Consider the following 229,519-nt stretch of genomic DNA (forward strand, 5'->3'; position numbering starts at 1 on the left):
GCAATACACCAGATTCTGGAGGAACTCAGCAGGTCAGGCAGTATCTGTGGAAGGGAATGCACAGTCAATGTTTCGGGTCTGGACTGGACATCTTGCGTGTTGCTTAGGGCAAGGAGGAGGCAAGTAAGGTGAATGTGTGAGAAGGAATCGGTGCAACCTAACTTCAGAGTCGCAGCCAGAGCCTTGGGCAGCCTAGTTGGATCCGAATAGACCTTTCTTAACGATTTCTTCCTTGTTTTAATTTGTTTTGGTGACCATCAGACGGGAGGATTTGAACCTGACCACTGTAAATTGCCCCTGGCGTTGGTGGGGTTACAATCTGGAAGGAGTTAAGTGGGAGAACTGGTTTCAGGGAATATTGTAGGAGGGATGGGATAGTTCTGTGAGCCGGCATTGACTAGACGACAAACAAACGGCTGGAGAAACTCAGTGGTCAGGCAACATCTGCGGAAGGAAAAGGATAGTCGATGTTTCGGGTTGAGACCCTTCGCCTGGACTGTCCATTTCCCGTCACAGATGTTGTCTGACTCGCTAAATTCCTCCATAAATTTGTGTTTCTTTGCTCCAGATTCCAGCATTTACAGTCTCTTGTGTCTCCATTGACTGGATGAAGTCGAAAGTCTGGCACCAGTTCGCAGCTAATGAATCATTTTGAATTACACACTCCGTTGTGACCCAGGTAAACGCAGCAGACAGGTTTCAGATCCCACAGCTATGAAACGAACGAGCTGTTCATTTAACTTTGGACTGAGTGCCATGGGACGGTATCGAGAAGTGAACCCCGCCCAGGCAATGCAGCACAATGTCAGTACTGCACCGTGGTCCAGGATTGGATCTGGTGCTAGAGTACGCAGGAGTCCTGAAGCTACAGTTTTCTGATCTAAGTAACTGTATTACCAGCAGAGCCAGGGTGGTGATTACATTGTTTTACGTGTCCCAAAGGGATCAGGATGCCAACAAAAATTGGTGAGATAGGGCAATGACTGTGGGAAGTGAGGTTCAGAGCTATGCAGAAAGACATCTTCAAACCAAAATTCTTCTAAGATATCTTTATTAGTCACATGTACATCGAAACATAGTGTAATGCATCTTTTGCGTAGATTGTTCTGGGGGCAGCCCGCAAGTGTTGCCACGCTTCCGGCGCCAACATAGCATGCCCACAACTCCTAACACATACGTCTTTGGAATGTGGGAGGAAACCGGAGCACCCAGAGGAAACCCACGCAGACACGGGGAGAACGTACAAACTCCTTACAGACAGTGGCCGGAACTGAACCCAGGTTGCTGGTGCTGTAGTACACAATTGTATTGCCATTGCGAATTAAGTGAATTTCTCTGTGAAACCTTCAACTATTCTAATATTAGATGGTCTCACCCACCAAGTTTCAAGGACCAGTTAACATGAATTATGTTTTACTTTTTAGTTACAGAAAACACAAAGTGTTTCATGTGGATGGTTTTAAAGAGCAGAGTTTTGGCCAAATTCAAATTCAGTATTAGAGGGAGGGTTTATCTGTGGGTGATGTGAATGAGCTTTTCACCTTAAGTTTCACATTTCCTTATGAAGCCATTCAACCCATCCTGTCTGTCCTGGAGCACAGAGCAAACCCATTCCTCCACTGATTTTCCCTGTAACCTATTCTCCCACATTCCTATCAACTCCCCCTTAGATTCTAAAACCCACCCACACTAGAGGCAGTTTACAATGGACAACTAACCTACCAGCCTGCATGTGGTTCGGATGTGGGAGGAAACTGGAGCACCCAGGCGAAACCTACTTGGTCACAGGAAGAACATGCAAACTCCACAGAGGTCAGGATTGAACCTGGGCTTCACAATTATTGTGTGAAAAGCTCTGTTGTTGTCTGGATGGGCAAGGGCTACAGAGTCTACTTCATGCACAAGTTATTTATGGTATGTTCTCAAGGAATTCTCACGGTTTGATCCAGAGTTATCTTTCCTCTAATCCTATTGTGATTTGCCCTGATTCATTGCTTGATTCCCATTTTCAGGTCAGTCCACAAGAGGAAAATAACTGGTTTCCTCTTGCACCTACAACGTCTTATCCAATGGCATGAATGTGCAACGTGTGATGTCCAATGTACAGTGCCTGCATTATGTGTTTGAAATATGCCACTTACCTCACTAACATTCAATGCCAATATAGCTTCTTTAATTCCTTCTGCATTCTCCCATTGTCATTCTTCCTCAGATGTTTCCTTGTTCTTTCCTTATCCATTGTAAGTCTAGCAAAACAAAAGCAGTAATGTTTCTAAAACCATGAATCAATTTTATAATTTATATTCTTTAATAAATCTCTGCTCCTGCTTTCATCATGGTCCTTTCATTTCATTATTAGCAAATTAATATCAACAAGTCATTCTAATTTGCCTGCACCCTTCAGTATTTATAACTCATTCTGATAGTTCCCCAAAGCTAGATTTTTCCCCTTACTTCCCTTATTTTAATCAATATGCCTCCATCTTGATCCACATTAAAAACAAGCTTGCTAATAGCATGCATTAATGTCTATTATTTAAGAAACTACATTCTTTACTGACCTGTCCTCTTTATCCCTAAATTACAACCCATTTATTAAGTTGTAAACCCATTCCGCCGTTCTTGTCAGCAGCATAGAGCTTCAGATCGGCTTTTTTTTAGTGCTTCCTTTGTATGCGCACATAACTTTAAGAGGTTTATCTCAATGCCATAATTATCCCTGGTGACCCCACTTTTACTTGATGCCTTTTTCATTCTTAGCCTATTCTTATTTTTAACCTGATTTAAATTCAGTGGCACTAACTGCAGCTGTGAAAGTGAAATTAGCCACACAATTATGCCAATGTCCTTCCTGGTAATAGCTAGTCAAATGTACCCTTATATAAAGTGAGTATTAGACAACATGGCAGAAAGATTTGTCTTTGATCCTGGTGTTAAATGCATGCAAGGGTGTTGGGTGCTGGTGCTACTCACATACCACCCATTTGGTTCCACGGAATGAATGGAGGAGAGAATAATCAGTAATCAATGCTCTCTCAGTCCTGATGACTGAAGGCAAATTTCTCCTGCATGTTTTCTAAGGGAATTAACCATTAGTTTTCAATTGGAAAATGACTAGCAAGTGCAGGGTATTATCAATAGATCCCACTGTTAGAGCTCTACATGAGCATGGCAATTTTTTCATGAATAACTTTGACCAGTGACCAGAAATATAGTCTAAACATCAGTGCCTATCTTCCAGGAAGGAGAGACACTAAAAATAAAGCAGTCATCATCCATGACCTTATGGTCGGTAATTGTACTGACGTCTGACTAAAAACCTTATTTGTGGTTGGTGATACCTGTTTGGCTATGTCTGCACCACTAGGCCCACCCAATTATCACAATGATTGTCTTATCCTTATCAGCAAATGATACTTTGGTCTCCGCCTTTACTATGGTGCCAACCTCTGGTCTATTGAGCACCTCATCATGTTCCACTCCTTTGGCACTGTTCTAATATTCTCATTCCCTACCGCTCCCCAAACCCTAGTGTGAAGTTTTGCACCTGTCCTCCCTACATTTCTGCACTGTACAGCTGTTTATCCTTGGTCATTTCAATTTCCACCTCAGTTCCCTAAACCCTTCTGTGAATTCTCAGCCCTCCTAGCCTTCTTACAACGCTCCCTCCCTCCCAACTCTCCCAATGGTTTTAATGGTTTGCTGAGTGGGATATGTGGATCCTGAGCTCCCATTGCCCATCTCCCAGTCCATTTGCTCTGTCCATTTTTTCCATGAGAGACACAAACTGCTCCTTTAATCCCACTCCCACCAAACATCCAATAATCCTCGCTTTTCAAGTCTGATGGACGAACTTCAACTTGAAGAATTAACTTTGTTTCTCTTCCCACGGATGCTACCTGACCCACTGAATATTTCCAGCATTTTGTTTTATTTCAATAATGCAATAACACAATATCTCTGCCAATTATTACTGCTGCTGCATGTTAATGGTTTTTCCTCTTGAGATATAGATTGCTACTTTTTAAAACTAATTTCATCCTCTCGAGAAATAAAGGACTGCTGACACTGGGATCTAGATGAAAAAACAACAAGATACTGGAGGAACTCAACAGGCCAGACAGCATCTGTGGAGAAAAGCAGATGGTCAATGTTTCGGGTCAAGACCCTTCTAGGAGGCAAAACAGAGCAGTGATAAGTGGACAAAAAAGGGGTGGTGGGGTGGGCACAAGGTGGTGATAGGTAGATGCAGGCAAGAGATAGAGATAGTGTTAGGCAGATGTTGTTTCCCCCCCCCCCCCCTCTATATATTGGGCTTCCCCTTTTCCTATCTTCAGTCCTGAAGAAGGGTCCTGACCTGAAATGTTGACCGTCTGTTTTTCTCCACAGATGCTGCCTGGCCTGCTGAGTTCCTCCAGCATCTTGTTGTTTTTTCAATGTTATCCTCTCCTCTCCGCTCTTTGCAAATGGCAGTCCCTCTACAACCCTCATTTTTTTTCTCTAGATTCTCTGACTATGTTGTACCTCCCAAATGAATATCTGCCTCACAATGTCACAGAATATTATCACTTATCACTTCTTTAATAAGGTTTCCTCCCACTTGTCCAACTCAATACTGAAGTAACCCTAAACACCATAATTTGAAATTCCTAATGATTGTGATCATGCTCCTTGGCATCACTCAGCTATACCACCCTCCTTTATACCATTCTTTAACATTATAGTTTATTTAAACTGCCCTTATTTGGTTCTACTCTAATCTATCTAATTGTAACCTGAGCATCCATCACAATGTGCTTCCTTCCTATCCAGGTTCTGTAACTTTAGAAGTTCAATGAATTCACATTTTGTCTGCCTATCTTATCTACATGTACTATTTTAACTTTGTCCATACATGGATAACCTTCCATATCTTTCACATGTACACTGATAACTTCCAGTTGTACAACTCTCCCACTTCTCTGTCATGTCAAAGTGCTTATTTGAAATGAATGGGTTGCTATCTTCATGCTAAGCACTAGAAAGGCAAAAGGTCACAGACTCCTACCCTTAATACTGGCATCTCTAGCTACCCAAGCACAGCTTCAGAGTATTGATAATAATCTCTGGTTGTGAGCATCATTAGTAAATTGCTTTCTTGAAACAGTTTAACAACTTGATACAGTCAAGTGGTTTGTCAGCTTCTTAAAAGGAGAGTTAAGAGTCAGGTACACTGGTGTGGAGCTAGAATATTACATAGATTAGACTCAGACAGTGAATTTCTTCCATATCAGATATCTCAAGACAGATGAGGTGGATTCTTTATGACACAAACAATTTAACTTCCAGATTTTTCAAATCATTCCATAGCTCAAACTCACTGTTAGATTTGAGCTTGTGTTCTCTGGATTATCAGTCCAGGCTTCTGGATTAATATTACGGTAAAATAACCACTCCATTCATGTTTGGTTTGACCTTGAGATGAGATTTTGACCCCATATTGTCTCCATGGCTTAACCTATTCCCAGTTCTGAAACATTGTCCAGTTCCATCCCAGGAACCCTCATCCACACCTTAACCATTGGTGGACTCAGCTGTTTGAATGTTCTCCTGGCTAACCTCCCATCCTCCAAAATCTTTGGTTCATCCAAATTCTACTCTGATCTTACTTTCCCAATACACCACTGGAGTAAAAATATATTAGATCTTTACTCCCACAAATCAGATTTAAAAATTCTTCTTCATGACTTTAAATGCCTACTAACTTCTATAAAACAAAATGAAATAAAATCTAAACCTAACACCTAAACAGAAACATTTATAATTGCAATAGTTTTATGAAGATAAATATATTTCAAATTTACTGCCAAGAAACCTGATCCATGAATATATTAATAAAGTAGGATTTTCAGGTAAAGCACATTAAATGAGTTGACATATTTTCAATCCACTAATTCTCCACTATAGTAGGTACAGTGCTAATGCGTAGACTTCCAGATTATATAAAGAATGGAGGAGCAACATTAACACTGATTACATGGGATATTAAACTAAGTTGTCTTTCTATTTTGCATTACTCAATTAGTTTTCAGTTGGCTAAACTAATTTTTCATTAATTTCATGAACCTTTATCTTTCCCTTAAACTTAATGTGGAATTTAAACAAATACATTCTGAAAGTGCCAGTAAATAATATTGATCAGATTGCCTTATCACCACTTATTTCAAACTGGCCTCAAAGAATTACTGTAAATTTGTGAGGCAGGGCTTTAAATGCAATTGATATACAGAAAATGCAAATGATCATTCCCACCACTGAGTTCCGGCTGAATTTAGAGAGGTATCCATTAAGTTAAACATGGAATGTCTTTTTATCTTCTTTTCTTCAGTATAGGTGCAATGGTGGGATTAGGAGTTGCTGCCCTACTTCTACTGATATTTATCTTTAGTGCTTTTGTGATGTGCTGCTTATATTTCTACAATAAACCCCAAGGATTAGATTCAGGCCTCAAGCTTCAAAGCCTCGCAACATCTCCATTGCAAGAGGGTAAGTCTAATTCATAAGTAATAAATTACTACAAATGCACCAGGCATGTTTCTATGCTTCCTGCTCTGGGTCTTAAAATGCTGAGCTCATACACAAGAGCACAGTTTTTTTTCCTGAGACTTACCCAAATTGTAATCCTTTCCTACCTTATCAATTTTCTGTGAATCATCTTGATGCAAAGTAGACATTGTTTTGATTGATGTGATATTAGGAATTTCTTCAAACAGTAATTAAGAATTATTTTATGACATTTTGATAGCAGTGTTGAGATTGTGCCAAACCAATTACATTTTTTATAACTTGTTCTTTTTTCAACCAAAAAACCCAATCACACAACCACTTTTATGACTGGCATTAGAAAACTTCTACAGAGAGTACCATATTAATTTTCCACATTAAGTCCATGTTTTAGGGTACTGTATCCACTTTACGCCTGCTCCTATTTTCTACTGACTTTTCCAATGGAGAGTGAAAGTGCTCATTTTAAAACAAATTATGAACATTGGTGAATCTTACCACTCCCTAAGAGTAGAGTGCCCTACTATATTGCCACATTTGCTTGACTTTATAATAAAACGGATATGGGGAGGAGCCCAACAGATATTGTTATGGGGTTACTAGTTTCGCAGATGCACAAAGTATCAGCTGTATACTTATTTCTTCGAGGATAGAGGAGCAACAGAGGGAAGCCTCACCACTTGCTCATTATTAGTAACTTCCATCTCCCTGAATAAACATGTCTTGTTGTCCAATGAGTCTTGGTTGCAGAGACTCCTCTATAAAGGTAGCATTAAATATAGCCCACCTCCACCTCATAGGCTATTGTTGTTGAAATAATTCTGGACATATTTGCAAAGGTGAATATCCAGGCTGTTTGAATATTACAAACAAACCAGCTCCTTGAGCACAGATGTATTGTTTCCCAAAGCAAGTTATTTCATTCATTTTTCTCATGGTCAACCTGCAATATGGCAGGGTGGAATAATTTTCTTGTTTTAAGGAGTCATAAATTTGGGCATGAAGTTAAACACAAAAAGCTGTGGAAAATAAAAATAGAAAATGCCAGAAACACTCAGTAGGTCAGGCAGCTTTTGTGGAGAGAGAAACAGAGTTAACATTTCAGGATATTGGCATTTTGTTAGAAATCAGTATCCTGTCAGACGTTTATGCTTGATATTCATTGCCGGATTTTGGCCCATTGATACAAATAAGATGCTAGTTTACCTTCCATAGTGGACTAAATTGCAAGAATAATTGAGTTGAATTTTCTTGAACATGAACAGAGATGCACTTGTGATTGACAGGACATTTTCCATTTTAATGTCTTTTTTTTGATTACTGCAAGACAGGTGTACTGGTGTTATTAAAATATTAAAAAATAACTAATTTCTAAAACCTAGTATTCATTTATAGTTTGAACAGAATGCCAATGTGAACTTATTTTCCACAAATGTTTAGCAAAAATCTGGAATCTGGCCTAACGTAACACAAATAGAGTAGAGCAGGACTTCATGTAACACCACTTGTATGGTTCCCATTCTATTCATGCTTGACTCTGCTGGGACAGTGAGATTACTGAATTTACTCTGTGAATCCTACAATTTGTGACAAAACTGTACAGAGCATGCAAAAAAACTGTGTCCAAGATAAAATGAGCCTTTAAAGTATTACCAAAGCAATGTTTATCCAGTTATAACTCTTAAACTTGTTCTGTTGTTTGCTGGAAGGACATAGGATTCCCATGGGACTTAGCTCAGTGGGTTCATGGTTTGGCTCAACACTATGAAAACAGAGTTGCATGGAAAATAATTTAACAATGCACACGTGTTCACCCAAAACATACCTGGTTTAATTCAAGACGTGCTATGAAACGATCAGGGGGAAGGCCTTTACCACTTCCTGAAATAAATAGTGCTACATACATGCATAGTGCTAATGTTTCTTAAAACATGAACATGTCTTCCCGATAGCATTACTGTCAGGAGTTTTGTGGTGTATTTATACCATTTTGTTTTCTTTCCAGTTCAGAAGTTATTTTTTTAAATGTAATAGAAACCTTTAAATTGTTTTTTTATATATTGAACTATCTCAATCGTTTGTGTGCATTATCTATTTAAACTAAAGAATCAAGTTCATAATCCCATCATATTAGATAATTCTTTATAATGATTGTAATGGCAATGATTAAAGTTACATGGTTGAAAACAAAACTGTAGTTGTGCACAGTCTAAGGCTTTCCCAACTATAAGAAAAGTATTAATTTAGATTTCTGCGGATGTTATAATAAGTGGGTTTGTTTGCATAGCGGATATTTGAAATTAAAGACCATGAAAATTTCACATCTATTGGACTGGCCTGGCCAGGCCAACTCCAGTGTTGGTCAACTACTGCCACATTAAGTGACTGCATCTCCTCTCCCTCTACCGGGGGCTTACCTACTCAGCTGACTGAAGCTTAGGACGTAGGTTTCAAGCTTTCCTTCACAAGCTTTACAAAACATGCGATCTGGCAACAAATTTTCCGATACAGTGTGCAAATTGTGCAGCGTTCATTCACGTGGACAGAGACAAGTTTGTGAAAAAATGCTGAAGATTTTTCATGAAAGGCATTTTCTTAAAATTTAAGTCCCCCAAAAGATGAACAGGTGAGTGAGAGCATACATATACAGTGGGGAGGTACTTTTGCACATGTGATTATACCTCACATTTGATGGCAATGTATGGGTTAAATTACATTGTGCATCTGTGATTTTCTATTATAAAACTGAAATGAAAACTTAGTAATTTGACGCATGGATTCAATGCAGCTGCATATTGCATGTTATATAATCTGCATCTCGTTTACATTCTTGTACAAAAAATGATGACTGTAAACCACGTCTTCTTTGCAGGGAAAAAGAAAAACAAACAAGGAATTTTGGAAACAACACTGCAACCATCACCATTAGCAGCCCCACCACCCATCACAAATAGAATTGCTCAAGAGGAACTGTTAGCAACAGCAGTAGAGACTGAAATTGCCGCAATCAAGCTCTCATAAGTTTAAGTAAATTAAGCAAATTCTACTTTAAAAATAAATGTTAGCTGCACTTCATTTAGATAAAAAAAAATACAAAGGTCAGCGTAATTTGTATTCTATATACAAAAATGATTACTGTGGCAAGTACATTGTGTATGCAGTAGTAACAAAAATGTATAATCTCTCAAACGTGTGGTTTGAGTTTTTTTATGTCTGTAACAAGTTTACAAATAAAAGTATTTACCCAGCAAATAGATTGAGGGAAAGAAAATAAATCGGCACCCATGGAACAAAAGAATGCTCAATTCAGTGTGATGGGAATGTAACTGCTAAAAATCATTTATTTTTATAAGATTTTTCTATGAATGTTCTAACATATTCCATTAATTGAATTAAGACATGAAATTCTGCAATAGCAATGTGCTCTGGATCGATCTGAAAAATAGAGATCAATTTATTTTTTGATTCTGTATAAACCACTCACAACTGCAAAGAATTTTTAATATAAGGATGAAAAATTAAAAGGAAAAGATTAAAAGCTGCCCTACAAATATTACGTTATATAGACTTATGTAGGACATATGGACAGAAACAGGTCATTTGGCTTAATCAGACCATGCCCACATTTATGTTCCACTTGAGCCTCTTCCCACCTTTCCTCATTTGTCAACCCTCCATTCCTTCTCCCTCATTTGCTAGTTCTACTCCTCTTAAAGGTATCTCTACTATTCACTCAAAATTTCCCTGTATTAACATGTTCTGTATTCCCACTGCTCTTTGGGTTAAAAGTTTCTTTTGATTTTCCTATTGGATTTCATGACGACTATTTTGTAAATATGACCTCTACTTGTATTATTCCTCATAAGTGGAAACGTTCTCTGTGTATCCACTCTCAAACCCTTCATTAATGTAAAAGACCTCTATTAGGTCATCTCTCAGCTGCCTTTTCTCAATAGCACAAAGGCCCCACATATTCATTTTTTTCTCCAAAAATATACTTCATATCTAGTGAATGTAATTAGGTCATGTAATTATGCATGTTTATTGTACCAATCAATTCAATACATTCCTTTACACCACCAGTGTTTACTCCTTAAACACAGCATCAGTGAAAAATTTGAGAGGCTGTTACACAGGGCACAGTTCTTCAGTGTTCAGTGATGGCAGGACCATAGACTCTGGCTCTTCCCCAAGGAGCCTTTGCGGTAGCTGTACTGAGCATCAGTGCGCTCTTCAGCAAGTATTCCTGCACGATGGAATGCGCCAGTCAGAAGCATTTGCTTGCAGAGATCTTCTTGAACCGGAAGATCAATAAATTTCAAGCAGACCGAAGTACATCTTTCACCAAGTTAATGACCTCGTTGATGTTCATCTCATTCCTATGCATTCCTGGGAACAAACATACAGTCCTGCATTATGCAGCTGCTCAGGACAAAGACCCTTTCTAGCCCTCTTGGTAACACACAAGGATTTGGACAACCACCTCATCCACCTGGACCATACTTGTGCTGTACCTGGCAGGATGACTTCTAACAACCTTGCACTGCTCAGGGATACCATTAACTCAATGTGGGACAGGAGGCCAAACACTTGCCTGCTCAACTTGTATCACACACATACATAATGGACATGCTTTCCAAAATGGGCTTTGGGGAGGGAATCTGGAATTGGATACTTCTGTCTACATGGACAGCAGTAGAACAGTCCAAATTAGGGAATGGGAAATGGAAAGTTTCCTCACCAAACATGAGTCAAGCAAGGCTGCCTTCTCCCTTCTGACTCGTTTGTGTGTTGCATAGAGTCTTTTGCTGAATCCATCAGGAAGGACATGGGCATGAGGAGTGATGATCCCAGGCAGGAGGGGCAGTCAGAACAAAGCCTCCCTATACATGGATGAAATCGCCATTTCTGCTCAGATCCACTGTCGATCCACAGATTGATCAGCATCTGCAACCAGGCTGAACTGGCCTTAGGGTCCAGAGTCAATCACAACAAGCTGTGCACAGAGCCTGAATATGCAAACTCCAAGTGTCTCTAGGTTTGAGGTTCTACCTGACTTCAGTGTTGTCAAGGATGGGCCTGGCCTTGTTGCCACAGAATGTTCCATTTGGTTGGACCTTGCCGCATTACCTCTTTCTCATAGAAAAGTTTCCATGGAAAAGCATGTCTGACCATATGGTTTGCACAGAATGTCCTGAAAGCCTTGGAGAAGAAGGAGACATTGGATCCTTTGGGATGGTTCCTTGAAGAGACTTTCAAAGTAATTTGACACAATGCCTCATCATTGTATGAAGCAATCTATACATACTGGGTGTTTTATCCTTTTTGAGTTTGATTAATTTATTTTATGTATCTCCTTTTTTCTAAGTTAAATGCATGTATTTCATTAATCACCTCATCAACCAATATCCTAGCTCCCTGGTAAATATCAAAACAAAATAATGATTTAATATTTCTTCCATCATGTCATTTCCTGCAGTATAGACTTGTCCATGCCTTCATAGTCATTTTCCTATAACAACATTCCTTTTTTTATTAATGTATCTGTAAAATAATTTACTATTTTATGTTCCTTGGTAATTTAATTCCTTGGGTTCTTTTTAACTTTTAATACCTTCATATTCTCTTTTCTCATAGGTTCCTCTGCTGTGTATGTGTGTAATATATGTCTTTTTTCTTACCCTCAGTTGTTCACATGTCTTTATTCATCCATGGAATCTATTCTTTCCTTTTTTCCTGCGTTCTGTTGAACACAGTTTTAAATGTTTCCCATTATTGTCCAATATTCTTGCTTGTCAAAATTGTTGCCCATTTTTATCTTCCCAGATTCATCACCAAAGTAATGGAAGCTGTCGTTGACAGTACAATTAACTGGCACACATTCGCCAATAACCTACTCACTGATGGCAAGTTTGGGTTTCGCCAGGACCTCATCATAATGTTGGTTTAAATACAGACCAAACAGCTGAATTTCAAAGTGAGTTGAGAGCAACTGCCCTTGACATCAAGGCAGCATGTGGTATCAAGAACTCTGGTAAAACTGAAGTTAATGGGCATTAAAGGGAATACATTACAAAGATTGAAGTAATATCTTGCATAAAGAAAGATGGTTGTGGTTATTGGGGGGGGTCAATCACCCTAGTCCTAGGACATAACTGTAAAAGTTCTGTAGGGTGGCGTCCTGGGTATAACTATCTTTAGTTGCTTCACTGATGACCTTCCCTTCATCATAATGTTCATTGATGATTGCAGTGTTCTATTTCATAATTCCTGAGCAAATGAAGCAGCCCATGATGGGGTGTAGCAAGACCTCAACAACATTTGGACATGGGTTGATAGGTAACAAGTAACAGTCTCACTGCAACAGTGTGAGGCAGATATCTATAACAAGAAGAAGTCCAACCACCATCCCTGACATACAATGGCCCTTATCATTGCTGAGTCCCCCACCATCAACAACCCAAGGGTCATGGTTGATCAAAAGCTGAGCTGGATCAGCCATGCAAATACTGTGGCTACAAGAGCAAGTCAGAGGCTAGGTCTGGCAAGTGACTCACCTCCTGACACCTCAAAGCCTTTCCAGCATCTTCAAGGCATAATCATGATGAAAGATTCTTCACTTGCCCTGATGACCACACCAGCAACAACAGTCAAGAAACTTGACAGCATCCAGGACAAACCAGCTTACTTGACCAGTACCTTGTCCACTACCTTAAATATTCATTCCTTCTGCCAAACGGGGTAAAATAATTGAAGTGTTACCATTTTCAAACTGCATTGCAGTAACTCACCTAGTATTTTCCAAAAGAACCTTCCAAACCCACAACCTCAGCAAAGCTTCAGCGCATAGGAACATCACCATCCTGCTTTGGAAACATGTTATCATCACTAGGTCTGGATCCTGCATGTCCTTACCCAACTTTGTAATTGGAGTATCTTCACCAGAAGGTCTGTAATGGTTGAAAATGCAGCTCACCACCACTTTCTTAAGAATAATTAAGAATGGTCAATAACTGCCAGTCAGTGGTGCCCAAGTCCTGAAAACACATAAATATGAATATATTCTCAGCTTCTCAAAACCTGATTTTCTCCAATTTGGTTTCTGTTATCCTTATATCCTTCCCTAATATTATTTTATAATATATTATGTGATGGTCAGTATCATTTAGTTCTGTATTTTTATATTTCTTATGTGCTCTGCTTCATTCCCCATTACTAAATTTTACAGCAGATCTCCGTTAGCCTTCTTGTATTTTGGGTTAGAAAGGTGCCCTGAATATATTGTCAGAACTCAATTGCCTTATTCCCCCTTACATACCTCCTGTGTCCAATTAATATCAGAATAACTGAAATTCACCACGAATATCTTACTACGGGTTTTTTCACACATTTCCCTAATTCTTCAACATACCTCTTCCATCTCTCTTCCACTGCTAGATAGCCTCGAGACTGCAATATTAGTGTGATTGATCCTTTATTATTCTTTCTATTGATCATTTGTCTTTGTTACAACTGTGTCCCTTTTTTTCTATTATTATTGTTATCCCTAGTAAATATTGTTTCTTCAACTCCCCTTTTTTTCCTCTCTACCTTTTCAGATTATATCATACCTTGCAACATTTAATTCCCAGTAATGTTTTCTCTGTACCTAAGTCTCAAGATTCCTTACTGTATCTGGCTGATCCCAACATATGATTGCCTCCAGCTCCCCACTTTATTCAATTATTTATTAAATGGTTCAGAGTCCTTAGTCTGCGCTAAACTATTAATTGCAGAGCCAGTTGTTATGGCATAGGATAAAACCTTCAAGCAAAAGCGTTAAAGAAGGCATTAAAAGATAAAATAATTCAACGGATAATATTAGTGACCGGCTAAATATGTAATTTTTGATGCATCCATCAAGGGCACAACCCTGCCCACCATTGACAGCATCTACAGGAGGGGCTGCATCATGAAGGCAGCACATCTCATCAAGGATCTCACCATGCCCTCTTACTGATACCATTAGGCAGGGGCTACAGAAGCCTGAAATCCCACACCACTAGGTTCAGGAATAGCTACTGTCCTTCAACTATTAGGTTCTTGAACCGACCTGCATTACCCTAATCCTACCTCAGCAATGGGACACTACGGACCACCTCTTGCACTACTACAGACTTGTCTCCGTGTTTTGTGCACTAATGTCTTATTTTGCACCATCTTTTTTTCTCTTCACTATCGTATAATTCATATATACTTTATGTTTTGTGTGTTGTCTAAACTTATGCACCTAGATTGTTGCTGCTACCTGTAACTCACTGTACTTGTGTACATGATAATAAACTTGACTTACGTAAGCCCCTATTTTGAGTATCATACAATTGAATCTGAGCAAAGAAATGATAGTTGAGAAGGCAAAATTTATCATGTGAACTTAATTATCAGATAGCACAACCAATTTAATATAAAATAATAGCACGTAGGGATAACATTGTTTGGCATCTTTGATGTTGATGTTAGGGGTGTTGCTTTAAATCAAGGGAAATCAGTTAAACTGATGAGAACCTGTGTTTAGAAATCCAGTTTTAGTGCACATCATTCTAAGCCCTTTTGATCTCATCCTTAATTTTGACAAAACTGAAACTTTAAAAACAGCACATGTTTTGCACATGGTATTGTGATGAAATGGGACCTCTGTGATCCCTACTGCAAGCTGCATGAAGAGCTCAGAACTGCTTCAGTATTGCGGCATTGATCACTGGGAAACACGTCAGAGCTCTAAGTACGTTCCATGTTGCTAGTCACAGAATTGCTGCATAAAAGGCTCCCATGGAGATGAGGAAGAAGGACAGGGAAGTAAGATCACGCTGAGCACCTGCACACCTAGTCACTTTCCATGCAATGCACTACAACTGAACAAGTTCCAAGTTGCTACTGGCTCCACTCCACCGTGAGGTATGGGATACCGAAAGGCGAGCGATTGCAGAATGGAATTCAGAAGCTATCTGTTCAAAGAGGCTGTGACTGGTGAAGGAACAACTACTGGCACAGACCACTGAAAACTGGAGCAGGCACAAGCCATTTGCAAGATGTTAATGTTAAAATACAAAGTTTAATTGATCTCTGTACAATGTCAGTCTAATTTTTCTGAAAGTGATAAACAAGGGTTGTAGGTTGCACACAGTAAGTCCAGTTAATGCTGGCAATGGTGGTAACATTAGTGTGTGATGTATGGTCATAAAGTACACCATTTGATACTGGGAAAGTGTCAGCTGTGTTAAGGTGATCAGTGCACAGTAATACATAGGCCAATTTTCTGATGGGTGTAGTCTCACTGGGACAATTAGTAGTGCAAATTAACCTGCGTAAAAATCACTTTTATCAAGCGTACAAAATGGATCCAATTTCTAAGCTAAGTATGTAGAAATTTCATGCAACAAAAACCCAGAAAAGTCAATCTTTGATGCAAGTGGTCTAGGCAAGTTTTAAGTGGCAGGATTACATAATCATTGCTTAGCAAATTCTCAGGCTCTAGTTTTATGTACAGGTACAGTAATTCCCATATTAAAACAGATTTTACTTTAAAGAACCTTTATATTCCAGCTGTCTGCTAAATATACCAAAAAAAAGGTGCTTTTCCTTTCCTGTTTGTTGCCAAGAAAATTCTTTAGTGGGTTTAGCTACCTGGCCAATCTGATGGCCAGGTAGCTAAACTGGTTCCCAGCCCATCACTGCCAGATGCCAGAATGCTTTATGAACTAATACTTGACACTAATAATGTTGGAAAGAGGAAAATTTAAACCAGTGATTGCTAGCTCTTTCTTATTTTAAATGAGCACTGTTGCTTCAACCCTGACTACAAAATCCTGGACAATGAGTTTTAAATAAATCACACAATAGGTACCAGACTTTACCTATAACTAACTGATTTGGAAGGCAAATGGACTATTGAACTTTATTGCAAGACTGGTGCTGTACAGACATAGGGAACTCTTGCTTCAACAGTTCAGGGAATTGGTGAGAGAACACACAAGTACTACAAACTTCATCCAAGAAATTAATCTAATGAACCATCTCAGTGGACAGAAGATTCATTTGGATGATTTCTGGAATGAAGGGTTGACTTACAAGGAAAGATTTAACCTCACAGAAACGTTACAAGATTATTGATGGGGCTTGACAGAATGGATGCTGAGGATATTTCCCTTGCTGAATGTATCTAGAACTAGAGGTGTAAAGGTTCAGTCCCTTACAGGAAATGGATAAACACTGGAGACAAAAAAGGAAGTTACAGTGAAATTATTCCGAATTGTGTTAACAGTGGAATTATTCTGAATTGCGATAACAAAGCAAAGATGGGCCAAAGCACTTCCTTCTAGGTTATACACTGAAGCAGAAATAAAACCTTTCAGTATTCTATGCTAGATTGGTCCTTGAAAAGTCTTCTGCCTCCCCTCAGAAATACTGCTTCATTTTCCACGGCTATGAACACCAGTTCTTGTACTGAAGAAATTCTCTGTAATCCAACTGAGCAATTATTATACACCAATAAGACCTGGTTAATAGCAACTGGCCATATAATTCTTTTAAAATTAAAATTTGCATGTCACAGGTTAGATCAGAATGTATTGAAACATGGATTTCAAAACTTTTTTCTTATTGGATATTACTATGTGGCCTTGCTTATATGCTAAGATTACAAATAATTTACTGTAGTTTGCTCCAAATATTTAAAAATTAATCTATGGCCAAATTGTATCATAAATCACTGGAACTGATCTTTTAAGGTCATAAATTATTGAAAAAGTTTGTCAAGCTTATGCAAGTCAGAATTGGGCTATTACGGTAAGATGTCTGATTTGAAAATGAATCAGTTGAAGCATATACATTTATAGAAATATATTTTTAAAAAACAGCAGAGAAATATCAATAAGACTTTGTTCCATAAAAACATGCTTACACACTATATTTCTACGTGCACAGATAAATCCAGTAATTATGTTGACTGTATTAGAAAAATGTCAAAAAAATCATTCTTTATAAATATTGAAATATTTTTTATATTTGTTTGAGTGCTTCTTGTAGTTTGTGTAATTGATCAAATATTGACCTTGAGGTATCAAAAGACACAACAGCCACCTTGGTAATGCTTCATTAGTAAAAGCCATTTGAGTTTTCACAAATGATAGAATGCTGTCTGAACATTTTCCATGTAAAATTCAACAACAACAGCAAGTTACAAACAAAACTTCCAATGCAGTAAAATGGACATTGCTTATAAGTTTAGATAATTTGCCAACATCTTGTCTAATTCACAAAGAAATATTCATGAAAGAGAGAGCCATATCCATCTACACAGAAAAGCATTTAAACACAAACTGCCTTCCAGTACAGACCTGGGAGTAGAACAGTGTATGGAATTAATCACCATCGGAAGAGGAACTAGAACTTTCTGATGAAGATGAAGAAGTGGTACGGTCCTTTTTCTTCTTAACTTTTTGGTGATGCTTGTGACTTTTGTGCTTTCTTTTCTTATTTTTCTTTTTCTTCTTAAGGATGTTATGTTTTCTGCTCCTTTTCTCACTTCTGTCTTCACTGGATGAACGAGATCTTAAGAAATCAACATGTTTAATTAAACATCAGTTACTCTATTTTTCCCTCCCAAAATCCATAGTAAAATGAGGTGGAAGGACTGCTCACTCAGTAGTAGTCTTTCCAGTTGTCTTAGCTTTTATAGTTCCAATCAGAACAATAGACTGGAGAACTCAGTCAGACTACTTGATTCACATTAAGAAAGAGGCCTTATATTCAAGTCCCCATTGTCCTACCATTACACAGGGGAGATGTATGCTTTAGCTTTAGTTTCAATCCACCTGTATTTAACTTTCTACCAGTGCTGTTGGTCCTGATTTCTTAGTGATGTGTGTTTAGTTTACTAATAATACGAATGACCAAGGTAATTAAGCAAATGTCAGGAACAGGGAGAATTCCATTACATATTAGATCAGCAGGCTCAATTATATACAGAGCACTAGAATGCAAGGGGACATGGATGTAGGAAACGAGTAAAATGGGCACTATGTGGCTCTCATTTTTTTTTAGGAAATTAGATTAAGATATTTTATAATACTGATTTGAACTGGTGAGACATGCAGTAGGACCCAAAATATTTTGAAACTAAATTTTGTTCTGATGGCTCATTTGTTAAATTATACTGATGTTGTGTCGGGCTTGCAATTGAAAGGGAGAGCACAGATTTTGTGATGAAGACTGAAAATGACAGCTAATTTTCCTTTGTAAAACATATTAAACATATTTTAATATGTCTAAACTTTGCACAACTAATAACAAACACATAGAAATTAACACTTACTAAAACTGCAACAACTTGAATCTTTATCCTCTCTTATTTATTTTTAAATGTAATACCCTTTTAATGAAGAGTTAATATGGAAACAAAATAACTGAAATAATATAAAAATGGGCAATCAACAATATAACAAGGAGTTTTTCGGAGATTCCAGCAAAATGAAAACATCTTTTTTGCTAGTAGTTTCTTTGACCTCATCATATGGGATTTATTAAAAATTAAAGAAAATATGCCTACTCTGATTTCAACATTTTAAAAATGTAATCAACAGATCAAATATAATTTCTTGCAACTCAGATTAAAAACTACTGAAATCACTTGTGAGAAGTTATATTGTGCATAACATAAATTTTCTATCCAGTCACCAGCATATTTACCTTTTCCTGCGTTCACCTTTCTTATCTTTCCTTTTCTTCTTGTGATGGTCTTTCTTTTCATCATCTGGTTTTGGTTCTAAAAGAAATTAGCAGAGGAAAATATTAAATAAAATTATCTGGACAACTGACTTTCGCATCTTAAATTGGTCTTATTGCTCGTTTTATCTCTGCTGTAACATTTATTAAGCTTATTCTGCCTTTTTGCCCTAGGCTGCATTTAACTGCTATCCCAATTCTATAATCCATTTTCAACCCAAGTTCTCTGCTTCCCATCGTTCCAAACTACTGATGATCAGCAATGGGGAAATCTGTTAATACTGTAGGTGCTACATTTGATAGGTACAGCAAGAGATTTTTGTGGACAATGAAGGTCTGATAAGCAAAAGGGAGAGTCCAAATTATACAATATCTACACAGTAGCTGTAGTTAAGTGGAAATCCCAAAAAACCACAGATGGTGGAAATCTAAAATAAAAACAGAAAATGCTGGAAATACTCAGGAGGTCAGGCTGCATCTGTGGGAAGAGAGACAGAGTTAACATTTCAGGTTGAAGACCCTTCATCAGAACTTTGTCTCTCTTTCCACAGATGCAGCCCAACCTGCTGAGCATTTCCAATATTTTCTGGTTTTATCATAGTTGTAGTTAAGTGGTGCAAACGGAAACAAGATAAGGAGCACTCACACACGCAACTATGGTCAGAATCTTAGAAACTAAGTGAAGGCCCTTCAAATTTGAGATGAAATTTGCATACTTTCAAATCTTGTACCACTGCATTGGAAACAGATATGGATGCAATTTGCATCCATATAGTAGGAAATTTACCCATCATCTATTTTTAAGATTGACTGAAGATAAATTAATGGAATTCTATGTTTTGAGAGACTGAACTACTGGAGGCATCTGCAAAACTAACAATTTATATTTTAAAAGATTACACAGGGAAAGCTGGCTGATAGCCAACAAAACTCAACTTGAGACCGACTACAGGTCAAAAAGTGCTGTATCCAAATACCATGTACGTTTATTTGTCCCATAATGTTGTTTTTAACATAAGTGACAAAGTTAAAAATACATTTGAGCACAAACTTTTATTGCAATGAATAGGTACACCTTTTGTGGCTTAAACTTGGCAGATCAGTGTACCATGAAAAGCTTTACCATATTAATACTACATTTGATTTTTAAAGAGTTTGATTGTGTGAGTGTGAAAATGTGGTTCTGTTTATGCACTTGTAGTTTTGTATCATCTTCCAAAACATTTAAAAACGAGGAACATGAAAGAAACTATAAGGTCAAAGAAATAAATAGATATACACATGCACACAAAGTCAGAAATGATTTCCTCATTTCAAGTTGAATTTCAAAGGGATCAATCACAAGAACACACCTTCAATTCAATTCCATTCACCTGAATGATATAGAGCACATATTTTTTAAATCAACCCAAAACATTTAACTCTATTTCTCTCTCCACAGATGCTACTCACCTGTTCAGCATTTCCTGTTTTATTTCAGATTTCCAGCTTCTGAAGTTTTTTTTGCTTTTCATTCATTGTTTCCCTTCAGTTTGCTTAGATGGTTTTGCTTTGCTCAGACTTTTTTTGCTCAGATATTTTTCAAAGAAATATTTAATCCTTTCTTTACTTGCAATTTATATTAGATAGTTTAATAATCCAGAGGTCATCCCATACATACATCATGTTGTATAAACACTGTGCAAAAGCCGGCATCTCTCCAGGCTCTGGATCCTGATCCAGTCTTACACTTTTGATTCTTAATTTCCATTCTACCTTTTGTTCCTGAACCCATTCTTATACATCTTTTACATATCTTCTCTAGGGCCTTTACAAGGTAATTCTACAAAGATGGTGCAAGTCATTCACTTGTTGCGAATTGCTTGCCTTTCCAATGACACACACATTGAGAATGAATATTTAAAAAAAACATAGGCCGATTATAAACCAGATAGTTTTTTAAAACTGAAGTAACAAAGTGAAATGTCATACCTTTTTTGTTAATAATATCCTGCAACTGCTGAAGTTCCTCTTCCTCCTCAGTGTCCTCACTGCTGGTACTACTGACATCCAGAACAATATCTTTTTGAGGGTCCACACGGACAAAATTTCGACACTCAAAAGTTAGATGGCCAGCTGGAAGCATAAAATTCTTTATTATATAACCAAACTAAGATCTGGGAACAACTGCCAGTGCAACATTCCATTCATAATTTGGTGAATAATACAACAGACCATGCCCCCATGGAACTAAACATAAATAACATTCATGTGGCAAAAACATTTGCTAACTGGCAATAATATTTGGGCTACACAAGTGGAAGAAGCATTGCCCTCAAGGGAGAGTCTAACCCTGGACATTACCATCATCAATACCTTAGGATCACCACTGATCAATAAGTACCAATTTCAGCCACAATAATGCCATGGTTACTAAAGCAGGTCAGAGAGTGGTGATATTACTCCCGGTCTCCCGCATCCCAACTCCTCAAATTGGTCTCAAAAGACTTAACTCACAAATATAAAAGAATACTCTGCACTTGCTTAGATTAGTTCCAGCACAACACTTGAGAAGCTTGATTGACACCTGACCCACTAGTTTAAAACATCCCTCCTTTCACCAACGGTGTACCATGGTAACAGTGCATCACTCAGGATACAGGGTTTTTCAGAAGCATCCCTGAAACTTGCAATACCCATGCTTAGGAGAATAAGGGCAGCAGATCCCATGGACACTGTCCTGATAAGGACACTTCATCACTGAGAAAAAATTCCTCATCCAATGACGTTATGCAAGTACCTTCATCACATGAACTGAAGCAGTTCATGCAGATGACACTTCAGCTCCTTCTCAGGATGGCCACCTTGAGAATATTTTTTTAAAAGTTTTCAAACTTAATAAAATACAATAACTTGTTGATCAGACTCAACTAGTCCAAACCTATTGTTAGTTTGGTTCATTGGTAGCAATGCTGCTTTCACGTTAGAATATTGTTACTCAAATCCAGTCTAGGACTTGAGTACATGTTGTAACCTGCCATTTTATTGCATTACTGAACAAAGTCCGCATTAGCAGAGGTACATTTAAGGTAAAAGTAACTTAGTCACTGAAGTAGCTAAAGGATAGAAGGCAAAAATCATTACTGAATAGGTGCTCTTTTGACTGTAGAAAACTATGTTGTGCGATCCCATGGGCTCACTATTGGGACTGTTGTTTTTTTTGTTGTACATAGAAGTACTTGGCTTGGATATAAGAGTACAATTTTGAAGGCTGCAAATGATTCAAAGCTCTGCAACACAGTGAGCAAGATTTCAGGAGGACATATGCAAACTGTTAAACAGGCAAGACATGGGATTTAATGTGGTGTGAAATGATTCACTTCTGGTGAAATAAAATGGGATTCCCAATTGCGTAAACTGAGAGTGGTTCTAAAGCAGAGCACATGGGTGTCTATTTAATCGTTTTAAATATTGCAGGGTATATCAAGAAATTAGTTAAGAATAGGATACTTTGCTCTGTAAATAGTGGCACTGAGTACAAAAATATGAAAGTCATAATAGCCTTAACAAACCTCTGATTTAGCTTCAGGTGGAATAGTGTATACAATTCAGGGCATCACTCCTTTGCAAAGATGTCAAGGTTCTGTACAAAGTATGCAGTCATGTGGAGAGAGTTTGGAGAAGTTGGGATTGCTCTCCTCACGGCAGAAATGTTTAAGAGAAGACCTAATAGAGGAATTCAAAATTATTAGCAGTTTTGATAGAGCAAGAAAGGTGAATCTATTTCCTCTGGCAAATAGGTCATAGATTTAAAATAACTAATAAAAGAACCAGAGAGGAAATGAGGAGACATTTCTTTATACAGAAAATTCAGGTCCAAACATACAACCCAAATGGGTGGTAGAATCAAATACCATGGGAACATATAAAAAGGCATTTGGACACATACATATGAAGTAACAATTTTGCTGATTTGTAAAGAAAATAGCAGGGATGTGAAATTAAATTGGACACTTTAATCAAACAGCAGGCACAGCCTCTTTTTGTGCTGTAAAATATTCTGAAACCTAAACTCCATCTGAACTCTCAAGTTCATTAAAAAAGACTTTCCTTCTTTTTCTTCCAACTCCTTAACTTCATCTCATTCTCTATCCCTTCTTCCTCTTTCCGTCAGGCATTTCTCTATACCTTCCTTTCCCTCCACCTTCTCATTGCTGCTTCTCCCTTTTAAAAATCCACTTTACAGGATCTGGGCACCACTGCTAATGCCAGTATCCATTGCCTATCCTTAAATGTCCTTGAGAAGATAATGGTGAGCCACCTTCTTGAACTGCTGTGCTCCTTCTAGGGAAAATACTCCCAATGTGCTATTGGATAGAGAGTTCCAGGATTTAGACCCAGCAATGAAGGATGGTATGTGACTTGGATGGAAACATGATATTTTCACATGCCTGAAGCTCCTGTACTTTTTGGTGGTAGAAATCTTGGACTTGGGAGGGGCTGTCAGAGCAGCCTAGGTGAATAACTGTAGCGCATTTGATAGATGATATACAATGCAGCCCATGTGCACTGATGGTGGAAGGAATAAACCTATAGTGTGGCAGATGGGGCATTGATCAAGCAGACAAGCAGAGCTTCTCAATTGTTGCAAGAGTTGCACTTATCCAGGCAAATGGAGAATATTCCATTACATTACTACCTCGTGCCTACAAGATGGCGTAGAGGCTTTGGGGTATCATGAGGTGAGCCACTTGCTGCTGGATACCCAGACTCTGACCTGTTTTTCCTGTATTTCTGTGACTAGTCACTGCTGACCCCTTGGACATTGACAGTAGAGGGCTCAGCAATGGTAATGTCACCAAATTTCAAAGGCAGATGATTAGACTCTCTCTTGTTGAAGATGATTGATGTTGGGCAATTTTGTGGCATGAACGTTTCTTATCACCATCTGTGCCAAATGTTGTCTAGATCCTGCTGCATACTAACTGATCAACAACCATATTTAAATGCTATCTTGAACATGCAAAACATCCTAAAATGTTCGATATATGATTTAAAAGGCTTGAATGAGATTATGGGGGAAAGCTGAAGGTGCTGTTGGTGAATTATGTTTTAAAGTGACCTTACAGGAGATGGAGCAAGATAATAGGATTTAGCAAGGGAGCTCAAATAAAACTGAAATTATAACTGAACTGTGCAAAATTGCATCTGGAAACTCCTAACAGGAGATAATTCCAGAACTAAAGCAGTGAATGCACAACCGGTAGTTTAATTAAAACAAATGGGTGTTTTGGGTATAGCATGGGCAGTTTCAACTTTATTCACAGAGTCAGTGTGTTCATTGATACTGTCTTTCCCCACAGAAATTGTTTCCACCCTGCCTCCCTCCCCCCACACACACTCAAAGTCAGTCCCCATAGTATATATGAAAAAATTATTTTGATTGGAACATTTTCTGAATAAAACATGGAGTATTACCAGGGTCAGCATTTGTTTTTTTTCATGGAATGAATGTTAAAGTAGTGATTTGAATAGTTGTATATTCGTGGAAACGTAATTTTGTGCACTAAAATGAAAACCAAAGTAGATTTAAATAAAACTTAAACTAATCCATGGCAAATCTACATATCATGTAGTGCAGATAATCTAACCTTGATTACTTACAATAAACAGCAAACTCTAACTTGTGATCAGTGGAAAATGATTCCCTCTTATGAGAAGTACCAATTACAATACAAGTAAAAAAAAGTCAAACCATCAAATATCCAAAAAACTCAATAAAACAGAATTGCACAACAAAATGATGGATTACAAAATTCATCAGACATTACCGCTGGTCTGAAGACTAGCAAAGTCCTCTAGCACGAATGGGGTTTAAGAATTCTCAATGTTTACTACTTACGATATCCACACTTCTTGCATCCGGCTCGGATACTGTCTTTATTTGGGCCTGAAATAAAGTATTTTGAAATTAGAACTGATATATAACAACCATGCTGGAATAAGAATGCAAGATGTTTTTAGTTAGATGCATCTTTCATTGTCATTTCAAGAGAGGTAATACTTTTTGGAAGATATTGAGGAATAGCACCTGGAAAGAGGAAAGCACCTGGCCTAGATGGTGTCCCTGGCCGTATGCTCAGACCTTGAGCTAATCAGCTGGCAGAAGTATTTGCGGACTTATTTAACCTCTCCCTGCTTCAATCTCAGGTTCCCACCTGTTTTAAGAAGACCACTATCATCCCGGTACAAAAGAAAAGCAAGATAACATGCCTCAATGACTACCGACCAGTGGCTCTGACATCCACCATCATGAAGTGCTTTGAGAGGTTGGTCATGGCACGCATCAGCTCCAGCCTCCCAGACAACCTTGACCCACTGCTATTCGCTTATCGCTGAAACAGGTCTACAGCAGATGCCATCTCCCTGGCCCTACATTCAGCTCTGGAACATCTGATCAGTAAAGACACCTACGTTAGACTATTGTTTACTGACTACAGCCCTGCCTTCAATACAATAATCCCAAACAAACTCATCACCGAACTCCGAGACCTAGGACTCAACACTTCCCTCTATAACTGGATCCTTGCCTTTCTAACCAACAGATCGCAATACCTCCGGCACGATTATTCTCAACACTGGTGCCCCACAAGGCTGCGTCCTCAGCCCTCGATTCTACTCCCGAAACACTCACCACTGTGCGGCCAGATTCTACTCTAACTCCATCTACAAGTTTGCAGATGATACCACCGTCGTAGGCCGAATCTCAAACAGCGATGAGTCGGAGTACAGAAAGGAGATAGAGAGCTTAGTGGAATGGTGCCATGACAACAACCTTTCCCTCAATGTCAACAAAACAAAGGAGCTGGTCATTGACTGCAGGAAAGGGGGCAGTGTACATGCACCCGTCTACATCAATGGTGCTGAGGTTGAGAGGGTTGAGAGCTTCAAGTTCCTGGGAGTGAACATCACCAACAGCCTGTCCTGGTCAAATCACGTAGATGCCACGGCCAAGAAAGCTCACCAGCGCCTCCACTTCCTCAGGAGAATAAAGAAATTTGGTTTGTCCCCTTTGACTCTCACCAACTTTTACCGATGCACCACAGAAAGCATCCTATCTGGATGCATCACAGCTTGGTATGGCAACTGCTCTGCCCAGGACCGCAAGAAACTGCAGAGAGTTCTGGACACAGCCCAGTGCATCACGGACACCAGCCTCCCCTCCTTGGTCTTTACCTCTCGTTGTCTTGACGAAGCAGCCAGCATAATCAAAGACCCCACCCACCCGGGACATTCTCTCTTTTCTCCTCTTCCATCGGGTAGAAGATACAGGAGCCTGAGGGCACGTACCACCAGACTTAAGGACAGCTTCTACCCCACTATGATAAGACTACTGAACAGTTCCCTTATACAATGAGATGGACTATGACCTCACGATCTACCTTGTTGTGACCTTGCACCTTAGTGCACTGCACTTTCTCTGTAGCTGTGACACTTTACTCTGTACTGTTATTGTTTTTACCTGTACTACATCAATGCACTCTGTACTAACTCAATGTAACTACACTGTGTAATGAATTGATCAGTACAATCGGTATTCAAGACAGGTTTTTCACTGTGCCTCGGTACAAGTGACAATAATAAACCAATACCAACATTACATGTAATATATTTCATGGTCTCAGTGCATCCCAAGAATTTTACAGATAATGGAGAATTTCTGAAACATGGCCAAAGTTGCCTTCTTCGAAAGCAGAAGCTCAGGTTCAAGGATGATATACCCACTCTAGTTTCAAGGTCTAGAGGATACTTGTAAATGATTGTTTCAATGTGGAGTGGTTGCTGCACACCAGCTACCAGATGGTCTTCATAGATTCCGTTCTTGATCCAATGGCAAAGGAGGTTCATGACAATAGGAGTCCAGGCTCTGTTGTACAGACACACCTACACATACTGTAAGCACACACAGATATACTCTGACCACAGACAAGCATATGTGGACAAAAAGACATATGCTCATCTACACCCTATTCCTTGGACCCCTTTCCTTCATTCCTTCTAAGCCCTTCCTTCCATTTCTCCAATGGCATCCCCCACACTTCTCCTTCCCCATAAGCCCCTCATTCTCAGCTTCTCCTTCAATCACACGTTTGGAAACCCTTGGCCATTTCAACCTCAATCTGGAAATTAAACTTGTCATTCAACTTTATCTTTAACAGTTCACTGAAAAAAAAGTTTAATGATCTCCCAATTCTTACATAAATGATTCTATTCATTCTATCATCCAGAAGCACCTAGAGATGTTGTTCTGCAATTTCTATGTGAGATTAATGCAGACTGCTGTCATCACCCCAACACTTTTCTCAATCTCTCTTGGTAATACCTTACTTCCAGCAAACTTCCTACTGGACTGGAGCCATTCAAAGGACGAGGGAAGTTCTTTAACTCCCACTCCAGAATTAAGGTCACCACAATCTGAGTCATTGAGCTGCAGTACACAGACATACTTGTATGTGCATGTTTGGAAGTGTAGCTGCAAGTCATTGTTGATACATTTACTGAAACACAAGTGAGAATGGGCCATACCCTTAACATCCAATGCCCCTCTGTAAAACACCTCCCTTTAAGAAGACCCTGAAAAATATGGACTGCTTCCCATATCTTGAGAGCCATATCACAGTGAAGGTAGGCATTGATGATTAAATTCAGTATAATCTTTAGTGTGCCACACAGTCTTTGACCAGCTGAGGAAAAAAAATATTTGAAGATCACAACCCCAGACCCAGCGCAAAGCTCAAGGTCTACCTGGCTGCAGTGACCTTGATGAAAATAGAGGCGCAGGTCAGATGGCTCCTCTCTCTAATGGAGGAGCATTTGGGATGGCTCCGAGGTCCCCAGGAGAGTACAGAAGCCTGGCATAAGCAGCAGGAGCACACCGCCTCCTAAGCCACTATTTCCCCCTTTTAGTCAGTCCCTCTGGATTGAGAATGACTTGCTTACACTCCAGCTCCGTGGGATCCAAGCTGACTGATTAGGGCAATATGAGACTTGTAGATTTTGCCACTGGTAGAGGTGGGGTGGGGGGGGGGAATGAGGGGGGTGCGAGTAGGTGATTCACTCCCTCCACTATCAACACAGGGCTTCTGTGTGCCCTCAATACCACCTTGAATGCTCCACCCCCACCCTGAGGTGCCCATGGCCCAAGCACTCCAACAAGTCAGTGGGGACACTACACTCCTTTCCTGTTTGCCCACTAATCCCCTACTGCGACAGATCTTGGAACATAGGCAACACTGTAGTCAACTTCCACACAATAAGTTCCCACAAACAGTAAAGATGTAACAGCTTTGTAATGTTGATTGCTGGACATCCACCTTGCTATTCCCCGAAACAATTTTACAAGATGCTTTATGTCTATCCAAGACGAAAGACAGGACATTGCTGTGACATCTCATCTTAAACATGTATGTATTAACATGCTGTAGTGTGGAAGAAATTGGAATGAACCGAATTGAATTAGTATGGTGCTACGACACGTTCTTTTTTCATTGTTATTTTCCTCCTTTTGAAAGTGTTGATATCTTGCTGTGATAGAACTTTACAGCCAGCAGTGGTTCTTCAGTTCTCATCCAAGTTACCATTTTTCCGCAGATGGTGAATGCCAGTACCCACCCAATGATGGATGCAAGGTCACCAGAGTCACTTTCTTGAACTACTATAGTGCTTGTGCTAAGGACAATCTTGCAATGATATTAGGTACGGCGTTTCAATATTTTTCCAAATCAACAGAGACACACGAGACTGCAGATGCTTGAATCTGGAGCAACAAACAATCTGCTGGAGGAACTCAGTCCTGATGCAGGGTTTCAACCTGAAATGTTGACAATTTCTTTCCTCCTACAGATGCTGCTCGACCCACTGAGTTCCTCCAGCAGATTGTTTTTCCAAATCAAAGCAGTGTGATTTGAAGAGGAAATTGAGTGATATTTCTGTATGACTGCTGCCTTTCTTGGTTTTAGAGGCTACTCATTTAGAAGCTGCTTTCAAAAACTCTGAGAAGTTTGCAGTGTATTTTGGAGATGGCACACACTGCAGACATGGTGGAGCTATATGTTTACAGGAGACAATGGGGTTCAGAACAAGCAGCTGTTTTATCCTGGATGACATTGTGTATTAAGAGTATTGTTAGAACTGCACTCACCCAGGCAAGTAGAGAAGATTACATCACATTTGTGACTTGTGGGTAGTAAATGATGACAAAGGTTTGGGGAGTTATGAGGCAAGTTTCTGATTGCATGATACCTAAACAATGGCCAGAGTATTTATACGGATGGTCTAATTAAATTTTTCTTCAATTATGATAGGTACTTAGCAATGAACATCAAAGGGAGGCAATTATATTGTCTTGTTGGAGATGGCTATTGCTGGAAGTTGTGTGATGCAAGTGAACTTTAGATATGTTTGATAGTTCCTCCCACATTTTGTCCCACCTTTCCACAAGTAATTGAAAAAAAGCTTAGTAGAATTCAAATAATTTGTTCAAGCGTAATCTTTACTTTTGAAATCTCCTCTCACTAATCAATCACATAAAAACAAAAAAGAGCAAAAGCAGATCATATGGTTTAATGAGTCTGTTCTACTATTCAGATCTTACTTAAACCTCGACATTGAGTTCATATTCCAGCTGTGTGTTAACATCCTCAATTCATTTAAGTGCCTTATAGTCCACCAACTTTGGTCTTGATACTCATCAACTGAACACCCAAAGCTCTTTGGGTGTAAACCCAAAAGCTCTTTGGGTGTACAGAATTCCAAAGATTCACACTTTCAGATTTCATTTCTCTTCATCTCTTATCCTGAGACCTCTAAACTGTCTAGGTAGGAAAAACAAACCCTCCAGACAGCCTGTTAGTATCCATGATGTCAAGCCCATTAAAAATGTAAAACATTTCAATTTACAGAATATAGAACCATTTTTCTTTGTAGAAGAATTCCTTAATGCCAGAAATTGATCTAGTGAACCCCTATTGCACCTTATGTAAAACAAATATACTAATCCTTCCGTAAGGAAATAAAACTTCACCGAGTGGTCTTGCCAAGGCCACTGATAACCAAATATTTTAGTTTTAGTTATATCCCAAGCCCTTGCAATAACGGTTAAAACGCCACGTGCGATCGAAATTCGTATCAACTTCTTGCAATTCTTTTTAAAAAAGCATCAAATCGCTCTTAACATCTGTAACAGATAATTAAATCAGTTGTTAGGGAGGGAAAGGACGAAAGATCTCTCTCGGTGAATGTCGTTTCCTTTTCCTCACCATCCAGTGATCTGTTTCTCCAAACGATGAAATTAGGATCCAATTTGAATCATATTTCCCTCCCTTTAAATTACCAAAACGTTTAAGAAAACTCAGAGTACCGCGTAGAAAGTACAAATCATTACATGTTATTCTTCTATTCACCTGAAAAAGCCATTGCAAACCTCCATTCACAACCTGGCGCGCAGGTCCTCCGATCAGCTTCCACTTACTGGTGCGCCTTTGAACATCTTCCCAATAGCCGGATTTCCGCTATTATTTGAAACCGCGATCACGAAGAGCAAACATTATAAGAAGACCAGCAAACGTGACAATTTACCTTTGCCTTCAGAATATCAAAAGAAAATTAAAGCAAGTTATCCTTCTTCGATAATTAATGCTTCAGTTTGTGCAGCAAACATCACAACAATCATTCTTGGAGCCCATTTGCTTTCAGGACACTTTTGGCCGCGCACCACCATCTCGGCAAGAGTTGGTCGCTCTGCCGCTCGGCGTCAAATGTCGCCTGGTGGCTTGTTCTAGAGGGGATGTGTAACTGTGTACTTGGGGAGTAGTGGTGGGGCTTTGAAAGGTCGACGCGTTTTGCCGCAAGCTGATATTGCATTGTGTTGCTTGCCCTGACTGGCCGGATCCGGGTGGCCCCGCTTGCCTTTGAACGTAACTTGGCTGCAGACATGGCGCAAAGTGCGGGCGGGAGGCCGAGGCCGTAACGCGCGGGTTCCGGGAGTTCAAACCGACTTCCGTTCCAAACCGCTGCCATGAGCAACATCTACATCCAGGAACCGCCCAGCTGCGGGAAGGTAAAGTAACGTCCGCTACTTGGGCTACCACGGCTCGGTGCTCCCGTTGGCCTCTTCACCGTCTGAGGTGGTGGGATGACTGACTCGTGCAAAGGCAAATGCAAGGCCGTCTGATTGAAAGCGCTGTGTTCTCCTGCACTGGAGAGAGTGCAGAGGAGATTCACCAGGATGTTGGCTGGGTTAGGATGTTTCAGTTATGAGGGGAGACTAGTAGGGGGGTAGGTAGGTACAAGGGGGATGTCAGAGGTATGTTTTTTTTCACACAGTGGTAGGTGCGTGGAACGCACTGCCGGCAGAGGTTGTGGGGGCAGATATATTAGGGGCATTTAAGAGACTCTTCAGATAGCCACATGAATTATAGAGAAATGGAGGGCTATGTGGGAGGGAAGGGTTAGATAGATCTTAGAGCTGGATAAAATGTCAGCACAACATTGTGGGCCAAAGGGTCTGTACTATGCTGTAATGTTCTATATACTGTACTTGGAGTGAAAGAAACTGAGGGATGGGAAGACCTGATTGATGTATACAGAATTTTGAAGATATATATATATAGGATAGATAGGAAAATTTTCCCCATAACTGATGTATCTAAAACTGGATAACCTAGCTTGAAGGAGACATAAGAGACTGCAGATGCTGGAATCTGCAGTAACAAGCAATTTGCTAGGAGAACTCAGTAGGTCGAGCAGCATCTGTTGGGGGAATGGAATTGTCGACATTGGGTCCTGATGCGGGGTTTCAACCTGAAACGTCAACAATTCCTTTCCCCCAACAGATGCTGCTTGACTTGCTCAGTACCTCCAGCAGATTGTTAGCACAGACTGAACGTAAGGTATAGGAGTTTTAGAGAAGGACTGAGGAAAATTTTTTTCCATGCAAAGGGTGGTTGAAATTTGGAATGCACTGCCTGAAAAGGATGCAGAGGCAGGTACCCGCACAACATTTAAGGTGTATTTAGATAAGCACTTGAAATGCCATGGCATAGAAGGCTAAGGTCTGAGTGTGGCAAATTGGATCAGTATAGATAGGTAATAGATGATTGACCCAGACACAGTGGACAGAAAGGCCTGCTTCCATGCTGTGGATGGGCAGTTGAAAAATGCTTTCTTCCATTCCACAAAGGCAAAGGAACAACTTCCTTGATGCCTTTTCATTTAATCAGACATATTACTTTGCTACATTGGCATAGGAAATGTTAAGAAGGGAAGGAGAAGGAGTTGGTCATTTGGTCCCTTGAGTTTGCTCCACCATTCAGTAAAATCATAGCTGATCCAATCTTGGCTTCAAGATCTCTTTCCTGCTCTCTCCCCACATCTCTTGACTCCTTTGTAATTTGCGTCTGTCATTCTTCACCTTTATAAACAATGATTCCACCTCCTCAGTTCTTTGAGGTAGAAAATTCCAATAAATTTTGAAAAAGGCTGGCATTCCATTTGCCTTTAACATTGTACCTGCATGCTAACTGAAAAGGATGTGGAGGCAGGTACATGTGTTTCATGTACTATGACTCCCATACCTCTTTGTACTGTAACATTTTTGTAGTCTCACTCTGTTTAAATAATAATTTGCTTCTACATTCTTTCCTCTGACATGCATAACCTTACATTTTCCTGCAATATACTTCACTAACTTCAAGCCACGATAGTGTAGTGGTTAGTGTAACGCTTTACAGCACCAGTGACCCGGGTTCAATTCTTGCCACTGTCTGTAAGGAGTTTGTACATTCTCCCTGTGTCTGCGTGGGTTTTCTCCGGGTGCTCCGGTTTTCTCCCACATTCCAAAGACGTACAGGTTAGGAAGTTGTGGGCATGCTACGTTGGCGCTGGAAGCATGACGACACTTGCAGGCTGCCCCCAGAACATTCTATGCAAAGGATGCATTTCACTGTGTGTTTCGATGTACATGTGACTAATAAAGATCTTATCTTAATCTATATTCTTTGCAGGCTCTTTTTGCCCTCACAACCTACTAACTTGCCTAACTTTGTATCAACAGCAAATTTGCTCTGGTACAACTGTTACTGGATGGAGGTACAAAAGATCATAAGAAACAAACAAATATAGAATTGATCTACCATTTGTTAAGATCATGGTTGGTCCATGGCATTGGTTGAAGACAGCTGGGAAAATTCTGCTGCTCTTCAAAATACTGACACATTGTCTTGGTATTCAATTAAAGAGGCAAATATTTTAACATCTTGTTGAAATTCAGCAACTTCTAACATGTAACACTCTGCAGTAGCACACACATTCTAAATTTTGTGCTGTCTCTTGTTCTGGATTCTACTCTTACACCCTCATCTCAATCATTAGAGAGTAAAATGCAGAGGAATGTCATAGATGGTTTGATTGGGGAAATGTGAAGAGGAGAGAGAGAGACCAAGTTGCAGGGGAGAGAGAGTCCTGAATTGGTGTAAGCTATTCTGTGTGTCATGTATCATACAAAATTGGATATTTCTGGACATCTAGAATTAAGTCAAGGAATCGTAGCTTTGATAACTATTGCTGTGTTTTTTTTAAATTAAGAAACTGGCGGCTTCTTGTCTCCTGTATTGTGGATAGAAACATTTGGGCTGACAATTTCTTAATCAGCTTCTCTCTTTTAACTCATTCCAATACCTTCATTTGTTTTCTTTATACTCTCATTCTCCACTATCTTTGGTAGTGGGTGCAACTTAGTTTAAACTACTAATCTAGGCTTCAAGCTTAAAGAGCCACTGTCCGCTCCAACCCTTAACACAAATGTTTATTGTTTGCACAATTTCCAATCAACCATTGTAACAACTCAAATTTGATTCCAACTATAATCCTCTTTCTTTCTTTCTTTTTTTTTCTTTCTGTCTCTGTGCTTTTTCCCAGTGCGACAATGGCTAACACGAGGGGACATAATTTTAAGGTGATTGGAGGAAGGTATAAGAGTGGTGGGTGTGTGGAATGCACTGCCAGCAGAGGTTGTGGGGACAGATACATTAGGGACATTTAAGAGACTCTTAGATAGACACATGAATGATAGAAAAATAGGGGGCTATGTGGGAGGGAATAGTTAGATAGATCTTAGAGCAGGATAAAATGCAGGCACAACATGGTGGGCCGAAGGGCCTGTACTTTACTGTAGTGTTCTATGTTCTCTGTCTTGAGATAAAAACACATTTTTCTTGGCAAGATAACATCACTGCTTATTCCCCTTTGCCACTGTCTTCTCCAAGTTCATTGGCCTTTCACCTCTGTCTATACCCTCAGCTTGTATTCATGGGCACACCCTTGACCTTGCCCGGCTGCACTACTCCTGCTTTCTCAATCACATTGGTTACAGGTACTGTATTGAATCCCAAAATTCTGCGTAATATATGGAGTCAGTGAGCGTTATACAGTGGTACGCAAAAGTTTGGGCACCCCTGGTCAAAATTTCTGTCACTGTAAATAGTTAAGTGAGTAGAAGATGAATTGATCTCCAAAATTCATAAAGTTAAAGATGAAGCATTCTTTTCAACACTTCAAGCAAGATTAGTGTATCATTTTTGTTTTGTACAATTTTAGAGTAAAAAAAGGAAAAGAGCACCATGCAAAAGTTTGGGCACCCAAGAGATTTGAGCTCTCAGCTAACTTTTACCAAGGTCTCAGCCTTTCATTAGCTTGTTAGGGCTATGGCTTGTTCCCAGTCATCGTTAGGAAAGGCCAGGTGATGCAAATTTCTAAGCTTTATAAATACCCTGACTCCTCAAACCTTGTCCCAACAATCAACAGCCATGGGCTCCTCTAAGCAGCTGCCCAGCACTCTGAAAATTAAAATAAATGATGCCCACAAAGCAGGAGAATGCTATAAGAAGATCGCAAAGCGTTTTCAGGTAGCTGTTTCCTCAATTCATAATGTAATTAAGACATGGCAGTTAACAGGAACGGTGGAGGTCAAGTTGAGGTCTGGAAGACCAAGAAAACTTTCCAAGAGAACTGCTCGTAGGATTGCTAGAAAGGCAAATCAAAACCCCCGTTTGACTGCAAAAGACCTTCAGGAAGATTTAGCAGACTCTGGAGTGGTGGTGCACTGTTCTGCTGTGCAGAGACACCTGCACAAATATGACCTTCATGGAAGAGTCATCAGAAGAAAACCTTTCCTGCATCCTCACCACAAAATTCAGCATCAGAAGTTTGCAAAGGAACATCTAAACAAGCCTGATGCATTTTGGAAACAAGTCCTGTGGACTGATGAAGTTAAAATAGAACTTTTTGGCTGCAATGAGCAAAGGTATGTTTGGAGAAAAAAAGGGTGCAGAATTTCATGAAAAGAACACCTCTCCAACTGTTAAGCATGGGGGTGGATCGATCATGCTTTGGGCTTGTATTGCAGCCAGTGGCACGGGGAACACTTCACTGGTAGAGGGAAGAATGAATTCAATTAAATACCAGCAAATTCTGGAAGCGAACATCAAACTGTAAGAAAAAAAAAGCTGAAGGTGAAAAGAGGATGGCTTCTACAACAGGAAAACTATCCTAAACACACCTCAAGAGGCACAAGCTGAAGGTTTTGCCATGGCCCTCACAGTCCCCGGACCTAAACATCATCGAAAATCTGTGGATAGACCTCAAAAGGGCAGTGCATGCAAGACGGCCCAATAATCTCACAGAACTAGAAGCCTTTTGCAAGGAAGAATGGGCGAAAATCCCCCAAACAAGAATTGAAAGACTCTTAGCTGGCTGCAGAAAGTGTTTACATGCTGTGATACTTGCCAAAGGGGGTGTTACTAAGTACTGACGATGCAGGGTGCCCAAACTTTTGCTTCGGGCCCTTTTCCTATTTTGTTATTTTGAAACTGTAAAAGATAGAAATAAAAAAGTGATCTTGCTTAAAGTATTAAAGAAATGTGTCATCTTTAACTTTATGCCTTTTGGAAATCAGGTCATCTTTTACTCGCTTAGCTATTTATAGTAACAGAAATTTTGACAGGGGTGCCCAAACTTTTGCATGCTGCTGTAGATTTGTGAGATGCCCCTTAGTTTCTTTAAGACAATGATTGCAATACCTACTATGTGGTACAGAAGTTTTGATTTTGATAAAGAAAATTATTGTAAGTATCAAAGAGTAATATTATCAAACAATTATGTTGAAACACATTATGGCTCTGACTATATTATTCATTGTGGGATTTTAATTTTCAGGTTCTTTTGAAGACCACTGCAGGTGACATTGATATAGAATTATGGTCAAAAGAGGCACCAAAAGCATGCAGAAACTTTATTCAACTCTGCATGGAAGGTATCTTTCAAAGAGTGCATTGTTTAATAAAATTGTTTTGTTTTCCCTACCATTTACTACATTGAAACAAAAGTTTTTATATGATTATGTAAACTGTTCTAAGGAATATTTTTACAGTTAATACAATTTGTATATAGAGGTTGAGATTTTTAGACCAATTGTTAAAACATTTATTGAAATAATTTCTGATAATGGTGTAATGTAGCTTTGTGGCTTTTAAATTCAGAATGACGTTACAGGAAAATTGCAAAAGGTGGTATTCTCCAGTGCTTGATATCATCGGTTTCACTATTAGATAGCTTGAAAACTACTGTTGAAGAAGCTTTTAGATGGTACCCTATGCATCCACTGTGCAATGGTGGTGGAGTGATTGAATGTCTCTATTGTACAAATCATATGGGCTGCTTCATCCTGGATATGTCAAGCTTCTTGAGTATTGTTGGAGCTGCACTCATCTAGGGAAATAGAGATATTCCATTATGTTCATGATATGTGCCATGCAAATGATGGGAGAACTTTGGGAAGTGACTTATCACAGAACACGGATGACAATATACTCTTGTATTTACAACATATACAGTATGTGCTTGTGCACTAAAGTTTCCGCTCAAAAACAAAATTTTACAGAAGCTGGAAAATGGGGAGGGGGGAAGTAACTAGTACTGCTAGGAATACTCAGGCAAGACAATGTATATGGAAAGAGAAAAAGAGTTAAATTTCATGTTGATCTTTCATCAGAATCTTACAATTGAAGCCCATTGACACGAAATACTCTGTTTCTGGCAAATGACGACCTCCACCACTGAACCTCCCACCCCCCCCAAATATCTGAGGTGTTAATGGTAGAGGATTTGATGATGATATTGGTGACTGTCAGGGATACGGTGTTAGATTGCTGGTGACTTAGATTCAGGCACACATTGAAGTCTGAATGTTGGTCTGCATCCTGATGTATGCGTAAGGCAAAGACCACTGTATTATGTGAGCAGTTGTGAGAAAACTGAATATTATGCAAAGATCAATGAACATTTTCACTTCCATGAACAAAAAGAAGAGTTTACTAATTAAGCAGCTATAGATGATTGTGTTTAGGAAGGTACCCCAAGATACTTTTGAAGCAGTATTCTGAGGCTTAGATGATATACCTTGCTTATTTTTTCACATCTGTGCTTTTATAACCAGCCTCATTCTCCAGGTTGTGGAGTTAGATTTGTTTTTTCATATCTCTGAGTAACCACATGGGGACAAGAATTTGTAAGAGGTTGCAATTGGAAAAGGCATTTGGGCAAGGCTTCAGATTGGAGAAAATTTCAGAAGGGTTATGAAGATGAGTCTTGGAGTATTTGGAGGGTAGTGGAATTGGAGGTCAGGAAAGAGAACCTTGCAGTTGTGATGATGAAGCCCATGCACAGTTGTAAATAATCTAAAGCAGTATTGGAAATGGGCATTGTTATGAAGTTATACATCAGTGATGTTTGTGATGGAGAGGGTGTACGCAACGGGGAGGGGTCAATATATAAAAAAAAAAGCTATTCAATGTTTGCCGCATGCTGAGAAGTAGTACCAAAGGGATAGGCGAGATGGTTTCTGTGAAAAGACTTTCAGTTTTGGATGCTGTATGGCAAGGGGTAGAGTTGGTGACAAGTGAATAAAACTTGAAGTAGAACCTAAGGATAATTTTAATTTCTCATTCTTCAAGAAAGTTTACAACTCCTCCATGGACTTCTGATTCTACTGGATGGATTGTTGGATTTTGGGATAAGCCAGTTTAATTTTGGCACCAGAAGATTGGGGATCTACCCAAATCCTCTTATGAGGTTATGGTGAAACATAAATGTTTAAAAATGATACAACAGATCCTTTACATCAGCAAAAGAAAAAATGTTGTACAAGACATTGGTGAGGCTGCACCTGGAGTATTGTGTACAGTTTTGGTTATTCTGTCCTATAGGAAGGGACATTATTAAGCTGGAAAGAGTGCAAAGAAGATTTACAAGAATGTTGCCAGGACTTGAGGGCCTGAGTATAAAGGAGTGTTGGGCAGCTAGGGCTTTATTCCTTGGACCATAAAGAATGAGAGGTGGTGACCTTTATAGAAGTGTATAAAATTATGAGGGGCATAGATAGGGTGAATGCACACAGGCCTTTCTCAGGGGAAAGTGAATCAAAAACTAGAGGGCATAGCTTTAAGGTGAGAGAGAAGAGATTTAAAAGGAACTTGAGGGACAACTTCTTCATGCAGAGGGTGGTGTGTATGTGGAACGAGCTACCGGGAAAGTGGTTGAGTAGGTACAATAACAACATTTAAAAGACACTTGGACAGGTACACGGATAGGAAAGATTTAGAGGGATATGGGCCAAACTCAGGCAAATGGGACTAGCTTAGATGGGCAAATTGGTCAGCGTTGACGAGTTGGGCAGAAGGGCCTGTTTCTATGTTGTATTACTCTATGACTGTTAATGTTTTTGCAAATGAAATCTTTGTTTAAAACTGTAAATGATGCTGTCATGGGTGGTTCATTTTAGCTTTTGTTTTTGAAACGAAGAAACAGTAATGAGATAGCATTAAATCCTGCAAAAGTTTTATTGTGTAATTTTTATTATAATTTAAGCTGAAACAACTTTTTTGTAGGGTAGACAATAGATTGTGCTGAGTTAATGCACAGATAGATTTGTGCTCTTTCAAGATGTAAGCCATGCTGAAATTTTGGCTGGGAATCCCTATCCTAATTGAGACAGCCTAGTGCAAAATTTAGGTGAAACAGCATCATAAGGAGCTCCCATTTGCCATTACTGGGTAATGTCTCAGTAATTTGGATTATGAAAGCAACTTGTATTTATAAGAATCCTTGATGCACAATTGAGAGAATTGTCAAAATGTGCTTTGGGGATGAGATAAAAGTATTCAGAGTTGAATTTTGGGAAGGTTTTTGAAGGAAATAGAATAGTTTAATGAGTCACAGTGTTTGGAGCTAGAGCCTTGAGTTGCTCTGTCACCAAAAATGAGGCACTGGATATCGGAGTCAGGTGTTTGAAAGAAGGTAGGGGGATGTTAGGCTGAAAATCGAACATAGTACAGCACAGGAACAGGCCCTTTGGGCCACAATGTTGTGCCGAACTAATTAAGCTAATGACACCTAATTAAATTAATCCCTTCTGCCTGCACGTGGTCCGTATCCCTCCTTTCTCTGCTTATTCATGTCTTTATCTAAGAGCCCCTTAAACACCTCTATCATATCTGCCTCCACCACCACCCCTGGGAGCACGTTCTAGGCATTCGCTCTGTTTAAAAAAAACTTGCCCTGCACATCTCCTTTGAACGTTCCCTCCTCACCTTAAGTGCATGCCCTCTAGTATTAGACATTTTGACCCTGGGAAAAAGATGCCAGCTGTCTATCTATGCCTCTTATAATTTTATAAACTTCTATTAGGTCTCCCCTCAGCCTCCGCTGCTCCAAAGAAAACAACCCTAGTTTGTTCAACCTCTCCTTAGAGCACATGCCCTCTCATCCAGGCAGCATCCTGGTAAACCTCTGCTGTACCCTCTCCAAAGCCACAACATCCTTCCTATAATGGGGCGACCAGAATTGAATGCAATACTCCAGATGTGGCTTAACCAGAGTTTTATGAAGATGCAACATAACTTCCTGATGAATTCAATGCCTCGACTAATAAAAGCAAGCATGCCTTGCACTTCTTTATCACCCTGTCAACGTGCTGCCACCTCCAGGGACCTATGGACTTGGACCCCAAGATCCCTCTGTACATTAGCGCTAATAAGACTCCTGCCATTAACTGCGTACTTTCCCTTTATATTTGATCTCCCAAAGTGCAATGCTGCACACTTACCCAGAGTAACCTCCATCTGCTATTTCTTCACCCATATCTGCCAACTAATCTATATCCTGCTGTATCTTTGGCAATCTCTACACTATCCACAACGCTACTGATTTTTGTGTTTATCTGCAAACTTACTAACCACCTATCCATGTTTTCATTGAAGTTATTTATATATATCACAAACAGTAGAGGTACCTGGATGGGATCCCTGCAAAACACCACTAGTCTTGGACCTCCAGCCAGATAAGACCCATTGACACACTATCCTCTGTCTTCTATGGGCAAGTCAATTCTGAATCCAAATGGCCAAGTCATTGTGGATCCCATGCACCTGGTTGTTGAGGAACTGGAGCACAAAGCCAAATACAAGGATAGAAAATTGTATGTATTGGGGAATAAAATTAATAAATATCAGGTATCGAGGGATGATTGGTATTGGTTTATTATTGTCACTTGTACCAAAGTATACTGAAAAACTTGTCTTGCATACCGATCATACAGGTCAATTCATTACACAGTGCAGTTACATTGAGTTAGTACAGAGTGCATTGAGGTAGTACAGGTAAAAACAATAACAGTGCAGAGTAAAGTGTTACAGCTACAGAGAAAGTGCAGTGCAGGTAGACAATAAGGTGCAAGGTCACAACAAGGTAGATTGTGAAGTCAGAGTCCATCTCATCGTAAAAGGGAACCGTTCAATAGTCTTATCACAGTGTGACAGAAGCTGTCCTTGAGCCTGGTGGTATGTGCCCTCAGGCTCCTATATCTTCTACCTGATGGAAGAGGAGAGAAGAGAGAATGACCAGGGTGGGTGGGGTCTTTGATTTTGCTGGCTGCTTCACCAAGTCAGCGAGAGGTAAAGACAGAGTCCAAGGAGGGGAGGCTGGTTTCATGATGCGCTGGGTTGTGTCCACAACTTTCTGCAGTTTCTTGCGGTCCTGGGCAGAGCAGTTGCCGTACCAAGCCGTGATGCATCCAGATAGGATGCTTTCTATGGTGCATCGATAAAAGTTGGTGATTGTCAAAGGGGACATACCGAATTTCTTTATCCTCCTGAGGAAGTAGAGGTGCTGGTGAGCTTTCTTGGCTGTGGCATCTACGTGATTTGACCAGGACAGGCTACTGGTGATGATTACTCCCAGGAACTTGAAGCTCTCAACCCTCTCAACCTCAGCACCATTGATGCAGACAGATGCATGTACACCACCCCCTTTCCTGAAGTCAATGACCAGCTCTTTTGTTTTGTTGACATTGAGGGAAAGATTGTTGTCATAACACCATGCCACTAAACTCTCTATCTCCCTCCTGTACCCCGACTCATTGTAGTTTGAGAAACGGCCTACTACAGTGGTATCATCTGCAAACTTGTAGATGGAGTTAGAGCGGAATCTGGCCACACAGTCATGAGTGTATAGGGAGTAGAGTAGAGGGCTGAGGACACAGCTTGTGGGGCACCAGTGTTGAAGATAATCGTACTGGAGGTATTGCTGCCAATCCTCACTGATTGCGGTCTGTCAGTCAGAAAGTCAAGGATCCAGTTACAGAGGGAGGTGTTGAGTCCCAGGTCTCAGAGTTTGGTGATGAGTTTGCTTATAGTATTGAAGGCAGAGCTGTAATCAATAAACAATAGTCTAATGTAGGTGTCTTTACTGTTCAGATGCTCCAGAGCTGAGTGTAGGGCCAGGGAGATGGCGTCCGCTGTAGACCTGTTTCGGCAATAGGCGAATTGCAGTGGGTCAAGATTGTCTGGGAGGCTGGAGTTGATACATGCCATGACCAGCCTCTCAAAGCACTTCATGATGGTGGATGTCAGAGCCACTGGTCAGTAGTCATTAAGGCATGTTACCTTTTCGTTGGTACTGGGATGATAGTGGTCATCTTAAAACAGGTGGGAACCTGAGATTGAAGCAGGGAGAGGGAGAGTGGGACAAGCTGAATTTCATGAAAGATGAATGATGGAAGGCTAGCAAAGAGACACCGAAATAAAAGATAAGATATCGTTATTAGTCACATGTACATTGAAACATGCAGTGAAATGTGTCTTTTGTGTAGAGTGTTCTGGGGGCAGCCCGCAAGTGTCGCCACACTTCCGGCACCAACATAACATGTCCACAACTTCCTAACCCATACATCTTTGGAATGTGGGAGGAAACTGGAGCACCCGGAGGATACCCACGCAGACATGGGGAGAACATACTAACTTCTTACAGACAGCGGCTGGAATTGAACCCAGGTTGTTGGCACTGTAATAGTGTTATGCTAGCTGCTACACCAGAAGACTCACATGATGGCAAAAATATCGAAGTGTTTCAGTGACCATGTTGCTGTGTTTACAGAGCCAGAAAGGTAATGGGCAAAGTTTTTGTTAGTCAGGGTGAACACTTTTGATTAGCCTGATGTTATAAGCAGGCAAAAAGTTGAAATTGGAGGGTGGGACAGTTCGTGGGCCATACCAAAATGATGACTTTAATATTCCTGATAGTTAGCTGACATTGACTTAATCAAAATTTAAGCTTGAACAGGCAGTCTGCAAGGAAGAAAAGGAGTGTGGGTGAAAATAAGTGATAGGAAGGTGGATTTGGGTTTTAGGAGGCTGAATATGTGACTGTTGATGAGGGGGATAAGTTAGATCCCATGGGATCTCCAAAGGTGAAAGGGAAGGATGATAGAAAATTGTTGGAGATGCTGAGCATATCTGGAAAAGGTAAAAATGGAAGTTTTCAAATGCAAGTGGTTGGTGCAACAAGTTAACATGACTAATCTTGTTTGATGTCATGGAACAGGCAAGAAGATGGAATGTGTTGAAGATTTAAATTGGAGTCTTGAGATGTGGGTCTGGAGTTGAAGCGATGATGCATTTGGAGGAGGATAGAAAAGGAGCTTAGCTGGAGAGGATGGCTGTTCCAAAGTTGGTTATTTTGAAAAATCAATCACAACTTTGAAAAGAGAATATTTCTTTGTTAATAATTAGCAAAATTATCTGTCCTAAGCTCATTTAGGGCAGTTAAGAGATCTGTTGTTGAGCAGGCAGGAGATCCTAGAAATGGGAGATGGGTTTTGTGGAGGATGTGAACCTAGAAAGGGCAGGATAAAAGACTTCATGGCTAACATTTGGTTTTGGGACTAAAAGAATGGGATATGCATATCTGAAATTACCATTGCTCTTTAGAATTGTTTTGATGGGTGGGGTGAGCAAGGCATAGTGAAGTTTAACATTGGTCATGTCTGACAACACTGACCCAACCAGAAACTGTCAGATATATTCCAGCTTGCACCCTTCTGAGTTAAGGACGTGAAGTTTCCTACTATTATGGGAATGATGAATGTGGAAGATGGTGAATGATTCAGCAGCAAAACTTTTGACATAGAGGGAACAGTTTATTGTTTGAAAGCTGGTGGGATTAAAGCCAGGCAAGAGTTGGAGAGAGCTAATGAAGGAATTGGGGAAAGTTATTTTGAAGTTAAATTGTTAAAGCTCTAATTGTTAAAGGGGTAGCTTTGAGTTTGGTTAGCATCAACTATGCAACTGAATGAAGCTGAGAAGACAGAAAAGTTCAAAGATGCAGAAGTTTAATTACAAAATAATCATTCACTGCAGAGGCTAGGAGAGAAGATGAGGGAAATCATCTTGTAGCAGTCAACATGTGGAGTTTTGAAAGTATGTGGCTGTTTTTAAATGATAGGTAAAAGTATTGTAAGAGGGTTAACTGCCTAAAGGAAGAGGTAAGAGGCAGAAGAGAGAAGATAGTAGAAATTGGTTGGATAATATCAATGTTGCTGCAGTGATACAATTGGAATATGTAATCAGATGGAAAGGTTTTGATGTAGTGAAAAGAATTGCTTGCATAAGCAAGGTTTCTGTCAGAACCAGTATGTCAATAAAATGAACTAGGATTTGTTTGCTTGAGGTTTGGGATGGTGATGCAATAAGCCTTCATATAGTTGGCAATGGATCGTACACAAAAAAAAGTGAGGGCATTGGAGTTAACCCCTTGACTAAGCAGGGCAAAATGATTGTAAAAAAAAATAGAGAATAGTGTGGCAGTTGAAGTTGCTCCTGCAGGAGTGCCAGTAATGGTTTCTACAGTGCAATAGGAAAGGGAAATCACACAAGAAGAAAGCCAAGGACTCACTTAAGGAAGACAAAATGCTTAAAAGGCAGTGGTAGAAAAAAATAGTCTGAGGCATTGTATTAGATGAGAACAAGAGCCAAGAGATGCATGTTGCTAGAAGATGGGGTATTAAGAAAATGCATGCTCACTGGGGAGAAACACCTGAGGCTAATTTTTGCAAAAGAATTTCAGATTCATCACTGAAGGTTTTCCAGTGCATATAGATGTTATACTTTGTAATACATATTTATTTTGAATGATGTGTTCTTCTGACTTGCACAGTCTCTACCTTAAAACTGATGAGTGTATTCCAAATCTGAAAATCTCTGTATCTGTGTAAAGCTAAACTTTTACCAGGATCTCTGTTAACTTATCTATTGGACTTCGTGACATTAAAGGAAAGCAGTTTTTTTCTTTACCAGAACTCTATACTGTTCAATAATGTAATACTTCAGACAGTATGTCAAATTGCCAAGGCTTTTTGATTTCCTAGATTCATATTTTCCCATAATGCATTGTATCCTTTCTTGGAGAAATGAGAAATGTCGCAGAATAGCTGTTGTTTTGCTTCTTAAAACATTTTGTGTAATATATTTCAGATACTACATTTAGGTGCCAGTAAATCTTAAAGAAATTCAAGTACTAGGATTACACTACCAGTTGCCAATCCATAAGGAAGTAATTATCTCCTAATTGACCTTGGCACATGCTTATCCACAGCAATTAAACATTGATGAAATATGGTGCTTTCATTAGCATCAGAAGTGTACATGCGCATTGCATTGTTTATTGCTTAGTTCTCATGTCCATGTAATATAACCTCCATTTAACTACACCACAGAAGACCCACAAAAATGTGTATACAGGCCACTTTTCCTGTAGACTTTTCTCTTACTTTAATAATACATTCATGTCCTGACACAAGATGACATCTGCTTATGGGAATTTACTTTTCAATTTACTTATTATGACACAGAAGGAAACCATTTGGCCCATTGTGTCCACGCCAGCTCTCAACTGCAATTTGCTCAGTCCCATTTGCCGCCGCCTTATTTCCTTGTAGCCCTGCAACTTATTCTATCTCACATGCCCATCAATTCCACTATGAATTTTTTATCCATTCATCTGCCCTAAGGGGTAATTTTACAGTAGCAAGTTAACCTATCAGCCCATCTATGGGATCTAAGAAGAAACAACGCACCTGGCAGAAACTCGGGTGCCATATGGAGATCATGCAAACTCCACCCAAGGTCAGGATCAAATTCAGAGCTGTAAGGCAGCAGTGCACCCAATAAGTAACTTATTTTTGCAAGCTTTCGGGCGTAATTAAGATTAATTTTAACCCAGTTAATGGAGTATGTGATTAAAAGTTTTTTTTAAATAGAGGAAATATTAAAATTTATTGAAGACTGCTAATTTGTAATGCTCTTCTGATTATGCACCTTTGTTTATTCCAATTAGGTTATTACGATAACACAATATTTCACAGGGTTGTACCTGGTTTTATTGTTCAAGGAGGGGATCCTACTCGAAGTGGAACTGGTGGGGAGTCAATATATGGGAAGCCATTTAAGGTGAATATATTTTTCCATTTTCCTTATTTTGTTTCTTTAAGATACCGAATAATCCTGGGGTAAATTTCATGATTTTGCTGCAATATTGATATGGTTATACAATGTCCCATTGTAGAAGCATCACAAGAAAGAGTTTAATTGCTATATTTATCTTCCTGCTTTTCAGTAACGGGTGAGAGTAATGGAAATTGAAATGTTACAATAGCACAAAGTGCAGCCCTTTTCTTCCTCTGCATATACATGGTCTTGCCTGTGCGATACAGGCTTCATATTTGACTGTATATTTATCTTAAATCAATGAGGGAGTGGGAATGCCTGAATTTTCTATACTTATTTATTGTGCTTTATAGTTTAGAACTTTGCTCAACAATTAATGTTATATTACAGTCTATTGAAAAATTTTCATTTGAAAAATGCAGATTGAATTATTTTGAATATTTGTGCAAATATGTTGTTGAAATCTGCTTTTAACAAAATTTAATCTTTTTTTCTTTATTATTTTCAGGATGAATTTCATTCTCGTTTACGTTTTAACAGAAGAGGATTGGTTGCTATGGCAAATGCTGGACCTCATGATAATGGCAGTCAATTTTTCTTTACATTGGGACCTGCAGATGAACTTAATAACAAGCATACCATCTTTGGAAAGGTTAGTTTATGAAGATAACGACATTTTGGTATTTGATTCAGTTTTATCTAATGACATGTTCAAGCGCAAGGTTCACAAACTTTCTACATTAGAAGCAAGCACACACTTGCATTGCACATACAACTTGTCCATTAACTTTATTTACTGTGTTACATTTCCTTCAGGAACAATTTATAATTTAAAAAATTCTGTGTAAACAGGTCAATAGATTCCTGCCTCAACATTATTCCTTTCCCTCTAATTCTTTTATTTGAGCACTTCGTGCTGTTGAACCTTCCTTTTGTGTTTTCCAAGTCTACACTATCCTGGCCACTGAACTGAAATCTGTTTTCATGGGATTTGCTGTTAGTTTTCATATTCATCTACTTGTGATCTAATCTTTCCTTAAGTTTTTCCTTTCATATTAAATAACCTAAAGCCAGTTCCTGACAATGGCTGAGAATCTGCCAAAGCTGGAGAAAAAAAATCTTCCTATTCCTGGCTAACAGTATTACTATTTATTTAAAGAGAAAGCAATTCTCCCAAAAGTTCTTTTTTCCTTTTATTCTTTTGTTCCTTTCTGCCAACTGAGGATTGCTTCCATTTATCCAATCCACATTTTGAAAGTCCATATCAGGACTATGATCATGGATTGGCTTGTTAGTAACCAGGGTACTATTCCCTGTTTCTTTTAACATACTTGTAGTTGAAAGTGAGAGTGTGTTCTCACTGCATTCCCGCCCACACTTCAAAAGTCATTTCTGGTTTTTACAGGGACCTTTTGAGCTATGTGAAAGGAATTCCTTTCAAAGGCTGGAAGATAATTTTGGGAGATCCTTTGTTATTTAAGCTGCAAAAACACTAAGTAATAGTGGATTCTTAAATTGGGATTAAATTCTTTTCTCATCTTCCTGCTGCAACAAATACTTTTTTTTTCCTCAATCTTTTACTCCCTGTTGACTGAATCACATTCACCATGAGAAAATAGTTTGTCTCAAATGCAGCCACTATAGCATTGGCAGTGTGCACAGCACCCTGCCATTGCCTTCAGGAGATGAAAGCCTGCACAATCCTAACCCTACCTCAGCTACGGAACTCTACCAATCACCTTCTGCTTTACCATGGATTTGTCTTCGATTTTTGTCTTTTTTTTGCACTAAGGCCTTGCTTTTGCACAGTTTTTTTTTCACTGTATGGTATAATTTATATTCTGTGTGTTGTCTATACCCATGTGCCTGTGATGGTGCTGCAAGCAAGTTTTTCATTCTACTGGACTTCACTGTACTTGTGCACATGATAATAAACTCGACTTGATTTGAAGATTGTTGCCTCCAGCTTGAAAGAAGTGGATGGAAAATTGTCAAAGGATGAAGAAAAATCATAGCAATGTAGAAGCAGAATTTGGGTGGGAAAAGCAGATGAGAGGGACTTCGCGCAGAAGATTGGGTGGATGCAGAATCGTCTTTGAGGCAGATTCCTGAAAACAAAGAGCTGGCAGGCAGAGGGTAGGCTTGAGGTAGTAGTCAGATCAGCCATTATCTTATTGAACATTGGAGCAGGCTTGAGTGGTCTACACCTCCTAATTTGTGGTGACTTTGTGTCAAGGTGACAATTGGAGAGTTGAGAAGCTGAGGTGGCAATGGTGTTTGAATGGTGGTGGTGCTGGTGGATCTGGGTTTATGGAGGTTGTGGATTTGAAAGTGAGGGTTTTTCCTGTGACTGTTCCTGGGTGGCAGATGAATGATGCTTGAGGTAGTGCCACTGGACAGCTCTCCTGCTCCTCATCTGATAAAGCACTTGGTAGTAAAGAACAACATATTCCACCGACAAATTTAAAGCTGTGCTTCATGTTGTTATTGTCACCTTCATAGATAGTTAGCACTTTTTTCGTGTGGTAGAATGCCTCCAAAAGCCTCTTCCTGGTGAGCTGTTTTAGTGGTGGTAGTGCTATTTAGTGGCTTCTTGTTCCTCCAATGACCTCTGCTGAAGCTTTAACACATTTTCATTTGTGAGCTCTTTGCCTTGCTATTTCAGAAACTCTTCCACATCATCTTAGTTGGGTCCACTTCATAAAGTTCAACCTCAATGCTAATTTAACAATGTCTTCGGAAATTTTTCAGGTTTATAAACCCATGGGAGTCATGAGCATAATTTCCTCCATTCACATTTCACTGTTGCATGGGTTACATCATCCCAAGAGGCATTGATACAGCCTGTGGCTATCTTGATATTGTACTTTTCCCAAATTTCTTGAATGTTGTTTATATATTGCTCCTCGACTCCAAAGTGAGATGCCTCGTTATACACTGCAGATTGTAAGCCTTGTAAGTCGCAATAGCACCCTGGCCCTGGAGTTATAACAATGAAGTAGTTATAGGGGGCAAAAAAACTGTTTCTTGAATGTTGTCAGCCATATCTTTAATGAAAACTGGATGTGCTGGATCATTGTTGATGATGAGCAAGGCTATATTATTCAACTTGTTCCTTGTACAATATTATTTGATGAAGTGGTAAAGAAATAATGTGATGTAACTGTGGAAATCCTGACTTTTTTGTAGATTGCTGCACTACTAAAAGATTGTAGTCTTTTAATATCCCTTGGAGCTCTTGGGCTCTCTGTAAATTAAGGGAGACTGAAGCACACATTGCCTCCAAGAAGATATTTACTATTGACATTAAAGATCTGGAGGAGGGAATGAAATGTAAGGTTTCCAAGTTTGCCGATGATATGAAAATAGGTGGGAAGGCATGTTGTGATGAGGACATTATGATTCTGCAATGAGATAGATTGAATGATTCAATGAAAACCCAGCAAATGGCGTTTACTGTGGGAGGTCATGCACTTCAGTGAGAAAGATCAAAAGATAGATTATCATCTAAATGGAGAGGACTGCAATTGAGTGAACTTCAGAGAGACCTAGGAGTTCTAGTGCACAAATTACAAGAAGGTAGAAGGCAGGTCCAACAAGTAGTTAAAAAGACAAACATCATTTTGGCCCTTATTGCAAAGGAGTTGGTTTCAGAATAGGGAATTTTTGTTACACTTGTACAGGGTGTTGGTGAGGCTTTCACCAGGCTAATTGATAGGACAACGCTTGCATTCTATCAAGAGAGGCAAGGCAATTTGGATATATATTCCTTGGAGTTTATAAGAATGCGGGGTGACCTTGTTCAAACATGTAAGATCCTAAGGGGACTTGACAGGGTAGATGTTGAGATGTTCTCATTAGTGGGAGAGTCACAGACAACTGGACAGAACTACAAAGTAAGGGGCCAGTCATTCAAAATCGAAGTGTGTAGAAATTTCTTCTCAGAGGGTAGTGAATCTCTGGAATTCTTTGGCTGGATGATGATGGAAGCCAGATCATTAGAGACATTTAAGGAAGATATAGATAATATATAAAAGACTGGGGAATTGAGGATTATGGGGAACTGGCACAGAGGAGTTGAGACCACTATAGTTCAGCCATGATCATATTGAGTAGCAAATCAGGCTTGATGGGACTGGTGATCTACTGCAATTTCCTTGTGTATAAGGCTACTATGAAGTTTTATCACTTGAGATGAACATGTGTGAGGTGTCCTCTTCCAAAGGAGCCTCATCTCATTCATACTAAATACTTGTTTAAGAGAGTAGCCACTTTCCTCAATATTTGTTCAGCTTACTTTCTACTTCTGTAATGTCTGCATTTGCTGCCTCGTCTGCAAGGTGAATATTATGCAGGATTATATGTTCCCTGAAATGTTCAAACCAGGGCCTTGGACATAATGGCATTTTTGAAAGATCCATCACCTATTTCACATTCTTTCAACTATTGCTTTTTCATGGATCATCATCAAAATCAGGGGCTTATGCTATTGGTTTTGATGTCCTAATCACGTGCATAATCCTGTTGATACAATTGTTACATCTTGCTGCGATATAATCTTGCTCTGCCCCTTAATGTTAATGGTTGTTTGCTATAATAAAAAGAGGATATGTGCCCTGAATTGTATTATAGTGCAAATTCTTAAATGTTCATAATTTGAGAGAGAGCTGTACTAAAATTCAAAGAAAGCAATAAGTGCATTGAAAGAAATACAAGTCAGTTTACCAAATTACTTAGTGGGTGTGTTTCTCCATAATCTCACTCCTGCTTATTTTTGTAAACTCTTCCAGCTATGCAACCTTTGGGGCTCTTCACGGTTTGGTACCCTATTTCTCCCCACCGGCATCTGTCTCCTTGTAGGCCTCTGTCTGCTGAGGCATCAAACTCAAAAATTCTCTCCTGAAACCTCCCTACCTCTTTCTTATTTTAAGAAGCTCTTTAAAATATGACTTTTTGACCAAACTTTTAGGCATCTGTCCTAAAATTGACTTGGTGGCAAATTATTTTGTGCTGTTTTGAAGCAGCAGAGGATATTTTGCTATAATAAAGCTTGTTTCTAACACTGTTGTGTATGTGTATATATATATAAGTTTGGAGATATTCCACGTATAAAATGTGTTAATGTAGCATATTTAAAAATTATAACAGGGTTTGCTACTTGTAGCAACTGAATTTGACTTGCAGTCAAATGCAGAATAAGATTTAACAAGATATTCTGTTTTAATTGTTGGTGTAAAAGTTATTATAAATTCTTTTTTTGAACAGGTGACTGGTGACACAATTTATAATATATTAAGATTAGCAGAAGTAGAAATTGATAAGGATGAGCGACCAATCGTCCCTCACAAGATTAAATCTACAGAGGTGAGTTAACTTATTGAAATTGATATTTTAATTGTTTATGTATGGATTGGTATTAGGTTAGCACTTTTTGGATACTGTTCTTTTACTGATTCCTCAGTCATACTTATGCAGTGTAGCAGAGTTATGCAACTGTACCACAGCACTACTGTCAAACAACTAAGATTGTTGTTTGACAGTAGTGCTGGACCAGAGGGCACAATCTTAGAATTAGAGGGTACAGTTTCAAGACAGAGATGAGGAGAAGTTTCTTTACCCAGAGGGTGGTGAAATTGTGGAACTCCTTGCCACGCACAGCAGTGCAACTGTACCACAGCACTACTGTCAAACAACTAAGATTGTTGTTTGACAGTAGTCCAGGACCAGAGGGCACAATCTTAGAATTAGAGGGTACAGTTTCAAGACAGAGATGAGGAGAAGTTTCTTTACCCAGAGGGTGGTGAAATTGTGGAACTCCTTGCCACGCACAGCAGTGGAGGCCAGATCAGTGGGGGTGTTCAAGGAGGAGATAGACAGATATCTAAATAGTCAGGGTATCAAGGGATATGGGGATAAGGCTGGCAAATGGGATTAGAATAGTTTTTTTTTTCTCTCTCTTTTTTTCCCACCCCATTTCTTTTTCCCTTTTCCTTGGAGCAGACTCGATGGGCCGAATGGCCTGCTTCTGCTCCCTTATCTTGTGATCTTGTGAACTGAATTTAGGCCCTTAATGTGAACTTTAACTGCAGTTCTTTGCATTTGCCACAGAGTGGCTCTGTGACAGTATCTTTCATGCAAGATATCTTTATTAGTCACATGTACAGTGAAATGCATCTTTTGCTTAGTATTCTGGGGGTAGCCCACAAGTGTTACCACATTTCCAGTGCCAACATAGCATGCCCACAACTTCCTAACCTGTAAGTCTTTGGAATGTGGCAGGGAAACTGGAGCACCTGGAGGAAACCCACACAGATACGGGGAGAACGTACAAACTCCTTGCACACACTGGCTGGAATTGAACCTGGGTCTCTAGCACTGTAAAAGCATTATGCTAACTGCTACACTACTGTGGCTGCTCCATGTTGTACTTCAGATAATTTTTGACAAATGCGTTATGCTTGTCATGAGAAATCATTGCTTTTGTTTGTTTGTCCTTCCTTCCCCCACCCCCCCCATCCCACTATGCTGAATTTAAACAGTTGACATGGATATGGTAGAAGGGACCTGTATTGCTTGCCATTACTGTTGTTTAGTGACATTATTGGTTGAATGATCACCAGGCAGAGACATCCTATCCATTTCCATTGAGCTTTCCTCATTAATTTGTTCTCTAGCCTGCTTCTCATCATTTGTACAATAGTATGGTTCTTGGCTTTTCCAGTGCTTATATTGTTCTGTTGTTTTGCAGAAAAGAGAGCAAGGTGTTAGTGACCATTCTTTGAGTAGTCTTTTAATTTTCTAAGTTAACAAACCAAACAAGATAGAGTTTGGTTTGTTAACTTGAAAATAAAACAGACAGCATTTCTTTTCACAAACCTTCCCAATCACTTGCCTTTCTGGTATTCTAGTTGTTATATTTGTTCTAGGAATGTGGGCTACATTACCCATCCTAAATAATTAAAAAACTATATAGCATGGGTCAGAAGTCATATGCCATATGTACTGTAGCCCATGGCTAGTTAAGAATGACAGATTCCTTCCTTGTAGGATATTATCAACCAGCCCAGTTTTAAGAATAGCACTATCTATAACAGATGTAATCCTTGCTGAGGTACTAAACTATGGAGCAGCAATATTGAAGGCACACATTCATGCACTCATCTGGATAGAAGAGAAAACATCAGGGATCTCAGATGCTGTAATTAAAGACCATGTTCTAGAAAGGACACACGTCTGAATACTCTAATTACAGAGGAGTCTCCCTGTTGTCTACCAGAGGAAAAACTATTGCAAAGATCCTCCTTCTAGTGCCTTATCAAGCTCAAAGTTTATTCTGGTCAGTTTTCCCACTTTGCTGTGGTAGGATTTGGGCTCATGTCTTGAAAGTTGTTAATCCAGTCCATGCCAGACTGCAAGACTATTCAGCCCACCAAGTCTGCTCTGCCATTTGATCATGACTGATTTATTTTTCCCTCTCAGCCCCATTCTCCTGCCTTCTCCCCATAATCTTTGATGCCCTTACTAATCAAGAACCTGTCAACCTCCATTGGAATTTCTTTAGCCAGAGGGTGGTGAATCTGTGCCTTCACAGCCATCTGTGGCAATGAATGGCACAGATTCACCACGCTCTGGCTAAAGAAATTCCTCCTCATCTGTTCTAAAGGGGCATCCTTCTATTTTGAAGCTGTGCCCTTTGGTCCTAGACTCTCCCACTACTGGAAACATTTTCTCCATGTCCACTCTATCCAGGCCTTTCAATATTAGGTAGATTTCAATGAGATCCCCCTCTCATCCTTCTAAAGTTCAGTGAGTACAGGCCTAGACCCATCAAATGCTCCTTGTACATTAACCCTTTCATTTTTGGGATCATTCTTGTAAACCTCGTCTGGACCCTCTCCAATGCCAGCACATTCTTCCTTAGATATGGGGCCCAAAACTGCTCACAATACTCCAGATGTGGTTTGACCAACACCTTAAAAGCAAGGATGTAATGCTGAGGCTTTATATTCTTGTCCTCTCAAAATGAATGAGAACATTGCATTTGCCTTCCTTACTACCGACTCAACATGCAAGTCAGCCTTTAGGGAATCTTGCACTAGTTCTCCCAAGTCCCTTTACACCTGATTTCTGAATTTGATCCCCATTTAGAAAATAATCTACAACTTTATTCCTTCTACCAAAGTGCAATGAGCATACACTTCCCTACATTGTATTCTACCTGCCCCTTCTTTGCCCATTCTCCCAACCTGTCCAAGTCCTTCTGCAGACTCCCTACTTCCTCACCACTACCTGCCCCTCCACCTATCTTTGTATCATCCACAAACTTGGCCACAAAGCCACCAATTCTGTCATCCAGATCATTAACATGTAATGTGAAAATCAGCGGACCCAACACTGACTCCTGCAGAACACCACTCGTCACCAGCAACCAGAAAAGGCCCACTTTATTCCCACTGTTTGCCTTCTGCCAGTCAGCCAATCTTCTATCCATGCTAATACCTTTCCTGTGATACCACGGGCTCCTATCTTGTTTAGCCTCATGTGCAGCACCTTCTCAAAGGCCTTCTGAAAATCCAAGTAAACAACATCCACTGACCCTCCTTTGTCTGTCTTGCGTGTTACTTCCTCAAAAAATTCCAACAGATTTAAGGAAACCATGCTGACTTCAGCCTATTTTGTCACATGCTTCCAAGTACTCAGAAACCTCATCCTTAATAATGGATTCTAACATCTTACCAACCACTGAAGTCAAGCTAAGTGGCCTATGATTTCCTGTCTTTTACCTCCCCTCCCTTCGTAAAGAGTGGAGTGACATTTGTGATTTTCCAGTCCTCTGGAACCATTCCTGAATCTAGTGATTCTTTAAAGATCACTACTAATGCCTCCACAATCTCTTCAGCTACCTCTCTTCGAACCCTGGGGTGTAGTCCATCTTGTCCTGGTGACTTATCCACCTTCAGACCTTTCAGCTTCCCAAGTATCTTCTCCTTAGTAATAGCAACTACACTCACTTCTGCCCCCTGACTCAAATTTCTGGCATGTTGCTGGTGTCTTCCACAGTGAAGACTGATGCAAAATACTTATTCAGTTTGTCTGCCATTTCTTTGTTCCCCATTACAACCTCTCCAGCATCATTTTCCAGCAGTCCAATGTCCACTCTTGCCTCATTCACTTTATATATCTGAAAAAACTTTTGGTATCCTCTTAAATATTGGCTAACTTACCTTAATATTTCATCATTTCTCCCCTTATTGTTTTTTTTTAGTTGCCTTCTGTTGGTTTTTAAAAGCTTCCCAATCCTCTAGCTTCCTATTAATTTTTGCAATATTGTATGCCGTTTCTTTTGCTGTTATGCTGTCTTTGACTTCCCTTGTCAGCCATGGTTGCCTCATCCTCCCCTTAGAATGCTGCTGCTGCTTTGGGAAGAATTGATTCTGTGTCTTCGGAATTACTCCCAGAAACTCCTGCCATTGCTGCTCTACAGTCATCCCTGCTGGGGTCCCCTTCCCATCAATTTTGGCCAGCTCCTCTCTCATGTCTCTGTAGTTACCTTTACTCAACTGTAACACTGATACATCTGATTTTAGCTTCTCCCTATCAAATTGCAGGGTGAATTCTATCACATTATGATCACTGCCTCCTAAGGGCTCCTTTACCTTAAGCTCCCTAATCAAATGTGGTTTGTTGCACAACACCAAATCCAGAATTGCCTTTTCCTTAATGGGCTCGACCACAAGCTGCTCTAAAAGCAATCTTGTAGGCATTCTACAGATTCCTTCTCTTTGGATCCAGTACCAACTTGATTTTCCCAATCTACCTGCATACTGAAATCCCCCATGACCACCGTAACATTGCTGTTTTTACATGCCTTTTCTATCTCCTGTTGCAATTTGTACCCCACATCCAGGCTACTATTCAGAATCCTATATACAACTCCCAACAGGGTCTTTTTACTCTTGCAGTTTCTTAACTCTACCTACAAGGATTCTACATCTTCTGATCCTATGTCACTTCTTGCTAAGGAGTTGATTCATCTTTAACCAATAGAGCCACCAACACCCCCCTTTGCCATCCTGCCTGTCTTTTTGATAGGATGTGTCTCCTTCGATGTTTAGCTCCCAGCATGATCTTCTTTCAACCACCTCTGATGCCCACAACGTTATACCTGCCAATTTCTAACTGCGCTATAAGCTCATCTATCTTATTTCGTATACTGGCATGCATTCACATATAACATCTTCAGTCCTGTATTCACCACCCTTCTTCTCAAATTTGTTTCCATGTTGCCTGAAGTTAAATTCTTATCCCTTTCTAAAATTTTTGTCTTATTCCTTATTCTGGAGACTTCAGTAATCCTCTCCTGCACTCTCCTTCCCTATTACTTTATCCATACTTTCCAATCTATTGAGCCCACCCCCCCTACTATTTAGTTTAAAACCTAACTACAGCCCTAGTTGTGCAAATCACCAGGACTCTGGTCTCAGCAGGATTCAGGTGGACCCTGTCCTATCAGAACAGCTCCCTCCTTCCCCAGTACTGGTGCCAGTGTCCTACGAATTCAAACCCACTTCTCCCACACCAATATTTGAGCCACGAGTTTACCCCTTTAATCTTGTTGACTCTGTGTCAATTAGCAGGTGGCTCAGTTAGTAATCCAGAGATTATTACCTTTTTGATTCTACTTTTTAATTTAGTCCCTAGCTGCTCAAATACCCTCAGCAGAACCTCTTTCCTTGTTTTACCTATGTAGTTGGTACCCACATGGACCTGGACAACTGGATCTTTCCCCTCCCACTCCAAATTCCTCTGCAGGTCAAATGAGATGTCCTGAACCCAAGCAGGCAACATGGCCTTCAGGACTCTCGATCTTTGCAACAAAGAATTATCTATTCCCCTGACTATACTATCCCCAATTACAACTACATCTCTCATCTCTTTCCTCCCCACCCCATCCCCCACCCCGAATGGCACCCTGAACTATGGTTCAGTTGCTCATCCTTCCCACAGCCCCCACTCACATCCGCACAGGGAGAGAGAATCTCAGACCTGTTGGACAAGCTCAAGGGCTGAGGCTCCTCCAGCACTACCTTTTGGATCTCCCTACCTGCCTCACTCACAGTCACAACCTCTTGTCCCTGACCACAGACCAAATTTGAAGTAGCTAATTTAATGGGTAGGACTGCCTCCTGAAACACAGCATCCAGGTAACTCTCCCTCTCCCTGATGCGTCATAGTGTTTGAAGCTCAGATTCCAGGTCGTCAACTTTGAGCCCGAGTTCCTCGGGCAACCAACACTTGCTGCAGAGGTGGTTGCCAGGAACTACAGTGGGGTTCACCAGCTTCCACATATCACCGGATCCTACATCCCTACTTTATTGAAATAGCTGTAGTTTAGTGTCCTTTTACTTAACTACTATAAAACAAACCTTACCTGTTCTTACCTGCTACTCACCAGTGCCTCCTCACCAAAGCCTCAGATGCCCACTCTCAGAACAGCCATTCACCTTACCCTACCTTCCTTTTATTGGCTAAGTTGCCAAGCACTTACAGCCAATCACACAACTTCTTTAAAAAGAAGCTGCTAGCTCCTCCCCTCTGCTGCTCTGGCTACTGCACCTGGAGAAAAACAATCATCTGGTTCAAGCAGCCTTAAGAGCATGCTATTCTGAAATAAGCTTGTAATAAACCAATTTGTTAAGAGGATGTGGACATTTTTACATTAATAATGATGAGAATAACAGGGATTGTATTTAAGCTAAATTAATGTGTAAATGGCTGGAGGTTGGTTGGTGATTTTTTTTTCTCTGTGAGGAACTGATGATCCACTTTCGAACTGGCTTTCTGAGGCCTGAGAGTAGAATTCTGTTCACCAAACTGCAGTGGTGATCTATTTCACTTTGATTAGTAGCACAGTGGTGTAGTAGATGCTACCTCTCAGCTCTAGCGAAATGGTTTGATCCAGACCTTGGCTATTGTCTGTGTGGAGTTTGCATATTTAACCCGTGAATGTGTGCTCCATTTTCTTGCGCATTTGAAAGACGTGCTGGTAGGTTAATTCACTCTTCTGAATTGCCCTTGTTGTAGGTGGGCAACAGGAGAATTGGGGAAATTGATATGTTTGAGAGAGAATAGATTGCAGGGAGATAGATGGAGGAATGGGATTTATGGATATTCTCGGTATAAATTTGATGGGCTTGAATGGCAATCCCCTGTGCTGCAAATGAAATATTAGACCATGTGGATTCTGCTTCGATTTAGAACTAAAGAATGCCCAAGGACCTCCCTGCTATGGGCCAAAAATGGAGAAGAGCTCTTCAATGATAGCAAGTACCTGTTGGAATGTGCACTTTGAAGGTCTATTCAACGACAGATGTCTTTGATGTGACAGTCAAGTCAAGATTGTCACTATCTGCTCTAATCTTGATGCCCCCACCCCCCAAACACAGCAAATGATTTTAAAAAGGCCATTCAGAAGCTAAAGGATCAGGCAGACAAAATCTCTGCTGCTGTACTAAAACGTGATTCAGAATACACTCGGGTGCAAATATATGCCCTCATTGGGGCAGAGGAGAGCCTAGCAGGGTATCAGCGAGACACCATAATTAGAGACCGTCTATGCAAAAGGAGACAAGTCTGATTGCAATAATTACAGAGAAGTCCTTTCTGCTGTCTGCCACTGGGGAAAAAAATACATATTGCAATCATCTTGAGACACAATGGAAATTGGATCCATCTCAAGATGAATATAAGAAAAATGCAGACTACATAATTGATCAGTCTATCTGTAGCCTTTCTTTTTGACATCACAAGGCCTTCAAATCAGACAACAGAAAAGGATCATGGAGGATTTTCAAAAATTTGTCACCTGCCATGTCTGCTCCACGATGATATGTAAGCTAGGATCTTACCCATCTGATCCACCACAGACTCAGTCCCGGAATACACTGTGGTTAAGCAATGCTATGTTATTTAGCCAATCTCTTCTCAATCTTCCTCAATGCAGTAGTTCACTTCATCTCCAATAACCTGCTTGCTGGAAAAGAGCCTGTAATACAATGAGCTGGAAACTGTTCAGACTTGGTCAGTTCCATTCCTGAGTTCAGATTAATCCCAGTCTTGCTCATTGAGCCAAGGAGGGGTGTGAGAGGATGGGCCTTTGGACCTTTGGGTACTAAATATTTAGTCTTTCAGCAACTGTCCCAGCCACACAATACGGCCCTCCCGCATCAGGAACCATAACTGAAACTTTGTGAATGTGAATTACTTCCCATATCTTGGTAGCCACCTTTCAGAAAGGGCAGATGTTAATGATGATGAAATTCACCAAGAGCATGTAGAAAATTGGCCAGGTATGTGTACTTCACAAAAAGGTCAAATACAATCCAGTCAATTATTGCTCATTCTACTTTCTGTTATCACTAAAGTGATGGGTGGTGTCGTTGACAATGCTGTCATATGACACCTGCTCTCTGATGCCCATTTTGAGTTTTGCCAGGAGCACTTGGCTCCAGACCTCTTCATACCCTGAATTTCAGAGGTAAGGAGGGAATCATTGCCCTTGATTGACATCAAGGCAGCATTTGACTGAATACGCCATCAAAGAGCCCTGAGAAAATGGAATTCAACGGGTGAAGTTTTAACTTGCACAAAGGAAAGTGGTTGAGGTTGTTGGAGTACACACTGCAGGAGTTCCTCAGGGCAGGATCCTGGACCTGGTCATCTTAAGTTGCTCCATCAATGACCTTGCATTGTAAAGTCAGATGTGAGAAGGCCAGCTGATGATTGCACAAGGGGTTGCGGAGGCTAGGTCATTGAATGTATTTAAGAGACAGATAATTTTTTTGAAAAGATTAGGCAATTGAGGACTCTGGGGAACAGACAGAGAAGAGTTGAAACCTGGGGAAGATCGGCCATGATCATATTGAATGGCAGCTCAGGCTTGAGGGCCAAGTGGCCTTTTCATTAAGTCCTCAGCAAATGAAGTAGCCCGTGCCTACCTACAACACAACAAAGACAGCATTTAGGCATGGGCTGAAAATCAAAATAAAACTGCAGATGACCATAATATGATAAGATATAGGAGTAGAATTAGGCCATTCAGCCCATCAAGTCTTCTCTGCCATTCAATCATGGCTGATTGGGGTTGAAAAAAAAACATTCTCCTGCCGTCTCCTTGTAACTCTTGACCTCCTTACCAATCAAGAACCTGTCAATCTCTGCCTTAAATTCACCCAATGATTTGGCCTCCACAGCCCTCTATGGCAATGAATTCCACAGATTCACCATTCTCTGGCTGAATAAATTCTTCCTCATCTCAGTTCTAAAAGGGTGTCCCTTTATTGTGAGGCTGTGCCCTTGGATCCTAGACTCTCCTACTAAAGGAAACATCTTCTCCACATCCACTCTATCCAGGCCTTTCAGTATTCGGTAGGTTTCTCAAAATCTACAGTAGATGCTCAAAATCTGATATAAAAGCAGGAAATGCCCAATAGAAACATTCTTAAACTTGGAAAAAATTAGGAGTGGTACTGTTGATCCTTCGCTTAAGTTTGAAGATATTTGGAGTCCATTTATTCAATATTTTCACATGATGTAGATCCCCTTTCAATAATTTTCCAACTTGGAGGAACGGACTTGATGACATAATATTGCTCTGTTTCTACTGAGAAATTTTAGCCCAGTTTTTTTTTCTTTTTTTTTGTTGTTTGTTTTTCTTTTAAAAAGTTTTTTCTTGTTTAGTTTATATTGTTTATAATTTTTTTTATTGATTTGGGTTTTTTCTAAATTTATATAATATCTTTTTCTTTCCTTTCTTTATTTTATAATTCATTTACTAAGAGGATCGTTGGATCTACAGATTTTTTAAAATTATTTTATTGTTCTTTATGATTATATATGCTACTGATTGTTATCCTGATTTCTTTGTATTACATGTATAAATACTGATGCTATAAATCAATCTGTATTAATTTGAAAACTAATAAAAAGATTGAAAAAGAAACACTCAATAGGCTGGACAGCCATCTGTAGAGAGAAACAGAGTTGATGTTTTGGGTCAAAGAGTGTTCCTAAAGTTTTCTCTTTTTTCAGTTATGGGCTGATATGTGGCTTTGGCATCATTGAGTTGTCTACCAGCAACAACCAGGGTTGCAATCATTGATTAGAAACTTAGCTAAATAAATGCTGTGGCTCCGAGAGAAGGTCCGAGGCTAAAGTATTTCCACCATCTACATGACACAAGTCAGGAGGGTGATGGGATACTCTCTTTTTCTGGATGAGTGAAGCTCTAACAACATTCTGGATGCTTAACACAATCCAGGAACAAAACATCTCGATTGCTACCCTATCCACCATCCTAAAACCCTGAACTATTATTCCCTATGTCAGCGAAGCACAGGAACTGGAGCATGTACCATCTATAATATGCACTCATTTGCTTACATAGGCTTCTCTAGCAGCACCTTCCAAATTCACAACCTCTATGACAAAAGCAGCGACATCTGCAAGTTTTGCTCCAAGTAACACATCATCCTGACTTTGAAATATTTTGTTGTTCCTTCATTGTCTGAATCCTGGAACTCTGTTCTCAGTGGCACTGTGATAGTAACTTAACCAGAAGGGCTGCAGCAGTTCAAGAAAGCGGCTCACCACTACTTGCTCCAGAGTAGTTAGGGATGGTAAATAAAGACCATCCTTGTCAGTGACATCCAAATCCTGAAAATGTAATAAATATAAAATAAAAAACATTGCACCAGCACAACCTTTGGCCACCTGAAGAAAAGTCCCTTTGATGAAACCTCAAATTTGGCACCAATCTTGTGGTCTGTCAAACAGTGATGATCGCCACTATTCAGAGAAGTACATGTGAAGGCACCGGCCACTTGGAGTCTCTTTGGGAACATCTGTGGTCCAAGTAATGGAAAAAGTATGTCACATTCTAGACAACCCATCCAAATGTGCCAACAGCCTGCCACCTATGACAGAGTCTACAGATCATTTAGTCACCTCAAAACCCATAGAACTGTAGTGGAAGCAAATCACCCTCAATCCTAAGTGACTGCTCATAAAGAGAGTTTTACAATCTTCAGGACTTGTGTAGGGTTTTAGAAGCAATCCACTCAGTATTGCTGTTGTTGGAAAAACAGAAACATCCTTGACTAATTGGCAACTTTTGGACTTTATCTAGGATATTTAACTAGAGGCAAAGGTGTTTAGGATCACTGTTGTAACTGTGCCACCTAGTGTGTAAATTTAGTTTGCACATTCTCCTTCAGCTTCCTAATCATCATCTTAACCAATGAGAATTTGAGAACCACATAAAGGCCCTTTAAAAGCTGGACAACTTGCCAGTGATGGCAAGGTTAAATGTGTTCTTCACAAGATATTATGCTTTATCCTTTTAAAGTACTGTTTTCATTTTTGTTCTTTCATTGAGTTTCTGTTAATTAGACTTTGTGCTTCATGAGCAAGAAATCTGCATGTTTGGATTTCTGGTGTTTTAGAACATACATAATTTTTTTTGTTTAAAATTTAAATGGTTTTACTTTGCTTATGATAAATATAGTTTTAAATTGCTTTAATATTTTGATTTTTATTTCATCAGAAACATTTAGAAACAATGCGAGAGGCCTTTCACAATATAAACTGTCAGAAGGCCATTGGAGCAATATGTGGGTGGAGCCTTAGTTTCCACTGTCAGATTTTAGTTGCTGCTCTTGGCTTACTCCACCTTGTGGACAGCCATGGCAGGCAGGATGCTTGGAGTTGTGCAGTCGCAAAAGCCAAGTGCAACTATGGGCATCACGGAGTGGTGAATGTTGGGTGCAGGTTAAGTTGAATGTTATCAGCTGATTATGATCATTATTAGGTTGCTGTTTGTGGGGTATTAACTGGTCTGACTTCAACATTGCAACAGTGACTACAGTTTAAAAAGATACTTTGTTAGTTGTGATATGCTTTTGAAGTGTCCTAAGGTTGCGAAGGGAGCTATTCACATAAAAGTCTGCCTTTACCTTTTCTCCATTATTTTAGGGATTGAACTCAGCCCCAATAATTGTGTTGAAGGTACATAAGAATAAAAATTTATGCATTCAAATAATTGCTTTTAAGTTAAAATTTGTCAATATACTTTCTAGGTGCTGCACAACAGCTTTGATGACATTGTTCCAAGAATATTGAAAAAACACAAGAAGGAGAAGAAAGATGAAGAATCGAAAAAACCTCATTCGAAAGGCACAAAGTAAAACTAATATCTTATCAATATATGAAGTTAGGTTTCTTCTTGTTTCCCAATGAATAGAGTCGTAGAGTAATATAGCACTGAAACAGGCCCTTTGGCCTATCTGGGCCATGCTGACCTGATCTTCCGCCTAGTCCCATCTACCTGCACCTGGACCATATCCCTCCAAACCCCTCCCATCCATGTACCTATCCAAACCTCTCAATGTTATAATTGAACCTGCATCTACCACTTCTGCTGGCAGCTTGTTCCACACTTGTACCACCCTCTGAGTGAAGATGTTCCCCCTCAGATTCCCCTTATATATTTCACTTTTCACCCTAAACCTATGTCCCCTAGTTCTAGTCTCACCCAAAGCCTGTATGCATTCATCCTATCTATGCCCCTCATAATTTTGCATACCTCTATGAGATCTCTCCTCATTCTCCTGTGCTCCAGTGAATAAAGTCCTAACCTATTCAACCTTTCCCTAACTCAGGTCCTCAAGTCCTGGCAACATCTTGTAAATTTTCTCTGCACTCTTTCCAGCTTATTGATATCTTTCCTGTAGGTAGGTGACCAGAACTGCACACAATACTCCAAATTTGGCCTCACCAACGTCTTCTACAATGTAACATCCAACTCCTGTACTTAATGCCCTGATTTATGAAGGCCAAAGTGCCAACAGCTCTCTTTACGACCCTATTTATCTGTGACGCCAATTTCAAGGAACTATGAATCTGTTTTCCCAGATCCCTTTGTTCTACCACACACCTTGGTGCCCTACCATTCACTGTAAGTTTTTCCCTGGTTTGTCCTCCCAAGGTGCAACACCTCACACTTGTCTGCATTAAATTCCATCTGCCATTTTTCAGCCAATTTTCCTGGCTGGTTAAGATCATGCTGTAAGCTTTGATAGCCTTCCTTGTTGTCCTCCACGCCCCCAACCTTGGTGTCATCCGCAAATATGCTGATCCAGTTTACCACATTGTTGTTTATCACCTATAATAATGATTTAGATGACAAACAACAATGGACCCAGCACCAATCCCTGCGGCACACCACTAGTCACAGGCCTCCAGTCAGAGAGACAACCATCTACTACCACTCTCTGCTTTCTCCCGCAAAGCCAATGTTGAATCCAATTGGCTACCTCATTTTGAATGCCAAACGACTTGACCTTCTGGAGCAGCCTCTCATGCGGAACTTTGTCAAAGGCCTTGCTAAAGTCCATGCAGTCAATGTCCACTGTCTTTCCCTCATTGACCTTCTTGGTAACTTCCTCAAAGAACTCTATAAGATTGGTTAGACATGACCTGCCACACACACAGCCACATTGACTATCCCTAATCAGACCCTGTCTATGCAAATTCTTATACATCCTGTCCCATAGAATACCTTCCAATAATTTACCTGTGACTGTTGTCAGGCTCACTGGCCTATTCTTAGAGCCTTTCTTGAACAACATTAGCTATCCTCCAGTCCTCTAGCACCTCACCTGTGGCTAAGGATCTTTTAAATGTCTCCGCCAGGGTCCCTACAATTTCTGCACTAGCTTCCTACAAGGTCTGAGGGGACTCCTTGTCTGGCCCTGAGAATTTATCCACCTTCATATGCCTCGACAACCAGCACCACCTCTTCCGTAATCCGGATACGGTCCATGATTTCGCTACTCTTTTGCCTCAGTTCTATAGTCTCTGTGTCTGTCTCCAGAGTAAATAGGAACGCAAAAAAATTCATTTAAGATCTCTCCAATCTCTTTCAGCTCCATGCATAGATGACCATGCTGATCTTCAAGAGGACCAATTTTGTCCCTTGCTACCCTTTTGCTCTTAATATAGCTATAGAAACCCTTGGGATTCTCTCACCCTGTCTGCCAGAGCAACCTCATGTCCTCTTTTTGCCCTCCTGATTTCTCGTGTTCTCTTGCATTTCTTGTACTCCTCAAGTGCCTCTTTTGATCCTAAGTGCCTATACCTGATATGTGCCTCTTCCTTTTTCACTACTAGGGCCTCAGTATCCCTCAATAACCAAGGTTCCTTAAACCTGTTAGCCTTGCCTTTTATTCTAACTGGAACAGACTGATTCTATACTCTCAGTATTACACTTTTGAAAACCAAATTGGCCTTACTCCAATTTAGAATCTCAACCTGAGGACCAGTCCTATCCTTCTCCATAATTATCTTGAAATTAATGGAATTATGATCACTAGATTGGTATTGGTTTATTATTGTCACTTGTACCGAGGCACAGTGAAAAGCTTGTCTTACAAACCGATTGTATAGGTCAATTCATTACACAGTGCAGTTACATCGAGTTAGTACAGAGTGCATTGATGTAGTACAGGTAAAACACAATAACAGTATAAAGTGTCACAGCTACAGAGAAAGTGCAGTGCAATAAGGTGCAAGGTCACAACAAGGTAGATCGTGAGGTCATAGTCCATCTCATTGTATAAGGGAACCATTCAATAGTCTTATCACAGTGGGGTAGAAGCTGTCCTTAAGTCTGGTGGTACGTGCCCTCAGGCTCCTGTATCTTCTACCCAATGCAAGAGGAGAGAAGAGAGAATGTCCCGGGTGGGTGGGGTCTTTGATTATGCTGGCTGCGACACCAAGACAACGAGAGCTAAAGACAGAGTCCAAGGAGGGGAGGCTGGTGTCCGTGATGCGCTGGGCTGTGTCCACAACTCTCTGCAGCTTCTCGCGGTCTTGGGCAGAGCAGTTGCCGTACCAAGCCGTGCTACATCCAGATAGGATGCTTTCTATGGTGCATCAGTAAAAGTTGGTGAGAGTCAAAGTGGACAAACCAAATTTCTTTAGCTTCCTGAGGAAGTAGACGCACTGGTGAGCTTTCTTGTCCATGGCATCTACATGATTTGACCAGGACAGGCTGTTGGTGATGTTCACTCCCAGGAACTTGAAGCTCTCAACCCTATCGACCTCAGCACCATTGATGTAGACAGGTGCATGTACACTGCCCCCTTTCCTGAAGTCAATGACCAGCTCTTTAGTTTTGTTGACATTGAGGGAAAGGTTGTTGTCATGACACCATTCCACTAAACTCTCTATCTCCTTCCTGTACTCCAACTCATCGCTGTTTGAGATACGGCCTACAACAGTGATATCATCTGCAAACTTGCAGATGGAGTTCGAGCAGAATCTAGCCACACAGTCATGAGTGTATAGGGAGTAGAGTAGAGTGCTGAGGACGCAGCCTTGTGGGGCATCAGTGTTGAGAATAATTGTGCCGAAGGTATTGCTGCCTATCCTCACTGATTGCAGTCTGTTTGTTAGAAAGTGAAGGATCCAGTTACAGAGGGAGGTGTTGAGTCCTAGGCCTGAGTTTGTTGACAAGCTTACTTGGAATTATTGTATTGAAAGCAGAGTTGTAGTCAATAAACAATAGTCTAACATATGTGTCTTTACTGTCCAGATGCTTCAGAGCTGAGTGTAGGGCCAGGGAGATGGCATCTGCTGTTGACCTGTTTCGCCGATAGATCCAGGTTGTCTGGGAGGCAGGAGTTGATGCGTGCCATGACCAACCTCTCAAAGCACTTCATGATGGTTGATGTCAGAGCCACTGGTCGGTAGTCATTGAGGCATGTTACCTTGCTTTTCTTTGGTACCGGGATGATAGCGGTCTTCTTAAAACAGGAGGGAACCTGAGATTGAAGCAGGGAGAGGTTGAATATGTCCACAAATACTTCTGCCAGCTGATCAGCACAAGATCTGAGCACGCGGCCCGGGACACCATTTGGGCCAAAGTGTTCTCCTACATGAACTTCTGTCACCTGCCCTGTCTCATTCCTTAAGAGGAGATCCAGTATCACTCTCTCTCTCTCTCTCTAGTTGGGACTTTTACATATTGATTGAAGAAACTCTCCTGAACACATTTGACAAATCCTATCCCATCCAATCCCTTTATAGTATGGGAGTCCCAGTCAATATGTGGAAAGTTAGTCACCTACTAACACAACCTTATTTTTCTTGCAACTGTCTGTTATCTCTCTACAAATTTGTTCCTCTAAATCCTGCTGACTGTTGGGAGGTCTATAATATAGTCCCATTAGTGTCATCCCTTTCTTATTCCTCAGTTCCACCCATATTCCCTCGGTAGACGAGCCCTCCAGTATGTGAATGATGGATCAGATTTAAGAGCATAAATATGCTTGGCAGTATGTTTAGTCTTCCATATTTTTAATATACCTAGCCCTTTTTATTTTCATATATAAACCTCTGTAAAGTGCCCATGTTAATCATGAATAAGTCTTTGCATTTTGAGCAGTATTAACAAACTTCAGTTGAAAACTTTGATCTTGGATGAAATGATTCAGTTTTCTTTTCTTTTATTAAGATGTAATGGAGTGAGTCTATATATAGCTCAGGAAGAAAATGTGAAATGTAGATTGCTTTCATAGACTATTTGTGTATAAAATGTTACCTGCTACTTGAAGACAATTAAAGTTTTTGGCTTTATTGAAGTTGATTAGCAGCAGAGTGGAAGAAAAATACCACAGTTCTTGAAAGTAAAATAAAACTGGAATCAAAGAAATCAAAGAAATGCTTTTGAATGAAACAACAAAACATGAATAGTCACTAACTGTTCCAGAAGCTACTGAGTCATGTTTCCATGGAAATGTTAGTTTTTTCTTTAAATGCAGCAGCGTTTCTACAGTTTGGCAATTGGAACACATTTTTGTAGTACTGGTTTTGTAACTTTTCATCCAAAAAAATGTAAATGATCAAACTGTGTCATCAGCTCAAAAATACTGAATTTGTCTTGGCTTTCTAAATTCTACAGTAAAGTCTGAATCAATAAGAATTTGGCTAAATATTCAATGATAGAAATATCTTTGTAACTATGAAGAAGTTGTTTTCCTGAATTCCAGCAGTCACAGGCATACCTACAAACCCAGCTACAGAGGATCTCCATTCTTGATAGGACTTGGATTTGTTAAAGTGATTTCCAGAAATTGTTTAGGGGTGTTTTGGAGTTTTATCTGGCACTCATCAAAGTGAACTATCATTTCAATAGTGCAATCATTTCAACAATCATTTCGATAGTGCAATCAAGAATACTTAATACTGGCTACTATTTTTAGCTTGAGATCTCTCATTTCATTTTGTTTAAATATTTCCCTCTGCTTGTTTTGAGAGATCGCTTTTACTTTATTGTTTATATTTCAGATTTCACTTTTTTGTATGTTGAATAATCACTATTTGAAAATGTATGGATGGCATTCATCTTAAAGCAATTCCTGAATCTTCCCTAGTTTCACTTGGGAACTTAAAATTGGAGAAAGCTAATCTCTGTGTTGGGCAAACAGTTGAGAAAAGACTGCAGTTGATATGTAGGTATCTTTATACGTATTGGGCAGGAAGGTAACTAAGTTCTATTTAGATATGTAAACATATCTAAGTTTTACGTCTAGGGATGTAGAGTACAAAATAATCCATGAAATTTATGCCCAACACAAATCTTACTAGTAAATGATGCAGGCAAACCAGTAACGTTATAGCCTAGAAATTCAAGCATGTAATGCAGCATTAATTTGATCTATATGACGCAGTCTCATTGGAAAATTAACTCAAAGCTCAATCCGGATTTGCCACCGCTGTAAATTTACTTACGATCTCTCTGTGCATCTAAATTACTAACCTGCTGAGGTACCAGCCAGTGGAACAGTGGGGTATATTCATGTTGAAGCAGACCCTTGCAATGCATGCTGAGGCCTGTTTCAGCATAGATTTAAGAGGGCCTGCCTGAGCAAGTCCAGGCTGTGAAGTCCATTGCTGAAAATACATTTCAGATAGGCCCATGTTAAGTTCAATCTTGCTCCATGCAGAGGGTTTCCCTCAAATCGCTGGCATCCTCCACTCTCCACAGTCACAATCTCCTCCTTTCACCAATTCCCTGATCTAACCCTTTAACAAAAGAAACAAAATCGGGGCAAAAGCCCCCCTTAAACCTCTGTGATGCAGATCCATGATGTATCTGTTCTGTGTCCTCTTCGTGCTGCACACCAGCAATATCCACAGAGAAAAGATCTTTTGAGTGTGATAATGGTTAAAGCAGCTTCTACTGCACTGGAGATTCACTGTCCATCACGCAATTAATACATCTTTCTAGGTGCCTATGACTTTCTAGGCCTATATTCTTTAGCAGAGGTAAGTAATGTTACAAAATCTGCAAGCTGCCAAAATGCATTAAGAAAGTATTTGTTGGTTTTTATTTTTCAGAAATTTCAGCTTACTTTCCTTTGGAGAAGAAGCTGAGGAGGAGGAAGAGGAAGTGAACAGAGTTAGCCAGGTAAAAAAAAAATCTGCTCTTGCATGTTTGTTTATTAAACGTGATATGTTGGCTATCTCTCAAGCAATGTACTTGCATTGTTAGTTGGCATTTTGCTTTGTTTCTTGTCAAGCTTGTTCCTTTTTAGAATAATTTCTCTCCACGAACCTAATTTATTTATTCTGTCGTAAAGGCCTAAATTGTTTTCTGACCTCCCTTAATATTTTTCATTTCAATGATTGTGAGAACTTGGTATAAGCCCTTCCTCCACCTCACTGGATGATGTTGAAGAGGGTAAACAAAACTGCAGATTCTGGAAATCGGAAATAAAAACCGTAAATGCTGGAAATACTCAACATCTGTAGAGTGAGAAATGAGGTTAATACTTCAGCTTAATGACATTTCATCAAAACTAGGGTAAAATAGAAATCAAAGATATTTTTTGCAACCTATACATTTCCTGCAACTTATGTGGAAGGATGCAAAGAACCAAGAGGATGCCTGTAACATGGTGGAGACTAAGACAGACCAAATAGGATGTACAGTGGTAGTGAATGCTTGTTAATGACAGATTTTGTATAGGAAATGTAAATAGAAGGTGCTTCCTGTCTGCTGAGTGTTTCCAGCATTCTCTTTTATTTTAGATTTATAGCATCTACAATGTTTTCCATCTTAAAGTTCCAGCACTTTTTTTCTCTCCTTCATTTTTATTCATCATCTTCTATTTACATTGCCTCCTAGTAGATCAGTTGTGCTCTTTAGTCTTGTTTGAAGCTCTTTTGGGGATGTATCAACTCGATCAAAAGAGGGGAAACAACTGGATATGGTGTAATTGGATTTTCAGGAGGGTTTGGATAAGGTCCCGCCCAGGAAAGTAGTGCATGTAAATTTGGGAGTACAATATTATTGTGGATTGAGAATTGGTTAACAGGTAGAAAATAGAGCAGGAATAAAAGGGGCCTTTACAGGATGGTAGGTTGTGACGAGTACGGAACCAGAGGGATACCTATGTGGCCCCTAATTATTCATGATCTAAATCCATGTTTTGGCTAAGGGGACCAAATAAAACATTTTTCAAGCTTGCTGATGGTGTTATGTACCAGCAACAAAAGAAACACACTGAGTCATAGATAAGTGTCAGAAATTATTTTATTAGTAACTACTTATGATGATAAGAAAAATAAAAGTTAGAATGTTAGAAGTAAAAAAAAAGTTACATCTTAAGCATTAACCCCAAAAACTAAACTCGAAGTGCGTGTGCGGCAAATTCCCGAAATCCAAGTCCAGGAATAGTTCTCAAAGTTCAGTTCAGCAAGCCATAAGGTGAAACGTGAGCAAAGGCTTCTTCAAAACCACTGTTGACTGAAGAGAAAATGTAGAGAGAGAATAGAGACATTACGAAATCCAAATGTTCCACGATGGAACCCATACAACACCTCCGTCACTGATGATCTCCACTGCCTTGTTCCAAAGTATCTGCCACCCCGAAAGGCATTTGAGACGTGGCCGTCCACACAGACACCTGTTTCCCTCTACAGGTTAATGACAAAGTGGACTCCACTGGATTATTCCAAAAATCCATACATGGATTGTAGTGACAGACACAGTTACTGTTTTTCATCCATCGATACAGAGGCCAGCAGGCAGGGTGTCTCTCTCCCTCTCTCTCTCTCTCTCTTCTCTGACTGTCTGCTCCAAAACGTCATCACGTCGTTATCTCCTGTTGTCGTAATCACGTCTCTTTCACACACACACACTCACGCACACACAATGCTATGCCTTAAAGGGACATTCACCAATAGTAACCTAATCCATAACAATGGTATACAGCTAAGTAGGAATGTAAGTAGTTACGAGGATGCAATGAGGTTTCAAGAGGAGGTATACAAGCCAAGTGAGTGGGCAACAACATGACAGATATTGTGCGATATCAAAAAGTATGAGGTTATCAACTTTGATAGGAATAAAAAGCAAGAAGTGCTGAGTATTTTTAAAATGATATGAGATTGAGAAATGTTACTGTTCAAAAGGACCTGGGTGTACTATTACATAAGGCACTGGAACCTAACATATAGATGCAGCAGGTAATTACGAAGATAAATAGTAGGCTATTTTGGACTAAAATGAGAAATTTCTTCATTCAGAAGGTGGTGAATCTTTGGAATTCTCTGCAGCACTCAGCTATGGAGGCTTGGTGATTGATTTTATTCAAAATGTAGATCAATAGATTTCTGGATATTACTAGAACCAAGAGAAATGGAGGTACTGCAGTTTGAGTTAGAAGATCAGCTTTGATCCACAAGATCACAAGATCACAAGATAAGGGAGCAGAAGCAGGCCATTCGGCCCATCGAGTCTGCTCCAAGGAAAAGGGAAAAAGAAATGGGGTGGGAAAAAAAGAGAGAGAAAAAAAAAACTATTCTAATCCCATTTGCCAGCCTTATCCCCATATCCCTTGATACCCTGACTATTTAGATATCTGTCTATCTCCTCCTTGAATACCCCCACTGATCTGGCCTCCACTGCTGTGCGTGGCAAGGAGTTCCACAATTTCACCACCCTCTGGGTAAAGAAACTTCTCCTCATCTCTGTCTTGAAACTGTACCCTCTAATTCTAAGATTGTGCCCTCTGGTCCTGGACACGCCCACCAAGGGAAACAGCCTAGCCACATCTACTCTATCCTTACCTGTCAACATTTTAAATGTCGCTACGAGGTCCCCTCTCATCCTTCTGTACTCCAGCGAGTACAGTCCAAGAGCCGACAAACGCTCATCATACTTAAGCCCTTTCATTCCTGGAATCATTCTCGTAAATCTCCTCTGAACCCTCTCCAACGTCAGCACATCCTTCCTAAGATGCGGGGCCCAAAACTGCGCACAGTATTCCAAATGAGGCCTCACTAGCGCCCCGTAGAGCCTCATCAACACTTCCTTACTTTTATACACTATACCTCTCGAGATGAATGCCAACATAGCATTCGCTTTCTTAACCACCGATCCAACCTGGTGGTTAACTTTTAAGGTATCTTGTATGAGTACCCCCAAGTCCCTTTGTACTACCGCACTATCAATCTTCTCTCTTTCTAGATAATAATCTACCCGCTTATTTCTACTTCCAAAGTGTACAACTGCACATTTCTCAACATTGAATCTCATCTGCCATTTCCTTGCCCATTCTCCTAAACTGTCTAGGTCCCTCTGCATTCTTTCTATTTCCTCTATGCTCCCTACTCCTCCACTTATCTTGGTGTCATCCGCAAACTTAGCCACACAACCATTTATTCCATCATCCAAATCATTGATGTACAAGGTAAAAAGGAGAGGCCCCAACACCGACCCTTGCGGCACACCACTAGTAACCGGTAACCAACCAGAACGAGATCCTTTTATTTCCACCCTTTGCTTCCTGCCAACCAGCCAATTCTCCACCCATTTTGCTACCCTGCCCATAATTCCATGACCTCTCATCTTATTAATCAGTCTCTTGTGAGGCACCTTATCGAAGGCCTTTTGAAAGTCTAAATACACAACATCTACCGCCTCTCCCTTATCCACCCTACCTGTGATTTCTTCAAAAAACTCCAATAGGTTGGTCAGACAGGACCTCCCCTTCACAAAACCATGTTGACTAGGTCCTATCTTGCCTTGCGCCTCTAGGTATTCGGTAACCTCCTCCTTGAGGATAGACTCCAATAATTTTCCCACCACTGACGTCAGACTAATAGGTCTGTAATTGCCTTTGTGCTGCCTCCCACCTTTCTTATACAACGGAACTACATTCGCTACCCTCCAGTCCTCCGGAACCATGCCAGAATCTATCGATTCCTGAAAAATAATCGCCAACGCCTCCGCTATCTCCACAGCCACCTCCTTCAGAACCCGGGGATGCACCTCATCCGGTCCGGGAGACTTATCAGCCTTAAGCCCCTTTAGTTTTCCAAGCACCTTCTCCCTATTAATCTCAATTGAACTCAGCTCCAATTCGTGAGACTCCTGACTAATGGGCACATTGCTTATGTCCTCCACGGTGAAGACCGATGCAAAATATTCATTCAATTCCCTTGCCATCTCACTATCATCCATTATAATACCTCCTGCACCGTTATCAATTGGTCCTATGTCAACCCGTGTCTCTCTTTTATTCCTTATGTATTTAAAAAAACTCTTAGAATCCTTCCGAATGTTGTCCGCCAGCTTCCTTTCGTAACTCATCTTTGCTTTCCTAATGACCTTCTTAGTTTCTCTCTGCAGATTTTTAAAATCGTTCCAATCTTCTGTTTTCCCACTAATTTTTGCTACTTTGTACGCCGCCCCTTTTGCTTTTATTTTATCCTTCACCTCCCTCGTTATCCACATCTGTGCCTTTTTTCCATTCAAAACCTTCTTTTTTCTTGGAATATATCTGTCCTGCATTGTCCTTATTTCCTGTAGAAATTTCTTCCATTTTTCCTCTGCCGTCCCTCCAGCTAACTTACTCCTCCAATCAATTTGGGCCAACTCATCTCTCATACCTTTGTAATTTCCCTTATTCCACTGAAATATCGATACACCAGTTATCAGCTTCTCCTTCTCAAACTTGAAACTAAACTCAATCATATTGTGATCACTTGTTCCCAGTGGTTCCTTTACCTTTAGTTCCCTAATCACCTCGGGTTCACTACACAGCACCCAATCCAAAACAGCCGATCCCCTGGTGGGCTCCTCAATAAGTTGCTCCAGAAAAACATCCCTTAGACATTCCACAAACTCACTCTCCTGAGTACTACCGCCTTGCTGCATTTCCCAGTCCACCTTCATGTTAAAATCCCCCATAATTATCTTCACATTGTCACTCTGACATGCTTTTTCTATCTCAATCTGGTGGAGCTTGTGCAAGGAGCCGAATGCCCTACACCTGCTACTATTTGTTATGATTAACAAGATTCCCCAATTAGTCTCGGTCATTGCCAAAACCATTGATCTGATTCATTATCCCTCCTCCCCTTTCTCTTCAGCTTAAAAAATTACGTCTTACTGGAAGCAGGGTAAAATGAGTGTAGACAGGAAAACTGAAGAACCCTGTGGGTTTATATTGGATATTAGTTGCTAACCTAATCCCTGAGATCAAGATAAAATCATTGATAAAGTCCAATCTTGATTCCTCACTATGTGAAAGTTAGGGTGAAAATTGGCAGTAAACGATGAAATTCTTAAGCTCCGTTTGAGAATAGGAAGAAGCAACAATCAATGCAGTGGAAAAAAGGGGTGAGAGAGAGGGCCAAATAGGATTAGAAACAAGTCAGAGTAGGAATCGGGCAATAGGAAGTTCACTGCCTCTCTTCTTGGAGTCGTGAAATAATCTGAGGAGGTGTCCATATGGAAATGTCTTTTAATACAAATAGTACAGGTACAGACCAGAGATGAAAAGAATATGCAGATCTAAATATTAATTAGAGCAAATGACACTGTTTGATTCAAGACAAAATGACACTATTCAATTTAGAGTCAAATATGTTTCTGTAGGTGGACAGCAGTGGGAATGTTAGTTTCTACCAGAGAAAATAAATCAAGTAAGTACTCAGGTTAGCGAACTCCGTGCAGAATAGTTGTTTATGTGGCTCAATTCATGGCTTTAATTGCAGGAGCTGGACATTTCTCTTTTATAATATTTCTGCTATATATTTTAATGCAGCTTTTGTTACCACCCTGCAGGGTGAGAGCTGTTCCTGTTTGCACCATGATGTATCTTTATCTTCCATAGTTTTTTCTAGTTGCCCATGACTCATTTTACATTTAAAAAGTAGAACAATAAAATTTCTGTTTCATAGAGTATGAAAGGAAAAAGCAAAAGCAGTCATGATTTGTTGAAGGATGATCCTCGCCTGAGCTCTGTACCAGTTGTTGAAAGGTGAGTCCTGTTGTATAGCTCTTTTTAGCTCTAAGTCTCAGTTAATAGTCAGGTAAAAACTGAGGCTTTCTATTTAACCAGAATGATTTTGGACTTGACCTTTGAACTGTTGGGTTAGTTGATCTTAACTAGAAAAGCAGAATATGCTCCACCAATTGCAGCAAGGTTTGCAGGAGGCTATGACTGCACTTAGCTGTGATACTTCCTTATTGAATAGTCTGATAAATCTCACGCTTAAGGTTTCAGTAAGAGCAATGACCACTTTATAAATTGGTGAATTTCTTGAGAATCTGCTTTTTTTTTAGGATATTATTAATTCAGTAATCCTGTTTAAATTATTTGGTGAAAAATTCTGTACAGGTTGTTATAATTGGTAATTGCCTCGTTTTTCCTCTTTTGCACTACTTTTTTATTTTTGTAACTTATAGTAACTTTTATGTCTTTATGTCTTGCACTGTACTGCTGCTGCAAAACACAAATTTCAGGACATATGTCAGTGATACTAAACCTGATTCTGCTTAAATAGATCTTCATATAAGGCATACTATGACTATATTTGTATCCTATAATTATGGCATAGCTAACCTTAAACAGTGAATGTATTTTATAACTAATGTGCACAAGGTCTGCATGTATGGAGAAGAAAAAATTGTTTTAGGTGTCATTGGTCTTCGCTCTTTAGTGGCAAATGGGATGTCATACATTCCTTTGACTGTAGCATTAAAATAAGACCATTGGAAAAGTCTAGGTTTATCAATTTATCAACTTCAACTTCTCCAATGGTTTAATATGTATATAAAATATAATCAGAATTCCTAAGATGGATCTAGGGGTGGATGAAAGATTTATAAACAAAATTTTGTTGGAGTAAAGAAATTACTGTCAATTGAATATGTGCTTGGGAAATGACAATGTACTTGCACTCTATTTTAACCCTGATTTAAAAAAAATAACAGCAATATATCAGTATTATGCATGTTTCATCTCTTTAGATAAATTGTTAGCTTTGGCTCAGTGGTACCTCTCTTGCCCTGAGTCACAAGGATTGGGGGTTCAAGTCCAACACCAAACTGAGCTCCCTACTGCCTTCAAATGCATAAAGATCTTGGGGTCCAAGTCCACGGCTCACTGAAAGTGGCCATGAAAGTAGATAGGGTGGTAAAGCAGGCATATGGTATGCTTACCTTCATTGGTTGGGGCTTTTATCAGAGTCAGGAAGTAATGTTATACTATATAAAACTTTGATTAGGCTACACTTGGAGTATTGTGTGCAATTCTGGTCACCTCATTACAGAAGGAAGTGGAAACTTTGAAGAGGGTGCAGAAGAAGTTTACTAGGATGCTGCCTGGATTAGTGGGTATGAGCTATAAGGAGAGGTTGAACAAACTTGGGTTGTTTTCTCTAGAGCGTTAGAGGCTGAGGGGAAACATGATAGAAGTTTATAAAGTTATAAGAGGCATAGATAGGGTAAACAGTCTTTTTCCTAGGGTAGAAATCTCAAGTACTAGAGGACATGCATTTAAAGTGAGGTGGGAAAGTTTAAGGGAGATGAACAGGACGTGTTTTTTTCACAGAAAGTAGTAGGAGCCTGGAACAGGCTGCCGGGATTAGTGGAGCAAGCAGATATGATGGTGGCAGTGAAGAGACTTTAAATAAACATATGAATATGCAGGGAATGGAGGGATAAGGATCATGTACAGACACAAGAGATTTAGTTTAATTCTGCAGTGTTCGGTGCAGACATTGTGGGCCGAAGGGCCTGCTTCTGTGCTGTACTGTTCTATGTTCTAAGATCCCATGGCACCATTCAAAGGCAAAGCAGACGTGGTCTGGCCAATTTGTGTCCCAAAACTAGCATTACTAAATTTTCTTTTCATTATCTCATTGCTGTTAACAAATGGGTGCTGTGTTTTGTATGTTACTACAGTAACTGTAATTCAAGAAATTGTTGGCAATAAAGTGCTTTATGACATAGATTGTGAAAGGCACTAGATAAATACAATTCCTTTCATTTATTTCAATGAATTTATTGATTATTTCAGTGGCATTCATGTGGTCAGTGCCTTCAATACCACTAGGATCTTCAAAGATATGTAATAGGAAAAGCTATCTGGCCACATATGCAATCACATTTAAAATCTGGGTCGCTTTTTGCATTATTATATTTTTAGCATTCCTGATCCAAGAGGAAAATCCATCCCAAGGTCTCTTAAAAAAAATTGTTACTTTTATTGTGTTGATTATGGTTCTCTCCATAGAACATCATGATAAAGATGTGAACTGACTTGCATAAGCTATCAATATCAAGTCTGAGAACAGACTGAACAGATTGAACTTCAAGAATTATTGAAATTTAGTTTAGTCTACCAATAACTGCCTAATACCAGATTCAGGACTTGTATTTTAGACTTTCTCCACCATAGGAATGCCACCTCTTAAAGCCTGGTTTATGATGCTGTTGACAGTTGTATCTAGTGTTGACAATTGTATCTAGTGCATATTTATTCAATAGGGTTAGAAACTTAGAACAATTGCATAAATGTGCATGTATCTTATCAAATTTCCTTATTGTATTCCCTCCAGTGAATTGGCAGTAATGAAGACACAAGGAGCCTCTGACAAGGTATGGTATTTAGCATTATTTAAAGAGAAAATGTTATTGAATTCTTACAGAAAAGAAAGAGGCTATTTAGCCATTTGTGTCCATTCCAGCTTCTTCCCAAAACTCAAATCCATGATGATTTGAAAATGGAAAGGAAATAAATAATTGTGGTAGCTGAGGACAATTACATTAGTAATTATTTTTTTCAATGATTTGAGGAAACCTTTAAAGGTACCAATACTGTAAACAAGCCCAGATTTTACAGTATCACCATGTTGAAAACAACTTAGAAATATTTTCCTGTAGGTTTACAAAATAATGAGAGTTTTAATAGTGGATGGAGGAAAAAAACTTACTCTGGTGTAAGGATCAATAACCAGAGGTTATAAATTTAAGATGGAAGGTGTTTCCATGTTTAATTTTAAAGGAAAGTTAACTTGGAAGTTGTGGATAAGGATCATGCAGAGCTTGGACAAAAGTGGTTAATGTAGGACAAAACACAATGGTACTTTTGAAGAGTCACCAGAAGCAAGGATGGAAAGACCTCCTAATTTGCTGTATCTATTTGTGATTCTAACCAGCAGGTTCAATGTGCATCTCTCATTCATAAATTTGCTAATTAAAAGCAGCTATCAGAATATTGTAAAAACTCAAACTTCTAAAATATCCTTCAAAGAAAGAAACTTGCTGTCCTGCTTAGTTTAGCTGATGCATGATTTCATTCCCACTCCAGCAGCTTTTTGTGGCAGCCAAACAAACTACTCTGCTCAGAGAATCCTGCGATGGACAATAAAGGCTGACTTTATCAATGGCGCCCATGTTCTGAGAAGAAGTTTTTAAAATAATGGCACAGTTTGGCTTGAAAATGACCAACAATTTATAGATCAGTACTTTAGAATGTGCTGTTGGAAACTCTCAAAATGTTTCAACCTTTACGCTTTCCAACTGCAAAAAAAAACTAGTCAAATCTCATGAGCCCAATCACATCCCAAGGTCATATATGATTGTCATGATGGAATTCAGGTATAATTGCCATTTTTATAATTTTTCCATGTTACACCTTCCTTTCCTATCAGATTCCATCACCTTCAGCCCTTTGTCACTTCCACCTATCACCTCTCAGCTTTTGACATCATTCTTGCTCTCCCCCCTCCCTCATCTGCCTATCACCCTGCTCACCTAGATCCTCCTATCACCTGCCAGCTCTTGCTCCACCTCTTCCCTCCACCTTTTTATACTGGCTATCTCCCTTCTTTCTTTCAGTTCAGATGAAGGGATTCGACCTGAAACGTTGACTGTGTATTTCCCTCCATAGTTGGGAAACTGCTGAGTTCTTCCAGCGCTTTGTGTACATGTCCTCCAATGTATCGATTTTTAAAAAAAAATTAATTTGGGTATTGGTTTTATGAATACATGACTAATTGCCAACATAGAAATACTGTAAGCTGTCTTGCATCCAATTTGTGGCAGTGCTGATTCATTAACATAGAGATGAAATCTTCCCATGGTAGTACCTGGATTGATTCTCTGTGCCAAGAATCGCATAAGGCTGTTCAGAATACATATCCTAATCTATTTTCCTCGAAACAAGTCCTACCATGAAATTCTGGATCTTCTTTAAGGAAAGGTAGAGATAGAGAAGTCCCTGGGACTAGATGGGATATACCCCAGGTTACTACGGGAAGCGAGGGAAGAGATTGCTGGGTCGTTGATGATGATATTTGTGTTCTCCCTCGCCACAGGAGTGGTAGCAAACAATTGGTTAGAGCATGTTGAGAGTATTGTGTTCAGTTCTGGTCGCCTCATTAAAGGAAGGATGTGGAAGCTTTAGAGAAGGTGCAGAGGTTGCTAGAGTGCTGCCTGGATTAGAGAACATGTCTTCTGAGGAAAGGTTGAGCAAGCTAGGGCTTTTCTCTTGGGAACGACGCAGGACAAGAGGCAACTTGATAGAGGTGTATAAGATCATGAGAGGCATAGATAGAGTGGACAGCCAACACCTTTTCCCCAGGGTGGCAATAGCCAATACCAGAGGACACCAGCTTAAGATCAGAGGAGGAAAGCTTAGGGGGCATGTCAGTGGTATGCTTTTTACACAGAGAGTGTTGGGTGCCTGGAAAGCACTGCCGGGGTGGTGGTAGAGGCTGATACAATAGGGACATTAAAAAGATTCTTACACAGGTACATGGATATAAGAAAAATGGAGAGTTATGGGCCGTGTAGGAGGGAAGGGTTAGATTGATCATAGAGTAGGTTATATAGGTTGGCAAAACATTGCGGACCAAAGGGCCCATACTGTGCTGAGTTGTTCTATGTTCTATTCAAACAAAGGAGAGCAACTTCAAGGAAGTGTTCACTTTCTGGAATAACCAAAAATATATATATTTTGTCATAAGTACATGCTATAATATACTGATCAAACCTACATGCAAGAAGGATTGGCCTAGACATTTCAACACTAAATTTTTGAAGATGTGTAAAATTGGCTTGATCTAGGCAGTTCGTTTGAATGGAACAGGAGCCTAAAACCAGCTTGTAAGCATTTGTTGCCAAGTCTGGTCTAGGAGTCTTTTTTTTCCAGAGGACTTGCATTAAAAATGGCTACTCCCCCAGGAGGAAGATGATGATTCTGACAGTGAAGAATGTGAACAAATGAAAGGACAGATTACTAAGAAATTGAAGAAAGATAAAAATGAGGATGTTAAAGTTCAGGTTAAAGAAGATAATATTGATGATGAAGAGAAAAAGAAACTCAGCCGCAGGTCAGTGCAGCATTTTAACCATGTTTTATTTTAGGTAAATTTTCTGTTACATTTAAGTTCTCAGTCTAACCATAAATCTGCTGATTAAATTTGTTGTTATTTTTTTCCTCTTTTCCCCTCACCCTACTGTACTCTTTGTTCATTTGTTTACTTATCAATTTAAAATGCAGCCTATACGTTCCACATTAGATTGCACTTGCAATGGAGGAAAAAACCCTCTTGAAATTATATTTTATGAATAGTTAACAGAAACTGGGTCATCAAGCATATTGTTTTTGATTATAGATGGATGAGACTAATATAATTTGCGATAATGTTGGATAAACCAAGAAACCTTTTAAAGGATGACAAAACCTTTGGAAATATCACTTTTTTGGTTAATGGTTTGAAGTTAATCTTGACTCAGAAAAACAATTATTTTAAAATTAGATTTTTAACATGTATTGGTTTATTATTGTCACTTGTACCGAGGTACAGTGAAAAACTTGTATTGCATACCGTTCGTACAGATCAATTCATTACACAGTGCATTGAGATAGTATAGGGTAAAAACAATAACAGAATACAGAGTAAAGTGTCACAGCTACAGGGAAGTGCATTGCAGGTAGACAATAAGCTGCAAGGTCATAACAAGATAGATTGTGAGGTCAAGAGTCCATCTCATTGTATAAGGGAACTGTTCGATAGTCTTATCCTAGTAGGATAGAAGCTGTCCTTGAACCTGGTGGTACGTGCCCTCTAATAATAAGAGAACAAGAATATATTGATACAAGTTTAAATATATTTGATTTTAGATCATTCGTGGTAGATCACAGATATTCAGTCTTGAAAACTTTTAAAACTGACTTTTAGCCTTTTAAACTGACTTTTAAAACTTCTGAGGAATTAAGGCCAGAGTGATTTCAATATGCATTAATCAGCAGTATTACAATGTTACCTTTGTCAACACAAAAACTGTAATGAAGGACTTGGCAGAAATAGTATATGAAACTAATTGTTCAGTATATTGTGAGATGCTGCATGTCTTGAATATCATAATTGACGTTGGAGTGAGACCATCATAAGAGCATAAGAAATTGAACCAAGTGGCTTGCCCTTGTTCCTTTGAGCTTGCTCCACCACTCTATAATATCATGGTTGATCTTCTCCTTTCAACAGATTTCCTGGCGTTATCCCCATTGATTCATCTAATATCTAGAAATCTATTGATCTTAGTTTTGAATACAATATAAGAGCCTCCAAGGCCCTCAATCTGAGAGAATTCCAGAGTTTCACTTCTTGTTGAGTCAAGAAATTTCTCATTTCAATCTGTGCCCCACTAGTTCTAGACTCATTATCCAGAGAAAATATCCACGCTACTGAGCCCTCTGAGAATTTTGTACATTTCGATGAGCTTTCTTCTTATTCTAAATTTAAGGGATTAGAAGCTTAACTCCTTTTTAGGTAAGGAGACCATAGAGTACACTTATTCCAGGTATGGTCTCACCAAGACCATATGTAATTGTAGTAAGACATCTTTACTCCTACATTCTAATCCCCTATCAATAAAGGCCAACGTACCATTTGCCTACTAAGCTGCCTGCTGCATATGGATGTTAGCTTTCAGTGACTTTTGTGCAAGGATTTGCAAGTTTCTTTGGCTATCAATTTTACCCAGTGTATTATCATTTAAAACACAATCTGCACTTGTGTTTTGTTCTACGATAATAGATCACCTCACATTTTTCTACATTGTACTCTATCATCTCATTGACTGATCTTGCTGAGATAAAAGGGAATGATGGAACCTTTAAGGGAATCAAGAGATGTGGGGATAGGGCAGGAAAATGGCACTGAAATGGAAAAACAGTAAAGATCTTGATGAATGGCGTGCATGCTTGAAGAGCTTTATAAACTGCTCCTACTCCTATTTCTTATGTTCCTATGTTAACCAAGCCAATCACATCCCTGAATTGGAACAATGAATTGCAGTGTATTGGCGGGGGAAAAGCAATGGTCACTAAGAACAATCTATAGACAATAATTGAATGAAAGAATCATTTGATTGGAAATATGCCAACAATAGTTTTACATCTACTTCCTTCCCTGTTAATTTACTGTAGTTATTCTGCAGTGCAGTTACGATACCCAGTGTGGTGAATAGCAAAGGCTGCTAAATATGTCATTGCTTTGGATTGCCCAAGACAATATCCCAAGAAAACATGCTAACGGAGGAAAATTGTTTTGAGCAGTGTCAAGTGCAAAGTGAATCCATTAGGAAATGGAAAGCAAAATTTCAGAGGACTACTGTGTTCTTGTTCATTGAAATGTGCCACATTTAGAAGTTGTTGAAACTTCCTCAGACCAATTGGAAAACCTGAGTAACTGTTAAAGGAATATGATTGATATGCTTCCTTCTATTAACAAACTTTGGCAGCATTACTTATTCAGGTTGTTCAATGTACACATGAAAGAACTGACAGAAAAAAATGATAAAAAGCTGATTCTTTATGTATTGTGTTTGATAAGTCAACAATTGACAAAGATCTCACAAAACTGCTCATCTTTGCTCAGAAAAATTGCAATCATTTATTTTGGACAGTGCTGTTTTAAAAGTTGTGAAATTTTTGGAGGTGTGTAAGCTGTCATCAAATGTCTGACAAATTTTGAAATAGAATTTGATGACGTCTAGGGTCATAATAGACAGTGCTGCATACTATACTTGAGTGAACAATGAAGTTCCCTTGGCTAGTATTCAGTGGTGCATTCTTTTCTCTCAAATTGACAAATTAGCTGTGCAACAATTAATATATTCAGAAGCTAAGCAGCTCAAACTGTGTTTCAAATCATAGCTTTCAGAGACAGCAGATTGAACCTGAAAATGGTTAAATTTGTAACCAATGGTCAAAAAATAGAATTTCTAGTTTGCAGCAGTTCTTTACTACACTTAGCATGTCACTGACTACTGTTAGTTTATTGAACACAAATTAGAAATCCTACTTTGCACTCAAGTGATAGACACCTTGAGCATCATTGATAAATGATGACAATTGATGCTTGATATACAGTTTATTGCCTGCAGTGTCAAAGCATTGATGAAAACTATTACATCTTAAGAAGCATTTTTTTTATTCATCAATCATACAACGTTTTAATTGATTAGATTGTCAATAGCTGTAAAGTGTGACTGGACAGTTCTACAACAGCTTCATTACAATGGTATATCTTATGAGAAATACTGGTGGATGTAAAGTATAATAAGTTTGTATGTAGTTCAAACCAGGTTTTACAGCTAAATCATTTAACTCTTACTGCAAATTACTGCTACCTTGATGCTAAATTTTTCTATGGTGCAAAAAAAAGATTTTTTTAAAAAGAATAACAAAAGTTTACTTAGTTACACTGGTTCCCCCAGAAATGATGTTTTTCACTTCACGATAGTAAACAAAAATAAATATTACTTTTCCACAGTTTTATTTGTTAATTCTGCTTTGTTTTTCTTTGAAATTCATCCCTCAGTTTAGATGGAGCCATGCTCATAAATGAAACTGTGTAAAGAGTTATTAAGAGTTTTTGTGTGTAAAAGATTTGTCAGTATGTAATTCTGGCTCTGGCCACTAGCCGCTGCTATGGTACAAGAGCCTTGAGCTTTTGCTTTCAGATTTGTCTTTAAAGAAATGTATCTTAAATTATTTAAGTGCTGTCCTCCCTGTTACACCAGTACCTGGAATCTTCTCTTTTCTTGGTACTTCCTGAACTTTTTAGACATACTCTGCTCCTCTCCTCAGCCTACCCTTACCATATCCTTTTTGACTGATCTTGCTATAGTGTCTGAGCCATAGATTTTGCCTTTTGCCATTTCTATGCCACTCACCCTATCCTTCAAAATAGATGTTATTTTATAGTATAATGTTGCTTGGATATGGACAGCTGAACAAACAAACAGAAGATCCTTTAGTGTCCCATGGCACTAGCTGTGATTCTCTAGGCGGTGTTGTAGATAAATGCTATACTTTTATATTTCTTTTTCTGATAATCAACTGGATTGTATTGAGCATCTTGAGTACTCTTAGAGCTACACTAATCCAGGGAATTGGAGAGTATTCCACTGCACTCCGAACTCGTTATTCCATACAGAATACCATTACTCAGACCTATTTGTGCTACAGTATTTTGTAGATGGTTTGGATAAAATAGTGGTTGTTGGTGATACCTAGGGTGTTATTGCCAAAGATTCAGCAAAGGTCAGGCTATTGCGTATTAAGGTAAGATCTTCCTCTGTGTGGCATGGATATAATAAGACAATTCCATCATTCTATTCTTGCATGTTGTCCAAGTCTGGTTGCATGTGGGTATGGGCTGCTGCTTTACCTAATAAAATACTTAATGACTTTGTACAATATTCTATCACTAAGGAACGTACACACTTGTGATGGAGTGCAGTCCATTGTTGAAGTAGTTGATGGATATGCCTAGAAACTCTCCATTATAACTTCTGCACTTATGATATGGAGCTTGTATAGTTTTCCTTTAATGACCACCATTTTCTTCCTTTGTTTTAAGTAAAACTCCAGTAAAAATCCAGTGAATATATGGTGGCATGATTGTAGAACTGGAGGAGGTTATTTTGAAGGGAAGGGTTGAGGCCCTAGGATACAGAACAGTACAGCAGTGGACAGAATCTTCACTCTTGATTCCATTCACTTCTTGATGTTGTACTCTGTCAAATGGTTGTTTGATCATAAGGGCAATCATTTTCCTCACCTCATTGAATTTAGTTCCTTGCTGCAATGTGGTCTGGTGGAACCAAAATTGAGCATTAGTGAGAAGGTAGTTGTTGAATTTGTGCTGCTCGATTGCACTCTTAACTCTACCTTCCAGCATTTTGCTGCAGGTGGATGGAATGCTAATTGTCAGGTTGCTTCTGAACTGATCTTGGTGGACAGGTTTCCATATTAGTTGGTAGATCCCTCCTATTAGAGCTACATTGGAAAATCTTGATGTGAGGCACAACTGGTCTGGAGCACAAGTCCTCCACACTATTGCTGTAATTCTGTTGCAGCCCATAGTCTCTGATGTACAGTGCACTCAGCCATTTCTTGATACTGTACTGAGTGAAATGAATTGGTCATGGACTGGTTCCTTTGATTGCAAGGACCTTGGAGGAGGCCAAGATGAATTATCCACTTCTTGCTGAAAATGTTTCAGTTTCTCTTGCAGTTTTAAGTTAGGCATTGCCATTATTGGGAATGTACATGCAGCAGCCTCCTCCCATTGGCTTCTTACTTGTTCACCACTGTGGTGGCTGATGCACCAAGGCTATTAAGCTTTTATCTGGTAAAATTGTCGTAAGTAAGAGCTTTAATCTGATCTATAAAGATGATTAAAAGTATAGGCTTCATATAGTCAAGAATTATAGAAGATTATAACATTTAAATAAGCTATTTCGCAAATTGGGTTTTTACATAATCAGAATCAGGTTTATTATCACTGACTTGTGTGTTGTGAAAATTGTTTTGTGGCAGCAGTACAGTAAAAAGTTAATAATACTCTAACATTGATTTCTGATGGCACCCCATATTTGCTATATATTCCTATTTTTAAGCAACTCCTTAATACCATTTTAGAATAATCTATCAGCTCTGCTTTCAACCACTTTGTATAGAGAACTCCTGCAAATTACAAAACAGCTGGCATTTATTTATTACCAATAATGTTGTAAATTGTCTCAAGGCACTTTTCAAGAACATTACCCACAATTTGACACCAACCAAGTAAATAACCAAACCAAAAGCTTGGTTAGAAAAAGATTCTTGAAGGATAGAAGAGAAGGAGAATTTGAGGAAGGGATATCAGAGCAGAATATGGGGTGAATGTGTGGTGGCACGATTATAGAACTGGAGGAGGTTATTTTGAAGGGAAAGGTTGAGGCCCTAGAACACAGAACAGTACAGCAGTGGACAGGCCATTCGGCCCATGATGTTGTGCTGATTTTGATGCTAATGTATACTAAATGTGCTCTTCCTGTGGATATGAAGCCACTGAATGAAAAGAGTTGATTGAGGTAGAAGTGTGCTGGTGCGGGAGTGGGGGGAGGATTTTTAAATCAAAGTATTGCTGGTTTGGGATCCATTGGAATAGTCAAGTCTAGAGGTTAGAATAAGGTATGTGAGAGAGTTTAAGGAGCAGATAGATGAGCTGTGATGGAGTGGAAATGAGTAATTGTTATGGAGGTAGCAGCAGACAGTCTTGATAAAAGAGAGGAATGAGGTTGGAAGCTTTCAGGTAAAAGTAGTATGTCTAATTCAGCCTCAGAGTATATAGTAGGGTGGATAGTGTTTGTGGAAAAAGGAAGAAGAAGCTGGTTTCTAGTGTTAGAGAAAATTTCAGTTCATTTGTGTGATATTTCAGAGGCAATGGAGGGGTCATGAATCTGGGTGAGACATAGTGAAGAGGTGTCAGGAAATGTGCAAGACTATCCGTAAGTTGTTTGACCTACACTTTCAAGCCCTAACTACTTATTATCATGCTAACCACATGAAACAATTATGGTTTACCTTATTGTGGCCCTTGATCCAACTGGCCATCCAAGAGTGGTCAGGCTTGAACTGAGTGCAACCTCAACAAGTACAAAGGTCAGAGATTTGCAAATACAGGAGGGGAAATAGTTAAATATATAAGAACATATGAATTATTTACTCAATTAAACCAGTGAAACAGCTTAGTATTAAGTGTTAACATGCAAGAGTAATTAAATTTTAATTCTGATTCCAGTAAATAGGGGTAGTGCAAAACTCCTCGATTCAGTTGAATGCACATTCTGTGTTATGTGGGAAATGCAGAATAGATGATGACACTTCCCTGGCCCTCATTGGCAGGGAAGTATCGTCAACTAAAAGAGCTCCAGTTCTGGAATTTGGCTGTTTAACTGCAGTTGATATTACTATAATGCATCTGTGAGGCTGTTACATTGATAGCAAATTCCAGGAGCTGGTCCACTCACATTTGGTATGTTTGCAGGCACAGAGGGAACAGGTGACAACCAGACAGACTAGGAGGAGCAGGCAGAGGGTACACGAGTATCTTGAGTACGTCCTACTTTCTATCTGGTATTCAACTCTAAATACTGGAGAAGGTAATAATTTCTATAAGCAGAAGTATGAGGTGGGTTTGGAAAGAACAAAAGAGCCACCATGGTAGGGATTCAGTGTTGAGGTTGGATGGTGTGTGGTGAAGATGGGTGTTTCCATGGAAACATTTGTAATTCCAAGATGATCAGTTGTCTCCAAGGTGCCAGAGGCAAGGATGTCACTGGGCAGCCAGAGTGAGCAGTTGAATATTGTGGCCATATCAGTACTAACAAGAAAGAAGGACATGACCGTTACGGAAACATGACTTAAAGACGGGCAGAAGTGTCAGATCTGTATTGCTGAGTACAGTACTTAGGATGAGAGAGAGGGGAGAAATATAAGATGTGCAGCTGTATTGATTAAGGAAATAATGGCAGCTTTGAAAAGATGTACAAAAAGATTACATTGTTACATTGCTGAAAGTGTACTGTGGACCACCAAATAGGAGAGACAGAGCAAATATGTAGGCAATTTCTGGAAAAACAAAAAGTGCAGTAACTGTAAGGGATCATGCTTACCTTAGCTTTATCAGGCAACAAAAACAAAGTAAAGTGTGCAGAAGTAGTAGAATGCTTGAAATTGACTTGAACTTTTTAAATCAGTACATAATAAGTCCAGCAAACAGATGAAATTGAACATAATCTCAGGAAATGAATCTGAACAAGTTAAAAGGGTGGCAGTCGCAAAGCATTTTGGAGCCAGCAATGATAATTCAGTTAAATTTAGTATACTAATGAAAAAGAGCAAAGGAGTAAAAAAAATGAAAGATGATGATGTAAGGTGATGATATATCTTTATTAGTCACATGTACATCGAAACACACAGTGAAATACATCTTTTTGCGTGGTGTTCTGGGGGCAGCCCGCAAGTGTCGCCACGCCCACAACTTCCTAACCTGTACGTCTTTGGAATGTGGGAGGAAACCAGAGCACCCGGAGGAAACCCACTCAGACACGGGGAGAATGTACAGACTCCTTACAGACAGTGGCCGGATTTGAACCCGGGTCACTGGTGCTGTAAAGTGTTACACTAACTGCTAAACTACCATGCCTGCTCTCCACTACCATGCCTGCCTCTCCACTACCATGGTAATGCCAATTTTATTGGTCTGGAATGTCATTTTAGCAAAAGTAGATTTGAAACAGCTACTTATAAGGTGAATCAGTGTCAGAGCAGCAGAAAGTGTTCAGGATAAACAATTGGATACCAAGTTGTGACTAGCAAATAGTTTGCAGCTACATGTGCAAAGCTCGATGTTTACTGATATGTCTGCAGAGTGTCCATTTACTGTCTATCATCTGTCATTTCTTAATCATCAGTGTGCAGAAGAGACTGGTGTGACAGGCCACTGTGTGCGCTGATGATGTAAAATGCTTGATCCTGCTAGGTGACAGAAAAACACTTGGAGATGTTTCTTGTTTTGTCTGTTTTGGGGCATAAAGGGGGCTCACATCTGTCCCCATCCCAAATATTTGAGAAATGTCATCCAGGTTTTCTATGTCAATCCTCTGGGAGGAAAAGTATAATTCAGAAAAATATCTTGCACCTTATTTATTCTCTTAAAATGAATTAATATTCCCTGCTCTAAGACTAAAGTTCAACATTGTATTCCTTCCCAGAAAATGTTCCTCCCCCTACCACCCTCAAAAGTTCCAGGCCCCAGCTCTGAACCCCATCCCTGAGACCGAGCCAGAGACACCCCTACCCATTTCCTTAAACTTTCACTCAGTCAGGCCTCTTGCCATTCAGCAATACAAATGCAGCAAAAAATCTTACTGAAGCCTGAATCACTGAAAGGGGAGACGGCTTACTGATATACAGGATGTAAGATTAAGCTTCCGGGACTTGTGACAAGGGACCTGGCCTCTGGTGGGAGGAAAGTCAGCAGCTTAATGAATGTCTGAAATCTTTGAAGGAAGTAGGTATCCTTTGAGGGCTGAATGAGGTAACTGTGATAAAGAGGAACAAAACCATGGAAGAATTTTTAAGAATCACAAGAATGTAAAAATTGTGGCGCTGCTCAACCAGTACAAAAATGCACGAGATGGCTGAGAAGAAACATCATCAGTATGAAGCCAGTGGTAAGTTGGTTGCCTTTGATCACTTGGCTAGTAGCTGTTTTTAATTTAACATGCCTTTGATACATTAAAAAAAAATTTAGCCAGAAATATAGGTCAGAAATATCAGTTTAAAGTCATTGCTTTGCGCTTCTGTAACCTCAGATACTTAATAACCTTAACCTGCAGTACTTTTGCAGTATTCATATTCTGCACAGTATCTTGGTAAGTATCATAATAAATACGTGCATTCAATAATTTGTCAAATTGCATCTTTTTATTTTTCTTATTTCCTTCTTTCCAGTTTTGTTTTGGTATCTCCTCTCTCTAATAATTTTTGGAATACAGGGTCTATTGTTGGAAAAGAATTTCCATCCTTTATCCAGCTGTAGGATTCCTGCCAAGAAGTGGGTGAAACACCTGACAAACGAATGAACAGTGATCAAATGACAAAAAGATGTCTTTTTTTTTGCAATAGATTTGCAAAAGTTGGCCTGAGATACAATATGTACTAACAGTAATCACACTGGTTTCATTCAAGCTCCATACTGCTGAATCCTGTCTATGATGCGTTTTGCACAAAATATGACATCTGCCAGGAGCCTTCTTTTATAGTTTGTCTGCAGTGAAACCTGAAAGGATAGAATCCAGGAAAAATATGTTCTGCTTCAGTACGAGAACAAGACTTAACACTAGTGAGAAACCATGGATGACTAAAGGCATGAAGGAAATGTTGCATAAACCAGGAACACAAATGGCAGGGTGAAACAAGTGAAAACACCAAGAGATTAGGAGAATGGTTAAAAACAAATTATAAAGGCAAACGGGATCTATTTTTGATAAGAAAGTCTTGTGTCAGAAGTCTAATAGAAAATGAATATAATACCAATATTCAAGAATTGTGAGGAATGCCGGTGAACTTGAATGCCAGTGGAAGAAAAAATACAGAATTCTGCTAATGGGAAAAAACAGACAAAAACAAATTACAGATGTAATAATGAATGATTGGCATGGATTTCAAAGGGAAAAGTCTTGTGGTCTAACTTAAGAGAATACTTTGAAGTATTATGTACTGTTCTGGTCACCATAATACAACAATAATATAGAGTCATAAAAAAGCATGCAAAAAAGATATACAACTTTAATTTTGGATTTATAATATCATCCTCTTTTTAGGAAAGGATGAATAAACTGCTTCTCTTTAGAAAAGAAAATGTTGAGGGGTAACCTAATAAAGATTTTTAAATTCCAAAGATGTTTTCATAAGGTAGACACAGAGTTTATGGGAAATCTCTCCTTGTATATCATAGGGACAGAGTAATTCAGCACAGAAACGGGCTCCTTGGCCCACCATGTCCATGCGGATCATTAAGAACCATAGGACATTACAGCACAATACAGGCCCTTCGGCCCACCATGTTGTGCCGACCTTCAAACCACGCCTAAGACTATCTAACTCCTTCCTCCCACATATCCTTTATTTTAAATTCCTCCATATGCTTATCTAATAATCTCTTGAACTTGACCAACGTATCAGCCTCCACCACCACCTCAGGCAGCGCACTTCCATGCACCAACCACTCTCTGGGTGAAAAACCTCCCTCTGACATCTCCCTTGAACTTCCCACCCATTACCTTAAAGTCATGCCCTGGGAAAGAGGCGCTGGCTGTCCACTCTATCTATTCTTCTTAATATTTTGTATACCTCTATCATGTCTCCTCTCATCCTCCTTCTCTCCAAAGAGTAAAGCCCTAGCTCCCTTAGTCTCTCCTCATTATTCATACTCTCTAATCCAGGCGGTATCCTAGTAAGTCTCCTCTGCAGCCTTTCCAATGCCTCCACATCCTTTCTATAATGAAGTGACCAGAATTGGACATAGTACTCTAAGTGTGGTCTAACCGGAGTTTTGTAAAGCTGCATCATTACTTCGCGGCTCTTAAACTTGATCCCTCGACTTATGAAAGCTAACATCCCATATGCTTGCTTAACTACCCTATCTACCTGTGAGGCAACTTTCAGTGATCTGTGGATATGAACCCCCAGATCCCTCTGCTCCTCCACACTACCCAGAATCCTGCCATTAACCTTGTACTCCGCCTTGGAGTTTGTCCTTCCAAAGTGTACCACCTCACACTTCTCTGGATTGAACTCCATCTGCCGCTTGTCAGCCCAGCTCTGAATCCTATCAATATCCCTCTGTAAGCTTCGACAGCCCTCCACACTATCCACAACACCACCGATCTTCGTGTCGTCTGCAAACTTGCTAACCCACCCATCCACACCCTCATCTAAGTCATTAATAAATATCATGAAAAGTAGAGATCTCAGAACCGATCCCTGTGGGACACCACTAGTCACAGCCCTCCAATCCGAATGCACTCCCTCCACCACAACCCTCTGCTTTCTACAGGCAAGCCAATTCTGAATCCACACGGCCAAGCCTCCCTGGATCCCTTGGCCTCTGACCTTCTGAAGAAGCCTACCATGTGGAACCTTGTCAAACGCCTTACTAAAATCCATGTAGACCACATCTAACATCTACTGCACTACCCTCATCAATCTTCCTGGTCACCTCCTCAAAGAACCCTATCAGGCTTGTGAGGCAAGATCTTCCCTTCACAAAGCCATGCTGGCTGTCCCTAATCAGTCCATGATTCTCTAAATGCTCATAGATCCTATCTCTTAGAATCCTTTCTAACAGCTTGCCCACCACAGACGTAAGGCTCACTTGTCTGTAATTCCCTAGACTATCCCTACTACCTTTTTTGAATAAGGGGACAACATTTGCCACCCTCCAATCCTCCGGTACCATTCCCACGGACAACGAGGACTCAAAGATCCTAGCCAGTGGTTCAGCAATATCCTCCCCAAGTGCCCATCCAGACTAATCCCATTTCCCAGAAACCAGTCTGGTAAATATTTGCTCCACTATCCCTACAGCAAATGTATGCTTCCTTTGGAAAGGAGACCAAAGTTGTACGCAATTCTCCAGGTGTGTTCTCATTCCCCAATCTTACTATTTAACAAAATACTCAAAAATTTGTACTTCTACTACCATAGTACATTTTGTTCCCAATTTTCAACAATGTATTCCATTTTGCCATGATGTTGCACAGTCAACGAGCTAGTCTATACTGTATCCCTTTGATGTTTCTTTGCATCCTCATCTCTACTTGGATCACTCACAATTTGATGAGAGGCAAATGTCTCTGACTTTAGTTTTGATGAACTGTCACCGAAACGAAGTGTTAACTGTTTCCCTCTTTACAAATGCTGTCTGACCTGTTGCGTATTTCTGATTTTATTTCTAGCATCAGTTATATTTTTGCAATAAGAAGCAACAAAGATGTAGACATGATCCAACTGAATGACATAGAAGCAGGAGTTGGCCAAAGGCCACAAGGAGGTCAAGAGGAAAAATATCAAGACTGTAATCAAAAACCACATAGTCAGTGATCAATAAATTTTAGAAATCTTTGGAAAAGCTTGAATAGCCATTTAAAAAATGCACTACCCAAATATTTTCTCACATTTTTTAATGACATAATGCATGGCTATTTGGCCCATTGAGTCTATGCCAGGTTTTAGAGCAATTCGATCAATCCTATACCCCCACTTATTTCATTATAACTTGTACTTTCTCATGTGCCCATTAACTCCCACCAATTCTCCTACCACCCATCTACATTTAGGGGTATTTTACACTAACCAAATAAGCTACCAACCAGAAACTGGTGGAATGCCATATGGTCACAGTAAGAACATGCAAACACCACATAGACAGTACCCAAGGTCAACTAGAACCTGAGTCTCAAGGTTGTGAGGAAGCAGCATTACCTGCTGCATCACTGTGCTTCCTTATGCTATGCCTCAGTGCCGCCTAGAATATATTACATTAATTCTTCCGTTGACTTCAAGAAGATAGAAAGTCCATGTTCTCTCTCCATGCATAAATATCTTTCAGGATCACTATGCTGGATTTGAGTTTAATCTGGCTGCCATACTTCTTCTTACACCTGCTTCAAGCATGAAAGACCATCATGCACAGCGATCAAGTAGAACAAGAGCTTATTCAGAACATTCAAACTGAACAGAATTTAAAAGTGAACCACAATGCAGTTAACTGCCTGTCAGAAGCATTTTAGTTCTAATAATATGCAAGTGAGGGGTGAACAAGCTGATCATCGTCATATATTAACTTTGTCATTTATCATGGAGCTGGGAACAACTAGTCATTAAAAAAGATTCCTCCCACCCTATCTTTTTAAGGACTCCATCTCTTTCTGTTTCTTTGTTTCTGCTGCATCTGTTCTCAAGAAGAAATTTTCCATTCCAGGACATCTGAAATGTCCTCCTTTTTCAGGAAACATGGCTTTCCCTCTATTGTGGTTGATGGTGCCCTCTCCCACTTCTGCTCTCACCTCACCACCACCCCCCCACGACAGAACAGAATAAAGGTCCCTTGGTTCTCGGCGTTCACCCTTCCAGCCTGTGCATTCATCACATGATTCCTGTAACATTGTCCCACCATGAGTCACATCTTCCCCTCCCCACCCCTTCCTGCTTTACACAGGGAACACTTTCTCCATGACTCACTGACGTTCATTCGCACCCCCCCCCCCCCCCCATTCCTCCCCATCTCTAGGCACTTTCCCCTGCAACTGTAGGAGGTGCGATATTTGTTCTTACACCTCCTCCCTCACCACCATCCAGGGACCTAAACAGCCCTTCCAGGTGAGACAGAGATTTGTATGCACTTCCTCCAACTTTGTCTTTTGCATTCAATATTGGCTCCTCTACATCGTGGAGACCAAGCACAGACTGGGCAACAGCTTTGCTGAGCACCTGACCTCTGCAACTTCCATCTTGAGCTCCTGGTTGCAAGCCGTTTCAACTCCCCTCCCCATTCCCACACTAACCTGTCTGTCCTTGGCCTCCTCCACTCCACTGCCAGGGTGAGGCCAAATGCAAACTAGAGGAATAGCACCTCATATTTTGCCTGGGTAGTTTACAAACCCAACAGCACTAACAATGAATTATCCAATTTCAGGTAACCCACACCCCATATGTCCCTTTCCCTCTCTTGCACACTCCCTTCTTTCTAACCCCCACTCCTAGCCCCTTTGTTTCCCAATTTCTTTCCCCTTCCTCACCTGTTTCCACCTTCCTATCACCCACACGCTCTACCCACTCAATTCCCCTATCCCCTCCCCTCCCCTCCCTCTGCTGTTCCACTTTGGTCCAGTGTCCCTCCCTTATCTGGTTCCACTCACCACCTTCCTTTCTTGTCAGACTCCATAATCTGCAGCCCTTTGTTTTCTTCACTAACACCTCCCAGCCTCTGTTCCACCTGTCCCTCCCCAACCTGGCTCCATCTGTTCATTTAACCCCTCTTTGCTTGGATCCACCTGTTGCTTGCCAGCTCCTGATTCACCCCTTCCCCCTCACCACCTCCTTTTATATTGGGTGTCTCCCCTTTATACTGTCAGTCCTCATGTAGGATCTTGACCCTAAACATTGACTATCCCTTTGCCTCTACAGCTGCTGCCTGACATGCTGAGTTCCCTCAGTACTTTTTTTGCTTCGTTTCCCAGCATCTGCAATCTCTTGTGTGTCTGTCATTAACATTAGCTTGTTATCAAAATAAAGGATGCAAATTAAATGCTGCTTTCTTTGTTTAAACACAGTACCAAAATGTTCTACAAGATGGACAAGAACCTCGCATCAGAGGTCAAGCAGAGTTAGAAATGAGACATAAACCAAGAACACAGATGAAGGGTGTAAACACTAAGCAATTAGGAGAGCTGTCAAAATCACTATTAAAAAGGCAAACAGGATCTATGTTGATTAGAAAAAGTCTCATGTCAGAGGTCCAACAGAAAATGAATTTCATACCTATATTCAAAAAGAGAAAACCTGCTTACAAACCTGAATGTCAGTGGAAGAAAAATAATATAATTCCATTGACAGGAAACAATAAAAAATTCTACAAACTAAAAATATAATGAATAATTAGCAAGAATTTCAAAGGGAAATGTCTTGTGCGGGCAAACTCTGAGAATTGCGAGCACATTTTGAAGTACTGTAGAGAGTTTTGGTCACCATAATGGAACAATAATATAGAGGAAATAGAGAGTCTGCAAAAGTAGGTTTACAAGTTTATTTTTATTTTAGTTAAGATCTTTTAGAAATACAGAGTACCAGTTCCTCAAGTTCATTTTTCATGCTATTTCTACACTGGCTTACCATCTTTCCATGATAATTAATGCTAAAATAAGATTATTCATTCTGCCTTTTTTTCTTGTGTGAACTTTTCATGTGGCATTTTCATTGAGCACCCTTAAGATGTAGCTGCCATGGTGCTCAGATGCATGACTAGTTTAAAAGAGTCACCTCCTGAAATTCATGTTATACCAGCTATGTTTACTCTGGTTTAACTCTTTGTTAATGCCACTTCAACAACTAGTTTGTGCCTGAGAAATATTGTTGTCATGACAGAACTACAGGCAGTCCCTGGGTTACATACGGGTTCCGTTCCTGAGAACTGTTTGTAAGTCAATTTCTCTGTTAGTCAGAAATGTCCATATTTATATAGCTATCCATATCATATCACTCTACGTACCCTTGCTATAATTCTTTCATTTCATTGAATAATCACCCTAACTCTACCCATAATTAAATTAATGGAATATGTACTCTCTTCAGTCATTAATGAATACTATGAAACATTTTATTATTACTATTATTAGCTTGAAAAATGCTATAAAAATGAATGGGAGAATTTGCATAAAGTTGAGTTTCCACAAGTCAGGTCATTCGTAATCCCAGGAGCCACTGTATTTATTACACTTTAATAAACTCTACAATCTTTTCAGGAATTTTTGAATAGTTGCCAAGTTGAAAGATTTAAGGTAATTATTTCATAACCATAATAATGTGGCAAGAGAATCTGGAATATTAAACTAATTCAGTTAATTATCTTCAAATTCATAAAGTTCACAGTTGCTTAAATATCAAGTATAAGATATATGCTGTTTTATTATCTGTAACATCTTTTTTGTAACCTAAGCATTTCATTTGTATTTGGCATTACTACTTTGGCATTGTTTAATTTCAGTTAAATCTGTTGTCTTTCTCTTGCCTTTTCTTATTTGAGTTAGATGAGGTTTGTAACTTTTGTGGATATTGAGGATATGTTGTTTCTTTTGATGTAACTGAGTCACCTATACAGTTTGGAGGGCTGATGGACAGGATTTTGCTACAGCTTTAGCATCTTGTGGAGGCCCTGCATCCTTCCAGCACAAGTATTTGAGAGTAATGCTATCTTCTTTAGCTTAAGGAAATGCAACCACAATAAACTAAGATTTTAAGATTTCCTTTTTTTCTTTATCACATTTATCACATCTCTGCGATGTTGCCTATTGGATGTTACCTTTCCTGAAAAGTTCAAATTTCTGTTTTATCTTCTACCTCAATTTAACGGAAAAAATTATGACTCATTTTGTAGCTTTTGATACTTGACAATCGAATATATATATAGATTTTGTTTCTTTTTCTATTCAATGCTGGCCAGATATTGCTGAAAAACCCCAGGATTTTTTCAGCTTCATCCATGCTATTTCAAAATGCTCCTTGTAATTTGCCCCTTTTTTTTGTTTAATCCTATGTGCAGTCGTTTTACTCTTTTAATTTTTTCCACAAGTACCATTATATCTGAAGGAGCCCAATAAGAAATGAACACCTGACATTAACAGCCCATCGCACTTTCCTCAGTTTCTGTAATTTAAGGACTATAGACATTGCATGTGTTTTAAGTGCTTTACAAAGAGGACATGCATTTCCATATCTCTATAACATTACATACAATGTACTAGTTTCTTTCCTGTAGAAATGACAGTTGTGTAGGCTTTAAAAGGGTAGGAATGATATTGATGGATCAATGGACCATAGTGTTCAGATTTTATTCAGAGTTTTATTTCACTCTAAAGTGGTACATACAATCCTTGTCTCTATAAGCATTTGACTTAAAATAATTTATAGCTAAATAGCAAAATTGGTGGTTGAGCCCTCAAAGTTTCTCTGCCTTATATGATACAAAGTTGGGAAATGTATAACCAAGGCCCAACAGTAAGTATGATGACAGATTTGTATTGGCAGTTTCCACTATAAATATGGGAAATGGCATTTAGAATGATTAAAAGATAGACATTAAAAATTACTAGATTAGTAATTGGTTTTGTAAAAAGCAATATTTTCTACATATGTACATGCATTTCCATTTATGCCATAGTCATACAGGTGCAATGAAAAACTTACTTGCACATAGCATGTGGATACTTAAATGCTGTGAGAGTATACATTTCCACCACCCACTCAGGCAGTGCGTTCCATATTCCGACCACCCTCAGGTCCCCTATAAATCTCTTCCCCCATACCCAAAACCCATGTCATCTATTTTTTGACACCTCTGTTATGGGGAAAAAAGTTTCCTGCTATCTACACTGTCTATGCTCCTAATAATGTTGTATACCACAATTAGGTCACTCCTCTGCCTCCTCAAAGCCAAGGAAAGCAGCCCCATCCTATTCAGTCTCATCTCATGAGTGAAATGCTCCATCCTAGGTAATAACCTGGTGGATCTCCTCCACACCCTCTCCAGTGCAATCATGCCTTTTCTATAGTGTGGTGACCAGAACTGCACACAGTAGTCCAGTGGTGGGCTAACCAATGTTTTATAAAGCTGTATCATTTTATAGCCATTATCTGAAAGTAGGAAAGAAATGTAGAAAGGCAGAAAGGGATAAGGAATTTTCTGAACTTAAGGCCTTGATTGAAGGAGCAATACAATTTAGTCTTAACACATCTCCACTAATCAAGAACCCAAGACAGGAGGAACTCTGTCACAGTTGCCAAGGTTACTGATGAGTGATAACAATAAAACAAAATCCAAATTAATTTATGAAAATAATTTGATCCTGGGAATTTTTCAGATTGGAGAGCTGGGTTTAAGAAAATAGGCTAGGTTAGATGAACAAAGAAAGAGATCTAAGAAATCCTTTTTAATGTAAGATTTGAAGAATGCAATGAGTTGTAAGTCTGGGTAAGAAGAACTGCAAACAGATAGTTGGGAAACAGCAAAGAGAGAAGGAGCAAGACGAGCAAGACTGTGGGAAGGAGTTATTGATAAACGCTGTAGGAAAGGAGTATGAGAAATGAACAACATTAAAGATGACAGAAACCATTAGCATGGGAAAACACTGTAGACCAGAAGATGAGGAAGACTTTTTGAAGGGAGGCTGATAAAGAGCAGAATAGGAGGAATGCAAGGAGAAAGTTTGTGGAGATTGTAATCTTCAAAGTAGGAAAAGAGAAAATACATAGTTTTTAAGAAATTTCAGTCTTTCTTAACCTATTCCTTGCAGTTATTTCCTGACAAAGTTTTGGTGAAGCTAAGAGGTTTTTTTTCAAAGAAATATACCTAGTCTTGACTTGGTAATTCAGGGAAGTTCTAACTTGCAAGCCATCACAATTGACTTTAGTAAAGCATTTGACAAAGTTCCACAAGGTAGGTTGATCCAGAAAGTTAAGGCACATGGGATTGAAGGCAAGCTGGCTAATTGGATCTGAAATTAGATTGGTTATGGGAGGCAGATATTGGTCTGGAAAGTTACTTTTCTGTTTGGATGTCTGTGCTCAGGGATTGGTGCTGTGACCTTGTTGTTTGTGAATGTAGGAGGAATAGTTAGTAAGTTTGTGGATGGCATGAAAGCTGGTGGTAGTGTGCATAGTGACGAAGGTTGAGGTCACAGCAGGATATGAATCGGATGGAAAGTTGGGCAGAGTGATGGCTGTTGGAATTTAATTCTGACAAGTGCAAGGTGTTGCATTTTGGAAGTTAAGTAGGTGTAGGGCATGTGCAGTAGGACACGAAGAAAGGTTGATCAACAGAGGGACCTCGGGGTTCATCCATAGTTCCCTGAAAGTGGCAACTCAGGGAGATAGTATTGGTGAAGAAGGCATATGGCATGCTTGCTTTCATAGGTCAGGAGTTAGAATTATAAAACTCAGGGCTTTATGTTGCAACTTTACAAAACATTGGTTTGGCCACACTTGCAGTTGAACCCAGAAGTGTGATTGTGCTGGAGAAGGTGCAGAAGCAATTCACAGGATGTTGCCTGGATTGGAGGACCTTAGTTATGGGCTTAGAAAGGCTGGGCTTGTTTTCCCTGGAATGAAGGAGGCTGAGGGGTGACATGATAGAGGTATATAAAATTATAAGAGGCATGGATAAGGTAAATAGAATCTTCATTCAAATCCAGATCTTTATTAGTCACGTACATCGAAACACACAGTGAAATGCATCTTTTGCGTAGAGTTCTGGGGACAGCCTGCAAGTTTTGCCACACTTCTGGCGCCAACATAGCATGCCCACAACTTCCTAACCCGTACGTCTTTGGAATGTGAGAGGAAACCAGAGCACCTGGAGGAAACCCACGCAGACATGGGGAGAATGTACAAACTCCTGACAGACAGCGGCGGGAATTGAACCTGGGTCACTAGCTCTGTAATAACATTACGCTAATCGCTACACTACCATTTTTTCCTATGATAGGGATTTCAAAAAACAACAGGCCATAGGTTGAAGGTGAGAGGAAGAAGTTTTAAAGGGGATTTAAAGGTTTATTTTAACAGAGTGGTTAAGAAACATTCAGACAGGTACTTGACTAGGCAAGGCATAGAAGGATACGGACCTTATGCAGGCAAATGAGATTAGGGTAGATGGGCAAAAAGGTCAGGATGGATATGGTGAGCTGGAGGGCCCGTTTCTGTGCTGTACAACTCTGACTCTATGACAGCTAATAAGCATGCATAATTATATTAAAAAAATCAAAGGAAGAGTGCCCTGATTAGGAACCAATTAGTAGCAATTCAGAATGTGGCGAAAGAAACAGTGATCATTTTGGACCTATGACTTTCCTTCAGATTTCAAGCATTTGCAGTTTTTGTTTGATTTACCAGGGTTGGAAATAATATAGTAGGTTGAATGGCTTTCTTCTTTATTGGAATTACTGTACGATACAGAAGTGTATTTTAAAGGTATGCACAAACTTTAGTCTGAAATTGGAGCAAAAGCTAGTGTAGGGTAAGCGCTTAACTAAACTTAGCAGAATACATGTCGGTGAAATGACTAGATACCTGGTTAAAAATGAGGACTTTAGGTATAAATAAGCAAATAGAATATTACCAGTTTCCAATTTATTTGACTGTTGCAGGCACATTCTAATTGTATGCACAGGAGTTACGTAGTTTCCAAAAACTTTCCGGTTCAAGTTGCAGATGTGAGAAACAAAGCTGGAGATTGTTTTACTCCAGGATTCTTTTAAATGATGTGAGCAGTTGGCCCAGACTCTGTAACTTACCTGTGATGTGAAAAAGGGCCAAAATAGAGCTGAAAACAGTTGTCAGACCATTTGAAAGTAACAATGTTTTTCTGACATAAGATCCTGTTGAGTGAATGTTAGTGATTATACCTGTTAAGCTGAACAATAGATTCTGAAACTTTGGCAGACTACAGTCAGACAGCCTTTGTTTCACCTCTTTCCAAACCCTTTGGTAACATGCCAAGCCTTTGCTGTTCTCTAGGGAGATTGTGTTCTATCCAATTTTACAAAAATGGGTTCACTCCAGATCTTAATTCTTTTTAGTTGAAGAAATACAACTAGGCTAAATTACCTGAGGAGTGGGGATTTTGGAGTGGTACTGCCACAACCAAAACATCCTTGGTAATGCGCTGAACAGATTTGTGCACATTTTGTGGTGGATGTGTCATCCCACTGCAGAGCACACTTTCCGCTACAATCTCTGTGCTAACCAAGCCCAGCAAGATAATGAAAAGACTGTCCAACGACTGAAAAACAACAAGGCCTCAGGAACTCCAAGAATCCCTACTAAAGTACTAAACCAAAGCAGAGAAGCCCTTCTGACCCAAGTTCACAACTTCACCTGGGAAAAGGAGAGTATGCTAGTGGATTTTGCATATGTTATAATTGCGATTACCTTTTAATAAGGCCAATTTCGATAACTGGTGTCTCCCTGCTGCCTGTCACAGGGAAAATAATTCCAAGGAGCCCCCTTAGTCACTTTTTTTTTCTAGTGCTGGAAGAGCTTCTCCCAGAATTGTAATGTGGATTCTTTCCACCAAGAGATGCAATGATCTTCATTGCATGACAAATAGAAAGAAAATGCAAAGAGCAGCAGCAATTGTACCATTGTACATGGCTTTTCTTTCTTTCTTGTTCAATCTTTTTATTAGTTTTCAAATTAATACAGATTAATATATAACATCAGTGTTTGTACATGTAATACAAAGAGATCAGGAGAACAATCATGGCATAGACAATCATAAAGAACAATAAAATATAAAAAAATCTGTAGATCCAATGATCTCTTAGTAAATTAATATAATATAAAAGAAAGGAAAGAAAAAGATTTATTATATAAATAAAAAAAGAAAAAAAACAAATCAATAAGAAAAATTATAAACAACATGTCAAACCAAACTAAGCTAAACAGAAAAATTTCAAAAAAAAACAAACAAAAAAAAAAGACTGGACTAAAATTTCTCAGTAGAAACAGTCGTCAACTCCATTCCTCTAAGCTGGAAAGTTATTGAAAGGGGATCTATATCATGTGAAAGTATTGAATAAATGGACTCCAGATATCTTCAAATTCAAGCGAAGGATCAACAGTACCACTCCTAATTTTTTCCAAGTTTAAACATGATATAGTTTGAGAGAACTATTGAAAAGTAGTAGGGGGTATTGGATCCTTCCATTTAAGCAAAATGGATCATTTGGCCATTAATGTAACAAAGGCAATCATACGGTTAGCGGAAGCAGATAAATGGCCAATGGCTTTTATCAAGCGTACAAAAGCCACTGATTGTGGAAGATCCTTTTCAAATTTGGCTGTCCTCAGAATTTCATTACCATTTGATGCCTGCTACATAACGACGTGCAAGCTTCAATCCTCACCAATAGGTCTACCACAGACCCTATCCAAGTGCAGACAGAAGTCAAACAAGGTTGTGTTACCACACCCATCCTCTTCTCAATCTTCCTTGCTGCAATACTGCAGCTCACCTCCACTACCTTCCTATTGGAATGGAATTAATCTACAGAGTGAACAGGAAACTGTTCAGTTTTTGCCATTTCTACAACTAAGGACACTCTGACCACAGCTACCAATTTACAATGTGATGATGACACTTGTGTATGAACACGTTTGGATGCTGGGCTCCAAGTTATCACTGACTCATTTACTAAAACATGTATAAAATAAATGGGCCTTACACTAAACAAAGATTCTCTAACAACCTGTTGCTATGGCAAAACACAGCCCCTGATTATCAAGATCCATGGTGAGACATTAGAAAATGTGGATTACTTTCCATTATCCCTCAGCATAGGCAGAAATCAGTGACAAAATTCACCATCTCCAGTGTCCCAGCATCGCCTTTAATTGTCTGAGGAGAGGTGCTGAAAGACCAAGACCTCAAACATGGTACCAAGCTCATCATCTAGACCATTGATCCCCACCCTTCTCTGAGACCAGAATAACCTACAGGAAGCTCCATAAAGCATTATCAAGGCCTCCACAAGAAACTTCAAACTCATTGGCAGGATAAGTGAACCATTGTCAAAATCTTCTCCCTGGCCAATGTCGTCAAAGCATCAAATCTTCAGCGAATAGGCCACTTTGCCTGTTTGCCTGACACCAAGCTCCTGTCCAGGACGATTGAGGAAACACTTCAAGTGCTTTCTTAAAGCCTCCTTGGGAAAAAAATGTAACTGTCTGATGGACCCATTGAAACCCCTGGTTCATGTCAACACGTAATGGAGAAGGCATATCCAGGACAGCACTGATCACCTCAAGTCTCAACAATGGGAGCACTTAAAGGTTGCACTTAAATAGCAGAATGAATGGACAAAACAACTTGACCACCTGTGCTGTTAAGCATCATCTCCCCAACCTTGGCAAACCCTACAGATCCTGCTTATGGCTATTCAGCCATCTCGGAATCTACAGGACTGGATTTCAGAAGAATCATCCTCAACCATGAGAGATTATGGAAGAAAAAGAAAGGTTACTTAGTCTATATATTAGCAGCTAAGCACTAATCAGTCAGCCAGGCCTCAAATCCTAGTGTTGCCTTTGTCACCAAGGCTAGTCTTAACAGCTGTGTGTGACTTTGATGTTATGCCTGCATATCACCACTGTGTTTAAAGGCATACGTAATTTCCAAATGCTTTGTCCAGGTTAACACTGCAAAAATTGCTGAAGGTAACATGTGTCTTTTATGAATCAGTAATATCAGTTTACTGCCGAAAGCAAAATCCAGCAGATATGCCTGGTGAATTACCATTCTTTTAAATAATACAATAAGGTTGGTCAAGCTTGACCTTTTTAGAGTGAGTGACTACCTTTATTATGTTTTCAGTTTCTAGATATCTTTCTAATACATCTTTGATCGAGGATTTCACCAGCCAGAATAATATTTGAGATGGCCTGTGCCTTGGGTATGTCACCTGTGTCAGTCCCATTGTTGCACCTATCTTTTGGAACAAGGTGGCTCCCAAAGTCCTCTAGGCCTCAGTGGTATGGATGTCCACATGCACTAGGGACTGCTGCGATGGGCTTCTGGCAGCTCATGTTGTCAAAAAAATTTCAACAATCTCTAAATGGTCTGATGCTCAGAGATAAGTACTTTAAACAAAATAAGTTTTAAAGTAAACAATTTAAAAAATATTTTTGAATTACTTCGCTGTAGTTTAAATATAAAATGAAATAAAATTAAACAATATGATTAACCATCACTCTTTTCTGATGAAAGTCATCCATCAACGTAAAGGGGCTGCATAAGATATGCCAACTTGGTATAAAGCTTGAGGGGCCAGATACAAAATATATCTGGCTCACCTGTTGAGGGCAATAGAGAACTCCCCTGGGCTCAATGATGATCTGATTTCCAGCCTGCTCAGTGCTCTCACACTACAATGCACTTGCATTCATGTTATGAATGCACAGTCTTGCATGAAGGGCATGCTTGGCGGTTTTCTTATGAACTAATGACTAAAGGCAAGTACAATCCAGCTCGCTGTTTTTCCATAGATTTCTGTCAGTCCTCTTATGATGCCTTTTCTAAAGACTTTTTTTATGTCAATGTGATTGGCCCTCTGCCATTTTTCCCATAACTTTTTTAAACATGCGTAGGCAATCCATTCAGCTCAGGAGTTCTATTTTCTTATAATTTTGATTAGTTTGCCAAATATTCTTTGTATTTTCTATTTTAAATTACTTTATCTTTTAATGCCATATCCAACATGTTGTTTTCCCTTGTGAATACCAAGGAAAAGTAATTATTTAACATCTCTACTCTTAATGACCTTATACTGATTTTAATTATCTCTCATTATTTGTGTTTATAAATTACTGTGATTTTTCATGTGACTTAATATTTTAATTTCATTTTCTCTCTAGTAATTTCAGCAAGTCACTAAGATATTGAAAATACAAATGGGTATATGCCATTACTCAGATAAATTTAACAGCTGATTACACCATTAGGGATGGAATTTCAAAAGTTAATTTCAACCAAACCCTCTAGTAGGTGGGATGATGTAAAGTAGTAATTAGAAAATTAATCCTAATGAATACTTTTGTAGTGACTGCCCTTGCATGATTCCATTCCTTTTTATCTATATTTCCTGCATTAGTTCCTGATCCTGTCACATCAGCCGCAGAAACTTTCATTTTCTATCTTTAATCTTCCTTATTTTCTTGCTGTCTTTCTGTATCATCTGCAAATATGGCATTGGGTTCTCTATTTAAGCTTATTATATCTACTTATTCTCTTTACCACTTTCACCACTGATCATTGCTAACTTACACAGGTCGTGGACAAACTACAAGTTCCATAGTATTGAGATTACTTAAACAGTTGTGACTTTTCCCACTTCCTTGCCATTAATCCTATTCCCTTTCTAACACTTTTTTGGGATCCTCCCAATTTTTTTTTAATATTCTAGAAATTTTAAAGCCATCTTAGTTCTTCTTAAAACATTAAAAACTTTGCTGAGTTGGAAAAATGACATTCAACCTTAAATACCACCAACTACAACAATTCAAAATCAGTTCACTCAATCAGAGCAATCATGACAAATAAATCCACTGTTATTACTTAGTCAAAAAGAGATCATTCAGCTGGGAAAGATGTTGTGGAAATTGTATGAGAATAGTTAACGTTACGTATGTAAACTTTTCACCCTTGCATTTTCATGCATGAAAATATTCTTGGAATGGCATAATTTTACTGATTATTTTGTCTCAAAGCTTTTACTGCATCATATTATTATCCGGACAACCTGAGAGAATAATTCTCTTTTGTCTTTTACTGAACTATTCTGACATGTCCTGAAAGTTGCAATCATTGTGTTCATTTTATCTGTGTAAACATTTCACCCGTACATGTTAGAGCTACTGAGAATGAATTGGTAGAAAACAAATGCTCTTTGTTTCAGTCCTATTGCATGCTTGTCCCTCTAGTACAGTGAGACTTATATTAATTGAAGTAATTTTTAAAAAGTTTAAAAAATGAGAAATAATCTACCTCTTTAATATAAATTGGAAAACAGTTTCAAGGTGTAAACGTTCAATCTGTATGTCTGTTCAATTTGAAAAGTTTGACTATGGGAAAAATAAAGTAGGTTAGGGTAGGATTAGTGTGAAAATTGGTGCTTCATGGTCAGTGTGGACTTGGTGGGCCAGAGGACCTGTTTCCATGCTGTGTCCCTCTAATTCTATTATATATTTTGGTAAAGTATTAATTCAGTTCACAAACATTCTTTACATCAAACTTTTGCTTATTTACATATTTAAAATTACAACAGCAAGATGCATTTTAATGATAATCAAAACATGGAGATACTGGAATTCTTAAATAAAAATGGTAAGCAGAGTTAATATTTCAGGTGTCAAAGGCCCTGTGCTGTTAATATAAACATCTAGATAGAATTTTGGACAGCAAGCAACCTCTCTAGTTGTGGGTCAGGCAGCATCTGTGGAGGGAAATGGACTGTTGACATTTCGGGTGGAGACCCTTCATCAGAGTTCTGATGAAGGATCTCGACCCGAAATGTTGACTGTTCATCTCCCTCCATAGATGCTGCCTGACCTACTTGAGTTCCTCCAGAATTTTGTGTGTTGCTCTAGATTTCCAGCATCTGCAGTCTCTCTTTTGTCTCTTGTTGTAGACCAGAGTTTACTGGAAAAGTAAGGGTTTGTTGATGACGCACTATTTTATGTACAATTCAGTTAGCAAGCTCAAGGGATTAAGAGATATGCATGAGTTGGAAATCTCAGAAGTTGTTGATTTGATTTATGGCAGAATGCTTGTGGCTTCACAGAAAAGACATCTTGCCCATAGCCTCACATTATTTGCAGAACCTGCTGGATCAGCAAATTAATTGCCCAATAGCCCTAAATCCCCCTCCACCTGTGTCTCTATCTACTTATTTATTCAAAAAAAAAGATTTGTTATAGACATTGTTGATCCTTCTGTATGCTGAGGTTAGGGATGTCTTGTTTCCCTTACTCAGTGTTATATTTGCACTGGCAGTAAGTGCCACACAGAAAAAAGCTGCATTGTACAGCACAAGATGCCCTAGTCTGTCAAATATTTCAAATGGCTCTCAAACAGTGCAAGGTGAAACTTTAATGAATTAAAATGCAGTAAACATCCAGTAAAAAGTATTGGTATGCAAGGACCACTCCAGGAGCTGATGAAAGTTGGGCTGAAGGAGATCGAATCCATATTAGAAGATAGGAAATTCTGTTGAACAAGCCAATGAGAAGTGTACAGATATAAAAATACAATTAAAATCAGATATCAGGGTTAAAAAGGAAGGAAAATACATAATGTGTACGTGGAAATGATCTGAATATTAAAAGCCTTGACCTGACATGTTGTAATATTGCTCTTCTAAAACCATACTAAATTACGCCCAACAATGTTCATCCACTGCATTTTTCACTGAATGGTGGGGGGTATACTTACTCTTTTCCACAAAACTATCCCTTGCTTCAAGCAAAGCTTTCTAATAAGGAAAGCGAATACCAAGCTGTCAATATTGTGCTGATGGTACAAAATACAAAAGTAGCATGTTATGATGAGGACATTGTGATCCTGCAATGGGATATAGATAGATTGAGTGACCGGGTGAAAACTTGTCAAATGGAGTTTAATGTGGGGAACTGCAATTTCAGTAAGAGGAAACAAAAGGTGGATTATTAACTGAGTGTAAAGAGACTGCAAATGAGTGAAGTTCATAGGGATCTAGATGTCCTAGTGCATGAATCATAAAAGATCAGTGGGCAATTCCAATAAGAAGAAGGCATGTTGGCCTTTACTGCAAAGAGATTGGAAGTTAAGAATAAAGAGGTTTTGTTAAAATTGTACAGGATGTTGGTGAGGCCACACCTGCAATATTGTGCACAGCTTTAATCGCCTTGCCTAGTGAGAGAGTCACGAACAAGGGGACATGGTTATAAAATAAGAAGCCGGTCATTTAAAAATGAGGTGCTTAAAAATACCTTCTCTGAGGGTAGTGAATTGCTGGAATTCTCTGGTTTTGTGGGTGTTGGAGGCCAGGACATTAGATATATCAGATATATTTAAGGTAAAGTTAAATATTTGAAAGGTCAAGGGACTGAGGGTTAATGAGGAACTGGCTCAGAAGAGGAATTGAGTCCTGGGGCAGATCAGCTATGATATTGAAATGCAGGGCAGGTGAGCTGAGTGGCCTATTGTCTTGTGTTTGTTAAATGGCTTTATTTATTGTTATGTTCTTTCATGCTTGGACATGAAAATGAATAATATTTTAGATCATCTTTAAACACATCAACACCAAGTAGTACTTCTCTACTCTCAAGCTAAGTACTGTTGATGCTTGCTTCTAAGCTCAGCGGTTCTAACACAACAGTCCTACTTCCTATGACTTTCTGACTTTTAGGATCTATTGCTTTTTCTTACCAATGTTATGAGCTCTATTCTTCCTTGTCTCACAGTCCACGGTCTGGCCACTCCTTGCTCCAGCGCCAGCTCTTTGAATCCACTGTACATAAACATAACCCTTCCAAACACACAGGCTGCCTTCAGACTTGCATTTGCTGTAACTTGTAGCCAACGTTCCTTTACCTTCATCCAGTGACTGGACATACTTAGCCTCTGCTTGAATCATTCCTATACACAATCTGCCTCCATTACTTTTGTTCCCACCTGATTCAAAACTTTGAGTAACCAAACAACAATACAAATTGGACAAATATAACTGCAGATTGCAGAATACCACAATTTATTTCACAAATAGTATCTTCAATGTCAGTGCTCAAATGCTGTTTTGTTCTTGCATATAGACATAAACAGGATTAAAAGTAAATTATGTAGACATCTTCATTGAATAGATATTGATTGTGCACCTAATCTGTGTGATGTGTGAATTATTGCTTCCTAACTTCTTGATTAGTATGAATTGGAACTTAAAACTACCAATGCAAAATGAAAATAGTAAAATTGTACTGTTTGTTTGAGAGAAACCTGGATGTAATAAATACAAAGAGTTTGTTATCTTTTTTGATTATAGTCAAAATCATGAAGAGCATATTACCAGGTGGACAAACCATTATGTCTTGGAATCACTTAGAAATGTAAAGTTTTACATTAACACAACCAAGTGTGTAATACATGTTTGACATCCAGATCTAACAGTGTCTGGTTTTCCTGGGACATTCAATGATCTCATTGACAACAGAACTATTGTTGTTTGATTATAAACAGATCCAGGTTTTTGTGATTAATGCTCTTGAATACAGAGCTTGAAGGGTGCTGTTCACTTTGCAATCATTTCCATCTGTTATAAATTCTTATCAGATGTCATTATAGTGGTGTTTATTAACATACGGGTTCACTGTATCACTGTTTGGATAAACAATATTGCCTTACCACATGCTAATTTCTCCTGTCAAAGCCATGGACTACCAGTTTCAAGTTTGTTACCAGTGCTATAATTTTGCAATACATTAGAACAGTGCATTTCTGCTGCTATCAATGACTGTGTGCACTGCCCAACACAGCTTTTGAATCAAAGTGCTTTTGCTGGCAAGATAGAAATGTTCTCTTTAGTCACCAGTGGGCAGAGAGACTGAAGCAGTCCAGTTCATCCTCTGCTGTCCATTCCTCTGTTGTAGCAAGTTTGTGAATGTGAAATTGAAATGGAATTGATTGCTAACCTAAAATATAAAAAGTAGTTTTTAACTTAACAGGGTTTGAAGAACAGCATCACTAGGAAAATGGTATTTTCATACCATGAAAATATATAATTGTGGTCAAGTGCAATGTTGATCCCCAACTTCATCCTAAAACTGCACTTCATAGTAAACTTGCAGAGCCACAGAATTCGCAAATAAATTTATTACTTACTAGCTCTTTAAGGTTAATCTAAACTATTTTGCTCAAGTGATGTGCAAAATGAAGAGTATTTAAATGTAACCTTGCCATATCCTAAAGTACAGGAACTTAAGTAACCAATTAGGGAAAAGCATTCATTCTCCTTTCTCGGGTTAAACCCATCAGTGTCACAGTTCACCAAATTTTTGTTCACAATATTGTTTTTATCTGCAATGGATAGAGTCCCACAGCACAGAAACAGACCCTTTGCCCCATTGAGTCTATGCCAATCAAATACCCATTTACACTAATCTTACATTAATCAAATTTTATTCTCCCCATATTCCCATCAACTCCCCCTCCGCACTGCCCCCACCCCCCAAGATTCTACCACTCAACTGCATCTCAGGGACAATTTATAGTGGCCAGTTAATATACCAACCCCCAATCTTTGGGATGTGGGAGGGAACCAGAGCACCCAGAGGAAACCCAGGTAGTTACTGGGAGAATGTACAAACTCCACACAGACAGCTGTAAGGATTGGAGCCAATTGCTGGCGTTGTGAGGCAACAGTTCTACTAGTTGTGCCACTGTGCCCTACTAATCTGTAATGTTGTTCACAGATACATAAAAGTAGTCGTCAATGTAAATTGGTATCTGTCCTCTCTTAAATAAACTATTGTATCTACTGGAAGTCTTTGTTCATCTTTCCTTAGAAACTTATAAGTCTATTGAAAGATGTATTCACCAGATTTGAGATTGAATCTTTTCCATTATTAATGATTTAATTACGTCACTACCAGGCTAATAACCTCTTAAGTTGTTGATGCTCATTAGTAACTTGTGACAAAAGATTAGTGTCTGACAAGATTTTCCTTGCTAGTCAGCCTTTCAAATTGCAGTATTTTTTTCCAATTTGTATCTTTAGTTTGCTTCCAGCAGGATTGAACTAAAACTTAACACCTTTTAAAAGAGGCAGAAATGTCAACAGAAATCTTGAATAATAGCCTACAACACATCAAAGCAAGCAATTAGGAAATAGCAGTAGGACATGGGCTTGTAAGTTAATGTGTGTTCAGACCCAGAAATCCTTCACTTTTAAGTACATAAAATGCAAGTTGTAAAGCAATAAGATTCATTTCCAATCAGTATCTAGGGGCAAATCCTTTCAACTCCTTCTGACAAATTAGATTTTGTCAATTTGTGCTTTCTGGAATATACAGCAAATAGTTTTTCTCAGCTACAAAAGAGCATTCATGTAGTGTATCATTGTCTAAGGAATTAATTAGCTTTTTTTCCATTCTCCCAGTAGCAACAGTTGACCTGCTTTATAATGGTGAAAACTGTTCTTTGATCCATCCCATAGTGGAGAACAACTGCTGTACAGTAAATGATGTACTGAAAGGAATTGGCAATAGTGATAAAATGGTATTGAAGAAGTTACTGGGACTAAAATCCAATGAATCCTAAGAATCTAATGATTTCCATCTCGAGGTTTTGAAAGAGGAGGCCATAGAGATAATGGAAGCACTGGTTGTCATCTTCCAAAATTCCATACATTGTAGGATGATTCCCACAGATTGGAAGGTAGCAAATGTTATCCCACTGTGTAAGAGAGGGAGAGGAAAAACAGGGATCCAAAGTTAGCTTGAAGTCAATAAGGAGAAAGATTGTATTATTAAGGAAGTGGTAACAGAGCATTAGAAAATAATAATAGGATTGGGCAAAGTCGACAAGGATTTATGAAAGCATTATCCTTTTTTATGATCTAACTAGCAGAATAGATAAGGGGATGTGTACTTATTCTTTCAGAAGACCCTTGATAGGGTGTCAAACAAGAGATTGCTAATCAAAATTAGAGCATGTGGGATTGCAGTTTACATACTGGTGTGGATTGAGGATGGATTAATGGGCAGAAATAAACGAGTTGTCTTAAGGTAGGGGGTGCCACAGGAATCAGTGCCCCAGTATTTTTCAATGTATATTAATCACCTGGAGGAGAGAAAAAGAAGTAATCTCATTGAGATATGAAATTCTTATGGTACTTGACAGAATAGATGTAGAGATGATATTTCCCCTGTTGGGGTGTCAAATACCAGGAGTCACTGTCTTAAAGTAAAATTCATGAATGAAATGAGAATTTTTTTTCACCCAATAGACAGTGAAGTGTTGGAAGCCCTTATCCAGGAGGGCTTTGGAGACTTGTATGTTCAATATGTTCAAGACAGGGATGGATAGATTTTTGGTTATTAAGGGAATTTAAGGATATGGGTTCAGTGTTAGGAGAGTGGGACTGAGGCAAAAAATCAGTCATGATCTTATTGAATGGTAGATCATTTTAAATTTAAATAAAACTTTATTTACAGCACGGTAACAGGCCCTTCTGGCCCAAATGCCCATTTAAACCCATGTTAACCTACCCGTACGTCTTTGGAATGTGGGAGGAAACCGGAGCACCCGGAGGAAACCCACGCAGTCACGTGGAGAACGTACAAACTCCTTACAGACAGCGGGAATTGAACCCCAATTGCTGGCGCTGTAATAGCATCACGCAAGTCACTATGCTACTGTGCTCCCCTTTGGGTGAGCCGAAAGGCCTGCTCCTGCTTTTCTTTCTTTGGTTTGCAATTCAAGTATCCAGAGGCTTGGACTTTTGATCCAGAGACAAGGTTGAATTATGCAGTAGCAACTTTAGTTTAGTAATTGAATAAATTTAGAATCTGAAGCAGTTGCCAGTAATTCTGGCCATGAAATTACCAGATTGTGATTAAAAACTGATCAGATTTACTTCAATAAAGAAAATTTGCCATCCTTATTCAAAATACTCCAAATGGTTGATTCTTTTCTGTTCTTTGAAATGGTCCAAATTGCTTGCTAGGCCAATTAAGGATGAAAAGTAGATGCTGACCATGTCAGCAATGCCCACTTCTCATGAAAAAAAAGACCATCCCAAAAGAGTAAAAAGGGTCTCAATTCAACAAATCTTTTGAAAGGTGGCAACACTGCAGCCTACCCTTGCTACCTTTAGGCAACCTGGAATTCGTTTTTAGTGATAACCCTTTAAGAACTTCCTCAACGTTTTGTTTTGACAAATTTTATTTTTTTGAAAAAGTACTGAGGGGGGGAAATAGTCTGAAAAACAATATACTGAGACATGCACTGTGATTGGAGAGGACATTGGGAATAAACTTTAGGAAAGATTTTCTACAATTTGATGAGGAAAGAAAAAATAATGACGCGATGATTATGTACTTGCACACAGAATAAAATTTACACTGTCTTGACATGCATTTATGAATGTTGTACAAAGTTTTTAATGAACTAGTCTATTAGCTGCAGTTTAGTACATAGTGTTCATCATCTACTGTAGTCATCACATGAAGCCAGGATAGAGATTTGATGATCGTTAGATCAATTTAAAGGTATACTATTCCCTCTTTATTTTCCATCTTAGTTTTGTCATGTGAGTTAATTTATGAGTAAGGATGAATATTGGAAAGGCTGTGGGACCAGCTCTAGTAATGAAGGCATGCTAGAGAACTAACTGCATTTCTCGCCAAAGTGCCAGTACAAATACAGTGCTGCTATCTAGCTGACAATGTGGAAAATTGCCCAGGGATACCCCGTACATAGAAGCAGGACAAATCCAATCCGGCTCATTACCACCAATCGGTCTACTGAGTGAAGGCATCATCAGCAATGTTATCATCAGCATCTAATCGCCAGTGATTAGTTTGTGTTTCACCAGGCTGCATTGGCCACAGTACATGGACCAAAGAGTTGTTTCCCAGAGGTGACTGCTCTAGAGATCAAAGCCGTATTTGTGGCATTGAGAAGTCCTGATAAAATTGAAACTGCATGCTGCAAGACCTATAGAGACTTTGGACATGAACTGATAAAAGGCAAGTAATGTTTATGCTAGGCAGTAACCATCTCTAACTATCTACCCTTGATAATCAATGGCATCATCATCGCCAAACTCAACATAGTCCAGGGAAAAGCAGTTTGCTTGACTAGCACCCATGGCACCAAACAAAGCATTCGCACCCTCCACCGCAGCATGATTGTAGAGTGCATTGTCTATAAAGTTCACTGCAGTTACTCACCTAGCCTACTCCAACAGGACTTCCCAAACTGTACCTTCTGCCTCTAGAAAGTACAAGACCAGCAGGCACATAGGCACACTACCACCTGCAGGTTCTCCTCCAATCCTCCCCATGAAATACATTTTCCTTCCCTTATTGTTGGGTCTGAATCTTGGAACTCCCTACCATACAAAAGCTGGCCATGCCTTCATCAGAAAGAGTGCAGTGATCCATGAAGGTGGTTTGTCATCCTCTTCTCAGGGGCAATTAGAGATAGGCAATAAATGCTTACCCTGCCACATCTTGAGAAAGAGCTTTTTATTTTGAAGTGAAGGTTAAGGACCTGGGAAGCTCAAAACCAAGACATTACAGAAAAAGACAGTTATAGAGGGGTGTAGTGAAAGGCTGATAAACTTAGAATTAGCAGTTTCTATTATAAATATGATTGCAGGAATTTGCAGTGTGGAACGCTGGCAACAGGGAAACGTTTTATAGACAGGAACTGCATCTAGATTGTTTTTTCTACCACCAGATAATTTGAAATATCCCTGCTGCATATATTATTGGAGACATTAATCTCCCAAAACACTAATATCCCATGCATTGATCTGTACTGATGTCTGTCTCTATCTCTGCCTAACATGGAAACACTCATCTGTGGCTTTTACACCTTCAGGAATCTTTCTTCGTGTTTCTTCCAGTTATCTTCTCATCTCCCCTCCACTTTATACTGAAGCACATCCCAAACTCTGCTACCCACATCCTATGATTCCTCTTATTTTTGAATTGCAATGGCTCCCAGTCCACCAAAACCTTCAGTTTAACATAGAACAATTCAGCACAGGAACAGGCCCTTCGGCCCACAATGTTGTGTCAAACTAATTAAACTAGTAATGTCTAACTAAACTAATCCTGTCTGTCTACACAATGTCCATATATGTATATTCATGTGCCTATCTAAGAGCCTTTTAACACCTCTATTGTGTTTTCCTCCACTACCACCCCTGGCAGAGCATTCCAGGCACCCACCACCTTGTGTTAAAATAAAACACTTGCCCCACACATCTCCTTTGAACTTACCCCCTCTCATCTTAAACGCATGCCCTCTAGTATTAGACATTACAACCCTGGGAAAACGATACCATCTGTCCACCCTATATATGCCTCTCATAATCTTATAAACTTCTATCAAGTCTCTATTCAGCCTCTGCTGCTCCAGAGAAAACAACCCAACTTTGTCCAACCTCTCCTTATAGCACATTGCCTTCTAATCCAGGCAGCATCCTGGTAAACTTCTTCTGCACCCACTCCAAAGCCTCCTCATCCTTCTTATAATGGGGCGACAAGAATTGAATGCAATACACCAGATGCGTCCTAAACAGAGTTTTATAAAGTTGCAACATTACTTCCAGACTCTTGAACTCAATGTTACTAAGGTAAGCATTACTACCCTCTCAATCTGTGCAGTCACATTCAGGGAGCTATGGACTTGGACCCTCTCTACATCAACACTGTTAAGGGTCTTGCCATTAACTGTGTACTGTCCCTTTACATTTGATCTCCCAAAGTGCAATACCTCACACTTAGCCGGATAAACTCCATCTGCCATTTCTCTGGCCATATCTGCAACTGATCTATATCCCGCTGAATTCTTTGACAAAGGTCCCAGTACAGATCCCTGTAGGACATCACTAGTCACGGATCTCCAACCAGAATAAGTCCTATTGACCAGTACCCCGGATGAGCCTATCACGTGGGAGCTTGTCAAATGCCTTAATAAAATCCATGTAAACAACGTCCATAGTACCTTCATCAATTACCTTGGTCACCTCCTCTTTAAAAACTCATCACGTTAGTAAGATGTGACTTGCCCTGCACAAAGCTATGCTGACTGTTACTAATTAGGCTATGGTTTTCCAACTACTCATAAATCCTATCCATAGGAATCCTCTCCAATAGCTTCCCTACCACTGATGTGAGACTCACTGGTCTATAGTTTCCAGGATTATCCCTATTTCCCATCTTGAACAATGGAACAACGTTAGCTACTTGCCAGTTCCCCGGGACCTTGCCTGTAGCTAAAGAAGACATAAAAATCATGGTCAAGGCGCCAGCAATCTCATCTCTTCCCTTTTCAATAACCAGGGATATGCCTCATCGTGTCCTGGAGACTTATCCACCTTAATTTAAAATGCTCATTGTCATCTTTGTCAATAAGTGAGAAGTATGGCAGTATTAATTCAGTTATGGAGCATTGAAAGCATTGAGGTAGAGGAGAGTTCAAATACAGCCTAGCCATATTAGAAGGAAAAGGCAGAGCATTTGAAGTTTTTGTATACTGAATGGCAAAGATAATTAATTAATCTCCTGTGCTTTAACAATTCTGTGATTTTATGACTTCAGAGATCATTGGTTAGGCCTAGCTGGAGTAGAGTAATCAGGAATTGGTGGTAAATGGTAATTGTTTTATTATGTACCAAGATATAGCGGAAAGTTTTTGTTTGCAAGCCATCCAGACCGATCATTCCATAAAAAAGTACATCGAGGTAGTAAAAAAGAAAAAAAAATAGAATGCAGAATTACAGAGAAAGTGCAGTGCAGGTGGACAAATGAAGTGCATGGGCTTGAGATAGATTGAAAGATCATGAGTTCATCTTTATCATATAAGAGTTCCATTCAAGAGTCTTATAACAGCAGGATAGAAGGTGTCATTGAGCCTGATGGTATATGTTCTCAAGCTTTTCTTCCGCTCAATGGAAGAGAATGACCGTGGTCGGAGGGGTCCTTGATTATGTTGGCTGCTTTCCCAAGGCAGTAGGAAGTGTAGATGGAGTCAGTCGAGGGGAGGTAGGTTTTTGTGATAGACTGGGCTGTGTTCACAGCTCCCTGCAATTTCTTGCGGTCTTGGGCAGATCAGTTGCCATACCAAGCTGTGATGCATCTGGACAGGATGCTTTCTATGATGGATCAGTAAATATTGGTGAGGATCATGCCAAATTTCCTTAGCCTTCTGAGGAGGGAGAGGCACTGGTGTGCTTTCTTGGTCATAGTGTCTATATGGCTGGACCAGGGCTGTTGGATGTTAATTCTATTTAACACCCCAACACACCTTTACATCACTTTTTTTTAGATGTTACATATAAATCTAAAATACAGTATATATTTTATAATATAATTCGTTAGAGTTTAAAGGGAGTGCAGGAAATGGGGACCTGGTGCTTGGAGCATGGGAACTGTGACTTCAGTGAATGGAATGGGAGCATGGGAATCACACGCCCAGGCAAATGGGGAATGCAGGAGCTGGGGCCCTGGCGAGTGAGCTGGGAGTGCGGAAACTGGGGCCCAGGTGAAAGGGAAGGGAATGTGGCATCAATCACCAGGTGAGCCTGATGCTGAACCATTGGGATTTCTGAATAGTTGGATGGTGGATTATTGGATTTTTATTGTACCACTTTTAAGTTATAAAGGCCTTGCAAGAACGAGAATAGGTTTATCAGGATGTGGGACTTCAGTTATGAGAAGAGGTTGGAAAGTTACAATCATTTTCCTTGGAACAGAGAAAGGTAACAGACGGAGATTTTCAAGATTTCATTTTGATAGAGAACAACTTTTCCCTTTGGAGTGGATCAAAACCAAAGGATATAGAAAGTGATGAGATTTGTTCATCCTCATGCACTATTGTAAAAGTTGATGGAATTTGGGATACTGTTCTTTTTCCAAGAAAAAGTGAATAGGAGATGATGCCATAATTTTATAATGATAAGTACTTGAAAATGAGGAGTTTATAGTGTTACGGACAAAAAGCAGAATTGTACAAAGCTCAACTCTTTAAAGAGCCAGTAGAGGCGCAACATGCCAACTGACCTCCTGTGCAGTGTGTTTTAGGAATCTGTGATTAAATCTCACACGAACATTGCGACTCTTTGTAATTTCCAACAACCATGCAATTAACTTGATCATGATCTTAGTAACTGCAAGAATAAAGTTTGAGGAGTAAATGGCCCACTTCTGTTTCCTTACATCACTCTTTCCTCCCTTACCTCCACCTTCTCATCTTCCCCTTTCCCTCTTCCCTCCTCACCTAAATCCTCCAATCCTATGATTCTGGCTCCCACCCATACTCATTTCTTTCACGATTGGCAGTTTACTAAAAACTGCATATGCTGCGGATCTGAAATAAAACAAGAAAATGCCAGAAATATTCAGCAGGTCAGGCAGCATCTGCAGAAAGAGGAATATATTCAGCAAATTGATGAAGGATCTAATGACTGTTTCTCTGTCGCAGTCTGACCCAAGTTTTTCCAGAATTTTGTTTTTATAGTATTTGCCTCATGGTTTTCTAATGTTGCTATCTTTGGGGCAAAGCAAGCACCTATGCATCATTACAGTCTGCATATATGTCTGCTGTGCTGGAAGTTCCCTACTTGACACTTCATTGAGTGCAGAGGCCATTGTATAGGGAATAGAAATTGTAGATACTACATGTACAATGCAAACTCTTGTATATTTTGAATGCTTACCACACTGACTAAGTAGTTCTTATATGTGAGAGATTAAGAATTGCGGATGTATTAGTATTGGCGTATTACTGTCATGTACTGAGATACAGTGAAAAGCTTTTGTTTGCATGCCATCCAGACAGATCATGCCACACATAAGTACATTGAGATAGTCAAAAGAAAAACAGAATGTGGAATATAGTGCTGCAGTTACAGAGAAAGTGCAGTACAGGTGGACAAATAAAATGCAAGGGCTACGACAAGGTAGATCGGAAGATCGTCTTTTGGCATGTGAGAGGTCAGTTCAAGAGTCTGATAACAGCACAATAGAAGCTGTCCTTGAGCTTGGTGGTACATGCTGTGGTTGTCCTTGAACATAGATCACTGAAAGTTAATGTACAGATACAGCAAACAATTAAAAAGTATAAGTTGAAGTGCCCTGTAATTCTGTGGATGTTTAACAAATCAACGTATTGTTAGGTTTCAGTTTTTACTCATGACGCACAATATTGTCATAAATGTCGTAAAATTTGTTGTTTTGTAGCAGCAATACAGTGCAAAGACATAAAATTACAAAATAAATAAATAGTGCAATAAAAGGAATAACAAAGTAGTGTTCGTGGGTTCATGGACTGTTCAGAAATATGATGGAGGGGAAGAATCATTGAGTGTGGGTCGTCAGGCTCCTGAACCTCCTCCCCAATGGTAGTAATGAGATGAGGGCATGTCCTGGTGGTGTGGGTTAGATGTCCTCGATGGATTGATCCCATCTTTTATGATCACAGCTACCCCTCTTCTATTTTGCCTGTTTCTGCCAGGTAGATTTGGGAGAAATTTTATATATTTATCATTTTGGTACTTTATCCATTTTTGCTCGCTTCAGTGTAGAGATTGTTACACTGTGATGAAAAATGTGCTTCCTCTTTTTGAAAGAGTAGCTGGTTTAGAGAAACCTCTGTTTGTTATTGCAGCTGTACACAGGTATGGGTTAAACTAATTCTTAAGGAATAAAACTATTAAAAATATGAATAACATTAGTCGAAATCTTTAGGTAAAGGCAACAGATTAAAAAGGGAAAAACCCTGTGGTGTGAACATGTTATTGCATGTTCACTCTATGGACTATAATTGTGTCACAGATGGAAGCTTTTTGAGTTAAATAGTAAAAGCCAATTTTTGCAACGTGTTGAGATTAGAAAAGCACAGGTAATTAATTCAATATGTTTTAGTTTTTAGTTGGCATTATTTCTGTTTTTAATGCCAAGTAGAAATAGAGGTCTTGTTTTATGTAGCTTTTCTGTGTACAGTAAATCCATCTGAGTGCAATTCTTATTGTCTCAAATAGTGACTTTAAGTGTAGTGTGATTTATACAGTTAGGTTTTTAACAGTAAATAAACTGAAGAACCTAATGCTTTCCCTCGATCCTCCAGTTGGAGCACAAATACATAGCTTCAGTTTTTGCGATGAACAATGAAAAAATGATACTTGCCTTGCATTATGCTTGCAGCTACCACAGAAGTTTTCTAGTCTTTTGCATGCCAATTTATAGTCATTGGGAGTCCAGTATAACATGGCACCTCTTCTGGGGTTCCCAGAATATGTTGAACAGGACAAAAAACAGAACATCTCTTCAAACAGTTAGAGTGAAGAATTCTCACTGAGGCATGCAAAGTCTAATCTAGGAAGTGTTAACTGAAATTTTATGTACAAAAATTAAAATGCAAAGCAGGAAAGGCAAATGGGATAAAGAGACAGAGGAGAGTGAAATTGCACCCATAAAGCTAACGCTTGGTGCAAGATAGGTTATTTGGTAGTAATTAAAACTTATTATGTAGTTAAGTATTCACTTAGCCTTGGAGGTACAGACCCTAACTTGTTATAGTGTATTTCGTGTTATCTAGTGGGTGAGGACTGCAGCTTCATATTCTTTGTATGTTTGAATGTTGAACCTCTTGTCAAAGCCTCAGAATTGCAAAGCTTCAAGAAGACAAGAGCCTCAAACTGATTTCCATGTTTAACTGCACATACCAGAAGGTTGAAAGTTAGTGATAAGTGCTGAAAACCCCACTCTTAAGCCTACAACCTAATCTGGACCCTAGTTTAATAAATGGATGGTTGCTGGTTACTTAGCAAAGAATACCTCAACCAAAGATTGATTTATCCATTCAGAGCAGGAAAAATGCCAATGTGTATTTGGAGAGATAAATAGTACCTTTTGAATGTACAGTAGCTCTTGTTTTAGTGGGAAAATGGTAGTCACATTGAAACTCTAAATTTATTATAGTTCCATCAAATTGGCTTTTAAGGTTTGAGTGTAATTCACCTCTTATGATTAAGGTTTCCATCACACACTACATTTTTTCAGTCTGCCTAGCCCTGTCTTTTTTTCCAATGTGTGCTTTTTATTTATTACTAGGATCTGCTTCACTGCTGCATGGTGCTGTTTTGTGTTTTTATGTTAGATCTTCTGCTTTGTGATAGTGGAGATAAATATTTTCCACTTCCTTCTCTATCTGTCTCAATTGTTCTTGCTTCTGTCTTCAGACTTTTAAAATGCAAGTTTGACATCATATGTTATTTCCAGATTTATCTCATCTCCCACAGTTTCTGGTTTTAGTGTGTGCAATGTCAATCTTTGCCCTTCTTAATTTAAAATTTTTCTAAACATCCATCATATACACTTTGGCTCCCAAATGCAAACTACTGTAGACATAAAGAAAAGACTGTAAATCTAAAGTAAAATCAGAAAATGCTGCAGGTATGTCAAGTCAGGCAAAATCTGTGCCAATTCTCTCCCCATGACTATACTTTCTCCCCTTGTTCCATAATTTTCCACTTGAGCCTAGGATACCTTAGATGCCGTACATCACTTTGATAGTTTATAATTTCTAGTGAGTCCCATCTGGCTCATCTTCACCGTGGACATTCTCTGCATCTCCATCTCGACACTTTAACCTTTTCCGTTGTCCCATTTTTTGTTGTCATTGTTGCCTCTGCTCTGATAACGAGATATTCCACAGCAGTTCTTCTGAGGTGGAGTTATAGAGATATATAGCATGGAAACAAGCCCTTCGGTCGAACTTGTTCTTGCCAACCAAGGTGTCTACCTAAGCTAGTCCCGTTTGTCTGCATTTGGCTCATTTCCCTCGAAACCTTTCCTATCCATGTACCTGTCCAAATGTCTTTTAAACGTTGTAGTTGTACCCGCCTCTACCACTTCCTCTGCCAGCTCATTCCATATACCCAGCACCCTCAATGTGAAAAACCTACCCCTCAGGTCCACTTTAAATCTTTTTCCTCTCACCATAAACCTTTGCCCTCTAGCTTTAGACTCCCCTAACCTAGGAACCCAAATCGTCTTGCTTTTTCCTTAACTGTGGTTTTCTCTCTGCCAGAGTTGATCTGGCTCTCAATGGCATCTGCTCTGTGTCCCATACTGTTGCTCTTAACTCCTCCCATCCAGAACGATGTCTTCACCTTCCACTCGCCTGCACTGTTTTCATCTTGTGATAGTTCATTGAATCCATCATCCTGACTAGGTTTTTGTCTCATAACAGTATATTGAATCGATCTTCCTGACTGTTAGAACAGTCCCAGACCAAGAAATGCTTCTTAATTGGAGCAACTAAAAAGGTTTGTTGGTAAGCTAACTTAGTTAACCTCTTTAAAGCCAATCCAGGAAGCACTGGATGACAGATGCCAGTGTGGACCAGCATGGGGTGGGAGACTTTAATCATTCTTTCAGAAGGTTCAAGAGATGGGGCTTAGCATTGTGTCACCAAAGGCCTACTTGTCATTGAGGATTTGCTGTGCCTTGAAAGATGCTTCCAGAGTGTGGAGTACCAACTCAAGAAAGTGCAGGTGCACAGGAACCACAGGCAATGAATCAAAGCAATGGCCTGGATTTCAGCACAATACAGCCCACGAATCTTGGGAGTGAAATATTTTTGACTAGAAACTGGCAGTCACCAATACAATTAAAGTGTGATTTTAGACAGTGTATGAAACAGGAAAATAAAAGCTCTTGCATTTCTATGCAAACCCTAAAGCAGGAGGGCATAAAAATAAAAAATGCTAAAGCAGCAATTGGAAAAAAAATTGCAAGAGAAATATTGTTGTAAATTAACTTTTTCCATATTGCTTATTCTCTCCTGTTACTGTTTTGATGCTAAATGCAATGACGGGCACTGGATCCATTCAGAGAGAACTTCAGCAGCAATACTGGCAGTTTCAACACCAAAGGCTCTTAAGATTAATCTCCTTACTTGGAAAGCATGGATATACTTTTCAGTTTGAAGAGTGATGAAGTCAATTTTATTCGATTCAGATTTGGAGAATAAGACATCAGTAATACCTTTGGTATATGTAGTTATTATGAAATACAGAACTTCCAAGTATTCTACCTTAATTCCTTCACCTTGATTGAGAGTATTTTCAAATAAGATTTTATAATTTACAAATAATTATTTGAAGTAGAGTATTTATGTGATCAAAATCATTACTGTTGCAACATCATATAAACTTGCAATAAATTAGTGTAAAAACTTTCTTGCTGCCCAGAATATTAGCTAGAATTTCTGTACTAATGTTAAAAAGAGACAGAGCAGAATGTTTCCCTCTTCAGATTGGATCACTTGCACATCAATAGCATACTTGCGCATAAGGAATTTAGATTCAACAAGAATGCATTTAGATGCTTGAAGTGTTTTGTACTATTTTAACATTAGAGTTTGCACCATGGCCACAGTAACAGCTATTTATGAAGAGGTGCACAATTTTTGAGATACTTTGCAGACTGTCCTGTATTTTCACTTGTGATATCAAAATCTCTCACTTCTGTATTTAAATCATTGTACTATTACCCAAGTGGAAGGTACCAGCAGTTTTTAGATTTATGGTCTAATGTTCTACTTCCTTCTCTAGCTCTGAGTCGTATCATAATTTGAGAGCACCATGGGATTATTTTGCACACCTGCCAAGTTTCCAGCACTCTTTCTAGGACAGAGAAAGAGCTGACCTAACGCAATTTAAATTGCCTTATAATGCATCCCAATCCACTCTTCAGCAAATGCACTATAGTGGTAAGGTGTTAGCTTTGGCTCAGTGGTAGCACCTTCAAAATATTTGATCATTCAAGCCCACTCCAGAGAATTAAGCACATATTATAGACTGACGTTTTTGTGAAGTATTGACAGAACGCTACATTGCCAAAAGTGCCATATTTCAGATAAAAATGTTAAACCTAGACCCTGCTTATTTTCTTGGGTGAACTTTAAAGATCCCATGGCATTATTCAAAGAAGAGCAAGGTAGTTCTCCAAGGTTTCTCTTCCCATCATATTTGCCCCAACCAAAATGATTAAAAACAATAGATTACTTAATCATTTATCTCATTATTCTCTGTAGAGCCTTGCTGAATGTAATTTAGCTGCTGCATGTGTCTATATTACATTTCTGCTTATTTTTCAAAACTATTCATTAGTCATGAGGTACTTCTGACTATCCTAACCTGAAAGGTTATGAATTCAAGGTTTCTTCATCGAGCCACCTACTTCATCTGCTTTTGTAAACAGAACATTTCTTCTCCTGTTCAGTGTATCTTCAAAAAGAACGAATTTTCTTTTCATTTTTTCCTCTTGTTAACTGTCCACAACACCTAAATACATGTAATAGTTTGATATTACTCTGAGGGTGCTGGTGAGACCACACTTGGAATATTGTGCACATATAGAATAGCATTGGAGACAGTCCAAAGGAGATTCACCAGACTAATTCCTGGAATGAAAATGTTATTGGATGAAAGTTAGGGTCTGTATTCCTTGGAGTTTAGAAGAATGGAGGGGCGGGTGGGTGACCGTATTAAACCATTTTTGATTGTAAAGGGGCTCGGCAGGGTAAACGCTGAGATGTTTTACTAGTGGGAGGGTCATGAACAAGGGGACATAGCTACAAAATAAGGAGTTGGTCATTTAAAATTGAGGAGCATAAAAATTTCTTCTCTGAGGGTATTCAGAATTTATGGAATTATCTGGCCCTGAGGATGGTGGAGGCCAGATAGTTAGATATATTTAAGGTGGAGACAGATCAGGGAATTGAGGATTATTGAGAATTGGCACAGAAGAGTTAAGGAGAGCATAGATCATCCATGATAATATTGAATGGCAGGGCAGGTTTGTGGGTCTTGGTGGCCTACTTCTGATCCTATTTTCTTGTGTTCAGACCTAAAGAGGTTCTTCTCATACTCCTTATACTCTTCGATGTTATTTGAGACAACTGCTCTTTCACATTCAATTTCCTTTTTTACTTTTCAAAATTGATGCTCTAGTTGATTTGTCTAATTGATAGTTTAGTTCTCAATTACTCTAAGCTCCATATATGTTGATCTGCATGGTCTCACTCTATAAAATACAGTGTTGAAAACATTATCTAGTTTTCTGCTCTTGTTTCTTATATCACTGTACTTAAAGTTATTGCCTAAATTACATTTGGCAATGATCTAATTGTCATATCTTGATATATACTATGTTCACTTTCATTATTTACATCTTGGTATTATATTTATCCCTGTGAGTGCTGAGGAAGCAGCACTCTTACTACATTAAAATATTAGCCTAGATTATATTGTTAAGTCTCATCAAGGGAACTGAACTCAGAACTTTCTAGCACTAAGGAAAATACTACCACTGAGCCAAGGATGATATCTCAGAAGTGAAGTAATCAGAGCTAAGAGCTAGTAGGCAAGAAATTATTTTCTATATGGCAAGCTGTGCGAAGGGATTCAATTAAAAACCCAAACGATAAGCATAGAGGCCACCATACAAGTGGAGTAATATCAAGTGTTTAGTATTGCTTAGTCAGAATGTCATTTTCATATCAATAAATGTTAGAGGCTATTTACCAAATTGGACATTAAGTTGAGGCCTTGCACCTCGTGCAACAGAGTATTGCTGCTAGGTGATACTCTGTTGCATGAGGTGCAAGGTTTCAACTTAATGTCCAACTGGGTAAATAGCCTTGGACAAAATGGCCTTTGGCTTTGCACCGCAGTTGCTTAACTCATCTTTTTCTAGGCCAGTGTGTGTAATTTGGACAGGATAGAAATATGAAGAAACTGGTCAATTAAAAAGGTTTTGATTGCAGCATTGATAGGAGATGGATATAAATGGAAGTTATTGGTGCTGATTTTGTTGGGTTTTAGCAGCAGGTCCACGTGGAACTGCTGTCATTACTCACCATAAATGCTGGCAGCTTTTGGAACTCCTTTGTGAATACAGAAGTTTTGACAGCAGAGCAGGCGTTTGATGTGATTCCCCAGCACAATGTTAGGAAGTCTGCTTTTGGATGAGGTTTGTGGAGAAGAAATTTGTTTTTTTTTAAATTATTTTTGCTTGTTTTAATGCTTTTAATTGTTTACTAATGCTTTGAAATGATTTTAGTTTTTAAAATTTTAAAGTATCTTCATTTTTAGTGGCTTTTTGAGATTTTTGAATATCAGGGCATTCAGAAGCATTGAAAAACCATGAACATTTAGAAAACTGGCAAAGCTTAGGATGGGGTTTCCAGAGGAATTTTGTGCAGGGCTTATTCCACCCTGTCTGCATTACACAATTATGTTGTTTGAGGACCTGGTGCAGCTCAGAACCTCAAAGCTCAATCCAAGAACATGTCCGCCAACAAAATCAGCTTTCTAGATGGAAACAAGGTAGGTTCAGGGGATCGGGAAACATGGGCAGTGAGTGTGGGTAGCAAGCTCAGGAAAATTTGAATGGTAATGATTCGGCTGTTGTATTGTGAGAGGACTGAAGGTGCGAGCATTGAGTGCATGGATCTGAAGGAAGTTTCTGAATGTACAGTGCAGTCAGCAACAAGGTAAGGATGGATGATTAATGAAGAGAGAAATTGGTACAAAGAAGTGGAATGTGAAAATAAAGGTCTTGAAGTGATGGAAAAGTATAAAACAGGAGCAATTTTGAGGGTTTTGAGTGTTCAAAAACAAAAGATTTTTAAAATTAGTTACTTTATAACTCAGTTTTATCTGAAAATATCAGAATGTTTCTTGAATTTATGGTAATAAATAATGGCACATGTTTCTAATAGCTACATTCTTTTTGTTTATGGCTCTGAATTTCTTAGCTGCTTGGAACTCATTCTTCTAGTTGATTTTATTGCTGAAAAAATTATATGCTTATGTAAATATTGTTTTCATGCAGTGAAGAGCTACGCAGGGAAGCACGTCAGTTAAAACGAGAACTGTTGGCAGCAAAGCTGAAAAAGGCAGACACTCTGAAAAAGGAAGAAACAGAATCAAAAGGTAAAAATTAAGAATATATTTATATAAAATATTTGGAGTTTTTAATAAGGGGTGGTTCAGAAATCAGTAAACAACAAATAATGTGGCACTTGTAAATCAATCAATCAATCAAATTTCTACTACACCTAAACAGGCATGGCACTGTTTACCATGTCCCCGCCAGGGAGTTGAAATCCAGCACATAAATTAAGCAAGCTGGGTGCCTGTCCAACAATAAACTTTCCATTCACCGGCCATCCTGCACTTAATTTCTCAGTTATTTGTCACCATTTTCTAGATATGATCTAACCCTTTTGTCACAGCTTACCCTGCTTGTTTGTTGCTGACTGTTCTCCCTGGCTTATTGATCCTAATACTTGTGTTCTTCATTTAAATTGACAAATTTATGTGGAGAAGGTCAATAATATAACGCTGACCCATTTGCTCTCTGTTTTGTCAATGTCCTAATGCATTGCTACACGTTCTGAATGACTTAATTTTATCAATAAGTATACGACTAATGGTTTTTGAAAAATTATATATAGAATATCCACATGATTTCCTTTATTTCATCAATTAAGAACATGATGTTAGTCAGATTTGCCTTTTAGCAAAAGGACTTTTACCATGTTAACTATGATTTATTGGCCCATATGTTTCCAGGTAAGTATTAATTTATTATAGTAGGATAAATTTGTGGCCTCTGGACATTTACCCACAGTTAAAGTGAGAGTTAAAGGACATTCACCCACAGTTAAAGTAATTGTAATTACCAAATTAGTCTATCGATTTTCCCTTTTTCAGGTCAAAGTGTTGCATTCCTCCCTGACACCACTCAGCATTCTAGGATGCTTGCCATCAGGGGCTGTTGCCTCAAGTTTAAAACATGATGAAAGATGCACGTCTTAAGAAATGTTGAGTGCCTGTACACCTTCAGCATTTTCTGCCCTTAATTCACATTTCAGCATTTACTTTGATTCATAGGTTTGGGATTAGTAGGTTCATGTTTTGTTTACAATTGAAATAATGAATACTAATGAATAAAACAAGTATTGATAACAAAATAAATTTGAAAATGGAGTCTTTCCAGGAAAATCAACTCAAGTAACAAATAAAATGCAGCAAGTGAGCAAGTAGGTCTATCATTGTGCCTACTAGATGTGCAATTTCACCTGAATCCTTAAAATTGAAATTGCAAAGCTTTGTCAAATTTTTAATTTTTAAATGAGATCATGCATGCTGGTAGGGCAGCTCACTGTTTAACCACAAATAGTGCTTTGCAAATTTGGATATGAACTGAATTTATAAGCTTCTTGATTGAAGAACTGCCTATGTCAATCCACTCTTTCAGAATGGTATGAGACATCTTACACCCTTTATTTATAGTCTGTTTTGGGTAAGTTAGAATTATAAAATAATATAGCATTAAAGGAAGTCATTCTTCCCACCATTCTTATGCTAAAATCTGTTGTTGGGCAGAAAGTGACTGGCACTTTGAACAAACTTTAACTGTTTAGTGAGAACCTCCAGGGCTTTGTAAATAGGAAGACATGATTAATGAATCTAGTTAAATTTACGAAGGGGTAATTAGTATGGTGATAAGTGAATGTCTAACATTGACTTCCAAAAGACATTTGATAAGTTCTGCATGTAATTATTAAGATGAATATGAGTACACGATATTGGAAACACCCTGTTGATGTGGGCAAGTAATTTTGTAGGGGATAGGAGACAGAATAAGGATAATTTCCAGGCTTTTCCTGAGAAACATGCAAGTCCAGAACTTGGTACTGGTATTGGTTTATTATTGTCACATGTATCAAGATACAATAAAAAGCTTTGTTTTGCATGCTGTCCAAACAGATCATGCCATACATAATTACTTTGGGGTAGTAAAAAGAAACTAGAATGCAAAATATAGTATTGCAATTACAGAGGAAGTGCAATGGAAGTAGACAAATAAAATGCAAGGGCCACGACAAAGTAGATTGGGAGATCAAAAGTTCACCTTTTAGCATATGGGAGGTCGGTTCAAGGGTCTGATAACAATGCGATAGAAGCTGTCCTGGAGTCTGCTGATACGTGCTCTCAAGCTTTTGTATCTTCTGCCCGACGGGATGGAGGGGATCCTTGAATATTTTAGCTGATTTCCCAGGGCAGCAGGAAGTGTAGACAGAGTCAATGGAGGGGTTTGACTGATGGACTGGGCTGCGTTCATAATTCTCTGCAATTTCTTGCGGTCTTGGGCAGAGCAGCTGCTATACCAAGCCATGAATGTATAAAAATTAGTGAGAGTAATCAGCGACCTGCCAAATTTCAGTAGCTTTCTGAGGAAGTAGAGACATTAGTGTGCTTTCTTGGCCGTAGTGTCCACATGGCTGGACTAGGACAAATTGTTGGTGATATTTAATCTAGGAACATCTACACCTCAGCACATTGATACAGACAGGGGCACGTACTCCACCCTGCTTCCTGAAAATGACCAGCTCCTTCATTTTGCTGACATTGAGCGAAAGGTTGTTGTCTTGACACCATGCCACAAGACTTTCTGTCTCCTTCCAGTACTCCGTCCTGTTGTTGTTTGAAATCTGGCCCACTATTGTGCTGTCACCTACAAACTTATAAATAGAGTTTGGGCAGAATTTGGTCACGCAATCATGAGTGTAGGAAGGGCTGAGGGTTTAGCCTTGTGGAGCACCAGTGTTGTGGGTAATCATGGCAGAGGTGTTGTTGCCTGTCTTTACTCATTGTGGTCTGTGGTCAGGAAGTCAAGGATCCAGTTGCAGAGGGGGGTGCAGAGTTCAAGACCTAGGAGTTTGTAGATGAGTTTGCTTGGGATTGTCGTGTTGATGGCAGAACTATAGTCAATAAATAGCAAGTGTGACGTAGGTGTCTTTGTTATCCAGATGTTGCAGAGATGAGTGTAGGGCCAGGGAATTGGCATCCACCGTGGACCAGTTTTGAAAGTAGATGTCAATATCCTCTGCCTCCCTAATTGCTTTGTTGTGCTGGTTTTGAGGTCAACTAACAACATTCACTATCACTTTCGTCGATGTCTAACTTGCTGAGAGGTGGCTTCCAAGATGTGGGAAGTAGTCCAAATTGCCCAAGTCTTGTCGGAAGAAGATGCTGTACGCTGGAGGTGGCATAGTAGAGAACCTTGATTTTTGCAAATAGAAGGCCCAATTCTCTTGTATGCTTGAGTAACTGGAGTCAATAATGACTAGGGGCTCAGCCTCCGAACACCTGTGAACTAGATTTCAATGACTGAAGTTCTGGAGTGGAGGCAACAAAGGTTGAACAGTTTCCCATTTGTCATGCAGATTAATTCCACTCCGGTGAGAAGCTGTTTGGAGGTGAGGTGAAGCATTGTGGTAAGAGAGTTTCTGAAAAGTGATGAGCAATGACACAGCCTTTCTTGACACTAGTGTACAGTAAGATTGAGTCAGTTTTGAACCAGTTGATTAAGATCACAACTTGCATGTCACCATAAAACACATGTAAGATGGAAACAAATTTCTACGGTCCCAAATTTGAGGAGGATATTCCACAAATATTCTCCACTAACAGAATCAGAATCAAAATGCCATGTAAAGTGGGAAGAGTGGACATCATTGTAGAATCACAGAGGCATACAACATAGAAATGGACCCATACAGCCCATGTAGCCATGCTGATCTTGACGCCCATCTACATTAATCCCATTTCCCCGCATTAGGCCTGCATTCTTCTACTCCTTTCCAAGTACCTGTCCAAATGCCTTTTAGACATTGTAATAGTATCTGCCTCCACTACCTCCTCTGACAGAACATTCCAGATTTTCATTACCCTTTGGAAAAGCAACCCCCTCACATCTCCTTTAAATTTCTCTCCACTTACCTTAAACCTGTTCCCTCCAGTTTTAAACTCCCCTGCCCTAATATGATGGAATTTTATGTAAAGATTCAAAGTGATTTAATTCACTCTGAAACCTGAATCTGAATGACACAACTTTAGGGAAATTACTTAGGAAAAAGGTATGACAGTAAAAGAACAATGGATAGCAGTTAAAAAATTAATACATATTTTACAGCGAATACATAGCCTTTTTAGAGACAAAATCACAACAGGTACAGCTATGGTTAAAGATGGTGTTTGATCATAAGAAAAGGTTTATAATGTTGCCAAAGGGTGCAGTAAGCCTGAGGATTGAGAAAATTTCTGATTTCAGCATGAGGACCAAGAATTGATAAGGGAAAGAAAAATATAAAACAAGACTAATGCAGCGAGAAACCAAAACAAAAACAAGGAAAAGATTAGCTAAAATTAATGTGAGTGGATGAGACTAGAGAAATTATGAAATAATAAAAGAAAATGCTGGAAACACTCAGCCAATTAAGCAGCATACATTTAACAATAAATAGAGTTAACCTTTCAGGTTGAAGACCCTTCTTCAGAATGTCGCCCTGGCTCTTTGTTTCCAGCATTTTCTGTTTTTATTTCAGATTTGCTGCATATGCGGTCTTTAATATCAAAAGAGAAATTATACTGGGAAATAAGGATGTGACATAAAAATAAATGTTTTGTGTCTTTTTATGGAACGAAATATAGAAGACATCCTGGGAATAGTAGAGGACAATAGGTGTACCTGAATGAGGAACTGTAAAAAAAAAATTAGCATTAGTTGAAGGGAAAAAAGTGTTTGGGAAATTACTGGAACTGAAATCTAATAAATCATTAGGACCTTATAAACTGAAGCCTAATGTTTTGAAAGAGTTGACAATGGAGTGGATGCAATATTCCCTTCTTCTAAACTTCCATTGATTCTAGAAGGGCACCCATGTATTGGAAGGTGACAAAATGTAATGTCGCTATTTAAGAAAGAAGAGGAAAGAGAAAATGGGGAACTGCACACTAGCTAGCCTGACATCATTAGAAGAGAAAATGAATGCTAGAATCCATTATGAAGGCACTCAGAACATTGGATTGGTCAAAATGGATTTATGAAAAGGAAATCCTGCTTGACAGATCTATTAGTTTTCTGAGGTTGTAACTAGTGGAATAGTTAAGGGAAACCAGAGGATGTGGCATATTTCAATTTTCAAAAGACCTTCAAAAAGGTGACACCCATGACCTTAATAAGCAACATTAGAGCTCATGGAATTGAGGGTAATTTACTGGAGTGGGTTGTGGATTGTTTAATGGAAAGAAAACAAAGTGGGAATAAACTCGTTATTTTTGTGTTGAGGCTGCGAATATTAGGTGCCACAGGGATCGGTGCTAAGGTTCCAGCTGTATATAATTTCTATCATTGACTTGGCAGAGAGGACTGAGTATAATATATCCAAGTTTACTACTGATACAAAGCTGGATGGTGTTGTGAGGATGATGAAGAGAGGCTTTGGGGATATAGACAGGTTAAGTAAATAGATGAGGACATAGCAGGTGGAATATAATGTGGAAAAATATGAGATTTACCACTCTGGTAAAAACAATAGAAAGGCCTTAGTGTTTAATAATGGATGAGAGATTGAAAGAATTCCCAGAGGAACTGGGAAGTCTTATATGTAAATCACTGAAAGTTAACATGCAGGTACCACAAACAATTAGGAATGCAAATAATATGTTGGCCTTTATTGCAAGAAGAGATCAAGAGTAAAGATGATTCAGTGGAGTTATAAGGGCCCTTGTGAAATTATGGAAAATTGTGAACAGATCAGGTCCAAAGGAAGAATATCATTACAAATGAAAGGGTGCAACTAAGTTCAGCGTAATGTTTCTTGGGATGTAGGAGAGGTTGCATATGTGGAGAGGTTAAACAGACTAGGCCTGTACTCTCTGCTTTGGAAGAATTAGAGTTGATCTCATGGAAACATACAAAGTTCTTCAGGGGTTAGACAGGCTAGATGCAAGGATGATGTTAACTCAAAATAAGGGATGAAGACTGGGATGCAGTGAAAGTAATTCACTCAGATTGTGGTGAATCTTTGAAATTTTCTATCCAAGCAAGCTGTGTATACTTAAGAAAGTGATCGATGCATTATTTGATATTGAAGAAGTAAAAAGATATGGGGTTAGTGCAGGAAAGCAGTGCTGAGTTAAAAGATCAGCCATGGTTGATTTGAATGGCGAAGCCAGCACAAGCAGCTGAATGGGCTACTCCTGTTTCTACTCCTTATGTTTTTAATAATAAATATTCTTCAGAGAATGTAAGTTTGCAGTGCAGTTGAGTAATTTGAAGTGTGGTAAATATAGCATGCTTGGAAAGAATAGTTGAGTTTAAACTGTTCCCATAGATCTGTCCCACAGAATTTTCTTCTTCGTGACCTGGTCTGTGTTTAGACTAATTAATAGATATTGACAACCTTGATTAGCCTACAGCTCAATCTTCATTTGTCCATAAGAGAGAAATAAAAATAAATAAAAGTGCAGATAATGAAATAAAAACAGAAAATGCTGGAAAAATTCAGCAGAACAGGCAACATCCGTGAAAAGAGAACAGTTAATATTTCAGGTCGAAGGCCCATCATAAAAACTGAGAAAGCAAGTTAGTCTAAGTGGCAAAAAATGTGGGGGAATCAATGGGTGTAACAAAGGCAATGTCTGTAATGGGTGGAATGATGTAGCCAATGAATGGGCAGTTCAGCTCCTTTGTCTGTGTAGTGTGTTGCTGGTTGTTAAATCTAGGTGATGTAGCGGTTGCTACCGCGGAATAAAACAAGACTCTACTCGGAGGATTGCCAAACAGAACTGGTTTATTTTCCCGCCTTGTGCGGGCCCTTTAAGGGAGAAAAACTCCCGCCCAAAAAAACCGGCAATGACGTAAGTCCTACGTCATCAGGACTTTCCCGCGCGCGGGTTCTCCCCGTCGCTCGGAAAGACGAGGCCCGCCGCCATCTTGGGCCTCGTCGCTCCGACACCGCGCGACCCGACTGCCGAGCCGGTTCGCCCGACTAGACGGTGAGTCGCCACAGTGATATTGTTTAGTCTGGCCTACTGGGATGCGCTGAGCAGGCCAGAATATACAAATAAGAGAAAAAAAGGGAGAAAAAAGTGGGGTAGAAGGAATGGCAACCAGAAATGGGCAGTCTTGATGCAAACATAAAGAAAGGACAAGTTATCTGAAGTTGGAGAATTCAGTATGGAGTCCTGCAGGCTTTAATGTGTCCAGACAAAAATGAGGTGTGAGATGTTATTCCTTGAGCTTGTGTTAGGCCTCGTTGTAACATTGCAGGAGCCACAGATCAAGAGGTCACAGTAGGAGTGGGGTGGTGAATTAAAATGGCAGGCAGCTGGAAGCTCAAGGTCACTCCTGCAGTCTGAGCACAGGTGCTCTGCAAAGTGATCACTAAATCTGCATTTGGTTTCTCCAATATAGAGGATGCCACCTTCCATTTGCGCACTTCCAAACTATTGTACTGCATTTGGTGACGTAAGAGACTGCAGATGCTGGAATCTGGAGCAACAAACAATCTGCTGGCGGAACTCACCAGCTCAAGCAGCATCTTTGGGAGGAAGAGAATTGTCAATGTTCTGGGTCAAAACCCTGCATTAAGACAATTCTTCTCCTCCCACAGTCACTGCTCAACCTGCTGAGTTCCTCCAGCAGATTGTTTGGTACTGTATTTGGTGTTCACAATGTGGCCTCCTCTGTGGTCATTTGAGATTGTCATTCCTCTCTCCTCCCCCCCCCCCCCCCCCCTCTTTTTTTTTCTGGTTTATCCCTGCTGCCCTTTTTAATAAGGCTATCGCATTTACTGTCATCCAGTCAGGGAAGATTTAAAAATCTTTGTCAGGGCCCCAGCAACCTCCTCCCTTGCCACCCATAGTTGCCTGGGATACATCTCATTAAGCCCTAGGGGTTTATCCACTTTAAAGCCTGCTAAGACATCAAATACCTCTTCCTTGTTAAAGATAAAATGTTCTGCAATTTCACCACACATTCCTGCCCCTTCCCCTCACCACCTCTCCAATTTCTCTAACTATCTGACCATTTTAGATATGAGTGTCTTGTGCTTGTTTTAGGATCCTTTTATAAAATATGTGAAAACTGAGGAGAAAGTATTTGGCTCAACTAGTTTTTTTTTCCCAGCTATATGAAGGGCTAGGTAGCAGATGTAAAAGGAATGCTAGAATTTTTTTAAATGTTCCTTCTATGAAGCATGAGTGAATAGGAGGGATACTTCACATTTGACAGCGTTACTATGTGCCATTGCTGGGAGTACTCAGATTCCATTCTTCTGTATCTCTTGCAAGCATTAGACTCTGATACTTCCTGAACAAAGTTAGAATCCACAGTGAAAGTAATGGCTTGATTTTCTCAGAGACCTAGTGACCAATATAATGTGGAATTCTTCTTTCCAGATGTCAGTTGCTGGTAGATTTCAACTTCAGGAAATTTCTGACATCCAGCAATAATATCATCAAACTGGCTGAAGTGCCAATCACATTTTATTCATGGTACCAAACTAGGAAGTAAAAAGCACTCGTTTTTAACTAGTTTTTTGAACATTTTCCTAGGCAAAATAAAGATTGGGGCATACACTTAAGATTTTGATAGAAGTAGAAATTTCATACATAGACTCAAATACATGTTTTTTATTATTTTAGAAAGTATGGGTTTTTTGAATAATTATTTGACGCCATGAGTGTTAATTGTCCACATATCTTTTTGAGGAGCTACTGTGATTTTAAGCAATAATTATAGCTTAGTATTACATTAAAAATTCAATTTCACCTTATCCAACAAGCCATAACATTTTCACAGAATTTTTTAGACAGAATAGTTTGTTAATATCTCAAATTCTTGTATGTTCACTGATTGCACTAGAAAAAGCTATAACAGTTTATCTTGTAAAGGAGTGTGGAATTACTGACAGCTATTGGATTTCCACACTTAACTGTATATTTGCATATTCTATGTTGCTGTGAATTTCCTCCATGAAGATAAGCACAGTTAGCCTCACTCTTGTTCTTATCACAAATTTTGTGTCACTCTTTCACTAGCCTTGATATTTAACCTCTTTACCTACTGTTTCCCTTTTGGCTGTCATTCACCATATTGTTGCTGTATCTGGCTCAATATAATAATCCAATCCATTACTCTATCCGCCTTCTCCCCCAGCCTGTCTCATTCCCCTACTTCCTCATCCAAGTTCTAATCTTCAAACTTCTTTTTCATAGTGTGCCTCTCTCCATGGGATCAACAGTTCTAACCCATGTTCTTCCTTTTAGCCCTCTGAATCTCTCTCCACATAATCCATTTCCTGGACCTTAAATGAAAGTCTTTTTTTTGAGTTTCCCCTGTCTAATTCCTAATCACCCTTTCAACTCCTGTTATTAGCTTTCAGCTGCTCAAAAGCCCAATCTCATTACTCTCCCCAGTGCTACCTTAAACTTTACTTTCCTGGTTCATCTATTACTCCTGTTCACTTTTCTTTTGCCGATATGCTCACATATTATTTTACAATTCTGCAGTAGTACAGTTGCTGTAGAAAAAGAAGTCAAAAGATGGATAGCTAATCACACTATTACAGATACTTATCAACCTGTGGTCAACTTAACAGGCACACATTGAGCACCACATAAACAAGTTCAAATTTGTCTATTAAACTGTTAAAATTCAATAAAGCAAATACATTTATTAAAAATTGTACATGGCACTAATTCTTGCTTTGGCTAAGTTCCGTTCCGGTGGTCCCACTGTTAAAGATTGGTATGCTCAGATGTGTGACCAAATGTCACTGAATAATCCCCAAATGGGAAGAATCATCATAAAAATTGTGTCTATGACATAATTGTGCCAAGACTGGCTTCATTTCACAGCTAAAAAAATAATGATAATTTGGGAGAAAAAAATCCAGTTAACCTGTCAACTAACATTCATATCTACTATCTTCCCAGACCTCTAGCTTTAGTGTTTAATTCTCTTTTGTTTTCTTCACAGATGATCTGACTGAAATTATAATATTTGAATCAGGACATGTATTTCTCCCCCAAATTATCCATGTGTTAGTTTAACGGTATTTATTTTCAATTGTAGTTGCTGATAGAGGGCACTAACATATTTTAATCCAAGTGACACCTATTACTGGAAAATTTTCTAACATCTCATATTTTAAAAGAATAATAGGCTCATGAGATGGTACAAAATGTATTCTATGTATCATTTTATATGCTTGGTATTAAACCTCTTGGCATATTCCTTTGGCAAGTAACCTGTGTGAGAGCTGTTTATTGCCTTGCACTCCATTCAACCAAACATTGTCACTTAATTATACCAACCAGTGGGGTGGTTTATTTTTCTTTATATCATGTTCAAGAGATAACAAAACTCTTTTACTCCTATATTTAAATGAAGTATTTTCCATTAAAGAATGTGATGAAATAAACATTAAACTAAATATATATGTTTATAATCATTATTTTCGTAATATTATAGTTTTGTTAATATTGTATCAAAAATATAATGTAAAGTTGAATTGTTTATGATCTACTTGAATAATGAAGTCTTGTGCATCACATTTTTCTCTTTCCCACTCTATGGATTGTTACTGATTATTTTCTTTGGCACTGTAAGCATACTTATATCCAGGTACTTTCAAATGTAGCTTTCAAGTGAAACAGATGATAGTGGTAAATTATTTAACCAGATTATATAAATAGAAGTACACACACTGATAGCTAAGTGTTTCAAAATGGAGCTATTGAGTAAAATGGGGGTTAAAGAGAAAGGAATAATATGACTTGTATTATGTAGATATAATGCTGCCCTATTTAACATGCAGTAAAAAGCAAAGCATGGGAATTGTGAAGAACAAGGTGTAGAGCTGGCTGGAGAAAAGGAGACCTCAGAAGTTCAGATTAGGGAGCTGTAAATATAAAACTACTTTAGGGCCACAATTTTCCAAAGAATATTACTACAAGGTAAGAATTTGCTTGAGCCAGCATCCATTATTGATGTGGATATAGGAATTTATGATGGAATAATTGGATTTCACACAGAATAATTAAAATTTGGATCTCTTCCCCTAAAACATCACAAATTCTAGATCAGTTAACATTCGTCATATTTTGTGCCTTGTGCATTTACATTATAAATTCTAATGCACAATGGAAAATGTGATACAATCTGGTGCTAGAGCACTATTGCAGTAGTTACATGACATTAAGAATTCAAAATGATTGAAATATTTTCAGCAAGCACATGTGCATAAAGGATTTAAATGGATACGAGATTTCATTTTTAATGAACTCGGGGTATTTTGGAGTGAATTTTTGGGGATTAAATTTTTAGCTGGTTAGTATTATATCAACATTGAAGATTCACAGGGTTGTCACTCCTCAACTGTATGCCATAGTGCTACCATCTCCTTTGATTCGATCCTGCCTGCAAGACAGGATATGCCCAGGGATTGTGATAGAGGATTCTGAAATGTTGGCTGTAGGGTGTAACTGTGCCTATATGCTGGTCAAACAGCAACCTGCATGATCTGTGGATCAGATTTTGCAATTTGGATGCCAGTCCTGAGATGTTTGAGAGGAAGATTTTGCCAGGTCCGCTGGACTGGGAGTGGCACAAACATGATCCACTGCACAAGGTTTATGTGTTTTTATTCTTTTTGTGTTTCAATGTAGCAATTTTGATACAACTGAGTTGAACAGCTTGTTATTGGCATTTCTGAGAACTTGCAAATTAACTGCATTTCTCACAAATTGGCCAAACTGAGTAAAGAACATTAGTAAACAAGGTTAGTTGTAATGATAATCTGAAGATTTTGTGTCTGCCACTGCTAAGAGTAGTTTCTAAAGAAAATTTTCAGATTATTTTGTTAAACGAAAATTACCTAGTTACCATGCTGGGATAGACTCGTGTCTCTGGAATGTTCATCCATGCTTCTAGACTACTACTGTAGTAAGATCACCACCACATCACCATCCCCTCATACATGAAATGGCTCAATAGAATAGACCTCCATCTGAGATTGAGCTCTTCAAGTCTTTGGCGTAACCTGATGTGAATAGCCTCAAAATTCTGATGGAGACCTACATTTTACAAGATCAACTACAAAGATGGATAAAGGATTCAAAGCATAATGCTGCCCTCGTTACCTTGATTGTTGTAGGCTGATTCTGGCATTTGCTCTTGAATGGACTCTTAATTTGTATGAGCTGCACAAAAGCCAACATAGACATATTTCCCCAAATATTTTTGTTCAGCACAAAACCTCTCATCTCACGGGCCCAACAGATTACATATACAAGTTATATTCCTCCAGTGCTGGTCAAATTCCACAGCTAAGCATCTGCACAGCCTTCCAAAATTGGTTGTAATCTACAATCACAGGCAAGTCTTTTAATGAACAGGTTGATTGACTATTAAATCTTTGATTTTTATTTCTTGGGTGTTGAAAGATCAATCACTGTAGTTGTCTGAAAGGATCTTAATAAATTAATTTTTTGGTTACCATTCTTATAAATTCCCAAGGTATTCTAAAGGGCTTTTAAAAGCTCTTTCGCTTCTTCTTCTTGCTAGAGAATCTTAAGCTAGGGCTAAGGCCCCAAGACATGTCAACCCTGCCTCTAATGCCTGCCCTGCAGTTTCAACTCTTGCAGCAAACGAGTTTTGTACAAGATCATCATTCTGTGAGTATTCCATGCATTAAATGGGTGATGTGTGCACACAGGCATTGAGCCCGCAGTGCCTGGTCTAATTTACTGTCTAATGCAATTCTCCATTTAGAGTCGCATTTTCATGTTCCATTCCAAAAATGGCAGATGTTTCCATTGCATGTTACTGTAAAAGGAAGCACTAAGTGAAAGAATTCTAAGCAATAATGTTTTTGAATTTTTTTGCCATTAGCTATTTCATTTCGTGGAGAACTAGTGAGAGGTGAGAGGAAAAAGATAAGAAAAATTTTTAATTGATTGCAATGGATAGCTGCAATGTTGAATTACAGTGACATGTTTATAAAGCTAATACATGAATACAACACAAGGAAATGGAGCAGAAGTTGGCCACCTGGCCCCGCCATTCAATACGCTCATGGCTGATATGCCCCAGACCTCATCTCCTCTTCTGTGCCAGTTCCACCAATTTATCAATCTTCCAAAAAATTATCTTCGTCCTCATTAAATATTTCCAGTGATGTATCCTCCACGGTCTTGCAGGGCAGAGAATTCCAAAGATTCAAACCCCCCCCGTGAGAAGAAATCCCAACACACCTCAGTTTTAAATGACCAACTCTTAGCTTGTAACTATGTTCTCTCATTTGAGTCGTTCGAATCGCTCCCGTTAGTGGAAATAGCTCAATGAATTATGCTGCCTTAGAATTTTATTTGTTTGAATAAGACCACCCATTGCCCCATCCCCCCCACACACACACAACCAATTCTTGTAAACTCTAAAGAAAACTTCAGTTTCTTTAGCTACTTGTAATAGTACTCTCAACTTAGGAATTAGTATAGTGGATCTCTTCTGGACCACCTCAAATGCTAGTATATCCTTTCTTAAGTAAGGGGACTAAAACTGTACACAGTACTCCAGCAGTGGGCTCACCCACACTCCCTGGCCAATCCCCTTGTAAATGAAGGCATTTGCCTTCATAATTACTTGTTGCACTTGCTTGATAACTTCTTGTATTTCATGTGCAATAACACCTAGATCCTACAATACTCCACACATTTGTAATCTCTACTTAGATAATAGACTACCTTTCATTTCCTCTTACTGAAGTGCATGACCTTAAATTTTCCTACTTTAAACTCTTATTTGCCGAGTTTTTGCCCACTCAATCTATCCATATCCCTCTGCAGAGTACAAATGTCCACATTGCTGAATCCATTTTCATGTCAATGACTTACTTGGATACCTTATATTCATCTCCTCTTCCAAGTTATTAATATAGATAGTGAATAATTGAGGGTCTGGAACTGATCCTTGTGGCACTCGATTAGTTACATCCTTCCAGCCTGATAAAGAACCATTTATTTTGACTCTCTCTCTTTAATGTGATAACCAATCTTAGATCCATGTTAACACACTGCCCCTATTACCATGAGCTCTTGTGCAACAGCCTAATATGTAGTACCTTGTCAAGTGCCATCTGGAAATCCAAATACACTAATCTATAATTTCTCCTCCATCGACTCTGTTTGTTCCATCTTAAAATAATTCCAGCAAATTTGTCGAGCATGATTTTCCTTTCTTATAACCATGTTGACTCGATTGCATTAAGCTCTAAATGTCTAGCTATTTTGTCCTTGACTATAGATTGTTTTACCTTGCCAACGATGTATGTTAAGCTACCCGGCCGATAGTTTCCTGCTTTTTACCACCCTACCTACTTGAACAAGGGAGTCACATTTATAGTTTTCCAATTTTCTGGTACCCACCCAGAAGAGAAGTTTTGTAAAACTTCAACAAGTGCTACCTCATCTCCTTTACCTTTTTGCATAATCTTTCAGAATATCAAATAACCTGAAATATTCAGAATCAGAATCAGATTTATTATCACTGACATATGACGTGAAATTTGTTGTTTTGCTGCAGCAGTACAGCGCAAAGACATAAAAATCTATAAGTTACAAAAATAAATAAATAGTGCAAAAAAAAGGAATAATGAGGTAGTGTTCATGGACCATTCAGAAATCTGATGGTGGAGGGGAAGAAGCTGTTCCTGAATCATTGAGTTTGGGCCTTCAGGCCCTTGTACCTCCTCCCTGAGGGTAGTAACGAGAAGAGGGCATGTCCCAGATGGTGAGGATCCTTAATGATGGATGCCGCCTTCTTGAGGTACTGTCTCTTGAAGATGTCTTGGATGGTGGAGACGGTTGTGCCCGTGATGGAGCCGGCTGAGCCTACAACTCTCTGTCGCCTCTTGCGATCTTGTGAATTGGAGGCTCTATATGAGATTATGATGCAGCCGGTTAGAATGTTCTCCACTGTACATCTATAGATATTTGTAAGATTCTTTGGTGACAAACTCCTAACGAAGTAGAGCCGCTGGCGTGCCTTCTTCATGATTGCATCATTGTGTTGGGTCCAGGATAGATCCTCTGAGATGTTGATGCCCAGGAACTTGAAGCTACTCGCCCTTTCCATCGCTGACCCTTCAGTGAGGACTGGTGTATGTTTTCCCAACTTCCCCTTCCTGAAGTCCACAATCAATTCCTTGGTCTTGCTGACGTTGAGTGAGAGGTTGTTGTTGCAACACCACTCAACCAACCGATCTATCTCACTCCTGTATGCCTCCTCATTGCCATCTGAGAGTCTACCAACATCAGTGGTATCATCCTGACCTGATCATCCCACTACCACTGTAATAGCTATCAGTTCAAACTCATTTGTTACTATTTGTCCTATCAATTCATCTCTTGTTAAAAATGCTACTGCGTTCAGATAAAGCTCAAGAGCTTTGACTTTTTACAATTTTCATTTACTTCCTGCTGCACAGTTTTGCTTATACTATCTGCCCCTTCCCGTTATACACTAATTTTCATTCTCCCTTCACAAACCTATGCCACTGCTCACTCATGCTTTTTTGATTTATTAAATTTCTCGTCATTAGAATCCTAACTGCTGCCTTCCCCCAACGCCCCCAAACAGTCAAATGGATATAAAATTTTTAAATGAGAAAAAGTGGAAACAATATGTGAAAATTTGTATATAGAGGAAATGCATTTATACATAAGATTTTTTTTCTAACAGACTTATGCTGAAGTTTCTTTGAATAGAGTACCCATTTTATTTGCTACATTGGCACCTGCAAATGGGTCTCCTCAAATAATGTCAAATGTGTGGTGTAACTCTATTACAGGGTATAATACAGGGTACTTAAGTATGTTTTCTTTATCTTATTTTTAGGTAGTTTATTATTTCTTGATAGATTCTTGTATTGATATATTTTAAAGTGGTTAGGTGTTTTGAACTGAAATTCTTGAGTTCAGGAATGCAACCATTGCATTTATATTGAAACTGCTGTGAAATACGTTTCGAATTTACAAGTTTTGACTTAACTCAGAATGTAACCCTTTTTATGATTTTAGGGATACCTGTACTGACAACAATGAAGGAATTTCTGCAAGAATTTTATAACTAGGTTTTCTATTTTCAAATCATACCCAATCAGAAATGGTTAAAAAAAACATTGACTTGAGAAATTTAGTTGAGAAATTAAGATATGAGTAGAATGAAGTGATTAATGCATCATGGAGACACAAGAGACCGCATATGCTGGAATCTGGAACAACAAACAAGATGATGGGGGACCTCAGCGGGTCAGTTCAGATAAAGCGTCTGGACCCGAAGCATCGACTGTACATTGCCCTCCATTGATGCTGCCTGACCCACTGAGTTCCTCCAGTATCTTGATTAATGTACTGTATCATCTGCCCATGCCATTGGTTGTGTAGTGGTATAGGATATAGGTTTCAGAGACATAGCAAATGCTTCACATCTCATTTATTGAATTCTTTAACTCATTATTTTGTTAATGTGGTTATTGTCCAAACTACATCTGGTGTGCAGGAGTTTAGTAGACTTTGTCTTTTAAGATATTTTGTCCCATTCTCCAAGTTATCCCTTTTTGGAGGGAAAAAACCCTCATCTGTGGCTTTAATGTTACGATAATTTTCTGGAATTTGATATTATAGCATAATTATCACATTAACCCTATTGCATTTGTGAGTTTATATTTACATCGGGCAGACAGGATGTGATTTTGTTTGGACGTGTCAAGGAGTATAGATAGATCCTTTACCCATTAATTTAAATGACGCTGATCATGTCAAAGTTAATGCCAATGAAGTTATTTGACAGGTTCTAAACAAAAGAAACCTACTTGAAGAGCTAAGAACAGGTAACATTGAACCTTCTTATCTTCAGTTCTTGACCCTTGTGTGGCACAAATGTTACTTGTCTTGTATTACCCTGAACCATTAATGAATATAATTACACTGTTCGTGAGATGCCTAGGCTGAAACTTCCCCAGGCAATTTAGCAGGCAGCTAATTAGAAAATGAAAACATCCTTAGAAAACCTGCCTAATGGTTCTTTCCTATCAAAGTTACGCAATTATTTTTGAGGTATAAAGCAGCACATTGCGACATCTGTGTTTTACACCAAAGCAGAAATAGAATGCAGGTAAATTGTTCCAACTTCATTGAATTTTCAGTTTACTTATCTGCTATGAAGAGGGAAATTTACAAGGAGAATCCACCCCACATTGCTGCCACATATTTCTTAGCAACTAGAATAAAAATAGAACTTCCAAATAAGTGAGAGAATGTGCGTATACCATCATTAATGTGTGCCTGTGTTCTATAATCAAAATGTCCGTTATGTGGCTGCTGAGATTTTAGTTTTTGGTCCTGATTTTTATTTCAAAATCATGCATCTATTTCAATCCATTGCAAAACAAAAGGCAAAAATTTCTATCAGTGTTTTGGCTGCACAATTTAATTCATTAACAAATGGAATTAGGAAGGAAGCTAAAAAGCTTGGGAGTTAGGAAGGAAGCTAAAAAGCAGGACCTCAAGTGTAGTACTCTCTGGATTGCTGCCTGTGCCATGCGCCAGGGAGGGAAAGAATAAAAAGATATGGCAGACTAATGAGTGGCTAAAGAGTTGGTGCAGGGGGAAGGGGTTCAAATTCGTGGATCATTGGAATCTCTTCTGGGGTAGGTATGACCTGTACAAAAGGGACGGGTTACACCTGAACTAGAGAGGGACCAATGTCCTTGCAGGTAGGTTTGCTAGAGTTGTTGGGGACGGTTTAAACTAGCTAGGCAGGGGGATGGGAACCGGAGTGTCAGATTAGAGAATGGAACAGTTAGTATAGAAGTAGATGCGATATGTACAGAGAAGGTGCGGAAGGATAGGCAGGGGACAGGGCATAAATGCAATCAATTAGATGGGTTGAAATGTGCTTACCTTAATGCGAGAAGTGTTAAGAATAAGGGTGATGAACTTAGAGCATGGATCAATACATGGAATTACAATGTTGTGGCCATTACAGAGACTTTGCTGTTGCAAGGGCAGGAGAGGCTGCTTGAGTTTCTGGGGTTTAGGTGTTTCAAAAGGGATTGGGAAGGGAGTAAAAGGGGTGGAGGGGTGGCATTGCTAATCAGAGATAATATCACAGCTGTAGGAAGGGAGGACATCAGAGAAGGATTGTTCATTGAGGGTGTGTGTGTGTGGAAGTCAGAAACAGGAAGGGAGCGATCACTCTGTTGGGAGTATTCTACAGGCCCCCAAATAGCCATTGGGACACTGAGGAGCAGATAAGTACGCAGATTTTGGAAAGGTGCAAAAATAACAGGGTTGTTGTCAAGGTGACTTCAACTTCCCTAATATTGATTGGCACCTCCTTAGTGCAAAAGGTTTAGATGGGGCAAAATTTGTTAGGTGTGTACAAGAAGGGTTCCTGACACAGTATGTAGACAGACTGACTAGAAGAGAGGCCATGCTGGATCTGGTATTAGGCCATGAACCTGGTCAGGTGAAAGACCTCTCAGTGGGCAAGCATTTCGGGGATAGTGACCACAACTCCCTGACCTTTAGCATAGCCATGGACAAAGATAGGAGCAGACATTATAGGAAAGTATTTAATTGGGAGAGGGCAAATTATGTTGGTATTAGGCAAAAGTTTGGGAGTGTGAAATGGGAACAGATGTTCTCTGGTAACTGCACTGCAGAAATGTGGAGGTTGTTTAGGGACCACTTGCATGGGGTTCTAGATAGGTTGGTCCCACTGAGACAAGGAAAGGATGGTAGGGTGAAGGAACTGTGGTTAACAAGAGAGGTGGAAGGTTTAGTCAAGAGGAAGAAGGAAATATATTTATGGTTTAGGAAGCAAAAATCAGATAGGGCTCTTGAGAGTTATAAGGTAGCTAGGAAGGAGCTTAAGAAGGGACCTAGGAGAGCTAGAAGGGGACATGAGAAGGCCTTGGCAAGTAGGGTTAAGGAAAACCCTAAGGTGTTCTACACATGTGAGGAACAAGAGGATGACTAGGGTGAGGGTAGGACTGCTCAGGGATAAGGGGGGGGGGAAATGTGTCTGGAGGCAAAGGAGGTAGGGGAGGTCCTAAATGAATATTTTGCTTCATTGTTCTCTAGTGAGGGGGACTTAGACGAATGTGAGGTTAACATGGAAAAGACAAAAGTGTTGGAGCATGTTGAGGTTAAGAAAGAAGCAGTGTTGGAGCTACTGAAAAGCATTAGGATAGATAGGTCCCTGGCGTTGGACAGAATATACCCCAGGTTACTATGGGATGTGAGGGAAGAGATTGCTGGAGTGTTAATGATGATCTTTGAGTCTTCCCTGGCCACAGGAGTGGTACCAGAGGATTGGAGGATGGCAAATATTGTTCCATTGTTCAAGGAAGGTAAAAGGGATAATCCTGGGAACCATAGGCAAGTGAGTCTTATGTCAGTGGTGGGCAAACTATTGGAGAGGATTCTTAGGGACAGGATTTATGAGCATTTGGAGCATTTGGCTTTGTGAAAGGCAGGTCGTGCCTCACGAGCTTAATAGAGTTTTTTGAGGAAGTGACAAGACAAATTGATGAAGGTAGTGCAATGGATGTGGTATATATGGATTTTAGTAAGGCATTTGACAAGGTTCCCCATGGTAGGCTCATTCAGAAAGATGTGAGGTATGGAATCCATGGAAAATGGGCTGTGTCGATTCAAAGTTGGCTTGCCCACGGAAGGCACAGGGTGGTTGTAGAAGGGGAGTATTCGACCTAGAGGTCGGTGACTAGTAGTGTTCCGCAGGGATCTGTTCTGGGACCCTTGCTCTTTGTGATTTTATAAATGATTTGGATGAGGAAGTGGAAGAATGGGTTGGTAAGTTTGCAGATGAAATGAAGGTTGGTGGTGTAGTAGATAGTGAAGAAGTTTATCGTAGGTTGCAACAGGATTTAGACAGAATGCAGTGCTGGGTGGAGAAGTGGTAGATGGAGTTCAATCCAGAGAAGTATGAACTGATACACTTTGGAAGAATGAACTTGAAGGCAGAGTACATGGTTAATGGCAGGATTCTTAGCAGTGTGGAGGAACAGCGAGATCTCGGGTCCAAGTATATATATCCCTCAAAGTTGCCTCACAAGTGACTAGGACAGTTAAGAAGGCGTATGGTGTGCTGGCCTTCATTAGCCGGGGGATTGAGTTTAAGAGGCGAGAGATAACGTTGCAGCTCTATAAGACTCTGGTTAGACCACACTTAGAATATTGTGTTCAGTTCTGGTCACCATAGTGGCGAGTTAGGGCTTTTCTCTTTGGAGTGACAGAGGATGAGAGGAGACTTGATGGAAGTTTGTAAGATTATGAGAGGCATAGACAGAGTGGACAGCCAGCATCTTTTCCCCAGGGTGGTAATGGCCAATACTAGAGGTCACCCGTTTAAGGTGCATGGAGGAAAGTTCAGGGGAGATGTCAGAGGTGGGTTTTTTACACAGACAGAGGTGTGTGCCTGGAATGCACTGTCGGGGTGGTGGTAGGGGCCGATACAATAGGGTCATTTAAGAGACTACTAGATAGGCACATGGACGAAAGAAAAATAGAGGGTTATGGGAGGTGAAGTAGAGAGGGGGATAGATTGAATGGGGATAAGGTTTATTTTATATAGGTCAGAACAACATCGTGGGCCAAAGGGCCCATACTGTGCTGTACTGTTCTATGTTCTATGAAAATCCTAAAAAGGCCAGGTATGTACATCCACTCTAAAATAATCAGTGTTCTAAAAGATACAAAGCATCTTATTTGAATAAAAGAAAAGTTACAGCTCTGGAGGAAACTATTAGACCCACTGAGCCTGTGCTGGATGTCTGCAAGAGCAACTAAATCATTATGTTCCCAGCTGCATCTCTGCATTACTTTGACCCTCATGTATATATTAAGTTCTCTTTTGAGAAGTAATTCTGTTATTCTATGAAAGTAATAAATGAATTTTCTTCCACCACCTTTGAAGGTAATAAATTCCAGATCATGACTGCTCACTGTGTGAAAGGGTTTTTCTTCATCATCCTTGGTTCTTTTGATATTCAGTTTAAATCTATGTCCTCTGGTTCTTGCTCTTCTTGCCAATGAGAAGAGTTTATCTTCATCAACTTTGTCTAGACCATAATCTTGAACACCTCTGTCAAATCATTTCTCAACATTCTCTGCTTTAGAGAGATAAAAAAAACTTCTCTGTGCTCCATGTAGTTATGTCCCTCATCCCTGGAACCATACTACTTAATATTTTCTGCATTCTAGGACATTTGCATCCTTCCAATAGTACAATGACCAAAATTGGATCAATATTTCAGTTAGATCTAAACCAATGTTCTATACTGGTACAACATAATCTCTTTACAAAATGGATTAAATGTGGATTGTGTTGTGCACTTTCTTTGTGAAGTAATAATCTGACATGTAACATTTTCTGTCCCTATTTTAATCCTGATAAATATTAAATTATTGTTGAGAACTTTTAAGAATCCTTCATCTGAGATAAAAAAAAAGTTCCTGATTAAAGTCAAATTACTACCTTCCTACTCATTAAATTTTGAAACCATTTTCAAATATGGTTTGTGTTGAATTTATTGCTTCAGGAATTTCATTTTATTATCAGCTTTAAGTGATTATTTTTTCCATGATATATCAGTTAATAAGAGGCTAACTGCAACAAAACCTTAATTTGCAAAGTTACTTGACACCTGTGTTAATCTACAAGAAACTATTAAGCTATTTATGAGAACAGCAGCCTAGGGGTGTTTTAAAGAACACTGGTTTGTTTCTTTGGTGAACTTTCAGATTGGCAAGATTAAATGTGTTTATGCTGAAGAATTTAATGTTTTTTATCCTCTTGTTGCCACAACATCAGTGATGATTTGTAGTTGCCTCTGCCTGAGTGACAGGACAAAGCAGGAATGCTGTCAAAATCACCTTCAAACTGTAGAGTAGTATTTAGTGACAACAGCTGGAGTAGTAAGATATCTGCCCTTCCGTAGTGCCTGTAGGCAACATCATTCAGCGTCTTATATACTACAGTCAGTTTCTAGCACTAGAGAAGCAACTTAAATGAGTTAGTACAAAGATGAAGAGTATTGCTGACAGCTGTGAAGGATCATCCAACAAAAAAAAGAGATGATTATAGTTGGTCTTGGCCTCGACAGTCCAAACGGCTGGATTCGATTATAGTATCTCAAATGCATGTTACAAGGCAGGCTGGTTTCACAGCTGTTCTCAAGCTGTTTAAAAGCCAGACATTTTTGGGGGTTTTGAGTGGCTGGGTACAGAGGGAATAGAAAACAAAGTATGAGAATAGCCCTACAATCCATACCAGGTGCCAGGATACCCTTAGAGAATTGGTTGCATTGAGTCAACAGCAAATCAAGGAACATCAGGTGGTGCAATCAAAAGCTCCATCCTTTCCTGTGAGTACATTTTGTGAAGCTGTGTGAATCAATGAAAGATTGCTATTGGCAAGAAGATCTGCATTTCCATAAATGTTTACATTTTAACTACCATGCAAGTTCAGGGTAGATGCAAATGCTCTTGCAAGCCTAAATTTGAGCCAGTGTATTTTAATCTTAAGTGTCATTTGTAAGCAACTAGTCAGATGCCGCCCTGAAAAAGCCAGCCAGCATCTACCAACCCACACTGAAGTGTTACATGTCAGCAAGTGGTTAAGTTGATGGTAGTGGATACAGTCATGACCACAACTTTCTTTGCGGAATTCTTTGTGCTCTCCTGATCCTCTTTGTTCTGTGTCTCCAAAAATAAATTTTACTTTTGGAAACACTTCAAGTTTCATGATGTAAATTTATGTATTTCCTACTTGCTTCAGGTGGTCATTTCAGTCACCTAACTGCAGTTGACAATTATATTTGTGGCCAGCAGGGCTTTAATGAAAATAGGTCAGAGTGCAAAATGTTCTGTTTTAAAGGCTGCCCAATCCATTGCCATCAGTTGGCATGGTTTAAATTTCCTTCCCTGGATAATAAAAGGTTCTTGATTGCTACCTTATGGGACCTCTTAAGAACTGTTGATTACTTTATCTTTCATCGCATTTTGTCACATACAGTAATTCCTCGATTTATGGTGGTTTGATTTACAGATTTTCACTTTAATGCCATTGACCCTTTGGGATACACGTCTACAATTTACAAAGCTATTTTGAGCAAAAATAAAAGTGCACTACTCTCTGTACATAGGAATACACTGTATTGAAATGCAAATAATGCATTTTGCCTAGCCTTTTTGATTTATTAAAGTTTTCTTAATGAAACATTTTCTAGAAGTGTATCCCTGTTGCTAATTGAGGAATTGGTATCAGGAAATACTTTCTAATGAACTAGATCATCCTGGAACCAGCCAACTGCTGAGGCTCGCTGCCCACCCACACTTGTTTTTTTGTTACTGAATGTGGAGGGCTGAACAAGCCAATCCTTTACCCCCTCAACTGGCATCCAGTGAGGTGGAATGTGTTTCATGCTGTGCATAACCATCAGGCTGTGTATATTACATCCTTTACTTGAGTCCTTACTCCAGAATGTCCTGATACCCTTTGACTTCACAGATTGTAAAAATCATTTTAATAGTTTTTAAATGAAACTTAGAATGATGGCTAAAATAGATTTAAATAATTTAAAAATATATGTATTTAAAATGAAATAAATTCATTAAAACATACTAAGCACCAAACACTAACCTAAATTTTAAAATAAAATAAGATAAAGTTAAAATAAGTTAAGCACATAATTTCTTCCACAAGATCAGTGAGCCCATTGCTATGCCAGGCTTCCAAATAATAATTGAGGGCGAGATGTGAAGTGCATCCCACCCCTCTTTAGGGAACCACAGTTCTGTCTGTGGGCTCAATGATGAGTCCACTGATGGAGCAAAAAATCAGATGCACCAGCATGGGACCTTCCAGACATCGTGAACTACCACTGCAATTTGGCCCAATGGTTCTCCAATTCTGGCAATAGCTAGCTTTAGTATGAATAAGAGAAATCACTGTAAATTGAAGTGCTTTTAGTTTTGCAGCTGTTCCTATCTAAGTGCTTGAGCAGATATTAAACTTTAAGTATTCAGGAAGACCTTTTATGTTGATTTTATCCTTTTCCTCAGTGCTGCACTTAAAATCACAGTATGGCAACCCTGCAGGACTGCCTTCACATTCACTGACTCCATTGTATTCCTCCACACACCAAAAACATTAATGTTACAATTGAAAGTTTTCACTGAATTTTTTTTCCCTAAAATCATGTCTAAATTTTTTTCTTTACCCATCTAACATCACAATATTAAAACATTTCTGAGAGCTCCTGACTTTCTTTCGTAGAAGCATTTCATTATGATTGAATTTGGTTTAACAGCAAAAATAATAGTGTAGTCTGTGGAGTTAAAGACTGGAAAAAATCATGCAGCTTCAGAATGTTGAAGATCAAAGAACTCCAGATGCTGGAAATCTGAAATAAAAGCAAAAAAGATCAGATGTTAGACAGTGCAACCTGAAACGTTAACTGTGTTTCTTGTTCGACAGATGCTGCCTGACCTGCTGAATGTTTCCAGCATTTTATAATTTTATTTTAGGTTCAGACTGTTGAAGTTGTATGTTTAACCACAATATGCCTATGCTCTTCCTTATTTTAGTCTTTATTTATACCACTGTAGAGATTTGGAGGAAAGGAGTTGGAAAAATTGTGCAAATATGTTAGGTGCCATCAGTAAGAGGTATTCTTGGAAATGAAGAGCTTCATGGCCTTACTTCCAAATATATAATTGGTCTTTCTGTTACTTATTCAAAATCCGATATTGTTATAAGAAGCTGCTTATGATATGTTTGTTCCTTTAATATTGAAATTGACTTAATCTACCTTAATAAATAATGATACCCTAAAAGCTGGCAATTGAGAGAGCAATGTGAATTATGGCATTAGTTCAAATCTCTTCTTACCAAATCTAGTCTTGTAAACAGTTTCAATATTCCTGATCTTCATATAAACTGATGATGATCATATGCAAAATGACTACCTTAGTTTTTTTGTCTGCAATAAAAAATTAATATCCATCTGATAGCCCTTCAACTTTATTGCATGGCACAACATAGTATAGCCAGAAAATCTATACCCACAATATTAACTGCACAACGCTTTCCATTATTTCATCATTGTTGACTAAACATGATTTTGATATAGATATCGATGCACATGTTTATTTATTCACCATAACTTTGTGTTAGTTAGATTTGCCCCTGAATTATTCTCTCTTAAACTGCTGGAAGAACTCAGTGGGTCAAGCTGATTAGTCAGTAATTGCCAGGTTAAATCCATTTTTCATCGTTTACATTGGACAGAATAATGTTGCCTCCAGAATGCAAAATTCAAAACAAAAACACCATGTGCTATTTTTATTCATTTGCAGAGAGTGAACCAGCTCCAAATAGTGCACTGGCAGAATATCTAAATGAAAGAAAGAAGTATGAAGAATTACGCAGACAAAAGCCAAAGAATGGACCAACCCGTGAGGAGCAGGTAATGGATCTTCTTCAATGACCTTGAACAGGTTTTTAACAGTTCTGTAAAGGAAACATTCATAATTTTTATAATTTTTATTGCAGATAATAAATTCAATTAAATATTAAAGTTTGTAAAGACATATGTAAATTACTAGAAAAAGTGCACTTTCAACATTTTTATTACCAAACTAAACATACCTGGAAAAACTATTGATACATTACAAATCCTTTCTACAGACTTTAAGATTATGCAAAGCTGTAATGCTTTGAGTACTTTTATCACAATCAACTGCTGATATTTCCTCCTAAAATATGGGCCAATGACGTAATCACAGTACAAAAATACCAACTGCTATTCTGGGGAAAAAGAAACTTAACATTTCACATTCTTCAACCTGCACTTAATCAGAAGAGTTCCCATCCCAACTAATACTGCCATATTTTTGATTACTCTTTTAATCTTTGACTTGACACTTCACCTTGTAATCACTTCTCAATTCTTGCTCTGAAAATCAAACAAGACACTTACTGCAATTTTCCTAGTAGGAGAAAGTTTTCTTTCAGTCATTCTGTGTGCTGATGTTTTCTCATGAAAATAAGTTCCTTCAGTTATCGGAGTCTGATACTTGCATTTATCAAAGTACAGCCTAAAATGGGAGTCAGCTTTAACAGCATGCAGTTCCTACCTTTTCAATATGACAGGCAGATGACAATATGACTTTTTGACTAAAGAGCCAGACCAACAATAGTTATTTTTTCAAGAGGGTCACATCAAAGTACAGCAACCACCAGCTCCTCAATTCTTGTTCTGCAAACGAAACAAGTTATGTATTGCCCTTTTCCTGGTAGGAAAAAGATTTTTTAACCCATTCTGAACTCTGACTACAATCACATAATTAAGAGTGGAATAAAGTGACAACAGATAATAAAGCAGCTATTGGAGGAAGATGATATCAACTTTACCATAAGTTACAGAGATGTTGAGGATGATGAAGAATTATGCACCACACATAAACATGTAAAAATGATGGCAAGAAATCACTACTTGATCCATCAAACTAGCTCCACATTAATGATTACAGAGTGTTATGACCAGAGACCTACTACCCCACTACCCTTTTTCCTTCACTAGTAGTTCTGTAATATCCTGGAAGAAGCAAAAATAAAACAAAAAAAGAAATCCAGAGCCAGAATGGGAAAACAGACCTGTACATTTCCTCTCTAGTCACAATGGGCAGTAAAAAAACTAATCCAAGAGACTTCATGGACCATACTTATATCAACTGGTAAATTATGTGTAACTTTTATGTGATCTCTATCCCAGCCGAGAAGCTGTCCAGTTCTCTTTTGACAGCATACATTGAATCAGTACAAATCACATGAGCCAAAAATGCATGTCAATTGTTGTCATCCATTTAAGGAAAAGAACACCCACCATACAGAGTCAAAGTTATTTTTGATCTTGGAGGCTTATACAGTTCTTGCTGAAGTACAAGAAAATGACACTCAATTCATCTATCAAATTTCAATTTATGCACATAGAAAATCCAGTTCATGTATTACTGTTAATGCAACTCTAAGTCTGTGCTGTCCTAAAATAAAGTTCATTAGTTCTATCTGAATAGCTAAGGTTCTTTAAAATACAAATTATTTTTCTGGCTTACCTCCGAATATCTTCTGAGGCCAAAAGAGGAGGCAGTATCAAGATGGTCTTACCAAGGGCCTATATGCTAAGGGCAGGCACAGTAGTGTAGTGGTTAGCGTAACGCTATTACAGTGCCAGCAACCCGGGTTCAATTCCGGCCACTGTCTGTAAGGAGTTTGTATGTTCCCCCCACGTCTGCGTGGGTTTCCTCCGGGTTCTCCGGTTTCCTCACACATTCCAAGGACGTACGGGTTAGGAAGTTGTGGGCATGCTGTGTTTGCGCTGGAAGCGTGGCGACACTTGCAGGCTGCCCCCAGAACACTCTAGGCAAAAGATGTATTTCACTGTGTGTTTCGATGTACATGTGACTAACAAAGAAATCTTATATGAGGAGAGAACTGCATCCTTTGAGTTGAGTTCAATGATTCACTAATACAATACTTATCTCATAGAATATAGAAAGATGCTATTTTTCTTGTCATGGTTGTGCCAGTTCTTTGAACAAGTTATCCAGTTTAATCTAATACCTTTGTATTTTTCCATAATACTAAAAATTAGCCTTGTGTCCTTTTTTATTTGATCATAGTTCCTCCGCATTGATTATGTACGTTGAGTAATCTTTTTTCACATTAACTAAATCCTTATTGTCCCCGCTCATTTGGTTCCACCTATCACCTACAAACCTCTGTCTCACCCCTCCCTCTTACTTCTATATCTTCCCTCTACACTTTCAGTTCTGATACAGGTTCTCGACCTGAAACATTGACTATCCCTTTGCCATCACAAATGTTGCTTGGCCCACTGAGTTCTTCCAGCAGTTTATTTTTTGCTCCAGATTGCAGCATCTGCAGTCCCTTGTGTCTCTTTTTCTCTCATAACCAGTTACCAAACTAAACACTGGGACTGGTATTTCCTGCTTTGGTGCTGCCTACATTCAAAATATTGTAGTTGTCGAGGTTAATTGCCATTTGCCACTGCTTGTTCTTTCCACACATATATATAAATAAATACATATCTATGGAGATACTGCGGCAGAGACATCTCTATCCTAAAGCCTGTGCTGTAATGTAAAATACTGTCTGTACAAGACTTTGCTAAATAACATTTATTTTTCTGTCTTAAATTTAGAGTGGTTATCCAGGCCCAGTCAAAAGAAACCATAATTGCCCAAGTTACCTTCTTTTGCATTATCCACAAAAGTGTCATTTTCACTGAGCATTTAAATGCAGCCTTCTCATTTGAGATAACCCTCAAATATATTTGTGGCAATAGCTCTAGAGAGGCATATATGCCTATCTATATAGAAATCATTTCAATGCTTTGTTTCATTGGTCTGGACTGCTAATGCTGAACTTGAGTTTCAAGCTAAGATCAAAAAAATGGTTATGAAATTATCTAAGAAGAGTCTCATCAAAGAAAATTCCATCCTATCATGATAAGCGATGACAATTTTTACTGAAGAGTAGACAGGGCCAGACATTAGTACCAACCAAAATGATATCTTTCAGTAGACAACAGGTCTCAATAATGATAGCTGTTAATGAAAGTGTCCTTGTTTTATACAGCACAGAAAAAGGCCCTTTGGCCTGCTTGTACTAAAAAGATGAACTCTTCATCTCTTAATCTACCTTGCCATGGCCCTTGCACCTTATTTGTCTACCTGCACTGCACTTTCTCTGTAACTGTAACACTATATTCTTTATTCTGCTATTGCTTTTCCTTCTGTACTATCTCGATGTACTTATGTTTGGAATGATCTTTCTGGATGGTATGCAAAACAAAGCTTTTCACTGTACCTCAGTACATGGGACAATAATACCGATTACCAAATTACCTTATCCATGCCAAATATCAATTACACATCTATACTAATCCCATTTACCAGCACTTGGCCCATAGTTCACAATGCTGGGACCATTCAAGTGCTCATCCAGAAGCTTTTAAAATGTTATGAGAGTACCTGCCTCCACCACCTTCTCAGGCAGTGCATTCCAAATTGCAATCATTCTCTGGATGAAAAAGGTATTCCTCAGATTCCTTCTAAACTACTTACTCCTTACCTGAAACCTGTGCTTTCTCGTTTTAAGCATGCTTATAATGGGGAAAAAGTTTCTCACTGTCTACTCTGTCTATGACCTTTCATTATTTTGTATACCTCTTTAAGGACCTCCTTCTATCTCCTCTGCTCTAAGATAACCAAACTCAGCCTATCCAGTCTCTCCTTATAACTGAAATGTTCCATCCCAGGCAATTGCACACACTACTCCAGCTGTTACCTAAACAGTGTTTTCTGAAGTTGTACTATGACCTCCATGTCCATGCCCCGTCCAACATACCGTACACTTTCCTCAGCAACTTATCTACCTATGCTCCTATCTTCGGGGATCTATGGACTTGTGCACCAAAGGTCCTTCTGTTCCCCAATACTCCCTAGGGCTTCACCATTCATGGTGTATTTCCTACCCATATTTGACCTCCCAAAAAATGCGAAGACATTTTATACAAGACATCATAGACTAACAGAGTGTCAAAGCATCGGAGATAAATGCTCTGTTTGCTGAGGTCCCTCTGACTATTTTACTCTTTCATCCAAATAGAAGAGGCCTTAAAGAAGTGGAATAATAATAAGGATTTCCAGACCAATAATTATTTAACTCTTGCTGGAAAAGAAGGAAATCATGGATTTCTTTACTTTTCCCAAAAGATTTCTAAACTGCCTGCTGGTTGATTCTCCTATGGTTGTTCAGGTAGAGATTAGGTTAGTTATCTTCAGCTAAAGGCCCAACCCCTCCAGTGGAATAATAAAAGTTGTTGGGACACCTAAAGCAAAATGTTATATATGCAAGGAATGTGCATGACATTAGTAATCTCTTACCATAGTCATTGGCTAAACATTGCCCTTAGGCACTCAACTTGTTAAGCCAGTTGCTCATATGTTTCCACAGATGATGATTTAGATTCATGTCATTGTGGACAATATTAGCCAGGTGTTTTGATTTTTGCAACAGTCAACTACACTTGCTCTGGAAGCAGATACCAAAAGCACCATTCAATTGGTATTTTTATGCCAATTCGTGCTCTTTATAAACTCCAAGTTTTCCCAACATGCATATCAGAGACAGGTGAGTTCTCTTTCTCGGGAATGTGCGAATATCTCCAGAATGTTGTCCAACCACTTGTGAATTAAAACATAGCTTAAGTACAAATCTCTCGTCCTATCATATAATTATCAAAAATGTGATAAATTTTATGGTATCTCACTCCTAACTGTCCTATATCTTTTGGCCAGATTTTTCTGAACTGTTTTAAGATTATTACAGGAAGTTTGCTTTCTGAAATGCAGTACTGATTTTAAGCAACCATAATCCTTTGGACTTTGGGAAGGTTTAACAAAAATAGAGTAAATGCCACAAGGTGTCCTTGTGTTTTAAGTCTAATCTTTGCCACAGTGGTAGTGCTCAATGGTAGTTAAGTGACACAGTTATCTCAGAACAGTCCAAGGATTATATATTTTGCTTGCAGGTATACCAAAGTATTATTTAAATGACTTGAAGTATTCTCTCCATGGAAACTTAGCTGTATTCTCGACACGATTGCCATGGAAATAAAAGCCTAGATGTAAAAATTGGATTGTATGCTGAAGTGTCTGTCAATGTTTTCTTATCCCTGAAGTGAAATTTTAAACCCAGAACCTCCAATGCAGACTCTAAGCCATTATCAACGCTTTTAAGTTCAGGCTTATCACATATGCACATGTGGAAACACAAGTGGGTATGATCCTTAATATCTATTTTTCATTTGCCTTCACAAAGCACATTCTTTTTAAGTGATGGAATTTGAAATATTGGGTGGATAGCTTTAGTGAGAGAGGAAATTGTAAGCTGTGTGGCATTTTTGAAAGAAAATAAACTACCAGGCATGAATTAAAATTCCAGGTTGTTAGAAGTGAGGGAGAAAGTGGTAGAGATTCTGACTACTACTTTTCCCAAACCTCATTGGCAAAGGCTAGGGGTCTGCTAACATTGTACTATTCTTTAAGTAGGGAGAATAAGATAGAGTAATTAGAAGGCTGTCTGCTTTCTTATTGGGTACATTTTTAGACAGAGTCTGAGGGTTGATACTAATTGTCAATTAGAACAATAGTGGTTATTCAAGGTCAGTCAGCTTTGATTTATCAAGGGAAGGTCATGTCTATCAACTGCATTTTTTTAAGTAGGTAACAGAGGGCTGATGAGGGTAATGTTATCGGTATAGTCTGCTTGGATTTTATCAAGGCTTTTGACAAATTCCCACATGTCAGATTGATCATGAAGGGATATGTTATTTGAGCTTTCATGTAGTGATGGTTTTGAGTTGTCACCTACTTCATTTAAACCATTACTAGAAACCCCACAACCTACCAACCCATCTTCAGGACAGCTCCTTGTTTAAAAATATGTATCCAGATCAAGGCCTTCATGGCCTTCAGTTGTTCATAACTTTCATGATCACTGTTGTAAAACAGATCGCCTGCTCCCAGTTCTGGCCATATTTAATGGCTTGCCCTATTTTAGCTTATTTTACAGGATTCCTACCCAGCAGCTAGTAAATCAGAGCTCTCAGGTGGCAAGGCAACAGGGTAGTTGGTGGCACGCAAGTCCAAAATTGTCAGTTGTGACTGATAAGAATACAGCAATATTCTTCATAGTATTTGACTTACACTGATAATGATTTTTAAGTGGCTTTTTTTCATTTGGATGAGAAAACTTTAGAACTCATCAAAGATAAAGTAAGTCACTGAAAATCAGCACAATGTTTTAATTTTCGGTGCTTAAGATCAGGTATCTTCTATCTAGCTATATAGTAATTATAATAATTATTTTCCTGACCACAGCAATGCTCCTTGGACCTAACTTCACCTTGTAGAATCTTTACACTTATGACAACAGCCATACTTACAAGCATATTTACACTGATGCCTTTAGCATCAGGTTACATCTGAGCTAATTTTATGTAATGTTCTTAGGGCTACTAGAGAAAACAGATATTTGTCAGTCCAATATGGAATGGGTTTATACTCAGAAACAACAATGCAAAGATCTTGTTATGCAATTCACACTTCCAAGGATATGGCCATAAACATGGGAATATATCCTTAACATGCATTTCCACAATTAAATTGTATAAAACAGGAGATGAAAATAAGGCTTATGAAGCGCAGAAAAGGTTTTATTCCAAAAAGCCAAATATCAAAACAAATTTGTAAATATGAGCACGGTTTCAACTTATTTTAATTACTGATAATTTCTATTCACAGACTTTGGCATTGCTTGATCGATTCAAATCAAAGCTTACTAAAGCTATCTCAGAAACTCCAGAGGAAGATGTAGTTCAACCAGAAGGAGAAGATGATGAAGGCTGGTGAGTTCTATTAACAACAAAACACCCTGTATATCTTTATATAATTTTTTAAGAATTAGTCTCCAACTTAGTGTTATGTATTTTGTTTAAAAAAAAACCTGGTACTCTTTTTGAAAACTGTACATTTTTGGTAAGATTTCTTTATTCTGCAAACTCTGGCCTAGAAATTGTTTGTGCTAAAAGGAAATCATCTTGTTGAACTAGAGGGCATGGTTGAGTACTTTGCAGCAATTCATAAAGCACAAAATGCTGCCTTGTCACAGTAAAGTATTGGGAATATTGAAATTGACTTGGGTAAGAGTAAATGAAGACAAGGTACTTTAAAATTTGATATAGTTTAAAATAATCCAGTTAAGAGAATGCTTCCTAGGTTACTGAGAGATGTAAAGAAGAGACTTCTGTAGGAGAGACTTTTATAGCAGAGACCTTTATAGCAGAGACCTTTGCAGAATCGACCTTTCTGTCAAGCCATGTAACAAATAGCACCCCTCTGGACCAGGTGATTAATTTTATAGCTAGGTTTTCCAGCAACTCTTTATCAATTTCTGATTTATTTAGTATCTCCAGTATATCTTCCTTTGTTGATAATCCAGCAGCATCTTCAGTAAAGACAGATGTAAAATACTCATTTACAACCTTGGCCATACTCTTCATCCAGTTTTTGGTCCTACATTAGTCCCATCTCCTCTTATTATTCTGTTACATTTTACAGGTCTTCGGAACATTTTTGGATTCCTCTTTTTTGTTTATCACCAGTCTTCTCTCATTCTCATTTTACCCTTCTTATTTCCTTTTCTACCCATCTCTTTCTCTCAGTCTCTTTTCCTCTTAGTGTGCACATACGCAATTACAGTGTACCCCTGCATTACGGCAGTTTGGATAATGGAAGTTTACAGATCACTACCAAAACAAGATCGAGATACGGAATAAAAATTTACTCTTACAGAATTTATGTGAGAGAAAATAACTAAATAAACACAAAATGCAAAAGAACCAATAAATGTTGACAATTTTTGTCAATTGTTCACATTACGGAAAATCTCAACACAGGTAGTTTTCTAGGAAAGCAAACCCTCTGTAACACGGTGCTGTACTGTAATCCGGAAGGCAAATGGATGTTTTTTTTATTATTATGAGGTACATGAAATACAAAAATAAAGAAGCTTTATTGCAATTGTGAGGAACTAAAGACCAAATTTGGAGTTCTTTTTACAGTTTTAGTCACCTTATTTGAGGAAGGATATATTTGTCTTGGAGGCTGTGCAGTAAAGATCCGCTAAACTGATTCTAGCGATGAAGAGATTATCTAATGAGTAAAGTTTAAGCAGGCTGAACCTATAGAAGATGAGAGGTGATTTTCCTGAAACTTGTTGACATCTGGAGGGGGCTTGACAGGGTAGTCCTGAAAGGAAGTTTCCTCTGGTGTGGGAATCTAACAATGGAGGGCACAGTCTCAGAATAACAGGTTGTCCATTTAAGACTGGAAGGAAAAGGAGTATCTTCTTTCAAAGGGTTATGAACTTTTGAAATTCTCCACCCCAGAGAGCTATGGCGATTGAATCATTGAGTGTATTCAATGATTGGGATGGATGGTAGATTAGTAGACTTTAGAAGAATCAAGGGTTACTAAGAGTAAACAGAAAAGTAGTGCTGAGGCCCAGATCAGATCCACCATGATCTCATCGAATGGTGGAGCAGACTCATGGAGCTGTATGGCCTAATTCAGCTCCTTTCTCATGTACTTATGCTTTTTGTGGTAGTAAGACATATCTGTATTTTTGATCAATTTCTGCCATGATTTGCTTTGTACCTCCTATCCAGTGGCAAGCTTATCTCCTGTTGCAGTAATATTCTCTGCCAAGGTTTTGTGTTCATACCTTTAGAAATGGTGTAAATCCTTTTGTGTAATTTGATCTGCAGACTTCCTTGTCATACGTTATTGACAATTTTCTGGGTCATGTTTGATATCTGTTGAAATTTAAATTTCTCCAATTTAAATGTTGACTTTTAAGATTTCCCTGATATTTTTGTGAGTCTTTGATTTTCATGCACATTTGAGTGAATGGATATTACTTGTACAGAATGAAGTCCTCGATATTAGCAGGTATGATGGTCGGTACCAGTTCTTTGTGATCCTTACCTTTGGTTAGTTTTCAGCAATACATAGTTCACTGGTTTACTTGAGGGATGGAGTTAGCAGGATCTGCAGTCATAAAGGTTGATACTGCTGCTCTGATCACAAAAATGAGAACAATTGCCCAACATCAAGGCAAGATTCTACCAAATATACAGTTTAGGGTCCCTAGCAAACGTCTATACTGAGGTGGAACATTCTCCACTGACTTCAGTCATACCTATCACAAAAAAAACCTGTTCATAGAGTTATACAGCACAGAAACAGGCTGTTTGGTCCAACTCATCCATGCTGACCAAGTTGCCTACCTGAGCTTCTCCCATTTCCCTCTAAACCTTTTCTATCTATGTACTGTCCAAATGCCCTTTAGATATTGTAATATTGTACCCATATCTACCACTTCCTCTGGCAGCTCATTCCATATACACACCCTCAGGTCCCCTTTAAACCTTTCCCTCTCACCTTAAATCTATGCCCTCTAGTTTTAGACTCCCAAACCCAGGGGAAAAAAACTGTCATCATTCACCTTATCTATGCCCCTCATGATTTTATATACCTCTATAAGGTCACCCCTCAGCCTCCTACTCTCCAGGGAAGAAAGCCCCAGCCTATTCAGTATCTCCTTATAACTCAAGCCCTTCAGTCCTGGTAAGTCCTTGACCTTCTCCATTAAAACATCTCCATTCTGGCCATCACTGCAAGGGTTATATACAGCACAATACAGGCCCTTTGGCCCACAATGTTGTGCTGACTTTTCTCAGTTCTCAGGACTGTATCCTGGGGTCAGCCATCTTCATCTACTTCATAATGTTCTACCCCTCCATCACAAGGACACAAATAAAGATGTTTGCTGATGATTACATAGTGCTCAGTTCCATTTGCTGTTCCTCTTATAATAAGGAGTATATGTCCATCTGCAGCAAGGCTTGAACAAAATTACCTGATAAGTAGCAAACATCATTCATGCCACACAAGTGCCAAGCAATGACAATCTCCAACAAGGGAGAACCTAATCACTTCCCCCAGATATTCAATGCAATTACTATATCTGAATTCTTCATCATTAACATCTTGTATATCCCCATTGACCAGAAGTAACTGGACCAATCATATAAGTACTCCAGCTATGAGCAGGTTGTTTCAATAAAACAATTTGTTTTATTGAAACTACTTCCACAACTCAGTATATTAATCTCTACATCACAGCACACCACTGCTGCAGTGTAGCAGTGGGTATAAAATTAAAGGCCAATCTAACTGTGGCTAACCAAAGCCTGAGGACATACAGTATTTTTGATTCCTGACCCAATTTGCACCTGACACAGATTAGTTGAGTTCCTATAGGCCTGGGTCAGATACCTAGATTCTAAAGAGAAGGGCTGTTGCTCTGACTCTGGGCTTCACTCTGTGCTTTGACCTCAGGGCTGCTGCCCCAAGGCCATTCCCTTGACTGCCCACTTTCCCAGTCTGTGTTCTTCAACTCCTTCCAATTCTCTGCCATCAGGGGCAATTTACAGTTGCCAGTGGAAATATCAGTATGTCTTTGGGATGGGGCTGGAAATCTACACAGTCACAAAGAGAATGTACCAATTCCACACAGGCAGTACCCGAGGCCAGGATTGAACACAGATCACTGGAGATGTGACGCAATAACACTAACAGCTGTGCCACATGTTCAAATAGCAGGTCCTCTGACATAAGTGCACTGTCAGAGCATGGTTGGCTATTCATGGTTGGTCAAAATTTGAGCAAAGAGCAGCCAGAAAGATTGGCACTTCCCCATTCATACGGGAATCCTTAACTTGGTGGGAGATGTACAAAGTGCAGGCAGTTTGGTACAGAATGCCAGCGTTTCCCAGCAAGCTCCGGCCCATTAAATGTCTTGATAAGAGTTGAGGAGGAGGAATTATCACCTGGAGAAGGATTAATGTTGAGGACACATATTTAAGATAATTGGCAAAGAAGCAGGACTGGGAGAAATCATATTAAATGATGAGTAGTTTGACTTGGAATGCAATAGCTAAAGGATAATTGAAGCAGACTTGAAAGTAATTTTGAAAAAGGAATGTGTCTCTGCATCAGTTGATCATTTAGTGCTGCAAATTGTTATTTTTTGTTGCTACTAAATAAAAGTATTAAACTTAAAATAAAATTAATATATTTATTCTTGATTTCTTTGCTTCAGTATTATTTATGCATGTGTGATTGCTAAAATGAAAGTTGATTTTGATTGTGTGGTATGAAATTCAATGTATTATGTCAGATTTTGCATTCTCTGATGTAGCCAGCAGGAAGCAATCTTGTCCTGTTAACTTGAAATGTGACATTATCTTAATGTAAATATTCTAGAGTTAGAATATGTTAGAAGCAATTGTTGCACCAATCCTTTCAGTTAGCGTCTCAATTATGTTGACACTTGAATATGTGATTAATGCCTTCTACTTGTTCTCCATTTACCTTGTATACCCTTCCCTTGAATTCCCTTTTTCCCCTCCCCCACCAAGCATTGGAATTTAGTTGGCATGTAATGCACACTCATATTTATAAATTTTCACATCTTTTATATATTTTATATTTGTTGTACTGATGTTTGTGCATGTTTATAGTACTACTATAGATATTTTGATTTTATTTTTATACAATATATATGAAGCTAATATAAATACTAAGTAGCAGAAGGAAGACAGACTGAGGTTGAAGTCTAGACAAACAGCTGTGTGGTCTGCCATACGTTTACATAGTGAATAATTTTGTTTAATCTTGTTATTCAGCTACTCCCATTCGTGATTATTATGTAGGTCTTAATGTTAGATTTAGCTGTAAAAGCTTGGTTCTAATGTAAAAAAAACATTTAGATATTTTACTTGTTTGTTTTGTACTTCCTGTTGCATTTTCTTTACACCTCCAAGATGGAACTAAAATGATTTTATATACATTTTGATGCCTGTACTGCTAATAAAGTGTTATAGCTGTCGTATAATCATATATTGTCTAACTCCAGTTTATATTGCTGTTAAACTTAAGTGGCAATATTAACTTAAAGGACATGGGGCAATTGGGCCTTATTGAAACAATAAAAGGTCTGATTGGAATTCCAGAAACTCCATTAAAAAAAAATTGAATTCCAGAGGGGGTTTCAATATTTTGGACATTCAATTAAGTATTATATTGACTTCACTTTCATCAGTTAATATTCATAAAAATGTACCCTCTGCAGTGCAGGGAAATTTTCAGTAATGTTTCATTTCTTCAATTTTGAAATGTTTGTTTCAGCCTTCATTTAATGTCAGAATGACATGCAATTTGGTTAGACTAAGAGAGCCAAGAAATTCACTGGAACCAGTGACGACTTCTGCAGTGTATTTTTTCATTTAACTCATTTCCCTAGACATCTTTTTCAGTACCAAAATCAGTTGCAAATTTTAAAGTTAAAACATTTTTTTGGAATAGCTGCAGTTTATCCACGATTGGATTCATGGATTTGGCGCAATGATAATGAATAGGTACGATATCTGTCCAAGGTATTGTTGCAAAAGTGCGGATTTGGAGCAGATCAGAACTGATGGTATTCCAATGATCTGGCTGCTCTTCCCCCTCTTGTTAATTGAGAACACAAAGCAGGGATATGAGTTATTGAAGTGCAGGCTAGTCAGTATGGACTAGGAAAAATATTAACCTTGTCTGTTTAGTAGGGTTGCTGATCATATGGTCTGTTCTTTCTTGAATGATGTTGAGCATCTTGAATGTACACGAGCAACCAAACAATTAGTGAATATTCCGTCACACTCCTGATTTTAACCTAGCAGGTAGTGAAATAGGTTTGAGGGGTGACGAATAGATTTAAACAGTCATCTCATGAGTAGTGAACTTTTTAGCCATTCTGTTGTCTATGGCTAGTTCAGTTTACCTGCATATTGATGATCAGTAAGTAACAGATTCTTTTCTGTTGAATGTGGTCATTGCATACCTGATACCTGATGACACTATATGTGGATGTAGACCAGGTCCTCAAAAACTGGGGTGGATATTACTTGGATTCTGAATAAAGCCAAGTACTGTAGAATGATAAGCAAACATACCCCTCTGAACATTTTAATGAGCAGAATCTCTGTGTAATAGAACATGTGGCGTGTTGTCACATCACAATTGTATGGAATAGGTTGGATGGGTCAGTATTCTATTGCTGTCAGCCCTTTCTCATATCATTCTGTAGTTCCCTAGTGCTATTCTTGGTATATCCTTCTACATGTTGTGTGGAGCAGGGATGGGTCTCCTAAATTAGTGTTGATGAAGGAGCAAAGATATATACCATACCATGAAGCTATAGATTGAGGCAGTATATAATTCTGCTGCTGATAGAGCCCAATAGGGCCTTGTGCTTGGTCATTTTGGGAAGCCTAGCTTTCTCCTCAATATTTCTCAATGGTAGATATTCCAACTGTGAAGATAAGACTCTTGGATGAGTCTTACATGTTCTTCCTCTCATCTTCCATGAATTCTGTAGGGTACATGCAGAAATCAAACATGTCTAAATGCATTTACTAAGTTTTTCCCAGCTATTGCACCAAAGTTATGGCAGGTATCAGAAGAGTGTATGCAATTATTTGCCCCTTGGTCTTCGTAATGGCTATGCAATAGTCATTGCTGCTGTGTTTGTAATAGAGAAATGCATGTAGTAGGTACGTTGGTGGGAACAAGTTCAAATGAGTTATTCCCTTGGGTTTAATACTTCACTAGGTGATTCATGCTCAGTCTGCCAATGGTCCCTCTGGAGATTGTGTTATTGCTTCCAAAAGCACTTCCTCCAAGTGATAGAGCTTGGCTGATAGTAGATGGTAACTTAGAGGGCTTCTTAGCCCTGAAACCATGTGGCATGGTGATATCGGTGTCACAGTTGCGCATATATGGGATCCGTAGCCATTCAGCTTAAAATTGTGTAGTGGTATCTCTAGTGGGCCTGTCCTGCTACATTTGCTACATTTCTCATTTGCTGATTGACTTGACAGCCGCTTTCATCTTGGTAATTCATTGAAGCAGTTCTTTAAACTTGCACAGAAATTGGTGAGAAAGTTCACAGGGTTAACCAGGTGAGAATTTCTTGAGCCTTGCCCTGATTCAGTGGCTGGATAATTGATAATAGGTGCATATTGTATTTCTTTCATGACCATGTTCTATAATGGTGGTTTAAAGCTTATCAGCTTGCTGGGAAACTGCAGTGGGAATTAAAAGTGGACCATGCTGTATCTGGCTGAAATATATGTAGTAACCTGATCTAAAATTGTTTTTTTTAGTTGGTCAGGAGCCAGACTTTGATTTGTATCCATCAATAGAACTCTCTTATTGATTTGTGCTTAATTTAATAAGCTGTACAATTGTAAGTTCCCAATAATTCATCGGAATGGAAAGTTAGGAGATACAGTTGGACAGATATTAAAAATGCTTCAGAGAAATATAATAGCTGGAAATACTTGGATCCATGGATTTAATAATAAAGCTATAACGATTACATTCAGTAAGCCATTAATGACTTCACACATTGAGTATGAAGTCCAGTTATGATCGCTATACTTATGAAAAGAATAAAAAAGGTGTTGAAAACAATTCCAGATTTCAAGCCATCCAGCAATTTGATGTAAAGATAAAGAAGTACAATCTATTCTTGGCAACATTAAAAAAGCTTGTAAAGTTGTGGGCCTGTCAGCAGAGGTCTTTTATTATTCAGTGTAACATCATCAGTTTCTGATATATTGGCTTTTGATAAGCTGAAAAATTGGTCTTTATAGCCCTTGTTTTAGAAAACCCTGTATAATAAAGATTGCGAACATGAAGAAATATTAATGACTAAATTAATCTTTAACTAACTTTTAAAAATTGACCAGTAAGTGGGCAAAGAAGAATATTTTAAGTGGAGCAGAATTTTAGTTTTATTGGATTAATGTTACGATAATAAAATATTCTCCCTAATTTTGGTAGCTTTGTGCCTGATTTTATTTTTCTGTTATGGGTTATGACTAGAAATTTTATAAATCATCTGATTGTTTTCCTGGATTAATAGGCAGACTAAGGACTGATTTGGAAAAAGCGTTTCATGTGCTAAAGTGACATGCAGGTGGTTAATGCACTAATGGAAATTGTGTTTCTTAATTGAAAAGTTTGTTAATGACCCTTTAGTTGACAGATGCTTTAAATCCAAAATATTGTGAAGTCTGTAGTCTTGGTTGCATGGTGGTATGTCTGTCAGCTATAGATGGTGATTTTTGGAGAAAACAGTGAAAGAGACATAGGCAGGAAATTGGGTCCAGCTAATGCTGCAAAGGGGATCAGATTTTTAAAATAACAGCTGTAAGCTGAAACATTTGCCATAGTGAAAAGAATGGAAGAATATGAGTTATTCTATTTGTCAAGCAAGAGTTCCCATTAATTTAGGTTTAAAATATGTTGCGGTGCTTTATATTTATTGATAATATAAGAAGACAGCTTATTTATTCCTATTTGGCCCCATCACATCAAATTCATATTATTCACCCTCGAAGCACATGCATGAGAAATAGAAATATTTGGCTGAGATCATATGGGGATACTTGTTGCATTATGTTAATTATATAATTATGTATTGGGAACATCCCTAAATGTTGGGCATTTGGCACTACAAATTTGCTCTTCATTGCCTATGAAATAGAAATATTGTTGTATTGCATTCTGCTTCCTAAATTTGATTCCATTGATCTGCTCTATTAAATTATGAGTAATGATAAAATCTGAAGATTGCTTTAAATCCAAATTTTTTTTACAATAAAACTGATAATTCAGAACCCTCAGATTTTGGTGGTGCCAGATTTTCCATTCCATTGGATGTTATTTAAATTACTACTCACACTTTTTTAAAAAAATGTTACACAATACAGTAGGATGCTAACTCTTCCAGTGAACCTAGTAAGTTTCAAGGGAGCCTGGAAGACACAACCAGGTGAATTTAAGGGGAATGCAGGTATCTGGGCACTGGTGGGTTTAAAGGGAGTGCGGGAAACAGGATCTTGGTGTGTTGAAAGGGAGTGCAGAAACTGAAGCCCCCATATTTTAGAAGGAGCCCAGGATCATGGGGGCTTCGGTGCATTTGAGGGAGCACAGGAACCAGAAGCTCCAGTGCATAGGGGAAGTGTGGGAACCAGGCCCAGTGAGTCTGATGTTGAATCAACAATCAGATAGCAGTTTATCATGGAGACACAAAAGACTGCAGACGCTGGAATGTGGAGCAAAAAAAACAAACTGCTGGAGGAACTCAACTAGTCGAGCAGTATCTATGTGGAGAGAGGAATTGTCGATGTTTTGGGTCAAGATTCTGCATCAGGACTGATTCACTGTCCTGATGCAGTTTTGACGTGAAACTCGACAGTTCCTCTCCCCACACAGATGCTACTTGACCCGAGTTCCTCTAGCAGTTTGTTTTTTCGCAGCAGATTATCAAATTATTATATATACACACATTTTACAATATCTTGCTAGATCAAGGACAGTTAAGGAAAGAATATCTCATTTTGCCAGGACCATTCAGTTGCATATCTCATTACCGCCTTTAATCCAAACATGGAATTCAGTTCTTTTCTCCATCGATATGGTGAAATTAACTTGCATATGGCTCAGTGTAGGTCCTTGGTAAAATTGAAGTTCACAGAAATGATAGGGAAAACTGGATAAAGTTAAAAAAAGGAAGGTGGTGAAAAAATCAAAAAGACTGCAGATGATGGAAATCTGAAATAAAAACAAAATATTGGAATCACTCAGCAGGTCAGGCAGCATCTGAGGAAAGAGAAACAGTTAATGTTTCTGGTCCAGGGCCCTTCATCAGAACTGAGAGAAAACAAGGTAACAGGGAAGATGGGGGAAGGATGAGTAGAACAATGGGAGTATCCTGATGGGGTCAGACCAGATGACTTAATGCAGCAGTTAAGATGAGATTGTGTTTCTTTACCTGTGTAACATGTTGCTATTGGCAAGCTTGTGGTATGTACCCAGCAGCTAAACTATATTAAAATAAAAGGAAACACTGAGTAGAAATGATGATAGGCAGAAATGTCCAGTTGTAAAACAGAGAGAAAGAAAAAGATAGAATGCATTACTTAAAGTTCAATATGGAGTCCTGAAGGCTGAAACCTGCTGGACAGAAGAGGTAGTGTTCCTCAAGCTTGCACTGGTCCTTGTTATAACAGAACAGGAGGCCACAGACAGAAAAATCAAAGTGGGAGCAGGATGAACTAAAGTGGTAGGCATCAGAAGTTCAGGATCACTCCTGCAGCCTGAATGCAGGCACTCCACAAAACAAAAGTGGTTGCGTTTTTAGGAGCACAGTAATCTCAGTGACAGGACACTATTGCAGGAGGTCCTCAGGCCAGTGGCCTAGATTCTGAAATCTAAATCTGCTTTATCACTGATTTTTCTTCCACCATTAGGTCAGATGTGGAAATAATAGCAAATGATTGCACAGTGTTCAGTTCCTCAATTACAAATGCTTATGTTTAAGCAGTCCATGCCCATTTGCAGCAAGACCTAGACAACATTCAGCATGGTCTGGTAAATGACATATAACATTTGTGCACTGAAGTGTCAGGCAGTGATCATCTCCAGTGAGAGAAATTTTTACCACTTCCCCTTGACATTCAATAATGAATCCTTCACCAAAAACGTCATAAGAGTTACCATTGACCAAAAAGCCACTTTGATATTATGGCCACACAATCTTGCTGGAAGCTTGTTTTGTTGTAGCCGGGGACCCGACTTTACAAAGATTTTTAATAGTTTACAAGCACGTAGAATTAGAAAACAGTATTGGGCAGCACAGTAGCACAGTTAATAAAGCTGCTACCTCACAGCTCCAGCGACCCAGATTTGATCCTGACCTCAGGCGCCTGTCTGTGGGTTTGAACTTTCTTCCTGTGACCACTTGGGTTGCCTCTGGGTGCTCCTGTTTCCTTCCAAAGATGTACAAGTTGGTATATTAATTGGCCACTGAAAATTGCACCTATTGTGGTAGTCGGTGATTGAATCTGGTGGGAGTTGATGGGAATATGAGGAGAATAATAAAATAGGATTAAATGTAAATGGGCACTTGATAGTGCAGATTTGGTGGGCACTAAATGCCTGTTTCCATGATGTATGACAAATGACACTGTTTTCCACTGGGCGGCTCCAACCACACTTATTTTCATTTAGGAAATAGCAGTCGGCGTGATTGGGACCCCTGCCAATAGTCCTGAATATTCACTGATCTCCACCACTGATACCAATGCTGCAGTGTGTAGTATTTACAGAATGGATGTCAGCAACGTTGTAAGGCTTCTTCAATCACACCTGATATCCTCAACTTCTAGCACTTGGTGGATAGCAGATAGCCATGAAGAACAATGTCAAGCACCTCTTAGTCCAGCTGTCCTGTCTTTGGATTGTGTCATCTTCCCATGAACAGCAGTAGTCCAGTGGAACAGATGGAATCAAAGGCTGATGTCCTTAGATAAGACAGTTGATTTGCGTTCCACAGAATTGCAGCTATTCCCATTTGTTGGAAATTCAGTTTATTCTTGTTATCTGTGGGAGCACATATTATTAACTTCTGTGACATAAAAAGATAAGAATTAGAAGCAGGATTAGGTCATTTGGCCCCTTGAACCTGCCATTCCATAAGATTGTGACTGACTTTTAATTTCTGAACTAACTTCATCCCTCGATTTCTTTAATACCTAAACATCAGTCTCTGTCTTGAACATCCACAAGGTTCCTTTGAAGAATTATGTCCATATCCATGTAGTCATCAAACCTAACTTGAAAGGCAGTAGGCAAAGCTTTTATTTCAGTGCCAAGATGTTAAGTGGCTTTTGCATGTGCTACGTTGTAAGCTAAGACATCAGTCATCAGGTACGCAATGGTCAACTCCACAAGTTCTGATGGGATGTTGGCCACTGTTTCCATGCTGGAAAGGATGGACTTCAATAGCTGCTCAAAGACTTGTGTATGGTTTGAACCTGATTCCCCACGGATGCTTGAAATTCCATATAGGCTCTCAGGCCAGCCTGTCAAAACCTGTGTGTGTCCAGCACTGGAGCAAACAGCAAGGATTCTTAACACATTATGATTCTTTTGCAGTTTTCAAGTGATCAAATTTTTAAGCCAGAAGCATTTTAAGAGAAGCCCTTTTTTGTAAGGATTTTGGGGTACATTTAAGGCAATGTCAGTCATATTGAACACAAGATGACATCAGGTGTAATATCCCAACCAACAGGAGTTAACTATCTCAATATTTTTTGTATTTAATTTGCAATGCTGTGCCACAGAATAAATTGGGTTTTCTTCCTCCATGGATCACCATGAACATAGTACATGTAATCAAGATTTTGCCTTTACCTTGAAAGCACTAGTTTGTCTTGTTCTCTCCCTAGCTTCTCTAAAGCGAAAATTCCAATTATGTTGTACCAGCAGTATTGGTACAAGGCTGTAATATTATGCTGTATATCTGTAGCTAAGATCCAATCTGACTTCAGATTTACAATGCAATTGTCTAATGAATATGTAATTTAGATATCAGGTGATATTCAGTGAAGACTCTTTTCCAATAACATTTTTTGTGATTATAAAATTTGAGATGCTGAATTTGGGGGAAAAAACTCCATACTAATCAGTGCTACAACATAATTAAGAACAACTAGTTAAACAACCTAATTTACAGTTAGAACAGAAAATTAGCTTGCATCACTAGCATTTTAATACTGCTTATTAGATTTAAAACGTAAAGAACTACTAGTTACAAAGAAATCCAAACAAATCACAAGATACACAGGACATCTAATGAAACACATGAGTTGATAGGAGAGCAGTAAAGTAGGAGAGCGGAAGTATTGCAGAAAGCACTGGTGGGAGGTTTAGAACAAGAAGCATGCAATGACTTTTGAGGCCCACTAACAGAATGTGGGTTATAGTAGGTCAGACACTGGAAGTCAAGTCTGGGCCATGAATGTAAACTATTCCATCTGTGTCTATGTCTAAACATTCTCTCAAAGGAGATGACTTTTTTCTTCAAAAGCAAAGAAAACAAACTGTGGTCTGAGGCCATGTGTTATAGCACTGCAAAATTAACTGTTAACAGATATTGATAAGCATGTGTAGCATAGTAGGGTTTCTTAAGAAGCTATAATTCTAGATGAAACCAGGAAGCTGTGAGGATTGTGACTGTTAAACAAATTAACATGTCTGCTGGCAGCCACAACAGAAGCCTAGAGATATCCAGGAGTAGTTGTGACATTCCAAGTGTAGCAAGTAGTCACACACATTTAGTTTAATGTGATTGATACCCGGTTCAACTGCCAAATAAATTTGCTGAACAACCATACAAGTTTTTAAGTCTTTAATTATGCCTACCTAAAACAATGATTAGTATTTATTAGAATTCTTGTATATGTACCAGTAGACCTTCTATTGCTCTGAGATTACCAGTTATCAGTCCTCTAGACTACACCGTTTCTTCCAACTTGGTCCAGGACAGTCTTAAGTGGGAATCTGTCTCCTAATATGTCAAAGCAATGGGTAGGGCAGGCATTGCCCCAACACATAGCCTGCTCCGGTGATTTTCTGTTCTACTTTGGCTACTAGTGAGGCTCCTTCCGAGTCTGCAGCTTTTTAATTTGAAGGTATTTGATGGTCGCAAATATTTAGAATCGGACAAGACCAAGCAAAAATTAAAAGTAACATTAAATTAAACTTGTTTTGAAAAAAATATTTAAGTTTTAAAAAAAGCATAAGCCATAAAAAGTAATTGTAACATATAAACTAACTTAACTAAATCAAATAAAAACCTTACCTTTCTTCTGGCAGCTAATTTAACTCATTGATTTCAGTGTACTCAGAGCACATTTTCCTGCTGATCAGAAGGCTGCACTATCGCCAAGTCTTGGGTGTATCAGTTGGCCATTCTGCTGCAAATCTTGGCAGCAGATTTGCCCTTGTGTAGAAATAAAACACAGGCAATCCTCTTAAAAATAATTGCTAGTTAGTTCAAAACAAAACTGTAGAATCATATGCATTATTTCAGTGAAGAATTTTGATTTTAAAAACCTATTATCACCAGAATCAGTGATGAGGCATCTTAAAAATAAACAGACTGAAAACTTGTCTGTATTTTCCATGAATATTAATAACTTAGATCTGCATTAAATTCAGTGTGGTTTATGCCAATAAGTTGAACTTCCACTTAACAATATTGTTAGGTTACTGGAAATTTGTTTTAAAATCCCTGACTTTATACTGCAGAGAGGATGCAAGATGAAGAAACAGAATAGTTTATCTGACTTGGTAGTTTGTTTTTACATTCTTTGATTTCTGTGAATACTCCACACAACGAGATTCCATGTGTTTATCTGCAAACTCTACAGTGGTTTACATTTTTTGGGAGGGGGAGTAATTTGTGGTTTCTTATTCTCTACATCACCATTTAAAATGAACAGGAAACATTATGCAGGTTGTGGGACCTAACATGTTTAAAAAGTGGGAAATCACTTCTAGCAGTGCTAACTTTCAGTATCAAGGCAACAATCCTATATACATGGTCTCCATATGATTCTTCAGAATTTATATACGCTTTTACAAAATGTGGGTAAAATTCATCAGATATGAAATGCTAAGTTCCTTTTACATGCTAATTAATGTATGCTATTATTAATTTGAATTATGTCCTGTTATTTTTTTAATTAATAAGTAAATGAGTGTTTGTTCTCAAGGCCAAGATGGGGGTGAAGGATGGTTAATGGAACTTTTTCTCTATGTTTTACTTGAAGCTTATCAATTATATATTCATTGATTTCTAAACATTTAGAAATCTTGCCTAGTATTTAATTTTCCAGTATTAAACTTTCAATCTGTAAGTCTCTCTTATCAATCCTTAATGTTCTAAGTCCTAGACTCAACCTTTATCTAAATACCTCAATTGCAATGATGTCTTTTTGAAGTTTAATATCTGTTTCAAAAAACAGTTTCATATATGTATGTTACCCATTCTCCATTTATGAAAAGTATAAAACATACACCTTGAAGAGTAGCTTATTTAGTTAGTGAATTACCTTCCCTGATAAAGCTGCCAATCAATTTGAAACTTATCAGGACAAAATTGTTGGCTGCATTTTATTATTTTCCTTGCTGATTTTATTTTCTAATGCATATTAATTTATATAATGTATTAAAATCTGTCAGTTGATCCAGATACATTTGAATAGTATTTTTTCATAATCTTACCTGGACACACAAATAGGTGCTTTTGCAGTTAGCCACCACAGTGTACTACTGTAACATTTAGGAGGTGCAAACCTACCATCTTATTTTCATGACACTGTAGAGTACAACTATCTCAAATTAAGATGTTATTGCTTGTGATGCACAAGTTTCTAGTAGTACAACACTAACAAAAGAACTTCAGTTAATTACATTCCTGGTGACCATCACTTCAGAAACCTGTGAAGAGATGTTTATCTATTACTAACCTAGAATCTGGCATACATGAATTCATCTAAATATCTTTAGAGTTCACTGGAAGGGGCATTATTTTAAGATGTGCTTACAATAGTTTTGTGATTGGCCTATGCTTGGAGATGATATTGTTGCAGAAGGCAATTTTTGTTTTGTTTTGAAGTTGTTTCCAAAGACTCGAGGTACATAGCTTTAGAACTCTGTTGCTTTCTAATTAGTAGATTAGATTAATTAAATCTTATCTTGGCATAAATAAAAGATAAATGCAACTTAAGTTGTGTTTAATACTTATTACATTTGTCCCATGCCAGTGTTTCTTCTGAAGATGTAATTTCATATACATCTAATGTTGTATATTAATAACAATAAGTCATTATAATTATAGGCAGTTATCTTTATATTTAAATTTGCTACTATGTTAAGTGATAAATCACCGTCCATGATTTACATAATTGATCATGCTTCATTTCATTTAAGAGAATTTTGTGCTTATGTTGTGCTCATCTTATCCAGGATGTCCCACATCCTTCAGTTTGAAGAACAAACCAGAAAAGTAAAAGATGCAAACATGCAAGATGAAGACACATTTGAAATACATGATCCCAGGAATCCAGTGAATAAAAGACGAAGGGAGGAAAGTAAGAAGATCATGAAAGAGAAAAAAGAAAGAAGATGAACCCTAACACACCCAAAAGTAGAAACTGAACATAAATGGTAAATTCTTCACAAGTCATTCACTGTCTGCTGATATTTAAGCAGCTTGAAGCAGTCCGTGATGTTACAAGTTTACAAGGTGACGCTGATTGAAAGAATACATTTTCTAATAATTTTTCTTCAAGTAGCAAGAAAATAAATTTTATTATAGCAATTTTTCTGTAGTCCCTTTAATAATGCCAAGTGTTTTGTGTCTCCTATTCATAAACAAGGTCAATAGCTGGCAAAATACTCAAGGTTAATTTTTCTTTCTCTGCCCTTCATCTGCTGTCAGAACATTAAAAAAAAATCTTAGATTATAGTTGCTTAAAAAAAACTATATAGTGAGCACAGTTCGTAACATTGTAGAAAGTGGGGTCAAAGTCTGCTATTCCTATAGTGCTGCACTGGTTTGTTTTTCTCCAGCCTTTCCACAGGAGTAGCTTACATTATCCTGACATTATAGAATATTGAAATATTCTGCTACTTAATTTAGCCTTCCTGGGTTACTTACTGTAGCCACTGAGTTAATGGGTTTCCTTTTTGTTCTGTTTTTGAACCTAGATTTTTGCACCTAGATTTTTGCACAGGAAATAGACCTCCACTAATTACTTCACAATATTGCTCTTTTCAGGACAAGTGTATGGTGACACATGCTTCATAAATAGCTTTGTAATGACAAAGAATATCCAAAGGATATTGTTCACCAAAATGTTTGCCCATGTTGCCTTGTCAGTCTGTTGGTAAAACTCAAAATATTTTCAGGAAGTCCAAGAAAAACTGAGCAACACACTGATATCATGATCAGCAGTCAAAGAATTATGCTTAGTCTAAACAAACATGATCTTGAGAAAGCACAGAATAACATACAGCAATCTTTTTGAATGACAGCACACAGCATGTTTTATTGTAGATGTTGCTCAACCCACCATCTCGAAACATTCATAAAGGATTTGTTAAATTTTCCACAAACAGAACTTCCCAGTGTTTGTCAATATTTAGACCTCCATTTTTCATTGCTTTCCATTGATGCATTTATGTGGTGCAAAATCCCTGGTGTTCGAGGAGTGTTTAGCAGCACCTTAATGTGTATCAACTGAAGTTTTCATTCCCAATCTTTACCAGTTTTTAAATATACTGATCTTTTTCTGGGAACATCATTTCCATAGAGGCAAAGAGGAAATTTTTTGACCCAAAGTTCTATGTTCAGAAATCAAGTTAAAAGCAATGACTTCTTCAGATTCCCATGTGTAACAGCATGCAACATTTCCTCTATTACCTATACGTATCTAAAGTTGTGTTTCTTTTTCCCCCCCCAGTTTAAAAGATCCTTCTCCTCAAATTTCGGAGACAAGTATACTATAATTTACAGATTGTAAGAAGCTAAGAGTTTGACCAGATGCTCAGCCTGGTCACACCCACCACATTGGTCATAACCTGGAGCCCCACTTGCACCTATTGAACACTTTGCAGTATGCTAAGAGCAGAAGCAAGGAGAGATGGTGCCAACCAAGGATGTGTACAAATGGGGGGAGGGCAAAGGCATAGGCTACCCACCTCCCAATAATTATATTGCACATTTAAGTATAATATGTCACTGTTCAAGGTGCACCTCCAAAAAAAGTCACATTTAAACTGCATGGAGTGAGGAAGTGCCAGTTTGAATAGCAAGGAGAGAAGCAAGAGTTTCAGCATGAAGCAGTGGCAGGGAATAAGTAGTAACAGCAGGTACACCAAGGAAAAAAAGTAACATGCTACTATAAATATAGATGAAACGGAATACCAGCCTGGATTCCATAGAAACCTGCAGTGTCAACCATGCTTTCATGATCTGCCAATACACTAGCTATTTTTTCTACATTCCAAGTAATAATTACAGTAGTTGCTGCCCCTACTGGTGGCAAAAAGGTTTCAAAGATTTGAAGCTTGGGCTCATTTAAGTTTGACACAAGTTTATAAAACTCCAAGCAGACCCACCAGTTTGAAGCTTAAGCTGCAGCAAAAGTAGTGATGCAGCAGTTGGTGGTACTGGCTCACTGCTCCAGGGACCCAGGTTCAGTCCTGATCTCAGGTGCTGTCTATCTGGAGTTTTACACATCTTTCCATTACCATGTGGGTTTTCTCTGGTTTCTTCCCACAGTCCAAACACATGCTGATGGGTTAATTGGCTACTGTAATTACCCCTTACTATTGGCTGACAAAAAGAATCAAAGGGGAATTGATGGGCATGTGTACGAGAGAATAAGTTGCAGGGTACAAGGAAATTGGGAGATAGGAATAATGGAAGTGCTTCCCTAGGAGCATCTTAAAGGAGGAAAAAAATAGGTTTAGAGATGGAATTTCATACATTGGGCCTCAGAAGGTGAAGGGATCACTACCTGTCGTGGATCAGAGCTATCCAAGAGGCCAGAATTAGAGAAGCATGGATATCTCAGTGGTGTAGGCTGTAGGAGATTACCATGTTAGGGAGAGGCAAGAGCAAGGATAAGGTTTTTAAGATTAGAGTTGTCCTTTACTAGGGCCAGTGTAGGTCAATGAGGAAATGGGACATAGTTCATTTTAGGCCATGGATACCAGTTTTTTTGGATGAAAGCCAGTAAAGCAAGGTAGCCTGGAATATTAACAAATGTGGGGTGGAAAATTTTAGTAATGGATGAGCTGAAGCATGGAGTCAGGTAGTGTTATGGAGATGATAGTGGTCTAAGGCCAATCTTAGCCATATAGGATACAAAGGTTGTGAACAGCTTAAATCTCAGACTATTGCCAAGGAGTGTTGGAGCCATGGTTAGGCAAGAGTTTGTGGCAGGGCCCAAAGAAAATATTAGAGATTTTTGCTCATCATATCAGATAGGCAGCCTCAACATTTTATAGATTAAAAAAACAGGTCAACATCGTGTTGAGGTTTGGTTGGTAACAAAAGGGTATATATGGACTGCAGCTGTGTGTTTGGATAATGGCCCCAGAGAAAACATGAAATTGAAAAGTAGAAAGGGTCAATGAATAGATTATTTGGGGGACACTAGAGATAATGGTAATAAAGGGAAGAGAAGCCATACAAGTAATTATCCAACTACAAATTGTAAAACTACACAATGCAAACTATTGCATATAAGATTCCAAACAACTCTGGTAAGGAGAGAAACAAAGGACTGCAGGTGCTGGAATCTAGATGAAACTCCAACTCCCTCCTCCCACACTATCACTGATATGCCAGTCCCTTGGCCTCCCCCATTGCCAGAGAATTCCAAGCACAAACTGGAGGAACAGCACCTTATTTTATGTCATGGAACCTTGCAACCTAATGGCATGACATTGGAATTCTCCCACTTTAAGTAAACACCTCCCCCCCCCCCCCCCCCATGCTTCTCTTTCCTAGCCTCTTTGTTCTTCTCTCCACCCACCCCCCCATTCTCTCCTTGCCTTTGCCCCATCCCCTGCTGATCTGCTCTCCCCTCCTATCACTATCTTGTACCTGCATCTATCACCACCTGTGCCTACCCTGCATCCTCTTTTGTCCACCTATCACTGCTCTGCTTTTCCCTCCTATATATTGGGCTTCCCCTTTTCTTATCTTCAGTCCTGAAGAACATTGACCACCTGCTTTTCTTCATGGATGCTGCCTGGCCTGCTGAGTTCCTCCAGCATCATTGTGTTTTTCAACTCAGGTAAGGAGAGATGTTGAAGGAGGATATGTAGTCAATCATGCCAAAGGGTTCAGACAAGTTGAGAAGGAATTCTTTATCCTTGCTATAGTCACATTGGATGTCATTTGTGACTCTGATAAAGAGTCATTTGGACAGAAGCAAAATTTAATTGGAAAGATTCAAATGTGGAATTCTGAGGAAGACCAACAAGGAACTTGGGAGGGAATAACATGCTCAAGGAGATTGGAGATGCAGCTGCATCTTCCATGGCAGGAGGGAATCAAGATTTTTGAAGGTGATTGTTCATTGCTGTTTTGAAAGAAAGACAGCAATTAGTATCAATAAAAACCAGAAAGGGAAGTTAAGCAGTCAGACATTTAGTGGGAATACTGTGACAACATACAAAGAACTCCAAGAATTCAGGGGAAATGACAATGTCTCACAAATGTATTTCCTTATCAACGTTTAGAATCCTTATTTAATGAAGAGTTAAGAGTTTTTACACAAGTTGGCAAATCAGAAACAGAAAATATATTGATAACTAAAGATAGAAAAATATCATCATAAGCTATTCAACCCCTCATGCCAGCTCTGCCATTTAATAAGATTATGGCTAATCATTTACTTCCTCCCAGGAATCAATCTGATGAACCTTTGTGGCATTCTGTCTACCATAAGTCAATCCATTGTTAAGTGGGAAGACCAGATCTGTAATACAGTATTGGTCTCACTGGAGCCCTGTATAATTGGAGCCAGGCATTTCTACTCTTGTGCTCAAATTCCCTTTGCAATAAAGGTCATCATACAATTTGCCTTCTTAATTGTTTGTTGTACCTAAATGTTAATTTTCAGTGATTTGTCTATAATGATATTCCAGGTTCCTTGGAATACCATAACTTTTCAAATTCTGACTATTTAAAAAAATAATCCACCTTTCTATTTTTCTTCAAAATGGATACCCTCACATTTTTCCATGTTTACCCATTCACCTATAACTCATGAAGCCTTTCTACATTCTGTTTGCATCCCTCATTACCATGTAGCTTTGAGGGCTGCAAAGAGAATGTAGAAAGGCTGCATGGCAATACCTTCAGTCCTGGCCGTGGAGGAGGCAGAGGACTGACATGCCAGTTACTTCAACTCCCCCTCCCACACTATTACTGACACATCAGTCCTCGGCCTCCTCCACTGCCAGGAGAATTCCAAGCACAAACTGGAGGAAACAGCACCTCTTTCTGTCTTGGAACCTTGCAGCCTAATGGCATGAACATTGAATTCTCCACTTTAAGTAATCCCCCCCCCCCACTTCACCTCAACCACCTTCCCCCCCCCCCCATGCTGGGAGCTGAGTTAGGGTAGCCTTTTTGACAGGATGGACAGAATTCAGTGTGATAAAGTGCCAGGTTAAATGTCCCATTGCACATGGCATTTTGGGCATTATGCACAATAGAATATGACATCCCAGCCTCACATCAAACTGACATTGGTTCACATTGAAGAATTCCTGGGTCAAATGAGAGAAAGTTAACCAGAGAGGGGAAAAAAACAGGTGAAAATTTTGGAGGGACAAAGATTAACCTCCAAGAGCTATGATGCCCCTTGGAAGCAACTGAGAGCAGAAATAGTCATAAAAATAGAAAGGAATACAAATTTATCAGTGTTAAAAGAAAAGTCCATAGCAAGCCATCAGCCACAAAGAATGAATGGAAATTGTGAAGAATAGGAACTGAAGCAATGCTGCTCATCATCACATAGAAAGTATGTCAGTATTTTGCCAGGAGTAGGTCAGAGACTTGAGGAGGGGAGACTAGATAAATCAGAAGATAAGTACATTTAACATCAAAGTGAGATATATTAATCAAATTCAAAGAGAATAAACCTTCCCCCTTAATCAGGGAGAGTTTCCTCCTTGCACATTCAGAAATGGGAAGAAATAGCCAAGGCATCGTTCCATATTTATAACCTTCTAGAAAAGGTTACAGTGCTAGAGGACTGGTGGATAGCTAATGTAATACCTGCATTCAAGGTGGGGAATAGAACATGTCCAGGAAAGTATAGACCAAACAACTTAACAGCAGTCGTATGAAAAATAATGGAATCCCTGCTAATGGAAAGAACAGAAGAACATCCAGATACAAAAGCTATAATGTTGAGTAATCAGTATAGATTTCAAAAGGGAAGGCTTTGATTGAGCAACCTATTGATTTCTTTTCCAGAGAGGAATGGCAATAATAATGCAGTAGATATAATTGATCTAACAAAATTTTGAATAACTTAAACCATTAAGCACAGTGTTACAGTGGGTGGTGCTGCTGCCTTACCTTCAGTGACTCAGGTCCATTCCCGAGGACTGCAGCAAATTACAGGAGAAACATTAAACACACTCAAGTTGGTAGTTGGGGTTCAACATGGATAAATGCAAAGTACATTTTGGTAGGAAAAGTAAAGAAATTACATGCCTTGGAAGATGCACGTCTAGGTGAAGTAGAAGAATAAAGATCACAGAGATACACACAAGTCACAAGTTAGCAAGGCCACAAAGAAAGCAAACTAAGAATTAGAGTTTATTTGTAGAGGGAGGTTATATTCAATCTGGATGGAATGTTAGGTAGAGCACACTTGGAATACAGAGTATTGTTTTGGTGGGAGATGTGAAAAGGACTTGGGGGCAATGCAGAAAAGATTTCCACGGATGATACCAGAAATGTGACAGTATTACAAATAAGAAAAGGATGAATTGACTGGGTCCCTTTTCTCTCAAAAAAAAGCAGGCTGAGGGGTAAAATAATAGTGGTCCTTTAAAATAATGAAAGGTTCAGATGAGAATAGATACAAAGCTCACATTCTTCTTATGGAGAAGAGTGTAACCAGAGGCCATAAAAATAAAATAAGCACCAAGAAATCCATTTAAGAATTTAGAAAAAACTTCTTTACCCAAAGTGTTGTGAAAATGTGTAACACACTACCAGAGGGAATGATTGAAATGAATAATACAGATCTGTTTAAGGGGATGTTGGACAGGCATGAGGGAGAAGGAATGGATTTAAATGAGGAAAGTCAGTCCAGAGTGGTACACATACACTGGAAAGGACTGGTGGACCAAATGACCTATTTCTCAACAACACAGAAGGAGAACACTTTTGGTCCATCAAGTCTGTAGGTTCTCAGAGTACATTCTGAGAACCAACGTAGCATCAGTCACATTTCTCCACTTAACTCCCTGCAACTCACCTATCAAATGTCCCAATTTTCCTACCACCCAACTACACCAGGGGCAATTTACATTAGCCAATTATCCTACCAGCATGTTCTTGAGATGTGGGAGGAAATTGGGACATCCCAATAAAACCCACAGTCACAGGGAGAACATGCAAACTCCACAAAGCCAGCACCTAAGGCCTGGATTGACCCTGGTTCACTTGGGTTGCACCTGTTGTACCTCTGTGCCACCCTTTTTGGACCATATGCCCTTGGTAAGCAAATGTACATAATGTTGGGAGAAATGGAAGGCCAAACAAAGAGAAAGAGCATGGAAAAGGATACCAGCTAGAAATAAGGAACCAGGTGGTGATGCCCATCAGCCTACCCATAGGAACTGTTAGCCTCTGGCTTAGAACATTACAGCACAGTACAGGCCCTTAGGCCCATGACGTTGTGCCAACATGTTATCCTCTAAGATCTATCTAACCCTTCCCTCCCACATAGCCCTCCATTTTTCTATCATTCATGTGGCTATCCAAGTGTTTCTTAAGATGTCCCTAATGTATCTGCCTCCACCACCTCAGCCAGCAGTGCATTCCACGCACCCACCACTAAAAAAAACTTACCTCTGACATCCCCCCCCATACTTTCCTCCAATCACCTTAAAAGTATGCCCCCTCGTGTTAGTCATTTTTGCCCTGAGAAAAAGTTTGACTGTCCACTCGATCTATGCCTCTTATCTTGTACACCTCTATCAGGTCACCTCTCATCATCCTCCTCTCCAGAGAGAAGCCTTAGCTTACTCAACCTATCCTCGTAGGACATGCTCTCCAATCCAGGCAGCATCCTGGTAAATCTCTCTGCACCCTCTCTAAAGCTTCCACATCCTTCCTATAACGAGGCGACCAGAACTGAACACAATACTCCAAGTGTGGTCTATCCAGAGTTCTGTAGAGTTGTAACATCACCTCATGGCTCTTGACCACAATCCCCCAACTAATGAAGGCCATCACACCATACGCCTTCTTAACCACCCTATCAATTTGCATGGCAACTTTGAGGGATCTATGGACGTTGTCCCCAAGATCCCCCTGTTCCACCACACTGCTAAGAGTCCTGCCATTAACCTTGTATTCTGCCTTCACATTGGATCTTCCAAAGTGTATCACTTCATACTTGTCCAGGTTGAACTCCATCTGCCACTTCTCAAATCTATAGCAACCTTCTACACTATCCACAACACTATATATAATAAAAACAATATTAAATATAAAATATATATTTTTAATATAAATCACAAAGAGCTGGAGTCCCAGAACAGATCCCTGAGGAACACCACTGGTCACCGACCTCCAGGCAGAATACACTCCATCTACCACCACCCTGTCTTCTATGGGCGAGCCAATTCCACACAGCAAAGTTTCCCCGGATCCCATGCCTCCTGACTTTCTGAATGAGCCTTCCATGAGGAGCTTTATCAAACACCTTACTAAAATCCATGTACACCACATTCACTGCTCTACCTTCATCAATGTGCTTTGTCACATCCTCAAATAATTCAATCAGGCTCGTGAGGCACGACCTGCCCCACAAAACCAGGCTGATTGTCCCTAATCAGCCTATGCTTCTCCAAATGCCCATAAATCCTGTCTCCAAGAATCTTCCAGTAATTTGCTCACCACTGAAGTAAGACTCACTGGTCTGTAATTCCCAGGGTTATCCCTACTCCCTTTCTTGAATACAGGAACAACATTCGCCACCCTCCAATCATCTGGCACTCCTCCTGGGGCCATCGAGGACACAAAGATCATCACCAAAGGTGCAGCAATCTCTTCCCCCACTTCCCATTATAACCTTGGATATATCCCATTGACCCCAGTGACTTATCCTAATAATTTTCAGAAGTTCCAGTACATCCTCTTTCCTCACGTCAACATGTCCTAGTGTATCAGCCTGTCACATGCCATTCTCACAAACATCAAGGTCTCTCTCACTGGTGAATACTGAAGCAGAGTAACTATTAAGGACCTCCACTACCTCTTCTGACTCCAGGCACATCTTTCATCTTTTATCCCTGATCAGTCCTACCCTCACTCTAGTCGTCCTCCTATTCTTCACATACATGTAGAATGCCTTGGGGTTTTCCTTGATCCAACTCACCAAGGCCTTCTCATGCCCCCTTCTAGCTCTCCCAAGTCCATTCTTAAGCTCCCTCCTGGCTACTTTGTAAACTCTCCAGAGCTCTATCTGATCCATGCTTTCTAAACCTCAGGTAAGCTTTCTTCCTCTTGATAAGATATTCTACATCTCGTCAACCATGATTCCTTCACTATCATCCTTACCCTGCCTCAGTGGGACAAACCTATCCAGAAGCCCATGCAAGTGCTTCCTAAACAACCTCCACATTTCCATTGTGCACTTCCCCAAGAAACAATCTGTTCCCAATTTACACTCCCCAAGTTCCTGCCTAATAGCATCGTAATTCCCCCTCCTTCAATTAAATACTTTCCCATATTGTCTGCTCCTATCCCTCTCCAAGGATATGGTAAAGATCAAGGAGTTATGGTCACTGTCTCCAAAATAGTCTCCCACCGAGAGATCTGAAACCTGATCAGGCTCATTGCTTAGTACCAGGTCCAGTATGGCCTCTCCTTTCCTCAGTCCATATATTGTGTCAGGAATCTAACACCTAACAAACTCTGCCCAATGTATCACCTTTACACTAAGGAAGTGCCAAGTAATATTAGGGAAGTTGAAGTCACCCATGACAACAACCCTGTTATTTTTTGCGCCTCTCCAAAATCTGCCTCCAGATTTGCTCCTTAGTGTCTCTGCTGACACTGGGAGGTCTGTAGAATACTCCCATTAGAGTGATCGCTCCCTTCCTGTTTCCGACTTCCACCCACACTGACTCAGTGGATGATTCCTCCAGGACATCCTCCTTTTCTGCAGCTGTGATACTGTCCCACCTCTTTTACCTCCGTCCCTGTGCCTTTTGAAACGTCTAAACCCCAGAATATTCAGCAGCCATTCTTATCCTTGTGGACAGCAAAGTCTCTATAATGGTCACAACGTTGTAGTTCCACGTACTTACCCATGCTCCAAGTTCATCACCCTTGTTCCTGATACTTCTCACATTAAAGTAGACACACTTCAACCCATCCAACTGACTGCAATTTTGCCCTTTCAACTGCCTATCCTTCCTCAGTCTTTCTGCACTCTGCATCTACTTGAACACTAAATGCATAACCTCTGACCTTTCACTCAGGTTCCCATTTCCTCTGCCAACCAAGTTTAAACCCTCCCTAATAGCTCTAGCAAATCTGCCCACAAAAATATTGGTCCCCCTCCAGTTCAGGTGTAACCCATCCCTTTTGTACAGGTCATACATACCCAAGAAGAGATCCCAATGATCAACAAATCTGAACCCCTGCCCCCACTCCTCAGCCATGCATTCATCTGCCAACTCATCCTATTCTTACCCTCACTGGCACGTGGCACAGGCAGCAATCCAGAGATTACTTGAGGTCCTGCTTTTTCAGCTTCCTACCTAGCTCTCTATATTCCCGCTTCAGGACCTCATCTCTTTTCCTACCCATGTCATTAGTACCAATATGTATCATGACCTCTGACTGTTCACCCTCCCCTTTCAGAATGCTGTGGACCCGATCCAAGATGTCCCTGACCCTGGCACCTAGGAGGCAACATACCATCCAGAAGTCTCTTCACATCCACAGAATCTCCTGCAACCCCCCACCCCCCCTTGCTATTGAATCCCCTATCACTACCACTCTCCTCCACCCTGCCCTTCTGCACCACATGACCAGGCTCAGTGCCCAGGGACCTGGTCACTGTGGCTTTCCCCTGGTAGGTCATTTCTTTCCCCCCCACCCCAACAGTATCCAAAGTGATATACTTGTTATTGAGGGGAACAGCTACAGGGTTACTCTGCACTACCTGCCTATTCCCCTTCCTTCTCCTGACAGTCACCCAGCTACCTGCCTCCTGCAGTTTTAGGAGTGACTGCCTCCTGTAGCTCTTATCTATGAACTCCTCATTCTCCCATAGGAGCCAAAGGTCATCCAGCTGCAGCTCCAGTTCCCCAACACAGTTTATAAGGAGCTGCAGCTGGATGCACCTCATGCAGATGTAGCTATCAGAGAGACTGTTGGTCTCCCAGAACTCCCACATCTCACAAGATGAACACACCACTGACACTGGAGCCATTCTAATTGCTCTAGCCTGGCACTGAAGGAAAAAAAATCAGAGAAAGAAGGTAACTTCCCAGACTTACCTTAGCCTCCATCTCTTCTCAGAAAGCCTCAAGTGCTCCACTCTAACACTGCTCTACTCCAACCATGGCCAATCAGCTTATACCTACCTTCCTTTTATTCGCTGCTGTTAATTAGCCAATTAACTGGTCACAACTGGCAAATATGCTTCTTTTAGACTCTTGCAAAGTGAAACTCACGAGCACATGCACAGAGACTCAAAGCTCCCACTCTGAATCTCACTCCAACTCCTGACTCCGCAAGGTGAAACTCACAAGCCAGAAACTTACTGCAGGGTTCTACATTAGATTATGCATTCTTTTGTGGTGCAGTCAGATGGTGAAATAAATTTAGGTGATACATGCAAAAGTTGCAAAAATTCAGTTTAATATTTCAGTTTGTATGATGTCTGGCCATTCAAAGCCAGTTCACTGTGTTACAATTAAAGCTGGCTCCAAGAATGGATTTACAAGTGCATTAATATCAATTCATAACAAATATCAGCAAAGCACACACAATACTGTCTTTTTGCTCTTCATTTACTCGGTAATTAACAAACACACATGTAATAATGTGAATGGAGGTGAAATGCTAAACAATTTCTTTAAACAAAAGCACTAAAAAAGATTCTACAGCCCAGAAAGTGCAAAGGGTTCAGCCTGAGACACAAGGTCTGTGTTATTTTTACTGGGCTTGTTTAAAAGGAATACATCAGTTCTATCCCCAGGACATTTGTTCTGAGGAAGAAAAAGTTTATTGATGTGAGCACTTTATATGCTCACTTTTGCTTCAATACCCTTGTTAAAATCTGATTATCTCAATTTTTAAAATACTTACTGGCCCACCTTCCTTGTGGAGTGAGGGGCAGTTCCAGACTTCCAGTCACATTTGAATGAAAACATGCTCCCTTCCAATTCCAAAATGGCCTGGTCTAAATTTTAAGGTAATGACCCTATTCTTTCTTTATCTTTCTGAATTCACGCAAACAAATCCCCTTATTATTTTAAGGACCTCAATTAGATCACTGTCAACCTCAAATGCAATAAACTCTGCAATCTAAATTTATGCAATGTCATTTAAACCTTTAAGTCCTGATATATTCCTGGTGAATCTGAGCTACATCACTCCTGAAGCCATTATATTTTAAGATAACTGAGACCTTACTAAATAAATATGAAATGTAGTAACATGGCCTATCCTCTGACCCATGAGAAATGCCATGAGAGTTCTACTTGTATTTTTTTCTTTTCATGTATGATTCCAAGATTAGGCCATCCTCTCAGAACAAGGGTGACACAGTTCCCATTGATTCTATTTGTTTTCTGTTTGTAAATCAATTTAAACATGTTTACCTTTACTACTGAAACAAAATGAAATAATTACTAATTTTAATATAGCCCAATATTAAAATTCAGAAGCCTGTTCTTTAATAACAAATGAACATCCTCTAGCAAACATTATACAGAATGAAAGAAGAGTAAACATTTTTTTAAATGGTGACACCAAAATATTTTACATTTTTATCATGACTCTGATAACCTGCTATCCAACTACTCAGAAATCCTGATTGTTCTACATCTGGCTCACTAGATGATATTTGCTGCAGTTCTCGTGATACCCCTCCACTTGCTGGGGCCTTGATCCCTGTGGTCCCTTGAAACTCACCTGTTTTTATTTCCCACACTCCCTTTAAGCTTACTTGGTTCACTGCAAAACCTATTATTCTACTGTGTTCTACTTCTGGAAAAAAAGTGAATTAAAAGTGCATTGGATGTAATAAATAATATTTGATAGTCCAGAAAATCTGCTAATCCAGCACCATCAAAGCCATGAGTGTGCTGGATTTTTAGAGTTATATTGTCTCTGATATTAACAGAGACATTATAACTCGGTAAATTCAGCAGTAATATCATTACTGCACAAGTACAACATGATATTACTGTCTTTAACAAAAGTTAGTATACCAACAAACCATTCTGCACTTCGTCCTTCCTGGTTTTGATTCTATGCACAAGTATTATTGAAATTAATTATTTGTCATTATTCACATTCTGCTGTGCTGGAAGATATGGAATTACACAAAAATAAACCCATGAGCTTTCCTTAAGTTATTCAGGTAGAGATATTTTGTAAGTAATTTCTTTATTGACTTTGTTACGGACTCAGTGAAAGTCCCTTTAAGATAGAGAGTGTGTGTGTATGTGTGTGTGGGGCGTGCTTACATCAATAGAAGGTAAAGGACGTAATGACGTTGTTGAAGAAGAAGAAGAAGAAGGAGAGAGAGAGAGAGAAGGGAGAGAGACACCAGCCTGCTAGTTTTCTCTATCGATGGATGAGAAACAATAACTGTGTTTGCCACAGAAATCCATGTATGGAAGTTGGAAGTAATCCGGTGGAGTTCACTTTGTTGCTGACCTGTAGAGGGAAACAGGTATTTGTGTGTGGACGACCACGATTCGGATGCTTTTCGGTGTGAGGAAGTCACTACCGAGTAAACCCTGAAGTGTCGTTTGGGTTCCATCGTGGAACATTTGGATTTCGTATTTACTCTCTCTATGTTCTCTACATCTACGTCTTATCTTCTGACAACGGTGGTTGTTGAAGAAGCCCTTGCTCATGTTTCACCTTATGGCTTGCGGAACTGAACTTTAAGAACCATTCCGGAACTTGGAGTTTGGGACTTTGTCACACACACACACACGACGAGTTTAGCTTTGGGGTTAACGTTCGAGGTTTAACATTTTTGAATTCTAACATACTAACATTTTTACTTTTATTTTATGTATTATCATAAGTAGTAATTAATAAAATAGTTTTTAACATTGAATCATGCTCAGTGTGTTTCTTTTGTTGCTGGTTCGTGACAACTTTCTGTAGTGTTTTTTTTGTGGGTGTATTATCCTTTAGGTTTCCATTTATTTGCACACTGAGCTAGGAATCCTATCGAAAAAAAAGTGATAGATTTTATATCAGCATGGTCATGTATTGTATATTATTTGGTGTGTACTATTAGAAGTGTAGACCGCATGTCTGAGGTCTATTTCTGCACAGCAGGTAAGGGAAAGTGTAAAGGTGATTTACCTTGAACTGCTTTGCAATCAGCAGGGTAGAGGAAACACTGAAGCAACCAAAGTGACAGAAGAATAATGATTTGGAGTCAATATGGATCATTTGATCAAAATAAAGGAAGAAATTTTACATGATTCAGAAGAATTTGAGTCAGTGTTAGCATTTCCTTCCTAATTCCAACAGAAAATTATACTAACATTCCACCATTTTACAAAAGAAATGAAGAATCATTGGAATCCAAGGTCACAAAGAGCAAAGTGCTAGCATGTTTGCATGGCAGGAGTAAAATTAATGGGTAAGAGATTTATCAAAGTATTGCCACAGTACATTGACAGCTCTGAAGTGTGAGGTATATAAACCTGCTCTGTTGATACAACACAGTTGTTATATGAAACAATATATTGGCAGAAAATATTTCCTTAATGCGTTGATCGATTAAATAAAAGTTTTTTGTTCAAAACATGTGTATATAATGATTGATACTTTGATTTTAGAGATATGTAATAGTGAGAAAAACCTAAAAATTCCTTTCTCATAATCTATGTTACACAGTTGAAAGAAAATGCCTCTAGGTAGTATGCCCCTCAAGAGATTTTGTTTTAGTTAACCACAATTCAAATAATCTTTCTTTTCCCAATCTTGAACACTCCCCTGGCCAAGTCCAGTTCTTATTCTCCCATTATTTTCAGTCTTGTTAAGTCCAAACAGCAAGAAATATTTATCCTTCTAACTGAGATTTAGAATGTTCCACAAGGAAATTGAGTAGAAGTTGAATCCTGAACAATTCAGAAAGGGGGTTGGATAGACACTTGAAAATAAGGAACTTACTGGGTTATGAACTATAAGAAGTATTGTGGTATCAGAATGGTCTCTATCTGTGCTTTAAGTTTTATGATTATAGAATTTTACACGAATGAGTACATCATCTCTGCTGTTGCTTCAGATGAATTGAATAATATTCTTTCTCTTTTTTATGCAATCAGACACCACACAAATAAAATTTTATTCTATTAATCTTGATATATTCCATCACAGATGTATCTATTCTTTATCTGTTAATAAATATATCTGCAATGGAATATATAAAGATTAATACAATAAAGTTTTATTGTGCAGCTTCTGTATATAAAAGCTGAGAACATAGACTCATTAAATAAAGGTAGACAGCCATGCTCAGAATTTTGCAACTCTCCAGCAGGCAATCATAGAACATAGAACAGTACAAGGATCAACAGTAACAGATCAGTAGTGAATTTTCCAGGGGTTCCGTTGGCAAATTTGGGAAAGACAAAATAAAACTAAGGTCCTTGTATTTAGCATTATTTGGATGGAATTTTTTCTCAGCATTAGAGGAACTGGCAATGGTCCTGAGGTGCAGGAACACAAAGTCATCAGGTCAATCAGTTTGGAAACAGGCTCTTGGCCCATTGTGTCCATGCCAGACATTGAGTACCTAGCTTTATTAATCTTATTTTCCAGCACTCTGCTTGTAGCCTGTGACTTGGTTCTGGGATTTGGCAGAACAAGGCTGAGAGTACTAAAGTCGAACACATTGCAGTGCAAATCCTTTGTTCTGATATTATGGCCCTTTACGGAATGTCCTGCTCTCTTTAATCATGTTTCCTCTTTCTTACAATATCCAATTTTCTTTTCTGAAGTGGCAGGTCCCCTATGTGTGGTTGTATTCCCGCCTGGAGTCCATCAGGAGTCAGCCCTGCATGATTAATCACTTCCAATCCAGCAAGTGGCCAAGGATCACAGTAGAGGTGGGCTGAGGCACTTCTCTGATACTGCTGCAGGGGGAATCCATACCTTAATAATGAGTTTTCACATAATGAAGCTAATACACATGCCTAATGTAAGCATTATTTAATAATTGAGTTTAGAATTCCAATCATTTTGTTTTACTCGGAAAAATGGATCTGGCGTGACAGTCTTGTGAATTGTTGAAAAAGTAAATGAAGATAATGTTAAACTGAGAATAGAGAGCTTTAATAAAGTGCACTCAATTCATACAGTGACCGATAATGACCTTGAATAGATTAATGAACTGATCAGTAACTAATGAAGCATTAACTTTTCAAAAGATCTGCACCTATCCACTATCATTTGCCATGTTCATTTTCCTGTAGATTTAAGCAGCTGCAACATTTTGTACCTTGTTACTTCTCATCCTTTCATTACCACTTTAGGGATAACCATTCATACAAAGTCAAAAATCAGGCCTGCAGCCTGACGTGTAGTTTGTGACCTGGTCCTGTATACTATGTTACAATGCTTCTCACTGCAGGATCCACAGAGTAATAGTAGATTTTTGTATTAGGGACACTACTTTATAAGTTGCAAATGATATTTTATAGTGAAATTGCAAGACTTATTATAATCTTTTGCAATTTAAAATTTGCAGATTTTTTTCCATAAGATCACAAACCAATGGTTTTTGTTTATGACTTAGTTAACCCTTTGAATGACCCATTTCTAAGAGGGCAATAAAATTTTCAGAAATAAAAACAGAAAATACTGGAATTACTTAGCAGTGTAAGAAGCGGCTTACAGAAAGAGAAACAGTTAACATTTCAAATCAAGGACTTTTCATTAATTATTCTCACATTTTCAGTTTTTATTTCAGATTTCCTGCATCTGAAGTATTTTCTTTTTGGAGTAGAAGATCAGTTTCTTTATGTTAAATGGCAGCAAGGTACTGGTCCCCAAGAAGCTCAGCAAAAAGGGTCAGAGGAAAAGATATGATTATGCTGGACAAATCAAAGGTTTAGGTTTTGTCAAGATTTTACCCAGATAAGCAAGTAAAAGCTGAGTTAAGCAAGAAATTGATCTGGTAGAAACACTGACAGCCTGAAGTTGAGTTTAACTAAAGGCAATCAAGTTAATGACTCCGTTTAATTTTTATGTTATGTGCTGCTTTCAAATACCTACAGGCATGTAGTTACTTTTGTTTTTTAAATATATTCATCCCTCAAAATTCTGTTCAAATAATCAAAATATTGCTGATCTAATACAGAACCACCAGTCTCAGTGCACTATATTGCAAAATGCCTTGGGGAGTTAGGTGTATATGAGGAGGGAGGAAAAAAATTAACCAGGTTACCTTTATGGCAGACAACTTGCACATAACAGTTAGTAACTAACTGTATGGTGCCAATAGCTGCAGGGCTCTTGAGCAGGTTTGAACCCATTCTGCCTGGCATACAGTGTTTAAAAAGAGCAGAAAAGCTGAATTCTCAGTCTTTTTCTATTTGTCCTGCTACTCTTCTTCATCTTTGTTTTTCTGGCTTCTAATTTTTCTTAACTTTTCCTTTGTAACTGTTTCTTGTTCCCTCCTTTTCCTCTTTTCAGCCATTCACTAGCAACACATTACCGGTATTAGATACACAGTTTGTCCCTCCTCTACTCCCACTCCCCAGTAAAAGAATGCTGCTTTGGCGTGGATATTGCTGAGCACCCCTCCATAATTAAAATGCTCCTATTAGAATTATTGGACATCCTCACATAAAAAATATGCTTCCTTAATTCCTCTATTGGATACCAAAGAACAGAAAGGAAAAATACCTGCTTTAGCAGCATGTGACATCTGGACAGACCAGGACAGAGGCAAATGTATGTCAAATGAGCCCAGGTTATATGGCAATCCTCATAAAATGTATACTTGAAAAGCTTGCTGCTGTCCTTGCAGAACAGCCAGATGTGATTGTGTCATAGTTACTAAATTAACTTATGATCTCAAATTGCCCATAATCCAACTGCAGCAACAAAAAAAACTTATGATAAGTTTTGTGCTTCAACAGCTTTATTGATATCCTGAGATCTGTCGACACATTCGATTCTAAGCATCTTCAGAGAGTGTGGATATTTACCAGAACAGGAAAAGATTCACTTGATGAATGCACCTCTTTTGTCGGGTCTAGTGATACCTCTGTGCAAATCAATTCCCTGCACAATCTGAAAAATCCTGCCCTTCTATCAAGTTAGTTGTCTCAGAGGGAATTTTCCCTCCACAGCTCTTTCCCCAATAGGTTTTATGAAATGGCATTTCTGGAAAAGTTTTTCTTGGCTTTAGTTTTGAGGTTCTAACATTTCTTTATCCGATCTAGTTTCAATGTATATTGTGCACACAGTACTCAATTTACCGCCAAATTGATGCCATGTCTGTTTTTCTTTTGGCTGCACAAGGGTCACCACTGAATGGTTCATCATCCTAAGTATTTCTTCAGCCTTTTCTGACAAGATATCAATATAGCAAAGTATAAGTAACACAGGAAGCTCAGCAGTAAAGAAAACAGTTTTGTATAAACTATTGCACAAAAATGTCAACTTTTCATAGTTAGCAAGATGTTTTTTCAGGGATGGGAAGACTGAGAAGGTTCCTTGATAGAAGAGAAAACTTCGGTGTATCAGAGTTGCACTGGTGATAAAATTTTCCATGAAGCTAACTATTCACATTTTATTCCCTCCTCTTCCATAATGTCCTTTACATTGCCTTTTTCTCAAATACTTTTCTAGTGCAGATAATATCTTAATGACTGCCTCTTTAATTACCTGTGGCAAAACATTTGATCTCAAAAGATCCCAGTGTTTTGGTACCTTTCTTCTGATCTTTCCTCTATTATTTCAAGGATAAATCTTGTTTTTTACCCCACTGGTTATCTATTCAGCAAACTGTAGAAATAATCTTTCCCTCGTCACATAAGAAGTAAGAATGGGAGCAGGTTGTGAAGCCCCTTGAACCTCCCTGCCACTAAGTGAGATCATTTACATTGGCCGTTTTCCTGCCAGCTCCCTAAATCACCTAATTTCTTCAGAGTACAAGATATCGATCTCAACTTTGTGTCTACTCTAAAGACTGAGAATCCACAGCCTCCAGACAGGGAAATTCTAAAGATTGAAAACCCTTAGAGAGAAGACATTTCTCCTCAATTTTAAGAAGCCGATTGTACAGAGTTCCTCCAGCAGTTTGTTTTTTTTTGCTCCAGATTCCAGCATCTGCAGTCTCTCTTGTGTCTCCATGGTTATAGGCTTTGCTTTCGACAGATATTTCTAAAGTGTTTCATTTTTTTTCCTACAAACACTACGAACATCAGCTTCATTCACTGTTCATACTTTTCTATTGTTTCTTTAGCTGCTCCACTCCATCACCTCTATCCCACCACACTCATCTTAAACAGAGTCTGGTGAACCCAGTGACAGCAGGAGCTGCAGCACCAGAACTGGCATCCACGACAACCACATAAAATTGGTCTCCTTGCATCAGCAGGACACAACCAATATGCCTGGGATCTTAGTCACACCTTAAGGGACTGCAGATGATTATCAGCTGCCAGCTAAGTCCCAAACTGATGACAGATGTCACAGTGGCTGAAGTAGTTCTGGCTGTTATTGATCCTTGGGTTTTCAGTTCTGATCCTTCTTGATCCGCAGCAGCCCGCGGTTTAGCAGGCTGAAGTAGCAAGCATGTGTGCCTGAATTAGGCATTACATTAGTTATTAGGACAGGCCAAATCCTTGAGCCTACTCCTCAATTAATTTAATCGATTAATCATGATCAATGCGTTTCTCAACACTGTTCATCTACCTCAGTTTTGTTCATACTCCTTGACACAGTAAACCTCAGAATACTAGCTTCGTCCTTGATGCTTCGATTGTTCCAGCGTCTCCATAGTTTGGGGAAACAGGAGTATACATGGGATTGAGAGGGGTTGTTGGACTGTAGGGGAATAAATTTTACCCCCCCCCCAATAACCATTAAGCACTTTAAGGATGTACACTTGCACAAGTGTGGGGAATATCCATCTAAATGGTCCCTCCAAAGGCAGTCAATTTTAAATTCTTGTACACAGTTCAGAATTCCAGACTTCTACTAATTCTTATGTGTGGAAGTGCTTTCTGATTAAATGTTCCAACGTTAAGTTAAAGATCCCAAGGTCTAACATAAGATTAAATAAAGTGGTTTCTTGCTAATGCCTTTATCTCAATCAACATCACAGATTAAACGGACCATTCACTTCACTTCTTCTGATTTTTTTTATAGTAATGTTGTTGATAAATCAAACTCCCCAAATCATCTGCAAGTTTTCTCATGGGATCTTTTACATCCACCTGAAGGGACAGATAGGAACTGCACTGATTGTGAGATCTCTTGGAACTGTCCATAGAACACTGCTTCTGCTGACTAACATTCCTGTTGTTCATAGTTGTACCTTTGTCAGGCTGGCACTTTGGTTTTAGGTATACCAGGTGCTGCTTCTGACATGCTCTTCCACACTCCTCATTGGATTATTGTTTGCCCCCTAGCCTATGTGCTGAGGGGTCTGTCAATTCTGACAATAATTGCTTTTGCGGTAGTTTGATGTAATTAAAACAGCTTGCCTGGTCATTTTAGATGGCAGCTGAACATCAACACACAGGTAGACCAGGCCTTGGAAGGAGCAATACATTTCATTAAGTGACTCTTCCTATTGCTACCAACCAAGCAGAGGTTTTATTTTAATGGACTGATACTCTCAAGAATAGGATTAAAAAAACCAGCTTCATCACGGGCACCATTCTCCCTACCATCAAGGATATCTTCAAGAGGCAGTGCCTCAAATAGTGGCATCCATCATTAAGGACCTCATCACCTGGGTCATGCCCTCTCACATTACTACCATCGGGGAGGAGGTACAGGAGCCTGAAGAACCCACACTCAACGTTTCAGGAGCAGCTTCTTTCCTCTCTGCCATCAGATTTCTGAATGGTCCATGAACCTATGAACACTGCCTCATTATTCCTCTTCTGCACTATATATATTTTTGTATCTTATAGTAATTTTTATGTCTTTATGTCTTGCACTGTACTGCTGCCATAAAAACAACAAATTTCACGACATATGTCAAGTGATAATAAACCTGATTCTGATTCTGAAAGTCTGCAATCACTGACTTCAACTGCTGCTGAGATGAATCTTTAGTATGTGTAACAGCAGTTGTTTCTGTTTGCTTAGTTTGTGAATATTGTGTTTATTGTAACAACCGTGAGGGTCATCTGGAGAAACATTTAAAATTGATCTGTGTATCCACATGGGATTTCTGAAGAGACAGTTCCATTACAAGTCAGATCCTTTGCTTATGACTGGACAGTTGTATGTGCTCTCAGTCTGTGCTAATCAGTTTAAATAAATTAAACAGCATCAGCACTCAACACTGACACTTTCCGTAGCTAGAAAATGTAGTATTCAAGCTTACAGTTTGTAACAGTCAGTGGGAGAGAAGGTTTATTGTTCCTTGCTATAGTGATTTCCTTTGCCATTATTTTTTCTTCTCTCCTCCGCGTTAATGACTTGTGCCAAAGAATGCTTTCACACTGCTGACCATCCTCCTGTGTCTCCCCGCCTGTGCCATTTAAAGGGGCAGCCCAGCTAAGTCTCATCCTCCTCGCACTTGTAGTTCATGTGTACCTCAAACAAAGGCCATTCGATGGCAATTAGTGCCCACAGCATTAATGAGGGACACTGAGTACCGGTGTCAGGAATTAGTCAAACCAACAACGTAATCAATAGAACATATAATCTGATCAATTTTGAAGGTATTAAAACAGAATTGAAGATTGTTGCTGTTTGACAAATCTAGGACCATAGGATACAGCATGACAATTAGACCAGGCCTTCCACAGAAAAATTAGAAAACATGTTGCACACAATGAACTGTCAGTCTGGAATTCTCTTCTGCAAAATGGCAATCAATGCTGGCTTGACTGTAAATTTTAAATCTGAGATTGATATATTTTTGTTGCCAAGCTACTCATGGATATTGGACAAAGCTATGGGAATAATAAAAAACCTACAGATGCTGGAAATCTGAAGTCAAAGCAGAAAATGCTGGAAAGACTCAGCAGGTCAGACAGCATCTGTGGGAAGATCACCAGGATATTGGCTAGGATAGGGCACTTCAGTACGGGATAAGCTGCTTTTGTTTTTCTTGGAGTGGAGGAGGTTGAAGGGAAGATCCTATCTGATCAATGTGATTTAATTGAAGAAGTAGCAAAATGTATGGATGACAGCAGTGCAGTTAATGTACTCTACATAGACTTCATTCAGGTCTTTAACAAGGTCCCACATGCTTAACTGTCCAAAAGGATAAAGACCATGAGATCCAAGGTATGTTGGTAAATTGGATCCAAACGTGGTTTGGTATCAGGAGGCAGAGGTGATGTTGGAGGGCTGTTTGTTGTAACTGGAAGCCTGTGACCAGTGGTGCATTACAGGGATTGGTGCTGAGATCCTTACTGTGTGATATTACATTAATCATTTGGATAGAATGCAAGAAGTATGATTAGTAAATTCGCAAATAACATAAATAGGTGATGTTGATAGTGAGGGAGAATAGTCATAGGATACACATGATACTGATCTGTTGGTAAAATGGGCAAGAGCAATGGCAGATGGATAAGTGTAAAGTGATATGCTTCAGAAGCACTGATAAGAATAGGACATTCACATGAAAGTAGCGCCCTAGGGAGTAATGAGGAACAGAGGAACCTCGATGTACAAGTCCAAGAATCCCTGAAGTTGGCAGCACAGGTAGATGAAGTGTTCAAGAAGGTGTACAGGATACTTGTCTTCATTGAATGTCAGAACAGGGAGATAATGGTACAATTTTTTCAAACATTAGTTAGGTTGCAACTGGAATATTGTGTGCAGTTCTGGTCACCACACTATAGAAAGGATGTGATGATACTACCGTAGCAGGCTCTATCTCAAATAATGATGAGTCAGAGTAGGGAAGGAGATAGAGAGCCTAGTGGCATGGTGTCATGACAACAACCCTTCCCTCAATGTCAGCAAAACAAGAGCTGGCCATTGACTTCAGGAAAGGGGACGGTGTACATGCACCTGTCTACATCAATGGTGCTGAGGTTGAGAGGGTTGAAAGCTTCAAGTTCCTAGGAGTGACAATCACCAATAGCCTGTCCTGCTCCAACCACATGGCTAAGAAAGATCACCAGCACCTCTACTTCCTCAGGAGGCTAAAGAAATTTGGCACGTCCCCTTTGACACTCACCAACTTTATCGATGCACCATAGAAAGCATCCTATCTGGATGCATCACAGCTTGGTACGGCAACTGCTCTGCCCAGGACCGCAAGAAACTGCAGAGAGTTGTGACACAACCCAGCACATCATGGAAACTACCCTCCCTCCATGGACTCTGTCTATACCTCTCGCTGTCTTGGTGAAGCAGCCAGCATAATCAAAGACCCCACCCACCCAGGTCATTCTTTCTTCTCTCCTCTCCAAAAGGCAGAAGATACAGGAGCCTGAGGGCACATACCACCAGGATCAAGGACAGCATCTATCCCACTGTGATAAGACTGTTGAACAGTTCCCTTATACGTTGAGACAGACTCTTGACCTCACAATCTACCTTGTTATGACCTTACTGTCTACCTGCAATGCACTTCCCCGTAGCTTGTGACATTTTACTCTGTATTCTTTATTGTTTGTACCCTGTACTAACCTCAGTGCACTGTGTAATGAATTGACCTGTACGAACGGTATGCAAGACAAGTTTTTCACTGTACCTCAGTACAAGAGACAATAATAAACCAATACCAATACCAATTGTACTGGAGAAGGATGCAGAGGAGATCTCCTTAATGTTGCCAGCGATGGAGTGTTTCAGTTATGAGGGGAGACTGGATTAGGCTGGTTTGTTTTCCTTGGTGCAGAGAAGGCTGAGAGGAGAGAGGCAAAGATAGGGCAGACAAGAAGACACTTTTCCCTTTAACAGAAGTGTTGAAATTAAGAGGGTATAAGTTTAGGGTAAGGGGTAAGAGTTTTAGAGGGGACCTGGGGAAGAATTTTTTCATCCAGAGGGTAGTTGGAGTTTGGAATGCACTGCCTGAGTGAATGGTGGAGGCAGAGACTCTCACAAGACTTAAGAAGTATCTGGATGAGCACTTGAATCCACCGAGGCATAGAAAGTTACAGTCCAAGTGTTGGTAAATGGGATTAGCATAGATAGGTTCTTGATGGTTGGCATGGCCATGGTGGGCTGAAGGGCCTGTTTCTGTGGTGTATGGCAGTATGGATCCACGACTTGATAATCCGTTGAATATTTCCAACATTTTTTATTTTTAGAACATAGAACACTACAGCACAGTACAGGCCCTTCGGCCCACTATGTTTGTGCCGACATTTTATCCTGCTCTAATATCTATCTAACCCTTCCCTCCCACATAGCTCTCCATTTTTCTATCATTCATGTGGCTATCTAAGAGTCTCTTAAATGTCCCTAATGTATCTGCCCCCAGAACCTCTGCCGGCAGTGCATTCCACGCACCCACCACTATCTGTGTAAAAACTTTTATTCAAATTTCCAGCATTTGCAGTTTTTGGCTTTTTCACCCTGTTAAAAGTGAACCCGGGAGACACAAGAGACTGCAGGTGCTGGAATCTGGAGCAACACCTGAGATGCTGGAGGAACTCAGTGGGTCAGGCAGCATCGATGGAGGGAAATGGACAATTGATGTTTTGGGTCGAGACCCCTTCATCTGGACTGATGAAGAGTTTTCAACCAAAAACGTTGACTGTCCACTTCGCTCCATAGATGCTGCCCGACCCACTGAGTCCATCATCTCGTGTGTTGCTAAAAATGAACCAGTTCATTTTCAGGTACTGAGTAAGATTATGCATTCTTTTCCTTCTACACCTTGGATTCAAATCCATCTGCTCTTGATGGTTGTAAGGGTCTAATATGATTTGAGTTTCAGTAGGGTTGCAGTCCACTCCCAGTTGATGTGGGGCCACAGCATAAGGTGTTCAATAATTCAGCACTGCGTTGTAGTATCCCTCAGTGGTTAATATAAAGTGCTGGACTGATGAAACAAAGAAGGCCTTTAATTTCCATTTAATGTGCTGTATTTGACCCAAGCATGCTGCATTCCATTGGTAGTTGACTAAAATAAACTCACATTCCATTTGACATCGTCCAACATTTCATCTTAAGAAGTCCAAAAGTCACCAAAAAAATTACAGTTAGTTATTTATTCATATTGTTTTTTTCAATTCAGATCATTATTTTCTATTTGAGTAGAAATTTCATTGATTTGGAATAATTGACAGGTTTAGGATTTAACTGATGCCCCTTAGCTTTTTGCACAAACTTGTAAGTCTCAGAACGCTGGCTGCTGTCGTGCTGATGGGTGCATGAGCTTCATTCTGGGGGCAACACGTAGAGAAGAGTGGGCACTGAGAAAAGACCAGCAAAGATGGAGGAAGTCAGAAAGAGGCAAATTGCTGGGCCATTCGTAAATTGGCTTGTAAGATGGAAATATATTATCAAGCTGCTCTCTCAGGCACAGGAGGTCTGTAACTAGCAGTGTCCAGACTGGACAAATAGTGTAGAAAATAATTACACCATTACACTTACTAAAACAAAATTGTTGATTTAATTTTTGAATTATCATTGGCGGCCTCTCACAATCCATTCTATATCGATTCTACAAATATCCCCAAACTCCAATAAACAAATCCTAACCTACACAAACTCCTGTTTGTCCAATACCTTATCCTCACCAACCTTTGGCTAAATCAAAATCCAGTCTTTTTTTTACATATCCTTTTTACTAACACATGAGTGCTGTTTGAAAATATATTCCCAACGTTAATACAGCTTTGCAAAATGCAGACAGTAATAAAACGTTTTAGTCTCTTGAGAAAAAAATATTTCAATTTGATTCAATCAATTTTGCCAAATTTAATTTTTTGTTTCCCTGTTAAGTATTCCTGGTCTTAATGTACAAATTTAACATTCTTAACTATTGTAGATAAAGAATGAAAAATACTTTTAAAATAATCATGATACCACAAAAATGCAAGCATGAATTTTTTACTTTTTTCATGAATTCTGGTATGTAACCTTTAAACCAAGACTGAACTTTGATGGACATAGCCTGGAGCTTTATAACTAAAGTGATTAATGGGTGCCACAAATTGCTGCGTCTTCCATTAGTTGTAAAAAAAAGCAGAACTCCCTGCCACAGAATACATTTGAAACAAACTCTTGATGCAAAGATTTGTAGGGGCAGGTATATGTGAATCTTGACAGGAATTAAATGAGCATGCCTCAGTACCCAATGTCACAGAAAGTGTGTGTGGAATCTTGATAGGGAAATTGGAGTTCATGTTGGCTGTTGACAGTAATTTCAAATAATTTAAATATTCACAGCCATTGTATAACTTTGATGACTGAAGGTCAGAATTCAAAATTCAAGCTATCTTAAAACAGTTTCATTTCTAAAAGCCATTTGATTAATTGTAGGGTCCTAATTATTTTTGTAGCAATGATGTAAATTCGAAAGACTAATGACTGTGGTTATTGTAATTTTCCTCCTAGGTATTATAATCTGATTATGTAAAGAAGGAACTTGCATCTATATCGTGCTTTTTACATTTCTGCAATGCCCCACAGTCATTTCAAATCTGCTGATGCCTCTTGAAATGCATTCATTCTTATTTTGTAAACTCTTCAACAGAGAACCATTCCTACCAAGGTTCCATAAACAACAAACAAGTTGATTGATCAGATAATGTGGTTTGTTGTTGTTGCTGGAGGGAGGAGTTATGGTCAGGATAGCAGAAAACCCGGCCTTTGTCTAAATAGCATTATGGGAACTCTTGCATCCAATGAAGCAGATCGGAAGGTCACCTGTGACAATGGCCTTCAGCATTCCACAGCAATTCATTGTCAGTCATACTGATCCAAACTGGCATGTTACAACGAGTATTCCATGAAACAGTATTACCTCATTTAATATCAGAGCAGATTTTACAGCAATTAACATGGGCATGTCTCATGCATCGAAGCACCTGTTCATTAATATGATGTGACGATCACACTTTGCAATTCATTTTACACCCTCATTAACAGTGTAGTCTACAAAAAAAATAGGTTTTCTGATTGAATTTCTAGAAACCATTCCTGAAAATGTTTTAGAAATAGATTACTTTTCTTACTTGAGCTGCTCTGTTTCTCCCTGTCTAAGAAAAAGTTAAAATCAACTGTTTTAATATCATTTTGGGACATGCCTCAATGATTTTTCACATTCACATCTATCAGATGCTATACCAGGGCCTTACATTCTTTGCTGCTTTTCTCACACTTCCATTGCCTGATCAGCCTAATTCTAACTCTTCCTCCGGTATGGTGATTATCTGCTAGAAATTGTTCAATGCGTGTTTTCGCAAGCGTCGGATGGAGCAGCGCACAGAATGTAGAAGAGTACAATGCAAGTACATGCCCTTTGGTCTATAATGTCTGTGCCGAACAAGATGCCAAATTAAACTAAATCTCTTCTGCCCACACCAGATCTATATCCCTCCATTCCCTGCACATTCATGTGCCTACCTAAAAGCCTCTTAAACGTCACTATTGTATCTGCTTCCACCACTACCCTTGGCAGCCCGTTCCAAGCACCCACCATTCTGTGTAAAAAACCTGCCCTGCACATTTGTTTTAAACTTTCCCCCTCTCAAATGCACGTCCTCTAGTATTTGACGTTTCTACCCTGGGTAAAAGATTCTGACTGTCTGGTCTATCTATGCCTCTCGTAATTTTATAAACTTCTATCAGCAGAATAAAGCTTTAATGGGCAATAGTGCATGAGGTCTTCTCTACAGTTTCTCTCCAGTATGGTATGGAATGGAATGGACACTGTGGATTTTGCACACCAGGTTGGGGTGGGAGGTGAAATGATTAATGGGGGAGATTCAAGGGGAAGGGTTGGTTTTGCTTCTGAGAGAATCTGCGGTTGATGGAGAGTGATTGGGGAAACAAGGGTAGGTGGGTGGGGAGAGGATTGCAGGTGGTGGGGAGAGATGAGTGGTGGCGAAACCCTGAGGTGGGGTAGGGAGTTGATCAGGAGAGAATGAGCAAATCATCAACTCTTGATCAACACCCAACCAGGGAGTATGGAAAAGAGGGCTGAGAGGACATTGGTAGGGAGGGGTTGGGTGAGGAAGGGATCACTAACGATGGGAAGATAATGAAAGAAACTACGTTAAGGTCGTTTGATGCCCAGATTAGGTCAGGCCTCTAAACCAACACCCAAGTAGGCTTCACCAGCCTGTTAAGACCTATTCCAGTGCTCAAGGTATGTGCCATTCAATTGTGACCTCACTTGATTTCTTACGTTGATTGAAGTCAGTCTGGAAGCCCAGCACTTGATATGTGTATGTGTATCAGATGTATGGAGCACAAGAATCAAATTTCCAGAGTGCACAGTGTGATCACAACGCATCTAATTGCATTTAGCAATCAATATTCGATATCATTCACTCACATAGAGAACAAAAACATTGTACTACACAAAACAAATTGCAGGCTTATGTCCTTTATCACAGTGACCTGGACTTTCTAGGACTGAGCTGTTCCCATCACCAAAAGGAATTAGTGGATCAATTTATATCTACAGCAATCCATTAGCTTTCATGGTTTCTTTGTGCCAGGTTTTTAAAATTCACATGCTGGGGTTTCTGTGCAATATTTTCTTCAGGATGCTTGATTCTCTTTTCCAGAATGTAGGGCATCCCAGGAGTACCATAGAACCATAGAACCATAGAAGCATAGAATAATACAGCACAATACAGGCCCTTTGGCCCACCATGTTGTGCCAAACTTTAAACCACACCTAATACTATCTAACCCCTTCCTCCCACATATCCCCCTATTTTAAATCCTCCATATGCTTATCTAACAATCTCTTGAACTTGACCAACGTACTTGCCTCCACCACTACCCCAGGCAATGCATTCCATGCACCAACCACTCTCTGGGTGAAAAACCTCCCTCTGATATCTCCCTTGAACTTCCCACTCATTACTTTAAAGCCATGTCCTCTTGAATTGAGCATTGGTGCATAGAGTACAACCCTATTTACATGAAAGAGTCTAAAGATTAATGATATTAAAAATACACTTTAGCGTAACCAATGGTATCTGGTTTATATATATTGTGAAAATGCTTCAGATAAGAGCTATGATAGTTTGGATCAGACCAAAAAGATTACATATTATCAGATTACATACATAAAAAGATTACATACACTTGTTTAAAGATTGGTATAAACTGAGGTTTGTTAATATTTTACTCAGATTAGTTTATATAGGTTGTTATTATATTTCTCAAATAAAATGAATCACAGAATCACTGACAGGTTACAGCATGGAAGGAGGTCTATTTACATATTAAGACTATTTTACCAACATTCAGGAGCAATCTAACTCATCCCACTCCTCCACCACTCCACAAAGCCCTGCAGATTTTTTTTCCCTTTCAAGTACTTATTCCCTATTTGATGACACAATTGAATCTGCATCCACTACTCTCTCTCGCAGATTCTAACCACCTGCTGCAAAAAAAAAACTTTACCTCATGTCATTTTGGTTCTTAGTCCAAAAATAGACTGTGTATTTCTGGGTTGGTCATCTCCTGTCTGTTGCTAGTTAGGCTTATCCTTGTATTTTTAGATTTTAAAACTTCTTTGTGCTCCAGATGGTGAATGTTAGCTGATAAGCTTGAAGTGAGGGAAGCAATATCTGGAACCTGAATGAACAGGCATGGATACTGTGTTTCTCCTAACCAATCAAACTAACAGAAGCTGTGAGATAAAAGTTGAAATTAAGATTGGTGATATGTAGTTCAAATCAGATATAAAGGAGAAATAAAGAGAAAGAAAGATTAGATGAAGACAGAGGAGGATAAAGAGGCAGAAAGCATAAGTAAAGAAGACAAAAATTCATTTTAAGAACACCAGCTTAAAGGAATGAGACTTCATACTTATGATGGTTCATTTTTAGTGTTAGACACCTGTAGTAAGATTATCACAATGTTGGAAGGATACTTTGACTTGAAATGACTTAAGTTGTTGAAGTTTAGTTCAGATCCACTTTCTGATTTCAATTAATTTCGACAGTGAGCCAGACAGCAAGATGACATTTTTCAGTGCTGACTGTGAAGCTGTGCAACTTGGGCAACAGTGAGCTTAACAGTGCATGTGTCCCTTGCTCTAAGTTATTATACTGTTTGCACCAAAATAATGGCAAGTGTCTTTACCCTCACTGTTATTTTGATGGCAAAATCAGGATCAATATGTTGCTCAGATTAAAGTTCTGGGATAAACTGATGCATTACTCACATTGAGATATACTTCCTTGCAAACTGGCAATTTCCAAAACTTCCATTTTGCTTTTAGCTGTTTTCAATCTGTGTGGATTTATTCACTTCTCTTTTTTTTTCTGCTTTCAGGTCAAGATATGTGCACATGGAAATGCTCTGCTTTATTATCAAAACCCAAATAATATTATACTGTGAAAGAAAATGACTCTGAATCAAAGCAGCCTAGCCTTCAAATGATTCAATTTATAATGTTTTGCCACTTTTCTCTAAAAGAGTTAAAACCAAACATTTGTCAACAAAATGGCACAACTTAAGAATAACTAGTACTGAAAGATTCAGACCATTTATTGCAAAGAAAACCTTTGTCTGAGTGGATCTACCAAACTGAGAAAGAGCAGTTTCCACTGTAACTGTCAATAGGACATCCACTTACTGCAAATCACAGATAGGAGGAATGATCTTCCTTGTGGTTAAGTGGACTAACTTGTTCTCTGCAGTGCGAATTATTGTCTCTTATTGTCATGTGCAATGCTGTCACAAATGAATATGCAAAAGTTTTCTTTGATTGCTATTTCAAACAAAAACATTAACTTGTTTGAAATAGGTAGATTTATGGTGTTGAAGTGTATACTGTGCTGGGGAAATCCATGTGTCATCTGGCATCCAGTGTGGACAGAAGCTGATATAGTTCTAGGAGCAAATTATTTATATAGTTCTAGGAGACAATGTAAAAGGACATGTTGTTTCCAAAAGTTTAAGCATACTTGTCTTTTTTGTAATGATATTTTGTCTGCAGTTTTTTCCCCTCCAATGGATTGAAGTGTATTAGCTACAAGGAGAGGTTAAACAAGCTTAGATTGTTTTCATTGGAGTGTCGCAGGCTGGGGAGTGGCCTGATAGAAGTATATAAAATTATGAGAGGCATGGATAGGGTAGATAGTCAGAGTCATAGAGTCATATGTTTATACAGCATGGAAACAGGCCCTTCGGCCCAACTTGTCCATGCCCACAAAGGTACCTTCCTGAGCTACTCCCATTTGCCTGTGTTTGACCCATATCCCTCTAAACCTTTCCCATTTGTCCAAATGTCTTTCAAACTTATAATTGTATTCACCTCGAGCACTTCGTCTGGCAGCTCATTCTAGATACCCGCCACCCTCTGTCTGAAAAATTTGCCCCTCAGGTCCCCTTTAAATCTTTCCCTTATCACCTTAAACCTGTGTCCTCTAGTTTTAGGCTCCCCTCCCAGGGAAACAGACTGTGACCATCCAACTTATCTATGCCCCTCATAATTTTATATACCTGTGTAAGATCACCCCTCAGCCTCCTTTGCTCCAAGGAAAACAGTCCCAGCCTAGCCAGTCTCTCCTTATAACTCAAGCCCTCCAGTCCCAGTAACATCATTGTGAATCTTTTCTGCACAGTCTCCAGCTTAATCACATTCTTCCTATAGGATGGCAATCAAAACTGCACGGAATACTCCAGGTGCGGTCTCACCAATATCTTGTACGGCTAAATATGACATCTTAACTCTTGTACTCAATGCCCTATGCAATGAAGGCAGGGTTGCCATATGCCTTCTTCACCACATTGTCACCACTTTCAGGGAACTACATACCTGCTCCCCTAGGTTTCTCTGTTCTGCAACACTCCCAGGGCCCTGTCAGTCACTATGTATGTCCTGACCTGGTGTAACTTCCCAAAATGCATCACTTTGCACTTGTGTGAGTTAAGTTCCATCTGTCATTCCTTTGCCTACTTTCTCAGTTGATCTAGATCCTGTTGTAACCTTAGACAACCTTCTTAACTGTCCACCACACCACCAATTTTGTTGTCATCCGCAAACTTACTAACCCTGCCACCTGCATTCTCATCTAAACCACTAATATACATGACAAACGTCAGGATCCAGCACTGATCCCTGCGGCACACCACTGGTCACAGACCTCCAATCTGTAAAACTAATCTCCACTACCTACCTCTGACTCCTTTCACCAAGCCAATTTTATATCCAATTGGCTAGCTCACCCTGGATCTCATGTGATCTAACCTTCAGGACCAGCCCACCATGCGGGACCTTGTCAAAAGTCTTGCTAAAGTTCTTTTGTCTTCTAAAGTCTTTTTTGCAGGGTGGAAAGGTCAGATACTGGAGGGCATAGGTTTAAGGTCAGAGGGGGAAAATTTAAAGGAGATTTACAAGGAATTTTTTTTTACACACAAAGTGGTAGGTGCCTGGAACAGGAAGTGGTAGCAACAGATATGATAGCAATGTTTAAGAAGTATTTAGGCAGACATATGAAAATGCAGGGATTAGAGGGATACAGACCATGTGCTGGGGGATGGGATTAGTTTAGATTGGCATCATGGTCAGTGCAGACATGGTGGGCTGAAGGGCCTGTTCCTGCACTGTACTTTCTATGTATGTTCTACCTTCACATTTTTCCCTGAAACCTCTACTGGTCATGAGTATAAGGGCCAAGAGATAAGCTCTAGATTCACAGGCCTCTGCCATTCCAAATCTGCCTCCAGGAAGCACATCAGACTGGCTATCTACCCAACCTTTGCAGAGTAATGTAACATTGGTTTAGCACTTCCGCTGTGCTTATGACTGCAACATTTTGCAGAAACTTCACACGTACATTGGTACTCCATGCTATCTTGTATTAATGCTCCAAAATATCTTCTATCAGTGCTCCAACACTGTAAACTGAATCATTGGATTTGTCTTCAAGAAATCTATTGCCACTGTAGTTTCTCTTGATTATGAGTCTATTTCATTTACCTCAACATTAGGTATGGATGCACATTGGGCTCCCTCGTCAACAATAAAACCTTATTAACTTCTCTTATAACACTGTTTGAATTAGTTCTGCTCTGAATCTTTCCCGATGGAACAGAATGAAGAATTCAAGCAACATGTTGATGCCACCATGCCACACCAAACTTACATTGCCTTCTTTCTTCAGTATATTTTAATTTCAACCCAAAATAGTATAACAATGTTAAAACAAAATCATTGTGGAGTTCTCCAAATTTTGATTAAGTCACTGCGCTAGTTGTACTGAGAAATGGAGCAATAAGTAACTTGCAAACTGTAGAGAATCAACCAATTTCTGCAATGAGGTTGCACAGATTAGAACATTTAACAACATATTAATGTAACAGCAACACTATTAACAACTACCCAGGAAGCATTTTGAAAACACTTTTCAATTCCATACACAGTCAAACTTGATCTGGCCTGAAACGCAACCTTTTAAGAAGCGACTGTGAAGATAAAAATTCCATCTGAACTGATTTGATTGTCACTGATTTCCTAAAAATTATCAGCTACATCTGTGTAGAATGCTTTAGATCATTCTATTTTGTCTGGACTTCACAACAGACCAAAGAAATGTTTTTCTTAACACAGTCTACATGATTACTAGGCAGCATAAGTATTTAGTTATGAAATCCTAAACATATGTGAGAACTAAGAAGCAATTAAACACCTGTTTCAAAGAAAGGAAAGATTTGATCATTTTGTTACAAATAATCTAAAATGTTGACACCGTGAATCATTTTTTCCTGGATATTGTTAATAAGGTGTTAGTGAAGTGAATTGTACATGTTATAGATTGTTAGTTTCAACAGCTAAAGGAAACATTAATAGCTGTTGGAATTTGTCTTTCATTTGGATATTTTGTGTACCTGTGTCACAATAGAGACCTTTGAAGTAGCTTGATGAAACTGATGGAAGTGTCCAGAAACAGAAAATAAGAAAAGTTAATTGTGCCCCTGAGTCCCATTTTATCCCTTGCAAGCATTCCAGATTCCATTGTTGCATGTGTTACACATGAACATATGACTAAATGCTGGAAAATTCTCATTGTATATTAGCATAAATGCTGAATGTTTATTCCAACAGAATAACAAAGGAATTGGAAGCTTTGAGGTGCATTTTTTTGAGGTTTTAAACTGGAAAATTGTGGCAAAGTTTTTAAAGTCCCATCTGTTTTTTTTTGAACCAATGCATATTTTAAATTTATTGCCTCTTGTAGTTTAATTATTTCATTTTCAACAGTTTTGTTTTAAGATCAAATAATTGTTTTAACAAATATTACTGAATTATCCAATAGTTCATGGTCCTTTCTGAAGACAAGTAACCCACAGAAAAGATTAAATAATATGCTCTAATTATCCTTGTCATCATTCAACCATAAAGAGTACATCTTCATCAAATCTAAGTGATGTAGACTTGATTATATCTGGTGCACATCTAGCTTATCCCTTCATCGCCAGTTCGACTGGATCTCATCAAGCTCTCTTGGGTCTTTGGTATTGGTATTGGTTTATTATTGTCACTTGTACCGAGGTACAGTGAAAAGCTTGTCTTACAAACCGATCATACAGGTCAATTCATTACACAGTGCAGTTACATTGAGTTAGTACAGAGTGCATTGGTGTAGTACAGGTAAAAACAATAACAGTAAAGTGTCACAGCTACAGAGAAAGTGCAGTGCAATAAGATGCGAGGTCACAACAAGGTAGATCATGAGGTCATAGTCCATCTCATTGTATAAGGGAACTGTTCAATAGTCTTATCACAATGGGGTAGAAGCTGTCCTTAAGTCTGGTGGTACGTGCCTTCAGGGTCCTGTATCTTCTACCCAATGGAAGAGGAGAGAAGAGAGAATGTCCCGGGTGGGTGGGGTCTGCCTTCTTCCAAAATTGTTCACTAATTTTAGATCGTTGTGAGAATGAAAGATAATCCTAGACTGCTTCTCCGAACTACCAATAACCTTCTTAAACCCCCCCTTCTCTTTCCCTTCTATTCCTTACCTAGATTCCCTGTCTCCCCAAGCATTTTGCATATCACTTATCAACCGCTTTGGCAAAATGCAGAATACCCTTTCAGCTACCTCTGTTGCTTCCCCTATTCTCCTTATCCATCAAGCCAAACCTTTCCAGCCCCCAGTATTAGCTCTGAAATTCTTCTCTTCCATGTTTCTTCAATTTCAATGCAATCATGAGGCCGTGTTTGGTAATCATGAACCAACTCCCACAAGTTTGCTGGCTATCCAAGTTCCCTTCCTGCCCCTCACACTGGTGTGCATTGAAAGACGTTCCCCCTCTCTGTCCTCTGTCGTCCCTCTGCAGCCTTTCACATGGTTGACCAAACTGTCATTCTAAAATTCATCAATGTGTTGTTCCCAATGGATTGTTTTTGCTTTGCCAGTTAGAATATCTATCAAAGGTTCTTGGGGTGTGGACAATGCTGACAATGCTAACATTGATTCTCCATCCATTGTTGCCCTTGAACCAAGGAGGCAATTAAGAGGTAACCACATCGGTAGGTTTGGAGGCATATAAGGGTAAGAACATTAGATTTCCTTCCCTGAAAGATATTTGTGAACAATTTGGGGTTTGACAATCATCAGTTTCATAGTTCCCATTACAGAGATTAGCACTTTTTATTTTGTAATTCCAGATTTAGTTCAATTTATTTAAATTCCTCTGCTGCTATGGTGAGATTTGTATATGTTCCTAATCCAGTGAATTAACCACTATGCTACCACATCCATTATCCTAGAATATCCTAAGGATTCATCCATGCCACTTCTCAACTTTTGATAACCAGCCTTTCCAGTTTGAATCATGACTGGCCACTTCTGATGAAAGGTCATCAAACTGTCATATTAACGCTGTCTCTTTGTTACTCCGCAGGTGCTGCCTGACCTGCTGAGGATTGCCAGCATATTTTGTTTTTATTTCAGATTTCCAGCAGGAATGATTTGCTTCTCCAGTTTGTATCTCACAATTCCAACGTCGTCTTTTCCCTTTCTTCTCTCTCTTTCTCTTTCTTATTTATCTCTTTCCACTCACATTTCATCCGGAAAGATTATCTGTCCTCAACAAGCCTTCACCACCCTCTGACACCCCACCACTTTTGTCTTTCAGTTTCTCTTGGTCACTCTATCACAGACATTCCTTTTTTCCGTCTCAACCATGCCTCCCCCCTCTTCTGCAACTTAAAATATGATTGATTCTGACTTTTCTCAATTCTAATGAAAGGTCATTGACATGGAACCTTAACTGTTTCTCTCTCCACAGAAGCTGCCTGACCTGCTGAGTATCCCCAGCACCTTCTATTTTTATTTCAAATTTCCGCCATATTTTTGTTTTGCTTTTTGAGAGTGTAACAGATCCAAGCTTGATGATGATATAAAGCAGGAAAGTAAGCTGAGAGGAGTATGCAACTAATATACAAAGAAATTTAGAGAGGTTAAGCAAGTGAACAAGAAGGTATCAGATGGAGTACAATAAGGGAAAACGTGAAGTTACTCATTTTGGTAGGAAGATTAGAAAAACAGAATATTTTTTAACAACGTAAAGATCTAGCAGATGTGGAGTACAAAGGAATTATTTTAATTTTTTTGCGATCTGGTCATTGCTGGTTTATTGTCCATCCATATTACCCTTGAGCTGCAGTCCTTCTGGTGAAGGTGCTCCCAGTGTTGTTGGGCATGGAGTTTCACAATTTAGACCTGTGATGATGGTGATACATTTCTAAGTTATGATCTTGTCCATCTCGAAGGGGAACTGCAGATGGTGGGATTCCCATGCACCTGCTGCCTTTGGCCTGCTTGGTGGTTGAGGTCACAGGTTCAGGAGGTGCTGCTGGAGTAGATTGGGTGCATTTTGGAGATGGTACATACAGAGACCGCTGTACGCCGGTGATGAAGGGAATAAATGTTTAGGGTGGATGATGGGTCTCCAAGAATCGGGCTGATTTGAAAAGCTTCTTGAAAGTTGTTGAAGCTGCGCTCATCCAAGCAAGGGGAGAGCATTCCATCATGCTCCTGGTTTGTGCCTTGAAGATGATAGAAAGGCTTTAGAGTGTCAGGAGGCAAGTCACTCACTGCAGGATATGAACCCTTTGACCTTGATTTATAACCACAGTATTTTTGTGGCTAGTGCAGTGAGTTTGGTCTCTGGTGCAGCAGAGCTTCACTTGTTCGATTCCCCAGATAACCAGCACATCATAAGCAGCACCAGTCTGGTAAAAAGGCCTGTCTGAATTTTCCTCCAGTAAGGGGGTAGAATGTGATGCCAGGTCACATTCAGAGCAGCTTTTCAAAGCTAAAGAATATTCCCTCATTAATTCTATTGCATTGAATCTGTGGTGTGAAGGGAATGGCTGAACTGTTTATTTCATGGATGCCCACTCCTTACCTCCTACTCAGGTGATCATTGTTTACAGTCCTGCTTGGTGCAGTTCACGTGGGAGTTGAGGGGCCAGTTACTTTTAAAGGAGAGATGAATGTGTCCAACTTTGATTATTTGTTCTGAATGCAGGAAGGTCATGATCACCTGTGCAACTGAAACAACCTGATTTTCTCAGTCTGCTTGCTGTAATTCGAACACATTCCTCTTCTGGTGAGTGCACAAATGTCATAGACTTGAAGATACAGGTAAGCATGGACACAGGCCCTTCAACCCACTGAGTCCACACCATCAACCACCCACATTTACTTCCATCTAACCCGAACCTATTTTATTCTCCCTACATTCCCATCAACTTTCCCCAGATTCTACCACTCATCTATGCACTAGCGGACAATTAACCTACCAATCCGCATATTTTTGGAATGTCAGAGGAAACCAGAGCACCCAGAGGAAACCCATGCAGTCACAGGGAGAATGTGCAAACTCCAGATAGACAGAGGTGAGGATTGAACCAGGGTTGTTGCAGCCATGAAGCAGCAGCCTTGCTAGCTTCACCACACTGCTGCCTTTATATCCTTAGAAATCAAGACCTGTACCATTATGGTTATAGAAGGAGACATCAAAATCAAGTTCAAATAAAAATATTACCATTCTATATTTTAATTCTGGAAATGCTTTATGACAGTAAGATTGGATGAAATCATACACTGGTCTGGGCTGAGCTTCCAAAGTCAACCACCAGCATTCAGCCACTCCCAGATAAATTCCAGACATGCTGTGAGTGCTGGACATGTTGAAGATAACTACTGATACAGGTGCAGAATCATCCTCACTGATCCTTCCAAGGCCAACATATTCTTCCTCGGGTGCTCAGAACTGCACTCACCATCCCAGATGCAGCCTCACCGGACTTCTACATAGTTGCACCATGTGACCTAGTCCTGCAGATATAAAACTGAGCAGGCCATTGGCCTTTCTGATTATTTTCTGTATCTTAATTTTAATGAGCTATGTTGATAGATTCACAAATCTCTGTTGTTTCTACTTCCAGGTCATTTAGAAAGTACTATGTTCAGCCATTTTTGGTAAATGACATTTGTATTTTAATCTATTTGCCATAATTTTGCCCCATCACTTAATTTGTCTTTTTGTAGCAGTGTTTCCATTTACACTGCTTAGAATGTAGCCTATCAGCAGAATTATTAATAAATATACTGCATGAATTGAGGCAATGGCATGTAATTCTGTTTTTACTTCTGCACATGAACTAGAGCATTCGATTTATGGTAGAGGATTCCTATTTCCAAAGGTGTACAAGTGCACAGTCTAGATGGCAGGAATGAATCTGTATTAAAGGGAAGGTTGGTGACAGTGCGAACTAACAGAACCAATAATCAACCACCTGATTTGTAGTTTATTTCAAGCCATTTAAGGCTTCTCTGAATTTGGTAGGTTTCCAATGAGTGCCGCTAGATTTATAGAGGCAAGTACAAAATGAGTTCAATTTGTGAAAACAAAAATTATGTGTTCATTTACAGGCCATAAAATTAGTTAGAAGGATCCATAAAATCTTGGTTCATAAACTTCCATATAAAAATAACTTCCTATTAACTACAATGAATTTAAGAAACCTTTCATCTTTAATTTGCATTAATACAGCCTTGATTCATCACAGCTCAGCATAGTTATATATAATACCAGTATAATCAACTTTGAAAGCTACAAAAGTTTACATTTTAAAGGTGAATATAATCACTTAGAAAGATCAGGAAATAACTTTAAGGTAACTAGAAATGCCAATCTGGCTAATTTTTAAGCAGTGATGATATTTGGAGCTATCTGTAATTCATTTAGAAATATCACAGCAGGAATATCACCAATGTAGTATTCAAGTAGCACTTTTTCTCAAATGACATGGCTGCTTTGTAGAACTTTCTCAACATTTTTTAGAGGAACTAAATTAGAAACTCAGAATTAATTTGACCATCATAATCAACAATACCAATTTCCTTTAATGTTGTGCCTTTAACACAGCAAGAACAAAATTAGTTATGAAGGTTCTTGAACTGGAGATTTTTTAACAAGTCATCAAAAGCTTGTTGAAAGAGGTCAGTTTAAGAAATTTTTACGGGAAGAAACCGAAACAAAGAGAGGGAGAGACTCAAGAGGAAAGTCCAGTGCTAAGGCTTTGGGAGCCAAGGTCATGGACTGCTAGTGGTGAAGTAATTACATCTCATGATGCCGAGGAGAAGTACAGGAGCGCAGATTTCATGGAGAATTTTGGGGCTGGAGGAAATTACAGAAATAAGGATTGATGAGACGATGGAGAAATTTAAAAACAAGAGCAATAATTTTAAGAGCTAAATGCTACTTAAAGTGGAAGTCTACATAGGTCAGTGAACAGGACATGAAGGGAATCAAAAAAGCTGCAGATACTGGAATTTTAGGAAAATATGTTTCTTGAAAGACCCCCAGTACCTAGTGGATCTGCTGCTCCAGCGACACGGGTTCAGTGCTTTCTGTGTGGAGTTTTGCACATTCTCCCTGTGCCTGTGTGGGTTTCCCCATGGAGTTCTGATTTCTTCCCACATCTCAAAGACGTATAGTTGGTAGGTTAATTGCCACTCTAAGTTGTCTCGAGGTGAGGGATAGAATCTGAGGGGCATTGATGGGAATGTGGGGAGAATAAAATGGGATTAGTGTAGGATTACTGTAAACGTGAACTTAATAGTTGGCACAGACTCAGTGGGCCAAAGGGCCTGTTTCTGTGCTGTGTCTCTTTGACTCTATGACCTTCTCACAAACTGTTCCCTGTCAATGTCACCGAGAATCTGTCAGTCTTGCAAGCTAAACACAGTCTGTGAAAACCTTCTGCGAAACAAAGCTTGAAACTCGCAGCCTTACCTGCAGCTCATGGACATTGTGGGCTGAGTATTGCTGTCCTTCACTGTTGGGGCAGCGGGAATGGGGATGAGGTGGAACAGTGTGGGAGAGGTGCTCCACCAGTGGGAACGGAGGGTCCAGTCCAGCAACAGGAATGGTCCAGTCTGACGGTGGGAGTGGAGGGGCCAGTGTGGCACTAGGTGGGTGTGGGTGGTCTGACCACTGAGGCAAGATGGCAGGCTGACTGTGACCTAACTGACATTATGAACCACAATTTGGGAAAGCTTACCAATATACACAGTAGTTTCTGCAGTGATTTAAGATGAAACATCCTAGCCCACGTTTTGGCCCCTTCAAACATCTTCCTAGAAAATCAATTTCCATAGAGGATTTTAAGGTAATTGCCAAAACTACTTACACATATGATCATGTTTTCGAGTGAAAACTGGTTTGTCTATTAACCTTCACATGAATCTTCTCATCTGGGCTGACTAAAACAACAGCCCATTAACGCTTGTGCCTTTAAAGGACCTGATCTGTCAATAACCTTGTTTGGCATTGCATTCTGGAGGACTGCAGTGGTTCAAGAAGGAGGTGCACTACCTCCTTCAATGTGATGGGCAATAAATGTTCTCTTGCCAATGATGTGCGCATCCTGAAAAATGAACAATTAAAGTAACTTTGCAGCCAGAAATTTCTTGGCCAGAAATAATGTGCAGGAGCTACTTACATCAGTTTTCTACCCACAATTAATCCTTGCACTTCTCGACCACCACAACGATTGAGACTCAAAGGAACTTATTTACATTTACTTCGTGGTGATGTAGCAGAGTTTCCTGATTTTATAAGTGCAATGGATTTCAAGTAAGTCATTATGCGAAATATAAAGCAGAGCTCTTACTAGGAGAGATGAAAATGAAAGTGTGTGACCGATATCCAATTTCCCACCAGCTCATTAACAAATGTGCCTAATTTCACCCTGCCTCCAATTGTGACTATAATTCAACATTAGACAAGATCTCACGAAAATGGTAAAGAACAAAAAAAAGCTTAATTCTCAATGGCGCTAAATTGTTCGACCGGCTCCCACCTGGCACCACACCCCTCAATGAGACATAAAAGAAATTTATCATAAAAGGTGTAACAAAGTGTTAAAGTTACAATGGTGAAGGAGTATTGGTTATGGAAGAAAAACGAAACACATGGATGCAAATTTGTCACTTAATGAAAAGCAGATGGAAGGAAAAGAGCAGAAGTAAACTGGGATACAAAACAAGTCAGATAATTGATGCTGCCTGAGATTAGAGCAGGTGGAGGTGAATGGCGAGAGAGGTTGACTCGATAATGTCTTGGGAATTGATTAACTACGCCTTGCCAATGGAAGTGAATGAGATAGACAACAACTCGACAAACCTTCATACTTTACTATGATCTGAAGAGTGAATTTAGAAAAGAATTTGATCCATGTGCAGTCTGTCATATCATTAGGGTTTCTCAAATCACCTATTAAATGTTATTGTCTTATGTAGGAACCAAATTAAAGCCTGCTGAGGCTCTAGAGAGGGTGCAGAGGAGGTTTACTAGGATGCTGTCTGGATTAGAGGGCATGTGCTATCAGGAGAGGCTGGACAGACTTGGGGTCTTTTCTCTGGAGTGGCGGAGGCTGAGGGGTGATCTGTTGGAGGTGTATAAAATTATGAGGGGCATAGATAGGGTGGACAAGCAATATCTTTTTCCCATTATTAAGCGATCCAATACCAGAGGGCATGTATTTAAGGTGAGAGGGGGTAGGTTCAGAACAGATGTGAGGGGTATGTTTTTTACTGAGAGAGAGGTGGATGCCTGGAATGTGTTGCCTGATAGGGTGGTGGAGGAAAATTCCTTGGGGGCTTTTAAGAGGGGCTTGGATGGGCACATGAATGAGAGGAAAATGGAGGGATATGGGCATTCTGTAGGTAGAAGGGAATAGCTATGTCGGCACAACATTGTGGGTCAAAGGGCCTGTTCTGTGCTGTACTGTTCTATGTTCTATGTATAAAGAAAGGTTTCAAGTAGAAAATGGTTAACGATAAATGAGGTAAGTGAGGAGTTAGTCAGATTTTGTTGAATGTAAGAACATAGGATTCCAGAGGGCAGGGAAAAGTGGCTATAGCTTTTCATATTTTGTTTCACAAAATCATTATTCTCACCATTTTCAAGAATATAAACAGATGAGAAATAGGAGCAGGTGTAGCCACCTGAGCGTTTGAACCTGCTCTATCGTTCAAGATCATGGCCAATCTTTTACCTCAGTACCATTTCCCTGCACTATCCCCATATCCCCTGATTCCAGATATATCCAGAAATCTATTTACTCAGTCACTGAGATAAATGACTGAGTCTTTACCACGCTCCAGAGCAGAGAATTCCAAAGACTCCAAAGATTCATCAAGAAGTCTCACCTCATCTCAAGCCTGAATGGCCTATCCCTATGACTTCTGGTCCTAGACTTTGCAGCCATGGGAAACATCCTCCCTGCATCCACTCTGTAAGAATTTAGTACATTTTAATGAGATCACCTTTTATTCTTCTAATCTCAGAAGAATACAGACCCTCCTCATACAGTAGATCCACCATCCTAGCCACCAGTCTAGTGAATCTTCACTGCACTTTCCCAATGGAAAAAGTATATATTTTGTTTAGATAAGAGACTAAAACTGTACATAATACTCAGATACAGTCTCATCAAGCTCCTATATAATTGCAGTGAGATATCTTTACTCCTTTTTTATTGCTGCACCTCCATGTTAGTTTTCAGCAACCGTGTACAAGGAAATCAAGTGTGTACAAAGCATTTCAACAATTCCTAATTTTTCACCTTTTAAAAAACTCTGCTATTCACTTTTGTGCATTGAAGTGGATGACCTCACATTTTTCCACATTGTATATCTTCTTGTCCCTTCATCTAGTTCATCTATATCCCCTGGAAACATTTTTATATCCTCCTACCTACTAATAATCCCACTTAACCCAATTTTAGGGCTATGCTGAATTAAACAAGCAATCCATATTTTTTAGATTTCCTATGCCACAGTCTGTGTGAATGACAGGTAAAGCTTCAGAATCAGAGTAAGATTTATTATCACTGACATATGACATGAAATTTGTTGTTTGGGGGCAGCAGTACAGTGCAAAGACATAAAAATCTATATATTACAGAAATAAATAAATAGGGCAAAAAAATAGGAATACTGAGGTGGTGTTCATGGGTTCATGGACCATTCAGAAATCTGATGGTGGAGGGGAAGAAGCCGTTCCTGAATTGTTGAGTTTTGGTCTTCAGGCTCCTGTACCTCCTCCGTAATGGTAAGTAATGAGAAGAGGGCATGTCCCAGATGGTGAGGGTCCTTAATGATGGATGCCAGCACCGCCTCTTGAAGATGTCCTCGATGGTGGGGAGGGTTGTGCCCATGATGGAGCTGGCTGAGTCTACAACCTTCTGCAGCCTCTTGTGATTCTGTGCATTAAAGGCTCCATACCAGGCTGTGATGCAACCAGTCAGGATGCTTTCTGCTGTACATCTATAGAAATTTATAAGAGTCTTCGGTGATAACCCAAATCTCCTCAAATTCCTAATGAGGTAGAGCTGTTGGCGTGCCTTCTTCGTGATTGGATTTGTACTTTTATTTAGCACTTATTTTTAGCTTTATTTATTCTTTCCAATTCCATTGCATTGGGTTAATCTTGAACCAAGGAAGTGAAGGAAGTACCCTCTTTAAGCATTATCCACAACTGCAACCAAATGAAAGAGTATGTTTATGCATACCTGTAGATGTTTTTTTATTCCTTTTGACCATTTCTTGGATTTTTCTTTGCTGTGGCTGAGTAATGATGCTGTGATTCTTTGAGGAGAGAACCAAAGGAGACTCCAGACCCAGTCTTTGTTCATGAATCAGGGGGCTTCAACAAACTGGTAGCTCCCCCCCCCCCCCCCCCCCCCCCCCCCCCCCCCCCCCCCCCCCCCCCCCCCCCCCCCTTATTCATGCACCGTACAACTGAATTAATAACCGCTGGTTAATTATGGTGCACATTCTGCACACCAAAAAGGAGAGAAGATGTATACCAGGATGCCTTCAATTACTTTGTAAAGTTAGTCTATAGAAGGATTAGTGCATTTAAAGATAAGCTATAATATTTTGCTGTAGACACAGAGAGGTTTGGAGCAAAGAGGTCATTACAGAGCACAAAGTGAACATCGGCAAGCAGGTTATTCATAAATGCCTTTCAGGACTAGGAATGCTTCATTTTAAATTTACAAAACCTATCCTTATTGGATTATAAGAGAGTAAGTATGCCAATTTTTAACTATCTTAATGATTGGAAGTGCAGATAACAGCGAGAAGGATAGTAGCAAGCCATTGACTGATAGGATGGGCCAACACATAGGAACTAAAACAGAATGCAGAGTGGGAAGTGATGTTACATGGAAGGAAGAGTGACATCATGGGGTTTCACATCCATAACGCTCTGACGGTGTCAGATCAAATTCATAAAGTTGTTACAGAGGATAAAGGAACACTAGCTTTAAGCAATGTGGTCAAGTTCATAATCCAGGGAGAACTAAACCTTGAAATATCACGTTTGGCCTCAGTTGCAGAATTGTGTCCAGTTCTGGGAACAAAGCAACAGGAAAGATATCAAAACTCTGGAGAGATTGCAGGGGAGATTTTTTAATTCATATATGGAATGTGGATATCAGTGGCAAGGCCAGCATTTAGTAATCTTCCCTAAATGTCCTTGAGAAAGTAATGGTGAGAACTGCTGCAGTCTATATGGTGAGGATACTAGCACAGGACTGCAAGGTGGGAACATTTAGTATTTTCACCCGTAAATGAGTCATAGAGTCATACAGCATGGAAGCAGGCACTTCGGCCCAACTGGTGCATGCTGACCAAGAGCTAGTCCCATTTGCCTGCGTTCGGCCCATATCTCTCTAAACCTTCCCTATCCATGTAAATGACGTAAGAACTGTGAAATATTTCTAAGGCAGGATGGTATATGACAAAGGAAACCTGTGTTCCTGTGCCTCTGCTGCCTTGTCCCTGATGTCAGAAATTGAAGGCTTTGGATGTTCCATCAAAGGAGCCCTGGCAAGCAAAGATATTACAAACTGCAAACTAGGTGAGCCATTGGTGGGAGGGTGAAGGTTTAGGGGCTGGATGGAATACGAACCAAGTGGTCAGTTTTATCTTGAATGCTCTTGGAGCTGCACACATCCAGGTAAGTGAAAAGTATTCCGTACACTCTTGACTTGCAGAGAGTGGGTGGAAATTCTTTAGAAGTCAGGTGGAGGTTGAGTTACTTACCCGGGATACCGAGTTGCTCTTGTGGCCATTATATTTATATATCTTGTCAAGCCAAGTTTCTGATACATAGTGACAGCCAGGATTTTATCATGGTGTAGCGACTCACCGCACCGGCATTGAACCGGCTCCTGACATCGCAAACGTCGTCGGAGGCCCCGATCCAAGGTGGCGCGGGGCCCTCCTTCTTCCCCATCGTCGGGCTAGGAAAGCCCGCGCGCGGGAAGGTCAGGTGACCCGCGCGTGATGTCAGCGCGGGAACTGTAGCGCGGGAAGTTTTCGGATATTAAAGGCGCACCGCGCCCCTGTCGTTCATTCGACTTCTGATTTCGAACCAGCAACTCTGTGTCTTCATTTTGTAGTGTGTAGCTAGTTGCTACAATGGTAATGTCATTGTATGGGGAGGTGGACAGACTCTCTCTTGTTGGAGAAATTATTACCTAACTCCTTGCTTTTAAGTGTCAGCACACCCCATGGATTCAACTCTTTTGTCCATATTTGAACCAGATCTGCACAGAGGTTTGGAGCCAAGAGGTCGTAACAGAGCCCAAACTGAGCATCGGTGAGCAGATTATTGACAAGTGCCATTTGATAGCATAGTTGTTAACATCTTCTATCACTTTGCTAATGAATATAACTGGACAAATGGAGTCATAGCATTACATAGCATGGAAACAGGCCCTTCGGCCCAACTGGTCCATGCTGACCAAGATTCCCACCTAAGCTAGTCCTATTTGTCCACATTTGGCCCATATCCCTCTAAACCTTCCCTATCCATGTACCTGTCCAAGTAACTTTTAAATGTTGTTAATGTACCTGCCTCAACCACTTCCTCTGGCAGCTCATTCCATAGACTGACCACCTTCTGGGTGGAAAAGTTGCCTCTCAGGTTCCTATTAAATCTCTCCCCTCTCACCTTAAACCTATGCTCTCTAGTTCTTGATTCCCCAACCCTGGGAAAAAGACCATGCGCATTCACCCTATCTATGTCCCTCATGATTTTATACACCTCTATAAGATCAACTGTCATTCTCCAACACTCCAATGAAAACAGTCCCAACCTGCTCAGTCTCTCTCCATGACTCAGTCCCTCAAATCCCAGCAACATCCTTGTAAATCTCCTCTGCACTCTTTCCAACTTAATGGCGTCTTTCCAATAGCAGGGTGACCAATGTCTTACACAACTGCAACATAACATCCCAACTTTTATACTCAATGCCCCCCCGACTAATGAAAGCCAGCATGCCTAATGGAGCAGTAGTTAAATTTTCCTGTGGCCTGGGCACAGCTGGGCGATTTTACCCATTGTTGGGTAAAAGCCAGTGGTGTAGCTGTACCGGAACCGCTTGGCTAGAAGGCTCAGCATTCTGAAACACAAGCCTGCAGCATTACAGCTGGAATATTGTCATGGTCCATGGCTTCTGATGCTTCCAGTATGCTCAACTGTTTCTAAACACCACATGAAACAAATGATAGCAGCTGAAAACTGTGTTCTGAGTCATTTCCAAGGCTGATATCAAGGATGAGGGACATCATTTGGATTGGAAGACTGGATAAATGGAAATTGCTTTGTTCAGAGCTAAAATGATTAAGGGGACGTTTAGTAGAAGTATTGAAGATAACGATGGGTTTTAATAGAATAATTGTTGGGAAACTGTTTGCGCTAGTGGTGGGGTTGTAATCAGAGAATCCAAATATAAAAACATTAGGCAAAATGCCAGGAGGAGAATGAGAAGAGATTTCATCACAGAGCAAGTTGTTATAATATGGGACGCAATGCCTAAAATGGTCGTGGAGGAAGAGTTGGTGCAAAAGCAAAAAAAACAAATGGACAGTGATGGGAAAAGAGGAGGCTTAGTGGAACCTCTTAGATTCTCTCCCTCAGGCTCAATGGGCTAAAGATGTATGATTCTAACAAAGGCAATCTACCTTAGCATATTATGTTCTTCACAGTCTGTGTAAAGGATCTTTATTCAGGCCTAAACAAAATCTGTTAGTGGTTAGAAATATAGAAAACAACAACCAATTGAAAGTAAGTGGCAAGTAATATAAATTGTATGAAAAATTGGGAAGTTTACTCAGTGAATGCGATTAGTCTTTTCAGGCTTATCTCTACTGCTATTTTTGAACAAGGAGACAACATTAGCCACCCTCCAGTCTTCTGGTACCTCACTCACGGCTAACGAAGATGCAAAAATCTCCATTAGATCCCCAGCAATCTCCTCCCTTGCTTCACTTTGCAACCTGGGATAGATCCCATCCAGCCCTGGGGACTTATCCACCTTAATGTACTCTGATGTTTCTAGCACCTCCTCCTTCCAGACACTAATGTGCTCCAGAATACCAATGTACTCTTCCCTTAACCCTCCAGCCTTCACGCTCTTCTCCCTGCTGAATACCAATGAGAAATATTCATTTAGGATCTCGCTCATATTCCCTAGCTTAATGTATAGTTTACCCTTCGGGCCCCTGAAGGGACCTACTCTTTTCTTAGCCACCCACTTGCTTCTAATATAATAGGTTTTAGGATTCTGTTTAATTCTACTTGCCAAGATCATTTCATAACCTTTTTTGTCCTCCTAATTGATATGGGAGAAAGAAATTTCATATCATCTATAAACCTCAAATGATTTGTTAGATAACAATTTCCTATACCTGACATATACTTCCTTCTTTTTCCTGATTAAATCTTCAATATCATTTACTAACCAGGGTTCCCTAAACTTATCCTCTTTACCTCTTACCCTTACAGGGACATGCTAACTCTGAACTCTTACTAACTAGCTTTTAAATGCCTCCCACTTATCAGTTGTTTTCCCCAGCAGCTGCACCCTATCTACCTCTCCCAGGTTCTGTCTTTCACGACTGAAATCCACCTTCACCCAGTTGAAGTTCTTAACTCGAGGACCAAATTTATTTTTTCCCATGATCACTTTGAAGCTTACAGAACTACAGTCACTGTTCCCAAAGGGTTCCTCCACAGACACTTCAATCACTTGATCTTCCTCATTCCCTAAGGTGAAGTACAGCCCCCTCCCTAGCAGGACTCTCCTCATGTTGCTTCAGAACACTATCTTGAATGAATTTTACAAATTTATCCCCATGTAAGCCCCTTGCACTAAGGTAATGCCAGTCAATATTGGGAAAGTTAAAATCCCCTACTAACTACAACCCTATTGCTTTTACACCCAACTGCAATCTGCCTACATATCTCTTCTTTTAAATCCTGCTGACTACTGGCAGGCCTATAATATAACCCCATCAGAGTGGCCTCCCCTTTCTAATTCCTAAATTCTACCCATATAGCTTCATTGGCCAATCCCTCAAGGATATCCTCCCTAAATACTGCTGCAATGGTCTTCCAGATCAGCAGTAACACACCGCCTCCTCTTTTGGACTCCTCTCTGTCACACCTGAAACCCAGAAAGTTGAGCTGCCAGTCTTGTGCCTCCCTCAACCATGTTTCAATGATTGGAACAATAATCCCGTGTGCTGATCCATGCTCTCAGTTCATCTGCCTTACCTGTGAGGCTCTTGTATAAAAGTAATGCAGTTAGCCTACCATTAAGGTACATTAAAGTACATTAAAGTGGGCAGGCATGGTAGTGTAGCAGTTAGCGTAACGCTTTACAGCGCAAGAGACCCGGGTTCAAATCCGGCCACTGTCTGTGAGGAGTTTGTACGTTCTCCCCGTGTTTGCGTGGATTTCCTCTGGGTGCTCCGATTTCCTCCCACATTCCAAAGATGTACAGGTTAGGAAGTTGTGAGTATGCTATGTTGGCGCCGGAAACGTGGCGACACTTGTGGGCTGCCCCCAGAACACTACGCAAAAAGATGTATTTCACTGTGTGTTTCGAAGTGCATGTGACTAATAAAGATCTTATCTTATCTTATCTTACCAGCCCTCTCATGCTTCCCTTCCTGCCTACTCTTCCATTGTACTACCTCAATGCACTCTGTACTAACTCAATGTATCTGCACTGTGTAATGAATTGACCTGTATGAACGGTGTGCAAGATAAATTTTTCACTGTACCTTGGTAAAAGTGACAATAATAAACCAATACCAATACCACTGAGTCAGCTGTACAGCATAGAAACAGGCCCTTTGGCTCACTGCATCTATGCTGACCATCACGCCATCTATACTAATCCCAGTTACCTGCATTAATTCCCTATTCCACATTCAAGTACCTGTGCAGATGTTGTTATGTTTACAGCCTCAGATGCAAACTACATTGTGTGAAAAACTTGCCCCTCAGATCCCCTTTAAACCTCCTCCCTCTCACCTTAAATGTATGTTCTCTAGTTTTAAACACCGCTACGACGAGAAACAGACACTTTCTATTTACCCTTTCTATGCTTCTCATTTTATGTACCATTGTCATGTCATCTTGCAGCCTCCTTTCCTCCAGCAAAAATGGATCCAGACTATCCAGTCTCTCTTTACTACTCAAGCCCTCCAATCCTGGCAATATCCTTGTGAATTTTTTTCTGCACCCCCTCTAGCTTAACTATATCCTTCTTTCGGTGTGATGACCAGAACTACACACAATACTCCAAATGCAGCCTAACCAATGTTTTGTACAACTGTAGGATGATGTCCCAACTCTTGTACTCAATGCCTTGGCTATGAAGGCAAGCATGCCATACACCTTCTTCGTTACCCTGTCTACCTGTGTTACCACTTTTAGGGAACTATGTACTTGTACCCCTAGGTCTCTCTGTTCAACAACAGTCCCCAGAGTCCTGCCATTCACTGTATATGTCCTGGCCTTGTTTAACTTCCCAAAATGCATTACTTTGCACTTGTCTGAGTTAAATTCCATCTGCCATTCTTTTGCTCACTTTCTTAGTTGATCAATATCCTGTTGTAACCTTAGACAACCTTCTTCACTGCCCACCATACTGCAAATCTTGATGTCATCTGCGAACTTACTAATCGTGCCACCTAAATTCTCATACAAATCATTAATAGATATGCTGAACAACAGAGGACCCAACACCAATCTCTGCAGCACACCACTGACCACTGATCTCCAATCTGAAAACCCATCCACTACGACCCTCTGCCTCCTACCACCAGCCAATTTTGTATCTAATTGGCTAGCTCATACTGGATCCCATGTGTTCTTACCTTCTGGACCAGCCTGCCATGTGGGACCTTGTCAATGGCATTGCTAAAGTCCATGTAGACTACGTTTACCTCCCTGCCCTCGTCAATCTTCTTGCTCACAGCTTCAAAAAACTCTTATCAAATTTGTGCGACACAATTTCCCACACACAAAACCATGCTGACTATCCCCAATAAGCCTCTGCCTTACCAAATGCAAATGAGTCCTGTCCCTCAGAATCCCTTCCGGTAACTTTCCCACCACTGATGTAAGGCTCACTGGCCTGTAGAACCTTGGCTTATCCCTGCTGCCCTTCTTAAATAAAAGCATAACATTAGCTATCCTCCAGTCTTCCAGTCACCCACCTATGGCTAACTGGACTTGCCTGTTCTGTTTTCTACATATGATTCAGACTCTCTACCTGTGGCACTGTCATTTTGGATGCCACCCCGCTGCCTCACTAGTTTAACCCATCCCAAGTAGCACCTGCAAGGATACTGATCCCCTCCCTTTCAGGGGTAACTCGTCTGTATTGTACGGGTCACCCCTCCCCAGAAGTGATCCCAATGATCTAAAAACCTGAAGACCTCCTTCCTGTTTTCTGTCACTGTCTGATGACACACCAGTCTGTGGGCTGTATACAGTTAGGTTACAATGTGAGCTGCCCCCCTGGTAAAAAATCCTAAAGTTCCATTTACAAAGTTATGATAAAATACATAAATAATTATACATCTATACAACAAGCAATATCCAAAGGGCCATGCCTTTCTTTCACTCCTACATTATTGTTCTATCATTTTTTTCCCTTCTTTTCTCTTTTGACCATCTACTTTTTTCCCTCTTCTCTCTCCTTTACCTTTTTCCCTTCCTCTTGGCCTTTTCTCTCATGTTTCAAAGATTTTGTCTCAGTAATTCCAGTGCACCCATAATCGTTGAACATTGACGAAGGCCTCTGGCATATGTAAATCGGCATTCAAGTTTTGATTATGTACCCTCAGAAGTCAAACCACAGGCTGGGTTTTGGTGGGGGAAGGGGTGGGGGGGGGGGGAGGTGCTGAGGAATTTCAGAGACCTTCAATCCCATTGACGTTTGTGTGAACTGATAAGATAGGGCCTGTGCTGGGTTATGGGGGTGGAGGGTGGGTTGGGAGATATGTTCGGTTCAAGGTTGGGGGAGAGGTTGATGGAGGGATGCAGGCTGAAAAGGCTAAGTTAAGGTGAGTTCTCTGGTTGTGGGTGGGGCAGGTGGAGGTGGATAGGGATAGGGGCTGGTCAGGAGAGGTGGAGAAGGATTGGATATATATTGTGGGTCTTTGGTGGGCAAGAAGGATCAGTGCCAAGGACTGGATGGGGTCCCAGAATCTGGCTGAGGATCAGGACTGGTGATGAGGCAAGTGACCAAGGTTAGAGGAGAGCACAGTGAAAATTGAAGCCTCCAATCTGGAGATCAGAAAGATCAGCAGCAATATCTGGGGATGGTGGGGATGAGTGTGGGTAGTGGGCTGAGGAGGAAAGGGAACGATGATGAACTTGGTGAGTAGGCCGTTCAGCCCTTTAGTTTGTTCCATCATTCAATAAAATCATGGCTGATTTACCATCTCAATGCCATTTTCCTGCCTTACCCTTTGATTTCCCTTAATATCCATAAATCTAATGACCTGTTTTGAATGAACCCAATGACTGAGCTTCCACAACCCTCCAAGATAGAACTAGTTTTCCAGGGAAGTAAATGGCTGGGCTCTACAGATGCTGCCTAGCCTGCTGAACACCTCCTGCATTTTCTATTTATCATTCAGTTTCAGCATCTGTGGTTGTTTTGCTTCAATATCAAAGGGAGCCCGTTTTCCTGTGATAGCTGTATTAGATGTGATCTCAAATAAGGGTTACAACTAGTAACTTCATGAATCAGAATTGTCAATAACAAATTAAATCTGGGCAAGGATCAAAACCCAAGATGTAATCTGACTAACACTGATAAACCGATTTTTAAATAAATTAGTTTTAACATATGTAAAACAAAATTAGAACTAGACATAACCTTTAATTCAAACTCACTTGATTTATGATTTTATTAGGGAGGAGAAAGGGGTTGATAAGTAATTTAAAATAACAGTTTTCCCCACATCATTGAAGCTTTATGTTTATCTCCTGTTATAGCCTGAAGAAAGGGAGCACCAGGAGAATGACCCAAAATGAATAAACCATCAGTGGAATGAAGACCAGAGATGAAAGACACTCTGGGCAATTTCACAGTTTATCTTTTGTTTAGGCAATGTACAAAATCCA

The 229,519-nt window shown here is 39.3% G+C and overlaps 3 protein-coding genes and 1 long non-coding RNA gene across 6 annotated transcripts in view; 2 read left to right on the plus strand and 2 right to left on the minus strand.

Moving 5' to 3' along the window:
• Positions 1 to 6,542, plus strand: part of LOC127580963 (protein shisa-like-2B) — a 6,791-nt gene extending 249 nt beyond the window's left edge. Inside the window, exon 2 of the mRNA XM_052034972.1 lies at positions 6,368 to 6,542. Within this exon, the coding sequence (XP_051890932.1) occupies positions 6,368 to 6,542 (175 nt within the window). The remainder of the gene's footprint in view (positions 1 to 6,367) is intronic.
• A 3,299-nt stretch (positions 6,543 to 9,841) lies between these two features.
• Positions 9,842 to 30,792, minus strand: srek1ip1 (SREK1-interacting protein 1). Of its 3 annotated transcripts, none has more exons than XR_007958618.1 (7): positions 30,747 to 30,792; positions 25,187 to 25,234; positions 21,277 to 21,420; positions 19,270 to 19,345; positions 17,919 to 18,132; positions 13,459 to 13,580; positions 9,842 to 10,932 (listed from the first exon to the last, which is right to left on the minus strand). XR_007958618.1 is itself a non-coding variant. In XM_052043704.1 (5 exons), exons 1-5 carry the CDS (start codon positions 30,757 to 30,759, stop codon positions 17,943 to 17,945), a joined length of 471 nt encoding a protein of 156 aa, XP_051899664.1. In that variant the 5' UTR covers positions 30,760 to 30,792; the 3' UTR covers positions 15,606 to 17,942. The 3 variants fall into 3 exon arrangements, 1 of the variants encoding a protein (XP_051899664.1); XR_007958619.1 differs by having other exon boundaries at positions 13,335 to 13,580; XM_052043704.1 differs by lacking the exons at positions 9,842 to 10,932; positions 13,459 to 13,580 and having other exon boundaries at positions 15,606 to 18,132.
• A 188-nt stretch (positions 30,793 to 30,980) lies between these two features.
• On the plus strand, positions 30,981 to 176,512 carry cwc27 (CWC27 spliceosome associated cyclophilin). Its single transcript, XM_052010356.1, has 14 exons — positions 30,981 to 31,402; positions 36,556 to 36,652; positions 46,066 to 46,178; positions 46,684 to 46,827; positions 51,441 to 51,539; positions 63,311 to 63,414; positions 69,636 to 69,705; positions 75,492 to 75,571; positions 78,156 to 78,195; positions 80,785 to 80,933; positions 127,397 to 127,497; positions 152,872 to 152,981; positions 159,907 to 160,010; positions 176,158 to 176,512. The coding sequence occupies exons 1-14, from the start codon at positions 31,361 to 31,363 to the stop codon at positions 176,318 to 176,320; spliced, it is 1,416 nt and encodes a 471-aa protein (XP_051866316.1). The 5' UTR covers positions 30,981 to 31,360; the 3' UTR covers positions 176,321 to 176,512.
• On the minus strand, positions 169,658 to 187,542 carry LOC127567448 (uncharacterized). Its single transcript, XR_007955875.1, has 3 exons — positions 187,477 to 187,542; positions 173,987 to 174,127; positions 169,658 to 172,231 (listed from the first exon to the last, which is right to left on the minus strand). It is a non-coding gene; the product is annotated as an uncharacterized LOC127567448 (long non-coding RNA).
• Positions 187,543 to 229,519: the final 41,977 nt, after the last annotated feature.

Source organism: Pristis pectinata, chromosome 2 (genome assembly GCF_009764475.1).
Source record: "Pristis pectinata isolate sPriPec2 chromosome 2, sPriPec2.1.pri, whole genome shotgun sequence".
Taxonomy (NCBI): Eukaryota; Metazoa; Chordata; class Chondrichthyes; order Rhinopristiformes; family Pristidae; genus Pristis; species Pristis pectinata.

What these genes read in the sequence shown, in the direction of transcription:
- srek1ip1 (XM_052043704.1), bottom strand. An exon ending in ATGCAAGAAGTGTGGATATC is followed by an intron (nt 21,421 to 25,186) that starts GTAAGTAGTAAA and finishes TTATGCTTCCAG; the next exon opens with CTGGCCATCTAACTTTTGAG. An exon ending in AAAGGTGAACGCAGGAAAAG is followed by an intron (nt 18,133 to 19,269) that starts GTAAATATGCTG and finishes TGATTTCTTAAG; the next exon opens with ATCTCGTTCATCCAGTGAAG.
- cwc27 (XM_052010356.1), top strand. Translation starts at nt 31,361, where the DNA reads ATGAGCAACATCTACATCCAGGAACCGCCCAGCTGCGGGAAG. An exon ending in TATTCAACTCTGCATGGAAG is followed by an intron (nt 36,653 to 46,065) that starts GTATCTTTCAAA and finishes TATTCCAATTAG; the next exon opens with GTTATTACGATAACACAATA. An exon ending in ACAAGATTAAATCTACAGAG is followed by an intron (nt 51,540 to 63,310) that starts GTGAGTTAACTT and finishes TATACTTTCTAG; the next exon opens with GTGCTGCACAACAGCTTTGA.